Source organism: Pristiophorus japonicus, chromosome 1, assembly GCF_044704955.1.
Source record: "Pristiophorus japonicus isolate sPriJap1 chromosome 1, sPriJap1.hap1, whole genome shotgun sequence".
Classification (NCBI taxonomy): domain Eukaryota; kingdom Metazoa; phylum Chordata; class Chondrichthyes; family Pristiophoridae; genus Pristiophorus; species Pristiophorus japonicus.
In genome coordinates this window covers 327,612,358-327,900,715 of record NC_091977.1, presented here as the reverse complement: position 1 = coordinate 327,900,715, position 288,358 = coordinate 327,612,358, and the positions used below count along the sequence as shown (strand labels likewise).

The 288,358-nt window shown below is 45.9% G+C and overlaps 1 protein-coding gene across 1 annotated transcript; it reads left to right on the top strand.

The window, feature by feature from the left end:
- Positions 1 to 111,831: 111,831 nt before the first annotated feature.
- Positions 111,832 to 245,687, top strand: emc2 (ER membrane protein complex subunit 2). Its single transcript, XM_070889061.1, has 11 exons — positions 111,832 to 111,922; positions 122,477 to 122,590; positions 155,631 to 155,695; positions 162,176 to 162,261; positions 162,577 to 162,634; positions 185,036 to 185,121; positions 185,261 to 185,320; positions 198,669 to 198,750; positions 210,953 to 211,063; positions 211,942 to 212,046; positions 243,727 to 245,687. Exons 1-11 carry the CDS (start codon positions 111,883 to 111,885, stop codon positions 243,811 to 243,813), a joined length of 894 nt encoding a protein of 297 aa, XP_070745162.1. The 5' UTR covers positions 111,832 to 111,882; the 3' UTR covers positions 243,814 to 245,687.
- The last annotated feature ends 42,671 nt before the right edge of the window (positions 245,688 to 288,358 follow it).

Sequence of the window (288,358 nt, the reverse complement as noted above, 5' to 3'; positions counted from 1 at the left end):
CACTCCTGATCTTTGGGCATCCTGTGCACAGGGGAGCGGGCAGGTCGGAAGGCCTCCTCGTAGGACTTCTCCTGGGCACGGCCAAGGGGGCCATTAACCGGTCCAGGCAGTGGGCGGTCGAGGGGGTCATTCAGCCCGACTGCCTGCCTCTCTTTCGTGGATACATTCGAGCCAGGGTGTCCCTGGAGATGGAGCACGTGGTGTCCACCGGTACGCTCGCGGCCTTCCACGAGAGGTGTGCACCGGAGGGACTGGAGTGCATCATCACCCCCGGCAACCAAATTTTAATTTGACTGATTATTGTTTAAAAAGTTTTATTGGTTAATTTGTCAGTTTTAGTGCCCCTTTAATAAGGGGCAGTTGATTATTGTTTTACAAAAATAGTTGTAGAGCTGTTGTATCCCATCCGAACTGACCCCCGTCCGGATGCAATTCCTCATCGGTGCCAAGGCCCGAAACCTCCCTTGGGAGCTGACGCCTCACAACTTGAGCTTCCTCCGGGAAATCCCCTCCGTCCCTGTCAGTTCTGCGTGGAGGGGTTTTCTGTACGGGCTACTCTTGCACACTCTCCACCTTGCCATCCTCGTCTGCCGTCCGGACATGCCACGGCACACCATCTTGCCGCCCGGAGGAGGTGGGGGTCCCCAATGGAGTGCACTCTACACAGGAGTCCTCCCACTATTTATTGGGACTTGGCCTGGAGGGTGTTGCACGGAGCAGTCCAGTGCAAGAGTTTTTAAGTCGGTTCACGGACTCCCAGGCCGCCTGTAATTTCTGCGGTCTAGAGAGTCCGTGTTCCATGTATATGTTGAATGTGTGAGGTTGCAGCCCCTATTCCATGATTTGAAGGGGCTGCTCCTCAAATTCTGGTTGCACTTCAGTCCCACACTCCTGATCTTTGGGCACCCTGTGCAGAGGGGAGCGAGCAGGTCGGAAGGCCTCCTCGTGGGACTGCTCCTGGGCATGGCCAAAGGGGCCATCAGCCGGTCCAGGCAGCAGGCAGTTGAGGGGGCCATTCAGCCCGACTGCCTGCCTCTCTTCCACGGTTACATCTGAGCCAGGGTGTCCCTGGAGATGGAGCACGTGGTGTCCACCGGTATGCTTGCAGCCTTCCGCGAGAGATGGGCGCCGGAGGGACTGGAGTGCATCATCACCCCCAGCAACCAAATTTTAATTTGATTTAAGTTACCGTCCAAAGTTTTATTTGTGTAAGGGGAAAATGGGAAGGCTTCTCTTCCCACGAGCGGGCCCCCTGATATAGAGGGTCGACACTCGCCCCAACCCGCGTAACAGCCCCCGGAGTTAGCAGACAGAGATGAATGGCAAGGTATAACGATCTTTTATTACGAACGTCCGGGAACACCTGTCATCACAGCCGCCTGTGAGTGGAGATGCTTTCCGAACAGCACAATCATACAACTTTTATACATTTCAAAAACCCCTCCGTTCTCTGGTAAGAATGCCCTAGATCTCTAATTGGACTACCTTATCAGTGCTACTTCTCTAATTGGACTACCTTATTCGTGCTACTTTGGATTGACAGGCCAAGATCCTTGTGACCACCTTAGGCCGTGACTAGAATGACTTCATTAGGTCAGAATTTGTTGATTCTCCTTGGTGCCCGTGAGTCTGCCTCAAGACTCTTCACAAGGTCTTATCAATGTCTGTTTAGGTTTTCACATCGTATTCTGTCGCAATATTATTGAATTGATAACTTCTGGAGCCTTGGTACAAGGCCGAAGAGAGGCCTTTTACCTCCTTATGGGTCGGTGCAGGAACCAGCACTTTAACCCTTGTCCCGCTGGTACCCCTAATGCCAAATTTCTCTTCCATTTGTTTAATGTGTCGGTTTTAGTGCCCCGTTTAATCAGGGGGCACTTGATTTACAGATCAACCTAATTTACAGATCAACTTAAAATAGTTGTAGAGCTGTTGCATCCCGTCCGAACTGACCCCCATCCGGACGGAATTCTTCATCGGCGCCAAGCCCTGAAACCTCCCTTGGGAACCGGCACCTCACAACTTAAGCTTCCTCCGGGAAATCTCCTCCGTGCCTTTCAGTTCTGCTGCTCTTGCACACTCTCCACCTTGCCATCCTCGTCTGCCGTCCGGACACGCCATGGCGCACCATCTTGCCATCCAGAGGAGTTATTTGACGGTTTTAGTGCCCCTTTTATAGGTAAACTAAAATAGTTGTAGAGCATGAATTGTGAGTGGCTTAGTCAGTCACGTGATGTGCACAAGACTCAATAAAAGCCCAGTCAGTTGGGTGTAGGGGATCCACGATGAAGCATGGAGTTGTGGGTCTAGTGGATGAACTGGTAATGTGTAGTGTGATTGTTGAACCTTTGTTAATGACCCAAATAGTTCTTAATAGCAATGTGTTGCTGTGAATGCTTAAGCAAAGAACCCATGAAGCAAATACATTACAAGGACCTTTGCTGGGAACAAGCCCAACGGGGAAAGCAGGTAATCTGACCAGCAGGTAAGTGGCTGCATAGTGGGGGCTCATTTTGTTTCAGCCTTTGTCCAGAGAAGCAGGCAGCCTGATCGACCACCCTTATCCTGGACCTGTGAATAGCTTACGTTATATGGGTGTGGTAGTGTAGTGGTTATGTTAATGGACTGGTACTGCAGAGCCCTGGGGCTGGACTTTCCACTTTTTTTGTATCGACACCACCCACTTAACGTCCATTTTAACACTGAGATGAGGTGTAACGCCCAGATTGCCCAGTTATCGCTCATTCAGGCACAAAATGGAAACTAACGCCCATGTATCAATCACTTATCGCCCAGTGTAACTTTTGGCATGTACTTAACGGCAAGAAATAATAATACTGCCCGCCCACTTTTTTTTGTCGTGAAGATCAGATTTGCCGAAACTAATGCCCAAAATATCAGCGAGTGTTACTTTCGGCACCTCACACACATATCGCCGAAAATAATTTTCGCTGAAAAAACCGCTGTGAAAAAGTTGCTCTCACCTGGACTAATCACAGCGGTATGGACGCCATTTTCTAAATCACAGGTTGCTTCATTTAAAAGCAACTTCTGGAGAGTTTTCAGGTACTGTGGAGTGCTTTTAAGGTGATTTGAACATCTGAACAAACCTCTTATCATACTTTGGACAACTGGAATTTAGTTTAGGTGTCTTCATGGGAAAAATTATTGTTTGTGAACAATAGGTTTAATACCGATAGTTATTGGAATGGAGCCTGTCATTTCGCAGCCTGCCTTGATGACCATGCACATGCTGCAGACTAGAGATGGCAGAAGGTATATTCAACAGCATTATATGTCCAGTCTAAGACATGCCAGACTGATGAAGAGGACCAGACCTTACACCCCACGCACTTAGAGGGAGAAACGGTCTTACCTGAACTTGTCTGATAACACGTGCCTTAGGAGACTGCGCTTCCACAAAGAGATTATCAGTGAGATATGCCAGTACCATCAGGACCGCACTGTCCGTCGAGGTCAAGGTCACCGCGATATTTTCGTTCTACGCATCGGGTTCCTTTCAGGCCTCAGCTGGCGACATTTGCGGTATGTCTCAACATGGCACACATTCGACAGGTAACTGAAGCCCTGTACTCCTGTAGAATGGACTTTATCAGCTTCCCTTTGACCAGGGAGTCAGACTGAGAGGGCACTAGGATTCTACCGAATTGCAAACTTCCCCAAGGTGCAGGGAGCAATAGACTGTATGCACATCGCCATGCGGGCACCTTTTCAGGATGCAGAGGCTTTTTGGAACCGAAAGAGATTCCACTTCCTGAATGTGCAATTCATTGTCGACCAGCAGAAAATTATAATGGCAGTGAATGCTAAATTTCCGCGCAGCATCCATGATGCTTACATCCTGCGTGAGAGCGCTGTATCTGACATGTTTACCAGGCAGCCACAAGGTCAATGCTGGATGCTTGGTGACAAAGGATATGGCGTCTCCACCTGGCTGATGACCCCCCTGCGTAACACCCAGACAGAAGCCGAGAAGCGAAGAGAACCACAGAGTCACACGCAATATCGTCGAGAAAACCATTGGAGTGCTTAAGCAGTGCTTTAGATGCCTGGACCACTCAGGAGGTGAATTACAATACCACCCTGAGCAGGTAGCTCAATTCGTGGTGGTGTGCTCCATACTGCACAATTTGGCTATCAGGAGGGGACAAGAATTGCCAGAAGGGACTGACAGTCCACCTCTGGAGAGAGAGGAAGAGGAGGATGAGGAGGTGGATGCTGACCTCGGGCCAGACAATCAGGCTGACGATGAAACCATGCCTCGGCCCCCCTCTAGACCACAGGAATGGACCTGTGGTGGCTACATAGCTGCAAGATTCTTACGTCAGCAGCTTGAAATAATGTTGGTGGTATTTACAAAGCTGCATCACTGCTGTGTCTGCAGCTCATACATCAATGGTGGGCATCACCTTTGTGACAGTTAAAGTTTAAGTTGATTCATATTAAATTTAATTATCCCCTTTCATGTTAAGGAATCACCAGTGTGTAACGTTGCAGCTATCTGAGGCAATGCACAACAAGGTTATGTTAAATAAAAAACATTTAATGAGAAGATTTGTATGAAATCATAAGTATAACTGTCAACAACACCCCACCCCACCCTATAACAAATTTATAATATTTAGATCAATCAAATGGTCAACATTTCCAACAATACAGAACACAAATGCAAAACGACAAGGTAGCCCCCTCCCCGATTCCCCCAAACCTCCCAACAAAATAGCACCAACAACATAAAAATATGCCCCAGACAACACCTGCAGCCTTGCACCTCACTTTCCTTCCCCCCACCCCCCGCTTCTCCTCCCCACCTCTACCCCTTCCCTTTCCCCTCCTGACTCCAAGCCACCTGGCTGAGGAGCTCCTCAGACGCTGCTTCATTGTGGGGGATGACGGCCGAACCATTGGTTGGACGGATACGGGAGAGGACGGTCCCGATGTGGGAACGTGCTCCAAGCCAGAAGCATGATCTTCCTCCTGGCTGTCATGTGTCATTGGCAATGGGGGTGCGGCACCTTTGGGTGCAGTGCCACGCTCCGGGACCACTGGGAGGCCTCTGCCACCAGTGTTCCTGGCCATCACCTCCAGGCCTCCACCATCTGCGGCACGTACTCCATCATGGTGGCGGACATGCTGGCCAGCTGATGGGCTATGCCCCCCATTGTCGGAGGATCTGCTGACCTATGTCAACACTCCTCCTGGACAAGTGTACCATGTCCCCGCTCAGATCTGCCGCTTGTGGAGCAGACCTGCCGCGTCGAACCTACCTCTGCTTGGTCGGCGCCGTCCTGGAGACACCTGGGGTGCCCTGTGGCAAGGTGCTTGGGCCCGGTACCTCCACGGTGGAGGTGGGAATGGCTGCAGGAGCACTAGGTATCATCGGTGTCGAATGGATTATGGAGCTTGGCGATGCAGGCTCCTCAAAGTCGGCACTGTCATCCGTTGAGAAGGGACCCAGCAGATCCACGGGCGAGAATCGGTGCTCCTCAGCACCAGAGGGAGGATCATCCGGCGAGTCCGACCCTGTGTCCCCACCTTCTTGGCTCAGTGGTATTGCATGGGGCCACGCTGCTGGCTGAGCTACAAAACATAAATAAGGTTATTAGAGGAGAAGAGAGTGCTAGGGTCACAAGGTGATTCCAGTGCTACACACAACATATGCATGACAAAAGCAACCCCGCTATCAAAATCATCACAGACATCACCATCCTTGACCATCACCAAATTCTGCATTGCAATGATTTTCATGAGGCCATCATTATTTAGAGAACACTTTTATCATTCATCTATCATATATTATTGGTTGGATATGAGTGGGTGTGGCATCTATTGACTTTACATCAAGCAATGGTGTGTACTTTACTCACATGGCATCACTTCAGGTTCTGCAGCTGCTTGTGTGACCGACCGGGGGTGGGTCCTCACTAGTGCCAGCACCCGCTCCTCGATGTCAGTGAGGTTGATGATGACTGGTGACCCCCCACCCGTTCGCCTCTGCTCGGCCCTATTCCTCGAAAGCTTCTTCTGTAAAAGGTAACACCAGCACCACCAGATGGCATTGTGTGAGATCATTGCTTGGTACTGTCACAGAGACTGATCCAACACATAACCGACAGATGTAATCATGATTATTATGAAAATTATCATTCTTTACCTAAAGACGTACACCCTGAATGCAGGCTTCGAGTAAAACATTCCCGGCATAAGTGCAAGACATCACATCTGATTTTAATCACTCATTACACTTACAATTCAAATTATATAAATATATAAGTACATGTAGATAAATGTAATACTTACTCTGGCAAATCCAACAAGGTCGTTCCAGTGCTTGCGGCATTGGTTGCCCTCACACACCTCGTTGGTCACCGACGAGACCACCTCGGCTCTGTTGGTCCATATCTCTGGTAGATCTTTGGGGTGGGTTTCCCATGCCCACCCTGAGTCAATTGACCCCAGCATGACTCTACCTCCTGCATTTGCCTCGGCCGAGAATCTCCTCGCTCTTTTTCGTCCTCCCAATTGTTCCTCTCCCACCTCACTGCTTTCGCCAGCATCAGTCTCCACAGCGTGCTGTGTCACCTCCTCCATCCCTTCCATTGTAATAATAAATTTTCCGCAAAATACTCGGTGGGAACAACGTTATTTGTCCTCGGAATTCTTTTTGCTGCTGGAAAATCTCCCTCCTCCCTCCCAAAACAGCCAAAATAAGCACACACCACATCAGGCTTTCAGTTCCTCTCTGTTCCTTCTCTCTCCCTCTCCTCTTCTGCGCATGTAATGATGACATCTGACCTCCTGAAACGCGGGAAACAACCGTTGCCATGCCATTGCTATGGACGCCGACACTTTATGGCAGAAGGTCAAAAAAATTTAATGCTAACACCCATTTCATATCGCTCGCGGTAATGTCCATTTTATAAAATGGAAAGTTGGGGTTTTAAAAATGGGTGATAATCTGGCGATCTCAAAATCCATTTTTACCGCCCACGCTGGAAATAACGCCCATTTTTGGCCAACCTGCACAAAAGTGGAAAGTCTCATCATCTTCGGCAATCCCTCGAAACGAGAATAACCTGCTTCCATGCCAAAAAGGGATGAGTTTACAGGCGTTTCAATGAAGGACCTAATATTCCAGATCCCGAACTACATCTTGAAGGGTGGAAGCTGCCTGTGCGTGGATTTTTTTAACGTGTGGTGGCCGTTGCACACCAGCCACCACACGGGCTTGACAGAGTTAGGTCTTGGTCCAGTGGCAAGGATTAACCAAGACGACTGGAGACCAGCTCTGCTGCACAGACCGAGCGCTCACACATATCGCAGTGTGGACTGGCCCGTGCTGCCCCTGGAACCTCTGGCCGCGAACGCGCGCCTCTCCTGCGTCCCAATCACATCCCTCCACAGTCTCTCGCCGCTCCTGCTGTATCTGCCCATGCTCCAATCACCAACCTGGACCTTGATGACATCACTCTTCGCTGCCGTCGCCCTCCTGCACCAGCTTGTGCTGCTCTCTGAAGTGGCATGCCTCCACGCCGCTCCCGGGGCCTCCACGCCGCTCCCGGGGCCTCCACGCTGCTCCCGGGCCGCTGCTCACCGCTCCTTTTATGGCCCCGCTAGTGTTCTCACGCAGGTCGGGGCCTCCACGCCCTGGACTAATAAGCCAAATAACATGAGTTCAAACTGCACCACAGTAGTCTGAGAATTTGAATCATTTGGAAATATTTTTATCAGTGAAAGTGACCCTGAAGCTGTCGGATTGTCGTAAAATCCCAACTGGTTCACGAATGTTCTTTCGGGAAGGAAACCTGCCGTCCTTACCCGGTCTGGGTCTATTTGTGACTCCAGTCCCACACCGCGGTGGTTGACTCTTAACTGCAAGCCATCCAGTTATGCTAGCGAAGGACAATAAATGCCAGTTTTGCCAGTAACACCCACATCCTGAGAATGAATAAAAAAGAAATGTAAGATTCCCCAACCCCACTTAAATGTGATGAGGCGGGTACTGAACAAGTGGTTTTCTCAGAGGATAATTCTGGTGCAATTTTTTAAGTAGGCTTTAATGCCCTATTTTGCTCAGTTTTGCTTCCGAAAACTGCTTGAAAATTGGTGGTAAAATCCATTCATTTATATAAACCATAATTTTCTTGACATTTACAGCTTGTTGCTGCGGCTTGACAAGAGGAGACGGTTTTCTCGGCTGGTCACAAAGTGGAAACATTTTCATCTTTTATCCCCGTGTTGTCCAATAGAAATCATTGAGCAGCCACAGGTATGACTATAGCAACACCATTTTGGCCACATGCACTAGTTTTAGTAGTGTGAGCCGTGTCTCAGTGGGTAGCACTCCCACCTCTGAGTCAGACGATTTTGGGTTCAAGTCCAATCCAGAGATGACTGCACAAAATCTAGGCTGACACTCCCAGTGCAGTACTGAGAAAGTGCTGCACTGTCGGAGGGTCAGTACTGAGGGTGCGCTGCACTGTTGGAGGGGCAGTACTGAGGGAGCGCTGCACTGCCAGAGTGGCAGCACTGAGGGAATACTGCACTGTCGGAGGGGCAGTACTGAGGGAGCGCTGCGTTGTTGTAGAGACAGTACAGAGGGAGCGCTGCATTGTTTTAGGGGCAGTACTGAGGGAGTGCTGCACTGATGGAAGGGCAGTATTGGGGGAGTGCTGCACTGTCAGAGGGGCAGTATTGTGGGACTGCTGCACTGTCAGAGGGGCAGTACAGAGGGAGTGCTGCACTGTTGGAGGGGCAGTACTGAGGTAGCACTGCACTGTCAGAGGGGCAGTTTTGATAGAGGATGGTACTGTCAGAGAGTGAGTACTGAGGGAATGCTGCACTATTGAGGGGCAGTACTGAGGGAGCACTGCATTTTTGGAGGAGCAGTACTGAGGGAGCGCTGCTCTGATGGAAGGGCAGTACTGGGGGAGTGCTGCACTGTCGGAGAAGGACAGAACTGAGGGAGTGCTGCATTATTGTAGGGGGAGTACTGAGGGAGCGCTACACTGTCAGATGAGCAGTATAGAGGGAGCGCTGCGTTGTTGTAGGGGCAGTACTGAGGGTGCGCTGCACTGACAGAGTGGCAGTACTGAGGGAGCGCTGCACTGTCAGAGGGGCAGTACTGAGGGAGCGCTGCACTGTCAGAGGGACAGTACTGAGGCAGCGCTGCACTGTCGGAGGGCTAGTACTGAGGCAGCACTGCACTGTTGTGGGGCAGTATAGAGGGAGCGCTGCGTTGTTGTAGGGGCAGTACTGTGGGAGTGCTGCACTGTCAGAGGGGCATTACTGTGGGAGTGCTGCGCTGTCAGTGGGGCAGTACTGAGGGAGTGCTGCACTGTCAGAGGGGCAGTACTGAGGGAGCACTGCACTGTCGGAGGGGCAGTACTGAGGGAGCATTGTACTGTCAGAGGGACAGTACTGAGGCAGCACTGCACTGTCGGAGGGACAGCACTGAGGGAGCACTGTACTGTCGGAGGGGCAGTACTGAGGGAGCGCTGCAGTGTCGGAGGGGCATTTCTGAGGAAGCGCTGTATTATTGTCGGGGCAGTACAGAGGGAGCGCTGCATTGTTGTAGGGACAGTACTGAGGGAGTGCTGCACTGTCAGAGGGGCAGTACTGAGGGAGCACTGCATTGTCAGTGGGGCAGTACTGGGGGAATGTTGCACTTTTGGTGGGGCAGTACTGGGGGAATGTTGCATTTTTGGTGGGGCAGTACTGGGGGAGCGCTACACTGTTGGATGGGCAGTACTGGGGGAGCACTGCACTGTCGGAGGGGCAGTACTGGGGGAATGTTGCATTTTTGGTGGGGCAGTACTGGGGGAGCGCTACACTGTTGGATGGGCAGTACTGGGGGAGCACTGCACTTTTGGTGGGCAGTACTGGGGGAATGTTGCACTTTTGGTGGGGCAGTACTGGGGGAATGTTGCACTTTTGGTGGGGCAGTACTGGGGGTGTGGGAGTGCTACACTGTCTTTCAGATGAAACGATAAACCGAGGTCCTCTCTGACCTCTCGGTGCAAGTAAGAGATCCCATGGCACGATTCAAAGAAGAGCAGAAAAAGTCACCCTGGTGTCTTGGCCAATATTTATCCCTCCACCAACATCACTAAAACCAGTTTATCTATTCAGTATCACAGTTCTGTTTGTGGAACGTTGCTGTGCATAAATTGGCTGCTGCGTTTCCTACATTACAACAGTGACTACACTTCATAAGTATTTCATTGGTTGTAAAGTGCTCTGGGATGTCCTGAGGTTGCGAAAGGGACTATAGAAATGTAAGTTCTTTCTTTCTTTCTCTTTGTCTTTATCTCTTTCTCTTTCTCTCTCTCTCTTTCTCTCTCTCTTTACCACTTGCTTTCTTTTTGTACCTTACACATACACACACAATACAGGTAAATGTACTTCACACTGATATGCTTATTTAACAAACATCTACCACCATTCGGCAACCAAGAAAGTAAAGCACTCACAAGGATCGAAAAACACCTGCTTTTCATCTTAGCATTTTACCAACCAACACACTAAACAGATTAAAGATCACATGTCCATGAATCTGAGTATTGAGGTCACAGATGCAATGATGATCATTGTTTATTTACCAATCAGATATATAATTAGACACATCTGGATTCCCAATTATCCACATGTGGCTAATGTAATATATGGTTTTAATGCCCCCCCAAAAAAATCACAAAAATAACAAAAAAAAAACAAAAAACATTAAAAAAAAATAAAGGGGCAGTTAAGAGTTGGAGTGTCCCCCAGATCGGGGGGCACTTGATCTAATGTTTACTTTGTTCCCCCCAAAAGAGGTGTGGCTTATGTATGGGACATTATGCTGCAGTACTGATCCAGCACTGCAGCATAATAGATGTTTCTTGAAGGTATTCATTGCAGTGATCGTACCTCCTGTGTGCTGTAAAGATCTTATTAACTACTGTGCTGCTCTGGGACCAATTTATGTTTCAGTTTGTGGCAGTATAACATTAGGGTTGACCAGTTTAATATCAATGCTACTCAGTTACTGACTGCAACTTCTTGCAGCTTGAAACCGAGCAAACCCACACCTAACTACAGCAAAGTGATGGGTTCCACCTCTTGCAGCTTCTGTGACCTATGGGTTCAAATCACGCAAAGTTTGAAAACAAAATTCACCAGGAGAAAGGGCACTTTGATATCCTCATTTTTTGTGGTGCTGGTCACTTTGTGCTTCAAACACTTATTGACAACGTAATCATCTTCTGCTATTCAATATAGCCGTTTTTCCCCAACACCTTCTTGGAGTTCTTGGCAAAGGTTCTGTTAAGTTCAGAATAACTCCATGAGACTGTGCTGTAAGCTCAAACCATTGTCACCTTGGTCTCTTTAATATAACTCCAAAGTGAGGCAGCAGCATGGTGGACTGCCTTTTATACCTGCTTGCTCCAGGGTACACATAGGTCTCCCACAGGTGTGCCCCCTAGTGGCAAGTCTTGCACATAGGTGAGGTTTACATACATAACATCACTTCCCCCCCAAAGTCTTGAGTACAATTTATTTACAGGTTGAGGTGATCTGGCAGTCTGCATTCCCAGGTCGATCGCCTGAGTTGAAATTCTGGCATGGGTGAGTTGGTCGGATCATTGCTGCACGGCCGCGCGGCTGGTCTGATGGGACTGTCGGGCATGGTGGGTTCAACTTCGTGGTTGACAGCGAGGTCAATTGCTGGTTGGGGGTGTGTTGATGGATCATAGATGGTAGGATCTTCTTCAAACTGTTCTTGGTTGTCCGTGAATCGCAGTTTGATCTGATCCAGGTGCTTTCTACGCGTTTTCCCATTCAACAATTTCACAACACTCTACTCCCCTCCTTCGCGAAGACAGTGCAAACAATCCACTTGGGACCATGACCGTAATTTAGAACAAACATCGGATCATTGACCTCAATGTCACGCGAGGCCGCCGCGCGATCATGGTACATGTTATGCCTGTGTCGCCGGGTTTCTACGTGATCATTGAAATCCGGGTGGACTAAGGGGAGCCTGGTTTTGAGTGCTTTCTTCATTAACAACTCTGCAGGGGGAACCCCGGTGAGCGAGTGATGGCGCGTCCGGTAGCTAAGCAGGATCCTAGATAACAGGGTCTGCAAGGAACCGTCCGTTACGCGTCTCAAGCTTTGGTTGATTGTTTGGACTGCCCGTTCCACTTGGCGTGCTTAAATGGGGCAGACTTGACATGCTTAATGCCATTGCGGGTCATGAACTTTTTGAATTCCGAGCTGGTGAAACATTGTCCATTGTCACTGACAAGGATGTCAAGCAAACCATGGGTGGCGAACATAGCCCTGAGGCTTTCAATGGTGGCAGTGGACATACATGATGATATTATTATACATTCAATCCATTTAGAGTAAGTGTCCACAGCTACTAGACACATCTTCCCTAGAAAGGGGCCAGCGAAATCTACGTGGACCCTGGACCACGGTTTGGAGGGCCATGACCACAGGCTCAGGGGGGCCTCCCTGGGTGAGTTGCTTAGCTGTGAGCAAGTGTTGCATTGGTGTACGCATGACCCTAATTCGTAGTCAATGCCAGGCCACTAGACGTGCGACCTGGCGATAGCCTTCATCATGACTATGCCTAGGTGGGTACTGTGTAGGTTGCGTATAAACGCCCTTTTTGGCAAAATCACGCGATAGGAGATAATCCGGTTAAGAAAGCAAATGGCATGTTGGCCTTCAGAGCGAAAGGATTTGAGTACAGAGGCAGGGAGGTGTTACTACAGTTGTACAGGGCCTTGGTGAGGCCACACCTGGAGTATTGTGCACAGTTTTGGTCTCCTAACTTGAGGAAGGACATTCTTGCTATTGAGGGAGTGCAGCGAAGGTTCACCAGACTGATTCCCGGGATGGCGGGACTGACATATCAAGAAAGACTGGATCAACTGGGCTTGTATTCACTGGAGTTCAGAAGAATGAGAGGGGATCTCATAGAAACATTTAAAATTCTGACAGGTTTTGACAGGTTAGATGCAGGAAGCATGTTCCCAATGTTGGGGAAGTCCAGAACCAGGGGTCACAGTCTAAAGATAAGGGGTAAGCCATTTAGGAGCGAGATGAGGAGAAACCTCTTCACCCAGAGAGTGGTGAACCTGTGGAATTCTCTACCACAGAAAGTTGTTGAGGCCAATTCAATAAATATATTCAAAAAGGAGTTAGATGTAGTCCTTACTACTAGGGGGATCAAGGGGTATGGCGAGAAAGCAGGAATGGGGTACTGAAGTTGCATGTTCAGCCATGATCTTATTGAATGGCGGTGCAGGCTCGAAGGGCCGAATGGCCTACTCCTGCACCTATTTTCTATGTTTCTATGACTGGACTGACAGTTTGTCCTTGCGTCAGTGAAAAGGCTTAGTTTCATTTTGCATTTCCCCGGGAAGCCCTGACCAGCTCCCATTGAGGATGCATCTTTTTACTAGTGATAGTAGGGGGTCTTGGCTGGTCCAGGTCCTGATCTGGCGAGCCGTAATGGGTGACTCTTTGCTCTCAAAAGCATCCATTACCAAAAGCAAGTCTGCGGGTTGCTCCATTTCCACCCCGGTGATGGGCAATGGCAGCCGACTGAGGGCATCAGCACAGTTCTCAGAGCCTGGTCTGTGGCGGATTACATCGTCATACGCAGACAATGCCAGTGCCCATCTTTGGATGCGGGACAAAGCATTGGTGTTAATACCTTTGCTTTCTGATGGCAGTAAAGTAAGCGGTTTGTGGTCCGTTTCGAGCTCGAACCGGAGACCAAATAGATACTGGTGCATTTTCTTAACCCCGTCTACAAGCCAACGCTTCTTTCTCAACCATACTGTAGGCTCTTTCAGCCTTGGATAAACTTCTGGATGCTTATGCGACCGGTTGCAGTTTGCCTGACACATTTGCTTGCTGTAACACACAACCGACCCCATACGATGACACATCACATGCTAGTACTAAGCGTTTACATGGGTCATACAATACAAGTAACTTGTTAGAGCATAGCAGGTTTCTGGCCTTATTAAAGGTTGTCTCTTGAGATTTACCCCAAACCCAGTCGTCACCTTTGTGTAGCAATAAATGCAAAGGTTCCAGCAGAGTGCTCAACCCCGGTAGAAAGTTACCAAAGTAGTTGAGAAATCCCAGGAATGAACGCAGCTCCGTCACATTCTGTGGTCTGGGTGCATTCTTGATGGCCTCCGTCTTGGAGTCCGTGGGTCTGATGCTGTCCGCCGCAATCTTTCTCCCCAGAAATTCGATCTCTGGCGCCAAGAAAACACACTTGCAGCATTTCAGCCTGAGTCCCAGGTTGTGCAAGTGTTCGGTGGTGTTGCGACCAGTGATTAAGATGTCGTCTTGGAACACCACGGTGCATGGAACCGATTTCAGCAGACTCTCCATGTTCCTCTGGAAGATGGCCGCTGCTGAGCGAATCCCAAAGGGGCATCTGTGGTATATGAACTGTCCTTTGTGCGTGTTGATGCACGTCAATTTCTTTGACGGTTCAGCCAGCTCCTGTGTCATGTAAGCGGAGGTTAGGTCTAGCTTGGTGAACGACTTTCCCCCTGTTAACATTGCGATAAGTCCTCAGCTTTGGGTAGCGGGTACTGGTCCTGTAACGAGACTCGGTTGATCAGCACCTTGTAGTCCCCACAGATTCTGACCGTCCCGTCGCTCTTTAGTACCGGCACGATTGGACTGGCCCACTCGTTGAACTCGACTGGCGATATGATTCCCTCTCGTTGAAGTCTGTCCAGCTCGATTTCGACTTTCTATCGCATCATATATGGGACTGCTCGGGTCTTGTGATGAACGGGCCGTGCCCCAGGAACAAGATGGATCTGCACCTTGGCGCCTGTGAAGTTGCCGATGTCTGGCTCAAATAACACTGGGAATTTGTTTAGCACCTGGGCGCACGGGGCGTCGTCCAACAAGGACAGTGCTTTGATGTCATCACAGTTCCACCGGATCTTGCCTAGCCAGCTCCTGCCATCGCCTGGTACAATCCATAGTGGTAAATCATGCACCATCCGTCATACGATACTTTCACTGTCGCACTGCCGATAACAGGTATGAGTTCTTTGGTGTATGCGTGCAGTGTAGTGTGAATCGGGCTCAGTTTTGGCCTCTGTGCCTTGTACTCCACAGTTTCTCAAAAGCCTTCTGGCTCATGATCGATTGACTCGCCCCCGTGTCCAATTCCATGGAGACTGGAATGCCGTTAAGTTTGACTTTTAACATTATCGGAGGGCTTTTGGTGGTGAAGGTGCGTACCCCATACACTTCCTCCTCATCCTCAGGTTGAGTAGCCTCTCCTGCTCGTTCAGCGTGATCCGCGCTGGTTCGGTCGCTCTCTGCTGATTCTGCCACGTGGTGAGTCTGAGGTCGCTTGCACATTCGCTGGAGGTGCCCCATTGTTCCACAGCCCTTGCACACATAGTGCTTGAATCGACACTGATGCGCTCTGTGACTGCCCCCGCAGAGCCAGCATGGTGTTAATGGATTCACATTTACACTCCCCAGTGGCCTCTGAGTCACCCTAGGCCTGGCCTCTGCGGTCGTGTGGGCCCCACCATGTGGAGTTCTGCCTGCTGAAGGCATTATTTTATGCACAGTACTTGCCGGTGAGCTTCAGTTCTGTGAAGATATCTGTTTCATGTTGTCGCTCGTGGATATGAAGGCCTGGGCTATCGTGATGGCCTTGCTCAGATCTAAGGATTCGGCAGACAGGAGTTTGCGGAGGATGGCCTCGTGGCCAATTCCGAGCACGAAAATGTCCCGCAAATTCGCACTGTCCCGCAAGGTGTCTTAGGTCGGTGACAAAGCTCGCCACGTTCTGGCCCTCGGAGCGATGGTGCGTGTAAAAGTGATACCTGGCCATTAAGATGTCCTCCTTCGGCTGGAGGTGTTCTCGAGCCAGCGCACACAGTTCTGTGTAAGTCTTGTCCGTTGGTTTGTCTGGGACCAGTAGATCTTTGAGGAGGCCATATACCGACGACCCACATACGGTGAGGGGAAACGCCCTGCGCTTGGTCTCCGTCTCAGCCGTGTCCAGCTCGTTCGCCACGAAGTATTGGTCGAGCCGCTCAACGAAGGCTTCCCAATCATCACCCTCAACAAATCTCTCAAGAATACAAATGGCAGCTATTTCCGTGTGAAAGTTTGTGATCTGTAACTCGTTGCCAGTTGTTAAGTTCAGAATAACTCCACAAGACTGTGTTGTAGGCTCAAACCATTGTGACCTTGGTCTCTTTAATATAACTCCAAAGTGAGACAGCAGCGTGGTGGACTTCCTTTTATACCTGCTTGCTCCAGAGTGCACAAGTGACCCATAGGTCTCCCACATGTGTGCCCCCGAGTGGCAAGTCTTGCACACAGGTGAGGTTCACATACATAACAGGTTCGGTGGTTAATATTTGGTTATTAAGCTGATTTATAATTATCTCACCCCACATCCACCTGAACAACAACAACAACTTGTATTTATATAGCACTTTTAATGTAGTAAAACATCCCAAGGCGCTTCACAGGAGCATTATCAAACAAGAATTGATAGCGAGCCACATAAGGAGATATTAGGATGGGTGGCAAAAAGCTTGGTCAAAGGGGTAGGTTTTAAAGAGCGTCTTTGTTATGTCTCGAACAAAGCAACGTGACTGAGTACTATAGACTTGAGTAAGTGTGACCTTAGTCTCTTTATTCTAACTCCAAAGTGTTGGTACAGCATGAGAGGCCTGCTTATATACAGTGCTCCCAAGGGATACTGGGAACCCTTGGGACTCCAACAGATACACCCTCTGGTGTCGGTAGAATGCTGGTTATATGGTGTTGCATACATAACATCACTCCCCCACAAAGTCAGTAGTACACTTATTTACAGGGTGAGACGATCTGGGGCTTTCCGCTCCCTAGTCGATCGTCTCGGTACAAACACAGATGCAGGTGAGTTGTTGGGCCTTCACTGGGCTGCTGCACAGCCGGCCTTGCTGGGCTGCTGGGGATGATGAGTTCAGCTTCGTGGTCAACCGTGATGTCGGTTGCCACGTGTGTGTGTGTGTCGGAGGGTCGAAGTTGGTGGTGTCCTCTTTAGGTTGCTCGTGGCTGTCTGTAAATCGCAGTTTGGTTTGGTCCAAATGCTTTCTGCAAGTTAGTCCATTTGCGAGTTTGACCTCAAACATCCTGCTCCCTTCTTTGGCTACAACAGTGTCAGCAAGCCATTTAGGACCATGCCCATAGTTGAGTACAAATATAGGGTCATTCACTTCAATATCGCGTGACAAATTTGCGCGATCATGGTACATGCCTTATTGATGCCGCCTGCCCCCGACATGATCATGGAGATCAGGGTGGACTAGAGAGAGCCTTGTTTTGAGTGCCCTTTTCATGAGCAGTTCGGCAGGGGGAATTCCGGTGAGCAAGTGGAGTCTAGTGCGGTAGCTGAGCAGGACTCTGGACAGGCGGGTCTGCAGGGAGCTTTCCGACATGTGTTTCAAGCTTTGCTTGATGGTTTGGACTGCCCATTCTGCCTGGCCATTCAATGTGGGCTTGAACGGAGCAGATGTGACGTGCTTGATTCCATTGCAGGTCATGAATTCCTTGAATTCAGCGCTGGTGAAGCACGGCCCATTGTCGCTGACAAGGACATCAGGCAGGCTGTGTGTGGCAAACATGGCTCGTAGGTTTTCGATGGTGGCAGTGGACATGCTTACAGACATTATTACACACTCAATCCATTTTGAATAAGCATCCACAACAACCAAGAACATTTTGCCTAGAAACGGGCCAGTGAAGTCAACGTGGATCCTAGACCATGGTTTGGAGGGCCATGACCACAAACTTAGCGGTGCCTCCCTGGGTGCATTGCTCAGTTGAGAGCAAGTGTTGCATTGGTGCACTCAAGTCTCCAAATCTAAGTCGATGCTGGACCACCACACATGGGATCTGGCTATAGCTTTCATCATTACTATGCCTGGGTGGGTACTGCGTAGGTCGCGTTTGAACATTTCCCTGCCTTTCTTAGGCAAAACCACGCGATTACCCCACAAAAGACAATCCGCCTGTATGGACATTTTGTCTTTGCGCCGCTGGAACGGCTTGATCTCTTCTTGCATCTCCGCTGGGATACTGGACCAGCTCCCATGGAGGACACAGTTTTTTACAAGGGACAGTAAAGGATCCTGGCTGGTCCAGGTCCTGATCTGGCAGGCCATAACGGGTGGCTTTTCGTTTTCAAATGCATCCATCACCAAGTGCAAGTCTGCAGGCTTTGCCATTTCCACCCCGGTGGTGGGCAATGGTAGCCAACTAAGGATGTCAGCGCAGTTCTCTGTGCTTGGCCTGTGGTGCATTATATAGTTATATGCAGGCAGCGTGAGCCCCCATCTTTGGATGCAAGCAGAGGCATTGGTGTTAATTCCTTTGCTCTCTGAGAATAGCGATATGGGCAGCTTATGGTCAGTTTATAACTCGAACTTAACCCCAACAGATACTGGTGCATTTTTTTTACCCCATAAACACATGCCAGAGCTTCTTTTTCAATCATGCTGTAGGCCCTTTCGGCCTTGGACAAACTCCTGGACGCATAAGCGACCGGTTGCAATGTTCCCAATTCGTTTGCTTGTTGTAACACACACCCGACCCCGTATGAAGACGCATCACAAGCTAGCACTAAACGTTTACAAGGGTCATACAGAACAAGCAGTTTGTTTGAAAATAACAGATTTCTGGCTTTCTCAAAAGCAATCATTTGTGATTTCCCCCATACCGAGACATCTCCCTTGTGTAGCAACATGTGTAGAGGTTCTAGCAAGTGCTTAACCCGGGTAGGAAATTACCAAAATAATTGAGGAGTCCCAGGAACTCCGTCACGTTCTGTGGTCTCGGCGCGTTCTTGATGGCCTCCATCTTGGCGTCAGTGGGTCTGATGCCATCTGCCGCGATTCTTCTCCCTAAGAACTCGACCTCTGGCGCCAGGAAAACACACTTCGAGCGTTTCAACCTGAGTCCCACACAATCTAGCCGACTTAGAACCTCTTCCAGGTTCTGCAAGTGTTCGATGATGTCCCTACCTGTGATCAATATGTCGTCCTTTAAAACCACAGTGTGTGGAACTGACTTTAGCAGACTCTCCATGTTTCTTTGAAAAATAGCCGCGGCCGACCGAATCCCAAACGGGCATCTATTGTCGATGAACAGACCTTTGTGCATGTTGATGCAGGTGAGGCCTTTCGAAGATTCCGCCAGCTCCTGCGTCATGCAGGCCGAGGTCAGGTCCAACTTGATGAATGTCTTCCCTCCTGCCATCGTCACAAATAGGTCATCTGCCTTGGGTAGCGGGTACTGGTCCTGCAGCGAAAAATGGTTAATCGTTACTTTATAGTCCCCACAAATTCTGACCGTGCCATCGCCCTTGAGAACCGGAACAATCGGACTGGCCCACTCGTTGAACTCAACCGGCGCGATGATGCCCTCTCGTTGCAACCTGTCCAGCTCGATCTCCACTTTCTCTCGCATCATGTATAACCGCACATGCCTTGTGGTGGATGGGTCGTGTACCGGGAATCAAGTGGATCTGCACCTTTGCCCCAGAGTAATTTCCGATGCCTGGCTCAAACAACGATGGAAACTTGCTCAGAACCTGGGCATCGTCAACAAACGAAAGTGCTCGGATATCGTCCCAGTTCCAGCGGATTTTTCCCAGCCAGCTTCTGTCGAACAGTGTGGGGCCATTTCCTGGTACAATCCATCGTGGTAGTTCATGCACTGCTCCATCATAGGAGACTTTTACTGCTGCACTGCCAATTACTGGGATCAGCTCTTTAGTGTACGTTCTCAGCTTGGTGTGAATAGGGCTTAGCTTGGACCTTTGTGCCTTGTTGCACCACAGCCTGTCGAAGGCCTTTTTGCTCATGATAGACTGACTCGCACCCATGTCCAATTCCATGGATACTGGAATTCCGATCAGTTCAACTTTTAGCATGATCGGTGGACATTTCGTAATGAAGGTGTGTACCCCGTACACTTCTGCCTCCTCGGTTCGAGTCTCTAGTTCAGTTTGATCCACCATGGATCGGTTTTCCTCTGAAACGTGGCGGTTTGCAGGGTTTGCAGCTCATCTGCACATTCGCTGTAGGTGTCCCATTGTTCCACAGCCTTTGCACGCATAGTGTTTGAAGCGGCATCGATGAGCTCGATGATCACCTCCGCAGTGCCAACAAGGTGTCAATTGCCTCGCATTAACGTTTGATGGCGGACTCTGAGTCATCTGAAGTTGTGCAGCTGCAGGCGTGTACGTTCATTTGTGCCTGAAAACGATGTTACTTTGTGTACAGTATTCGCTGAAGCATCTTTCTGCTGCAAAATTTGTTTGGTGTTATCGCTGATGGACATAAATGCTTGGCTCAGGTTCGGTGTTTCAACAGTCAATAGTTTGCAAAGGATAACCTCATGGCCAATGCCAAGCACAAAATAGTATCTTAGCATTTGCTCCAGGACTCCATCAAATACGCAATATCCTGCAAAGCGCCTTAGTCCGGCGACATAGCTCGCCATTTCCTGGCCTTCAGACCGTTGACTTATGTAAAATCGATACATTGCCATCAGAACGCTCTCCTTCAGATTTAGATACTCCCGGACCAGCGTACACAGCTCTTCATACGATTTGGTTGTTGGTTTCAGCGGAGCAAGAAGATTCTTCATGAGGGCATAGGTTGTTGCCCCAAAGAGAGTGAGAAGGATCGCCCTTTGTTTGGCAGCGTTCACACTCCCTTCCAGCTCGTTGGCCATGAAGTATTGATTGAGTTGCTGCACGAAGGCTTCCCAATCGTCACCTTCTGAGAATTTCTCCAGGATACCAACAGTTCTCTGCATTTTCGCATGATGGTTCGTTATCTCGTCGCCAGTTATTATGTCTTGAACAAAGCAATGTGACTGAGTACTGTAGACTGGAGTAAATGTGACCTTAGTCTCTTATTCTGACTCCAGAGTGCTGGTACAGCTTGGGAGGCCTGCTTATATACAGTGCTCCCAAGGGATGCTGGGATCCCTTGGAATTCCAACAGATGCGCCCGCTGGTGGCGGTAGAATGCTGGTTAAATGGTGTTGCATACATAACAGTCTTAAAGAAGAAGAGAAGGGTAGAGGCAGAGAAGTTTAGTGAGGGAATTCCAGAGCTTGAAGCCGAAGCAGCTGAAGGCACGGCCACAAATTGTGGAGCGAAGGGAGTGGAAGATGCACAAGAGGCCAGAATTAGAAAAGTGCAGAGATCTCGGAGATTTGTAGGGCTGGAGGAGGTTACAGAGATAGGGATGGGCTCGGCCCGGCCGGCTTGGCCTTGGACAACGTGGACCATTTTTTATACCTCGGGAGTCTACTATCAGCAAGGGCAGACATCGATGACGAGGTCCAACACAGCCTCTAGTCTGCCAGTGTGGCCTTCAGTCGCCTGAGGAAGAGAGTGTTTGAAGACCACAATCTCAAATCTGGCACCAAGCTTATGGTCTACAGGACAGTAGTGATACCCGCCCTCTTATATGGCTCAGAGACATGGACTATATACAGCAGATACCTCAAAGCGCTGGAGAAGTACCTCCAGCGCTGCCTCCGCAAGATCCTGCAAGTCTATTGGGAGGATAGACGTACCAACGTCAGAGTTCTCGCTCGGGCCAACATCCCCAGCATCGAAGCACTGACCACACTTAACCATCTCCGTTGAGTGGGCCACATCGTCTGCATGCCTGACACGAGACTCCCTAAGCAAGTGCTCTACATGAAACTCCTACACGGCAAGCGAGCCCCAGGTGGGCAGAGGAAATGCTTCAAGGCCACCCTCAAAGCTTCCTTGATAAAGTGTAACATCCCCAACGGCACCTCGGAATCCCTGGCCCAAAGCCACCCAAAGTGAAGGAAGAGCATCCGGGAGGGCGTTGAGCACCTTAGGTCTCATCGGCGAGAGCTTGCAGAAAACAAGCGCAGACAGCGGCAGGAGCGTGCGGCAAACCAGACTTCCCACGCACCCTTTCCTTCAACCACTGTCTGCCCCACCTGTTACAAAGACTATAATTCCTGCATTGGACTGTAGAGCCACCTGAGAACTCACTTTTAGAGTGGAAGCAAGTCTTCCTTAATTTCGAAGGACTGGCTACAATGATGACGAGGGAGGGGCGGGCCCTTGGATCTTTCTCCTGGATTGCTCGCAGCAGTGTCCTGGAGATAAATTTTCAATTCCTGGAAACTCCAGGCCAATATTGGAGAATTAGCAACTCTCAGCATTAGACCCCTCATTAACATGTGCAGGGAGCCTTATGCCTGTTTTAGGTGGCCGCCAGGGATGCCTGAAAAACTGCATGACCAAAGATGGGGTTGGACATATTTCAGGTATCATTGAAGCATGGAACATAGCCCCACAAAATGAGTCCTTTTGCCTCCAGTTGCATCTCAATTCGCAAGGTGTGAACTTCAAACTTTTTGTGCATTTCTAGCTAAAAAGCGAGTGTTTTTTCATTGTTGTGACGGCTTTACTCCTTTGGTTACTGAATGGTGGGAGATGTTTGTTAAGTAAATGTACACAAGAGAAGGACATTTACCTAATTTATGCGTAAGGAGTTTTCTACTTAAATTAGTGCATGTGGATAAAATGGTTCTGCCCGTAGCAACACCTGTGGTCAGTCAACAATTTCTATTGGACAACACTGGTTGAATCCACTTGGCAGTAATTTCAATGCCCACTCAATGCCATCTGAACAATGCCCATCTGCTAATAAAAGGGCAGAGGGCCAATAAGAATCTTGCAACACAGAAGGAAGTCATTTGGCCCATCGTACCTGTGCTAGCTCTTTCAGTCCCACTCCCCTGCTCCTTATTCATAGCCCTGCAAGTTTCTTCTTTTCAAGTATTTATCCAATTCCCTTTTGAAAGTTACTATTGAATCTGCATCCACTGTAAGATTCCAAAATTCATGGAAACCCTCCAGTGTTTGGACTCACTGAAAAGGAAATTTGATTTGGGCCTATTAAACAGAACGTTTGGGATCCTAAAATGCATTTGGAAGAAATCTACAAGTCTTAACCAAGTTTGTGATTTTAAAAGGCATGTTTGGGCATGTGGGGAAAAGCTGTAGAGACAGAGGGGTGGGATCAACCTTCACCTTTAGAATTTGGATATTGCAGCTGATCAGTTTGTCTGGGGGAACTGTTTAACCATAGTCAGGCTCCCAGAAAACATTAGCATTTAAACAATCAACCCAGGAAGAAACATTATCCACCCCACCCACAGGACCCAAACAGAACATACATATTCCAACACCATTTCGACATACATGGAAATATCTGGCTCAGCCCAGACTTCCCGAAGCCAAAGCAATGGACAAGATCTTATCAGCTCATAAATAAGGAGTACCGCGATCCCAAAGTCTATCAACGCCAGATTAAAACATTTAATCAAGTTTCAGTTAGCTAGCCCACCAAAACTTAAACAAAGAAGACCACTTAAAATCAATGGGCAGCAAAACTTATACAAAAGAAACATTAGAGTTGGCACGAAGATTAAGCAGCCTCTCAGAGTATAAATGAGGGTCCATCGTACCAAAAAAAGAGAACTTCGGAACAACAAGATCAAGATCGAGAGCACACGGTGAGAAAACACAGGAAGAAACATCGTGACATCGGAGAAAAGAACTTCAAAAAAACCAATCAGTGAAACATCAATGCCAACTGACTTGGTAACAGACATCAACCGAACCACTGCAACCAACAAAACCAACCAGGGAAATCAACCATCAAGAAAACCGGGGTCCACGCAAGTTTTCCACTCCACAATTTGTGCCGAGACTATCCAGCGGGTAAAAATTACGTAAAGAACTTAAAACCCTATTGATAAAGAAAATTGGGTACTTACCAGAGATAAATCCAAAACGCGTCTAACCGCATCAGCGGACTCACCCCAACTGGCTTCAATACGCAGCAGAGGTCTTCCAGCATGTCCAGGGTACAGCAAGGCAAACCGGCTATAAACAAGGAACCCGGAAACTGCAAAACAGCCCTAGCTGTCAAAGGAAGGATCTGGTGAGCATAAATCCCTGGAGCCCTAGAGTTTGACCTAGTTGGAGAGTAAGTGGGAGGTGGGAGGTATTTCTGTTGTGTTTATTACCAAGTATTCCCCATGGTTTAGAACCTTTTTTGTAAGATTTTATAGTTTTATTGGAGTATATTTGTGTTATTTGCTTTCTTGAATAAAACCCAAACCTTTTTTGTACAAAACAGTTGTTTGCTGTACTTTATCATACCCTGATTAATAAATCCAAGGTCGAGAATCAGGGTGTGGGAGCGACTCGAAACCACTTAGAAAGTCAGAGGTGAAGCTGACCCATACACCACCCCCTACAGAACGGCGAGCCAGGTAGGAGCTTGGTCAAAGGGGTATGATGCAGTAGGCACTGTTTTTGAGGAAAGAAGCAAAATGGAAGAGAGAATTTCCTCTTACATATTCAAGAAAGTCAATATAACAAAGAAATGGGTGCTGAACCTATTGCGCGCTGAGCATCCTGTGGACGCTGCCACAAATGGCCTGAGAGTAAGGACCATAAGCGCTCTGTGGAGAAAGCAATATGGTTAGTCTGCCTACAGCGATAGGTCCAACAATTGGACAAAAAAGTCGAGTCGCTGGAGGCAGACCTCAGGGCGTCCGTGGAACACTCGAGTGCCAGAGCTATCAAGGGAGAGAGATTATTTGAGGAGTTAGGCAAGCAAAAGCAAGGGAAATTACGGTTAGTGGAAACACATAGAAACCGCCAGGATTACCTTCGGTGCCAGGTCACCGAAGGGTCAAGAACTGGTGTTGTGGGGAGGAAACGCCCGCCTCACCAGGATAATTAAAGAGCAGGAGAAGAAGTTAAGGGATGTACAGGCCGTTTATAAGGTAGCAAGCAGCAGAGGGTTCGAGACTGGAGACCACGGTCCCTGCCAAAAGCAAATTGAGAGTCTGAACCTTGCTCTTTCCAAGGCCAAAGGCATGTTCTGCCTAATAAATCCGAGTACAGCTCGGACAGACCTGGAAGAGCAGGGGGAGAACTGTTCGACCAGTACCTGTGGCGCCGGGCTTAGCCCGGTCAGGCAGCAGGAGGGGAGAACAGTTTGTGGGGCAGACGGAGACGGTGCACCACCACCTGTGGCGTCGGGTTGTGAGTCGGCTTGGCAGGAGGGAGAGGTGGGAGCGACACCAGTACGACAAGGACCGGGACCGAGGCCGATGTGCCTGGTACGGCAGCAGAAGTACGGTGTGCCCACTCTCGGTGAGGCAGCAGGGCCCCTCGAAAGTAACTTCGTGGTTCCCCACAGCACCCAGCAGCTTAGAACCATGGTAGCCCACCTGGACAAGCTCACCCATAAAGGGAACCCTTCGGTTCACTTTATGGAAGTGGACCAAGCAGCAGGCATCAATGGGTGCGATGACTCCGAAATGGCAAAAATGCTCCTATTCTCTCTAGACAGTAGAGTATACCAGTCTCTCTCTGCGGAAAGCAAGAGAGGGAAGAGTACATACGCTACTGTCAAGAAAGAAGTCTTGGAAGTTGTGGGCCTAAATGACGGGAGACCCTTCTCCCGAGTGGAGAAGATGATGCAACAGGCAGGGGAAACCTCACAAGCTTTCGCAGACAGGCTGTGGCCCATCTATGAGAGTGCCTGCAGTGGAACTCTTGACCGGGATCACTTGATCCAGAGCCAGGTGGCAAACAGTTTGCCATTGGTGAAGGCCAAAGCCGAGCTGTGGTTCGATCCTAGGGATCCCAACACCACCGAAGAGTCAGTGATTAGGCACCTAACCCTGGCTTTTAGGAGCGGCCGAGGGACAGAGGAGGACCCACCCAAGGGGAGGGTACATGATTGAAGGCCCCCACCAGACAAAGTGGGAATGGCACCAGGAAGGGGGTACCTCTTCCGACACCAAGCGTAACTGCTTTGGGTGCGGGAAAAGTGGGCATTGGAGAAAGGATTGCAGGAACCATTGGAAGGATAATGTAGCTAAGGGACCCCCAGCACCTACCCAAAAGGCTGGGCCCAGACCCAGAGCGCAGAACTCTCCCTCTTCCTTCGAGGAGTTCGTGGCTGCGCTCCGCTCCGTATTGGGCAGCCCAGGGAAGGTAGCTACGGCCATCGGGAGGGAAACCCCATCCGCCCCATACCACACCGAGCAATGACTAGAACCAGCACAACCTGTCTTCCTGTGTCTACTTGAGTATGATACATGGAAGAGACCGTGTGTTCAGATGGAGGTGGAGAAGGTGAAGGGGACTTATCTGCTGGATGCCGGAGTGTCAAGCACCCTCGTCAATGCAGATAACCCCGCCACCTCACCTCTGTCTAACGGGGTCCCATACAGCTTAGTGGGGTTTCAGGACAGGGATCCTCAGCCAGCAGCCTCCGACTGTGGAAGGCCTACAGGGAACATTGCAGACTCACAGACCGTACAGATGGGGGCGGTGAATTGTATTACTGGAGGGGCTATCCCACCAATTGTTTGGGACTCGGACGCAGCCCCAGTAGCCGGAGCCCTAATAAGGATTCCCTATACACCACGGCCAAAGACACCGTGGTCACCAGCACCCCAGTTTCAGTGGTTCAGCCCCGGGAGAGTTGCAGCCTGTAAAAGAATGCCCAAGGTCAAGGATCATTCTAGGGATAGAGATCCCCAGCTTGCAGCCTTCAACGGTGAGGGACTCACAGGAGAGGTAGCGGTGGGCCAAGAGAACGACAAGGGTCTCCAGCCTGCGGCCTCAGGCTGCACGGAACCCACAGGGCAGGACATAGACTCAGCAGCTACACAGAAGGGGGTAGTGTGCTGTAGTACTGGAGGGGCCATTCCCCCGATCATCTGGGACTCGGGGAAACCCCCAGTTACATTAAGAAGAACTCTCCAGGTCCTGCGATACAGGCCAGCTTACACCCAGGCGTACAAGCTGCCCAGAGGCTGCACAGACAGAGGCCGAACAGGAATTAGCCTGGCCGCCCGGAGACAGATGGCGGGTACATAGCTTTTCCAGGATTGTTCTTTTAGTTTAAGTTTTAGTATTTTAGTTGGAATTTTTTGTTTATAAAAAAAACAAATTTTAGAGTTTAAGTTAGATTGTAGAACTGGATCACCTGTTTTTCTCACGGGCAAGGCTAACTATTTTGTGTCCCTACATGGAAGGAACCGAATGATGAGAGGGACCTTGCTCCTGCTCGCCCTAATGGGGGCGAGTACAGGTCACAGAGGTGACATCGAAGAATCTTGTATCTTTTGGTGCTCAGGAGGAAGAGTACCCACCGTTACTTCTGGAGGTGGTACACCAGGCGTGGAGGAGGTCGCCGCCTACTTCCACGAGGGGAGTTGGCCAGGATGGCTGGGGTCCAAAGGACAAAGGGATATCGCCAGATTACGTCAATGGGCAACACTGTGGCAACTGCAGTTCAATGCAGGCAAACGTAAGATTGTCCACGTTTGAATTAAAACTGACAGAACAGGGTAATTTCTAAATGGTAAAAAGCTAAATACAATGCAGGTCCAAAGGGACTTGGGGGTCCATGGACAAAGATCGGTTAAGCAACGCCTCGATTTCAAAATTCTCATTCTTATTTTCAAATCCCTCCATGGCCCTACACCCCTCCCTATCTCTGTAACGTCATCCAGCCCCTACACCCCTCCATATCTCTGTAACCTCCTCCAGCTCCTACACCCCTCCCTATCTCTGTAATCTCCTCCAACCCCTACACCCCTCCCTATCTAAATAATCTCCTCCAGCCCCTATACCCCTCCCTATCTCTGTAACGTCATCCAGCCCCTACACCCCTCCCTATCCCTGTAACCTCCTCCAGCCCCTGCACCCCTCCCAATCTGTGTAACCCCCTCCAGCTCCACAACCAGAGATGTCTGCACTCCTCTAATTCTGCCCTCCAGAGCATCTCTGATTATAATCGCTCCACCATCGGTGGCTGTGCCTTCTGTTGCCTGGGCCCCAAGCTCTGGAACTGCCTGCCTAAACCTCTCTGCCTCTCTACCTCACTTTCCTCCTTCCAGACGCTCCTTAAAACCGACCTCTGTGACCAAGCCTGCCCTAATTTTTCCTTATGCGCCTCTGTGTCAAATTTTCATCGCATAAAACTCCTGTGAAGTGCCTTGGGACATTTCACTACGTTAATGGTGCTATATATACCTCCGCAAGATCCTGCCAATCCCCTGGGAGGACAGACGCACCAACGTTAGCGTCCTCGACCAGGCCAACATCCCCAGCATTGAAGCACTGACCACACTTGACCAGCTCCGCTGGATGGGCCACATTGTCCGCATGCCCGACACAAGACTCCCAAAACAAGCGCTCTACTTGGAACTCCTTCACAGCAAATGAGCCAAAGGTGGTCAGAGGAAACGTTACAAGGACACCCTCAAAGCCTCCCCGATAAAGCGCAACATCCCCACCGACACCTGGGAGTCCCTGACCAAAGACCAGTCCTAAGTGGATGATCCCACATCCCCGATCCCAGTCAGTGCCACAGAACTCGTAGCACGCACCAGAAAGCCCCTGCCCACGACCCCGACAGCACGGACAGTGATAGAGAGGTGTCCTACCACCACCAAGGGACCAGGGAATGGGTTAGTGTTGGTACCGACCGAAAAGGTATTGTACCAAGGGGTACACTATGCAGTAGCTTCAGTCATCTTAAACCTTACAGAAGTACACTTATTTGCATGGTGCCTGAAGGAGACAAAGCAGCTATACCAGGCCCTACTCAGAGAAATGTTCAGGAAATTTTACGAATTAGATTTTGGCAAAGTAGAAAAAGCAGATTTATACACACTATACGCTGAGAACACTATGGGCACGGGGAGACAAAGGAGGGGAACCTGGAACGATATTTTTACAGCATATAATACAGGATCCTCTGTGATAAATAGCATGGATGATATGGAACTGCAAATGCAAATAAATGGTTTAAAAAACCAACTACGGAAGATCCTAAGGGCAGAGAACACAGTGGTAGGCTCAGAGCTACACGAGGACCAGGCTATGATAGTTCATTTAAAAGAGAGTATTGCTGAGCTGGAAAGACACGCAAAAACAATAAATGCACTTATACGGGAGGATAGGAACGCCTCGGATCAGGTTGCGAGGAATGAGGTGCTGTATGGGGCATGGTTGCTGGGTGAGGGCTGCAGCAACCTAGAGGATCTAAAGCAAGGCCAAGTCCCCTCTTGGATCAGCAACAAGCCCCTCGCAGCCCTCCACCCGTATAGCAATTCTTTGAGTCCGTGTCAGCTCCGTCTAGCTTCTGAAGCCTACCTTGTCCCAGTAGATTGTGGGCGGTCTAGCCATATCATCATGGGGATAGTTGTAAGGATGCCGGTTATGGGTGGGACAGCCCGACCCGCGCCACTGTACAGGGTGGAGAATATTGGGATCATTCAAGGAGGCGCATGTTCATTTCACAGCGGTCCCACCGTATGTCATAAAGTGGGAGCACGCTATGACAGGTACTGACCTCTCTGGGTACTGGAGCCGGGGCGCACACGTAATACTGTCCCCCCAGCACTTGAACACCTACTCCAAACCACAGTGCGGGTTTAAAGCTGCTGGCGCACAGCCTATCAACTGTACCATGGAGGTAATGGCACAAGACTATGTTCCTCCACAGGTAGCATACATAGAGGGTGGGACATATTGTGTCACCACCAGTGTGCCCCACTACCAACATGGACAACACATTTGGTGTCCGGTGAGTGAAAGCAGTTTTTGTTTTAAACCCGAGGCGGAAGTTCAAGTGGCCCAAGAACAGATTGTTCCCGTTCCTGAACCCTCCACTATTCACCTCACTGTAAATAACAATTTCACAAATTTACAAGATTACGTTGCACATTTTGGATATGAAATCCCCCCTCTACCCGAACATCTTATCGCATTACTAAAAGCTTAGAAGTATCACAGAAACATTTTTATACTCTAGAACAAAAGACAGTTGAGATAGGGGGCGAAATTTCGGATATCACCGTTCCACCCTGGTGGGATATTGTCAAAAATATAGAGGTCCCTCGTCCCTCCCTGGATCAGAATAGCTTCCCACGTTTTAGTTATCTGCCAGCTCGTGATTATTCTTTATTTATGGTGTACTACCTGCAGGGTGAGGGGCAAAAGTTGTCGATCCCGGCACCAGGGGGTGCTGGACAAGCCCTAGCTGAACTTGAGGATTGTATCAGGGAGGGAAACACAAAATATGATAGAATACTGCAGTAAAATCGCAGTCACATGGTGATGTCCAGTTCAGATTCCACCTGCTGTAAAAACGCAGAGGTCAAGTGTTGTACTATGTGTGTTTTACTGTGTATTTTTTGTGAAACTGGAGTAATGGAGGGGCGTTGGAGCCCCCTCTATGCTGTAATGTAATTGGAATGACTGAATTTACCTGTAAATAGCAATACATTTCAAAGGGGAATGTACAAAAGTGGCTTAGCTAGGTAAATGTCAGGGGAAGGTTTTGGCTCTCGGGTTCCAAGAATTTTGTTCACTTAGGATGACACTCTGTGCCGAAGAGTATCAAATGGGGGACTGTAAGATCTCAACATTCGTGGAAACCCCCCAATGTTTGGACTCACTGAAAAGGAAATTTGATTTGGGCCTATTAAACAGAACGTTTGGGATCCTAAAATGCATATGGAAGAAATCTACAAGTCTTAACCAAGTTTGTGATTTTAAAAGGCATGTTTGGGCCTGTGGGGAAAAGCTGCAGAGACAGAGGGGTGGGATCAACCTTCACCTTTAGAATTTGGATATTGCAGCTGATCAGTTTGTCTGGGGGAGCTGTTTAACCATAGTCAGGCTCCCAGAAAACATTAACATTGAAACAATTGACCAAGGAAGAAACATTATCCACCCCACCCACAGGATCCAAACAGAACATACATATTCCAACACCATTTCGACATGCATGGAAATATCTGGCTCAGCCCAGGCTTCCCGAAGCCAAAGCAGTGATATTACACTGGACAAGAACTCATCAGCTCATAAATAAGGAGTATCGCAATCCCAAAGTCTATCAATGCCAGATTAAAACATTTAATCAAGTTTCAGTTAGCTAGCCCACCAAAACATAAACAAAGAAGACCACTTAAAATCAATGGGTAGCAACAAAACAAATGAAACGTTAGATTTGGCGCGAAGATTAAGCAGACTCTCAGAGTATAAATGAGGGTCTATCGTATCAAAAAAGGAGAACTTTCTGACTATCACTTCAGAACAACAAGATCAAGATCGCGAGCACACGGTGAGAAAACACAGGCAGAAACATCGTGACATCGGAGAAAAGAACTTCAAAAAAACCAATCAGTGGAACATCAATCCCAACTGACTTGGTAACAGACATCAACCGGACCATCGCGACCAACAAAACCAACCAGGAAAATCAACCACCAAGAAAACCGGGGTCCACGCAAGTTTTCCACTCTGCAATTTGTGCCTAGACTATCCAGCGGGTAAAAATTACCTGAAGAAATTAAAACCCTATTGATAACAAAGAAAATTGGGTACTTACCAGAGATAAATCCAAAACGTGTCTAACCGCATCAGCGGACTCACCCCATCTGGCTTCAATACGCAGCAGAGGTCTTCCAGCATGTCCAGGGTACAGCAAGGCAAACCGGCTATAAACAAAGAAACCCGAAACCGCGAAACAGCCCTAGCTGTCAAAGGAAGGATCTGGTGAGCATAAATCTCTGGAGCCCTAGAGTTTAACCTAGTTAGAGAGTAAGTGGGAGATGGGAGGTATTTCTGTTGTATTTGTTACCTGTAATAAAGTATTCCCCATTGTTTAGAACTTTTTTTGTAAGATTTTACAGTTTTATTGGAGTGTATTTGTGTTATTTGCTTTCATGAATAAAACGCAAACCTTCTTTGTACAAAACAGTTGTCTGCTGTACTTTATCATACCCTGATTAATAAATCCAGGTTCGAGAACCAGGGAGTGGGAGCGACTCGAAACCACTTAAAAAGTCAGAGGTGAAGCTGACCCACACACCACCCCCTACACCACCTCCCTTTCATGCAGTGCATTCCAGATCATGACCACTCGTTGCATAAAAAAATTCTTCTCATCCATCCTTTGGTTCTTTTGCCAATTACCTTAAATCTGTGTGCTCTGGTTGCTGACCCTCCTGTCAGTGGAAAGTTTCTCCTTATTTACTCTATCAAAACCCCTCATGATTTTGATGACCTCTATTTAATCTCCCCTGAAGCTTCTCTGCTCTAAGGATAACCGCAGTATTATGTATTTAACCCTTGGCAACCTGTATCACACCACCACCAGAGGGCCTACCTCTTGGAGTCCCAAGGGATCTCGGCATCCCTTGGGAGCACTGTATATAAGCAGGCCACCCACGCAGTACCTGCACTCTGGAGTCGAATTAAAGGAGCTAAGGTCACACTTACTCATTGCTTACAGTACTCAGTGTCATCCTTTATTATGAGCATAACAATTGGCGACGAGGTAACGAACAACCGCGCAAAAATGCAAAGAACAGTTAGTATCTTGGAGAAGTTCTCAGAAGGCGACTTTTGGGAGGCCTTCGTGGAGAGACTCGACCAATACTACGTGGCCAACGAGCTGGAAGGGGATGAGACGTTGCCAAATGAAGGGCGATCCTCCTTATCATCTGTGGGGCAACAACCAATAGCCTCATGAAGAATCTTCTAGCTCCGGTGAAACCAACAACCAAATCCTATGAAGAATTGTGTACTCTGGTCCAGGACCACCTAAATCCTAAGGCAAGCATTTTGATGGCGAGCTATCGGTTCTGCACGTGTCAACGGTCAGAAGGCCAGAAAGCGGTGAGCTTCATCGCCGAACTAAGGTACCTTGCAGGACATTACGAATTTGATGGATTCCTTGAACAAATGCTGAGAGACTTTTTTGTGCTTGGCATTGGCCATGAGGTAATCCTTCGCAAACTATTGACTGTTGAAACACCGAATCTGAGCAAAGCCATAACGATAGCCCAGGCATTTATGTCCACCAGCGATAACACCAAACAAATTTTGCAGCAAAAAGAGGTTTGACCAGTACTGTGCACAAAGTAACATCATTTTCGAGCAGGAATATACATGGTAGAATATACAATCCGGCTGCTGCACGACCTCAGATGATCCAGAGTCTGCCATCAATCGTTAATGCGAGACACTTAACACCTTGTTGGCATTGTGGAGGTGATCATCGGGCCCATAAATGCCACTTCAAGCACTATGCGTGCAATGGTTGCAGAACAATGGGACACCTCCAACGAATGTGCAGGCGAGCTGAAAACCCTGAAAACCACCATGGTGCAGAGGAAGATCGATCCACGGTGGATGAGGCTGAACTAGAGACTCGAACTGAGGAGGCAGAAGTGTATCGGGTACACACCTTCACCACGAAATGTCCACCAATAATGTTAAAAGTTGAACTGAATGAAATTCCAGTATCCATGGAACTGGACATGGGTACGAGTCAGTCCATAATGAGAAAAAAGGCCTTCGACAGGCTGTTGTGCAACAAGGCACACAGCCCAAGCTCAGCTCCATTCACACCAAGCTAAGAACTTACACCAAAGAACTGATCCCTGTTAATGGCATCTCCTATGATGGAGCAGTGCACGAACTCCCACTAGGGATCGTGCCAGGGGATGGCCCCACACTTTTCAGCAGACGCTGAAAAATCCGCTGGAACTGGGACGACATCCGAGCGCTTTCGTTCATCGACGACGCCTCATGTGCCCAGGTTCTGAGCAGATTTCCATTGTTGTTCGAACCAGGCATTGGAAGCTTCTTGGGGGCGAAAGTGCAGATCCATTTGGTTCCTGGTACACGACCCATCCACCACAAGGCATGGGCGGTACCGTATATGATGCGAGAGAAAGTGGAAATTGAGCTGGACAGGCTGCAGTGAGAAGGCATCATCGCGCTGGTGAAATTCAACGAGTGGGCCGGTCCGATTGTCCCAGTACTCAAAGGTGATGGCACGGTTAGAATTTGTGGGGTTTTTCGCTTCAGGACCAGTACCCGCTACCCAAGACAGATGACCTATTGCGACCCTGGCTGGTGGAAAGACGTTCACCAAGTTGGATCTGACCTCGGCCTATATGCCGCAGGAGCTGGAGGAAGTTTCTATAGATATGTAAAGAGAAAAAGGTTAGTAAAGACAAATGTAGGTCCCCTGCAGTCAGAATCAGGGGAAGTCATAACGGGGAACAAAGAAATGGCAGACCAATTGAACAAGTACTTTGGTTCAGTATTCACTAAGGAGGACACAAACAACCTTCCGGATATAAAAGGGGTCAGAGGGTCTAGTAAGGAGGAGGAACTGAGGGAAATCCTTATTAGTCGGGAAATTGTGTTGGGGAAATTGATGGGATTGAAGGCCGATAAATCCCCAGGGCCTGATGGACTGCATCCCAGAGTACTTAAGGAGGTGGCCTTGGAAATAGCAGATGCATTGACAGTCATTTTCCAACATTCCATAGACTCTGGATCAGTTCCTATCGAGTGGAGGGTAGCCAATGTAACCCCACTTTTTAAAAAAGGAGGGAGAAAGAAAACAGGGAATTATAGACCGGCCAGCCTGACATCGGTCGTGGGTAAAATGATGGAATCAATTATTAAGGATGTCATAGCAGCGTATTTGGAAAGAGGTGACATGATAGGTCCAAGTCAGCATGGATTTGTGAAAGGGAAATCATGCTTGACAAATCTTCTGGAATTTTTTGAGGATGTTTCCAGTAGAGTGGACAAAGGAGAACCAGTTGATGTGGTATATTTGGACTTTCAGAAGGCTTTCGACAAGGTCCCACACAAGAGATTAATGTGCAAAGTTAAAGCACATGGGATTGGGGGTAGTGTGCTGACATGGATTGAGAACTGGTTGTCAGACAGGAAGCAAAGAGTAGGAGTAAATGGGCACTTTTCAGAATGGCAGGCAGTGACTAGTGGGGTACCGCAAGGTTCTGTGCTGGGGCCCCAGCTGTTTACACTGTACATTAATGATTTAGATGAGGGGATTAAATGTAGTATCTCCAAATTTGCGGATGACACTAAGTTGGGTGGCGGTGTGAGCTGCGAGGGGGATGCTATGAGGCTGCAGAGCGACTGGGATAGGTTAGGTGAGTGGGCAAATGCATGGCAGATGAAGTATAATGTGGATAAATGTGAGGTTATCCACTTTGGTGGTAAAAACAGAACGACAGACTATTATCTGAATGGTGACAGATTAGGAAAAGGGGAGGTGCAACGAGACCTGGGTGTCATGGTACATCAGTCATTGAAGGTTGGCATGCAGGTACAGCAGGCGGTTAAGAAAGCAAATGGCATGTTGGCCTTCATAGCGAGGGGATTTGAGTACAGGGACAGGGAGGTGTTGCTACAGTTGTACAGGGCCTTGGCGAGGCCACACCTGGAGTATTGTGTACAGTTTTGGTCTCCTAACCTGAGGAAGGACATTCTTGCTATTGAGGGAGTGCAGCGAAGGTTCACCAGACTGATTCCCGGGATGGCGGGACTGACCTATCAAGAAAGACTGGATCAACTGGGCTTGTATTCACTGGAGTTCAGAAGAATGAGAGGGGACCTCATAGAAACATTTAAAATTCTGATGGGTTTAGACAGGTTAGATGCAGGAAGAATGTTCCCAATGTTGGGGAAGTCCAGAACCAGGGTTCACAGTCTAAGGATAAGGGGTAAGCCATTTAGGACCGAGATGAGGAGAAACTTCTTCACCCAGAGAGTGGTGAACCTGTGGAATTCTCTACCACAGAAAGTTGTTGAGGCCAATTCATTAAATATATTCAAAAAGGAGTTAGATGAAGTCCTTACTACTAGGGGGATCAAGGGGTATGGCGAGAAAGCAGGAATGGGGTACTGAAGTTGCATGTTCAGCCATGAACTCATTGAATGGTGGTGCAGGCTAGAAGGGCCGAATGGCCTACTCCTGCACCTATTTTCTATGAATCTTCGAAAAGCCTCACCTGCATCAACATGCACAAAGGTCTGTTCATCTGTAACAAATGTCTGTTCAGCAATTTTCCAACGGAACATGGAGAGCCTGCTAAAGTCAGTTCCACGCACCATGGTTTTCCAGGGTGACATATTGGTCACAGGTCGGGACACCATCGAACACTTGAAGAATCTGGAAGAGGTTCTAAGTCGGCTAGATCGCGTGGGACTCAGGTTGAAATGCTCGAAGTGTATTTTCCTGGCGCCTGAGGTCGAGTTGTTAAGAAGAAGAATCGCAGCAAACAGCATCAGACCCACCGATGCCTAGACAGAGGCCATCAAGAACGAGCTGATACCACAGAACATGACGTAGCTGCGGTCGTTCCTGGGACTCCTCAACTATTTCGGTAATTTCCTACCTGGATTAAGCACCTTGCTAGAACCCCTACATGTGCTACTATGCAAGGGAGATGACTGGGTATGGGGAAATTCACAAGAGGCTGCCTTTGAGAAAGCCTGAAATCTGTTATGTTCAAACAAACTGCTTGTTCTGTATAACCAATGTAAACGATTAGTGCTAGCTTGCGGTGCGTCGTCATACGGGGTCGGGTGTATGTTACAACAGGCTAACGAATCGGGGATTTTGCAACCTGTCGCTTATGTGTCCAGGAGTCTGTCAAAGGCCAAAAAGGCCTACAGCAAAATTGAAAAAGAAGCTCTGGCGTGTGTTTATGAGGTAAAGAAATTGCACCAGTATCTGTTTGATCTCAAGTTTGAGCCTGAAACTGACCATAAGCCACTCATATCGCTATTCTCAGAGAGCAAGGGGATTAACACCAATGCCTCTGCCCACATCCAAATGTGGGCACTCACGCTGTCGGCATACAACTATGTAATCCACCACAGACCGGGCACAGAGAACTGCGCTGATGATCTCAGTCAGCTGCCATTGCTCACCACCAGGGTGGAAATGGCACAGCTCATGGTGATGGATGCATTCGAAAACGAAAAGTCACCCATTACGGCCCACTAGATCAGCACCTGGACCAGCCAGGATCCTTTACTGTCCCTGGTAAAAAAAACTGTGTCCTCCATGAGAGCTGGTCCTGCAGCCCAGCGGAGATGCAGGAAGAGATCAAGCCGTTCCACAGGCGCAAAGAGGAAATGTCCTTACAGGTGGACTGTCTTTTGTGGGGTAATTGCGTGGTTTTGCCCAAGAAAGGCAGGGAAACGTTCATATGCGACCTACGCAGTACCCACCCAGGCATAGTAATGATGAAAGCTATAGCCAGACCCCATGTGTGGTGGCCCGGCATCGACTCAGATTTGGAGTCTTGCATGCGCCAATGCAACACTTGCTCTCAAGTGAGCAATGCACCCAGAGAGGCACTTCTAAGTTTGTGGTCGTGGCCCTCCAAACCATGGTCTAGGATCCACGTTGACAATGCGGGCCCATTTCTAGGTAAAATGTTCTTGGTTGTTGTAGATGCTTATTCAAAATGGATTGAATGTGTAACAATGTCTGTAAGCACGTCCACCGCCACCATCGAAAGCCTACGAGCCATGTTTGCCACATACGGCCTGCCTGATGTCCTAGTCTGCGACAATAGGCCATGTTTCACCAGTGCTGAATTCAAGGAATTCATGACCCACAATGGGATCAAACACGTCACATCGTCCCCGTCCAAGCCCGCATCCAACGGCCAGGCAGAACGGGCAGTTCAGACCATCAAGCAAAGCTTGAAACGTGTGTCGGAAGGCTCCCCGACTGTCCCGAGTTCTGCTCAGCTGCCGCACCAGACCCCATTCGTTCACCGGATTCCCCCAGCTGAGCTGCTCATGAAAAGGGTGCTCAATACAAGGCTCTCTCTTGTCCACCCTGACCTCCATGATCACGTCGAGGGCAGGCGGCATCAACAAAGCATGTACCATGATTGCACAAATTTGTCACGCGATATTGAGGTCAATGACCCTGTGTTTGTACTCAATTATGGACATGCTCCAAAGCGGCTCGCTGGCACTGTCGTAGCCAAAGAAGGGAGTAGGGTGTTTCAGGTCAAATTGGCCAATGGACTAACGTGCAGAAAGTATTTGGGTCAATGCAAATTGCACTTCACCAACAGCTACGAACAACCCGAAGAGGACACCACCAACTTTGACCCTCCAACACACACACAAGTGGCAACCGACATCATGGTTGACCACGAAGCCGAACTCACCATCCCCAGCAGCCCGGCAAGGCCGGCTGCCCAGCAGCCCAGTGAAGAACTAACCAACTCACCCACACCCAGCATTTGTACCGAGATGATGGACAAGGGAGCGAAAAGCCCCAGATCATCTCACCCTGTAAATAAGTGTACTATTAACTTTACGAGGGAGTGATGTTATGTATTTAACCCTTGCAACCTGTATCACACCACCACCAGAGGGCCTACCTGTTGGAGTCTCAAGGGATCCCGGCATCCCTTGGGAGCACTGTATATAAGCAGGTCACCTACATGGTACCTGCACTCTGGAGTTGAATTAAAGGAGCTAAGGTCACATTTACTCATTGCTTACAGTACTCAGTTTCATTCTTTATTATGGGCGTAACACACAGCTTCTCTAGTCTCTCCACATAACTGAAGACCCTCATCCCTGGTATCATTCTGGTAAATCTTCTCTGCACCTTCTCCAAGGCCTTGACATCATTCCTAATATGTGGTGCCCAGAATTGGACACAATTCTCCAGCTAGGTCTAACCCAGTGACTTATAAAGGTTTAGTACTAATGTTACTGTTATACACGTTAATTCGGGTTTTACCTACCACCGGAGGGCACGACTATTGGAGTCCTAATGGTCACTGGAAGACATGTGCAAGCTGTGTATATAATGTTGGCAGCCATATTGAATCCTCACTTTGAGAATAAATGAACTGGAGTAAGGTCATGCCTGAACTAGCTCACCGTACTTAGCCTCGTGGAGTTATTCGATACTTAACAGTTACTTTGATTTTTTTCACAGCATTAAATCAAAATACTAAGACATTAAAACTGGTGGATTCAGAACATCAGCTGTGACAGATTTGCAAGAAGGAGGACAGATTGAGGCTGAAACCCCAGGAATGATGTGTTGCTGCACCCACGTGGAGAGCAAAAGTCACACTCGGAACAGGGTGTAGAGTCAGTGACATGTAAGTTAAGCCAAGAGATGTGGGTGAGTAAAAGACTGCAATTTAATCCCAGGTTTCAGATAATGTCTGTAAACCATATGACATCATCTGAAACACTGATTAAATTACAGCCTCCTTACTGACTCCCAGCTCTCCATAACTCTATATGTTACACATCAGTTAAATATGATATTGATTTCAGTGTTTGATGCCAGAGGTTACTCATTATTGTTACTAACATTCACTGTGAGCTCATTTAGAACCTCGTACAGCTACAAGGACAGAGATCAAGGCCCCGAACTTAGTGTACTCACCGCCCGCTGCCACTGACTGCTGCCGAGTTTTCTGGGCGGTCTCCCCTTAGTGCTAGTTTCCTCTAGGCCTCCCGCCGGCGGGGGTGGGGGTGGTGGAGGTACCGCTGGGAACCGCCCGCTGACATCTGCTGGTGCGCAAGGCGCCTAAGTGTCCTCCCGCCTGCCGAGCTGCCGCTTGCTCTGGGCGGGAGTCGGAGGCAGCAGTGGGAAGGACTACTGCATGGAGGCAGGTCTAACCTCAATGGTAAGTATGAAGACCTGCAAAAAAAGGTTAGATCTTTTATTTTATTTTTTACAGTGATTCAGGTGGATGGGATGCCCTGAAGGTCTTCCAGTGATTTTCTTTTGTGTAAATTTTTATTTTTATGTGTTCCCCCCTCCCTGGGCCCGACTCAATCCTAGCGGTACTTTGGCGAGGATTGCATTTGCCGCCGAGATTGGGCGCTCCCGCCCGCAGATGCCCACATTCAGGGTGTAAGTCGTTTTTTTGCCACCGGGTGGCAAATTGCAGATTTTTTTGAGGAATCTCCCTGCCAAAGTACTACCAGGTCGTTTGGGTGGCGCTTGGGCGGGCCTTAGCTTCGACCAAGTTCGGGCTCCAAATCTGGAAATCAACTTACCTTTTGTCCACACGGACCAGGGAAGTTGCTCTGTATAATGCACAAGATGGAGAATCAGGAACCATTTTAGAATCAAATTCACATTGCCATCTCCTCACTTCAAGGTATGTTTCACAACAACAACCTTGTAATTATATAGCGCCTTTAACATAGTAAAACATCCAAGGTGCTTCATAGGAGAGTTATCAAATGAAATTTGACAATGAATTACATAAGGAGATATTGGGACAGGTGAGCTAGGTTTTAAAGAACTTCTTAAAGTAGGAGAGAAAGGCGCTGTGGCTAAGGAGAGAATTCCAGAGCTTAGGGCCTAGGCAGCTGAAGGCACAGCCGCTAATGGAGGGATGATTAAAATCAGGGATGTGCAAGAGGCCAGAATTGGAGGAGCAGAGAGATCTCGGATGGTTGTAGGGCTGGAGGAGATTACAGAGATAGGGAGAGGCGAGGCCATGAAGAGATTTGAAAATAAGGATGAGGATTTTTGAATTGAGATGTTGCCAGAGCGGAAGCCAATAACAGCAGCACACTGAGTTGAGACCATGTACTTACTCAATATTCCACAAATGTACTTTCCCATAGCGGACTGGGCTCCCCTTATCTATTCCAGGTGAAATCTGTTAGCTCAGCAGAGACCCAACACTGTAGATATTTCCTTAATTTTCATCATCATCATCATCATCATAGGCAGTCCCTCGGAATCGAGGAAGACTTGCTTCCACTCCCAAAGTGAGTTCTTTGATGGCTGAACAGTCCGATACGAGAGCCACAGACCCTGTTACAGGTGGGACAGACATTCGTCGAGGGAAGGGATCGGTGGGGCTGGTTTGCTGTGCGCTCCTTCTGTTGCCTGCGCTTGGCCTCATCACGCTCTTTGCGTTGAGATTCGAAGAGCTCAACACCCTCCCGGATGGACTTTTTCCACCTCGGGCGGTCTTCGACCAGGATCTCCCAGGTGTCAGTGGTGATGTATCACTTTACCAGCGAGGCTTTGAGGGTGTCCTTATAATATTTCCGCTGTCCTCCTTTGGCTCGTTTACCATGAAGGAGTTCCGCTTAAAGCATTTGCTTAGGGAATCTCGTATCTGGCGTGCGAACTATGTGGCCTGCCCAGCGAATCTGATCGAGTGTGGTCAGTGCTTCAATACTGGGGATGTCAGCCTGGTCGAGGACGCTGATGTTGGTGCGCCTGTCCTCCCAGGGATTTGCAGGATCTTGCGGAGACATCGTTGGTGATATATCTCCAGCGACTTGAGGCGCCTACTATACATCGTCCATGCCTCAGATCCATACAGGAAGGTGGGTATTACTACAGCCCTGTAGACCATGAGCTTGGTGGTAGATTTGAGGGCCTGGTCTTCAAATAGATTTATTTTATACCATGCCTCTCTCTGGTCACTCTCTCAGGCTGAACCAAATTGTTCACAACCTTGGTGTCCTATTTGACAAAAAGACTGCCTACTTCCACCTGCGTAGCATTGCCCGTCTACTCCCCCTTGCTCAGCCCATCTGCTGCTGAAACCAGGATGACTTGCTTCCATGCCAAGAAAAGGATGAGTTCACACGTGTTTGGAATGAAGAACCCAAACTACATCCTCAAGGGTGGAAGATGCCTGTGCGTGGATTTTTTTAACACATGGTGGCCATTGCACATCAGCCACCACACGGGCTTGACAGAACTAGGTCTTGGTCCAGTGGCAAGGGTTATCCAAGACGACTGGAGACCAGCTCTGCTGCACGGAACTCGTGCGCACACATATCGCAGTGTGGGCTGGCCCGTGCTGCCCCTGGGCCCCTGGCCCCGAACTCACGTCTCTCCTGGGGCCCGATCACGTTCCTCCACAGTCTCTCGCCATTCCTTCACCCCGCCTCTCCTGGCTGGCTTCCCGTCTTCCATCCTTTGTAAATTTCAGCTGATCCAAAACCCCACGGCCCGTATCCTAATTCGCACCAAGTCCCATTCACCCATCACCCCTGTGCTCATTGACCTACGTTGGCTCCCAGTCTGGCAAGGCCTCGATTTTAAAACTCTCATCCTTGTGTTTAAATCCTTCCATATCCTCACCCCTCCCTATCTCTGCAACCTCCAGCCCTACAACACTCTGGGGCCAAAATTGGTCAAATACATGGTCCGCCCGTTTTTCGGTGGTCCGTGGGCTGTGCGTCATTTTTTACCAACCGGTACCGCTGGGGCTGAATGGGCGGGAATTTCATCGTATTTTTTTTGATGGTAAGCGGAGCAGAGTGCAGCGGGCGGGAGCGGAGTGCAGCCGGCGGTGTGCGGTGGAGAAGCCTTTTAACTTGGGAATCTTCGGCTCCCGAGTTGTGCGCACATGCATGCTGCTGTCAAGTTCCGGCCCCTGAGTGGCACCAATGAGAAGCCAGAGACTGCCGGTCTGAGAGCGCTGTGGGGGGGTGGGGTGAGATTGCTTTGGGGCGGCCTGAGATTGGCTGTGTGGGGTGGGAAAGAGATCACTGGGGGGGGTGTAGATTACTTGGTGGGGAGGGGGAGAGATTGCTGTGGGTGGGGGGGAGATCGCTGTGGGGGGGGGAGGAGATCACTGTGGGGGGGGGGCGATCACTGTGGGGGGGAGATCACTGTGTGGGGGGATAGATCGCTGTGGGGGGGGGATAGATCGCTGTGGGGTGGGGGCTAGATCTCTATGGGTGGGGGAGAGATCATTGTGGGGGGGGAAATCACTATGGGGGGAGATCGCTGTGGGGGGTGGGAGATCACTGTGGGGGAGAGGGAGATCGCTGTGGCGGGGGGGGAGAGATAGCTGTGGGGCAGGCTGAGATCGCTGTGTGGGGGGGGTGTAGATTACTTGGTGGGGAGGAGGAGAGATTGCTGTGGGGGGAGGAGATCACTGTCAGGGGGGGGAGATCACTGTGGGGGGGGGTGGTGGAGAGATCGCTGTGGGGGGTGAGTGAGACTGGGGGGTGAGTGACACAAAATGTTTTCTTATAGTTAATTAATAAAGGAGTAAATAAGACTTTATTAGAACATTTATATTATTGCCTTACTACCATTCATTTAAAAATACATTAAACTGTGGAGAACTATAAAGATCAAACAAACCTGTCAGCTGTGTGCATACCCCCGCCCACTTAAGATCGACTTAAAAGCACCTTCTCCAGGACGGTATGCATTTCCAGTGGTACGTCAGTGGTAAGTCACGAATTTTGCATTTTTGGGTGGTATGTCGGCGGTCTGCATGGGCGGGCAGTGTGCATAACGCCCAGCAGTATGCTACTGATGAATTTTCCACAGGGTGGTATGTCGGCGATATGTCGGTGTTTTTTAATGAAAATTGCATTTTTGGGCAGTACACCAACGGTACGCGGGTGGTAGGGGGCGGCATGTCCACCAATTTCGGGCCCCTCTGAGTTATCTGTGCTCCTCCAATTCTGGCCTCTTAACAACCTCCCTCCCTTCACCCCCACCATTGGTGGCTGTGCCTTCAGCTGCCTATACCACAAACTCTAGAATTCCCTCCCTAACTGCCTCTGTCTCTCTCTCTCTCTCTCTCTCCTCCTTTAAGACACTCCTTAAAACCTACCTCTTGAACCAAGCATTTTGTCATCAACTCTTAATATCGCCTTCTTTGTCTCAGCATCCATTTTGTTCTGATTCCACCTCTGTGAAGCATTTTGGGACATGACATAAATGCAAGCAGTTGCTGGTTTTTGTTATCTATATTTATATTTTTTTAAATTGGCTGGAATTATTTGATCCCACTTTCCAGATAGATTTTGGAGCCACTTCCTCAGAGGAAAAAATTTGCAAATCAGCACCTCTTTTCACCTGCATTTGTCCAGCAGAGAAGAAACTGCCAACTGACTATCCAACTGTTTAAACTAAAGTACTTGGAAAAAGGGAACATGTATAACCCTGTAAAAAAGCTGGACGTGTTTACATAGGTAGCAGTCAGTCATGGTCTTCGAGCTCCACTTGTTTAATTTTTTTAAAGCACTGGAACCCAGTTTTTAAGACTTGTGTGTGTGTCCACTCGTTCTCCAGAACCGTGCTGTTCCAATGCAAACACCCGGCAAGTGTTCTTAGTCAGAGTTTCCGTCTGTGGCTTGGCTTCACGCTCAGGCAGACAATGAGTTAAGTTAAACGGGAGAAGCGCTGACGTCAAAGGGCCCTGAGCGGAGACTTGGACCAGCGTGCAGCTTGCCACAATAATCTTTGCCATTGACAGTGCCAGCAGCAGAGAGACTCCTGGCCTCTTGGTAAGGCTGTGATTATTTTTATGTGGTTCTTTATTATTTGGAATGTCTAACCAGCCTGACCACATATACACTTGGAGGCACATTGCAGGTTTGAAGATTGAAAGTCAAGCAGATCAATGAAGCGTTCAGAAAGATGGAACTCGCACAATGTACATTTGTTGCTATAAGTGCAGTGACGGAATCTTGCCGGTCCTCGTGTCAACGCTCCTTTCTCACTGCTGCACAGTACACTCATTCTCTTCTCCCTCAACTCCAACTCTCTCTCTCTCTTGTACCTATTCATGTCACCGGCCTTAAAATTTAATTGGGAATTCTACCAGTCTCGCCTAGGCTTGCCAACCCCCCAAGATTGTCATGGAGTCTCCAGGAATTGAAGATTAATCTCCCAGGACACTGCTGGCAGCAAAAACCTGGGGAGAAAAATTCACAGGGGCATTAATTTTCTCTGAACACTTCCTTCTGTTTATTAATTATAAAAATATTGGAGATGGTCAGTGGTGTGGGGGGGGGGGCGGGGGAAGACTGTTTAACTGGGTGGGGCAATGACTGGAGGAAGAAGTCCCCAAGGAGATGGAGTGACAGCGAGAGACCAATAGAACTCCCTGTGGAATTTCAGGGCTATCGTGTTTAATGTGTTAAAAAGAAAAATATATATTTTTAAATCAGACATAAAAGGGACAATTCCACAATCTCACACACCTCACAGGGAGCGAAGCTTGCAGGAAAAAAGGAAGAAAGACTTGCACTTCTACATCGCGTTTCATGACCTCAGGATGTCCCAATGCGCTTTACTGCCAATGAAATACCTTTTCAAGTGTCATCACTGTTGTAATGTAGGAAATGCAGCAGCCAATTTGCACACAGCAAGCTCTCACAAACCGATAAATGCATTTGTAAACAGCTGAGCTGTTTATTTAATAATTTGGTTGAGGGATACATATTGTTCAGGACTCCGTGTAGAATTCCCCTGCTCCTCTTCAAAATAGTGCCATAGAATTTTTAACGTCCACCTGAGAGGGCAGAATGGGCCTTGGTTTAATGTCTTATCCAAAAGACAGCACCTCTGACAGTGCAGCACTGGAGCATCAGCCTAGGTTTTGTGCTCAAATCTCTGGAGCGAGATTGGAATCCATAAACTTCTGGCTCAGAAGCGAGGGTGCTACCCACTGAGCCACGGCAAGATCAGAGGTAAGGTTACAGTCTTGAATCTCCAATATGTGCTCTGAGCATCAGTGCTAGGGAAACAAATAAATAGTTAAAGCAGAAAAATATTACGTAGAATTACATAGAAGTTATAGCACAGAAACCGGCCATTCAACCTAACTAGTCCATGCTGGCATTTATGCTCCACAAAAGCCTCCTCCCATCCTACTCCATCAAACCTTATCAGCATAACCCTCTATTACTTTCTCCCTCATTTGCTTATCTAGCTTCCCCTTAAATGCATCAATGCTATTCGCCTCAACCACTCCATGTGGCAGTGAGTTCCACAGTATAACCACTCTCTAGGTAAAGAAGTTTCTCCTGAATTCCTTATTGTATTTATTAGTGACAATCTTGTATTCATGGCCCCTAGTTTGTGATTCCCCCACAGGTGGAAACATTCTCTCCACGTCTACCCTATCAAACCCCTTTAAAATTTAAAGATCTTTATTATGTCACCTCTCAGCTTTCTCTTTTCTAGAGAAAAGAGCCCCAGCCTGTTCAATCTTTCCCAATGGTTATATCCTCTCATTTCGGGTATCATCCTTGTAAATTTTGAATGTATTGACAGTATGCCTACAACAATAACTTGCCTTTAATGCAGTAAAACGTCCCAAAGCACTTCACAGGAGCGTTACCAAACAAAATCTGACACCGAGCCACATAAGGAGATATTAGGACAGGTGATCAAAAGCTTGTTCAAAGAGGTAGGTTTTAAGGAGCGTCTTAAAGGATGAGAGAGATGTGGAGAGATTTAGGGAGAAAATTCGAGAGCTTAAGGCTGAAAATCAGGGATGTGCAAGAGGCTAGAATTGGAGGAATGCAGAAATCTCAGAGGGTTGTAGAGCTGGAGGAGGTTAGAGATAGGGAGGGGAAAGGCCATGGAGGGATTTGAAAACAAGGATCAGAATTTTAAAATCGAAGTGTTGCCTTACTGGGAGCCAATGCAGATCAACAAGCACAGAGGTGAACAGGACTGTGTGCGAGGTAGGATAAGGGCAGCAGAGTTTTGTATGAGCTGAAGTTTATGGAGGGTGGAAGATGGGAGGCCGGCCAGGAGAGCATTGGAATAGTCAGGTCTAGATGTAACAAAGGCATGGATGAGGGTTTCTGTAACAAATTGGCAGAGGCAGGGGCAGAGACGGGAGATGTTATGGAGGTTGAAGTAGTCGGTCTTGGTGATAGAGAGGATATGGGATCAGAAACTCAGCTCAGTGTCAAACAGGACATCAAGGTTGCGAACGGGCTGTTTCAGCCTCAGTCAGTGGCCAGAGAGAGGGATACACATTTAGTTTTCTTCATACTGCTGGTAAAAGTCCATAAACTGGTGATTTACCAGGGAGAGAGTGAACACATTGAGCTGTTTATAAATGAGACATAAAAGGTGAGTTTTTACGATTGAGCTTCGTTTTTGTGCCAAATCTGTCCCTGATGTTCTGAGACCGTTGATGGGCGCACACTTTATTCATTATTGCCGAGAAACATTTTTTGACTTGATTCTTATTTTTAGACATGCAAATATTTCCTCTTGGCCTGAAACACTGTGACAAATTCCAGTTCTATTGTGTTTATTAATGAAGAGATCAATTTGGAGAGACACAGGAGACGTACCTCTAATAAATCAGCTCATTCTTTTCCACACTCTTTTGCCCATTTCTGTAAAACACCATTTCTTTCTGCCTTCACATTACCATACTTTACTCTCACCATATAAAAAGCTAATTGCCGTCTCCTTTAACTCACAGATGTACGGTTACTGAAAACACATATTTAGTGAATAAATGTCTCTTTAAGTCCATTCCGGACAAATCCTGGGTTTGCTCTCTGTCATTATTGCATTCTGTTGTACAAAGCTCCTAATGCTGGAACAATTGAAGTAAATTGAATCTAAATAGACTATTGACATTTATCTTGTTATTACACAGTGCTTCAAAGTAAACTGATATTTTTCCCTAGACATTTCCAAGCCATATTTCAAAGAATTTTATCAGATCTAAATCATTGATACTGGCCGTAGCTAGAATCATTTGGCCCATCGAGTCTGTGCCGGCTAAATAAAAGAGCTATCCAATTAGTCCCATCATCATAGGCAGTCCCTCGGAATTGAGGAAGACTTGCTTCCACTCCTAAAGTGAGTTCTTTATGGCTGAACAGTACAATACAAGAGCCACAGGCTTTGTCACAGGTGGGACAGACAGTCTTTGAGGGAAGGGATGAGTGGGACTGGTTTGCCGCACGCTCCTTCCGCTGCCTGCGCTTGACCTCTTCACACTCTCAGCATTGAGACTCGAAGTGCTCAACGCCCTCCTGGATGCACTTTTTCCACTTCGGATGGTCTTGGGCCAGGGACTCCCAGGTGTCAGTGGCGATGTCGCACTTTATCAGGGAGGCTTTGAGGGTGTCCTTGTAATGTTTCCGCTTCTCACCTTTGGCTCATTTGCCGTGAAGGAGCTCCGCATAGAGCACTTGTTTTGGGAGTCTCGTGTCTGGCATGCGAATTATGTGGCCTGCCCAGCGAAGCTGATCAAGTGTGGTCAGTGCTTCAATGCTGGGGATGTTAGTCTGGACGAGGACACTGATGTTGGTGTGCCTGTCTTCCCAGGGAATTTGCAGGATCTTACGAAGACATCGTTGGTGATATATCTCCAGCGACTTGAGGTGTCTTCTTACATCGTCCATGCCTCTGTGCCATACAGGAGGGTAGGTATTCCTACAGCCCTGTAGACCATGAGCGTGGTGGTAGATTTGAGTACCTGGCCTTCGAACACTCTTTTCCTCAGGTGGCCGAAGGCTGCACTGGCGCACTGGAGGCGGTGTTGAATCTCCGCATCAATGTTTGCTTTTGTTGATAAGAGGCTCCCAAGGTATGGGAAATGGTTCACGTTGTTGAGGGCCGCGCCGTGGATCTTGATGACTGGGGGGCAGTGCTGTGCAGTGAGGACAGGCTGGTGGAAGACCTTTGTCTTCGCATAAGGCCCATGTTTTCATATGCCTCAGTAAATACATCGAATATATCCTGGAGTTCAGCCTCAGAATGTGCGCAGATGCAGGCATCGTCCACATACTGTAGTTCAACGACAGAGGTTGGGGTGATCTTGGACCTGGCCTGGAGGTGGCGTAGGTTAAACGGCTTCCTACTGGTTCTGTAGTTTAGTTCCACTCCAGTAGGGAGCTTGTTGACTGCGAGATGGAGCATGGCAGCGAGGAATTTTGAAAAGAGGGTTAGAGCGTGTAATATCTTCAGCGAGCACACTACACACAGCCTGTAAGATGGCTGCAGGTTCCGGTAACCTTTGACCTGCTGGTCAGGTGACCTGCCTTTTATTAAACAGTGCAAGCTGCAGTAACACAGGTGTCCACAGTGTGGGGCTACAGACATTACACTTCTCCCTCCTTAATGAAGAAGTTATTAAAACAAACAATCATTATACATAACTTGCATTGTTATACATAACAAAGGATATGGACTTATTTTGCCATATTTACAAATCAAGCTTAACCACTTGTTTTCTGTTTCGAAGAGGATACTTTTGCTCTCAAACAGAACCTTCCAAACATGGTGTTGAATTTAAACTCATTCGAGGCTGATCCTGAGGGAAATTTTCCTCCAAGGGATACCCTTGATTTCCATTTGAACTCTCTCTAACTTTGGACTGTTTGTTTTCCTGACTCGGACTCAGACTTAAATTCAGAATTTCTCTTGGATTTGTTTCCAGTACATTGGATGTAGGATATGCTACTGGTGTATCAAAACTATCTGATGAGTCAGAAATAATTGAATCATTCCCACCTTCAACTCCTTCCATGTCTGTAGGTAAAATATGATCAATGTGAACAAACCTAACCTGTCCATTATCAAACATCTTGACCAAATATGTGCGAGGACCACATATCTTCACCACTCTTCCTGGTAACCACTTTAACCATTTATGGTGATGGTTCTTCACTCTCACCTTCTGATTTAATTTCACACTTCTCTCTTTTACTCTACTATTATCATGATTCTCTTTCTGTCTTAATTGTGTCTCTTCAACGGACTGTGCCAAATTTGGTTTTAACAACGAGAATCTGGTTCGTGTCTGTCATTTGAGAAACAACTCTGCTGGTGTTCTACCAGTAGTTGTGTGAGGAGTATTACGATATGTTATTAGAAAATTAGCCAATTTATGGTCCAATGACAACTGTCGTTTCTTTGGATTTGGATCTAACATTTGTTTGATGAGGGCACGTTTTACAATTTGTACACTGCGCTCTGCTGCACCATTCGAAGCAGGGTGGTATGGTGGAACCTTGGTATGTTTCACACCATTTTTGCTTGTGAACTGTGCAAATTCTTCGAAATGAAATTGTGGTCCATTATCTGAAACAATTTCTTCTGGGAGGCCAAATGAAGAAAATAATCTTCGCAAAATGTCTAATGTTTTATTTGTTGTTATTTTCCACATTGGAAACACCTCGACCCATTTTGAATGGCTATCAATCACAATGAACAATTGTTGTCCTTCTAGCTCAGCAAAATCAATATGTAGCCTTTGCCACACCCTGGGAGGCCATTTCCATGGCTGTAATGGTACAGATGGTGGTTGCTTGCTTACCGATTGACATGTCGTACACTGACTTACGATGTACTCTATATCTTTATCAAGACCTGGCCACCATAAGTAACTGCATGCAAAACTCTAGGTCAAGCACATTCCCAGGTGCTGGTCATGGAGGTCTCATAATAATTTGGACCTGAACCACTCTTGCCCCCTGCAGTATATGCAAGCACTCTAATAATGACTCCACAAAGTAAGGGCAGAGTACTTGAACTGTATTGACCTTAGTCCTTTATTGCAGCTCCTAGAGTGAGGACACCAAGAGGTGAGCTCCTTTTTATACTGGGTAACCTGCAGTGTACAGGTGACCCTTAGGTCTCCAGCAGCAGCACCCTCTGGTGGTACAGGTATAGTGTATACAGGGTAAAGGTATATTCAATGGTCTAGTGTTACAGTACATACATTAACATGCATACATAACAACATTCCCCCCTAAGCCTTTCCCAAGTCCTTATTGCCATGACATGGGGAGGTGATCAGTAGTGGACGGTGGGAAGTTGTGGTGAGGGCTGTGTGGGTGCTGGGTGTGATCCATGTGTTCATGGCGGCACACATCCATTTCCCCCGCCCGCGCCGCCCCCCCACACATAAACCATGTGGGTATGTCACTGTTGGAGGATTCCGCAGTGGTGGAGCAAGTACATATTGTTATGGGTAAGTTCCATACATTGTTGAATGGATAGGTGATGGTGTTTTGTGGTGGGCAGAGCCACAGGGTGGTGTGGCCTCCTTGTCCTCCACTGGTGGTGGAAGTCTGGTCATCCCAAGTTCCGCCCGGGAAAGCTGGAGGGTACTGGCCTCTTGCTCCCGGTGCTGGCCCTGGTGGCCAGTGGTGGATAGGGCTGATCTGGGGCAGGTTGTCAGTGGTGGTGGCTGTGCTGCCCATTGACCGCTGTCCCTGCAGTGGGTATGCTCCCACTGGGTGTGTGTGAACCCTTCCTGGGGAATCACATTGGTCCCAGAAGTGCAGGCTACATGATCAGGTAGCCCGCTGGACCTGGTGCTTCCCACGGGGGGTTACCTTTGGCATTGTCAGTATACATGTAGAACCCGGCATCATTTCGCATTCTATTATTAGCCTACATGATACATTGGCTCCAACCGCAACTAGCCGATTCGATATTGTTATATCTCTTTACACTTTCATATTTGCCACTTACAACGCTCTCTTGTGTGCTATCACTATCTCTGTACAAGGTTACATTTGGATACCTGCCTTTGTTGGTTACATTTGTCACGTTAGCATTACTGGCATCACTGTTCAGCAGTCCAAGCTTGTCACTTACATCAATTTTTGAAGCATTCGTTACATTTCTCCCATTAACATTGCCGGCATCACCATTCAACAGTACATACCTGTAATAAATATCTGTATTCATTAATTACACTTTTATCCTTAATTTCACCGGCATCGCTGTGCCAAGAATGAAACTGTCCCTTTAATTGTTTTGGGTTGCCAGTCTCCGTTAAGAAGGCCTTGCAATCTTTACCCCAATCCGGTTCACCGCTCAGCAACACGTTTTGCTCCCTCAACGCTGCCCCTCATGGTCTGGTCGCGGCCATCTTGATTTCAGGTGCTTCATCTCGTGGTGCGGGCGCCACCTTCTTTCTCTCCACGAGGTAGGCTGCGGTGAGCCTTTTCTCCCCAGGTTCTGCCACGGATTCCAGGAATCTACCTTCTGCGCCGATCTTCTTCCCTCGGAGTCCTGCCACTGGAGCCCGGAAGGTGAGGTCTGGTCGTTCAGGTTGGATCATCTCGCCGTTGAGTTGTGCAGTCTGTGTCGTCGCTGCGCAGTCGAGTCAGGCAGTAGAATTTTCAGGTGCTGTGATGGATCCAAGTTTGGGTTACGTAGGATGTCGATCGCCGGGGCCCGAAGGCCTTCGTTGCTCTGACAGATTTGGACTTGCTTCATCCATCTTCTTCCCAGCAGCATTGGACCGTAACCAGTAATGATGACCTGGAAGAGGGGACAGAGTGTAGAGTAACAAAATTTGCAGATGACACAAAGATTAGTGGGAAAGCGGGTTGTGTAGAGGACACAGAGAGGCTGCAAAAAGATTTGGATAGGTTAAGCGAATGGGCTAAGGTTTGGCAGATGGAATACAATGTCGGAAAATGTGAGGTCATCCACCTTGGGAAAAAAAACAGTAAAAGGGAATATTATTTGAATGGGGAGAAATTACAACATGCTGTGGTGTAGAGGGACCTGGGGGTCCTTGTGTATGAAACTCTTTTGAGTCCTTGTGTGTGAATCCCAAAAATTTAGTTTGCAGGTGCAGCAGGTAATCAGGAAGGTGAATGGAATGTTGACCTTCATTGCGAGAGGGATGGAGTACAAAAGCAGGGAGGTTCTTCTGCAACTGTATAGGGTATTGGTGAGGCCGCACCTGGAGTACTGCGTGCAGTTTTGGTCACCTTACTTAAGGAAGGATATACTAGCTTTGGAGGGGGTACAGAGACGATTCACGAGGCTGATTCCGGAGATGAGGGGGTTACCTTATGATGATAGATTGAGTAGACTGGGTCTTTACTTGTTGGAGTTCAGAAGGATGAGGGGTGATCTTATAGAAACATTTAAAATAATGAAAGGGATAGACAAGATAGAGGCAGAGAGGTTGTTTCCACTGGTTGGGGAGACTAGAACTAGGGGGCACAGCCTCAAAATACGGGGGAGCCAATTTAAAACCGAGTTGAGAAGGAATTTCTTCTCCCAGAGGGTTGTGAATCTGTGGAATTCTCTGCCCAAGGAAACAGTTGAGGCTAGCTCATTGAATGTATTCAAATCACAGATAGATAGATTTTTAACCAATAAGGGAATTAAGGGTTATGGGGAGCAGGCGGGTAAGTGGAGCTGAGTCCACGGCCAGATCAGCCATGATCTTGTTGAATGGCGGAGTAGGCTCGAGGGGCTAGATGGCCTACTCCTGTTCCTAATTCTTATGTTCTTATGTTCTTATGTTATGTTCTAATGATCCACAAGGGAAGTGTTATATATGAATAAAGAGTCTGACTGGATACTGTGAGCTCAACATAAAGTGTGACCTTAGTCTTTTATTGCAGGTCTCCAGAGTGCCTCTCCAGCCTGTGAGGCCTCCTTATGTACCTGTGCTCCCAAGAGATTATGGGATCGCTTGGGACTCCAGGGGATAAGCCCTCTGGTGGCTGTACAAGGTCGAGACAAGTTTACATACATAACAACACTGCCACCCCCCCCAGCCCACCCCCCACCCCCAAAGTCAATAGTGTAACTATTTACAAGGTGAGTCGATCTGGGGCCTTTCTTTCCCTAGTTGCTTGTCTCGGTGCAAATGCTGGTGTTGGTGAATCGTTTGTTGGGCCCTCGCTGGGCTGCTGTGCAGCAGGCCTTGCTGTGCTGCCTGGTGTGGTGAGTCCTGCTGGGCTGCTGCGGGTGATGGGTTCTGCTTCGTGGCCAACCGCAGTGTCAGTGCCACTGGTGCGTATGTTGGGGGGGTCAAAGAAGGTAGGGTCCAAAGTTGGTTGCTCAGGATAGTCCGTGAATCTGAGTTTGATTTGGTCCAAGTGTTTCCGGTGAATGAGTCCATTTGAATGTTTGACCCGAAACACCCTGTTCCCCTCTTGGGCCACAATAGTGCTGGGAAGCCACTTGGGACCTTGTCCATAATTCAATACAAATACAGGATCATTCATTTCAATTTATGACACATTAGCGCTATCATGGTATGTACTTTGTTGAAGCCGCCTGCTCTCTACCTGTTCATGTAGATTAGGGTGAACTAACGAGAGCCTTGTCTTAAGTGCCCTTTTCATGAGCAGTTCAGCACGTGGAATCCCAATGAGCGAGTGGGGTCTCGTGCGGAAGCTAAGCAGAATTCGGGACAGGCGAGTCTGCAGTGAGCCTTTGGTTACCTTCTTCAAGCCCTGCTTAATGGTTTGCACTGCTCTCTCTGCCTGACCATTGGATGCTGGTTTGAACAGGGCAGATGTTACATGTTTAATCCTGTTACGGGTCATGAACTCTTTGAATTCGACACTGGTAAAACATGGCCCGTTGTCGCTTACAAGGAGATCAGGTAGTCCGTGCATGGCAAACATGGCCCGCAGGCTTTCAGTGGTGGCAGCTGATGTGCTTGCTGACATTATCACACATCCATTTGGAGTACGCATCCACAACCACAAGGAACATTTTACCCAAAAACGGGCCTGCATAGTCGACATGGACCCTAGACCACGGTTTGGAGGGCCAAGACCATAAGCTTAGCGGTGCCTCCCTGGGTACATTGCTTAACTGCGAGCATGTGTTACATCTGTGAATGCAGGACTCTAAGTCCGCATCGATACCGGGCCACCACACATGGGATCTGGCTATCGCTTTCATCATTACGATGCCTGGGTGGGTACTGTGGAGGTTACTGATGAAAGTGTCTCTGCCCTTCTTGGGGACCACTACTCAATTGCCCCACAGAAGGCAGTCTGCCTGTATAGACATTTCATCTTTGCGCCGCTGGTACGGCTTTATCTCTTCCTGCATTTCCACTGGGACACTGGACCAGCTCCCGTGAAGCACACAATTTTTTTACTAGTGACACTAAGGGGTCCTGGCTCATCCAGGTTCTAATCTGTCGGGCTGTGATGGGTGATTGCTCACTCTCGAATGCTTCCATTACCATAACTAAATCTGCGGGTTGCGCCATTTCCACCTCCGTGGTGGGCAATGGCAGCTTACTGAGAGCATCGGCACAGTTTTCTGTGCCTGGCCTATGGCGGATGGCGGAGTTGTATGCGGACAATGTAAGCGCCCATCTCTGGATGCAGGCCGATGCATTCATATTTATCCCCTTACTCTCGGAAAACAGGGATATTAGTGGCTTATGGTCAGTTTCCAATTCAAATTTTAGCCCAAAAAGATATTGAGGCATTTTCTTGGCTTTTGCCCCATTCGTCTCCTTTATGCAGTAAGGCGTGCAGTGGTTCTAACAGTGTGCTGAGATCCAGTAAGAAGCTACCAAAGTAGTTCAGGAGTCCTAGAAACGACCGCAACTCCGTCACGTTCTGTGGCCTCGGTGCGTTCTCGATTGCCTCCGTCTTCGAATCGGTGGGCCTGATGCTGTCCGCAGCGATTCTCCTCCCCAGGAACTCCACTTCAGGGACCAGGAAAATGCACTTTGAGCATTGCACCCTGAGCCCCACGCGGTTGAGTCGATTAAGAACCTCCTCCAGATTCTGCAGATGCTCGACTGTGTTCCGACCTGTAACCAAGATGTCGTCCTGGAAGACCACCGTGTGCAGGACCGACTTCACTAAGTTTTCCATGTTTCTCTGGAATTCCAAACGGGCATCTGTTATAAATGAAGAGATCTTTGTGCATGTCGATGATTCCTCCAATTCCTGTGTCATGTAGGCTGAGGTCAAGTCCAGTTTCGTGAACGTCTTTCCTCCCGCCAGCGTAGCAAAAAGGTCATCAGCCTTTAGTAATAGGTATTGATCCTGCAGGAAGAAACGATTGACAGTTACTTTGTAATCACCACAGATTCTGACGGTGCCATCTTGAGGACTGGAACAATTGGACTGGCCCACTCGTTGAATTCGATCGGTGAAATGATGCCCTCTCGTTGCAGCCGCTCCAGCTCGATCTCTACCCTTTCTCTCATCATGTACGGTACTGCTCTCGCCTTGTGATAGATGGATCGCGCCCCCGGAATTAGGTGGATCTGCACTTTTGCTCCTTGGAACTTCCCGATGCCTGGTTCGAACATCAAAAGGAACTTGTTTAAGACCTGGGCACACGAAGTGTCGTCAGCGGACGAGAGCGCTTGGACGTCGTCCCAGCTCCAGCATATCTTTCTCAGCCGGCTCCTGCTGAGCAGCGTGGGACCATCGCCCGGTACCACCCAGAGTGGTAGTTTGTACACCGCTCCATTGTAGGAGACCTTTGCAGTAGCACTGCCGATTATGGGAATGAGTTCCTTTGTATAAGTTCTCGGTTTCGTGCAAATGGGAGTCAAGACTGGCCTTGAGGCCATGCTACACCACAATTTTTTGAAAGTCTTTTTGCTCATAATGGACTGGCTCATGTCCATGTCCAACTACATTGATGCCGGGAGTCCATTTAATTCAACCCTCAGTATTATCAGGGGACACTTTGTGGTACATGTGTGCACCCCATATATCTCTGCCTCCTCGGTCTGAGGATCTGGTTCATCATGATCCACCGTGGATCTGTCCTCCTCTGCAACATGGTGGTTTGCAGGATTAACAGGGTTTGCAGCTCGCCTGCACATACGCTGGAGGTGTCCTATTGTTTCACAGCCCTTGCAAACGTACCCTTTGAAGCAACATGAATGGAAACGATGATCACCCCCACAGCACCAACAAGTTGTTAATGGCCTTGCATTCATCACCCTTGATGGTGAACTCTCAGACATCTGCGGACGTGCAGCTGCAGGCAAATGGGTCCTGCCCTGTACATTGTGATTTGAAAACAATATCACTTTGTTCAGAGTACTTGTAGCAGCACTCATGTGCTGAGAGATTTGCTTAGTATTGTCACTGGTGGCAATGAACGCCTGGGCTATTGCTATGGCCTTACTCAAGGTTGGGGTCTCTACAGTCAAAAGTTTGCGAAGTATCACTTCATGGCCAATGCCAAGTACGAAGAAGTTTCTGAGCATGTGCTCCAAATGTCCTTCAAATTTGCAATGTCCTGCAAGGCGTCTTAGCTTGGCGACATAGCTCGCCATTTCCTGGCCTTCAGACCTTTTGTAGGTGTAGAACCGATACCTCACCATCAGAACGCTTTCCTTCGGGTTCAAATGCGCCCAGACCAGTGTGCACAAATCATCGTATGATCTCTCTGTGGATTTCGCTGGAGGAAGCAGATTTTTCATGAGGCCATACGTTGGTGCCCCACAGATGGTGAGGAGGATCGCCCTTCCTTTGGCAGCGTTTGCTTCTCCTTCCAGCTCGTTGGCCACTATGTATTGGTCGAGTCGCTCCACGAAGGTTTCCCAATCATCTCTGAGAATTTCTCCAGAATGCCCACTGTTCTCTGCATCATTGGGTTCATCATCTGTATTTCATCGCCAGTTGTTATATATGAATAAAGAGTCTGACTGGATACTGTGAGCTCAAAGTAAAGTGTGACCGTAGTCTTTTAGTGCAGGTTTCCAGAGTGCCTTTCAAGCCTGTGAAGCCTCCTTAAGTATCTGTGCTTCCAAGGGATTGTGGGATCCCTTGGGACTCCAGGGGATGAGCTCTCTGGTGGCTGTACAAGGTATATAGAAGTTTACATACATAACAGGAAGCTTGTGCATCACACCGCCATAGGACACCTGGATCTCCACGCTGCCAACGACTGGAATGGTAGGTGAGCAGCTTTGCCTGGATTGGGGACATTTTGGATCATTTGGCGGGGTTGTCCCAGAGTTTCTCAAAGGGTGTCTGATTCATCAACGATGGACTTGCCCCTGTGTCGATCTCCATCGAGACTGGAACCCCGTTGATTTCTACTTCCATTTTCCACGGGGAACTCTCGGTGGAGCAGGTAAATATTCCATACTCCTCTCCCAGGGGCTGAGCTGCTTCGCCTTCATCAGCATTGGAGCCCGGGTGATCAGCCAACTCTTCAATGACTCGGTGAATAAAACTTCTTCTACACATTCGCTGAAGGTGACCTTTAATGTTGCAGCCTTTGCAGGTATAGTCTTTGTATCAGCACTGGTGGGCTCTGTGATTTCCTCCACAGCACCAGCACAGGGCTAGCCGATTGGCCCCATGTGGCGGACTCAGGGTTGCAGGACTCGGGGCAACAGTCTTACCTCTGAAAGTTGCCATTCTGTTCACTGTACTCGTCGGGTTCGAGTCCTGGGTGTGAGTCATCATCCTTTTGGAGTCGCAGACCGATATCATGAATGCCTGGCTCACTTTGATTGCCTTCTGCAGGGTGACCACAGTGTCCGCAGAGAGCAGTTTATGGAGGAGGCCCTCGCGGCCGATTCCAATAACGAAGATGTCCCTTAGTGCTTCAGTGAGGTGGTTGCCAAAATCACACGGTGCAGCCAATCGTCTCAGATCTGCAGCATATTTAGCAATTCCTTGGCCTTCGGAAGGCCGGTGGGTGTAGAACTGGTGTCTGGCTGTGAGGATGCTCTCTTTAGGTTTGAGTTGTTCTTGTATTAAAGTTACGAGGTCTTGGTTGTCGTCTTCGCTGGGGCTAGCAGGTCCCTGACGAGGCCGTGGACATTGGGGCCACAACTGCTGAGCAGGATGGCTCTGCGCTTATCCCCAGCCAGGTCGTTCACGATGAAAAAGTGTTCTAGCCTTTCCACAAAGGCATCCCAATCTTCCCCATCAGCGAATTGTTGGAAGTTGCTTCGGTTAGACATATTGTGTGTGGAAATTCGTAACCTCGTCGCCAGTTGTAGTATATGTAAGCACTCTAATAATGACTCCACGAGGTAAGGGTATAGTACTTGAACTGTAGTGACCTTAGTCCTTTATTGCACCTCCTAGAGTGAGGACACCAAGAGGTGAGCTCCCTTTTATACTTGGTTACCTGCAGTGCACAGGTGACCCTTAGGTCTTCAGCAGCAGCACCCTCTGGTGGTACAGGTATAGTGCATACAGGGTGAAGGTACATTCAATGGTCCAGTGTTACAGTACATACATTAACATGCATACATAACACACCCCACATGATACAAACTTTATCGACTGATAATTCATTCCTACGAATTAAGAATGGATGAATATCTTTGTCAGTTACCTGGTTTGGCCATCTGTTTGCAATATAATCATACACCTTTGACATAATTGGGTCACCTTTGGTTGCTTTACCAATCTCTGCAGCTGTGACTGGCAATTCATCAATGCATGAAAAATAGAACACCTGTTCCCTCTCGGGTGTAACTTGTGATGGGGAAGGCAATCTGGACATAGCATCAGCATTACTGTGATCAGCTAATCATCTGTATTCAATATCATATGTATATGCTGACAAAATCAAAGCCCATCTCTGCATTGGGCTGCAGCTAATGTTGGAACTGGGGACTTTGGGTGGAGGATTGCTGTCAGGGGCTTATGGACCATAATGAGAGTAAACTTACGACCATACAAATATTGGGTGTTAAAAAAACAAGCCTAAAGGCTTTGTGTCTTAATGCAAGGAGTATCCGCAATAAGGTGGATGAATTAACTGTGCAAATAGATGTTAACAAATATGATGTGATTGGGATTACGGAGACGTGGCTCCAGGATGAGCAGGGCTGGGAACTCAACATCCAGGGGTATTCAACATTCAGGAAGGATAGAATAAAAGGAAAAGGAGGTGGGGTAGCATTGCTGGTTAAGGAGGAGATTAAGGCAATAGTTAGGAAGGACATTAGCTTGGATGATGTGGAATCTATATGGGTAGAGCTGCAGAACACCAAAGGGCAAAAAACGTTAGTGGGAGTTGTGTACAGACCTCCAAACAGTAGTAGTGATGTTGGGGAGGGCATCAAACAGGAAATTAGGGGTGCGTGCAATAAAGGTGCAGCAGTTATAATGGGTGACTTTAATATGCACATAGATTGGGCTAACCAAACTGGAAGCAATACGGTGGAGGAGGATTTTCTGGAGTGCATAAGGGATGGTTTTTTAGACCAATATGTCGAGGAACCAACTAGGGGGGAGGCCATCTTAGACTGGGTGTTATGTAATGAGAAAGGATTAATTAGCAATCTCGTTGTGCGAGGCCCCTTGGGGAAGAGTGACCATAATATGGTGGAATTCTGCATTAGGATGGAGAATGAAACAGTTAATTCAGAGACCATGGTCCAGAACTTAAAGAAGGCTAACTTTGAAGGTATGAGGCGTGAATTGGCTGAGATGGATTGGCGAATGATACTTAAGGGGTTGACTGTGGATGGGCAATGGCAGACATTTAGAGACCGCATGGATGAACTACAACAATTGTACATTCCTGTCTGGCATAGAAATAAAAAAGGGAAGGTGGCTCAACCGTGGCTATCAAGGGAAATCAGGGATAGTATTAAAGCCAAGGAAGTGGCATACAAATTGGCCAGAAATAGCAGCGAACCTGGGGACTGGGAGAAATTTAGAACTCAGCAGAGGAGGACAAAGGGTTTGATTAGGGCAGGGAAAATGGAGTATGAGAAGAAGCTTGCAGGGAACATTAAGACGGATTGCAAAAGTTTCTATAGATATGTAAAGAGAAAAAGGTTAGTAAAGACAAATGTAGGTCCCCTGCAGTCAGAATCAGGGGAAGTCATAACGGGGAACAAAGAAATGGCGGACCAATTGAACAAGTACTTTGGTTCGGTATTCACGAAGGAGGACACGAACAACCTTCCGGTTATAAAAGGGGTCGGGGGGTCTAGTAAGGAGGAGGAACTGAGGGAAATCCTTATTAGCCGGGAAATTGTGTTGGGGAAATTGATGGGATTGAAGGCCGATAAATCCCCAGGGCCTGATGGACTGCATCCCAGAGTACTTAAGGAGGTGGCCTTGGGAATAGTGGATGCGTTGACAGTCATTTTCCAACATTCCATTGACTCTGGATCAGTTCCTATGGAGTGGAGGGTAGCCAATGTAACCCCACTTTTTAAAAAAGGAGGGAGAGAGAAAACAGGGAATTATAGACCGGTCAGCCTGACATCGGTAGTGGGTAAAATGATGGAATCAATTATTAAGGATGTCATAGCAGTGCATTTGGAAAGAGGTGACATGATAGGTCCAAGTCAGCATGGATTTGTGAAAGGGAAATCATGCTTGACAAATCTTCTGGAATTTTTTGAGGATGTTTCCAGTAGAGTGGATAAGGGAGAACCAGTTGATGTGGTATATTTGGACTTTCAGAAGGCGTTCGACAAGGTCCCACACAAGAGATTGATGTGCAAAGTTAGAGCACATGGGATTGGGGGTAGTGTACTGACATGGATTGAGAACTGGTTGTCAGACAGGAAGCAAAGAGTAGGAGTAAATGGGTACTTTTCAGAATGGCAGGCAGTGACTAGTGGGGTACCGCAAGGTTCTGTGCTGGGGCCCCAGCTGTTTACACTGTACATTAATGATTTAGATGAGGGGATTAAATGTAGTATCTCCAAATTTGCGGATGACACTAAGTTGGGTGGCAGTGTGAGCTGCGAGGAGGATGCTGTGAGGCTGCAGAGCGACTTGGATAGGTTAGGTGAGTGGGCAAATGCATGGCAGATGAAGTATAATGTGGATAAATGTGAGGTTATCCACTTTGGTGGTAAAAACAGAGAGACAGACTATTATCTGAATGGTGACAGATTAGGAAAAGGGGAGGTGCAAAGAGACCTGGGTGTCATGGTACATCAGTCATTGAAGGTTGGCATGCAGGTGCAGCAGGCGGTTTAGAAAGCAAATGGCATGTTGGCCTTCATAGCAAGGGGATTTGAGTACAGGGGCAGGGAGGTGTTGCTACAGTTGTACAGGGCATTGGTGAGGCCACACCTGGAGTATTGTGTACAGTTTTGGTCTCCTAACCTGAGGAAGGACATTCTTGCTAATGAGGGAGTGCAGCGAAGGTTCACCAGACTGATTCCCGGGATGGCGGGACTGACCTATCAAGAAAGACTGGATCAACTGGGCTTGTATTCACTGGAGTTCAGAAGAATGAGAGGGGACCTCATAGAAACATATAAAATTCTGACGGGGTTAGACAGGTTAGATGCAGGAAGAATGTTCCCAATGTTGGGGAAGTCCAGAACCAGGGGTCACAGTCTAAGGATAAGGGGTAAGCCATTTAGGACCGAGATGCGGAGGAACTTCTTCACCCAGAGAGTGGTGAACCTGTGGAATTCTCTACCACAGAAAGTTGTTGAGGCCAATTCACTAAATATATTCAAAAAGGAGTTAGATGAGGTCCTTACTGCTAGGGGGATCAAGGGGTATGGCGAGAAAGCAGGAATGGGGTACTGAAGTTGAATGTTCAGCCATGAACTCATTGAATGGCGGTGCAGGCTAGAAGGGCCGAATGGCCTACTCCTGCACCTATTTTCTATGTTTCTATGTTTCTTGACTCCAAAAATTAATGCCAAAGCTTCCCTTTCGATTTGCGCATAATTACATTCACTGGCACTGAGAGTGAAGCAAAAGCAATTGGTCTCTCCTCCCCTCTACATAATACATGAGAGATCACTTCCCCAACTCCATACGGGGAGACATCACATGCTAGCTTGATCTCCTGAGATACGTCATGTTAGTTCACTCTCCTGAGTGAACTAACATGGTGCTCTCTACCAAGTTGCTTTTACACTCCTTGAATGCTGTGTCGCATTCTTTTGACCACTTCCAATGGACCTGTTTTTTCAATAGTTCATTCAGTGGATGTAATATTGTAACCAAATTTGGTAGGAACTTCCCATAATAGTTCAAAAGACCCAAAAATGATCGAAGTTCAGTGACATTCTTGGGAGTGGGTGCATTTCTGATTGCATCCAGTTTTTCCTTGGTTGGATGTAAACATCTTTGTCTGCTCTGTACCCTAAGTACTCCACTGAGTTTTGAAATAACTCACACTTGCGAGCAGATACTCGTACTCTGTGCTTCTCTAGCCGTTTGAGGACTTCATTCAATATGTTATTATGAATTTGCCTATTTGGTGCTGAAATTAGTATGTCATCCAAATAACATACTACCCCTTCAATACCTTGCAAAATCTGGTTCATTACCCCTTGGAATATGGCAGTGGCAGCAGACATTCCAAATGGTAGCCTATTAAATTGATATAGGCCTAGATGGGTATTTATAGTCAAGCATGACTTGGACTCCTCATCTAATTCAAGCAGTAAGTAGGCATTCGTAAGATCCAACTTTGAGAAAATCTGACCCCCTGTCAGTGTTGTGAACAAATCTTCTATATTTGGCAATGTATTGGGGACATTACCCTCTAGAACCTGGTTTATAGTTACTTTACAATCATCACACAATCTTACCTTACCATCGGACTTAGGTACAACAACAATGGGTGTAGCCCAATTACATCAATCTATCTTAGAGATAATGTTCTCAGTCTCTAGTCTTTTGAGTTCTTGCTCAACTTTCTCCTTGAGTGCATTTGGTACGGAACGTGGCTTGTAGTAAACTGATCTAGCGTCCTTCTGTACCCTGACACTCACCTTGAAGCCTTGGATCGGACTGCCCATTTCGCCGAACACCTTCGGATAATTCTTGATGACATCATCCTTTGACGCAAATTTCTTTTCAACACGATAAATCTCACTCCAATCCAGCTTCAATGATCCCAACCAATTTCTTCCAGGTAAGGCAGGCTTGTCTCCTGCCACTACTAATAGAGGCAAGCTCTGAACTTCATCCTTATATTTCACCAGTACAGTGATACGACCTACCATCGGAATGTTCTCTCCCGAGTAACCTCGCAGCTCTATCTTTGCTTTCTCCAATTTATCGATATATAGCAACTCTGGTACTACACTCACGGTTGCACTAGTGTAGATTTCCATGAGTATCTTCAATCCTTCAACAGTGGATTATGACACTTTTTGAATCACCATCCATTAACCTCGTGCTCCTGATGACGTTTAACTCTAACATCTCCTCGTCCTGTTGTTGTTCTTCCATGCTATGTAGTCTCTGGGGATTTCTAATCATAGCTTTGAAAACTGGTTTCCCCTTCAGTCGGCATGCCATCACAAGATGTCCAGTTTTCCTGCAGAAGAAACACTCTGCCTTCACATATGGACAACTTTGAGCAATGTGTTGTCCCAGGCACCGATAGCAGGACATCAATGCTCTGTTCCCATTTCCAGTTTTTGAGACTTTGGGGCCCCACCGCCTTTTACTTTGAACCTGCAGGCAATTCACCTGAAATTAGCATGAAATTCTTGGGAATATTGGTCGGCTGTGCTCATTGATCTAACTGTCTGGTAAGCTACATCAAAAGTCAAGTTAGGCGTCGTCAATAACTTTCTTCTGATCGCATCATTTTTCATCCCACAAACAAAGCGGTCTCGCAATGCTCGGTTCTGAAAGTCTCTGAAATTACAGTGAATAGATAGCTTTTTTAATGTTACAATGTACTCACTGATATTTTCTTTGGCCTTCTGATTTCTTATTCCAAAATGATAACTTTCAGCAATTTCTAACAGAACGAAGCTGTAATGTTGTTCTAACTTGGTTAGAATCTGTTTCAGCGTTGTATCCTTTGGCTTGTCAGGTACAAGCAAATTTATCAGCGTTTCATACAACTCGGGCCCGGCCTCAGTTAAGAATATACCACTTTTTCGTTCTAACACCACCCAGTTATTGTCTTCATTACCGGGAATTTCGATTATATTATTTGCAATGAAAAACATTTCTAGCCAATCCACATCCACTCTGAAACTTTCATGGTCGCGTTGAAATGCCCTCAAATGCCCAATAACTTCGATTGGCAGTTTAACCAAGTGTGCTCGTAATTTACCTCGGATTTGTAGCTGTTTTCAAAAACAGAGAAGCTCTCAATGTTGGCTAGCTGAATCCTTCACCAACAAAAAATTCAGCTTTGTATTATCCAATTAGATCCCATTCTCGCCGCCAAATGTAATACCTTCAGCGAGCAGACTACACACAGCCTGTAAGATGGCTGCAGGTTCTGGTAACCTTTGACCTGCTGGTCAGGTGACCTGCCCTTTATTAAACAGTACAAGTTGCAGTAACACAGGCATCCACATTGTGGAGCTACAGATGACGCAGCCCTACTTGACCCCGGTCCGGACGTGAATTGGGTCTGTAATGGATCCGTTGGTCAGGATCACGGCGTTCATGTTGTCGTGGAGCAGGGCGAAGGATGTTGACAAACTTTTGGGGGCACCCAAAACGGAGGAGGACGCTCCATAGACCCTCGCAGTTGACAGTGTCAAAGGTCTTTGTAAGGTCGAAAAAGGCCATGTATAAAGGCTGGCGCTGCTCCCTGCATTTTTCCTGCAGCTGTCGCGCTGCAAAGATCATGTCCGTTGTGCCCCATAGGGGACGAAATCCATACTGTGACTCCGGGAGGAGCTCCTTGGCCACAGGAAGAAGACGGTTGAGGAGAACTCTAGCGACAACTTTCCCAGTGGCTGATATCAGGGAGATTCCCCTGTAGTTGCCAGTCAGATTTGTCCCCTTTTTTAAAATGGTCACAATCACTGCATCTCTGAGATCTCCCGGCATGCTCTCCTCCCTCCAGATGAGAGAGATGAGGTCATGTATCCGTGCCAACAGCGCCTCTCCGCACTACTTTAGCGCCTCAGCAGGGATTCCATCCGCTCCCGTAGCCTTGTTATTCTTAAGCTGTTTTATAGCTTTTCCTACCTCGTGCAGCGTTGGGGTTTTACTGAGTTGGTGGCGGGTCGCATGCTGCAGGATGGAGTCGAGAACACTCGAGTCAAAGGCAGAGTCTTGATTGAGGAGATCTTCGAAGTGCTCCTTCCAGCGGGCCCTGACAGCCTCAGTGTCCTTGATGAGTGTTTCCCCGTTCTTGGCCAGCAGTGCGGTGGGGCCTTGGGAGTTTGGACCGTAGATGGCTTTGACTGCGATGAAGAATCCTCGCATATCGTGGTTGTCTGCCAGTTGTATCTCCTGTGCTTTCTCCATCCACCACCTGTTCTTTAGGTCCCAGGTTTTTTGTTGGACCTCAGCCTTGAGCTGTCTATAATTTTGTTTTGCTGCTCCCAAGTTGGATTGTTGCTTGAGGCTCAGAAATGCTCTGCGCTTGCGATCTATTAGTTCTTGGATCTCCTGATCATTTTCATCAAACCAGTCCTGATGTTTTCTGGTTGAGTGACCAAGTTTCTCTTCACAGGCACTGGTTCTGGAGGCCTGGAGGGCAGACCAAGCGCGTTGGGCATTCAGCATCTCAGGGTCATCCAGGTTAGATCTGAGGCGCTGGCTGTATAGGGCTCTTTTAGCTGGGTCTTTAAGTGTGTAATGTATGTACATAAGGTCAGCCCACCAACAGGGGGCACTACCATCGGAGGACCTAGGGTCATAGGTACACTCGTGCTAGGCCCGGTATATAACCTGAACTTCACCTTTGTATCTTCACTTCTGGAAGCCATTAAAGACTGACCAGGTTAGTGTTGGAATTCTCGAGAGATTCAATAAGGGAGAGGATTGGGGAGTTTTCACGAATCGTCTTGACCAGTATTTCGTGGCAAACGACCTAAACAAAGACAAGGATGCAGAGAAGCTCAGGGCAGTTTTTCTCACAGTCTGTGGCCCCACGATCTATGCACTCATCAAGAATCTGCTCTCACCCACTCTCCCTTCAGAAAAGGATTACAAAGAACTGTGTGCTCTAGTTCGGGAACACCTTAAACCCACGGAAGGAATCCTCATATCCAGATATCTCTTGTATACGCACATTCGTCCAGAAGGCCAGGATGTAGCGGCATTTGTTGCCGACCTGAGACACCTTGCAAATTTGGGCCTGCATTGGAAGACATGCTGTGTGACTTTTTCGTGATCAGGGTCAACCACGAGGCGATCTTAAGTAAGCTGCTGGCTGTGGAGACGCCGTACCTCAGCAAGATCATCACCATCGCCCAGCCTTGCATGTTCAAGCAGAAAAGCACGAAGCAGATATCGCGACAAAAAAGGAACTCCATGATAAGTACTGTGTACAAAATTGTATCGACGGCCGGCAGAGCTGCACATGGCAGGGCCTGCAAGACCGGGAGCCACTCAAAGTTCGCCATCGAGGGCCTACTCGACTGCGTATGCGAGAACGGGAGCTGCTCAAAGCCCGCCATCGGGTGCAATTCCGAGCTCAATGTGTTGGCTTTGCGGGGGCAATCACCGACCCCATTTGTGCTGCTTCAGGCAGTATTTATGCAGAGGGTGTGCGAAGACGGGGCATCTTCAGCGGACATGTCCACAGCAGTGCAAGCGACACACCATGTGGATGATGATCAATTCAGTGTGGATCTGGCGATGCAGCTCGAGGCATGTGAGAGCTCCAAGGAGGAAGTGTATAGCGTACGTGCGTTCCTAACAAAGATGGAGGTAAAATTACTAACAAAGAGCCAACCGATAATGATGGAGGTAAAATTAAATGGCGTGCCGGTATCCATGGAATTAGACACGGGTGCAAGTCAATCAATAATGAGCCAGAGGACTTTCGAAAAGCTGTGGGAGACCAAGGCAGAGAGACCCAAGCTGAGTCCAATAAATGCAAAGTTGCATACCTACATCAAAGAGCTCATACCAGTGATCGGTAGTGCAGCAGTAAGAGTGTCGTACAAAGGAGTGGTTCATGATCTACCATTATGGATTATCCCGGACAACGGTCCATCGTTATTCGGCAGGAGTTGGCTCGAGAAAATAAAATGGAAATTGTAGGATATCAAAGCTTTGTCATCAGCGGATGATGATTTGTGTTTTCAAGTGCTGAGCAAATTTCCCTCATTGTTTGAACCGGGAATTGGCAGCTTCACGGGAACCAAGGTGCAGATTCACCTAGGTTCAAATGTAAGGCCCATCCATCACAAAGCCAGGGCGGTCCCGCACATGATGAGAGAAAAGGTCGAGCTTGAATTGGACAGGCTACAATGCAAGGGGGTCATCTCACTGGTCGAATTTAATGAATGGGCCAGCCCCATTGTTCCGGTGTTAAAGAGTGACGACATGGTCAGGATTTGAGGAGACTACAAGTTCATGATCAACCGAGTTTCAAAACAAGATCAGTACCCGCTACCGAAAGCTGATGACCTGTTTGCAAAGCTAGTCAGGGGAAAATTGTTCACCAAATTGGATCTAACGTCAGCCTACATGACACAGGAACTGGTTGAATCATCAAAGAAACTTACGTGCATCAACATGCACAAAGGACTGTTTATTTACAACAGGTGCCCTTTTGGCATTCGTTCGGCGGCAGCCATATTTCAGTGAAACATGGAGAGCCTATTGAAATCCATCCCCAGGACCGTGGTATTCCAAGACGACATCCTCGTCACGGGTCGTGACACCGCCGAGCACCTGCACAATCTGGAAGAGGTTCTGCGTCGTCTGGACAAAGTGGAACTCAGGCTGAAACGTTTGAAGTGCTTTTTCATGGCATCAGTAGTCGAATTCCTTAGACAAAACATTGCTGCAGACGGCATCAGACGCAAAAACAGAGGCCATTAAAAATGCGCCCAGGCCCCAGAATGTGATGGAGCTGCATTGGTTCATGGGTCTTCTCAACTACTTTGTGAACTTCTTACCCAAATTGATCACAGTATTAGAGCCTTTGCACAAGCTGCTCAGGAAAGGAGATGGCTGGGTGTGGGGTAAACTTCAAGCCAGAGCCTTTGAGAAGGCTAGAATTCTATTGTGTTCCCACAAGCTACTGGTACTGTATGACCCATGCAAGCATCTAGTTTTAACCTGTGATGCATCGTCCTATGGGGTCGGCTGCATACTCCAGCAAGCCAACGAGTCAGGCAAACTACAATCAGTTGCATACGCGTCTCGAAGTCTGTCCAAGGCAGAAAGAGTCTATGGCATGGTAGAGAAAGTGGCTTTAGTATATGTTTATGGGATATAAAAAAATGCACCAGTACCTGTTTGGGCTTCGCTTCGAGTTGGAAACCGATCACAATCCGCTTACATCATTGTTCTCGGAACACAAAGGTATCAATACCAACGAGTCGTCCCGCATCCAGAGGTGAGCGCTGACATTTTCTGCCTATGATTATGTCATTCGCCATAGATCAGGCACCAACAACTGCGCTGATGCATTGAGTCGGTTACTATTGCCCACACCGGAGGTGGAAACGCCAATGCCCGCAGAGCTACTCATGGTCATGGATGCCTTTGAGAGTGAAGGGTCGCCTGTCACTGCTCAACAAGTTAAGACCTGGACCAGCCAGGATCCGACCCTATTGGTTGCAAAACGTTCTGTTCTTAACGGGGACTGGTCGACCATCCCCAAGGAAATGGGTGATGAAACCAAACCGTATAGCCATCACAAAGATGAGCTTTCCATGCAGTCCGACTGTTTACTGTGGGGTAATCGTGTTGTAATGCCGAAGAAAGGTAGGACGAGATTTGTATAGGAGTTACATAGTACGCATCCCAGTAGTGTCATGATGAAGGCCATCGCCAGGTCCCATGTTTGGTGGCCTGGCATTGATTCGGACTTAGAGTCATGCATGCATCAGTGCAGTACTTGCATGCAGTTAAGCAATGCCCCAAGGGAAGCTCCAGTCAGTCTGTGGTCATGGCCATCCAAACCATGGAATAGAATCCACATCGACTTTGCTGGCCCCTTTCTCGGTAAAATGTTTTTTGTGGTGGTAGATGTATATTCCAAATGGATAGAATGTGTGATCATGTCATCCACCATTGAGAACCTGAGAGCCATGTTTGCCACACATGGTCTGTCAGACATCGTTGTCAATGAAAACAGACCGTGTTTCACGAGCCTGGAGTTTCAAGAGTTCATGAAACGCAACGGCATAAAACACGTGAGGTCAGCCCCATTCAAACCCGCGACCAATGGTCAAGCGGAGCGGGCAGTTCAAACCATCAAGCAGAGCCTGAAACGTGTAACTCATGGGTCCTTGCAGACATGCCTTGTTACAGGACAAGGCCCCACATGCTCACCAGGGTCCCGCCTGCAGAACTATTGATGAAGAGAGGCCTCTAAACCAGGCTCTCTCTAGTCCATCCTGACCTTAACGATCATGTCAAAACCCGACGTCAACGCAAGCAGTGGTATCACGACCGCGCCGCAGTGTCACGTGACATATCTGTAAATGACCCAGTGTATGTACTTAACCATGGTCAAGGGCCCAAGTGAGTCCCAGGCAATGTTACGGATAAGGAGGGTAACCGGGTGTATATGGTTAAGCTCAAGAATGGGCAGATGTGCAGGAAACACATTGATCAAATCAAGCTAAGACACACTGACAAACCGGAACAGTTGGAAGAAGACACCGCGAGCTTAGATGACCAACGAACTCACGTCCAGCCATCAGAAGAACCAACTGTGGTCAACGCCCAGCCCCAAGTTGTGAGAGACTTGGAAAGCACTGGGATTGTACTGAGATGGTCAGCCAGGGAGTGAAGGGCTCCGGACTGTCTGAACTTATAATATGGACTAGTGCCAAGAACTGGGGCGGGGGGGAGGCGGGGGGAGGAATGATGTAATGTATGTACATAAGGTCTGGTACCAACAAACAGGGGGCACTACCGTCGGAGGTCTTAAGGTCATCGGTACACTCCTCTTGGCCCGGTATATAACCTGAACTTCACCTTTGTATCTTCACTTCTGGAAGCCATTAAAGACTGATCAGGTTACACCTAGTCACTGGTTCACCGTACAGAGTTCATTGTATCATTTCATACACTACAAAGTGCTCCGGCATTGACTTTTTTGCGGCATTGCTTCTGCTGTCCCCTCAGTCCCACACCACTGCTCTAACCCCATAGCCCTGCAAATTTTTCCTTTTCAAATATTTATCCAATTCTCTTTTGAAAGTTACTATTGAATCTGCTTCCACCATCCTTTCAGGCAGTGCATTCCAGATCACAACAACTCGCTGTGTAAATGTTTTTCCCTAATGTAGCCTTTGGTTCTTTTGCCAATTATCTTAAATCTGTGTCCTCCAGTTATCGACCTTCCTGCCACTGGAAACAGTTTCTCCTTATTTACTCTATCAAAACACTTTACAATTTTGATGACCTTTATTAAATCTCCCCTAAACCTTTTCTGCTCTAAGGAGAAGAACCCCAGCTTCTCTCGTGTCTCCACATAACTAAAGTCCCTCATCCCTGGTACCCAGGGGAAACAACTTTTCTGACATTATTCTCTACTTGAAGCTGTGAGGCAGGAGCATGACGACCATACTGGCAGATGCCATGTCAGACGACCTGCTCAGTCACCTGTTGGTAGCAGCACATGGTCAGTGTTTTGCCTGACATGGTTTGTTGGGCTACCGAATCTTAAGTACGTTGAACGGATTTAGAAGAACTGTTCTAAAGCAGCATGCTTTATTTTTACTGATTAAAAACTTTCAAACATGTGCTGGCCCAACAGATCAAAGAATGTATACATCTGTCCTCGCATAGTACCTGTCTCCACACAGCGGCCAGTGCAGGCGAGTGGTATGTTATTGATAATTGCACTCTGGATGCTGATCAATTCCATCATAATAACCTTAAAATTAGAGCTAGGCTGTTCCAGGTTGATGTCAGGAAGCACTTCTTCACACAAAAGGTAGCCGCAATCTGGAATTCTCTCTTGAGTGTCAGCCGTGGCTCAGTGGGTCGCACTCTCACCTCTGAGTCAGATGGTTGTGAGTTCAAGCCCTACTCCAAAGACTTGAGCACAAGTCTGCTCTCTCAGGTGAATGTAAAAGATCCCACGGCACTATTTCAAAGAAGAGCAGGGAAGTTATCCCTGGTGTCCTTGCCAATATTTATCCCTCAATTAACATCACTAAAAACAGATTATCTGGTCGTTATCACATTGCTGTTTGTGGGAGCTTTCTGTGCGTAAATTGTCCATTGCGTTTCCTACATTACAACAGTGACTGCACTTCAAAAGTACTTCAATGGCTGTAAAGCGCTTTGGGATGTCCTGAGGTCATGAAAGGGGCTATATAAATGCAAGTATTTATTTCTTTTCCTCAAAATGCTGCTTCGCTGCGGGTCAATTGAAAAGTTCAAAACTGAGATGGATAGATTTTGTTAGGTAACGGTATTAAGTGCTTTGTAACCAGGGCAGGTAGATGGAGTTGAGGTACAGATCAACCATGATCCAATTTAATGGTGGAACAGGCTCAAAGGACTGAATGGCCTCCTCCTGTTCCTATGTTCTTTGTGATAGCACCAGGCAATTATACACTTCAGAAGAATATATAAAAATGGTGATTTTAACGTGTTTTATCTGTTGTCAACAAGGTGGTAACAGCGTAACAATGGGGTCGGTAGTCGTATGTATGTAAGGGAGACTCTTGTATGTTCGGTGAGACATATGGACGTGAGGAGGGGATACCTTTCCCTCGTAGCACAGGTAGGACATCCAGAACAATATGATGGGAAAGAATTCCTCTCACATAGCAAAGATTGTAAGAGACAGATTTTTAAATGTTCTACATCCCATGTAAATGCTGAATTAGACAGACACCTATCTCAAACACAGGGAATCTCTGTAGTCCTGGGTCCCGAGAGTAACTCATCATTTGGTGAGTCTATTTCTTTCCTACAGACCTCTGGTTAACTAAGGGCTGACACGTAAACCGGTGTGGGTTCGTTAGAAGCCAGTTAAATGTTTGCCGTGGTATCTACTATTCATCTTCCTTGTGATTTAACTGAACTATTTAATTACAACTTGAGGACACCGTCTTGTAACTGAGGCGGCACTGCACTGTTGGAAGGGTAGTACTGAGGGAGCGCTGCACTGTCGGAGGGGCAGTACTGAGGGAGCACTGCACTGTCAGAGGGGCAGTACTGAGGGAGTGCTGCACTGTCAGAGGGGCAGTACTGAGGGAGTGCTGCACTGTCGGAGGGGCAGTACCGAGGGAGCGCTGCACTGTCGGAGGGACAGTACCGAGGGAGCGCTGCACTGTCGGAGGGGCAGTACTGAGGGAGCGCTGCACTGTCAGAGGGGCAGTACTGAGGGAGTGCTGCACTGTCGGAGGGACAGTACTGAGGGAGCACTGCACTGTCGGAGGGGTAGTACTGAGGGAGCACTGCACTGTCTGAGGGATAGTACTGCAGAGAGCAAAATTCACCAGAATCCGCCCCCCCCCCCCCCCCGCATGTTTGGGCTCATTCGAAAGTAATTTTAATTTGGGACTATCTACCAAAAAGTTTGGAACTCTAAAGTGCTTATGGAAGAAACTACGAACTTTAATAGAGTTATGAACTTTTACAAGACAAATTGAAGCCTGTGGGCGGACCTAGGGAACAAAGGAAGCCCACTTGATTATTGGAACTGTCTGGGTGTGAGGACTGAGGTAACCTGTCTGGAAGAATGAGGATTTGAAAATCCTTCGCCACAAGAGACATTACTATCACAGTATCACCCAGAGATAGCTCCCCATCAACATGGGTCTGGACAAACCATTTCAGCATATACATGACAAAGAGGCCCAATCCAGCCTGTATGCGAAAGACTAAGCACAAAAGGACATTGCAATTACCAAACTAATATTTTCATCAGGAAACAGTTTTTGAACATCAACCCACCCAAGAAATATCAACTTTAACGAACCCGACAAAATATTACAAAGAAGAACCAAGCCCGCCAAAATTATACAAAGGATTGTGAACAGGTTGGGCGGCAAGATTAGAACACTGAAATCGTATAACTGCCCACTGTTTTCAACAGAGGTTAGAGAGAGAAGAGAGAAGAGAGAGAGAGGAGAGAGAGAGGTTAGAGAGAGGAGAGAGAGAGAGAGAGAGAGAGAGAGAGAGGAGACGAAGAGAGAGAGAGAGGGAGAGGAGACGAAGAGAGAGAGGAGAGAGAGGACAGAGACTCTCCAGCCTCGAAGTCTTGAGGTCCTGAAGGAAGGAAGAACATCACCATCTACCATTAATTATCAAAAAGATTGGTAAGTATAAGTCCCTGCCTGCCCTGGAGTCTAACCTAGCTGGAATTAGGTATTGGGAGGTGGAAGGTATAATTTTACTGCAACCCCCTTTGAATGTGTAGTGTTTGGTACTTCATTAGAGTGATTATAAGTTTGACCTTGTACCTTTCCTTGTATTGTTCTTTATTAGAGTGATTGTAAGTTTGGCCGTGTATTTGCTTACGAGAGTAATAAGCCTGTATTACCTTGACTGTAATAAAACCAAAGTTCTTTGCATCAAACCAGCGTCCTCTGCACTTTTGTCACACCCCCCAAATAAATCCAGAGTACAGAACCCAAGGGAGGGGGAGCGATTCGAAACCGCTCAAGTTGGTCAGAAGGGAACCTGACCCCCTCATAGAGACACCCCCCACCCCCCGCCTTACAAAATGTGCGTATTGTATGGGGCATGGTTGTTGGGCGAAGGCCGCAACAACCTGGAGGATTTAAGACAAGGTACAGTCCCCTCTTGGATCAGGACCAAGCACCTCGGCCCTCCACCCGTACAACAATTCACTAAGCCCGTGCCAGCTCCGCCTAGCCTCTGAAGCCTACACTGTCCCAGTAGACTGTGGGAAATCTAACCACCCATTATGGGAATAGTATTAAGGATGCCGGTCATGGGTGGGACAGCCTGACCTACACCGATATACCGGGTGGAGAACATTGGAGTTATTCAGGAGGTGCACACATTCATTTCGCAGCGGTCCCACACTATGTCATAAAGTGGGAGCACGCTGTAACGGGTACTGACCTCTCCAGGTGCCGGAGCCGGGGTGCACACGTAGTACTGTGTCCCCAGTACTTGAGTGCTCATTCAAAGTCACAGTGTGGGTTTAAAGCTGCTGGTGCGCAGCCAATTAACTGTACCATGGAAGTAATGGCACAGGACCATGTCCCTCCACAGGTAACATACATAGGGAGTGGGACATATTGTGTCACCAGCAGTGCGCCCCACAACCAACATGGACACTTCTGGTGTCCGGTAAGTGACAGTGGTTTTTGTTTCAAACCTGAGGCATCAGTTCAAGTGCCCAGGAACGGATTGTCCCCAATCCTGAACCCTCCACTGTCCACCTCACTGTGAAGGAAATCATTACAAACCTGCAGGATTATGTTGTACATTTTGGCTATGCAATTCCCCCTCTATCCGAACATCTTACCGCTCTGCTAAAAGCTGTAATTATCTCACAAAAACACTTCTATAATCTAGAACAGAAAACCATTGAGATAGGGAAAAAGATTCTCGAGATCACAGTTCCACCTGGTGGGATATTTTCAGAAATATAGAGGTCCCTGCCGGGATCAGAATAGCTTCCCACGGTTTAGTTATCTGCCAGCTCGCGACTATTCTTTATCTATGGTGTACTACAGGGTGAGAGGCAGAGGTCGTTTCGTGGGTCCCGGCACCAGAGGCCCTAGCTGAACTTAAGGGTTGTATTCGGGAGGAAAACACAAAATATGTTAGGACACTGCAGAATATTCACAGTCACCCGGTGAGGTCCGGTTTAGATTCCACCTGCTGTAAAGAAAACGCAGAGGTCAAGTGTTAAAAGTTTTTTACTATGTGTGTTTTACTGTGTATTTTTTCTGAAACTGGAGTAATGGAGGGGCGTGGACCCCCTCTATTGCTGTAATGTAACTTATGACTGAATTTACCTGCAAACAATAATACATTTCAAAGGGGAATGTACGTTTGGATTTAGCTAGGTAAATTATAGGGGAAGGTTGACTCTCGGGAGTCAGGAAGTGTCAGAGCGGGGACTGTAGAGTTGCAAAATTCATGGGAGAACCCCCCAGTGTTTGGACTCATTGGAAAGGAAATTTAATTTGGAACTATCTACCAGAAAGTTTGGGATCCTAAAATGCTTATGAAAGAAATCTACGAGTTTTAACCAAGTTTGGAATTTTTAAAAGGTGAATGTTGGATCTGCAAGGGGTGGGGTCAATCTCTAAAAGGCCAGTTTGGACATGGGAGTTAATCAAGTTGTCTGGGAACTGTTTACCCCCGAAACCTGCCCCGAGAAAACATTAGCATTTAAACAATCGACCACTGAAGAAACATTATCCACCCCACCTAGAGGAACCAAATATCATATACATCCAACACCTTTTCAACAGGCATAGAAATATCTGGCTCAGGCCAGACTTCCGGAAGCAAAAAAACAGCGCTATCACAATGGACAAGAGCTCATCAACTCAGAAAAATCTATTAATGCCAGATTAAAACTTAATCAAGTTTCAGTTAGCTGGGCTGCAAAACCTTAACAAAAAACCAAGGTTGATTTGGGGACAGATAAGGAAGTCTCTCAAAGTATAATTAAAGCCTGTTTTTACAGCCAGGATGCACTTGGCTTCTACACGAGCTTCGTATACTTCAGACCTGGCAGACTTCAAGACCAGCACACCGGCTTCGTTAACCTGGTTCTTCAGAACATCAACCAAGACAGCATTGCAAACGAGCAGGACACCAAGCACGCCGCGGCAGCAAGAGGCTCACGAAGCAACCACCAAGATATTACCAGCAACCAAATTGGTAATATTGAGTCACCGTGACCAACGATTTCCAAACTGAAGTCAACTCGACGAAAACCCGAAGATTCGCAAGCTGTTTCCACTCTACAAGCTATCCCTGAGCTACCAACGGGTAAAACATTACCTAAAAGAACTTTAAAACCTACCGCTGAAGGAAGAAAGTGGGTACTTACCCCATAAATCCAATACGTGCCCTACCGCATCAGCGGACACCATCCAACTGAGGAACACGCAGCAAGAAGTCCTCTCCTACGTTCGGGGTACGGCTAGCAGAATCGACAAAATCCAATGCACCCCGAAGCCGTGACCCATGACCGATCATCAAGGAAGGATTGGTGAGCATAGTCCCTGAAGCCCCAGAGCCTAACCTAGTTAGATAGGGGGTATTGGGAGGTGGGAGGTGTTGTACTGCGGTGTATTCTCTTGTGTTTGAGTAAAGGATTCCCCATTAGAGTGATAAGTTTTCTCTCATTTAAAGTGATAAGTTTTCTCAGTTTTAATAAAAGGTGTATTCATTCTTCTTGAATAAAAACCATACATTTCTTTGTACAAAACAGTTGTCTGCTGTACTTTATCACACCCTGATTAATAAATCCAGGCTTGAAAACCAGTGAGTGGGAGCGACTAGCAACCGCTCTGGGTCAGGGAAGGCAAGCTGACCCCACTGACACCACCCCCTACAGTACTGAGGAAACGCTACACTGTCGGATGGGCAGTACTGAGGGAGCGCTGCACTGTCGGAGGGCTAGTACTGAGGGAGCCCTGCACTGTTGGATGGGCAGTACTGAGGGAGCACTGCACTGTCGGAGGGGCAGTACTGAGGGAGCACCTCATTGTTGGAGAGTGAATGCTGCACTGTTCGTGGGCAGTACTGAAGTAATGCAGCACTGTCTGAGCTGCAGTCTTGCGGGTGAGACGCTAAACCGAGGCCCTATCTGCCCTCTCGGGTGGATGTTAAAGATCCCATGGCACCATTTCGAAGGAGAGCAGGGGAGTTTTCACTGGTGTCCTGGTCAATATTTATCCCTCATACAACGTCACGAAAACAGATTATCTGGTCATTATCACATTGCTGTCTGTGGAACCTTGCAGTGCGCAAATTGGCTGTCATGTTTCTTACAACAGTGACTGCACTTCAAAGGTACTTCATTGGCTGTAAAGTGCTTTGGGACATCCTGAGGTCATGAAAGGTGCTTTGGAAATGCAAGTTTTTTCTTTCTTTTTCTTTCACTGCCAAATATGGCCATAACTTTGGGAAAAGGGGACCTTCCAGCCCAGTTCTTTCAATCTGTTACATACTCTACCTATGACACATGAATCACTGAGATTCACACTTCCAGATGTTCCGTTGTGGCTTTGAGGAATAATGAACCTTTTCTACTAGACATTTTCACCATTTTTCAGATGTTGATGTATAAACTTTTCCACAAACCATTTTAAAGGAGATCAAAGGTGGTTTGTTTTAAGCTGTGAATATTAGTCGGTAAGTTAATTAGAAACCTTTGACCACTTTGGAAATCCTGCTTCATTGATAGAACTTAAGTGGGTTGTGAACTGCTGATACACATGTGTAACATTTTAAATACACTGTGGCTTTGTATTTGGCAGTCCCACATTTGAAAGATGGAACAAGTATAGGGCAGTTTGCACATTCATCGTTTCCTGACTACTTCCAGCAAAAGCCACTGACTGTGGGGTGAAATTCAACTTTAAGGGGAGAAAATTTGCAAGAACATGCATAAGAAATAGGAGCAGGAGTAGGCCATTTGACCCCTCGAGCCTGCTCCACCATTCAATAAGATCATGGCTGATCTGATCTTGGCTTCAACTCCACTTCCCCATAACTCTTGACTCCCTTATCATTTGAAAATCTGTCTATCTCTGGGGTAGAGAATTCCAAAGATTTACGACTCTCTGAGAGAAGAAATTCCTTCTCATCTCTGTTTTAAACGGGCGACCCCTTATTCTGAAACTATGGCCCCTAGTTCTAGATTCCCCCACAAGGGGAAACATCCTCTCTGCATCTACCCTGTCAAGCCCCCTCAGAATCTTATACATTTCAATAAGATCACCTCTCATTCTTCTAAACTCCAATGAGTATAGGCCCAACCTGCTCAACCTTTCTTCATAAGATAATCCCTTCATCTCAGGAATCAACCTCGTGAACCTTCTCTGAACTGCCTCCAATGCAATTATATCCCTCCTTAAATAAGGAGACCAAAACTGTACGCAGTACTCCAGGTGTGGTCTCATCAACACCCTGTACAGTTGTAGCAGGACTTCCCCGTTTTTATACTCTAGCCCCCTTGCAATAAAGGCCAACATTCCATTTGCCTTCCTAATTACCTGCTGTAACTGTATGCTAATGTTTTGTGTTTCATGCACAAGGACCCCCAGGTCCCTCTATACAGCAGCATTTTGTAATCTCTCCCCATTTAAATAATAATTTGCTTTTTTATTTTTCTTACCAAAGTAGATAATCTCACATTTTCCCACATTATACTCCATCTGCCAGGTTTTTGCCCACTCACTTAGCCTTTCTATATTCCTTTGCAGAATATTTGCATCCTCCTCAAAACTTGCTTTCCTATGTATCTTTGTTTCATCACCAAATTTGGCTACATTATACGGTCCCTTCATCCAAGTCATTAATATACATTGTAAATAACTGAGGCTCCAGTACTGATCCATGTGGCACCCTACTAGTTACTTATTGTCAGCCCAAGAATGACCCATTTATCCCGACTCTCTGTTTTCTGTTAGTTAGCCAATCCTCTATCCATGCTAATATATTACCCTCAACCCCGTGAACTTTTATCTTGTGCAGTAACCTTTTATGTGGCACCTTGTCAAATGCCTTCTGGAAATCCAAATACACGACATCTGCTGGTTCATCTTTATCCACCCTGTTCGTTACATCCTCAAAGAACTCCAGCAAATTTGTCAAACATGATTTCCCTTTCATAAAACCATGCTGCCTCTATTTGACTGTATTCTGGGCCCAGAAATTGCGGTCGGAGGCTTCCCATGGGCGGATGCCTCCGACCTGAAAAATTTCTACGAAAGTACCTGGTGGTCCTGGAGAAATGTGGGATTCCGTTGGGGAAACCTGCGCTTCCAGCGCTGCAAAGCGCACTCCTGTCCTGCAGGTTCCCACGCAGAAGGTGTGACTGCACAACCAATCAGGTACAGTATTCCACAGCTTTCTCATTAATAGCAATGAGAACTCTGTATCTACGAGTTCTCATTGCTATTAATGAGAAAAAAAACCCACACTAAACACCATAATAAAAAATAAAAAACACACCTCACATAATTAAAATTAATTGAAATTAAAGTTAATAAATGCCTTAAAAAAATATATATTTTTCTGATTTTTTAAAAAAGTTTTGTAATTCGGGTTAAAAATAAACTTGCCTTAGTGGGCAGGGTTTTCAACAATAAAATGTGTTTTTTAAATTTAATTTTATTATGTTTTTGTATGTTTTAAAACTCTTACGCCTGTAAAATTTGACTATGCGCCTGGTAAATCCCGCAAGCTTGCCATTGCAAATGTCCTCGCACCAGATATGCGTTGGATCTGTTAAGCTGAAAACCAGCTTTTGTGATGCCTTCCCGGGTCCGTACACACTCCGTACAGACCCGGGGAGGCCGAGATTTCCAGGGCATGATTTTTTAAATATCCTGCTACCTACTTCTACTTCCTTAAGAAGGGATTCCAGCATTTTCCCAATGACAGATGTTAGGCAAACTGGTCTATAGTTTCCTCCTTTCTGTCTCCATCCTTTCTTAAATAGGGTGTTTATAGTTTATAGTTAAATAGTTTGCCATTCTGCTGGGACCTCTCCAGAATCCAGGGAATTTTGCCTGAAAGATTCCTCTAAAAGAGGTGGCAGTACCGCCCGGCGGCCAAATAACGGCTTACATCATCAATCTGGGCGGCAGCAGGCGGGAGCTCTCAATCTCAGCGGCAAATGAGCTTGCCGCCCAAGTGCCGCCGAGGATGGAGTCGGGCCCAGGGAGGGTGGAAGACCTGAAAAATAAAAAATATTACAAAAAAACCCCACCGGAACAGCTTGAGAGGACCCCATCCAGGTAAGTTGCTGTAAAAATGTTTTTTGAAAGATGTTCACTCACCTTTTATTGCAGGTCTTCATAGTTACTGTCAGGGTTAGAACAGCCTCCACATAGCGGTCCTTCCCCCTGGTGGCACCGACTCCCGCTCACACCAATCTGGCATCTCGGCGGGCGGGAGGCCACTTACGCGACTTGGCCACCAGAGGACGTCAGCGGGTGGTTCCCGGTGCTACTTCCCTTCCGCCCGCTCCAGCCCAAGTGGAAAATATCAAGGAGAGGAAAACGACAGCAAAACTCGGCAGCAGGCGGCAGTGGGCGGTAAGGCCACCAATATCGGGGACTATGATTCTATGAAAATGGGTGTTAGCTCATCAGTCATCCTTTATGAACATAAGAACATAAGAAATAGGAGCAGGAGCAGGCCATTTGGCCCCTCGAGCCTGCTCCGCCATTTAATAAGATCATGACTGATCTGATCTCGGGCTCAGCTCCACTTCCCTGCCCGCTCCCCATAATGCTTCATTCCCTTATTGTTCAAAAATCTAGCTCCACCTTCAATATATTCAATGACCCAGCCTCCACAGCTCTCTGGGGCAGAGAATTCCACAGATTTACGACCCTCTGAGAGACGTAATTCCTCCTCACCTCAGTTCTAAATGGGCGACCCCTGATTCTTAAACTATGTCTTCTAATTCTAGAACCTCGCCTGATGTTCCTATCTATTGAAGTCAATGAACAGGAAGATTGGGTGAGTGTATAATGGGCAGCCAGTCTGCTACCACTCGTTTTACACTCATCTTACAGCTGAATTTAAATTCCCTATGATGTCATTTTCCTATGTTTTATTTCATATCTCCCCGCTCCCCCCCTGCCCCCCCGCCCCCACCTTATGCTTTCTACTATTCCTGGGAATCAAGAATGATGGGGCATCATCTTAAAATTAGAACTAGGACATTCACGAGGGAACTTAAGAACATAAGAAATAGGAGCAGGAGTAGGCCATTCGGCCCCTTGAGCCTGCTCCACCATTCAGTAAGATCATGGCTGATCTTCTACCTCAACTCCACTTCCTGCACAATCCCCATATCCCTTGATTCCTTTAATATCGAAATATCTATCGATCCCTGACAAATATATTCAACGACTAAGCCTCCACAGCCCGCTGGGATGGAGAATTCCAAAGATTCACTACCCTCTGAGTGAAGAAATTTCTCATCTCAGTCCTAAATGGCCGACCCCTTATTTTGAGACTGTGACCCCGGTTCTAGATTCTCCAGCCAGGGGAAACATCCTCCTTGCATCTACCCTGTCAAACCCTGCAAGAATTTGGAATATTTCAATGAGATCATCTCTCATTCTTCGGAACTAGAGAATATAGGCCTAGTCTACTCAATCTCTCCTCATAGGAAAATTCCCCCCATCCCAGGAACAAGTCTGGTGAACCTTCATTGCATTCCCTCTATGGCAAGTATATTCTTCCTTAGGTGAGGAGACCAAAACTGTAGCAAAGAAAAAACAAAATTGGAAATCAGGAAGCACTTCCTCACACAAAGAGTAGTGGAAATCTGGAACTCTCTCTTCCCGCAAAAAGCTGTGGATGCTGGGGGTCGATTAGAGCTTTCAAGGCTGAGATGAATAGATTTTTGTTGGATTAAGGGTATCAAGGGATATGGAGCAAAAACAGTTAAATGGAGTTGAGATACAGATCAGCCAGGATCTCATTGAATGGCGGAGCAGGCTCAAGAGTCTAAATGGCCTCCACCTGCTCCTTTGTTCCAGTCTGACGAATAGGTAGGGCACTTGAGAAAATGTTGAAAGTCCTTTACCATGAGGAAAGTACACAATTTATCTCATCATGCAGCAAGTATGGCATTGTTCACAGCTACATAAATAAGGGGAGGACATTGCAGGATTTCTGATTCACTAACCTACCTTTCCAACTAATAAAGAATCCTTAGTGGAGACTTATCAATTATGGAAGAATGGGGAAAAAGAACTTGAATTTATATAGCGCCTTTCACGACCTCAGGATGTCCCAAAGCACTTTGCAGCCAATGAAGTACTTTTGAAGTGTTGCCACTGTTGTAATGTAGGAAACACGACTGCCAATTTGCACACAGCAAGCTCCCACAATCAGCAATGTGATAATGACCAGATAATCTGTCTTAGAGATGTTGCTTGAGGGATAAATATTGGCCAGGACACTGGGGCGAATTCCCCTGCTTTTCTTCGAAATAGTGTCATGGGATCTTTTACATCAACCCAACAGGCCAGACGGGGGCCTCGATTTTGCATCATATCTAAACGATGGTGCCTCCGACAGTGCAGTATTCCTTCAGTATTGCACTGGGAATCTTGGTCTAGATTTTATGCTCAAATCTCTGAAAGTGGGATTATGAACGCATGACCTTCTGACTCAGAGGTGAAAGTACTACCCACTGAGCCACTGCTAGCATCAAGTGAGCCATTAAAAGAAAGGAACAAGTAGAATGGCAGAAAGAACAAAAAGGGTACAAAAGAAAAGGATCTTGCATCTCTGTCACTGTAGGCTGGGTATCCCAGCAGATATATTCAGTTAGTGTCCTTTATATTTTCTAATTGATTGCAGCTTTCACAGTTATGAATGGGACCTTAGTCGCATTGTGAACATCTCAAATACTGTGGTTCCCACTCAAGGCACATCTGGCCAGGGGTTGGCTCAGGTTTTTTTTCTGTGGAAACTCTGACCTTTTTTCCAACACAAAATCCATACACTCACTGTGGTCTGGGCACCAGGATCTCATTTACTGTTTCCAGCCCATGTCCTTTGTACAAGAAACCTTTAGTGGTCCAGGGAGTAGTGATTTACAGAGCCTGGCAGCTCACTACAACGACAGGGTGGCAACTAAAAGTTTCATTGCTATTTGTCTTTTGTGCATTTTAAATCTGTTTCAAATTCTTTTTTATGCTCAATTTTTAACAGATTTACCAACCCATCAGAATTCCAAAAATCAAAGGATTTATTCTTTATAAATCTCACAAAGTTTGGTCGTTGAATCTTTTTCACCTGCATGAAGTGAGACCTGCAATATTTTTTCTCATTGACTACTCAATAGAAACAGGATCAAACAAAACAGAAAACAAGACACAGTGAATAACTGTTAAAGTTTTTGCATTATTAAATTCAAAACAAAAATTGGAAAATTCCTAGGAAATTTAAAAAAACATTCAATTACTTATTTTTGTGCCATACAATGTCAGCCTCGCCTCTGAATCAGAAGGTTGTGGGTTCAAATCCCACTCCAGACACTTGAGCACATAATCCAGGCTGACACTCCAGTGAGGTAGTGCTGCATTGTCGGAGGTGTCATCTTTCGGAATAGACTTTAAACACAATCCTGTATTTGCTCTCAGGTGGATGTAAAAATTCCATGGCACTATGTCAAAAAAGTGCAGGGGCAGTTTCTTCCTGATGTTTTTTTTAATTCTTTCGTGAGGTGTGGGCATCACTGGCAAGGCCAGCATTTATTGCCCATCCCTAATTGCCCTTGAGAAGGTGGTGGTGAGCTGGCATCTTGAACCGCTGCAGTCCATCTGATGAAGGTACTCCCACAGTGCTGTTCGGGAGGTAAATCCAGGATTTTGACTGAACAACTATGAAGGAACTGTTATGTTCAGAATAACTCCACAAGACTGTGTGCTGTAAGCTCAAACTGTTGTGACCTTAGTCTCTTTAATGTGGAGTGAGGAAGCAGCATGGTAGACTGCCTTTTATACCTGCTTGCCCAGGGTGTACAGGTGACCCTTGGGACTCCCACAGGTGCGCCCCCTGGTGGCAAGTCTTACATACTGGTAAAGTTTACATACATAACATCACTCCCCCTGCAAAGTCTTAGATATAAGTTATTTACAAGTTGAGGCGATCCGGGGCTCTGCGTTCCCAGGTTGATCACCTGAGTTGAAGTCCTGGCATGGGTGCGTTGGTCAGATCATTGCTGCACTGCAGCGCGGCTGATCTGACTGGACTGTCGGGCATGGAAGGTTCATCCTCATCGTTGACCGCGAGGTTGATTGCTGGTTAGGTGTGTGTAGATGGATCAATGATGGTAATGTCCTCTTCAAACTGTTCTTGGCTGTCAGTGAATCGCAGTTTGGTCTGATCCAAGTGCTTTCTGCGCGTTTGTCCATTCAAAAGTTTGACAACAAACACTCTATTCCCCTCCTTGGTTAACACAGTGCCAGCAACCCATTTGGGACCATGACCATTGTTAAGAATAAGCACAGGGTCATTAACCTCAATGTCACATGATACAGCCACGCGATCATGGTACATGTTATGCCGGTGATGCCAGGTTTCCACATGATCATTGAGATCCAAGTGAACTAAGGAGAGCCTGGTTTTGAGTGCTCTCTTCATTAACAATTCTGCAGGGGGAACCCCGGTAAGTGAGTGGGGTCGCATCCGGTAGCTGAGCAGAATCCAAGATAACCGGGTCTGCAGGGAACTGTCCGTCACGCGTTTCAAGCTCTGCTTGATAGTTTGGACTGCCCATTCTGCTTGACCATTGGATGTGGCCTCAAACGTGGCAGACCTTACATGTTTGATGCCATTGCGGGTCATGAACTCGGTGAATTCCGAGCTGGTGAAACATGGTCCATTGTCACTAACAAGGACGTCGGGCAAACCATGGATGGCGAACATGGCCCGGAGGCTTTCAATGGTGGCAGTGGATGTACATGATGACATTATTATACATTCAATCCATTTAGAGTAAGCGTCCACTGCTACTAAGAACATCTTTCGTACAAAGGGGCCAGCGAAATCTATGTGGACCCTGGACCACAGTTTGGAGGGCCATGACCACAGACTCAGTGGGGCTTCCCTTGGTGCATTGCTCAACTGTGCGCCAGTGTTACATTGGCGTACGCATGACTCCAATGCCGGGCTACCAAATGTGCGATCTGGTGATAGCCTTCATCATGACTATGCCTCGGTGGGTACTGTGTAGGTCGCGTATAAATGTTTCCCTGCGTTTTTTTGGCAAAACTAAGCGATTTCTCCCATAGAAGACCATCCAAATGGATGAACATTTCATCCTTGCGTCTGTGAAATGGCTTAATTTCTTCTTGCATTTCCCCGGGAACCGCCGACTAGCTCCCATTAAAGATGCAGTTTTTTTTACTAGTGATAGGACTGGGTCCTGGCTAGTCCAGGTTCTGATCTGGCGAGCCGTGACGGGTGACCCCTCGCTCTCAAAAGCATCCATTACCAGAAGCAAGTCTGCGGGTTGCACCATTTCCACCCCGGTGGTGGGCAATGGTAGCCGACTGAGGGCATCCGCACAGTTCTCAGAGCCTGGTCTGTGGCGGATTACATAGTCATACGTTAGTGCCCATCTTTGGATGCGGGACGAAGCATTGGTGTTAATAGCTTTGCTTTCTGAGAACAGCAAAATGAGCGGCTTGTGGTTGGTTTCGAGCTCGAGCCGGAATCCAAATAGGTATTGGTGCATTTTCTTAACCCTGTATACGCATGCTAATGCTTCTTTCTCAACCATACTGTCGGCTCTTTCAGCCTTAGATAAATTTCTGGACGCATATGCAACCGGTTGCAGTTTGCCTGACACATTGACTTGCTGTAACACACAACCGACCCCGTACGAAGATGCATCACAAGCTAGTACTAAACGTTTACACGGGTCATACAATACAAGTAACTTGTTAGAACATAGCAGGTTTCTGGCTTTATTAAAGGCTGTCTCTTGAGATTTACCCCAAACCCAGTCATCACCCTTGTGTAGCAATAAATGCAAAAGGTTTCAGCAAAGTGCTCAACCCCGGCAGAAAGTTACAAAAATAGTTGAGGAGTCCCAGGAATGAACGCAGCTCCATCACATTCTGTGGTCTGGGTGCATTCTTGATGGCCTCGTCTTGAAGTCCGTGGGTCTGATGCCGTCCGCAGCAATCTTTCTCCCCAAAAATTTGACCTCTGGCACCAGGAAAACACACTTGGAGCATTTCAGCCTGAGTCCCACTCTGTCCAGTCGCTTTAGAACCTCTTCCAGGTTGTGCAAGTGTTCGGTGGTGTTGCGACCAGTGACCAGGATGTTGTCTTGAAACACCACGGTGCGCGGAACCGATTTCAGCAGATTCTCCATGTTCTTCTGGAAGATGGCTGCAGCCGAGCGAATCCCAAAAGGGCATCTGTGGTACATGAACAGTCCTTTGTGCGTGTTGATGCACGTCAATTTTTTCGAAGGTTCAGCCAGCTCCTGTGTCATGTAGGTGGAGGTTAGATCCAGCTTGGTGAACGACTTCCCCCCTGCTAGCATTGCAAACAGGTCCTCCGCTTTGGGTAGTGGATACTGGTCCTGCAACAAGACTCGGTTGATCGTTACCTTGTAGACCCCGCAGATTCTGACTGCCCCATCGCTCTTCAACACCGGAACAATTGGACTGGTCCACTCGTTGAACTCGACTGGTGATATGATCCCCTCTCGTTGAACTCTGTCCAGCTCGATCTCAACTTTCTCTCACATCATGTATAGAACCGCTCGGGCCTTGTAATGAACGGGTCATGCATCAGGGACTAGATGGATCTGCATTTTGGCGCCTGTGAAGTTGCCGATGCCTGGCTCGAATAACAGCGGGAATTTGTTTAGCACTTGGGTGCATGAGGCATCATGCAACGAAGACAGTGCTTTGATGTTGTCCCAGTTCCATCAGATCTTTCCTAGCCAGCTTCTGCCGAACAGCGTTGGGCCATCACCTGGTACAATCCATAGTGATAAATCATGCACACTTCCATCGTACGATACCTTCACTGCTGTACTGCCAATGACTGGTATGAGCTCTTTGGTGTAAGTGCGCAGCTTGGTGTGAATCGGGCTTAGTTTCGGCCTTTGTGCCTTGTTGCCCCATTGTTTCTCAAAAGCCTTCTGGTTCATAATTGACTGACTCGCCCCCGTGTCCAATTCCATGGAAACTGGAATGCCGTTTAATTTGGCTTTCAACATTATCGGAGGGCTTTTGGTGGGGAAGGTGTGTACCCCATAGACTTCCTCTTCAGCCTCGGGTTGAGTTGCCTCTCTTCCTCGATCAGCGTGATCCGCGCCTGATCGGTCATCTTCTACCGACTCTGCGATGTGGTGAGTCGCAGCACATCTGCACATTCGCTGGAGGTGCCCCACTGTTCCGCAGCATTTGCACATGTTGTTATATATGTGGACTGTTATTTACTCTGTACAGCCACCAGAAGGCTCATTCCCTGGAGTCACAAGGGATCTCATAATCCCTTGGGAGCACAGGTATTTAAGAAGGCTTCACAGGTTGGAGAGGCATTCTGGAGACCTGCAATAAAAGACTAAGGTCACACTTTACTTTTAGCTCACAGTGTTCAGTCTGACTCTTTCTCCATACACTACAACTGGCGACGAGATACAGCTAACGAATCCAAAGATGCAGAGAACAGTGAGCATCCTGGAGAAGTCTTTGGAGGGAGATGATTGGGAAACTTTTGCGGAGCAACTCGACCAATACTTCGTGGCCAACGAGCTAGATGGTGAAGAGAGTGCTGCCAAACGAAGGGCGATCCTCCTCGCCGTCTGTGGGGCACCAACGTATGGCCTCATGAAGAATCTGCTCACTCCAGCGAAACCCATGGAGAAATCATACGATGATTTGTGCACACTGGCCCGAGAGCATTTGAACCTGAAGAAAAGCGTTCTGATGGCGAGGTCCCAGTTCTACACCTACAAAAGATCTGAAGGCCAGGAAGTGGCGAGTTATGTCGCCGAGCTAAGACGCCTTGCAGGAAATTGCGAATTTGGAGCACATGCGCAGAGACTTTTTCATACATGGCATTGGCCACGAAACCATACTTCGCAAACTGTTGACTGTAGAGACCCCAACCTTGAGTAAGGCCATAGTGATAGCCCAGGCGTTCATTGCCACCAGTGACAATACTAAGCAAATCTCTCAGCACACAAGTGCTGCTACAAGTACTGTGAACAAAATGATGTTTTTTTCGAATCATAACGAACAGGGCAGGCCACATATACCTGCAGCTACACGTCCGCAGATGTCTCAGAGTCCACCGTCAAGGGTGATGAATGCAAGGCCATTAACACCTTGTTGGTGCTGCGGGGGTGATCATCGTTTCTATTCATGCCGATTTAAAGGATACATTTGCAAGGGCTGTGGAACAATGGGACACCTCCAACGAGTGTGCAGGCGAGCTGCTAAGCCTGTTAAAGCTGAAAACCACCACATTGCAGAGGAGGATCACGACGAAACAGAACCTCAGATAGAGGAGGCAGAGGTACAGGGGGAACACACATTCACCAGGAATTGTTCCCCGATAATGCTGAATGTTGAACTAAATGGACTCCCGGTGTCAATGGAGCTGGACACGGGCGCAAGCCAGTCCATCATGGGCAAAAAGACTTTCGAGAGATTGTGGTACAACAAGGCCTCAAGGCTAGTCTTAACTCCAGTTCGCACGAAACTAAGACACAAAAAAACGGATTCCTGTAATCGGCAGTGCTACCGTAAAGGTCTCCTACGATGGAGCGGTGCACAAGTCACCATTCTGGGTGGTACCGGGCGACGGTCCCACGCTGCTCAGCAGGAGCTGGCTGGAAAAGATACGCTGGAACTGGGACAACATCTGAACGTTATCGCCCGCTGACGAAACTTCGTGTGGCCAGGTATTAAACAAATTTCCTTCGCTGTTCGAACCAGGCATCGGGAAATTCCAAGGAGCAAAAGTGCAGATCCACCTAATTCCGGGGGCGTGACCCATCCATCACAAGGTGAGAGCAGTACCGTACATGATGAGAGAAAGGGTAGAGATCGGGCTAGACCGGCTGCAACGAGAGGGCATCATCTTCAGATCGAGTTCAGCGAGTGAGCCAGTCCGATTGTCCGAGTCCTCAAGGGAGAAGGCACCATCAGAATCTGTTTCTCCCTGCAGGACCAATACCCACTACCAAAAGCCAAAGAACTCTTTGCAACGCTGGCGGGAGGAAAGACTTTCACGAAGCTGGATCTGACTTCAGCCTACATGACGCAGGAACTGGAGGAATCATCGAAGGCCCTCACCTGCATCAACATGCACAAAGGTCTTTTTGTTTATAACAGATATCCGTTTGGAATCCGATCAACAGCAGCGATATGCCAGAGAAACATGGAAAGCTGACTGAAGTCGGTCCCGCACACCGTGGTTTTCCAGGACAACATCTTGGTCACAGGTGGGAACACAGTCGAGCACCTGCAGAACCTGGAGGAGGGACTTAGTCGACTCAACCGCGTGGGGCTCAGGTTAAAACGCTCGAAGTGCATTTTCCTGGTGCCTGAAGTGGAGTTCCTGGGAAGGAGGATTGCGGCGGACGGCATCAGGCCCACCAACATGAAGACGGAGGAAATTGAGAACGCACCAAGGACACAGAATGTGACGGAGCTGCGGTCGTTTCTGGGACTCTTGAACTACTTTGGTAACTTTTTACTGGGTCTCAGCACACTGTTAGAACCACTACATGTCTTACTACGAAAGGGGGTGAATGGGTTTGGGGCAAAAGCCAAGAATATGCCTTTGTAAAAGCGAGAAAATTGTTATGCTCAAACAAATTGCTTGTGTTGTATGATCCATGTAAGTGTTTGGTACTAGCATGTGATGTGTCGTCATATGGCGTCGGGTGTGTATTGCAACAAGCTAATGATTTCGGGAAACTGCAACCAGTTGCTTATGCATCCAGGAGTCTGTCTAAGGCTGAGAGAGCCTACAGCATGATTGAAAAAGAAGCGTTAGCGTGTGTCTTTGGGGTAAAGAAAAAGCATCAATACCTGTTTGGGTTAAAATTCGAATTGGAAACTGACCATAAGCCACTTATATCCCTGTTTTCCGAGAGTAAAGGGATAAATACCAATGCATCGGCCCGCATCCAGAGATGGGCGCTCATGTTGTCCACATACAACTACACCATCCACCACAGGCCAGGCACAGAAAACTGCGCCGATGCTCTCAGTAGGCTGCCATTGCCCGCCACAGGGGTGGAAATGGCGCAGCCCACAGATCTTGCCATGGTTATGGAAGCATTTGAGAGTGAGCAATCACCCGTCACTGCCCGGCAGATCAAAACCTGGACAAGCCAGGACCCCTTATTATTTCTAGTCAAAAGCTGTGTGCTTCATGGGAGCTGGTCCAGTGTCCCAGTGGAAATGCAGGAAGAGATAAAGCCGTTCCAGCGGCGCAAAGATGAAATGTCTATTCAGGCAGACTGCCTTCTGTGGGGCAATCGAGTAGTGGTCCCCAAGAAGGGCAGAGACATCTTTATCAATGATCTCCACAGTACCCACCCAGGCATCGTAATGATGAAAGCGATAGCCAGATCCCACGTGTGGTGGCCCGGTATCGATGCGGACTTAGAGTCCTGCGTTCACAGATGTAATATATGCTCGCAGTTAAGCAATGTACCCAGGGAGAAGCCGCTAAGTTTATGGTCTTGGCCCTCCAAACCGTGGTGTAGGGTACACGTCGATTATGCAGGCCCGTTCTTGGTTAAAGTGTTCCTTGTGGTTGTAGACGCATACTCCAAGTGGATTGAAAGTGAGATAATGTCGGCTAGCATGTCTGCTGTCACTACTGAAAGCCTGCTCATGGCTTACCCGATGTTCTGGTGAGCGACAATGGGCCATGTTTTACCAGTGCTGAGTTCAAAGAATTCATGACCTGTAACGGGATCAAACATGTCACATCTGCCCGTTTAAACCAGCGTCCAATGGTCAGGCAGAGAAAGCAGCGCAAACCAACAAGCAAGACTTGAAGAGGGTAACTGAAGGCTCGCTGTAGACTCACTTTTCCCGAGTCCTGCTCAGCTACCGCACGAGACCCCACTCACTCACTGGGATCCCACCTGCTGAACTGCTCATGAAAAGAGCACTTAAGACAAGGCTCTCATTAGTTCACCCTGATCTACATGAACAGGTAGAGAGCAGGCAGCTTCAACAAAGTGCATACCATGATTGCACAAATGTGTCACATGAGATTGAATTCAATGATCCTGTATTTGTATTGAATTATGGACAAGGTCCCAAGTGGCTTCCCGGCACTGTCGTGGTCAAAGAGGGGAGCAGGGTGTTTTGGGTCAAACTTTCAAATGGACTTATTCACCGGAAACACTTGGACCAAATCAAACTCAGATTCATGAGTAACCCACCTTGGACCCTACCTTTTTTGATCCCCCAACACACACACCAGTGGCAACCGACACCACGGTTGACCACGAAGCAGAACCCATCATCCACAGCAGCTCTGCAGGGCCCAAAACACCAGTCAGCCCAGCAAAACCAGCTGCACAGCAGCTCAGCGAGGGCCCAACAAATGATTCAACAACACCAGCTTTCACACCAAGACGATCAACCAGGACAAGAAGGGCCCCAGATCGACTCACATTGTAAATAGTTACACTATTGACTTTGGCGGGGAATATTGTTATATATGTGGACTTGTATTTACACTGTACAGCCACCAGAGGGCTCATTCCCCGGAGTCCCAAGGGATCCCATAATCCCTTGGAAGCACAGGTATTTAAGAAGGCTTCACAGGTTGGAGGGGCACTCTGGAGACCCGCAATAAAAGACTAAGGTCACACTTTACTTTGAGCTCACAGTGTTACATCTGACTCTTTCTCCATACACTACACATGTAGTGCTTGAATCGACATTGATGGGCTCGATGATTACCCCCGCAGTGCCAACACGGTGTTAATGGATTTGCATTCACACCCCACAGTGGACTCTGAGTCACCCTAGGTCTGGCCTCTGCAGGCGTGTAGGCCCTGCCATGTACAGTTCTGCCTGCTGAAGGCGTTATTTTATGCACAGTACTTGCCGGTGAGCTTCGATGCTGCAAAGATATCTGTTTAGTGTTATCTTTCGTGGACATGAAAGCCTGGGCTGTCGTGATGGCCTTACTCAGATCTAGGGATTCGGCAGACAGCAGTTTGCGAAGAATGATCTCGTGGCCGATTCCAAGCATGAAAAAGTCCTGCAACATTTCCCCAAAAATCCAACAACTACGCATGGTCCCGGAAGGCATCTTAGGTCAGCGATATAGGTCGTCACGTCCTGGCCCTCGGTGCAATGGTGCATATAAAAGCGATACCTGGCCATTAAGGTGCTCTCCTTTGGCTTGAGGTGTTCCCGAACCAGCGTGTACAACTCTGCATTTGTCTTCTCCGTTGGTTTCGTCGGTGCAAGCAGATTTTTGATGAGGCCATACAGCGTGGACCCACAAATAGTGAGGAGAATCGCCCTGCGCTTGACCGCAGTCTCTTCCGTATCTAGCTCGTTGGCCACGAAGTACTGGTCAAGACACTCAACGAAGGATTCCCAATCATCACCCTCAACAAATCTCTCAAAAATACCAACAGCAGCCATAACCACGTGAAATTTCGTGATCTGTTACTTGTTGCCAATTGTTATGTTCAGGATAACCCCACAAGACTGTGTGCTGTAAGCTCAAGCTGTTGTGACTTTGGTCGCTTTAATGTAACTCCAGAGTGAAGAAGCAGCATGGTAGACTGCCTTTTATACCTGCTTGCCCCGGGGTGTACAGGTGACCTTTGGGTCCCGCACAGGTGCGCCCCCCTGGTGGCAAGTCTTACACCCTGCCTAGCATTTGTGTGGCACAATTGTTACTCGCCTCTTATCAGTCCTGGCCAATATTTATCCCTCAACCAACATCACAAACAGATTATCTGTTTATTATCACATTGTTGTTTGTGGGAGCTTGATGTGCGCAAATGTCTGCTATATTTCCTACATTACAACAACACAATTACAACACTTTAACAATTTCCAGTTTCCTGACCTTAAATGTCTCCTTTTTACCAAGGGTGTCCAATCTATCTACGTCTCTATCTCCCACAAGGACGGCTTGAGGGCGCTCCGCTTCTTCCTTGAACAGAGGCCCAACCAGTTCCCATCCACCAAAGTACTTCATTAGCTGTAAAACACATTGGCATGCCCTGAAGTCGTGAATGGTGCTATATAAATGTAAAAAAAACTACATTTCAGGTGTCAAGGATTTCAAGTTTCAACAACTTTTGGAGCCCCTCTGGAACCTTCTTCTTCACCTTCCTCTGACCCCATCCCTTCTTCCAATCTCACCCCCTGCTGTTTTTTCACTATCCTCTCCCTTATCCCGTACAATCAGTCCTCAGCAAAGGCCTGAGCTTCTTCCAGTTACACCCCCACCTCACTGAATTTCGAGCTCAGCACAACGCCAAGCTCTTTTTCTGTCACCTTTGCCCCCGTGCCCACTTCTTCAGCCAGGAGTCTTCCCCGAAAACAGCAGACCCTTTCTCCCATCTTCAGAATTCTCGTTCCACCTGGACCCCTCCCTCTGGCCTCTTACCCTCTCGAGATCGTTTCACTGCAAACTGCCGGTGTGACATTGGCCGTCTCAATTCCTCTGCTCCCCTCCCTCACTCCAACCTACCTCCCTCTGAACTTGCAGCACGCCATTCTCTCAGATCGAACCCCAACCTTGTTATCAAACCTGCTGACAAGAGTGGCTCTGTTATTGTTTGATGAACCAACCCTTACCATTTACACCTCTTCCAGACCCATCTTTTGTTTCTTTACTTGTCCCATTACCATCTCCTTTTGCTTTGTGTAATCATACCTTTTTCCACTCTATCACAGACCTTCCCTTTAGTTTTTTCTTCCCTCCCCACTTTCCCTGCCTCTGCACTTGCTTAAATGCTCTTATATCTCTCATTTTTTCCAGTTCTGACAAAAGGTCAACGACCTGAAACGTTAATTCTCTTTTACTCTCCACAGATGCTGCCTGACGAGCTGAGTATTTCCAGCATTTTCTGTTTGTCTTTTCTTTCTTCTTTCTTCTTTCTATTCTGTAAAATCCACACTATCCTGTATTATACAAACAATCCAACTCAACATCCAGGGGTATTCAACATTCAGGAAGGATAGAATAAAAGGAAAAGGAGGTGGGGTAGCATTGCTGGTTAAGGAGGAGATTAAGGCAATAGTTAGGAAGGACATTAGCTTGGATGATGTGGAATCTATATGGGTAGAGCTGCAGAACACCAAAGGGCAAAAAACGTTAGTGGGAATTGTGTACAGACCTCCAAACAGTAGTAGTGATGTTGGGGAGGGCATCAAACATGAAATTAGGGGTGCGTGCAATAAAGGTGCAGCAGTTATAATGGGTGACTTTAATATGCACATAGATTGGGCTAACCAAACTGGAAGCAATACGGTGGAGGAGGATTTTCTGGAGTGCATAAGGGATGGTTTTTTAGACCAATATGTCAAGGAACCAACTAGGGGGGAGGCCATCTTAGACTGGGTGTTATGTAATGAGAGAGGATTAATTAGCAATCTCGTTGTGCAAGGCCCCTTGGGGAAGAGTGACCATAATATGGTGGAATTCTGCATTGGGATGGAGAATGAAACAGTTAATTCAGAGACCATGGTCCAGAACTTAAAGAAGGCTAACTTTGAAGGTATGAGGCGTGAATTGGCTGGGATGGATTGGCGAATGATACTTAAGGGGTTGACTGTGGATGGGCAATGGCAGACATTTAGAGACCGCATGGATGAACTACAACAATTGTACATTCCTGTCTGGCATATAAATAAAAAAGGGAAGGTGGCTCAACCGTGGCTATCAAGGGAAATCAGGGATAGTATTAAAGCCAAGGAAGTGGCATACAAATTGGCCAGAAATAGCAGCGAACCTGGGGACTGGGAGAAATTTAGAACTCAGCAGAGGAGGACAAAGGGTTTGATTAGGGCAGGGAAAATGGAGTATGAGAAGAAGCTTGCAGGGAACATTAAGACGGATTGCAAAAGTTTCTATAGATATGTAAAGAGAAAAAGGTTAGTAAAGACAAACGTAGGTCCCCTGCAGTCAGAATCAGGGGAAGTCATAACGGGGAACAAAGAAATGGCGGACCAATTGAACAAGTACTTTGGTTCGGTATTCACGAAGGAGGACACGAACAACCTTCCGGTTATAAAAGGGGTCGGGGGGTCTAGTAAGGAGGAGGAACTGAGGGAAATCCTTATTAGCCGGGAAATTGTGTTGGGGAAATTGATGGGATTGAAGGCCGATAAATCCCCAGGGCCTGATGGACTGCATCCCAGAGTACTTAAGGAGGTGGCCTTGGAAATAGTGGATGCATTGACAGTCATTTTCCAACATTCCATTGACTCTGGATCAGTTCCTATGGAGTGGAGGGTAGCCAATGTAACCCCACTTTTTAAAAAAGGAGGGAGAGAGAAAACAGGGAATTATAGACCGGTCAGCCTGACCTCAGTAGTGGGTAAAATGATGGAATCAATTATTAAGGATGTCATAGCAGTGCATTTGGAAAGAGGTGACATGATAGGTCCAAGTCAGCATGGATTTGTGAAAGGGAAATCATGCTTGACAAATCTTCTGGAATTTTTTGAGGATGTTTCCAGTAGAGTGGATAAGGGAGAACCAGTTGATGTGGTATATTTGGACTTTCAGAAGGCGTTCGACAAGGTCCCACACAAGAGATTGATGTGCAAAGTTAGAGCACATGGGATTGGGGGTAGTGTGCTGACATGGATTGAGAACTGGTTGTCAGACAGGAAGCAAAGAGTAGGAGTAAATGGGTACTTTTCAGAATGGCAGGCAGTGACTAGTGGGGTACCGCAAGGTTCTGTGCTGGGGCCCCAGCTGTTTACACTGTACATTAATGATTTAGATGAGGGGATTAAATGTAGTATCTCCAAATTTGCGGATGACACTAAGTTGGGTGGCAGTGTGAGCTGCGAGGAGGATGCTATGAGGCTGCAGAGCGACTTGGATAGGTTAGGTGAGTGGGCAAATGCATGGCAGATGAAGTATAATGTGGATAAATGTGAGGTTATCCACTTCGGTGGTAAAATCAGAGAGACAGACTATTATCTGAATGGTGACAGATTAGGAAAAGGGGAGGTGCAAAGAGACCTGGGTGTCATGGTACATCAGTCATTGAAGGTTGGCATGTAGGTGCAGCAGGCGGTTAAGAAAGCAAATGGCATGTTGGCCTTCATAGCAAGGGGATTTGAGTACAGGGGCAGGGAGGTGTTGCTACAGTTGTACAGGGCATTGGTGAGGCCACACCTGGAGTATTGTGTACAGTTTTGGTCTCCTAACCTGAGGAAGGACATTCTTGCTATTGAGGGAGTGCAGCGAAGGTTCACCAGACTGATTCCCGGGATGGCGGGACTGACCTATCAAGAAAGACTGGATCAACTGGGCTTGTATTCACTGGAGTTCAGAAGAATGAGAGGGGACCTCATAGAAACATTTAAAATTCTGACGGGGTTAGACAGGTTAGATGCAGGAAGAATGTTCCCAATGTTGGGGAAGTCCAGAACCAGAGGTCACAGTCTAAGGATAAGGGGTAAGCCATTTAGGACCGAGATGCGGAGGAACTTCTTCACCCAGAGAGTGGTGAACCTGTGGAATTCTCTACCACAGAAAGTTGTTGAGGCCAATTCACTAAAGATATTCAAAAAGGAGTTAGATTAGGTCCTTACTACTAGGGGGATCAAGAGGTATGGCGAGAAAGCAGGAATGGGGTACTGAAGTTGAATGTTCAGCCATGAACTCATTGAATGGCGGTGCAGGCTAGAAGGGCCGAATGGCCTACTCCTGCACCTATTTTCTATGTTTCTATGTTTCTATGTTTCTATCTGCTAACAACTGAGTCCACCAGTGGGCTTATTGATAAATAAACAATTCACAGTGTCTGAGGCTGTATCCACAGAATGTGCAAGTAAAGTGTGAAACGTAAAGTTTCATCTGGTGATTTAACCCCATACTAAATCCTTTGGAGGTTTGAATGGAAAAGGACCCATATCTCTGCAACAACCTTGCCACATAAGATAATAGACACTGTGTTTCAAGGAGATAATTTAAGCGATGGCTTTTAGTGGCATCGTAAACTTTTAAAGCAAATCTCGATTGGTTTATGAACCTCCAAAGACCTGAGAGGCTGAATTATGACTTGGAAAATATTGTCAGACATGTGTTTTTCTTTATAACGTATGGTCAGTTTTTCAAAGTTCGTATTGCGAGCTGTGCAGCACGTGCATTGAGTATGGTAGAAACGGAGGGCACAAGTGAGAAGTTCATAAAGATAGTCGTGATTTTGGAGCTGAATCATCACACAATCCTTCAGTTCCACCCTCATGATATAATATTACAGTTCCCACTTTAATGTTGGCATTTCTAAAATCCCCTTTCTCCCTCCTGTACTTCCAATTGCGAAAAGTTTGTTTTATTGCGTTTTCAATTATTGCAAGAGTGATGCTCAGGGGAACTGCTGTAAATACTCGATTTTGAAATTCTCACTCTTGTTTTCAAATCCTTCCATGGCCTCGTCTCGCTCTATGATTTCTCCAGCCCTACAACCCTCTGACATCTCTGTGCTCCTCCAATTTCTCGCTCCACCATTGCCTGTGCCCCAATCTTTGGAATTGCCTCCCAATACCTCTCTCTCCTCCTTTAAGACGCTCCTTAAATCCTACCTCACCTGTCCTAATATCTCTTTATGTGGCTCGGTGTTAAGTTTTATCTGATAACGCTTCTGTGAAGCAACTTGGGATGTTTCACTCTGTTAAAGGCGTTATATAAATGCAAGCTATTTTTTACCGAGACTTGCCGCCTTTGAACCTGGAGGCGGTCACCTCTCAATCTGACTGGGGTTCAGAGGTCTTCGTGCCTGGAACCAGTTTCCACCTGTTTGTGGGTGAGGGAGGAATAGAAGGCAACTTTCCAGCTGTCTCAATGGGAATGAAAGCATCGGGACCTGTTGCTGAGCGAGAAAGTGGGCGTATTGAACAATTTGAAGGAATAGTGTTCGTTTTCCCAACAACAGATCATCGGTCCGTATCTTGCTATTGTGCATATTGTGCTCTACTTGGAACTCCTACACGGCAAGCGAACCCAAGGTGGATAGAGGAAATGTTTCAAGGACACCCTCAAAGCCTCCTTGATAAAATGCAACATCCCCACCAGCAACTGAGAGTCCCTGGCCAAAGACAGCCCTAAGTGGAGAGCATGCAGAAATCAAGCGCAGGCAGCAGAAAGAGCATGCGGCAGACCAGTTCCATCCACCCTTCCCTCAACGACTATCTGCCTCACCTGTGACAGAGACTGTGGTTCTTGTATTGGACTGTACAACCACCCAGGAACTCATGTTAAGAGTGGAAGCAAATCTTCCTTGATTCTGAGGGACTGCATATGATGATGATTTAGAGTGGAAGCAAGTCTTCTTTAATTTCGAGGGACTGCCTATGATTGTGCATAAGTCCAGAGCTTAATGTAAATCTCTCTGCTTCTCAAGCCACATAGTCAGAAATGGTTGCAGTCGTTGATTGTAACTCCTCACTACTGATGACCATATGTAGCACTGTAAATCTCATTCACGGGTGAGGGGAATGGGGAGGAGGGTTGGGATTAATCTGGGCTGGAAATGGTTGAGAGAAATGTAAATAGCAGTGTTGCTACTTAAAGAGCAAGAGTTTTGTCCTTGCTTTATGCCTGCTGATGGTGTGTGTGCTATATGGAGTATCTTTCATCCTTGTGTGGTGCCATGACTGTCATTATACCAGCCATAGGCATTGAACAGCACACATGTGGCCAGACAGAGACAATCTGCTAAAAAAAAGGCTGCTGATCATCTCTTTATTTAACATCAAATGAGTCAAATAGCCTGCATCTGTGAATGGGATCATTCTTTGTATCTGTCATAATGTTCTTTTTACGTGACCACTCTAACTAAACTGAATGCTGCAAAAATGCAGGGGGATATAAGGGCACCTTGGTAAATATTCCATCAGAATAAATGTTCTCATTAAAAGGGTGAGTTTTAGCTGGCAAATGCTGTGTTGTAATTTATAACTCATTCATAACCATGTGGGACTCACGTTACAAAGCGATCTTCTAATACAGCAAGCACCTGTAACAGATATCCAATGGTTAACTGTTCCCGGTAACAACCAAAGAACCAAAGAGGTTTCCTGCACAGAATGAGTCCATTCAGCCCATCGTGTCTGTGCTGGTTCTTTACTGGAGTAATTCACAAACAAACAATCTCTCATTCCTCCTCCCAAAATGCATTACCTCACATTTATCCATATTTAATTACCTGCTCCCCTGTCTGCCCATTCTACCCTGTCTGCCCATTCTACCCCCCGTCTGCCCATTCCACCCCGTCTGCCCATTCTACCCCTTGTCGGCCCATTCTACCCATTGTCTGCCCATTCTACCTGTCTGCCCATTCTACCCCCTGTCTGCCCATTCTATCCCCTGTCTGCCCATTCTACCCCGTCTGCCCATTCTCCCCCTTGTCTGCCCATTCTGCCTCCTGTCTGCCCATACTACCCCGTCTGCCCATTCTACCCCCTGTCTGCCCATTCTACCCCTTGTCTGCCCATTCTACCCCATCTGCCCATTCTACCCCCTGTCTGCCCATTCTACCCCCTGTCTGCCCATTCTGCTCACCTCTGACTTTACAAGTCTTTTACGGTCATCTCACTTTTGGCCACACCACGTATTTTGGGCTGTCAGCAAACTATGAGTTTGTGTTCCCTGTACCCAAGTTCAAATCATCTATATATACAGAGAGGAAAAGTGGAGCCAGCATAGACCACTGGGAAATACCTGTCCAACCTTCTCCAGTCCCAGCAACACCCATTTGCTCCAACTCTTTGGGGACGAAATTCAGGTACGCCAGAAAGCTGGCACAGCTATGAGTTTTTACCTGGTTTTACCGCTGGGATCCATGAGGTGGCCCTATGATCGATTTTCAGGGCTTTGAAATTTTTTCAAAGTCCCAACGGAAGTCGGTGATAGTGGAGTTGGGAGATCGACATGAAGGCAGGCTGAGGGGTTGAATTTTGGTCGGGACCGGGACTCTGCTGCTGTCAAGTAGTGGTGGAGTGGTGGTGACGTCACAGTGCGTGTGCATCACCACACTCTCTCCCCTCCATTAAAGGGGAGAGAATCTGTCATTTTTTATCTTCGGCCACTGGGCCACCAGTGAAGGTTTCGGCCGGACCAGCGGCCTGGCACCCAAGAGGAGTAACCAGGCAGCCCGGCCAAATCCATGAGCACTATCTTGCCGGCCGATCCAGAAGTCGGCCATCAAAAATAAATACATGGCAGCCGCGGCAGTGGGCCCTCCCCTTGAAGGGCCGCCGTGCTGCCAGGCTGCACACACTCCGGACAAGGTGCACTAACATAAAAAGCTGTCAGGGGCACTGCGCAGCAGGGAATCGATTTTTATATGCGAATTTCGGGCGGTTTATTTTTCAGGTGAGCGAGAGCGTTTGCGGCGCAGTCATTAGCATCACGGGTCCAGGCTGAAAAATCCCCGACCTGAATTTGGGTCGGGGCAGCCATTTGATCACAAAGCAGTGACCACGGGATTCCGCCACATGGCCGCTACAAACAGGCAGTAACGGGTCTTTCTGAGACCCTGAATTTCAGCTCCTTTGTTTGGCCAATGATAAATCTTTCTTTGAAGCAATTCCTTTTCCACGGTTATCTCTACCAATTGTTTCAAATCCTCCTTTGGTACACCAACATTCTCACTTCGACCATCATTAGTAAAAATTGATGCAAAATATTTATTAAATATCTCGACCATACTTTCATCCTCCACAATAAGTCTCTGATCTTCATCCCCGAGTATTAGTGTCTTCAGCTTAATTATTCTATTACTTTTTATGTTCTTACAAATGCTCTTACTATTTATTTTTATATTATCTGTTAGTTTTTCATGCCCCAATTTAACCCTTCGAATCTCCTCGGTCCCCTACAATTTCCTAACTATACCTTCTATACTCATGATTATCTTTAGTATTGTTAACCCTAATTTTATCATAAACCTCACCTTTATCTTTGATCTCTCAATATAGCTTAGCAACTCTATTCTTTGATCTATTCACCTTTTGCCTTATAGAAATATATGTAACTTGTTAATTTGGCTCTGAGCTTTGTCCCTTTCCAGTCCAGCACCCTTATCCTTCTCCATTATCCTTTTCGATTCTTGCATTGAACTGAACTTTACTGTACTTTGCTGGTCACTTCACCACCTCAGGATGTCACAAAGTGTTTTCCAGCCAATTACGTTCTTTTGAAGTGTAGTCACTGTTGTATTGTAGGAAAGGCAGCAGCCATTTTATGCACAGCAAGATCCCACAACAGCAATGTGATAATGACTGGATAATCTGTCTTAGTGAAAGATCACACAGCACTACTGAAGAAGAGCAGGGGAGTTAGCCCCGTGTCCTGGCCAATATTTATTCCTCAACCAGTATCACTAATAACAGATTATCTGGTCATTATCACATTGCTGTTTGTGGGAGCTTGCTGTGTGCAAATTGGCTGCTGCGTTTCCTACATCACAACAGTGACTACACTTCAAAAAAAGTACTGCATTGGCTGTGAAGTGCTTTGGGACGTCCTGAGGTTGTGAAAGGTGCTATAGAAATGCAAGTTCTTTCTTTTTTAAACATGATATTTTGCTTTAATTTCAGAGTCTCTAATGTCCTGGGAACAATAATTGCACATGTGGTTAGAAATGAAATCTTTACAAGGCATTTCCATTCCATAATCATGAAGGTAGTCTTTGATGTCAACTGTACAATCTTTGGAGTGGTTGCAAATTTCAAAGTGTCTGTTTTGTGACTCATTACTTCCAGTCTTCTGTGAAAAGATTTCAATACACTCCAAATGATAGGGATGCATTGGGCAAGTTTCACACTAATTTCTTTTGCTCTTGTTTTTCGAAACTAGTGGGTGGCATTGGACGCCCCAAACCGCTTTACTGCATGGCGTACTTTTGAAGTGTAGTCACTGTTGTAATGTAGGAAACCCGGCAGCTAATTTGCGCATAGCAAGGTCCAACAAATAGCAATGTGATAATGACCAGTTAATCTGTTTTTTAATGATGGTAATGATTCTGCTATTTCCATTTACATTTCCTGTACACCTATCTTTTGTCCCATTAACGTCTCCTTTTTCCTCTCACCATCATCCCTTTTGTCATTTAATCTCTCCTGCCCTCTATCCACAGACCTTCCCTTTTGTTTTTCCTCCCCTTCCTGCCTCTGTACTTGCTTAAAACCTATTACATCTCTAACTTTTTCCAGTTCTGGTGGAAAGTCATCAACCTGAAATATAAGAACATAAGAACATAAGATTTAGGAACAGGAGTAGGCCATCTAGCCCCTCGAGCCTGCTCCGCCATTCAATAAGATCATGGTTGATCTGGCCGTGGACTCAGCTTCACTTACCCGCCCTCTCCCCGTAATCCTTAATTCCCTTATTGGTTAAAAATCTATCTATCTTTGACTTGAAAACATTCAATGAGCTAGCCTCAACTGTTTCCTTGGGCAGAGAATTCCACAGATTCACAACCCTCTGGGACAAGAAATTTTTTCTCAACTCAGTTTTAAATTGGCTCCTCCGTATTTTGAGGCTGTGCCCCCTTGTTCTAGTCTCCCCTACCAGTGGAAACAACCTCTCTGCCTCTATCTTGTCTATCCCTTTCATGATTTTAAATGTTTCTATAAGATCACCCCTCATCCTTCTGAACTCCAACGAGTAAAGACCCAGTCTACTCAATCTATCATCATAAGGTAACCCCCTCATTTCTGGAATCAGCCTAGTGAATCGTCTCTGTACCCCTTCCAAAGCTAGTATATCCTTCCTTAAGTAAGGTGACCAAAACTGCACGCAGTACTCCAGGTGCGGCCTTACCAATACCTTATACAGTTGCAGCAAGGCCCCCCTGCTTTTGTACTCCATCCCTCTCGCAATGAAGGCCAACATTCCATTCGTCTTCCTGATTACCTGCTGCACCTGCAAACTAACCTTTTGGGATTCATGCACCACAGCATGTTGTAATTTCTCCCCATTCAAATAATATTGCCTTTTACTGTTTTTTTTCCCAAGGTGGATGACCTCACACTTTCCGACATTGTATTCCATCTGCCAAACCTTAGCCCATTCGCTTAACCTATCCAAATCTCCTTGCAGCCTCTCTGAGTCCTCTACACAACCCGCTTTCCCACTAATCTTAGTGTCATCTGCAAATTTTGTTGCACTACACTCTGTCCCCTCTTCTAGGTCATCTATGTATATTGTAAACAGTTGTGGTCCCAGCACTGATCCCTGTGGCACACCACTAACCACTGATTTCCAACTGGAAAAGGACCCATTTATCCCGACTCTCTGCTTTCTGTTAGCCAGCCAATTCTCTATCCATGCTAATACATTTCCTCTGACTCTGCGTACCTCTATCTTCTGCAGTAACCTTTTGTGTGGCACCTTATTGAATGCCTTTTGGAAATCTAAATACACCACATCCATCGGTACACCTCTATCCACCATACTCGTTATATCCTCAAAGAATTCCAGTAAGTTAATTAAACATGATTTCCCCTTCATGAATCCATGCTGCGTCTGCTTGATTGCACTAGTCCTATCTAGATGTCCCACTATTTCTTCCTTAATGATAGTTTCAAGCATTTTCCCCACTACAGATGTTAAACTAACCGGCCTATAGTTACCTGTCTTTTGCCTGCCCCCTTTTTTAAACAGAGGCGTTACATTAGCTGCTTTCCAATCCGCTGGTACCTCCCAAGAGTCCAGAGAATTTTGGTAGATTATAACGAATGCATCTGATATAACTTCCGCCATCTCTTTTAATACCCTGGGATGCATTTCATCAGGACCAGGGGACTTGTCTACCTTCAGTCCCATTAGCCTGTCCAAATGTTAACTTTGTTTCTCTCTCCACAGATGTTGCCTGACCAGCTGAGTATTTCCAGCATTTTCTGTTTTTGTTTCAGATTTCCAGCATCCACAGTACTTTACTTTGTTTTTTTAGTGATATTTGTTGCGAGATAAATATTGGCCAGGACACCGGGGATAACTCCCTTACTCTTCTTCCAAATAGTGCCATAGGATCTTTTATGTCCACCTGAGAGGGCAGATGGGGCCTCGGTTTAAGATCTCATCCTAAAGTCAGCACCTCCGACAGTGGGAGTGTCAGCCTGGATTATGTGCTCAAGTCTCTGGAATGGGACTGTAACTTAACTGTAATTGGTTATATTAAGGAGGTTTAAGTTTGGATGCTGTTATATGCAATAATCTATATCAATGTTCAGTCAAACAAATGTGGAAGATATAAAAGATGAACAAGACATTTTGTATTTTGTGTTAGCTTGCCGTTGTAAAGTCAGATTCTCTAACTCACTGTTAAGATACATCATTATTGTGGTATTCATTCTCAGGAAGTGGGCATCGCTAGCAAGGCTGGCATTTGTTGCACACTCCTAGTTGCTGTCTAGTTTTCTAGCCCATTTCAGAGGTCATTTCAAAGTAAACTACTTTGGTGTAGGACTGGAGTCACATATAGGCCCAGACCGGGTAAGGACAGCAGGTTTCCTTTCCTAAAGGACATTCGTGGACTAGTTGGATTATTAACTACAATCTGACAGCTCTTGGTCACTTTTACTGGCACCAGTTTATTATTCCAGAACTGAATTCAAATGCACAGTGGAATCTGAACTCATGTTCTTCTAGATTACTAGTCCAGTAACGTAACCACTACACTCCCGTACACTTACTTATTGTGATTATGCTTAAAAATGGCCTGTAAAATGGGAGAACATTTAAACTACCAGTAATCCTTATCAAGATAGCTCACATTGTTTTGCCCCCTCACATAACACCAAGTCAGCAGGTGGACAACCCAAGCATGAAGCTCTGATCACAGCAACTAATCAACCTGTTTTTTTCTGTCTGCACTGATTTTTTTCTGCCCAATGACACAGACCTGTGTAACCCTTCGCCATCATGTGCAGCCCTCTGTCCAGCATTGGCATGAACTGGAAATGTATCACCAATGGCTCGGTGGGTAGCACTATCACCTCTGAGTCAAAAGATTGTGGGTTCAAGACCCACTTGAGCATAAAAATCTAGACCCACATTCCCACTAAAGTACTGAGAGAATGCTGCACTGTCAGAGATGTCGTCGTTTGAATGAGACATTAAACTGAGGCGCTGTCTGCCCTCTCAGGTGGACGTAAAAGATCTCATGGTACTATTTCAAACAAGAGTAAGGGTCATCCCCAGTGTCCTAGCCAACATTGATCCCTCATTCAACATCACTAAGAAAAAAGATTATCTGATCATTATCACATTACTGTTTGTGGAACCTTGCTGTGCACAAATTGGCTGCTGCATTTCCTACGGTGACGACTCTTCAAAAGTAATTAATTGGCTGTAAAGCGCCTTTGGAAGTCCCGAGGTCGTGAATGGTGATTTAGAAATGCAAGATTTTCTTTTCTCTTTTTTTGGTCACATATTGCTGTAAAATCACAAAGGCTGGTTCCACTGCTATTACTTCACAACGAAGTTTATCATCGCTGTTTAGTTGTGATTAAATCATCAATATCAAAACCAATATTGTATTTTGTATCATTTACACTGAGAGTCGACAAGCTAATTCCTCATTTAATATTGCCAAATACATATTGTGAGTTTACTAATGTGTCCTTTCAGGCTTCATTGGAGAAAACTGATACCTGTCAAGTGTAAAGTTCAGATAACATCGACAGTTGAGTTCAAAAAGTTTGGACTTGTCATCTAAACCTTGATACTGAATCCAGATATGTGCCCAATATTGTTTATAATATATGATTATGAATTTTCATCACACTTTTACTTAACATTGTAATACTACACCTCTGTTTGAAGATTCTGTGCAACACCACATTTCAGAAAGGCCGTTGACACTTGCACAACACATTGATTCACAAGCTATCCAAACTCGCACCAAGTCCCGTTCACCAATCACCCTTTTGCTTGCTGATCTATATTGGCTCCCGGTCCAACAAAGCTTCAATTTTAACATTCTCATCCCTGTGTTCAAATCCCTCGATTACCTCATACCACTTATTATCTCGGTAACCTCCTCCAGTCCTATAACACTGCGTTCTTCCAATTCTGGCCTCTTGTGCTTCCCTGATTTTAATTGCTCCACCATTGCCGGCTGTGCTTTCAGCTGCCTTGGCCCTAAGCTCTGGAATTCCCTCACTAAACCTCTCTGCCTCTCTCTCCTCCTTTCAGAATAACTGCTTAAAACCTACCTCTTTGACCAAGCATTTGTTTAGCTGTCCTAATGTCTCTTTCTTTGGCTTGATGTCAATTTTTGTCTGACAACGAACCTATGAAGCATCTTGAGATGTTTTACTATGTTAAAGGTGTGATATAAATGAAAATTGTTGTTGTTATTGTTGATGACAAATTTTTAGACTGCAAGGCAAATAGCAAAAGGTGATGGTATGTGAGGAGATATTATTCTGGAAACCGGTTGTCATTTGGGTCCCATGGTGGGGCCTCTGTTGCTTATAATTTCTACTCAGAAAATGAAATACCTTTTGCGTATCTTGCAATCTTTTGTGTTAAACCAAGGCTCCAGCTGTCCTCTCAGATGGGTGCAAAAGATACCATAGGACCATTCAAAAAATAGCAAGGGAGTTCTCCCGAGGGTCCTACCCAATACTTATCACTCAACTAACATGTAAGAAAAAGATGATCTGATCCATTGCTGTTTGTGGGATCTTGCTGTGCGCAAATTGCCTACCACATTTCCGACATTACAACAGTGACTACACTTCAAAAGTACTTCATTGGCTGTAATGTGCTTTGGGACATCCTGAGGTCATGAAGGCGCTGTATAACTACAAGTTCTTTCTTTCCTTCTTGTTTTTGTGATTGCACCAAGTTGGATGCAGTTTTCCAGTGATGCTAACCAATGGTCTCCATATCATAAAATGGTTATAGAGGTACTGCGAAAGGTGAAAAAAAGATTTACAATGATGAAAGCAGAGCTGAGAGGATATACTTTATCAGGAAAGACTGAATAGGCTAGGGCTCTTTTCTCGAGAAAAGGTTCGATCGGGTAGTCGTAGAGAAAATGTTTCCACTGTAGCAGAGACCAGAACTAGGGACCATACATATAAGATAGTCACTAATAAATTTATCCAGGGAGAGGTTAGAATGCGGAACACGCTACCACAGCTAGCATCAGTACAGGTGACCGTGAAATTACCAGATTGTTGTAAAAACCTATCTGGTTCACTAATGTCCTTTGGGATGGAAATCTGCCGTCATTCTGACTCCAGACCCACAGCAATGTGGTTGACTCTTAACTGCCCTCTGAAATGGCCTAGCAAGCCACTGAGTTGTACCAAAACGTCTACAAAGTCACAGACTGCAGTGGTTCAAGAAGGCAGCTCACCACCACCTTCTCAAGGGTAATTAGGGATGGGTAATAAATGTTGGCCTTGCCAGTGACACCCCTATCCTGTGATTGAATAACAAAAAACAAACAAGGAGTGGTTGAGGTGAATAGCATAGATGCATTTAAGGGAGAAAGGAATAGAAAGATATGGTGATAGGGTGTGATGAGATAAGGTTGGAAGAGGTTCGTGTGACGCATAAATACCTGCCCAGACCAGTTGGGACGAATGGCCTGTTTCTGTGCTGCAGACTCAATGTACCTCTATGCAATGGATGGGTGATTTGGGCACATCAGCTGAGTTGGACCGAACTCTGTAATTCTATGGAATAGACAGGAATGGGCATACCAGGTGAGTTGAGCAGACGGGAGTTGGACAGACACGTGAGTTGGGCAGACAGTGGAGTTGGATAGACAGGTGCGTTGGACATACAGCGGAGTTGTACATACAAGGGAGTTGTACATATAGGGGAGTTGCACATACAGAGGAGTTGTACATACAGGGGAGTTGAACAGACAGGAGAGTTGGGCAACAACAACAACAACAACTTGAATTTATATAGTGCCTTTAACGGAGTAACATGTCCCAGGCGCTTCACAGGACTCTTATAAGGCCAAAAAAATTTGATACCGAGCCATATAAGGAGAAATTACGGCAGATGACCAAAAGTTTGGTCAAAGAGGTGGATTTTAAGGAGCGTCTTAAAGGAGGAAAGAGAGGTAGAGAGGCGGAGTGGTCTAGGGAGGGAGTTCCAGAGCTTAGGGCAGCGGTGGGCAAAATGTGGCCCGTGGGCCACATCCGGCCCGCCAAGTCATTCTATCCGGCCCGCTGGTTGAGACAGAAATATAACGCGAGCTAGAGCTTGAGCTGCATAATCGTCTATCCACTTTAACTTCTCATGGGTCAGAGATAGATCTGAACTGCAGCCAAGGAAAAAAACATAGTAATACTTCATTCAAGTTAATAATTCGCAAAAGCGATTCTCCCTGGCCCAATCTAAAAAGGATCCGTTCTGTAATTCTGGGCCCCAATGGCGGATGTCTGCACCCAGAATGCACTGTGTACATGAACATACTCGATACATTTTAGAGTGGAGTCATGGCTGCTCATCTCCACAAATCTTTCACCGAAGAAAGTGACCGGCGCTGCATCGTTCCTCTCCCGGTATCCAGAGTACAACGGCAGGAGAATCCAATGGGAACGGCATTAGTAATCTTTGCAAAGGGACATAAGAATGACTGAAGTGGGAAATTGATTGCTGACACAGGCTCTAAAGAGGGTACAGTTCTATTTCACAGCACTGATTTACAAAGACCAGAAGATACCACAACATTGTCAACTTTTATCTTTGATTCGTTTCTAAGCAGTATCGAATACATGTTGGGTATGTAAGATAGCATCTGACTACTATCCGAATACTATTTAAGCAATATGTTTATGCAATGTTCCCTCTATTTTTCTTCGCGCGCGGTCCCTTTAAATTTGCTGCACGGCCGGCCAAAGTGCAGCCGTGCATGCGCAGTATCTCTTCCAGTGGCAGGATCTTGGAGAGGCCTGCGCGGGTCCGGGTGATTGGTGGACGGCCGTCAATAGCTCACCAAAACTTGTTAAGTGGCCCTCCAGCCCAAATAATTGCCCGCCCCTGGCTGAGAGCCTAGGCGGATGAAGGCATGATTACCAATGGTTGAGCAGTTATAACCAAGGATGCTCAACACGGCAGAATTTGAAGAGTGCAGATATCTTGGGGGGTTGTGAGGCTGAAGGAGTTAGTGAGAGGCGAGGCCATGGGGGGATTTGAAAACAAGGATGAAAATTTTGAAACTGAGGCATTGCTTAACCGGGAGCCAATGTAGGTCAGTGAGCACACGGGCGATGGGTGAACGGGACTTGGGTGCAAGTTAGGATATGGGCTGCCGAGTTTTGGATGACCTCAAGTTTACGTAGGGTAGAATGTGGGAGGCCAGCTTGGAGTGCTTTGGAGTTGTCAAGTCTAGAGGTAACACAGACATAGATGAGGATTTCAGCAGCAGATGAGCTGAGGCAGGGGCAGAGACGGGCAATGTTACGGAGGTGGAAATAGACGGAACACAGTTTTGTGGCGAGGGCCAAAGACAATGGCTTTGGCCTTCCCAATATTTAATTGCAGACAGGGAGTTGGGCAGACAGGTAAGTTGGGCAGACGGGAGTTGATCAGATAGGGGAGTCGGGCGGACAGGGGAGTCGGGCGGACAGGGGAGTCGGGTGGACAGGGGAGTCAGGCAGCCGGGCTGAACAACCCCTCGACCGCCCGCTGCCTGGACCGGCTGATGTCCCCCTTGGCCATGCCCAGGAGCAGTCCTACGAGGAGGCCTTCCGACCTGCCCGCTCCCCTCCGCACAGGGTGCCCAAAGATCTGGAGTGTGGGACTGAAGTGCAACCAGAATTTGAGGAGCAGCCCCTTCAAATAATGGAATAGGGGCTGCAATCTTGCACATTCGATAAAAACATGGAACATGGACTCTTAGAAATTGCAGGCGGCCTGGGTGCCCGTGAACCGACTTAAAAATTTATTGCATGGGACTGCTCCATGCAATACCCTCCAGGCCAAGTCCCCAATAAATAGAGGGAGGACTTCCGCGTAGAGTGCACTCCATTGGGGACCCCCGCCACCTCCGGGCGGCAAGATGGCGCACCATGGTGTGTCCGGGGGCAGAAAAGGATGGCAAGGTGGAGAGTGTGCAAGAGCAGCCGTGCAGGACACCCCTCCACGCAGAACTGAAAGGCACGGAGGGGATTTCCCCGAGGAAGCTCAAGTTGTGAGGCGCCGGCTCCCGAGGGAGGTTTCGGGGCTTGGCGCCGATGAGGAATTCCGTCCGGACGGGGGTCAGTTTGGACGGGATCTCCCCATGTGCTTGAGCCTCCTCGACACACCTAACCGAGTCAGGGCCCAGTGCTGTTTTTAGCGATTCAATGGCATTGGCCGCACGCCAGCACGTCTGGCGCCATCCAGCCGGCTCCTCCGCCATTGAATAGGTCCCTGGTCACCTCGCCAGCCACAGCCCTCTTGTCCGCCTGCCACCTAAAACCACTGTTGTGGAGGTACGGATTCCTGAGCAGCGGCTCCTGCAGGACAGCCGCCACTCCAGACGGGGGAGAGCTGCACTTGGTGGCGACTCTGTTCCAGACCCTGATGAATTCCTGGTAAAAGACAGGCAGCTCCTGCATGGCAGTCCTGACGCCCCCCCAGGCTCACAAAGAGGATCTGCGTGTCATAATTGAGGCTGTACTGCTGGCAGAAGAAATACGTCGCCAGCACACGCCACCTAGGAGGGGGCTCGATGTAGAGGTATCTCTGCAGGGTCTGAAGACGGAAATTCGCTAGCTGGGTGCTGACGTATACCAACGCCTGACCGCCCTCCCTAAGCGGGAGACTCAGAACTGCAGCAGAGACCCAGTGCTTCCTGTTGTTCCAGAAGATGTCCACCAGCTGCTTCTGTATCCTGGTGACAAATGCAGGGGGAGGGGTCAAAGTGACCAGCCGGTACCACAGCATAGCGGCCACCAGCTGGTTTATGACTAGCGCTCGACTCTTGTAGAACAGCACTCGGAGCAGTCCTGTCCAGCGCCCTAGGCGAGCGGCGACTTTGGCCTCCAGCTCCTGCCAGTTCGCCAGCCAGGCTTCCTAGTCAGGGCTCAGGTAGATTCCCAGATAGAGGAGGTGGGTCGTGCTCCAGGCAAAAGGCCTGAGCTCCTCCGGCAGGGAGTCCACCCGCCACTGATCCACCAGGAGTCCGGTACATTTCTCCCAGTTGATCTTGCCGGAGGATGCAGCCGAGTAAATCTCCTGGCACTAACGCATCCTCCGCAGGTCAACGGGATCCTCGATTATGAGGAGCACGCCATCGGCGTAAGCCGAGAGGGCAACCTCCACGCCCGGCCCTTGCAGAGCCAGTCCCGTCAACCTCGTCCACAGGAGGCGCAGGAAAGGCTCCACGCAGATGGCATGGAACTGGCCAGACAGGTGAGCTGTGCAGTCAGGTGGCAGATGGAATGGAACAGAACAAAGGTGATTACATCGCAATCGGCCCAATCCACCAATCAGCTGCGGGCGCGCCCTCCCCCCGCCACTTGCCTGTCACTCTCACCTGCAGCCCCGGCCGCCCACTCGCTGCAAACCCCCCGCCCGGGTAGCGCCTGCTCCGATTGGATGGGAAATGCGATGGGGCGGGTGATGTCAGATGCGGAGTTACGTAATCGCGTAACAAGATGGCGTCCGTGGCGGAGATGTACGATGTGACCTGGGAGGGTGAGTGGCGGCAGCAGCTCCTGGGCTATGCAGAGGGAGGAAAGTGGAAAGGCTGAGGCCTGGGCGGCGAGGGAAAGGCCCGCAGGCCAGCTCCGGCTCCTGTCCATCCCAGCGCGCCGAGCCCTGGCGCCGCCCCGAACTGAGCTGCTGGGCCTTGCCGCTCACTCTGCCGCGGAGGGAATTCTACCTCGGCCCCAGGGCAGGGGATGGAAGCGGCATGTGGTTGGCAAACAAGCACGGAGGTCGGGTGGGAAGTGGTCCAGGAGGTGCCAGTTTATTTAGGATAGCGCAGAGAAGGTGGATGAAAGCTTTGAGGTGGTACGGAGAGATTAGGGTTTGGGAAGCAAAGGATCAGAGATAGCAAAGTGGACAATGTTCTCCGACTGCAAAATAACAGTCTTGGTGCTGAAAAGTGAGCATCCATTGATGGGGTAGAAAGATAAATTCGGTTGAATGTACTTAGCAAGCTTGTGCACCACCTGGTGCAGCCACTATTGGCAATTGTGTACAGAACACTAGGTTCTCGGATTTCTTTCCTTGAAGGACATTCGTGAACCAGTTGTGTTTTTACAACAATTCAGCAGCTTCATAGAAAATAGGCCATTCGGCCCTTTGAGCCTGCACCGCCATTCAATGAGTTCATGGCTGAACATGCAACTTCAGTACCCCATTCCTGCTTTCTCGCCATACCCATTGATTCCCCTAGTAGTAAGGACTACATCTAACTCCTTTTTGAATATATTTAGTGAATTGGCCTCAACAACTTTCTGTGGTAGAGAATTCCACAGGTTCACCACAGAAGTTTCTCCTCATCTTGGTCCTAAATGGCTTACCCCTTATCCTTAGACTGTGACCCCTGGTTCAGGACTTCCCCAACATTGGGAACATTCCTCCTGCATCTTACCTATCTAACCCCGTCAGAATTTTAAACGTTTCTATGAGATCCCCTCTCATTCTTCTGAACTCCAGTGAATACAAGCCCAGTTGATCCAGTCTCTCCTCATATGTCAGTCCTGCCATCCTGTGAATCAGTCTGGTGAACCTTTGTTGCACTCCCTCAATAGCAAGAATGTCCTTCCTCAAGTTAGGAGACCAAAACTGTACACAATACTCCAGATGTGGCCTCACCAAGGTCCTGTACAACTCTAGTAACGCCTCCCTGCCCCTGTATTCAAATCCCCTCGCTATGAATGCCAACATGCCATTTGCTTTCTTAACTGCCTGCTGTTCCTGTGTGCCAACCTTCAATGACTGATGTACCATGACACCCAGGTCTCGTTGCACCTCCCCTTTTCCTAATCTGTCACCATTCAGATAATAGTCTGTCTCTCTGTTTTTACCACCAAAGTGGATAACCTCACATTTATCCACATTATACTTCATCTGCCATGCATTTGCCCACTCACCTAACCTATCCAAGTCACTCTGCAGCCTCATAGCATCCTCCTTGCAGCTCTCACTGCCACCCAACTTAGTGTCATCTGCAAATTTGGAGATATTGCATTTAATCCCCTCATCTAAATCATTAATGTACAATGTAAACAGCTGGGGCCCCAGCACAGAATCTTGCGGTACCCCACTAGTCACTGCCTGCCATTCTGAAAAGTGCCCATTTACTCCTACTCTTTGCTTCCTGCCTGCCAACCAGTTCTCAATACACGTCAGCACACTAACCCCAATCCCATGTGCTTTAACTTTGCAGATTAATCTCTTGTGTGGGACCTTGTCGAAAGCCTTCTGAAAGTCCAAATACACCACATCAACTGGTTCTCCCTTGTCCACTCTATTGGAAACATCCTCAAAAAATTCCAGAAGATTTGTCAAGCATGGTTTCCCTTTCACAAATCTATGCTGACTTGGACCTATCGTGTCACCTCTTTCCAAATGCGCTGCTATGACATCCTTAATAATTGCTTCCATCATTTTACCCACTACTGATGTCAGGCTGACTGGTCTATAATTCCCTGTTTTCTCTCTCCCTCCTTTAAAAAGTGGGGTTACATTGGCTACCCTCCACTCCATAGGAACTGATCCAGAGTCTATGGAATGTTGGAAAATGACTGTCAATGCATCTGCTATTTCCAAGGCTACCTCCTTAAGTACTCTGGGATACAGACCATCAGGTCCTGGGGATTTATCGGCCTTCAATCCCATCAATTTCCCCAACACAATTTCCCGACTAATAAGGATTTCCCTCAGTTCCTCCTCCTTACTAGACCCTCTGACCTCTTTTATGTCCTCCTTAGTACATACTGAACCAAAATACTTGTTCAATTGGTCTGCCATTTCTTTGTTCTCCGTTCTGACTTCCCCTGATTCTGACTGCAGGGGACCTACGTTTGTCTTTACTAACCTTTTTCTTTTTACATATCTATAGAAACTTTTGCAGTCCGTTTTAATGTTCCCTGCAAGCTTCCTCTCGTACTCTATTTTCCCTGCTTTAATCAAGCCCTTTGTACTCCTCTGCTGAGTTCTAAATTTCTCCCAGTCCCCAGGTTCGTTGCTATTTCTGGCCAATTTGTATGCCACTTCCTTGGCTTTAATACTATCCCTGATTTCCCTTGATAGCCACGGTTGAGCCACCTTCCCTTTTTTATTTTTACGCCAGACAGGGATGTACAATTGTTGTAGTTCCTCCATGCGATCTCTAAATGTCTGCCATTGCCCATCCACTGTCAACCCCTTAAGTATCATTCGCCAATCTATCCTAGCCAATTCACACCTCATACCTTCAAAGTTACCCTTCTTTAAGTTTTGGACCATGGTCTCTGAATTAACTGTTTCATTCTCCATCCGAATGTAGAATTTCACCACATTACTTTTACTGAAATCAGGTAGATGTAAAAGATCTATATGAAGAGCAGGGATATTCTCTGGGTGACCTGGCCAGTATTTATCCCTTAACATGTCAGCTGTGGCTCAGTTGCTGGCACTCTGACCTCTGCATCAGAAGATTGTGGGTTCAAATCCCACTCCAGAGACTTTAGCACAAAAATCTATGTTGACATTCCTGAGGGAGTACTGCACTGTTGGAGGTGTTGTTTTTTGAATGAGATGTTAAATCGAGGCCCTTGCAGCACCCTCATATGGATGCTTTAGAGGCATTTTAGAGAAGGTTCACTAGGTTGATTCTGGAGATGAGGGGGTTGACTTATGAGGAAAGGTTGAGGAGGTTGGGCCCCCACTCATTAGAATTCAGAAGAATGAGAGATGATCTTATTGAAACATGTAAAATTGAGGGGGTTGACGATGTGGATGCAGAGCGGGGAGACTAGAACTAGGGGGCATAATCTTAGAATAAGGGGCTGTCCATTTAAAACAGGTCAGGAAGAATTTCTTCTCTGAGGGATGTCAACCTGTGGAATTTGCTGTTTGAGGGCTGTGGAAACTGGGACATTGAATAAATTTAAGACAGAAATAGACAGTTTCTTAACCGATAAGGGATTAAGGGGTTATGGGGAGCGGGCAGGGAAGTGGACTTGAGTCCATGATCGGATTAGCCATGATTGTATTAAATGGTGGAGCAGGCTCGAGGGGCCGTTTGGCCTACTGCTCCTATTTCTTAGGTTCTTATGTTCTTATTCAGAGATCCCATGACACCGTGGGTGACTCTGCTGCACAGGAGGGCAGGAAAAAGAGTGGGAGAGCTATAGTGGTAGGGAATTCTATTGTAAGGGGAATAGATAGATGTTTCTGCGGCCGCAATTGAGACTCCAGGATGGTATGTTGCCTCCCTGGTGCAAGGGTCAAGGATGTCTCGGAGCGGCTGCAGCACATTTTGAAGGGGGAGGGTGAACAGCCAGTTGTCGTGGTGCATATAGGTGCCAACGATATAGGTAAAAAACGGGATGAGGTCCTACAAGATGAATTTCGGGAGCTCGAAGCTAAATTTAAAAAGTAGAACCTCAAAAGTAGTAATCTCAGGATTGCTACCAGTGCAACGTGCTAGTCAGAGTCGGAATTGCAGGATAGCTTGGATGAATATGTGGCTTGAGGAGTGGTCCAGAAGGGAGGGATTCAAATTCCTGGGACATTGAAACCGCTTCTGGGGGTGGTGGGACCAGTACAAACCGGACGGTCTGCACCTGGGCAGGACCGCAACCAAAGTCCTAAGGGGGAGTGTTTGCTAGTGATATTGGGGAGGGGCTAAACTAATATGGCAGGGGGATGGGAACCTATGCAGGGAGACCGAGGGAAGTAGAACGGGGGCAGAAGCAAAAGATAGAAAGAAGAAAAGTAAAAGTGGAGGGAAGAGAAACCCAAGGTAAAAAGCAAAAAGGGTCACATTACAGCAAAATTCTAAAGAGGCAAAGTGTGTTAAAAAGACAAGCCAGAATGTTCTGTGCCTCAGTGCGAGGAGTATTCGTAATAAGGTTGACGAATTAACTGCGCAGATAGCAATTAACGGATATGATGTAATTGGCATCACGGAGACATGGGGTATTCAACGTTCAGGAAGGATAGACAAAGGAAAAGGAGGTGGGGTGGTGTTGCTGGTTAAAGAGGAAATTAATGCAATAGTAAGGAAGGACATTAGCTTGGATGATGTGGAATTGGTATGGGTGGAGCTACGAAATACCAAAAGGCAGAAAACGCTGGTGGGAGTTGTATACAGACCACCAAACAGTAGTAGTGAGGTTGGGGACAGCATCAAATAAGAAATTAGGGACGCGTGCAATAAAGGTACAGCAGTTATCATGGGTGACTTTAATCTACATATAGATTGGACTAACCAAACTGGTAGCAATGTGGTGGAGGAGGATTTACTGCAGTGTATAAGGGATGTTTTTCGAGACCAATATGTCGAGGAAGCAACTAGCGGGCTGGCCATCCTAGACTGGGTGATGTGCAATGAGAAAGGACTAATTAGCAATCTTGTTGTGCGAGGCCCCTTGGGGAAGAGTGACCATAATATGGTAGAATTCTTTATTAAGATGGAGAGTGACACAGTTAATTCAGAGATTAGGGTCCTGAACTTAAGGAAAGGTAACTTCGATGGTATGAGACGTGGATTGGCTAGAATAGACTGGCGAATGATACTTACTTAAAGGGTTGACAGTGGATAGACAACGGCAAACATTTAAAGATCACATGGATGAACTTCAACAATTGTACATCCCTGTCTGGAGTAAAAATAAAACGGGGAAGCTGGCTCAACTGTGGCTAACAAGGGAAATTAAGGATAGTGTTAAATCCAAGGAAGAGGCATATAAATTGGCCAGAAAAAGCAGCAAACCTGAGGACTTTTATAATGCAGCAGAAGAGGACAAAGGGTTTAATTAGGAGGGGAAAATAGTGTACGATAGGAAGCTTGCTGGGACATAAAAACTGACTGCAAAAGCTTCTATAGATATGTGAAGAGAAAAAGATTAGTGCAAACAAACGTAGGTCCCTTGCAGTCAGATTCAGGTGAATTTATAATGGGGAACAAAGAAATGGCGGACCAGTTAATCAAATACTTTGGTTCTGTCTTCACGAAGGAAGACACAAATAACCTTCCGGAAATACTAGGGGACCAAGGGTCTAGTGAGAAGGAGGAACTGAAGGAAATCCTTATTAGGCGGGAAATTGTGTTAGGGAAATTGATGGGATTGAAGGCCGATAAATCCCCGGGGCCTGATAGTCTGCATCCCAGAGTACTTAAGGAAGTAGCCCTAGAAATAGTGGATGCATTGGTGATAATTTTCCAACAGTCTATCGACTCTGGATCACTTCCTCTGGACTGAAGGGTAGCTCATGTAACACCACTCATTACTGGGATGTTGCTGAGATGAGAGTTGCTGCTGCTCCTTGCTGTGCTGAAATTATTTTTTTACAGTCGAATAATAAAGGCAGGTTGCAACTCTGTCCTCACACTTGTGATGCCCAATGCATGGAGTCAGCTGATCGGAGCGTATACAGAATCATCAATATGGATCCAAGATACATCTGCATGGCCCCATTCCTGCAGTTTGGATGTGCTCAGTGCAGGGTACTATGCAGATAATCCCAGAACAATATCGTGATTGGTGTGAAATTTCCTTACTTTGCCCACTTAAACTAAAAGCACAACAGTAGATTTTTAAGCTAGTTGATGCTTGTTAATCTGTAGGTGGTTGTACTGGTAGTGATGCAGTGGGAGTAATGAGTTAAGGGTGTAAGAATATAAGAAATAGAAGTAGGAATAAGCCAGTCGGCCACTCGAGCCTGCTCTGCCATTCACTAAGATCATGGCAGATCTCCCTCAACTCCACTTTCCTGCACTATCTCCATGTCCCCTGATTCCCTTAATATCCAAAAATCTACTTATATTTGTCTTGAATATACTTAACGACTGAGCCTCCACAGCCCTCTGGTGTAGAGGATTCCAAAGATTCACAACCCTCTGAGTGAAGAAATTTCTCATCTCAGTCCTAAATGACCATTCCCTTATTCTGAGACTGTGACCCCTGGTTCTCGACTCCCCAGCCAAGGGAAACATCCTCCCTGCATCTGCCCTGTCAAGCCCTGTAAGAATTTTGTATGTTTGAATGAGATCACCTAATTCTTCTTAACTCAAGCGAATATAGGCCTAGTCAACTCAATCTCTCCTCATAGGATAACCCCCCCCCCCATCCCAGGAATCAGTCTGGTGAACCTTCATTGCACTCCCTCTATGGCAAGCATATCCTTCCTTAGGTAAGGAGACCAAAATTGTACACACTACTCCAGGTGTGGTCTCACCAGGGCCCTATAAAATTGCAGTAAGACATGTTTACTCTTATACTCAAATCCTCTTGTAATAAAGGCCAACATACCATTTGCTTTCCTAATTGCTTGCTGTACCTGCATGTTAACTTTCAGTGATTCATGTACAAGGACACCCAGGTCCCTCCTGAAGACCAACGTTTCCCAATCTCTCCATTTAAAAAAAAATACTTTGCTTTTCTATTTTTCCGACCAAATTGGATAACTTCAGATTTCTCCACATTATATTCCATGGGCAAGAATATGGCAAATTCACTTAGCCTGTCTATATCCCTTTGAAGCCTCTTTGCATTCTCACAAGGCTGTTGTACAATGTTGTATTGTGTTGGTGTAGGGGTAACTTTTTTAACATTTGTGTTGGTATGAATGTGCTCTAATCCTAGTGACCAGTCTGTATTAATTTGATAACCTACTGTCTGTTGGTTAACCAACAATGTGCTTGCTAATATTTGTACCGTAGATAGCACATCACCTTTTTGATGGAAGCATATTTAATCTGGAGAAAGAAATACATTACTGAACAACCTCACGTGCTGGCTGCGCTGTTAAATTTTGTTTAATTCGATAAGTGACAGTAAGACTGGGACTATGCGCACCCCCCTCCGCCCCCACAATTCGTAGGCTGCTGTGTTTCAAGATCCAAGCAGTGGGGTTGAATAATTAAAGAGCTATTTGTCTGGAATGCCTGCTGAGTCATGAAGCTGGAACGCGCTCCGGTAATTCAACGTACCGCTGCCATTTTGCTCAACGTAATTCCCACGCTGAACAGCCACGATGTTTCAGGTTTCCTTCCCTAAAGGACATTAGTGAACGCAAGTGGGTTAAATATTTCAGGCATACAAAGCACACGGAGATGAAGCAAAAAAGTGTGTGGGATTTTTGGCCTCCACCACCAGCCCTTGGGTGAGGGAATGGGTGCAAGTGGATCGAAGATTAGGGGTGAAGTGGAGGGAAGTCTTTGGGATTAGAGCAGGTAGTTTGAAGGGGAATGAGTGTGGAGGTTATGATGGAAGTGAGAGGGTGATCGGAAAGTGTTTTTGAATGGTGAGCGGATAAGGGATATGATGGGAGTGAGTGGGTTGGAGGGGAGGGGTGGAAAGCAGGAGGGATTTGTGAAGGGTATGTCAAGAGAGTTGATGAGGGCCACATTATACCCGCAACTCCACCCCACATGCAGCCTGTGACAGCTGTTCACATCTCTTAGTCACACCATGCCACTCTCAGCAGAACTCAAAATAAGCAAAGAAGGACAGGGAGAGAAACAGAAAGAATTAGAGAAGTAGAACAGAGACACAACAACAACTTGTATTCATATAGCGCCTTTGATGTAGCAAAATATGCCAAGGTGCTTCACAGGAGCAATGGCAAACCATATTTGACATCGAACCTGATGAGCTATTAGGACAGGTGTAGGTTTTATGGGGCATCCTAGCGGAGGGATTTAGGGAGGGTATTCCAGATCTGAGTGCCTCGGCAGCTAAAGACACAGCCACCAGTGGTGGAGCAATTAAAATCGGGGATGCTCAAGTGGGCAGAATTAGAGGGTTGTAGGGCTGGAGGAGGTTACAGAGATCATCAGGGGCGAGGCCATGGAGGGATTTGAAAACGAGGATGCAAATTTTGTTAAACTGAAATTGATTTGTATCGAATCTCTCCCTTCTGTGCTATATTTTCTTGAAAACTATCTTTAAAACCCAACACCTGCTTTTTTCCCCCGTTCTCATGGTGCTGCCATCCATTTTTGAGATGGGAGCAAAACTGTGTTTCGATTGGCTGAAACGAGTCCTGCAGGCTAGATTTTGAAAGCTCAGAATGCAAAGGTACGACTTGGTCAGTCTTGTGCATTTTCATGTCAAGCAAGGTGAAGTCCCTCCAGACTAGTCTATTTGTTGGCAATCCCGAGCCTGGCAGTGTCCAGATCTGTTCATGCATTCCTTGTCGTGGAAGCTGTAAAGATTTCTGCACCATTCTTGTCAGTGCCCTGAATTATAATTCAGTATTCACTCCCAACAATTTCTGTCTGAAGATCTCCAACTGTGATTCCATTACTCATAGCTTTTATATTATTGCAAAGCACATCGTCATCACAAGCCATTCTTTTGTTTGTGAGTTGATCATTCTGTAAAAACTGGTAGATTTATTAAGATTTATATGGATTTTGCTAGAATATGATCATGATGGAATGTTGTATCTATTTGCAGTAAGCCAAGCACCTGTTAGATTGAAGTTTAGGTAGTAGATGCCAGACAAGTGGTTTATTATTGTCCTGGTACAAATGGTGCTATTAATCTCATACTCTTGCATAAGAAAAAGCACAATAAAAGACAGACTTGCATTTATACAGCTCTTTTCACAACCTCAAAGTGCTTTACAGTCAATTAAGTACTTTTGAAGTGTAGTCACTGTTGTAATGAAAGAAACGCGGCAGCCAATTTGCACACAGCAAGCTCCCACAAACAGCCATGAGGTAAATGACCAGATAATCTGTTTTAGTGATGTTGTTTGTGGGTTAAATATTGGCCAGGACACCGGGAAGAACTCCCCTGCTCTTAGAAATATTGCCGTGGAATGTTCAACATCCTCCTGAGAGGGCAGACTGAACCCCGGTTTAATGTGTCATCTGAAAGATGGCACCTCCGACAGTGCAGCACTCCATCAGTACTGCACTGATGAGTCGACTTCTATTATGTGATCAGTTTCTGGAATGCGGACTTCAACCCACAACCTTCTGACTCGGAGATAAGAGTGCGACCACTGAGCCACGGCTGACACTTAAAGCTTATTTAGTTTTATATGAAATGTGTGATCATCTCACCTACTGGGCATCTACAGCTGAAGGAGTTGAATGATCGACAACCCATTCACCACCTTAAACATCCACTCCCTCCACCACCGAAGCACCATGGCTGCAGTGTGTACCATCGACACAATGCACTTCGCCAAGGCTTTTTCGACAGCATCTCCCAAACCCACGACTTCTACCACCTAGAACGACAGGGGCTGCAGGTGCATGGGAACACCATCACCTGCAAGTTCCCCTCCAAGTCACATGCCATTCTGTCTTGCAAATATATCACCGTTCCTTCATCGTCACGGACAAAATCGTTGAATTGCCTACCCAACAACATTTTGGGACTACCTTTAACACACAGACTGCAGCGGTTCAAGAATGTGTCCCATTGCCACCTTCTCAAGGGCAACTGGGATGGGCAATAAATGCCAGACTCACCAGCAACAACCACATCCCAAAACTAAATAAAAATCTGCTCCTGCATCTGTACCATTGTTGCCCTTCAGTCAAGCATTAGCGCTATGCAACAGTGACCCAGGAATCACCATTCCCCTTTTGATTGGGGATCCTCCTAAAGCACTGGCTGCAATCGGGAACTTCTTTGGGAGGAAGTGGGGCAGGGTTAAGGATCTATATTTCAGTGCTACTCCCCATAGAGTCTTCATTTTTGTTGCATTGTCCCTGACCATGTTGCTGTTGTGTTTGGTGTTTCTGTAATACTCGTTGCCACTGTATGCAAAATGTCCACTGCAGTTCACAAGACAAGGATCAGAAGTGTCTCAACCTGCAAAATGCTCGAGGAATCATCTGCGAAAGGAAATTGTTTGAGTCAAGTTTGGAATTTGATATTCCATATGTCTATTATTGATAGGCATGATGTGTACATTTTTCTTGATGAGAAACGACAGTGTGGAGAAAATTGTCATCCTATTTTATTACACATCTTCAAATCTCCAAAGACTCTGGCTATAATCGATTTTCTGCGTGAATCCAATTTCTGACTTTGCTACTTACTCAAAAGTTTTCTTATTTTTCAGACATGCGTGACAAGCTGAGGAAATGGCGGGATGAGAACTACCGCAATAGTGAGCAGATAGTGGAAGTCGGCGAAGAGCTTATAAGTGACAATGCATCAAAACTTGGAGATGACAGTGAGTATAGAATTATTGAGGGAGGATAGGAATCCGGCTTCCCTGGACACAGTGATGGCACTCATTGCAAACTTGACAAGCAAATTACATTGGTACTGAAAAGACTGGTTCTTCTGTAAGTTGATGTTATGCTCGCTGTACGAACTGCTTCATGACCCGCATTTTATACCACATAAAGTGGCACGTACTTGAAATTGCACAACTTCCTTATTTGACAGTTGCAGATCTGCATTGAAATATCAACATTTAAAAGTTTAAATTTCTGTACTTGTTCCTGTACGACTTTCAAAGCATTCTAATTATGAGCGTTCACAATTATTAAGATTTTTGATAGTGTAAATAAGAAGAAGCTGTTAGTTTTTACTGGCAGGAGGGTCGGTTAGCATAGGACACCTTTTTAAGATAATTGACCAAAGAACAGGGAAGATGATGAGAATTTATTTTTAGGCAACAAGTTGTTGTGATCTGGAATGCACTGCCTTAAAGGGTGGTTGAAACAGATCCAGTAGTAACTTTCAAAAGAGAATTGGATAAATACTTGAAGGGAAAACATTTATGGGGTTATGGGGAAAGAGTGGGGGAGCAGGACTAATTGGGATAGCTCTTTCAAAGGGCCAGCACAGGCACGATGGGCCGAATGTGTTGTACGATTCTAGGTCAGTAGCCAACTTCAAAATTGAAATTGTTTTTTGACGATTAAAGTAACATGAATTTGAAGAAATACACACTTTCTCATCTCACCCTATTCTCTCATACACCCACTTTTTAAAGTTTATAAAACAAAGGCTGCAACAGGTGTGCAAGCAAAACACTTAAAAATCTTAACATGAATTTTACCTCATTATAGATTTTGAAATTTATTCTGTAGGTTTTCTTCAAACAATTTTGAGAAACGTTTGAGCAGAAACAGTTAGAAACTGAAGAAAAAAATATTCTTCCATACAGGTGACTGAATAGTACTGATGCCCCTGGAAAAATAGGTACACTGTACAAGCTCAGGTTGCACAATTCCAAATTCAGCTCATTGCATAATCGGTCTGGGCAGAAATTTTAATTCCAAGCTCAGGCTTTTAGGAGAGGTTGGCAGAGGCCTTCAGGTAAAAACCTGAACAACCATGTTAGTGTGAAATTATGATTTTAAATAATTATTTTGGTTGAACCCTTATTTTGGACATGAGAAATTTATGTTACTGAGGGAAAAAATGACAACTGAGAAACATTTTTAGAGAGCATTTTGACAGACTTGTAAGAACCCGGTGGCGAAATGAGAGAGAGAGAGAGAGAGAGAGGCCTTTTTCATTATAAATATGGACAAAGAAACTGTGTCAAAGTGTGACAAAGACATGATCAGAAGAAGCAGCCAATTAGTGCTGTCAGGCAGTGGGTGGCAGATACAGGAGTTTTAATACATTACGCAGACATTAGATTGTACATTCTGTGTAGCAGCGAGAATTGATCTACAGTCTAAATCAGAAACTTGTCCTGTTCTGAACATTCTGTTGCAGGTCATCTTATCCACAGCCACTCATGCATGCATGTAGTACGCACACCACAGGAAATACTAGGGGTGCTTTATACTGCAAGCTTAGTGTTGGCAGTCAAGGCCACCTACGGTCCGAACTCCCAAGGCCCCACCCCACTCCTGGCCAAGAACGGGGAAACACTCATCAAGGACACCGAGGCTGTCAGCGCCCGCTGGAAGGAGCACTTTGAAGAGCTCCTCAATCGAGACTCTGCCTTTGACTCGAGTGTTCTCGACTCCATCCCGCAGCATGCGACCCGCCACCACCTCAGTGAAACTCCAACGCTGCACGAGGTAGGCAAAGCCATAAAACAGCTCAAGAATAACAAGGCTATGGGTGCGGATGAAATTCATGCTGAGGCGCTAAAGTATGGCGGAGAGGCGTTGTTGGCGTGGATACATGACCTCATCTCTCATTTGGAGGGAGGAGAGCATGCCGGAAGATCTCAGAGATGCAGTGATCGTGACCATCTTTAAAAAGGGGGACAAGTCCGACTGCGGCAACTGCAGGAGAATCTCCCTGCTATCAGCCACTGGGAAAGTTGTCGCTCGAATTCTTCTCAACCGTCTTCTCCCTGTGGCCAAGGAGCTCCTCCAGGGATCACAGTGCGGATTTCGTCCCCTACGGGGCACAACAGACATGATCTTTGAAACGCGACAGCTGCAGGAAAAATGCTGGGAGCAGCGCCAGCCCTTATACATGGCCTTTTTCGATCTTACAAAGGTCTTTGATGCTGTCAACCGTGAGGGCTTAATGGAGCGTCTTCCTCCGTTTTGGATGCCCCCAAAGGTTTGTCAACATCCTTCGCCAGCTCCACGACGACATGCAGGCCGTGATCCTTACCAGAGGTTCCATTACAGACCCAATCCACGTCCGGACCTGGTTCAAACAGGGCTGTGTCATCGCTCCAATCCTCTTATCAATTTTCCTCGCTGCCATGCTCCACCTCAGTCACCAAGCTCCCCGCTGGAGTGGAACTAAACTACAGAACCAGTGGGAAGCTGTTTAACCTACGCTGCCTCCAGGCCAGGTGCAAGATCACCCCAACCCCTCTCGTTGAGCTGCAGTATGCGGACGACGCCTGTGTCTGCGCACATTCTGAGGCTGAACTCCAGGATATAATCATATATATGAAAGCATGGGCTTTGCGCTTAACATCCGTAAGACTAAGGTCCTCCACCAGCCTGTCCTCACTGCACATCACTGCCTCCCCCCCCCCCCCCCCCCCCCCCACTCATCAAGATTCACGGCGAGGCCCTCGACAATGTGGACCACTTCCCATACCTCGGAAGCCTTATTTCAACAAAGGCAGACGTTGATGCAGAGATTCAACATCGCTGCTAGTGCAGCCTTCAGCTGCCTGAGGAAAAGCGTGTTCGAAGACGAGGCCCTCAAATCTACCACCAAGCTCATGGTCTACAGGGCTGTAGTAATACCCACCCTCCTTTATGGATCAGAGGCATGGACAATGTATAGTAGGCACCTCAAGTTGCTGGAGATATATCACCAACGATGTCTCCGCAAGATCCTGCAAATCCCCTGGGAGGACAGGCGCGCCAACATCAGTGTTCTCGCCCAGGCTAACATCCCCAGCATTGAAGCACTGACCACACTCGGATCAGCTTCGCTGGGCAGGCCACATAGTTCGCATGCCAGACATGAGGCTCCCGAAGCAATTGCTCTATGCGGAGCTCCTTCACAGCAAATGAGCCAAAGGTGGGCAGTGGAAATGTTACTATGACACCCTCAAAGCCTTCCTGTTAAAGTGTGACATCACCACCGACACCTGGGAGTCCCGAGCCGAAGACCGCCCTAGGTGGAGAAAGTGGGAGGGCGCTGAGCTCTTCGAATCTCAATGCCGTGAGTGTAAAGAGGTCAAGTGCAGGCAGCGCAAGGAACGTGTGGCAAATCAGTCCCACCCCCGACGAATGTCTGTTTCACCTGTGACAGGGTCTGTGGTTCTCGCATTGGACTGTTCAGCCACCGAAGGACTCACTTTAGGAGTGGGAGCAAGTCTTCCTCGATTCTGATAGACTGCCTATGATGATGGGTGTGAAGTAATTTTTGCTTCGTGCCAATACTAAACTGGCAGTGTAAATCTGCACCGCTTTGGTTTGACAGTGTGGCGTTGAAATGCAATGGGGCATCAGACATGGCCTGCTGGTCCTCAGTACACTTTGTAAACTCTCCTAACCTCGTGGGGATTTCTCCGCTCTCCACTTTCTAGCCGTGTACATTTATACTGCTGGGTGAGAGCTGTGCTAATGTCTGCATCCAGGCTCTCCCCTGGGTAGAACGGTTCAAGTTCTGGTCAGGAATATCAGTTTGAATGTGGTTCATTTGTTCCTACGATTCTGCCTGATTGGAACCCAAACTGTAAATGTGCCCTTCAGCTACATAGAAATGTATAGATTTTACAGCATTGGAACAGCCCATTCAACCAACTGGTCCATGCCAGTGTTTATGCTCCACATGAGCCTCCCCCACCCCTCTTCATCTCATTCAATCAGCATAACCTATTCCTTTCTCCCTTGTGTTTATCCAGCTTCCCTTAAATGTATCTATGCTATTCGCCTCAACTAGTTCTTGTTGTAGTAAGTTCTACTCTCTGGGTAAGAAATTTCTCCTGAATTCCTTACTGGATTTATTCGTGACTTTCTTATATTTATGGCCCCTAGTTTCAGACTCTCCCACAAGTGGGAACATCGTCTGTACATCTACCTCATTGTAAGGTTAGATTCAAAATTGACCAGTTGCTGAATCTTTTTCGTGTAACTCGGGTGTCATCAACATTCCTGTTTCTGCCTCTGTCTTTGTCTTTGGGGTTTGAGAGCGCTTTAATCCCAATGACCATGATTTTACCCACACTTGGGTATAACCGCGCTCTGAAAAGCTTCACTGGTGTGGATCATGAATTAAAAATAATCATTAAGGAAGAAACTGAAGTTAGTCACAAAGTGTGTGAAAAAGAGTGTCTGCAGGAAGAATATATTGGTGAGGTGCACTTAGCACTCAGGAAAATGGCCCAGAATTTGCGGTGAGTAATGACAGTGAACTGTCAGTGTTTGCCGCCTTACCCCTCTGAAACTGACCGTAACTTCAGGATTTAGCACATGTGCATCCTAACACAGAAATGCTGAAGTTGCGGTTGGTCATTCACAGCTCCAACACTGGCCAAACTATGGACCCCCGCACCCCCATTGTCAGAAATCAGTGGAAGTGATAAAAACCTGGGCTTTTCCACGGTAATATCGCTGTTAAATACCCCATTAAAAGTTAGGCCTTGTTGGATTAGATGTAGATTAAGAAAGTGTGAGGTTTTATTGACAGGAAAAATAAAAAAGCAAATTATTATTGAAATGGAGAGATTACAAAATGCTGCAGTACAGAGGGACCTGGGGGTCCTTATGTAAGAAACACAAAAAGTTAGTATGCAGGTACAGCAAGTAATCAGGTAGGCAAATGGAATGTTGGCCTTTATTGTAAGGGGGATAATGTATAAAAGCAGGGAAGTCCTGCTACAACTGTACAGGGTATTGGAGTACAACGTACATTTTGGTCTCCTTATTTAAGGAGGGATCAGTCAGTCAGTCATAGGCGGTTCCTCGAAATGAGGAAGACGTGCTTCCACGCCAAAAAAGGATGAGTTCACAGGTGTTTCAATGAAGGACCCGAACTACATCCTCATGGGTGGAAGATGCCTGTGCGTGGAATTGTTTAACGTGTGGTGGCCGTTGCACCCCAGCCACCACACCGGCTTGACAGAGCTAGGTCTTGGTCCAGTGGCAAGGATTACCCAAGACGACTGGAGACCAGCTCTGCTGCATGGACCTAGTGCGCACACATATTGCAGTGTGGGCTGGCCTATGCTGCCCCTGGCCCTGAACTCGCGCCTCCCCTGGGCCCCGATCACACCCCTCCACAGTCTCTTGCCACTCCTTCGCCCCGACCTCGCCGCTCCTGCTTTATCTGCCCACGTTCTAATCACTGACCTGGACCTTGATGACATCCCTCTTGGCTGCCGTCGCCCTCCTGCACCAGCTCGCGCTGCACCCTGGAGTAGTATGCCTCCACGCCGCTCCATTTATGGCCCCAACCTGCCGCTGGTGTTCTCAGGCAGGTCGGATCCTCCACGCTGCTCCAAGGCCGCTCGCCGCTCCTTTTATGGCCCCAACCTGCCGCTGGTGTTCTCACGCAGGTCGGGGCCTCCACGATATACTTGTATTGGAGGCAGTTCAGCGAAGGTTCACTCGGTTGATTCCTGAGATGAAGAGGTTGACTTATGAAGAAAGGTTGAGCAGGTTGGGCCTATACTCATTGGAGTTTAGAAGAATGAGAGGTGATCTTATTGAAACACAAGATACTGAGGGGGCTTGACAAGGTAGATGCAGAGAGGATGTTTCCCCTCATGGGGAAATCTAGAACTAAGGGGCATAGTTTAGAACTGAAATGAGAAATTTCTTCTGAGGGTTGTAAATCTGTGGAATTCTCTGCCCCAGAGAGCTGTGGAGGCTGGATCATTGAATATATTTAAGGTGGAGATAGACAGATTTTTGAATGCTAAGGGGGTGAACGGTTATGGGGAGCAGGCAGAGAAGTGGAGCTGAGTTCAGGATCAGATCAGCCATGATTTTATTAAATGGCAGAGCAGCCTTGAGGTGCCAAATGGCCTACTCCTGCTCCTATTGCTTATGTAACTGGGATTTTAACAACATATTGACTGCTAAACAAACATTATGGCCCTGAAATACTAATTTTTATTTTTGTGGAGTGTCAAATTTTTCTAATAAAAATTAGAATTTCTTAAAAACGTAAAAAAATTGTTTTAAACTTTGTTCATATTTCAGCTTCTATCTTATCCCCATGTGGAATTCCCAATCTTTATTTCGCTCTCAAACATTTTTTAAAAATGGGGATAAAAGGAGCTTCTCATTTCCTGAGAATTCTTCAATGTGATTAGTTACTTCGACAACTTGTTGACGTCACTACAGCTCTTCGCTGGAATCTCCCTTACAAAGCACTGCAATCAATTACACGCAGAAAAAGGCAAACATCTCGCACAGATATCGCCGCTGATGGCAAATTAGGGGAAAATTTGACTTGTGCCAATATGACCATAGTCCTACTGAACAATGATACACCAGGTGCACCTTTGTCCATGCCAGATACTTTCTTTCTCTATCAGTGACATGCTCCTTAAAAATATATAAACTTTTTACCCCTGTGGTCCTATTTCGTCCCAGGGTGTGTTACATACCTACCCTCAACAACAACAACTTGCATTTATACAGCGCGTTTAACATCGTAAAATGTCCCAAGGCGCTTCACAGGAGCGTTATTAAACAAAATTTGATACTGTGCTACATGAGATATTGGTACAGGTGATCAATAGCTTGGTCAAAGAGGTAGGCTTCAAGAAGCTGAAGAGGTTTAGGGTGGGAATTCCAGAACTTAGGGCCTAGCCAACTGAAGGTATGGCTGCCATTGGTGGGGCGATTAAAATCAGGATGTGCAAGAGGCCAGAATTGGAGGAATGCAGTGATCTCGGCGGGTTGCAGGGCTGGAGGAGGTTACAGAGTTGGGGTGGGGGTGGGTGCAGCGGTGGTGTGCGGCCATGGAGGGAATTGAAAACAAGGATGAGAACCTTCTTCAACTACTGCGTTTAGTCCGAAAAATATGGCCTGCTTCGCAAACAACATTAACAGCTGACTGACGACTATTTGTGTGTGATTTGGTGTATCTGGGACGAGTGGCTGCTGGGGGAGCTTCAATAGTCTTGGATATATGGTGGAGAGAAATTGATAGTTCAGATGCTTTCTCAAGTTACAGGGTACAAGTCACCGCCTTCTTGGGACTTGCTTGAGTGCCCACAGTGGTCGGACAGAAATTTCCCAGAGGTTTCTTGTTCCTTAAATTGGCCTAGAGGGTTTCCTTGTTGTTTTGGCTGTCCCAGGAGATCGTGCTGGTCTGTTGAGGTGGGGCTGGATTGTGATGGGATTAATGCTCGAGCAGGTTGTACCGTGGGATGGGACAGGCCTGCCCGACAGACTGGCTGGTTATCTTCTGGTCTTTATCATATGTTTGGAAAAAAAAGAATAAACTTGCATTGCTATAGCTCCTTTCACGACCTCAGGACATCCTAAAGCGCTTTACAGTCAATGAAGTGCTTTTTGAAGTGTAGTCACTGTTATAATGTAAGAAACATGGCAGCCAATTTGTGCACAGCAAGCTTCCGCAAACAGCAATGACCAGATAATCTTTTTTTTTAGTGCTGTTGGTTGAGGGTTAAATATTGGCCAGGACTCAGGGGAGAACTCCCCTGCTCTTCGAAATAGTTGGCGGGGGATCTTTTACGTCCACCCAAGACGGCAGATGGGGTCTCGGTTTACCATCTCATCCGAAAGATAGCTGGAAATAAAGGTAGCAATGGAGGCCACACCGTGACAGTGAGCATGAACCAGCCATTGACGATCAGTTATGTAGGGCAATGGTCTGTCTTGGTATAGTTTAGCTTTTCTGGATTTTATGTGGATAAAATGCAGGCACCTAAAAAAGTGTGGTTCAACTGAGTTCTGCAACTGTGAACTCACACAGAAGAGTGAATGTGGAATTTTCAAATGTTTTATTTATTTTCAGCTGCGACCCACAGGAAATCCTTGGAAGAGGAAATTCCTTTGCACAATTACATTACCTCATCGTCTGGAGCTTAATTTCATGCATAAGCTTTTGTAGATTAAATAATTGTTTTCTAATAATTTTCATGTCTACATGAGCAAGCTAAACATCTGTAAACCAATTTTCTTTTTGACTCTGGTATGATACTTTATAGCGCCACAATTAAATTAAATGAGGTTGCTGTACGCTTCCAAGGATCATGGCATAATATTTGGTGCTGTTATTTTAGAAAGTAGTCTGTTAGCCTGAAGAAAGGGAAATGCATCTTTGAAAGGACAGATGCTTTCCTTTGCAAGAAATAATATGTTTTACAGGTCTGTATTTTGCAAGAAATTGCAGCTGCACTTGGCTTAATACAGTAGTTCCAAATTTGTTAAAGCTTCTAAGATTGTTTGTGTGGTTGCTCCTCGACAAACTTTACCAACTCCAGCCAAGAAATTATTACACAAAATAGCGCACGGGTGTTGGCAGAAGGCCTCTTTGCTATTTAGTTGGTTGGCTGATTTTAATTTTTTTCTTTAAGGATGTAACTGGATTGCATATTCCTGCCAACGTGCCTCATGTTGGATGTCATTATTTTGTATTGTTTTTCATAGAACACCTTTACTAATATATAGCAAAAGAAGGCACAGTGTACAGCTGTATAATCAATTTATGCAGTTAACTAAAAACAATATAACACCAAAATTACAACAGAGAAACAGGCCTTCAGCCCAACCAGTCCGTGCAAGTGTTTATCCTCCACAGAGGCAGTGTCCTAATCCCATGTACCCACCCTGTTCCCATATAGCTTCATTCCCCTTTCCTTTAACCAACTATCGAACCTGTTCTTAAATGGTGGCAGTGGTTCCTGCTTCAATCACTAACTGCTAGTGCAATCCACAGACTTGCAACTGTCTTCATTCTAGTCCTACTATTACGTGGTCCTGTGTTCCTGCCCTTCCCAGATTTTCCTCACGTGCGTAGTTCCAGCTTTTTCTGACTTTTCTAAAAAGAAATTCTAAAAGTTAATTATAGATGAGCCTTTTCTTCATATATATATATATATATATATATATATAGTTGTCAAATATCAGAATTGTTACATCATGAGACTATCAGAAATAACTTTTGATTCACATTTATCGTCTTTACTCCTTCTTCGTTCAGTCTCAGCTTAGACAGAGTCCGCACTTGGCTTGCTCATTAACTTGTGCACGGATTGCTTTAATCAACTGTCAGAAGGCACACTACTAAGGAAGGTGGATCGTATCTGATTAACCATCAGAATTGGATTAAATAGAGATTGGCTGGAAATGGCCAGCATTTTGTAACTGAAGAGCAGTCATTTTCAATATTGAACTAGATCTCCAGAAATAAGAAAGCAATATTGAAGTTCTGGAGTCCCGGAACTCGTAATCTCATTTGCTGTCGCTTCATTCATTTTTGGTGACAGTACAAGGCAGAGAAGCTGATAATGGAGTACGTTACTTGGGTACCGCATTGTGGCTGAAGTACGTTTTTGTCTGTCGCACTTCCTATGCCACTCTTTGGTATGACGCTGTGTCACTCGTGCAGATTTCTGTACCACAGTTCAGCATGGATGGCTGAAACTTTGTGTTCACTGGTCGATCTCTAATGTTGCAGATGGGCAGTCGAGACCTAACATAACCTTCAGGTGAAGCGGGATTAGATGGCAGGGGATATATCAGCCAGGGTGAGCAGACATCATTTAATTGTCACTTTCTCTAGTTTCGGCTGAGGTCCTGGGAGATGCAGAATTAGGCACTAGAGCACCACCGCTGATAGGAGTGTGATAAGTTTACTGAAGCAGTTTATAAATGTCAACACAAGAATTAATACAGTCCCCGCTGTTTATAGCGGGGGTGTTCATGCAAAACCAATTTTCCGGTGACATGCGATGGCTGGTACGACAGGGCAGGGTTGTGACAGTATATATACTTCAAGTATATATACTTGCGGATCTCACCACCTATACTGCCGTTACAACAACTACGCATTTTATAGTACCTTTAATGTGGTAAAATAGCTAATGGCCACAGGACATTAATCAAGCAAAATTTGACACCAAACCACAAGGAGAGAATAGGACTGGTGCCTAAAAGTTTGGTCAAAGAGGTAGGTTTTGAGGAGCGTCTTAAAGGAGGAGAGAGAGGTAGAGAGGCGCGGAGATTTAAGGAGAGAATTCCACAGCTTAGGGCCTAGGCAGCTGAAAGCGGGATTAAATGACGAGGGATATATCAGCAGGGACGAGCAGACATCATTTCATTATCACTTTCTCTAGTTTAGGCTGAGGTCCTGGGAGATGCAGAATGGTGGGGCGATTAAAATCGGGGATGCGAAAGAGGCCAAAATTAAATAAGCACAGATATCTCAAAGTTGTAGAGCTGGAGGAGGTTACAGAGAGAGGGAGGGGAGATGGAAAGATTTGAAAACAAGGATGCACATTTTAATATTTGTCTCTTGTTGGGAAATTTTATGACGGTGAAAGTTACCAGTTTACTGTCCCACTCCCCTGCCCTTTCCCCATAGCCCTACAATTTTCTTTCCTTTAGATACTTATCCAATTCCTTTTTGAAAGCCATAATTGAATCTGCCTCCACCACCCTTTCAGGCAGTGCGTTCCAAATCCTAACCACTCGCTGTGTAAAAAGTTTTTCCTCTTGTCACCTTTGGTTCTTCTGCCAATCACCTTAAATCTGTGTCCTCTGGTTCTCGACCCTTTCACCAATGGGAACAGTTTCTCTCTAACTATTCTGTCGAGACCTTTCCTCTCAACGTTCTCTGCTCTACGGAGAACAACCCCGACTTCTCTCGTCTATCCACGTAACTGAAGTCCCTCATAAGAACATAAGAAATAGGAGCAGGAATAGGCCATTTGGCCCCTCGAGCCTGCTCCGCCATTTAATAAGATCATGGCTGATCTGTTCATGGACTCAGCTCCACTTCCCATCCCTTGAGCCTTTCTTGTAAATCTTTTCTGCGCCCTCTCCAAGGCCTTCACATTCTTCCGAAAGTGTGTTGCCCAGAATTGGCCACAATACTCCAGTTGAGGCCGAACCAGTGTTTTATAAAGGTTCATCATAACTTCCTTGCTTTTGTACTCTCTGCATCTATTTATGAAGTTCAGGATCCCATAAGCTTTTTTAACTGCTTTCTCAACCTGCACTGCCAACTTCAATGATTTGTGCACAAATACCCCCAGATCTCTCTGTTCATGCACCCCCTTTAGAACTGTACCTTCAGTTTATATTGTGTCTGCTTGCTCTTCCTACCAAAATGTATCATTTCACATTTTTCAGCGTTAAACTTAATCTGCCATGTGTCTGCCCATTCCACCAGCCTGTCTTTCTGTCTTGAAGTCTATCACTATCCTCCTCAATGTTCACTATACTTCCAAGTTTTGTGCCATCTGCAAACTTTGAACTTGTGGTCTGTACACCCAAATCTATGTCATTAATATATATCAAGAAAAGCAGTGGTCCCAGTACAGACCCCTGGGGAACACCACTGTAGACTTTCCTCCAGTCCGAAAAACAACCGTTCACCACTGCTCTCTGCTTCCTGTCACTTAGCCAATTTCATATTCATGCTGCCACTGTCCCTTTTATTCCATGGGCTTCAACTTTGCTGGCAAGCCTCTTGTGTGGCACTTTGTCAAATGCCTTTTGGAAGTCCATGTACACCACGTCAACCATATTGCCCTCATCAAAAAACTCGATCAAGTTAGTTAAACACGATTTGCCTTTAATAAATCTGTGCTGGCTTTCTTAATTAATCCATACTTGTCCAAGTGACTGTTAATTTTGTCCCGGATTATCGTCTAAAAGCTTCCCCAGTACCGAGGTTAAACTGACTAGCCTGTAGTTGCTGAGTTTATTCTTACACCCTTTTTTGAACAAGGGTGTAACATTTGCAGTCCTCTGTAACCACCCGAATATTCAAGGAGGATTGGAAAATTATGGCCAGTACCTCTGCAATTTCCATCTTTACTTCCCTCGCATCCGAGGATGCATCCCATCTTGTCCTGGTGACTTAACTACTTTAAGTACAGCCAGCCTTTCTTGTACCTCCTTTATTAATTTTATCCCATCCAGTATCTCAGCTACCTCTTCCTTCACTATGACTTTGGTAGCATCAAAGGATGTGAAGTAGAAACTCTTCAATTATTCTTCAGGCAGTTTCTCAAAAGTCCAATGTAGCTGGCAATATTTAAGGAATTGTTTACTGCATGTTACATGTAAGACAAAATTTTAACTTCGGAATTTCAAAACAGAATTTTTACAATGGATTTAAATCCTTGCAACATTTCCTTTTATTTAAGTTTAAACTCAAAATCAATCTGTGATTTGAACATTTTAAGAAGTTCTGGATGCACCTTACCATTGTTTAAGTTTGGACAGATTCACACAGTACTATTAGAGAGACATTTGATAAAGAAGAAACGATGCAATTGAAGAAAAATGTGACTGAAGTTTTATGTTACTTGGCTGTAAAAAGTCACACCTTAGACAGTAAATAACTTCTCTCCCATGTTCCATGCAAAGGTTTCTTTGTGTGCTATGTAAGTGAGGTACGTAATGGAATAAATATATTCATCTACCTGCAGGGATATTTTTTCCAGGCGGCACTGAACAAGCACTTACTTCACTGTCTCTAGAGAGATCTCTTGCAGACTTATTCGCAAGTTCTTTCAGCAGAGATATGCCGCTCCCCCACTCGCTCAACCTAGCACCCTCTCCCTCTGTAGTAAAAAAATATCTGACGTACTGTGCGGAGGACACAAAAGAGCCGACAGAGATTATAGACAGGTTAAGTGAGTGGGCAATAAGGTGACAGACGGAGTATAATGTGGAAAATGTGAGATTCACTTTGGTAGGAAGAATAAAAAAAATAGAATATTTTTAAATGGTGAGAAACTATAAAGTGTTGGTGTTCAGAGAGATTTAGGTGTTCTCGTACAGGAAACAGAGTTAGCATGCAGGTACAGCAAGCAATTAGGAGGGCAAATGGCATGTTAATGCAAAGGGGTTGGAGTACAATAGTAAGGAAGTCTTACGACAATTGTACAGGGCTTTGGTGAGATCACACTTGGAGTTCAGTGTGAAATTTTAGTCCCCTTATCTAAGGAAGGATATAAATGCCTTAGAGGTGCTGCAACAAAAGTTCACTAGGTTGATCCCTGGGATGAGAGGGTTGTCCTATGAGGAGAGATTGAGTAAATTGGGCCTATAATCTCTAGAGTTTAGAAGAATGAGAGGTGATCTCATTGAAACATATAAGATTCTGTGTGGGGTTGACAGGATTGATGCTGAGAGGTTGTTTCTCTTGGCTGGAAAGTCTAGAACAAGGGGCCTAGTTACAGGACAATGGGTTGTATGACCCACGCCTGCTCCTAATTCTTATCATTTATGGGATGTGGATGTCATTGGCAAGGCCTATATTTATTGCTCATCCCTAATTGCCCTCAAGAAGGTAGTGGTGAGCCATTATTTCAACGGGCAGTTGAGAATCAACCACATTGCTGTGGGTCTAGAGTCACATATAGGCCAAACTGGGTAAGGATGGCAGATTACCTTCGCTAAAGGACATTAGTGAACCAGATGGGTTTTTACGACAATCCAGTAGTTTTATGGTCACCATTACTGATGTTAGCATTTTAAAAAATTCTAGATTTATTTAAAGTAACTGAATTTAAATTCCCCAGCTGCCGTAGTGGGATTTGAACTGATGTCTCCTGATCATTAGTCCAGGACTCTGGATTACTAGTCCAGTAACTTAACCACTATGCTACTGTACCCCATGTTTTTATGTTCCCATGGACTGTCGAGAAATATATGCTGGTACAGTTCAAATTGGTCAAAAAATGAACAGAGCATCAGTGTAGGTCATGATTTTTTTTGAAAGATAGATTTGTATAGCATCTTTTCCGACCTCAGGACGTCCTAACAACCAATTAATTACTTTTTGAAGTGTAGTCACTGTTGTAATGTAGGAAACGCGGCAGCCAATTTGCGCACAGCAAGATCCCACAAACAGCAATGTGCCAAAATTCGCAGTCTCTACAGTATAATGAGCGCACGCACCCATAGAGGCCCCGCAAGTGCCGGCTCTCGGAGCGCAATGCGCGTGCGCCGAAATCCGGCACTTGCGAACTGTCAATTTCTTTTGATAGTTCCAACGCGTCCCCAGAAGAAAGGCCTTCGCAAGGGGAGATTTGGGCTATTTGCCCAACTCTTGCCCAGCGAATGTCCTTCAAACTCTTACACCTGGTAAAAGATAGAAAAATAAAATGTTATCAATTTTTATATTAAAAACCTTGTCCATTAAGGTAAGTTTATTTTTACCCTTATTAAAACACACACAAAAAATTCAAAAAAATAAATTTTTGTCTAAAACATTTAATTAAATTCAATTTCAATTAATTTTAAATGTGAAGTGTTTTTGTTATTTATTTAAAATATTTAGAAATAGTGATCTCTACAAATGGAACTCACCATTATTGTGAATGGCGCTGCACCATTTTCATTGGTTGGTCCGGCCCATGTGATCCCAGGCTACACATATGCTCCTGGAATATGTGGGCCCCTACACTGAACTGCACAGCTCAGCCTTAGACAGCAAGTCTACATTCCTCTGGGACCACCAGGTATTTTCGTAATTTTGTTTTGGTCGGACGCATCCGCCCGTGGGTGGCCTCTGACCGCAATTTTTGGCCCAATGCGATACATGACCAGATAATCTGTTCTAGTAATTTTGGTTAAGGATAAGGATTGGACAGGACACCGGGAAGAACACCTCTGCTCTACTTCAAAATAGTGCCTTGGAATCTTTTGCAGTCCGCCTGTTTAATGTCTCATCCGAAAGAAAGCACCTTCGACAGCGCAGAGCTCTTTCAGTATTGCCCAGGAGCTTTTAAGAACAAAGTTGATTTATAATGTGTGTGGTGGGTTGACAGTGTTTTGAAAACTGCATGCTGTGTGGGTGTTGTGTTTAAATGAGCTCAAAATGCGGTCATTTATACAATAACTCGCTGATAAGTTGCACATGTTCAGTAGTTAATCAGTGTTACAAATATTGTGTTTATGTACAAGTTTATAGTGTGCAGGAAGTACTTAAATACTCGGTTTTAATCTGTAAATTAAGTTTTGATTACTGTGACTAATTTGGTTCTGATAATAGAACTGAAATTTTTTGACAAAACTGAGGGGTTCTTTCCTGTGTTTTTATTGTGTTTTCTGACAACACCTTCACTGATGTCAAATCCCAACAGATGGTTAAATATGATGGGTTATATCATGCTCACTTGCAATATTATGATCGGTATTTTCTTTTTTGAAATGCTGCTCATTCTAAAGAAAGATGTCATGCGAGTCAATGATAGAGAGATGTGTTAGCCAGTTTCTGCAGTCAGCTCTTGAAGTTAAATCGAAATGTGCGAAGAGTATATTGAACTTTCATGCCAATCCGCTGCTCATGCGTTGTATAGTACCTCTAAAGTACTGTCATATTACAAGTATTATAACAATTTAAAAAGTCTTTTATTGTCCAACACTAATGCAGCTGCCCTTAAAACAACTGCCCAACTTTAGTGTCCGGATTAAATTAAATTGGTAAAATAACAGTGTCTATTAACACGACCAGTGAGTTGGAGGCGGGGCAATACTTATGGCAGGACTCGCAGCAGATTGTCTATTTTTACAGTAAACAGTGACTACTTAACAAGAGTCTCTACAAACTACAACTAACAGAACTCATGACTGAAACAACAGCAACATTTCCCGGTTAAAAACAGGGTCATTTCTCCAGCAAAATGCCATAAATGGAGAATAGTTACATAAAACAAATGTGCGTTAAACTCAATCCCAGTCACTTACTGCAGTGTGGTCTCCACGTGTGATTGAAGGGGGGATCACCCAATCATCTCCATTATTCCCAGCCAGAAAATAATTACTCATGAATATTCTTTTGAATTTTATGATTTAAAAAAAAAGCATGAGCTGTTGTATAATTTAGGAAATACGGCAGCCAATTTGCATACAGCAAGGCATATGTGTTTCTGGTAAGTGTTGGGGCTTTTTCAATCGGTAGCACCGTCTTCTAAGTCATAGGGTTGTGAGTTTAAATCTCTGCGAGCTCAGAATGAAGGCTGATTTCAGTGCTGTAATGAGGGAGTGCTGCATGTCAGAATTGTCCTTCAGAGATAACATTAAAACAAAGCCATGTCTGTCAATGCCAATGATGGATATGAAAGATTGCATAGCACAATATAAAGAAGAATGGATTTGTTCTCTTGACCATGGCGCGATTCCCCACTTGATATCATTAGAAGACAAATTAACTGGTTATTTATCCCATTGCTGTTTGTGGGCTATTGCTTTGTGCGAAATGGCTGCCACGTTCGCCTCCATAAATCGCTGTATTCCAAAAGCAATTTGTTCTGCAGGCGTTATAGAAATGGAAGCATGTTAATTGGGCCATCATTTTTGGGAGCTTGTTTGTATTTTTTGCCTGGTGACACAATGGTGCACCTAACAAGTTATTTTGAATTCCACATTACATTTTATAAATGCTAGGCATTTAAGGGCTAGACTTTCCACTTGAGATCGCTGGGCTAGTGCCCATATATCACCCAAAAAGGCAGACTATTGCCCCTTTCGCTTAAAAAGTGGAAACTTGGGCCGGAAAATTGCCGGCTCAACTTTCGTGTTGATCGAGGTGATCGCCCACACATTGCCCAGTGCAATTTTCGGCACATCGCCCACATTCCTGGGCTGATCGCTCGCCGAGGATATCGCTGGAGAAAAGCTCCTTTTACCTGACGTTCCTCACAGAACTCGGCACTATGGACGCAATTTTGAAAGTCGGAGGAAGTGAGGAGGCTGCTTAAAGAAGGGGCTTATAATTTGTGAGTTATTTAAGGGCCTTTAAGTTACTGATTGATCCACTCACAGTTATATTTATATTTATTTTAGTACAAAGGTCATTTATAGTTATAGTGATAGTGATGGCGTCTGTAGCTTCTCTACCATTACTTGTAAATGCTCACATGCTGGAATCTGAAGTTGGGTTTAGTGAAGGGTTCAGTGAAGAGCCCAATTGAAGAGGTGGCAGACTAATGCGGAGGCGGAGAAGGAGTACGTACAGCCAACGAACTTACAGAGAAAAGCAATCTTACCTCAACTCGTCTGATAACGCGTGCCTTAGGAGGCTGCGCTTCCGAAAGGAGGTCATCGATGAGATATGCCAGCTCATCAAGGCGGATCTGCAGCCTACCAGTACCATCAGGACTGCACTGCCCATTGAGGTAAAGGTTACTTCGGCACTATCCTTCTAAGCATCGGACTCTTTTCAGGCTTCAGCTGGCGACATCTGTGGTATCTCTCAGCACGCCACACACTGCTCTATTCGACAGGTCACTGAAGCCCTTTACGCTCGCTGGATGGACTTTATAAGCTTCCCTATGACCAGGGAGACGCAGACTGTGAGGGCTTTGGGTTTCTTGCAGGGAGCAATAGACTTGCACGTACATCGCCCTGAAAGCACCTTTACAGAACGCGGAGGTGTTTTGTAACCGAAAGGGATTCCACTCCCTGGCTCAAGTTTCGGTCTCCCGCTAGAATGGTGCATATCGGAGAGGCCCGCCTAATTTGTAGAACAAAAATTGCGACGAATACTTACCTCGCGATTCTCCGATATCTGTAGGCCCGTTTCCAGCTCGGCACGGCGCAGCAAGAGTTGCTGGGGGTGGAGCTACAGCCCTGCGCCAAAAACAGTGCCGGTTGCTGCGCAGTAGCTCCTGGCCCTCCCAGCGGTCCTGTCTCCGGGCGACAACCCTATCCCCGGCCGAAGGGACGTCGCCCCTACTCCTGGCCGAGTGGCCTGACACATCTTACCTCGGCGGCGGGGCCCGCCTGCCCGGCATATCGCTGGGGGCAGGCCCCATCCGAAGTCCTCCATGGCGGCTCCCTCCCTCCTGTTCAGACCCCCCCCCCCCAGCTCAGCCCCCCCCCTCCAGTTTAGCCGCTCCTCCCACCCCTCTCCTCCTCCCCCCTCGCCTCTCCTCTCTCTCTTTCCCCCCCCCCCCTCCCCTCCCCCTCATCAGAAACAGAGAGAGACACTGACAGAGACACACACTGGGGGGGGTGTTCCAGCACGCTGTTGGAGGGCTCCCGGTGCTTCAGTAGGTGAGTAGAAAGTTGATTTTTTTATTTATTAATTTTTTAATTTTTTTTTAATTTTTTATTTTTTTTGATTGATTTATTGATTTAATTATCATTTATTATTGATGATGGCTCTTTATTTGTGAAAGTGAAGTGTTTAATACTTATAAACCCCCCTTTCTGCCCCCCCCCCCATCTCTTGTCCCCTACGCTTGATTTCTAAAGTGTAGGCAAAATTTTACTGAGCGTACAAAAATCTACACTTACTCCATTCTAAGTTAGTTTGGAGTAAGTTTTTGCTGCCTAAATGTGCAAAACAGGCGTAAGTGGCTGGACACGCCTCCTTTTGGGGAAAAAAAATCTGTTCTAAAATGAAACTATTCTAACTAACTAGAACTGGAACAAACTAACTGCCGAGAATTGCAATTTCTAAGGTGCTCTATTCTAAACTAGTTGCTCCAAAAAAATAGGAGCAACTCAGGCCGAAACTTGAGCCCCCTGAATGTGCAGCTCGTTGTCGACCGCAACGAAATAATCATGGCAGTTAATGCTAAGTTTCCAAGCATCATCCATGATGTGCACATCCTTTATGAGAGCGCTGTCTCTGACTTGTTTAACAGTCAGCGACAAGGTCATGGTTGGATGCTGGGGGATAAAGGATATGGCCTTGCAAGTTGTCTCATGACCCCTCCTGCGTAATCCCCAGACGGAAGCATTACAAAGAAAGCCACACAGCTACACGCAATATCGTCGAAAAGACAATTGGAGTGGGACCACTCTGGAGGTAGCCTGCAATACCACCCTGACCAGGTCACTGAGTTTATTGTGGTGTGCTGCATGTTGCATAACCTAGCTATAAGGAGAGGACAACAATTGCCAGATGGGACTGCCAGTCCACCTCAGGAGAGATTGGAGGCGGAAGAGGCAGATGAGGAGGAGGAGGCTGGTGAGGACCTCGAGGAGGACAATCAGCCTGGCGATGAATCCATGGTCCCCACCCCCCCTGCCCCGCAAGACTGGAAAAACCTCGTGGGTGTTACGCGGCTGCAAAGCTGTTATGCCAGCAGCTCATAAATGAACGCTTTGCATGAATTGGGACAGTTACGGTTACGGGAAGACAACAGTTGCATTTGTGTTATGTTTCATCCTTGTCTGGTCTGACCTGGCCATTGTTTTATAAAAGTTGCATTCATGTTTTACCTTAATTTTCGTTATTAGAAGACACTGCACAGCAATTGTAAAGTGAAATAATGTTTTTTATTGAATTACAAAATGTATTAATTATTTCAATGTAGCACCCACCCACCCCCCAACCCACACTCCAGCAGTGAACCAACAATAAAAACATCAACAATATAACAAAGTAGCCCCCTCCCTACCTGCGGCCACGTTTCCCTCCAGGTTCTGTCTCCCCGCCCCATGTCTTAACCCCACCCACCCATTTTGGTCCCTGGGTACCGCGACGAGTCTGGCTTGCAGCGGGCGACCGCAAGACTTCCAGCCGCAGGGCGGGGGAGGTGATGGTGGCGCGATCAGCTCTCGGGCGGGGGGAGATGAAGCTGGAGAATCGCCTTCCGAGTCAGAAGGAAGTGCTTCCTCCTGACTCGCTTGTGTGCTGATGGTATGTCGGATGACGGTACCTTGAGGTTCAGTGCCGTGTCCGGCCACTACCGCATGCTGCAAGGCATCAACGGAGGCGGTCGTAGCACGCATCTCTCGGATCATCTGCATATCCTCCGAATTGTGAACTGATGACCGAGACATGTCCCTCGTGAATACCACGAACGCCTGGAGTAGCTCGCGACTTATCACGACACTCTCCATGCACAGTCTGGTCAAGCCCTCGATCCAGTTGGCCAGAGGAAGCGTGTGCTGACCTCGCTGACCCAACCTCCGTAGGGTCGGCGTGAGCACTAAACGCCTTAGCTGCACGCCGCTTAGTTCCGCTACATCTTCTGTCGAACGCGACGTTGTGGCCACAGGTACATCAATTTCAGGCATGGGGATGGTAGGGGCCTCCTCCTCGGAGTCCTCCTCCTCAGGGTCGCTACTCTCTTCATCCTCCCTCCCGTGGTGATGACCACCTGCATCTGGAGGGGGAGGGGTTCCGGTCGCACCTTCGCCTCACTGCACATGGGTGTTGGTGGACCTGCAAAACACAATTGAGCTTATTCGAATGGAAGGGTACACATTCTTGCGCTGCGTTGCGCTGGCATATGAAGGAGGAGCAGCACTACTGCAATAAATGAGACCAAGAGACGTTACATAACAACGCATCACACGGTACATATGGTGGTAAATCCAAGTTGAAATTCAGTGACCCAGAGAGCTGTGGAGCCTGGAGCAGTCGAAGAAAGACAGAATGATAAGGGAGTCAATGTTTATGGGGAGCGGACAGAGCAGGGGAGAGATGGCCAGATCGCCTGCTCCTGCTCTTATCTCTTATGTTGTCAACCTAAGAGTAGCACAGAGGCTGCATGGGAATCAGGATAGCTGCATGCATAACGTGACGACATTCTAATATAATGAAATAACGTTACATTACTTTAACACTGCTTGATGCATTACTCACGTGACTCAAGCGAGGGCTCTGCCTCACCACGGGTGGCCGACCGAGTGTGGCCTTCCATCAGTGCCGCAGCGCGTTCCTCCAACTCGGGGAGGGTTATGAGCTGTGCAGGGCCTCCTCCGGCTCGCCTGCATTTGGCACGATTCTTCACTAACTTCTTCTGCAAACGTGAAAAGAGCATGGCATAAGCTAATTGAGTAGGTACTATCATGGAAAGACAGCAGTCGCCGTTATATGCTAATAGGGTCTTATCCACAATTGATGCACGGTTTTCACAAAGATCGTGTTTAGGAGCTAATGCTTGTCACAAACATCTCGATGACAATCTCCATTGAGGGGCCACCGGGGGTACTGGGAATCAGGATAGCGGCAATGACGGGAGCTAGTGTCCCAGGGCAGACAGTGAGCAAGGCAGCTCTCCCCCAGTCCATGCTGGGTCACTGTGTTAAGTAACAGCAGCCAGAGAGACTTAAAAAGGGCACAGGTTCATAGCCCTGTCCAGATCTTAGCTGGGAATATATGTAAGAATAACCAGCTTAATTTGACTCCTGGATATTTATAACTATTACAATTTTGCATCATTACAATATAAAATCTATTCTTACTCTTGCCGAAGCCACCGGCTGTTCCTGCACTTCCGGCACTGGTTGATCCCCTGGCTTCATGGGACGCCGACGAAACAACGTCGGCGATCTCGCACCAGATTTTCTGATACACCCGGGGTGGGGCTTTCCCACGCCCACCCCGGGTTAATTGGGCCCACCGGGAGTGAACCTCCTGTATCGCTGGACCCATTTCACATCGTCCCCAAAAAAAGCCGAAAGTCACGCTCCCAAAAATGGACAATGTTCCAGCGATCATGAAGGCTGAAACATCACCAAGGTTGGAACATCGCCCATTTTTTGGGCACTAGCGATCTGAGTGGAAAGTCTAGCCCAAGATTACACACACACGCATGGACAAATATATGTGCGAACAGGTACACGTGCAGAGACACACATGCAGAGACGCGCGCACATGTAGACGCCCACAGATACACACAGCCGCGCAGACGCACATGCCAGAAACGTGCATACATCCATCCGCGTGTGAATTTTATGTAATTTTCCTTGCATGTTTTCATTGAGCATTTGTAGGGCATTCGATTACAGTTTATTCAGAAAAATGGGCAGTCATGTTTTTGTGATTCACAATACAAAGTGAGATCCTTGGACTAAAACCAGAACTTGCCTTATTTGGTCAGTGTAAACGAGTTGCTTTTGTCATGAGGAGTTTTCCCGATCATTGAGCCTATCACAAATGTTATATTTCTACTGGATTGGTGGGCTAACTGCTCAGGGATAATGGCAAATTTTACATTGGAAATAGCAGAAAGGAGGATGCATGATTGCTCCGCTAGCAATAACAACAACTTGCATTTACGTAGCGCCTTTAACGCAGTAAAATGTCCCAAGGCGCTTCACAGAAGCGTTATCAGGCAAAACTTGACACTGAGCCACATAAGGAGACATCAGGACAGGTTATCAAAAGCTTGGTCCAAAAGGTTTTTAAGGAGCGTTTTAAAGGAGGAGAGAGAGAGGTGGAGAGGTTGAGAGAGAGAGGTGGAGAGGTTTAGAGAGGGAATTCCGGAGCTTAGGGCCCAGACAGCTGAAGGCATGGCCGCCATTGTTGGAGTGATCTTGGGGATGCACAAGAGGCAAGAGTGCAGAGATCTTGGAGGGTTGTAGACAGTATTCCCACACTTTTTGGGGGGGGGGGTGCGGCCTCTTCGCAGTTTCGCGCATGTGTGAAATTTAACATTGAAAAAGCTGATCCTGCCCGGGCTGTGCTGGACTGGCAGAGAGGTAATGGAAGGATTTGAATACGAGGATGAGAATTTTAAAATTGAGGCATGGGTGAGAGTTAGGAAACGGGTAGCAGAGCACGTTAACAATTCCAACATTTGTGACTTGGAACAATGAGTGCTGTAAGTGGAGTGGGGGGGGGGGTGGGGGGTCATTCTGACCTACTGAAGCTCATGGTCTACAGGGCTGTTGTGATACCCACCATCCTGTATGGCTCACAGACGTGGACCATATACAGTAGACACCTCAAATCGCTGGAGAAATACCACCAACGTTGTCTCCGCAAGATCCTGAGATCCTGCAAATCTCCTGGGAGGACCGACGCACCAATATTAGCATCCTCGACCAGGCCAACAACCCCAGCATCGAAGCATTGACCACACTCGACCAGCTCCATTGGGCGGGCCACATTGTTCGCATACCTGACACAAGACTCCCAAAGCAAACGCTCTATTTGGAACTCCTACACAGCAAGCGAGCCTAAGATGGGCAGAAGAAACATTTCAAGGACACCCTCAAAACCTCCTTGATGAAATGCAACATCCCCACCTGGGAGTCCCTGGCCAAAGATCGCCCTAAATAGAGGAAGTGCATCCGGGAGGGCGCTGAGCACCTCGAGTCTCATTGCCGAGAGCATGCAGAAAACAAGCGCAAACCAGTCCCACCCACCCTTTCCTTCAACGACTGCCTGTCCCACCTGTGACAGACTGCAATTCCTGTATTGGAGTGTTCAGTCACCTCAGGACTCATTTTTTTTTTTAAAGAGTGGAAGCAAGTCTTCCTCGATTTCGAGGGACAGCCTATGGTGATGACATTGGGAAGCACAAACATCAACCTGTTACTGTCTGCCCAGAGGTTATCCCACAATCAAGAGTAATGTGATAACTGGCCCACAACTAACCGAGCCCTCATGAGTAGAGTGTGTTGCACTCTAAATCTGTGGGCAGCGCATCAAATCCAATTGCAGTGTGTTAATATCCAATTGCACAGTTCTAATTGGCTGAAGTGAGCAACTTAATCATACTGACTGGCTGAAGTCTGGATCCCAAAGCCTGAAATTTAAATTGATTACATCACTGAGTTCACTTACAAAATGGTTCTAGCTATCATTTTTATTTCTAACGCAGCTGAATGAACGTCACTAAAAAGAACCCATAATCCCCTGAAAAAAATTCAACATATCCCCACAGTTCCTGCTATCATATTCCATACCAATACATTATCCTTTACAGATACCCACATGCATCTTGGGGACCTGGGACTTGCTTTCTCTTGTCCTCAGCTTCATTGCTTAACCTTAGCTCTCAAACCCATTTCTCTCCTTGACAATTATGCAAGGCACAGGAAGGCACATATACAATGTTACACAATTCATATTTATCTTTTTCTGCATTTCACTTCTTCCCACTCACACTCCTGAAGTATCAGCTCCCGACTCACTTCTCCTGATCCGCTTCCTTTCCCTTCCATCTACATAACAGTTTCAGAGCTCTTTGCCCCCACAAAGAGGCCTAGTCGCCAACCTCATCCTGCCAAAAACACGCAAAGAAAAAAATAAAAGCAGCGAAAAGGAAATGAAGATAAACTCCCAACAGAGCAAGACAGTGAAGGTAAGGAGGTCGGACAAAAAAACTGGAAGACAGGACAAATCAGCAAGAATACAGATAGATTAAACTTAATCTGCAAAGTCACTGGGGAAGGAACCCAGGCTCTGGCCCCTACTGTCAGCTGCACTCTTGCACCATCCCCACTCTGAGCCAGGTCACAGTCCTGTAGTTTTCTTTTTCATTCTCTTTCTCTCTCTCTCTCTGGGTCTCTCGGTCTCTCTCAAGGGCAGCGGAGCATCTGGGATCTCTGTGAATGACGGGGCCAACAGTCTTATCTCCTTAACCAATGAGATTTAAGGATTAAGAAAGAAACAGGAATGTGGATAAGGAAATTGAATGAATTCGAGTCAAATCAGGTACAGAAAGATGGATAAAGAAAGGGAAAGCAAGATTGGATTAAGAGAGAGAAAAAGAGACAAAGGAAAAGTAAGAAAATAATTTAAAAAAAATTAAATTGAGTAACTGCAGGAATGAGACTCCACAATTTCAATTGTTCACTTTCTGGGCTGGAGAGGTTGAGTGGCATTGCAGGAGCATAAATCTCCTCATTAAAAGGGTACTTGCACCATTAAGTAACAGTTCTAACTTTCGGTGGTGAGCGTAATGGGGAATTAATGCTTGAATGCAGCAATTTCTTGAAACTCATGGGGAGGTTCAGGGCGAGCTGTTGTTTTCATGAGGCTGATGGCGGAGCGGCGCAAATTGTCCAGCGATTCACAACTCATAGGGATTCTTCCTCGCCAGAGGTTGATAGACGATTTACACATTAGTAATGCCAAGTGCCATTAAACTCATCGTTATATTGGAAACAAAATCTGGCCCAATAGCTCGCTATTCTTTGTTAGTGCAGGTCAACATAATTGTACACACTTGTGACAGAGATACTAATTTCCAAAACCTATGAGACAGTGAAGGGAGGAGAAAGGCACGGATAGTTCTTTTTTCTCATTCTAATTTGATTCTTTCTAAAGTTGAATTTTGAAAGCAAGCAAAACCTCTGAGGGAAACCGAGGAAGAGAAGGGTGGAGAGAGAAGAGGAAGGAAGAAAGCAGTTAAGAGTAAGGGAGGCTCTGGCCTCATGACACCTTTTGGGGAATTGAGTTGGAGCAGATGGAAAGTTAAGGGTGAAGTGAATGATGGAGAAAAGGGGGGTGGGGAGAGGGGATAGGTACAGATGTTGAGCAGGTAGTGGGAATAGGAAGTGGGGGTGGGGAGAGGGGGTAGGTACAGATGTTGAGCAGGTAGTGGGAATAGGAAGTGGGGATGGGAGTGAGGAGGCAGCAGGAAGAATAATGGGTAGTGAGAAAGTCATGGGGTAGAGGATGCAATGGGAGGGACAACACTCGTGAAGGAAGCACTCGCCTTATGGGGAGGAAGCCACCGAGGGTCACAATGTCCCTGACAAACTCATCCAAATGCAACCTCCTTTCCATTCTCTGGCATCATGCATGACCACCCACCAGCCAGAAGACACGAAAATGACAACGTAAAGGAAAAAGAGTTAAGGGAAGCTAAGACAAAGAGAAGAGAAAGGGAACAGAAGAGGAGAGACTGAGAGATACAGCAACACAAAGACATCAGAGACTGATCAAAGAATGACCATGTTCTCTGAGTTGCTGTGTGCTCTGCCCCAGAGAGTAACCAGTTGTAAACACTTAAACCAACGTAACGAACAAGAGTGTAGCTATGAACCCTGACCCACCTACTCTGTCAAGAAGAGAGAACATCTTGAAGGGCAGTGACAATAATTGTAACTCGCAAATACTTCTTTGGATTGCTAGCCAATAAATCAGTACATTCTCTCCTGCCCCAGTATCGGTGTTTCTTCAGCAAAAATTGATGGATGCAGGCAGTTTCAAAAATTAATTTGTCAGACTACGCAAAGAATTGATGACATGAATGAGTTACTTTACCTTTACTAGTAAGCTGACCATTAGAAAGCTCATGCAATTCTCCATCATATCTCATTCAAAACTCTATTGGCCTCCCCTCTACTCCAAAGTATTTGCAATAGTTGTACTAGAGTTTAATGTAAAATGATCACAGGTTTTGAGACACTTCAACTTTTAATCAATTATTAATTTTGGCATTCTTCTAATGAATCATTCAACTATTGACAGCACAAGAGGAAGTAATTTGGCTCATAGTATCCACACCTGGTTTTTTACTAGCGTGCAAGAGAGAATTGGATAATTATTTGAAGCAGAGGACGACACAGGTCTGGGGGAGAGTGTAGGGCAGCGGGATTAGTTTTGGTTTCCTCTATCAAAGACCTAGCCGAAAATTTAATTTATGTGAACAGGCAGGCGGCGTCATTGGTTAAACGCCTCATCTGAAACATGGCATCTCCAACAGTGCAGGACTCCCATAGCACTTCATTATCAGCCTGGAGTGGGTCTTGAACCCTCAACTTTGTGACTCAGAGCTCCGAGTGTTACCTTTGAGCCAAACCAATACTTATCATCTAGTGTTAGTCTAGACCAGGAAGGTCACTTTTCTGATATGTGCACAGTTACGTGATGATCGATGGGGCAGCGGTGGAGGTAGCCTTCACCTATCGAAGGAAAGTGATTGGTGAGAATCACAGCAAGCGCTTCTCCTGCCCTCACCTGATAACCATGTGCCTTCCTGCAGAGTTCAGTGGATAGAGCTCAAGAGTGGGAATCCCTAGCTGATTTTTTTTCCCCCACCACCTAGCTTTGGGATACTTGGGCTAATTTTCTTGACTTCACTGTTAAGAATATAGGAACTGAGATGAAGTTGACCAAGATCCATCTAGTTCGCCTTCTACCATCCTGGTAGTCACATGATACAACGATAATGGAGTTGTTGACTAATCGTAGCAATCAATTTCTATCAATTAGACTACAACAGACCCAGAGATGAGGTGAGGGAAACCCCCAGTAATGGAGAGCTTTGGAAACCATTGTTTCAAAGTTATTTGTTCCTCTCGAGCATGCTGCACTAACCACCCGTCATGTCTCTAATTACTCATATACTGGAGCACAAAATGTTACTTGGTGGAATAAATCTATCTGATTTGCAAATGAATTAATCAATAAAATCTGCTTATACCATCTCCCTGGGGAGTCTGTTCTATATATAGATGGACCACTAGCTCATTGAACTATTGTTTCTGCAGATTAGTTTTGAATTTACCTCTCCAAGCACAGGCCTATCCTCTGGTTCTACTGGTCTGGATAAATTGAAACAGATTATTATGGTCTACATTATCCAGTCCCTTTAGAATCCTAAAAACAGTAATTGTATCACTTCTCAACCTGCTCTTTTCCAGTGAGAATATGCCCAATTTACATAGTCGCTTCTCATAATCAGTCCCTCCATCCCCACAATCATTTCTATGCATAGTACTTTCTTGCCATTTAGGAAATAGTCCCTTCCTGCATTTTCTTTGTCCCCGTGTGAAGAACTTTGCATTTCTCTGCTTTGAATTTCATCTGCATGTGTCTGCCCAATTCCCAAGTCTGTTCAAATCCACCCATATTCTGCAGCATGAGCTGAGATGGGATTACTCAACACAGAGCAGGAATCAAACCCAGTCTATCTTTAATCTGAACCGCTTGGCGTCCCACCATGCAGTGCATTTACCAACGCACCACCTCTGTTCTCCTTGGAGTTTCTTGCTTTTCCACATATCTTGGGGTCTTGCACAGATTGGCATTCTGCACACTGTACGATAAGAGACACAAGGACTGACCCAGGGAGACACTGAGCCACAACTGTGCTGTTGGAATTAATACTGCCGCTGAGACTTCTCTTTGTTAATTTCTACATAATTTATTATCCAGTTTAAAAGCATATTTAACATAGGAGCTTTCACTTAAGTTATAATTATCCTGAAGAATATCATGCTTTCTGCAGCTCAAGACCTATACTTATCCACCAACTCGTTTCCATCAAAGATTCTCAATAAATTTATCAGTAACAACATGCCTTTCATACACTCAGCTTTAGATTTAGTGCTATTTTAGTGGATCTTGAATTGCATATTTTGTAATGGACTCCAATATTACTCCCACTCTGGATTTCAATAAGGAGGCCTCTAATTTCCAGGATTGCACTTGTGATCTTGTATATTAGAGCTGCTTCAATTGTATCCCAGCCCCTTGGGTTATGTGCCCATTTAAAATTTATACCACATCAGGCCTCTTACTGTGATCGCCAACCTTCCATTAGCACTGTTGCCTGAAATGGGGCATTCCAATTGTTTCAGAACAATTATTCACAACAATGCAACCTATAGGCTGATATTTCAGTGCAGTACTGAGGGAGTGCTGCACTGTCGGAGGGGCTGTCTTTCGAATGAGATGTTAAACTAAGGCCCTGTCTGCCCTTTCCGGTTGATGTAAAAGATCCCATGGTACGATTTCTAAGAAGAGCAGGGAAGTTCTCCGTAGTGTACTGGCCAATATTTATTCCTCAACTATCACCAAAAACAACTAAAAACAGAAAATGCTGGAAAACACCCCAACTCATGCAGCACCTGTGGAGAGAGAAACAGAGTTAAGGTTAGAGGTCAATGACCTTTTATCAGGACACCATAAACGGATTATCTGGTCATTATCACATTGTTGTTCATGGGACCTTGCTGTGCGCAAATTGGCTGCCTTGTTTCCAACATTGCAACAGTGACTATACTTCAAAAATACTTCATTGGCTGTAAAGAGCTTTAGGATGACCTGAGTTCCTGAAAGGTGCTAGAGAAATGCAAGTTCTTTCTTTCTCTTGCATTTAAACAGCCAACATGATTCTTCTTCATCATCATCATCATCGGTACTCCCTCGAAATCGAGGAAGATTTGCTTCCACTCTAAGGTGGCTGTACAGTCCAATACGGGAATTACAGTCTCTGTCACAGGTGGCACAGACAGCCGTTGAAGAAAAGTGTGGGGGGGGAGTCTGGTTTGCCGCTGTCTGCGCTTGGTTTCTGCATGCTCTCGGCGACGAGACTTGGTGCTCAGCGCCCTCCCGGATGCTCTCCCTCCACTTAGGGCGGTCTTGGGCCAGGGATTCCCAGGTGAAGGTGGGGATGTTGCACTTAATCAAGGAGGCTTTGAGGGTGTCCTTGAAACATTTCCTCCGCCCACCTGGGGCTCGCTTGTCATGTAGGAGTTCCGAGTAGAGAGCTTGCTTTGGGAGTCTTGTGTCGGGCGTGCGGACGACGTGGCTCGCCAAACTGAGCTGGTCGCATGTGGTCAGTGCTTCGATGCTGGGGATGTTGGACTGATCGAGAACAGTGACGTTAGTGCGTTTATTCTCCCAGTGGATTTGCAGGATCTTGCGGAGGCAGCGCTGGTGGTATTTCTCCAGCGCTTTGATGTGTCTACTGTATATGGTCTATGTCTCTGAGCCATATAGGAGGGCGGGTATCACTACTGCCCTGTAGACCATTAACTTGGTGCTAGATTTGAAGTTCTGGTCTTCAAGCACTCTCTTCCTCAGGCGACCGAAGGCTGCGCTGGCAGACTGGAAGCGGCGTTGGACCTTGTCGTCGATGTCTGCCCTTGCTGATAGGCTCCCGAGGTATGGAAAATGGTCCACGTTGTCCAAGGCCGCACCGTAGATTTTGATGACCGGTGGGCAGTGCTGTGTGGCGGGGTCAGGTTGGTGGAGGACCTTTGTCTTACGGATGTTTAGTGTAAGGCCCATGTTTTTGTATGCCTCAGTGAAGATGTTGACAATGGCTTGGAGTTCAGCCTCTGTACGCAGATGTAAGCGTCGTCCGCGTACTGTGGTTCGATGACCGAGGATGAGACGACCTTGGAACTAGCCTTGAAGCGACGAAGGTTGAACAGGTTCCCATTGCTTCTATAGTTTAGTTCCATGACTCAGTTAATTGTTGGTAAACCACTGGTCCTCATCCTTTGTTTCATACATACTTTGAAGCTTTCCACTTTCTGATGCAGTGTTCTGCAGTGACGACCTCATTTGTGCCTCAGTCTGCTGTCACTGCTTTCAATACCACATTAGCTTCATTGTGTTAAAGAAATATTGTATATTGTGTAAAGCATCATGGATTGTACAGTCAGTGTAAAGTGGTAATTTAATCTCGTGTTCAGATGACTTTCATAACTATTTGAGATTTTCTTTCTTGGTTTTTAATGTCCACTGAAACCCCAGGGTAAACTAGAGCCTTGTTACTCACTTCTGACCATATAATTCTGTGCCCAGTGTATTTAAGTAATAATGGCTAAGTGCCTGCCCCCTCTTGAAAATTGATAATAAACAGATCAGACTGAAGGATGAAGCTGCCAGCTGAGACTTTCCACCCTCTGATCCCTAGCTCCTACAGCCACGACCTTATCTTTTAGTAGCTTTCAAAAATTATTGACTGTCTTTAACAGTAGCAGAAGCTCTTCCTTGCCGCTGATGCACTGAATCGGGTGACATCCCATCGTGTGTCAATATGTCTCGGATGAATATTTTCAACCAGCCATGAGCACGTGTGAGGTCTGTGTGGAATCCACAGCATCAATGAGAGGCCCTTTCTTAACGCTCCTTCAAATCCTCCAGCACACCCTCCCCCTCTCCCCTTCTTCCCCCCACTCCGCCTCTCCCCCATCCGTCTCTCCCACCCCCCCCCCCCCCCCCGTGTCTCTCTCTCTCTTTTCCTCTTACCCCCCCCCCCCAATGTCTCTTTCTCTCCGTGTTTGTGTCTCTCTTTCTGTCCGTCTCTCCTTCTCTCTGTCTCTCTCTTGCTCTCTGTCTCTGACTCTCTCTGTCTCCAGTCTCATTATTTTTAATTGTCGGGGTTTTAAAAGATCCTACCTTTGACATAATGATTCATTGTCCATACTGGGGAGCAGATTACTGGAATCAATAATCTGATCAGGATTGTAAATAAAAATTACAAGTCATGAGGGCTCCCAGAGTGAAGCACGACATAGATCAGAGGAAATGACTGTGCTTTTCACTTAGCTATTTTAAATGATACCTACTTCGTCACTAAGACCAGCTGTTTAAGCATCAATCTTTTCTGTGCTTTTGGTGAGAAGATATGTTGAATAACGCCCATTTGTATAATATTTCTTTTTTTTAAAAAAAAGTTCAAGCTTTAACTTGTGTGATGAGTTTGATAAGAGGCTAGTCTAGGTTCTTAATCTAATCGTTAACTGTACTCTTTAAGATGCTTCCTTCAGTATTTTCTAACAATTTATTAAGTTTATTCTCTAAGTAGGATGTACACACTACATCTGAATGTGTAAACCTAAATTCCTGTGGAAAACATGCCGTCCCAGCCATGTATATCCACACTGTACTTGGATACAGTATCTAGCCAATTGTAATTGTTATGTTTTTAAATGCTATTGAGTTAGGTATTAGGCAGGTTAATTGACGGACAAAACCAGAAGTCTTTCCGGGTCTTGATACACTATCAGTTAAGTTCATTATTGCTATTAATTATAGCCTTTACATATTTTGAAGTAAGCATTTTTGTCTTTTGTTTCTTTTCTGTTTGCTGTAGGAACTATGTACTGAAAATGGGGTGGGGGAGACAGTCACATTTTATACTTGGCGGTGGGACCTACAGTTTATACAACAGACACGGATAATTGCCAACTTGTGAATTGGTTACAGCGATCCTGTGACTGAGTGTATGAGTTATTTTTTTCATAACTCCACGCCCTAACTCCTGAGGTCCAGCTCTGTGAAAATATTATTGTCCAAAATAGTTTTTTTTTAAAGCATTGAACCAGTCAGTGTTGTCGATTCTACATCAGGAAGTTGTGTAGAAATACTGTTGCTCCTTTTACATTACAACACTGATGTCAATAGCAGCCCCACAATGTAAAGCAGACCACACTGCCTCTGGTGGTAAACACAGGCACAAGCACACAGACACGCAGTCGCAATAACCATAGCTTACATTAAATTGAGTGATTTTTACACATCACTCTCTCCAATAAGAGTAGTGTATTGCTGTCATTTTTAATACAGCAATTATTCCGCGTGGAAGGTTGAACAAAAGACCCAAGATAAAATCTTATTGTGGAGCACCCTTGTTTTTCTACTCTAATTCAGTAATTGTTATCTGCACAGTAGCAGTTTTGTTTGATCTGTGGCCTCTTAAATTATTTTTTCATATTTTGGAAATATTGCAGTGTCAAGGCATTTGCTAAAGATTAGAGTTGGGCGGTACTTCAAAGCAAATCGAATAATTTTAGCTGTCCTGACATGGAACAAGAGATTATAATGTTTTGCATTCATAAATTACCTGGAAAGTATTTTGTGGCACTCTATTAATTCCAGACATCCTTTAAATGAATCTCTGTCTGCCTCTCCCCCTTCTTTCTTCCGTTCTCTCTTTTCTCTCTCTCGTCTCTCTCTCTCTCTTGTTTCTCTCTCTCTCGCCTTCTCTGTCTTTTTCTCCCTCCCTCTCTCCATCACTTTTTCTCCTCTCCCTCGCTCTCTTTCTCTCCTTTTTTTGTTCCCCCTCTCTGTCTCTCTTTCATTTTTTTCTCTCTCTCTGTCTCTCTCTCATTCTCTATTCTTATATGGACAATGTGATTTCTGCTGACTGTTTACAGTGTAATTTTATTTTAAAGATGCAAACAACAACAGCTTATTAAAGCATGTGTGTGTTTTTTAAGTGATGTGGTGATTTTTCTCTCTTGTGTTTAAATTTCTCCTTCATTCAGTTTGGGTAATTTATGAACAAGTGATGGTTGCTGCCCTCGACTGCAGTCGTGATGACTTAGCAATGGTAGGTACCGATACCATTTAGAGACCTTTTCCCAGTTGTGTTTCAGTGCTATTTTAAGCTTTGAATTTGACATGTACACTGAGTCATTAAATTCACTGAAATGCATGTTATTTAAGAGACCAAATGTTGCTTTGATTCCTACCATGCACAGCGTTTTCCACTACTTCATGCCTAGCTGGATTATGTACACTTGAAGATATAACCCAGTGTATAAATGTAAAGTAAAAACATAAAATGCTGGAAGTTCAGAAGCTGTGTGTTACCAGTGTTAGCTCAGCAGTGCGAGCTGACTGGAGCTTGGTGACCAATGCTCACTGACCAGTGCGAACTGACTGGAGCTCACTGACCAATGCTCACTGACCAGTACGAATTGACTGAAGCTCACTGACCAATGCTCACTGACCAGTGCGAATTGACTGAAGCTCACTGACCAATGCTCACTGACCAGTACGAATTGACTGAAGCTCACTGACCAATGCTCACTGACCAGTGCGAGCTGACTGGAGCTCACTGACCAGTGCGAGCTGACTGGAGCCAGCTAACCAATGCTCACTGACCAGTACGAACTGACTGAAGCTCACTGACCAGTGCAAACTGACTGGAGCTAACTGACCAGTGCAAGCTGACTGGAGCTCACTGACCAGTGCGAACTGACTGAAGCTCACTGACCAGTGCGAGCTGACTGGAGCCAGCTAACCAATGCTCACTGACCAGTGCGAACTGACTGAAGCTCACTGACTAATGCTCACTGACCAGTGCGAACTGACTGAAGCTCACTGACCAGTGCGAGCTGACTGGAGCCAGCTAACCAATGCTCACTGACCAGTGCGAACTGACTGAAGCTCACTGACTAATGCTCACTGACTAATGCTCACTGACCAGTGCGAGCTGACTGGAGCTCACTGACCAATGCTCACTGACCAGTGTGAGCTGACTGGAGCTAACTGACTGAAGCTCACTGACCAGTGCGAACTGACTGAAGCTCACTGACCAATGCTCACTGACCAGTGCGAACTGACTGAAGCTCACTGACCAATGCTCACTGACCAGTGCGAACTGACTGAAGCTCACTGACCAATGCTCACTGACCAGTGCGAACTGACTGGAGCCAGCTGGCCAATGCTGGCTGACCAGTGCCAGCTGACTAAAGCTAACTGACCAATGCTCGCTGTCCGTTGCGAGCTGACTGGAACCAGCTGACCAATGCTCGCTGGGTGGTGCTTCAAAGCAAATCGAATAATTTTAGCTTTCCTGACATGGAACAAGAGATTATAATGTTTCTGCATTCATAAATTACCTGGAAAGTATTTTGAGGCACTCTATTAATTCCAGACATCCTTTAAAGGGGAGGTGCAACGAGACCTGGGTGTCATGGTACATCAGTCATTGAAAGTTGGCATGCAGGTACAGCAGGCGTTGAAGAAGGCAAATGGTGTGTTGGCCTTCATAGCTAGGGGATTTGAGTACAGGAGCAGGAAGGTCTTACTGCAGTTGTATAGGGCCTTGGGAGGCCTCACCTGGAATAGCGTGTTCAGTTTTGGTCTCCTAATCTGAGGAAGGACGTTCTTGCTATTGGAGTGCAGCGAAGGTTCACCAGATTGATTCCCGTGATGGCAAGACTGACATATGAGGAGAGGCTGGATCAACTGGGCCTTTATACATTGGAGTTTAGAAGGATGAGAGGGGATCTCATAGAAACATATAAGATTCTGACGAGACGGGACAGGTTAGATGCGGGTAGAATGTTCCAGATGCTGGGGAAGTCCAGAACCCGGGGACATAGTCTTAGGATAAGGGGTAGGCCGTTTTGGACTGAGATGAGGAGAAACTTCTTCACTCAGAGTTGTTAACCTGTGGAATTCCCTGCCGCAAAGAGTTGTTGATGCCAGTTCATTGGATATATTCAAGAGGGAGTTAGGTATGGCCCTTATGGCTAGGGGGATCAAGGGGTATAGAGAGAAAGCAGGAAAGGGGTACTGAGGGAAAGATTAGCCATGACCTTATTGAATGGTGGTGCAGGCTCGAAGGGCTGAATGGCCTACTCCTGCACCTATTTTCTATGTTTTTATGACCGGAGCCAGCTGACCAAAGCCAGCGGACTAGTGCTAGCTGACGAGAGTGAACAGACCGGCGTGAGTGGAGCTACAACCCTAGTTTGAGTGGCCCGTTTCAAATGGAAATCATAACATAAGAACATAAGAAATAGGAACAGGAGTAGGCCATACAGCCCCTTGAGCCTGCTCCGCCATTTAATACGATCATGGCTGATCTGATCATGGACTCAGCTCCACTTCCCTGCCCGATCCCCATAACCCCTTATTTCATCGTTTAAGAAACTTGTCTATTTCTGTCTTATATTTATTCAGTGTCCCAGCTTCCACAACTTTCTGAGGCAGCGAATTCCACAGATTTACAATCCTCTGAGACAAGAAATTTCTCCTCATCTCGGTCTAAAATGGGCGACTCCTCATTCTAAGATCATGCCCTCTAGTTCTAGTCTCCCCTCTCAGTAGAAACATCCTCTCTGTATCCACCTTGTCAAGCCCCCTCATAATCTTACATGTTTCGATAAGATCACCTCTCATTCTCCTGAATTCCAATGAGTAGAGGCCCAACCTACTCCACCTTTCCTCATAAGTCAACCCCCTCATCTCCGGAATCAAACTAGTGAACCTTCTCTGAACTGCCTCCAAAGCAAGTATATCCTTTCGTAAATATGGAAACCAAAACTGCATGCAGTATTCCAGATGTGGCCTCACCAATACCCTGTATAGCTGTAGCAAGACTTTGCTGCTTTTATACTCCATCCCCTTTGCAATAAAGGCCAAGATTCAGTTGACCTTCCTGATCACTTGCTGTACCTGCTTACTATCCTTTTGCGTTTCATGCACAAGTATCCCCAGGTCCTGCTGTACTGCAGCACTTTGCAATCTTTCTCCGTTTAAATAATAACTTGCTCTTGATTTTTTTCTGCCAAAGTACATGACCTCACACTTTCCAACATTATGCTCCATCTGCCAAATTTTTGCCCACTCACTTAGCCTGTCTATGTCCGTTTGCAAATTTTTTGTGTCCTCCTCACACATTGCTTTTCCTCCCATCTTTGTATCGTCAGCAAACTTGGCTACGTTACACTTCTTCCAAGTCGTTAATATAGATTGTAAATAGTTGGGGTCCCAGCACTAAGCCCTGCAGCACCCCACTAGTTATTAGTAGCCAACCAGAGAATGAACCATTTATCCCGACTCTGTTTTCTGTTAGTTAGTCAGTCCTCTATCCATGCTAATATATTACCCCCAACCCTGTGAACTTTTATCTTGTGCAGTAATCTTTTATGTGGCACCTTGTCAAATACCTTCTGGAAGTCCAAATACACCACATCCACTGGTTCCCCTTTATCCACCCTGTTCATTACATCCTCAAAGAATCCCAGCAAATTTGTCAAACATGACTTCCCCTTCATAAATCCATGCTGACTGCCTGACCGAATTTTGCTTTTCTCAATGTCCTGCTACTGCTTCTTTAATAATGGACTCCAACATTTTCCCAACAACAGATGTTAGGCTAACTGGTCTATAGTTTCCTGCTTTTTGTCTGCCTCCTTTTTTAAATAGGGGCGTTACATTTGCAGTTTTCCAATCTGCTGGGACCTCCCCGGAATCCAGGGAATTTTGGTAAATTACAACCAAAGCATTCACAATCCCTGCCGCTACTTCTCTTAAGACCTGAGGATGCAAGCCATCAGGTCCAGGGGATTTATCTGCCTTTAGTCCCATTATCTTACTGAGTACCACCTGCCATCTCCATGTTCCCCATTACTAATTCCCCAGTCTCGTCCTCTAAGGGACCAATATTTACTTTAGCCACTCTTTTCCTTTTTATATACCTATAGAAACTCTTGCAATCTATTTTTATATTTTGTGCAAGTTTACTTTCAAAGTCTGTCTTCCCTTTTAATCAATTTTTTAGTCATTCTTTGCTGGCTTTTAAAAGCTTCCCAGTCTTCTGTCCTCCCACTAGTTTTGACCACTTTGTATGCCCTTGTTTTTAATTGGATACCGTCCTTTATTTCTTTAGTTAGCCACAGATGGCTATCTTCTCTTATACCCTTTCCTCCTCACTGGAATATATTTTTCTTGAGAGTTGTGAAATATCTCTTTAAATGTACACCACTGTTCATCAACCGTCCTAAACTTTAATCTATTTTCCTAGTCCACTTTAGCCAACTCTGCCCTCATGCCTTCATCGTCTCCTTTATTTAAGCTTAGTACACTGGTTAGAAATCTAAGTGTTTTTTTTGGGTTATTAAAAATAAAGCAATAATACAATGGGCATTTTTTACACTCCAGGCCAAGGATAAAAGCTTAACCACAGCTTTGCAGTGGAAAGTACGCTCATGCTTTCAGTCAGTGTTTAGACTTGGACGGCAAATGAGAGCAATTTTAAATTGGAAGTGAAAGCATATTCACCAAGTAGTTCAGATTTGCAACATTCTTTCTGTGCGTAATGTTTACCAATTACATACTTTGGAATGGATCAAAAATGCGACCTTACTACACTGCTTGAAGTTTAACCAGAAACACCTGGGTATCGTCTGTGACATTCAAAACTAAGGCACAGAAGAAAAAATTCCTTTTGCCTGGGCTGCTGACTGTTTTTACGGTGAGGAAGTTTGCACACCCCACTTCAAAACAAAAATCAAAATCCCAAACACTACATTCATTTCAATTTGGCTTGTTGTTTTGAATTGGTCCAAAGACAAGCTTTGGGCATTTTGGAGAGATTTCTATATGTAAGAAAGTACAAATACGTAGGACAGGTTAAAGATGAGAACACGTCATTTGACCCTTTGAAACTAATTCCATTGATATATCATTTTACCCTGTCTGGTGTCTGACAGCATTTTGAATGAATTTTTATGTCTTTCACTCTTCCATCTTACCTGGTAAGTTATTCTAAATAATCATAGGAACAAGAGGAGGCTGTTCAGCTCCTCGAGCCTGTTCCGCCATTCGTGGCTGATCTGTACTTCGAATCCATTTACCCGCCTTTGCTTCATATCCCTTGATACCCTTATCCAGGTACAGATCAGCCATGGTCAAATAGAATGCCGCAATTATTCTCGCGGTGCAGTTGGGTCCACTCCTGTTCCTGTAGGCAGCATCCTCAAACTGAAAAGTCAGGTTTCTGCAGCAGAATCTTGCCCGTGGATATTTCTTCAGCCTGTTCCTTGTAGTTGTTTTTATTACTTTACATGGGACTGATGTTAGTTTCCCTGAGTCAGATTTGTGCCCCTTTTAATTATGAATACTGTGTTTAATTCAACCCTGCAGATAGGCTGAAATGCACAAACAGGTGTAACAATCTTGTGATCCAGCCGGAACTGAATTGATGCAGTTTATTTCAAAACAAATTTAACAGTCCTGACATGTCCGGCAGGCTAAGCAGAGTTGGGCTGGTTCATACTGAACCACACTGACGGTCAGAACTGATGCTTATTCATTCATTGCTCAAAAACAAAGCTGCCTGGCCATGGTTAATTTTCATATGTTAATGTAACTGATGTGCTGCTACAAGCATGTTCGAGTCTCCCAAGAGAGTTCTCATGAGCAGGAAGTTCTTGCAGTACACAGGTGTGTTTTATGTATAGGGTTAATGGGAAGGAAACTGGGGTTCGGGAATATGCTGAGTTATTTTATGCGAGATATTCTCACTGCTGGATTTCACTCTGCTGATTTGATGTGCAACATTTTACCATCAAATTTTTTATAAGCCAGAGTTATGCTATGTCGGCATCTATACCATAAACAATGAATGCAAGAGCCTGGTAAAATGATGCATCTTCATCCTCAAGTATAATAAATGAGCATTCATGCAATATCTAAATGTCCTGGCCTTACTGATCCTACTCAACCTCACACAAAATTATACGTTCCGCTTTAAAAGAAAATCGCATAACATTTTTTATTCTGTTCACAAAGCACATTTATTGTTGGCTTTATTTGTGAAAGAGAAGTCCTCCACTATCCTGTAAATCTATAGTTTGGAATTTAGCTTTTTCATAATATAGTACAGTTGACAGATTTGATTGGTGAACAGAATAAACTGCAGCAGTAGATAAGTCCTAATGAGTACAGCAGTTCTATTAGTTAAGATGGAGCGCATGGTATGTTTATGGCTTCTCTGTGATACAAAGTTTTCTTGCATCAAAGACAAGTGGGAAAATCAACATATTTAAAAAATAACACTAAATTGTATCATAGGCCAAAGTAAAACATATTCAACTTGCATCATTAAGTTATTATTGACTCTGTTAGTATATACCTAGTTTACAGAGAACGGATGGGATAATTTGTTACTAGTCATAGAAATGTTCAAAGCTCCTTGTTAGTTGGCCACCAGTATATTGTAACTAGCGAAAGCATGTATGAGGGACATGCAAAACTTACATTACTGCTTTACGTATTACTCCATCCACAGCTGTGTCTGCACGAACTCCGCAAACAATTTCCAGGCAGCCACCGAGTGAAGCGATTGACTGGCATGCGATTTGAATCCCTGGAAAGGTACTTTAGAACTTGTTCATTTTGCTACTGAAGGATAAGAGTAGGAATTATGAAGAGGTAAAACACATGACAGAGACTCACGGTTCATTTTCCAAATGTTTTCAAGAGTAGGCTTTAATAGGGCCACAATTTCTTTAAAACTCTTTGAAGCAGGTAATTGGCAAATCACGGAAAAGATCTTGCATGTTTGTCATCTAGTGCAAGTTCATGCATTAAATTGTGATCTTAACCCTTGTTAACTGAGAACATTTGTTGCATCTAAGCACTTGATCAGGTAACAAGATCAACTAGTCGCATGCTTTGCTCTTTCTCAAGGTATGAAGATGCCAACAAGACGTATGATGCAATTTTGCAGGAAGATGCAACAAACACAGTGAGTAAAAATGGGCTAAATACATTTTGGGGGAAGGAGTCCCAATATGTTTAACAGTCGATGTCAGCTGCTGGATAGATGGTTAAATTCTCAGCCTTCATTCATTGTCTCAGCTCAGCAGAGTTTGCCAGTATAGCATTGGGAGTAAGAACTATTAATGAGGCTCCTGCCCAAACCCTGACTCAACCACAAGAGCAGTCAACACATTAATGGAGATACCACTGGTGGAAGTGTCTCACCTGCTGGGCCAACGACACAGGGCCAAGATTAATTTGTGCCATTAGTGTTGGGGGTTACTGGAAATAGAATGATTCACAAGGCAACAAACTACTCCAGAAGTTTAAAATACATTGTTTCCTTCCTCTTTGTTCTTAACAAAATGGCACAAAAGCTATTTCTAACTTCAACGCCATGGAAGTCAGGAGTCTACTTTTGGTATCACGCATTCACATTGTGGTCGGGTCAAAAATGCTGGAAAAATATAAAGATACTGACTGTGTAGCACGAATAAGGGTTTGTTTCTCACTTCCCTCTCCATAAGATTGCGGTAATCTCGGGGTCGCTGATTGATACACCATTTGCCTAATGCGGATTCTGTTCGGTTATCTCATTCAAGTAATTAAAATTCTGCTCACTGGGGTTGATTTGGGTGAGAGAAAGTAGGAGAATTATGTTGCTTGCATGTGAACGGTTCACTTTTTAGTCATCATTTGAATCTAGTGATTGGTGAGGGGCAGGAACAGATTGAACTTTGCATTCTCGGATTAGTTTTCTTACCTGTCGAGTATGCAGAGTGTAGGCTGATTAAATAGATGCAAAGAGATGAAGGGATCAAAACAAACTGCCAAATAAAACACACTACTTCAAAAGTTGCATGAAATGCGTGTTATCGGCCAGGATTTATATGAAGATGGATTACCACCTGGTATTCTTTCAGATCTGCATTTGGGCAACATCTGCCGTAATAGTGTGTCAACTACCTTGCGGATGTGTAACAGACAAAATGCCCCCTATTCATTCTGTCTTGTCATTTTAATCCTGAAATCGCAGTCTCTTGTTTTTGTGGATTCCTTAGTATGCAGTTAAGTTCAGATTTGTTTAATAAATTATTGGGTGTTGGAAATGGTTCAGACATTAGGTACCTGATGGTAATCATTTCCATAAGGGATATGAAGCCGTAATAGCAGAATAACACACTGCACAATTTTAAACAGAGACCTTTTGCCTTGTTTGTTTTGGCACAGTGAGAAATTTGTAATGGTTTCTTCTGATGTGTCAGTTTGCCAGTACATGGTGTTGCCTTGGAATATTAAGTTTCCATGTTGGCAGCTGCTGCAAGGTAAACAGACAGATTTGAGAAAAAAACCTTTGCGCCAGAAAGTGAGAAAAATACCACAAATAAAAGCCGTTTGCAGACTACACTCACTTGATTATATTTTGGCAGGTCATCTGCAAAAAAAAAAAGTGTTTTTTAAAAGAAGGTCCAATAGTTTACTCTTGTCAGTAAATATATTAATGCGTCTGGTTGTGTATCTCCTTTTCAAGATTCAATATATTTTAATCTTAGCAGAGGTTAGTGGGCCTGTTAGAAACTCTCAGAAATGGTTCTCTTTTTGGTACACTTTTGAACACCGCAAAATATGCAGCAGAGCCATTTTACACAGGCTGATAATGAGCCCTGTAACTTGAGTCAGGGAGTCCGCCATTTGTTTCAGTGGGAATTTTGAAGCAATGATTTTTATTATTAAGTAGCAAGTCCTTAGCTAGTTTTCTAAAAAGTTTTAAATTGTCCTCATTTTCTATGCCTGGCCAGTGTTGTAGTATAAATATAAAGACAAAATATGTTTCTGTTGATGGCAATGTTTCTATAGCTACCGCATAGCGCAAAGAATAATATTTTGGGATGCAGTATCAGACACACAGAATATGTTATGTGTAAGTGCAGCATGTTTGAAAGAAACGGGTGACTTTGAACTGACAGTTGCCAAAGCTCTCTACCACTGGGGCTTTTCCTCGTCTCATGTCTGGGTCTGTTGTAGCCTAATTGATCGAGATTGATTACTGTGATTAGTCAACAACTCCATTATCGTTGTACCATGTGACTACCAGGGTAATAGAAGATGGATCTTGGTCTTTTATCGTCTAGCAATTTCTATGTTCCTATGCATGTAATTTGTTGCGGCACGGAGTGTTAGAAGTCATAGGGACAGTTGCAGGCTGATGTGAATGTGTTGTCCCCTTCTCCATGCTGCCTCTTTCTCATTAAAGTTCCAGATGTTTTTCCGTGCACATCAAAGGATCCATGTTGCCCCTTCCTCTCTCTTTTGATGGTTTTGGAGGTGGCAGTGGACTGCAGAGCTCCTGTTTCCTGAAGGTGTCGAAACACTCAAAGTGGAAGATAAGGTCATGTCATCTATAAATGTTCCAAACCGGGACTGCCTTATGGTTGACCTCTTTGCAACACAGGACAGTTGCCAACTACCTTGCTTTTTCTCAAAGACTGCAGACAATACAGCGTGGAGGATGGCTCAGTTTGCAGAAAAATGTTTATCTGCATGTTTGCTCCATTTCTGGCTTTTGGTGTTGAACAAGGGCCTCAAACTATATTCCTATGCTGCATGGAGGATCCCATAGCATTTCAAGGTATAAGCTAGGCAGCCTGACATTCTATCATTGGATAGTATAATACGGCTACTGGTTCAACATCCTTGAAGCGGGTATCTATTGATCGTTTTTGTAACACTGTGACATGGATTAACCCTCAAAAATTTACCTAACACCGTTGGTTGGGCTAGGCAACCATGACTGATGATGCCTTTGGTAGAACTGTCCGGAAAGCTGTGGCCTCTGCTACCTCAAGAGTTCACTGCTCCTACCCCGAGGTACTAAAGGGTTGGTCTTCAGTGGTGTGTGGAGGATGTTGAATGAAAAGAATGATCAAGACTTGTTTTGTAAAGTCGTAGTCCTCCTTCAAAATGGTGCTTCCTCCACATACCATGCATGTTCCCTGCGATCCCCATGGGCCTTGCAGAAGCACATGTATGAGTATTTTAATTTTAAGTCTATTTTTAGGCCGTAGATCAGAAAGTGTCACTGTGCAGGCCCTTTATACAGCACAAATACACAACGGAAATGATCATTAAAACCAAGTATTAAAAGTTAGAATACTTTATCCGCAGTTCCACCTCATCAATTTTATGCAATGCTGAGCTTCTGTTGTCACTGATTCCTACCCACAGAAATGAAAAAAACAATAAGTAAATCTGAAATTGGTTATGTCTTCAATTTTTTTTTAATATCACAGGTATATCTCCTATTTCATTGGTCACAGCTTGTTTGCGAGCATGTTCTGTAATGGCGTTCATGGTGTGTAATGCATAGCATTCGGGCAAGGGTTTAAAGTGACCGAGTCAATTTCCATTTTTATTAAATGGTATTTTGGAATTTTTACTCGTTCTTTGGGATTGAATTCCACGGTTGTCCATTGTTCTGTGAAAACTAAATGAGCAGCCTTTGTTAATGTATATACCTTTACCTATTTATCCCTTACCACAACAAGATGATATACAAAATGTACAAGTTTGAGGCAGATATCTGGTACGCCGCAGTACTGGGGAGATGGTGTGAGGTTTAGCTGCATTTAGTTGCAGTCCTGCACTTTGGTAGCACTGGGGAATGGTCCTGGTGTTTGGAGTTCTGATGTTTAAGTACTACTGGGGTGCTGCTGGGGTTTAGCAGCATGAGAGGGGGTGAGGTGCGGAGGTCCTTTTGATCTGGTATCGCTGTGGCGGGGGATCCTGGGGCTTGGCAGATCTATGTGAGGCAAACCTGACGTTTGGCACATCCTGGGGGTAATTCTTGGTGTCAGTAAGCAGTGAGGGGAGGAGGAAGATCTGACAGTACAGGGTGAGGTGGTAGTGGAGGGAATGCCATGCACTGGTTTGTGACTTTCTACGTAACCTCTAAACTTAGAATTCGGTGCTTTGTGATTGGTCTCTGTCTTTCAGTTTGTTTCTGTGCGCTCTCTTGCTATTCCCCACTCTCGTAGCTGTAAGCATGCGAGCCCCAGGTGGGCAGAGGAAATGCTTCAAGGACACCCTCAAAGCCTCCTTGAAAAATGTTAGCATCTCCACCTGGGAATCCCTGGCACAAGACCACCCAAAGAGAAGGAAAAGCATCTGGGAAGGTGCTGAACACCTCGAGTTTCTTCACCGAGAGCAAGCTGAAGCCAAGCGTCGACAGCGGAAGGGGCGCGTGGCAACCGAGGCACCCCACCCATCTTCAACCACCGTTTGCCCCACCTGTGACAGAGCATTGGAGTCTTCCGTCACCTGAGAACTCATTTCTAGTGTGGAAGCAAGTCATCCTCGACTCTGAGGGACTGCTTCTGATGATGATGATGATGAGCTGTAAGAAACTGGAAACATTCAAATTACTATCAATAAAATATAATTTGAGCTTTTCAATTTGTTTTTAAAATTCAACTCTTGCTTTAAAAAAAGAAGTCGTATTGAGATGAGTAATTACTCATGTCTCTCTGTGTGTCTGTGTGTGTCTCTCTCGGTCTCGGGTCTCGCTTGCTCTCTCTCGGGTCTCGGGTCTCTGGTCTCGCTCGCTCTCTCTCGGGTCTCGCTCGCTCTCTCTCGGGTCTCGCTCGCTCTCTCTCGGGTCTCGCTCGCTCTCTCTCGGGTCTCGCTCGCTCGTTCTCTCGGGTCTCGCTCGCTCTCTCTCGGGTCTCGCTCGCTCGCTCTCTCTCGGGTCTCGCTCGCTCTCTCTCTCGGGTCTCGCTCGCTCGCTCTCTCTCGGGTCTCGCTCGCTCGCTCTCTCTCGGGTCTCGCTCGCTCGCTCTCTCTCGGGTCTCGCTCGCTCGCTCTCTCTCGGGTCTCGCTCGCTCGCTCTCTCTCGGGTCTCGCTCGCTCTCTCTCGGGTCTCGCTCGCTCGCTCTCTCTCGGGTCTCGCTCGCTCTCTCTCGGGTCTCGCTCGCTCTCTCTCGGGTCTCGCTCGCTCTCTCTCGGGTCTCGCTCGCTCGCTCTCTCTCGGGTCTCGCTCGCTCGCTCTCTCTCGGGTCTCGCTCGCTCGCTCTCTCGGGTCTCGCTCGCTCATTCTCTCGGGTCTCGCTCGCTCGCTCTCTCGGGTCTCGCTCGCTCATTCTCTCGGGTCTCGCTCGCTCGCTCTCTCGGGTCTCGCTCGCTCTCTCTCGGGTCTCGCTCGCTCGCTCTCTCGGGTCTCGCTCGCTCGCTCTCTCGGGTCTCGCTCGCTCTCTCTCGGGTCTCGCTCGCTCTCTCTCTGGTCTCGCTCGCTCGCTCTCGGGTCTCGCTCGCTCGCTCGCTCTCTCTCGGGTCTCGCTCGCTCGCTCTCTCTCGGGTCTCGCTCGCTCGCTCTCTCTCGGGTCTCGCTCGCTCGCTCTCTCTCGGGTCTCGCTCGCTCGCTCTCTCTCGGGTCTCGCTCGCTCGCTCTCTCTCGGGTCTCGCTCGCTCGCTCTCTCTCGGGTCTCGCTCGCTCGCTCTCTCTCGGGTCTCGCTCGCTCGCTCTCTCTCGGGTCTCGCTCGCTCGCTCTCTCTCGGGTCTCGCTCGCTCGCTCTCTCTCGGGTCTCGCTCGCTCGCTCTCTCTCGGGTCTCGCTCGCTCGCTCTCTCTCGGGTCTCGCTCGCTCGCTCTCTCTCGGGTCTCGCTCGCTCGCTCTCTCTCGGGTCTCGCTCGCTCGCTCTCTCTCGGGTCTCGCTCGCTCGCTCTCTCTCGGGTCTCGCTCGCTCGCTCTCTCTCGGGTCTCGCTCGCTCGCTCTCTCTCGGGTCTCGCTCGCTCTCTCTCGGGTCTCGCTCGCTCTCAGGCTCTCTCGCTCTCGCTCTCTTTCGGTGTCTCTCTCGGTGTCTCGGTCTCTCTCTCTCTCTCTCGGTGTCTCTCTCTCTCTCTCTCTCTTGGTGTCTCCCCCTCGGTCTCTCTCTCTCGGTGTCCCCACCTCGGTCTCTGTCTGTCGCTCTACTACAGTTGTTACTAATTGGAATATTACATTTTCTAACCAACAAAATCCAGGTGATAATCATAGGCATTCCGTCTGCTTTCAAAATTCAACTCTTTTTTTTTTTGTTGAAAAAATTAACTAAGATGTGGAAAGATACTCCTCTTCCTCTCTGTCACGTCAGTGGTTAGAATGTTTACAATTTCTAACTATTTTATCTCCGACAAATGCAACAGTGGCTATATCCCCTAGTTACTGATTTCTTAGAAATAAGGGTTTGTTTTTTGTATAAATCTCCATAGTTTTTAAATCCATCTAAATGAATTATTTTGATTTAAACTCAGCCACAGAGGTGGGAGTGGAAGAGGGACAGTCACAGGGCTTGGAGAACAACCATAGTCAGGTGGTTTGATGGAAGAGGAACAGAGGACTGGTACCCAGAAGGATAGATGGGGGAGAAAGAATAGCTACAGAGCAGGGATGGGAGGGAAATATGGGGGCAGCCATAGAGGGAGATATTTAACTGTTAATATAAAATCCAAGTATTATATATAAATAAAGACAGAATGTATGACTTCAAAATTAATTACATCTGCACACCCTGGCCCAGTTATTCCCCGCCCTTTAGCCCTGCTTCACATTGTGCTGACTCCCCACATGAAACGCCACGGTAGATTGACCAGTTGTTGAAAAAAAGCCAAGAGCACCAAAGGATTGGATGAAAATTTAGAGATTTTTTCACACCACTTCCTCACCTGAAACTATTGACCCCTTACTGGGGTACTGGTTCCACGGGCTGGTTGAATGCCAGCCAATTATTGGACAGCACAGTTCTGTTCTCAGTCTTCTGGGAGTGCCCTTTCGGCAGGGGTTGCTGGGCAGTCAGCAGGGTCAGAAGCTTTGACTGATTCTCTCTTTTCCTAACCCAGTTCTGCACCATCTGTAGTGCCCCTACCAAATCTGGATTGACCAGTTGGGCTGCAGTGGTCTTTTCCGGTCCTCTACGTTCTTGACGACCGACCACCAGCTTATAACGACTCACAGCGCACAGCAGGACTCAAATCGTTACTGGTTTCGCTGGGTTAGCTACTCATCTAGATAAACTTCTGAAGCATCGGGGGGAGCCTTTTACATGTGATGAAGGTGTCCTTGAATGGTGACTGTTGGCAGATTCGGATAACGTGGAAGTTGGTTATAATTTAATTGCTGCACTACAAACGTATTTCCAATATCTTGCATGGTAAAATATGTTTTGCAGTATTGGAGAAAGTAATAGAAGCCACATGTTTTGCCGTGGCAAAAATATTCATCTCTGTTATACTGTGGGGTGGAATGAGATGTAAAATCTGATAACATTTGTTATATTAAAAGGGTATTTGCAGTATATTATAATTTAATATTTGTCTCGACTACTTGGGATGCACACGCAGTGGGCACATGTCCACAGAAAGAACAGCCAACAGTTGAGTGTAGTTTTACATTTGTTGTAGTGTCATTTGGAAACTGCAGTGATTTCTGACTCGCTGGTAAATGCAGAGGATGCCAGTTTCAAATATATATAAATATAGGTGGCGGCAGTGGTGAAACACAACTTGGTGTCTGACAAAGGGCAGTGCGATTGGAATATTGTCTTGTTTCAGTCTAGATAACTTGAGTGCTACATTCAGTCTGATTTGTTTTGTCATCAGGAAGGGCTTCAGTCAGAATGCTTGAGTGTTTCTTGAGCTCAGTTTGACTTGTTTCTGCATACCTAAAGTAGGACTTTTCTTTGCTAAATAGCTTGCACTATTTAACAGTGTTTTAACACAAATTATGTGCTGCTGCACATGACTGAAAAGCACCCTTGTGTGAACAGATACTCCTTGAAAGTACCACACATTAGCTGTATTTCAGTCAAAACAGGATGAGTTTGCAGTAGATGAATTAAACAGTTTCCAATGCAGTAATTTTTATTGAAAGAACTATTCTCCTTTTAGGGGAAAGAGACACTTTCCCTTCCTTTTTGTTCAATTAAAAGTCTTTCATTTGCCATGTTTTGCTTTGAAGGTGGCCGACGGAGACTCCTCCCTTACCAAAAAACAGTCAGTGTGAATTAAAGCACAAAGGAAGTTAGTCCGGTCCAAAAATTGTGTGCATTTTGAGGTGAGGCTAAACGCTGTTCCAAACCTGTTATTAGTGCCATGTCTGGCATGTCAACAAGCAACCTCCATATAAGTTGCACACCAAGCACTTGAGTGCGTTCCAGCCTACCAAACAGGATATCTGTCGAAGGTCTTCTGGTACAGCTGACAATCGCAGGCTCTGGCACGGCACACGTATTGACACAAGTGTGTGTGTTCGTGCCATGGCCACGACCTGGAATTGGTCTCCGCAGCTCTCCACAACCTGGGCCACTCAGTAAACCTCACTCACTGCGACAATCTACTATGTATGGTACTAGATTGTACACTATATACCATGGATGTAATGCATGTCAATATGTTGTAATCAAAGGCGAATCATAGTAAAATTAAGAATAGAAATATTCCAGTTGATGCACAACCAAATGAGGATTGGAACATATATCATTTTGCCTGCACTGTTACTGTTTTGATGTTTTAGTAATCTGACTGACTGTGATGTAGCGCATCACGAATAAGGATTTTTTTTACAGCCGGTCTGCAAACAGCGACTCAAGTGTATGAATTTATGAGGAAGCATGTTGCTGTGTGGGTAGGGAGCAGCCTGATTGTAATGTCCCTGCGCCCCCCAAAGTTAATTCTCAAAAGCTTCTTCAGGATACATTAATGCTGCCAGTTTTTATATCGATGCTAATCAGTTTAGGATGTGCAGCAGTGCCAAAGTGGCAATGGAGCTCTGAGTACTGGCGAGTGCACTTGGAAACCCTAGTTCCGAAACCCTCCAGGGGGAGTTTGCAAAGGAAGAGATTGCAGTTATAGAATTGGGTGCAAGTCCAACCTGAAAGTATCGGTTGTTGGGAGAAACGGTATGGCTTTGAAAGTTAATGGAAATCATTGACAGAGAGCAGGTAAGGGGATCTATTGATTCAACCACAGCCGTCAAACATTGTCAAATGCTGAAGCTGCCGGTCGCTGGTATGATTTCTCAGGTGGGAAATGTGACTATGGGAAGGACATTAAAAGGAGCCAACTGAAATTGGCCTGGTAGAGATAAACATATGCAACATGGTAAACAGTATGGGGAGCAAAGATTCAGAAAATCACTTCAAATTAAACCCCGAGTGTAGGGCAAGGGGACAGAATTTTAGTTACATCGAAATTGCAACATGGAAACTGGCCATGTTGGTCTTTGTCCTCCACACAACTAATAGTCCTAATACCAGGTGCCTGTCGTGTCCTCATCCTTTAATCCCCCTTTCCTACAATCACCTATCTAACAAACGTCTCTGCTTCAGTCACCAACTCCAGTAATGCATTCCACGGTTTAAAATAATAAAAGGCACATTTAGGACTGGTGTTAGTAAATCCTTCACACAAAGTGATCGGCGAGTGGGAAAATTGAAGGTGAGTATCCTGGAGCCATTTAAGAAACAGGGGTCATTACAGGCTCTTTCTGGACAAGTTCAGCTAATTAAGAGCAGCAGTAGGCCATACGGTCCCTCAAGCCAGCTCTGCCATTCAGTAAGATCATGACTGATCATCAACCTCAACTCCACTTTCCTGCCCTATCCCCATATCCCTTGATTCCCCGAGAGTCCAAAAATCTCTCTATCTCAGCCCTGAATATACTTAAAGACTCAGCATCCACAGCCCTCTGGGGTAGAGAATTCCAAAGATTCACACCCCTCTGAGTGAAGAAATTTCTCCTCATCTCGGTCTTAAATGGCCTCCCCCTTATCCTGAGACAACGCCCCCTAATTCTAAACTCTCCAGTCAGGGGAAGCAACCTCTCCAAATCTACCCTGTCAATCCCCTTCAGAATCTTGTTTGTTTCAATTAGATCACCTCTCATTCTTCTAAACTCCAGAGTATAGGTCCATTCTACACAATCTCTCATCATAGGACAGCCCTCTCATCCCAGGAATCAATCTAGTGAACCTTGGTTGCACTGCCTCCAAGGCAAGTATATCCTTCCTCAGATAAGGAGACCAAAACTATGCACAGTACTCCAGGTGTGGTCTCACCAAGGCTCTGCACAATTGTAACAAGACTTCCTTACTCTTGTACTCCAACCTCCTTGCAATAAAGGACAACATGCCATTTGCCTTCCTTATTGCTTGTTGTACCTGCATGATAGCTTTCTGTTTTTCTTGCACAAGGACACCCAAATCTCTCTGAACACCAATATTTAAAAGTTTCTCACCATTTAAAAAATATTCTGTTTTTCTATTCTTCCTACTAAAGTGAACAACCTCACATTTTCCTCCATCTGCCACCTTTACTGCCCTCTCACTTAGTCTATCTATATCCCTTTGCAGACTCTTTGTATTCTCCTCACAGCTTACTGTCCCACCTAGCTTTGTATCGTTAGCAAACTTAGATACATTATACTCGGTCCCTTCATCTAGGTCATTAATATAGATTATAAATAGCTGAGGCCCCAGCACTGATCCTTGTGGTATCCCACTAGTTGCAGCCTGCCAACCTGAAAAAGACCTGCTCATCCCTACTCTCTGTTTTCTGTCTGTGAATGAATCCTCTCTCCATGCTACTATATTACCCCCAACCCCATGAGCCATTATCTTGTGTAATAACCTTTTCTATGGCACCTTATCAAATGCCTTTTGAAAATCCAAATATACTGCATCCACTAGTTCCCCTTTATCTACCTTGCTAGTTACATCCTCAAAAAAACTCTTAATAAATTTGTCAAACACGATTTCTCGTTCATAAAACCATGTTGACTCTGCCTAATCATGTTATGATTTTCTAAGTGCCCTGATACCACTTCCTTAACAATGGATTCCAGCATTTTACCAACAGCTGATGTCAAGCTAGCTGGCCTGTAGTTCCTTGTTTTCGCTCCCTCTCTTGAATAGCGGTGTTACATTTGCTACTTTTCCAATCTGCTGGGACTAGAATTGAGGGAATTTTGGAAGATCAAAACCAATGCATCCACTATCTCTGCAGCCACCTCTTTTAGAACCCTAGGATGAGGGCCGCCCAGTCCAGGGGATTTGTCGGCTTTTAGTCCCATTAGTTTCTCTAGTCTCTTTTCTCCACTTATATTAATTATGTTAAGTTCCTCACTCTCATTAGACCCTTGATTTCCCACCATTTTTGGTGTACTTTTTGTGTCTTCTACTGTGAAGAGATACAAAATATTTGTTTTAACATTTCTGCCATTTCCTTATTCCCCATAATAATTTCTCCCATCTCCGCCTCCAAAGGACCAACGTTTACTTTTGCAAGATGGCCAGATAGACATCCTCATCTGAATTTGTGAAAGACAAGATTGTGAGAGTTTAAAACAAAATTAATAGAATTATTGAAAGAGGGAATTTAAAACATTGCATGATCCCTTTAATTTATAAAGGTGATTTCAGAGTTTTGAAAAATAAAGGATTAGTTCTGAAGGCAGACATTGTATGGCCTTGCAAAGGAATTGTTTGGTAAGGGTATGTAATCATGTCAAAAATATTTCACAAGTACTGTGTCACAATGTTAGGCTTTATAAAATGATTGGGTTATGAGAGGAAATTAGCTAAATATTCGGGTGCAAAAGCAAAATACTGCGGATGCTGGAAATCTGAAATAAAAAGAGAAAATGCTAGAAATACTCAGCAGGTCAGGCAGCATCTGTGGAGAGGGAAACAGAGTTAACATTTCAGGTCGATGGCCTTTCGTTCTGACGAAAGGTCATCGACCTGAAACGTTAACTCTGTTTCTCCACAGGTACTGCCTGATCCGCTGAGTATTTCCAGCAAAATACTCTGGTGCTTGGCAATAACTTCTTTCCTCATTTTTTGTACTGTGCTATTGTGACAAACATCCAGTACATTTTAAAGAAACGTCTGATGTTGCTTTGGCAGCCCTTACTCGTGTGAGTTTTCTTTCGCCCTCTCCCGCAGTTTGTAGTTACTTGGCTCTCTATTCATGTCTGAATTCTTGAGCAAATTTTCACGATTTATGTTTCAAGTAACATGAGACACATTGGAACAACTAGCCACAATGTTGAGGAATATTATTAACCTGAACAATTTGCAGTTAATGCTTTTCATGGATTAATATGCATCTATCTAAAATGGATGTAAATGCTTGTGTATAGTATACACTTCTGTAAGTGTAACATCATCATAGGCAGTCTCTTGAAATCGAGGAAGACTTGCTTCCACTGTAAAAGTGAGTTCTCAGGTGACTCTATACACCAATATGGGAATTACAGTCTCTGTCACAGATGGGACAGACAGTTGTTGAAGGAAACATAGAAACATAGAAAATAGGTGCAGGAGTAGGCCATTCAGCCCTTCTAGCCTGCACCGCCATTCAATGAGTTCATGGCTGAACATGAAACTTCAGTACCCCCTTCCTGCTTTCTCGCCATAACCCTTGATCCCCCGAGTAGTAAGGACTTCATCTAACTCCCTTTTGAATATATTTAGTGAATTGGCCTCAACTACTTTCTGTGGTAGAGAATTCCACAGGTTCACCACTCTCTGGGTGAAGAAGTTTCTCCTCATCTCGGTCCTAAATGGCTTACCCCTTATCCTCAGACTGTGACCCCTGGTTCTGGACTTCCCCAACATTGGGAACATTCTTTCTGCATCTAACCTGTCTAAACCCGTCAGAATTTTAAACGTTTCTATGAGATCCCCTCTCATTCTTCTGAACTCCAGTGAATACAAGCCCAGTTGATTCAATCTTTCTTGATAGGTCAGTCCCGCCATCCCGGGAATCAGTCTGGTGAACCTTCGCTGCACTCCCTCAATAGCAAGAATGTCCTTCCTCAAGTTAGGAGACCAAAACTGTACACAATACTCCAGGTGTGGCCTCACCAAGGCCCTGTACAACTGTAGCAACACCTCCCTGCCCCTGTATTCAAATCCCCTCGCTATGAAGGCCAACATGCCATTTGCTTTCTTAACCGCCTGCTGTACCTGCATGCCAACCTTCAATGACTGATGTACCATGACACCCAGGTCTCGTTGCACCTTCCCTTTTCCTAATCTGTCACCATTCAGATAATAGTCTGTCTCTCTGTTTTTACCACCAAAGTGGATAACCTCACATTTATCCACATTATACTTCATCTGCCATGCATTTGCCCACTCACCTAACCTATCCAAGTCACTCTGCAGCCTAATAGCATCCTCCTCGCAGCTCACACTGCCACCCAACTTAGTATCATCTGCAAATTTGGAGATACTGCATTTAATCCCCTCGTCTAAATCATTAATGTACAATGTAAACAGCTGGGGCCCCAGCACAGAACCTTGCGGCACTCCACTAGTCACTGCCTGCCATTCTGAAAAGTACCCGTTTACTCCTACTCTTTGCTTCCTGTCTGACAACCAGTTCTCAATCCACATCAGCACACTACCCCCAATCCCATGTGCTTTAACTTTGCACATTAATCTCTTGTGTGGGACCTTGTCGAAAGCCTTCTGAAAGTCCAAATATACCACATCAACTGGTTCTCCTTTGTCCACTTTACTGGAAACATCCTCAAAAAATTCCAGAAGATTTGTCAAGCATGATTTCCCTTTCACAAATCCATGCTGACTTGGACCTATCATGTCACCATTTTCCAGATGCACTGCTATGACATCCTTAATAAAGGGTGGTGGGAAGACTGGTTTGCCGCACGCTCCTTCCGCTGCCTGTGCTTGTTTTCTGCATGCTCTTGGCAACGAGACTCAAGGTGCTCAATGCCCTCCTGGATGCTCTTCCTCCACTTAGGGCAGTCTTTGGCCAGGGATTAAGTGCAACACTTGATCCCCAGCACAACTTTGGTAACGCACCATTGTTAGAAAACAATTTATCTTCTGACTCAGTGTGAGCAATGCCATGGGAAAGCTGCCAGTACTCGAATTAAAGTGGTATATGTGCTTGCATTTCCTACCAATCACATTAGACCATTTGACACATTATTTATTCTAACCCAAATTTCTTCCAGCTAAGTGGCTTTACACACATTTTGTAAGTTTTTTTTTAAATAACTCACACCAACAGAATCTATTTAACTTGTTTGTAACCTTTGACTTAACAATACTTTAAAAAAAAAAGTAAGCTGATCATTTTATTCTGAGTTATGACTTGTAGCATGAATTAAACACAGACTGACTTCACTCGGCACAGTTACCTCACCAAATAATTACACTCTTAACCTAAGATGCAGTTGTTAACTTAACTGCAATTAGACTGTGCGGCACAAAAGAGTCTCAGCTCCAACTTAACAGCAGAATAAATATATATATTTGAGGGATTTTCTTTTAATGCACTAAAATAGAGAATTAAATCACCCAGGTAAACAATTTTTAGAAGCCACTGTTTTTTGTATAAAACATAAGACATAAATTTAGTCCAGTCCTTGCTAGAATTAGTGTTCTTCAAACAGATTAAGCTGATGGCCCTGACTCTGTTTACGCTAAGGTGCTCACAGAAATGGTGGCTTGTGCTCCAAGTAATTTGCTCATTATTTAATAGCTTGCGATTGTTCCCATGGACTGGAGAGGCCTATTTGGTATCAATATTGAGAAAAGGCACCAAGACAGAACCAGGAAATTGCAGGTCCATTAGTTTGACTTTGGTTATTGGCAAGTTACAAAAATAAGTCATTAGAAATGCACGATGCGACTAGCTTGAAATAGAAGGGGTTATTCGGGAATCCTGGCATGGCTACTGGAACAGAAGGTCCTGTCTCGCTAACTTGGTTGAATTTGTTGAATAAGTTGCAATGTTGGTTAAACATTGTGTATCTAAACTTTCAAAAAGCCTTTGACAAAAGAAAGGCTACAAAGTAAAGCTCAGTCTTGTGGGGTTGTTGTGCAGATTTTGGGTTGGATAAAAACTGGTTGAATTCCCACAGGCTAAATGTAGTTATTAACGGTAGAAGTTCTATGTGGGGGCTGGTCATGAGTTGGTTCCCGCAGGAATCGATATTTGGCTGTTGCTCTTCACCATGATCAATGATCTGGATGAAGGCATCAGGGGAACTATCTACACATTTGGAGGTGGTACTTTTCCCAGAGAGCTATGGGACAAGTTGCTGGCTGGCGCAGTGAGTGCACATTCAAAAGGGAGCTCCCAGACTGGCAAACAGCTCGATGTACAGAAGACAGCTCGGTCACTGAGTGTTGTCACCCCGTCATTGTTGGTTCCTGACGCTTGATGGCTTTTGGGAGTCAGTGTCAGTTGCACCATGTCGCGACTGCACAGACTCAGTGGACCAGATGTTTTTTCTTCTTTTCTATTTTGTATATTAGTAAGTTCTGGAAGGATTGCGCCAGCATTCACGTTAGGAGGGAGGGTATCAATAAAAATCTTCAGTGTAGTTTTGTAATACGAAGGTGGTATTTGCAGATATATTTGATGATGAAGGAAGAATACAGATTAGAGAGAAATTTAACATTTACATAACATCCCACATCCTCAGCATTCCAAAGAGTTTCACAATCAGTAGCTTACTTCTTTGAAGTGTGGTCATTGTTATAGTATAGTATTAGGCAGTCCCTCGTGTCGCCTCGTCTCTGACACAGCCGCTCCTAGGCCACGGCCCTGTCGTTCCTCAACTCCTACACCGCCTCTCCTCGACTCTTTGACACTGCCACTCCTGGGCCACGACCCCGCCACTCCTGGGCCATCATGCCCCTCCGGGGCCCCGACCCCGCGCCGCTCCGGGGCCCCGACCCCATCATGCCTCTGCTGCTCGCCGCCTCTCCTCCTGCACCTGGGCCCAACCCCACCGATGGTCCTGCCCATGCTCCAATCGGCGACCTGGATTATGGTGACGTCAATCCAGCCATCGCACTCTCAGACCAGCTCGCGCTGCTCCCTGCAATGGCTAGCTCTTGGTTATAACCCCGACCTTCTCTCACAGGTCGGGGGTCATTGTTAAATAGTGGATAGTACTCTCGCTTCTGAGTTAGAAAGTGGATTTATGTCCTACTCCAGAGAGTTGAGCACAAAACTCCAGAGCAGTACTGAGAGATGATATACTACCAGCGGTGCCGTCGTTTGGATGAGATGTTAAACCGAGGCCCCATTTGCCCCCTCAGGTGGACATAAAATGATCCCATGGCACAATTCAAAGAAGAGCAAGGAAGTTGTTCTCCTCTGTGTTCTGGCCAATATTTATCCCTCAACCAACCTCACTAAAACAGATTATTTAGTCATTATCTCATTGCTGTTTGTGGAACCTTACTGTGCGCAATAGGCCGCCGCATTTCCTACATTACAAGAGTGACTACCCTTCAAAAAGTACTTTATTGGCTGTAAAACTCTTTAGGGTGTCCTGAGGTCATGAAAAGTGCTCTAGAAATGCAAGACTTTGTCCTTCTACTTAGAAAGAATGAAAGAAATAATCAAGAACTTACATGCAGCGATACATTTACAATAAGAGAGGCAGCAGATTAATTGATTTATATACCCGCAGTGAGTAAGGAAAATACTATTTATTTTCCAGGGATCAATCGTTTAACACTTTGTTCACTGTCACTGGGGAAAACTTTTTATAAACATATTTCTGAAATCTTTCAGTGGATATTTATCATCTCCTCCACTTGCACAACAGTGTGAAGCTGAGAATCACCGTGAACAGATGATCTTGTGTGTGTCCGAGTATGTCTGTCTGCATGTGTTCAGTATGCATCTGTCACATGCCAAATGTCACATTTTGATATAGATGCAAGAAAAAAAATCTTAAAAATGGGAAACGAAGTCAGCCATTGGGGCCTGAAATTAGCAAGTTGTTTCAGCTGCCCTTTGGTCACCCTCAGCTGCCATTTACTTGTTCCTAAATAACTGCAATCACCTGAATTTGTCTAACTAGAGCAGTGGCCTGATAGGTACACACCATGCAACTAGCCAGACGTCACATCTGTCGTCCAGACTACTCGTGAGCAGTGCCAGGAGAGAGCTTTTAGTGTGGATATGTAGATAACTATAAATCTTTCATGACGTTATGCATGGTAAGTCAGGTACAGTTTTATAAGGACAGCAATGTAAGACACAGTGCATTATCCTATCTCTAAGGTGGAGCTGTATCCCTTAAATGCCGCAACATCTAATTGGCAAGGAAAAACAGCCTCATCAGACTTTCATTGTGCAGATTGAGAAGCACTTGTTAGTTTCAGGCTCCAGGTCAGAAGCAAGCATCCAGCATTAGTTGACTGGTTTTATCTCTCTCTAAAATATTGTTTTGCATTTGTAATGAAGTGTGACGGCTGAAATTTAACAGACAAATGCATGTACTAGATGCAGCTTATTGGTATGTAGACCAGCAGATCTAACGTGTTGCTCACGGTGTGTGTGTGTATTTCATGTTCTGTCTTCCGTAAGCAGCTTGCAGATACTGTTTTTTAATCAATCGTCAAAAGATTCTGCGCAGCAAGCAGAAGGCTCACTACCACCTTCTCAAGGGCACCTGGGGATGGGCAATAAATGCCGGCCTTGCCAGAGACGCTCACATCCCGAGTGAATTTTTTAAAGTTTTTTTCTTAGAAAGCCAAAAAACATTAATGCTTGTGGGACAAATGATTACATTAAAATAAACACACCTCTGTTTAAGACCTTTATGATTACTGAGGATGAATTTCAAAGATTGCTGTCCTTCATGTTTGTACCTCTGAAGGTTTAGTGGGGACTTGTCCTTAAGGCACAAGTGAAGGAGCAGCTAGACACAACAGTAATTGCAGGTGCTTCAGAGTTCAGCAAGTAGGCTGTTAAATGAGGTATATATGGACGTTCTATATGGACGTAGTCAGTCTAATGGAAGTTGGAAATGTAGCATTAGCTGTATTCTGTAACATTTTATGTGTGCTGTGAAAATAATTTGCGAACATTACAGAATTACAGTCTTCCGCAACTGTTTCTTGCCTTATTTGTTAGTCCATTCCCAGTGCCTAAGTATTTTTTTTCTGATCCTTTCAATTGGATAATGGTCTCTGTCTATATAAAAGTCTATTCAATGTTTTTCATTGAGTCCAGAAATGTTGTGACTAGGAATGTAGCTGTCTGCATGAGGTAGTTAGTTCAGAATACAAATATATATTTCTTGCAATGTGTTGGAACAAGCGTATTTAAAATAAAGACTTGCATTTCTATAGCGCCTTTCGCGACCTCAGGACATCCCAAAGCACTTTACAGCTAATTAAGTACCCTTGAAGTGTAGTCACTGTTTTAATGTAGGACGTACAGCAGCCAATTTGTGCACAGCAATAATGACCACATGATCTGTTTTTTGTGATGTCGATTGAGAGATAAATATTGCCCAGGACACCAGGGAGAACTCCCTCTGCTCTTCTTTGAAATAGTACCGTGGGATCTTTTACGTCCAACTGAGAGAGTAGACGGGGGCCTCATCCGAAAGACGGCATCTCCGACAATGCAGCGCTCCCTCAGTTACTGCACTGGGAGTGTCATCTTAGATTTTGTGCTCAAGTCCCTGAAGTGGGACTTGAACCGACAACCTTCTGATTCAGTGACGAGAGTGGTACCAACTGAGCCACGTTTGACACAAGGGAGCATGGAAAAGATTCCATTCACCACGACACTGCAATGAGTCTCAACATAAAAATCCCAAGAGCTAAATAGTAAGGATTTTGCACAATTTAATTTTGTTATGTGGAGCCCTTTTAAATAACTTGTGTCTGAACTTTCTAAGAATGTTGTTCATAGCTATCAGATTTCAGTGTGGTTCCTGCATTTCCTGTATCTAAGGCAACAGTTCCCCACACTGTAGGTTTAGAGTTGCCACTTATTTGGAGATGAAAACATTTATGTAGGTTTTACATAGAAAATCTGTTCAGTATTTTTTCTAAGTGCAGTTCAGAAAACCTGTGGCTAAGGAAACAGCAGTTTGTGTAGATGTAACACACTTGGAGCATAAACTTGGCAACGTACTTGTTTAATGGAAGGATAGGACACAATTAAGGCAATTCAGGTTCTATCAGTCTGAGTAAGTCTGTATTCCTGAGGACAAAGAAAGTGTAAGTTTGATTTGTCGAGGCAGTAGCAACATATTAAGAATACTTAATGAAACCTACAAATCTTTTTCTCATACAACAGCTTTATTACATAAGTCATTTAAATGTCATGATGGACAATGCTTGTTTCATCTCTTAGGATTCTTCAGAGTTCTATTGTAGAATATATAAGATAATTTTAAACACAGAAAGGTGCCATGATGGCCATTGTTGGGGAGAAAGTGAGCATGTGGTTGACCTTATAAATGCCAACTGTGTGGGAAAGGATTACTGATTTAAATAAGTTTTATTAGGTTTTTTCAAATATAAGCTAAAAGTGCAAAGTACAGTACTATAGATTCTGTTCAGACACAAAAGGGGAAGGAAAGCCTTGGGTTTAGGCAGGGTGGAATACTTTATGTTCAAAATATGTATACAGAAATATAGGGCCCAAGTTTCCACACGATAAAAAACGGCCGCCCCTCCGAGCTGGGCGCCTGTTTTTCGCGCCGGAAAAAAAACGTGCGATTCTGGAGTGCCCTGCAGCTCCATGTCTGCTTGGCGCGGCGCCCAGGGGGCGGAGCCTACCACTCGCGCCGATTTTGTAAGTGGGAGGGGGCGGGTACCATTTAAATTAGTTTTTTTCCTGCCGGCAACCCTGCGCGTGTGCGTTGGAGCGTTCGCGCACGCGCAGTGTGAAGGAAACATTGGCACGCAGCCATTTTTGTAGTTCTTTGTAGCTGTTTAATTTTTGAACATTTTTTAATAAAAGCACATTGCCATCAGCACGTCGGCTTCTTGCAGCAGTGAGAAGGCTGCAGGAAGCCTCAGAAAGTTGAGGCAGTCGTTTCCCTCCCTCCCACCCCCCGCCCGCCCGCCGTCGGGAACGGCTTCCTCCTCCCCCCCCCCCCCGCGGGAACAAACGGCCGCCGCCCCCGCGGGAACGAACAGCTTCCTCCTCTCTTCCCCCCCCCCCCCCGTGGGAACAAACAGCTGCCTCAATTCTCCCTGCCTGAAGCACTTTCACACGGGTAGGAAGATGGTTTATTTAATCTTTTCTTTGCTTATAAATTTTTATTCAGGTTGGATTTATTTGTATAAGTATAAATAAGGATTTATTATAGAATTTAATGACTTCCCTCCTCCCCCCCCCCCCCCCCCCCACCTCGTTCTGGACGCCTAATTTGTAACCTGCACCTGATTTTTTAATGTGTAGACAAGGTTTTTTCAGTTCTACAAAAATCTTCACTTGCTCCATTCTAAGTTAGTTTGGAGTACGTTTTCACTGTGGAAACTTTGAAATCAGGCGTCAGTGGCCGGACACGCCCCCTTTTGAAGAAAAAATTCTGTTCAAAAGTGAAACTGTTCTAACTGACTCGAACTGCAGAAAAAAAAATGTGGAGAATTGCGATTTCTAAGATAGTCCGTTCTCCACCAGTTGCTCCTAAAAATCAGGCGCAAATCTTGTGGAAACTTGGGCCCATAGTACTTCAAACAAGCAGTGTGTCCTGGAACGGGTCTGTGGTTAAACTGTGGGATTTGGGCTTTCATGTGGTCTGAGAGACACTCCAGAGGTTTGGGACGCCCAGAAACTCGGCTATTCGTTGGAAACTTGCATTCAGTCACTGAAATGGCCCAGCAGGAGGCACTGAATCTTAGGATTTCACACAAGTAATAAAATTGGCAGTTTTAAAGATGTCAGAGTACTTGAAAATGTTATTGTATATAATATTGTATACATTTCCTATAGATTCTCCGTCTCCTTCAAGCGCTGCTCAGTCTAATTAATCAAGAGCAGCTTTTATTTCTCCATACTTCCCCCTTCTCCATACGATGCTGCCTCACCCTGGGAATAGTTCCGTGAATGCTGACTCACCCTAGGGTCTAGTTCAATGGGTACTGACTCACCCCAGGGTGTAGTTCCATGGATGCTGATTCACCCCAGGTCTAATTACATGGGTACTGACTCACCCCAGGGTCTAATTCCATGGGTACTGACTCACCCCAGGTCTAATTACATGGGTACTGACTCACCCCAGGGTCTAATTCCATGGGTACTGACTCACCCCAGGTCTAATTCCATGGGTACTGATTCACCCTAGGGTCTAATTCCATGGGTACTGACTCACCCCAGGGTCTAATTCCATGGGTACTGACTCACCCTACTGTCTAGTTCAATGGGTACTGATTCACCCCAGGATGTAGTTCCATGGGTGCTGATTCACCCCAGGTCTAATTCCATGGGTACTGACTCACCCCAGGGTCTAATTCCATGGGTACTGACTCACCCCAGGGTCTAATTCCATGGGTGCTGATTCACCCTAGGGTCTAATTCCATGGGTACTGATTCACCCTAGGGTCTAATTCCATTGGTTCTGACTCACCCTTGGGTTTAGTTCCATTAGTTCTGGTAGCTGTCTGATATCTCGACCAAATGGTCATTCATCTTGTGTGAGCCAAGGCAGTGACTGTCAGCAGCCAGTTTGACCACGGAGGGTATTGCAGACCCAGTTATGTCTACATATGTGCATTGTTAATGGTCGACAGGGAACACCAGCTACACTCTCCTCTCTTTTTCCCCCCCCTCCCAACCACCACCGCCACCACCATCACAACAAAGCCACGGGCATCGAGACCACTTTTGCTGCTGATGTTGCCACGCCATCTGAAATTGGCTAACTCATTGCTGATCATGAAGTGAATCTCAGACCTTCTGGTCTGCGTAGCTTAGTGTTGCATTGGGCAAATGCCTTTTCTTATTCGTCATTAGTAAGCCCCTAATAATTTTTCAACATTGTTGTAAATGTTGTACATTATTGTGTTCATTTGGAGTTACTGTGCTAGGTTTCTGACACTGCCTTCAGTGAAAGTGTGTTGGTATAGATGTAAAATAGCATGCTATTTACTGTTTTTTCATATCAAGTAAAGCACCGTGCATGGTAAAAGAAAATCAATCCAAACTGCTGTCAGCAAGTTTGTTCAACTGACAAGGAGGTAACACAGTGGGGTACTTTAATCCTTCATTACGATTTATCCCTAAGATACAAATCCTATGAATGACAGTAAACATCTGATGGGTACAGATTTGGGGAACCCTGCTGTTCTGCTCTTATTGAAAGCAGTAAAATCATTTATCTAAATGAAATGATGCATGTATTGTTTGCACCAGAAGCAAAGCGCAGTGCGATTGTACAGGCAGGTTTTCGAATTCACAGGGGGATGTTGATGAACTCCAGTCATGCAATCACTCTGCAATGGAATTTTCTGGCATTGAGATAATAATTTGCACAGTCAAATTACCTTCTTTACAAACACTTGAGGAATTATGAGACCATAATCCTCCATTAATGTCAATCCACAGGCAGCACGGAAGCGTAAGATTGCCATTCTCAAAGCTCTGGGGAAAACCACTGAAGCCATCAGGGAACTGAATGAGTATCTGGAACAGTGAGTGTTTTACAAGGGGATTGAGCTATGCCCTGCGATAAACCATTTTTAATTAAAAGGGAATTTGCATTCTAATTCTAATACCCCCTCCCCTTCCCCCATGTATTTGTTTAAAAAATACCTGTTCTCTTATCTGCAGGTTCGTTGGCGACCAAGAGGCCTGGCATGAACTAGCGGAGCTTTATATCAATGAGCATGAGTGAGTATGTTATCTGTCTGAAATGTGTTACGTTGCTTTTACAAGTTGCTGCGCTTAATTTTATCACGAGTAGGCAGCATGATCCATTGAGGTTCCAAGAGGATCACAATAGTCCACAAAATGCCAAGGTCTCCTGGGGCAAGATTGAACGTTGCTGTTGTTTGTTTCATGGAATCAGACTTTAATAGGATTTAACTGTAAGCCCCCCTCACTTGCAGAAGAAGAAAGCACTTCCATATCCTCACTGGTGGCTGTGTTGCTAGGAGAATAGGCTGTGGCGTGAGGGTGTTGGAAAAATCATTTGGTTTCTGTCACATCTATGCCATATTATTGTTAAGGGATGAGAATTAGGAGTTCAGACTGTGCAGTCTGTTGTCTAGGTGATAAAGCAGCTGGCCCAGGAATCCCAGTCATAGCACAAAAACTGTTTATTGGATATTTATGGTTTTGTTAGCTGCATTTGTTGTCGTAGTGGTAAGAGGAAATCCCAATGTGAGAGGATTAGTTTCAAGCTTAATAAGTCTTCTAATATCACAGCATTTTCCACCCCTTTCTATAAAGCTCTTGTCACTTTTGTCACAATTTTTTTTCGATCCAGACTTAGATTATATCACATTGTTCCCTCCCTTCCCATAATACATCCAAGAGCCTAACTGTGCCAACCATGAATTCCCAGCAGATGAGGGTGGGTTAGCAACTGGGCTAAGTGTTACTGGCATCTGTTTGGGGAAAAGTACAAAAATAAATAAGGTCTTTCCAAAAAGCAGCAATCGGGAAGTTGGTCATAGTGTTTTTGCGCTTTATCATATCCTTTGATGCTGACCTTTTAAGAGTCTTCTCAAATCACTGTGTATGACCGACCTTATCAAAAGTGCTATACATTTGAAAACAGTTTGTCGTAGTGCATGAATGTAATTCTTTGACCAGTCGCTCAGCAAAACAGTTGCAGAGAGAAGGAAATTGGAAGCAAGGTGGTTCATGCCCTATAGCACATGCTGCAAACTCTAACCCCGCTATAATAGAATGTTTACCAGTGATGCGTGTTGAATACTCAGTATCACTTGTACCCTGTAATATAATGCAATGGATTCCGACCGATTCTCTCGACCTCGTTACACTACTAGAAGTGAATTTTAACATTTGGCAGAGAAGGAAACTTCTGGACCATCAAAATCTCGGACCAGCTGAATCATGTTTTGAGATGTCTGATTCCTTTCGGCGATAGGTCTCATTTTAAGACAGCATTAGGAAAGTTGCAGAATCTCTTCCCTCTTGGATGGTGTGGAGATGAAGAGCAGACGTCAGTCCAGCTGTAGCTTCTCGACCAACTGCGCCACATCACCAGCATCACCAATCCTTTAATGTTCTGGCGTGTTTCCAGGCTGGCGTGCAGTCTATCATTATCGAGTGAATATTTTCATCCGACGCAAAACAAAAGTTGCCAACACATCTCTTTGGGTCGGCTGCTATGTGATTGACTTCTTTGATGTCACTGAGCACCTTGAAGGATTTTGTTACATCATGGTTAAAGCCCTCTCACTAAAATGAACTGATCAATGGGAACATTATTCTTGGACATCACAAGCTTACACTTGGGTTTAAGTATGTGTAAAATCTTGTGTTTGTGCAGCTGATGGCAATTTTGATTCCCATTATTTGAAACCAGATCTGAATTTCAGTGTAAATTAATTTTTGAGACCATAGCGCAGTTCAAACCTTGCTGGGTTTTTGTGCAACCTTGCCAACAATCCGAACATTTTGATCAACCGTCGACAGCAGCAAGTAGTACAAATGCTGTCAAACCTTCTCATTACAAAACCCAAATGGAGCAGCAAAAGTAATTCTTGAGGTCTGAGCTCTTCTGCTGACAGAAGTGGAACTTGTGAGATATGAGAAAAATTTGGTTCTTGGGAATGTCTGGTAACAGTTTCATTGTGTGAAATTGAAATAAAGAGCATGTAGCCATATATTAACCATGTTTGGATAAAGGAGTAAACTAACCTTGTTAATATTTCTGGATATGAAAATTGATACTGGTGTCTATATAATTTAGTGCTGGGTAATGAACCCATTATTCTTAGTGGGAAATGTTTCAACAGCAGCAATTTTATCTGAAAAAACTGTTGCTGCAGATGATTTTCCTGTTTGCAATTAGTGCTCGTGTTAACCTTATTTTGGCCTCACAAACAAAACTTTCACAAGGGATTACTTGTAGGTCAGTGCTCTGTTGGAGTTGGTCTCCTTGGAGAGTCTGTAATATGTAGGGTTTGGAAGTGAAATTAATCCAGCAATTTGTCAAGCTGTAATTTGAATAAGAGCTTGTAGAATTTGCTTTTCATCAAAAAAAATAATTCACCCCCCAGAATAAAGGTAGAGTAGAAAATGGTGTCAAATTGGTAGACGTTGTACAGTTGAAAAGTACACCTATTGCTCACGTGATGTTGAAGATATTTTTAATATATATTTAAATTTTATATATGAAAAAGGCAAATCAATACGGAAGGAACAGTGTTTAGTCATGTACGGGTCAAATGTATTCTGCTCATATACATGTCCTTGGTATAGGGTTACTCACCAGCTTTTGTTGGGCAACATAATTGCAAGCAATGACTTGCTCACAGACCTACAATAAATCTATTCCATCAGCTTACTATTTTTCAGTAATAGCATTTGGGCTAGAAATTCGTCTTAGGCGATGGTGCAAAACGGGTGGTATCTGATTGGCCGTCCGCTATACGCAGCACCTGATATTCAATTCTATTGACTGTAGTAGATCTGATTACCAGGCGCCACTTATAATGGACAGCCGATCCGATACTGCCCGTTTTGTGCCACCTCCCAAGACAAATTTCTAGGCCTCTATGTTGCTTACACATAGTTAAGTAGAAAAAGTGAACAGAAATTCAAAAGCATCATGAGCACAGTTATCATTATCATAGGCAGTCCCTCGGAATCGAGGAAGACTTGCTTCCACTCTAAAAATGAGTCCTTAGATGACTGAACAGTCCAATACGAGGATCACAGTCCCTGTCACAGGTGGGACAGATAGTCGCTGAGGGAAAGGGTGGGTGGGACTGGTTTGCCGCACGCTCTTTCTGCTGCCTGCGCTTGATTTCTGCATGCTCTCGGTGATGAGACTCGTGGTGTTCAGCGCCCTCCCAGATGCACTTCCTCCACTTAGGGTGTTCTTTGCCAAGGAACTCCCAGGTGTCAGTGGGGGTGTTGCACTTCATCAGGGGGGCTTTGAGGGTCTCCTTGTAACGTTTCCTCTGCCCACCTTTGGCTCGTTTGCTGTGAAGGAGTTCCGAGTAGAGCGCTTGCTTTGCGAGTCTCGTGTCTGGCATGCGAGCAATGTGGCCTGCTCAGCGGAGCTGATCAAGTGTGATCAGTGCTTCAATGCTGGGGATGTTGGCCTGGTCGAGGACGCTAACGTTGGTGCGTCTGTCCTCCCAGGGGATGTGCAGGATCTTGCGGAGACATTGTTGGTGGTATTTCTGCAGCGACTTGAGGTGTCTACTATACGTGGTCCATATCTCTGAGCTATACAGGAGGGTGGGTATTACTACAGCCGTGAGCTTGGTGGCAGATTTGAGGATCTGGTTTTCTAACACTCTTTTCCTCAGGCGGCCTAAGGCTGCACTGTAGGCGATGTAGAATCTCATCGTCAGTGTCTGCTCTTGTTGATGAGAGGCTCCCGAGGTATGGGAAATGGTCCACGTTGTCCAGGGCTGCGCCGTGGATCTTGATGACTGGGGGGGCAGTGTTGTGTGGCGAGGACAGATTGGCGGAGGACCTTTCTCTTACGGATGTTTAGTGTAAGGCCCATGCTTTCGTATGCCTCAGTGAATACGTTGACTATGACTTGGAGTTCAGCTTCTGTATGTGCGCAGATGCAGGCCCGTCCACATACTGTAGCTCAACGACAGAGGTTGGGGTGGTCTTGGACCTGGCCTGGAGATGATGAAGGTTGAACAGGTTCCCACCGGTTCTGTAGTTTAGTTCCACTCCAGCGGGGAGCTTGTTGACTGTGAGGTGGAGCATGGCAGCGAGGAAGATTGAGAAGAGGGTTGGCCCGATGACGCAGCCCTGCTTGACTCTGGTCCGGACATGGATTGGGTCTGCAATGGATCCGTTGGTAAGGATCACAGCCTACATGTTGTCGTGGAGCAGGTGGAGGATAGTGACGAACATTTGGGGACATCTGAAACGGAGGAGGACGCTCCATAGACCCTCACGGTTGACAATGTCAAAGGCCGTAGTAAGGTCGAAGGCGGCCATGTGCAAGGCCTGGTGCTGTTCCCTACATTTTTCTTGCAGCTGTCGCGCTGTAAAAATCATGTTCGTTGTGATCCGTAAGGGATGAAATCCGCACTGTGACTCTGTGAGTAGCTCCTCAGCCATACGGAGAAGACAGTTGAGGAGGACTCTAGCGATGACTTTCCCAGTGGCTGATAACAGGGAGGTTCCTCTGTAGTTGCCGCAGTCGGACTTGTCCCATTTTTTAAAGATGATCACGATCACTGCATCTCTCAGAACTCCTGGCATGCTCTTCTCCCTCCAGATGAGGGAGATGAGATCATGCATTCGTGCCAATCGTGCCTCTCCGCCATACTTCAGTGCCTCAGCGGGGATTTCATCCGCTCCCGTAGCCTTGTTCTTAAGCTGTCTTACGGCTTTTTCTACCTCTTGCAGGGCTGGGGTTTTACTGAGATGGTGACGGGTAGCATGCTGCAGGATGGAGTCGAGGACACTCGAGTCAAAGGCAGAGCCTCGATTGAGGAGATCTTCGAAGTGCTCCTTCCAGCGGCCCCTGACTGCCTCGGTGTCCTTGATGAGTGTTTCTCCATTCTTGGCCAGCAGTGGGGTGAGGCCTTGTTTGAGCTGTCGGTGGCCTTGACTACGGTGAAGAATCCTCGCACATCATGGCTGTCAGCCAGCTGCTGTATCCATCCACCATCTGTTCTTTAGGTCCCCAGTTTTTTGTTGGACCTCGGCCTTAAGTCATCTGTAATGCTGCCTTGCTGCTCCCGAGTTGGGTTGTTGATTTAGATTGAGAAATGCCCTGCGCTTGCGATTTATTAGCTCTTGGATTTTCTCCTGGTCATTCTCATTAAACCAGTCCTGGTGTTTCCTGGTTAAGTGACCGAGCGGCTCTTCACAGGCATTGGTTATGGTGATCTGGAGGGCAGACCAAGTGCTGTGGGCATTATGCATCTCAGGGTCATCAAGGGTCGCCAGGTTAGCAGTGAGGCACTGGCTGTATAGGGCTCTCTTAGCTGGGTCTTTGAGTGCCCCGGCATTGATTTTTTTGTGGCACTGCTTCTGCTGTCCTTGCCGCTTTTGGGCTATGTTGATGTCGATGATGGATCGGATTAGACGGTGGTCCGTCCAACAGTCGTCGGCTCCTGTCATGGCACGGGTGATGCGCTCCCTGGCTCGGACGATGACATAGCCGAACAGGTGCCAATGTTTGGAGCGAGGGTGTTGCCACGATGCCTTGTACTTGTACAAAAGCACAGTTTTAACTTAATATTGGACACAGGACTGTGGTTAACTCCTCCTCTGTATTACTTGTCTTCCCTAAGAAAGTTACTCAAGGTTTTGTTGTAGACTAGATACTGGAAGTTTCATCAGTCTCATATTATTCACCTTTGTAATGTCTGCACCTGTGAGAATGCTCACAGATTTGTAGAACTGTTGCATTGTGAGTGGCTTAGCCAGTCACATGATGTTCACAAGACTCAATAAAACCCAGTCGGCTGGGACTAGGTCAGCCACGATGAGGTATGCAGTTGTGAGCCTAGTGGGTGAACTGTAATGTGTCGTGTGATTGATAAACTTTTGTTTATAAACCAACCAGTTCTTAATAGCATTGTGTTGCTATGAATTCTTAAGCAAGAACCCATAAAGCAAATACATTCTGACTTTCTACTGCCAGGTTCGAGGACAACATGTTCAAGGCGTGCCTCCACAAAGAGCCACCTCCGCAGCAATGGGCTCCATAATGTTCTGTGTCGATTGGCTTCCCCTTCAGCCCTAACCAAGAGCATCTTAGACTGTAACTTCCAGTAATAGCTGAGCACTGAATTTTCCAATTTTTGATTCCTCCTGATTGGGATCAAGCACTGAAAAGGCAACTGAGATGCAGGGAAAACTATAGAGCAGCTTGTTACTGGGAGTCGTAGTTAAGATCTGACTGTATAACGTGGAGCCGGCACTCCCAATGCATCCCCTTTGGGCAATTAGGCTCGGTAGCTCAAGGAGACTGCAGAAAGCAAAATAATGGGGAAAAAATCCACATTATGTCCCAACCCCCACCTCCAGAGAAAATGCACAAAAACTTTTATATTTCTGTGTCTGTCATGCTAAACTCTGTAAAGATATGAACACCCCATTATAGAAAGGACATTACTGCGATAGTGTGTACTGCGTAGATTCACCAGAATAAAGCCAGGGATAGGAAACTGTTTTGAAGAGGGACATGAGAGCAGGAGTAAGTCACTCAGCCCCTCAAGCCTGCTCTGCCATTTAGTGGGATCATGGCTGATCTGAATCCTAACTCTATTCACTTGCCTTGACTCCATATCCTTTTATACCCTTGACTGGCAAAAATCTTATCAATCTCAGATTTAAAAGTAATTGAGCTAGCATCTACTGCTTTTCATGGGAGAGTTCCACACTTCTCCCACCCTTTGCGTGAAGAAGTGTTTCCTAACTTCTTTCCTGAATGGCCTGTCGCTGATTTTAAGGTTATGTCCCTTTGGCCAAGACTCCATCACCAGCGGAAAAAGTTTCTCTCCTATCAACTCCTTTCAAAATCCTAAAATCCTCAATCAAATCACCCTTTAACCTTATATATTCCAGGAAATACATGCCTAGTTTATGTAATCTTGCGTATGGTGCTGTGCCCAGAATAAGAGAGACTGGGACTATTGCCACTGAAACAGAGAAGGCAAAGAGGAGATTTAATGGAGTTTTTGGAAATTATGACAGTCATCATCATCATAGGCAGTCCCTCGGAGTCGAGCATGACTTGCTTCCACTCTAAAAGTGAGTTCTCAGGTGGCTGAAGAGTCCAATGTGGGACCTACAATCTCTATCACAGGTGGGGCAAAGGAGGGGATGGGGAGCCTGGGTTGACGCCGCTCCTTCCGCTGTCTATGCTTGGTTTCTCCTTGCTCTCCACAATGAGACTCGAGGTGCTCTTCCTCCACTTTGGGCGGTCTTGGGCCAGGGATTCCCAGGTGCCGATGGGGATGTTGTACTTTATCAAGGAGGCTTTGAGGGTCTCCTTGAAGCGTTTCTCTGCCCACCTGGGGCTCGCTTGCCGTGACGAAGCTCCGAGTAGAGCGCTTGCTTTGAGAGTCTCGTGTTGGGCATGCGGATGATGTGGCCTACCCAATGGAGCTCGTCGAGTGTGGTCAGTGCTTCGATGCTGGGGATGTTGGCCTGAGCGCGAACACTGACGGTGCATCTGTCCTCCCAGTGGATTTGCAGGATCTTGCGGAGGCAGTGCTGGGATAATTCTCCAGCATTTTGAGATGTCTGCTGTATGTAGTCCACGTCTCTGAGCCATATAGAAGGGCGGGTATCACTACTGCCCTGTAGACCATAAGTTTGGTGCCAGATTTGAGGTCCCGATCTTCAAACATTCTTTTCCTCAGGCAACCAAAGGCTGCTTTGGCGCACTAGAGGCGGTGTTGGATCTCGTCATCGATGTCTGCCTTTGTTTGACAGTACGCTCCCGAGGTATGGAAAATGGTCCACGTTGTCCAAGGTCTTGCCGTGGATTTTGATGACCGGAGAGCAGTGCTGTGTGGCGGGGTCAGGTTGGTGGAGGACTTTTGGATTACGGATGTTTAGTGTAAGGCCCATGCTTTTGTACGCCTCAGTGAAAGTGATGACGATGACAAGGGTCGTCTGCGTACTGTAGTTCAATGACAGAGGATGGGACAACCTTGAATCTCGTCTGGAGACGGCGAAGGTTGAACAGATTCCCATTAGTTCTATCATTTAGTTCCACTCCAGTGGAAAGCTTGTTGAGGATGAGATGAAGCATTGCAGCAAGGAAGATCGAGAAGAGCGTTGGTGCGATGACACAGCCTTGCTTGATCCCGTTCCGGGTGTGGCTTGTGTCTGTGGTGGATCCGTTGGTCAGATCACAGCTTGCATGTCATCATGGAGCAGGTGGAGGATGATGACAAACTTTTGAGGGCAGCTGAAACGGAGGAAGAAGCTCCATAATCCCTCATGGTTGACAGTGTCAAAGGCCTTTGTGAGGTCAAAGAAGGCCATGTACAAGGGTTGGTGCTGTTCCCTGCATTTCTCCTGTAGTTGTTGCGCGGTGAAGATCATGTCCATTGTACCGCTTAGTGGACGAAATCCGCATTCCGACTCTGGGAGGAGCTCTTCAGCCACAGGGAGAAGACGATTGCTGGAAGGTAGATTGTTTAGGAAACCCTATTTTCTCTGGTTAAGGAGTCAGTGACTTGGGGTCATCAATTTAAAATTGTGTGAAAGAATCAGGATGGATGTTAGGAGAAACTTCTTCCCTTGGCAAGTTGTTGGTGCAGGTAATGCTTTGTCAGGGAATGTTTGAGGCAGCGCAGTATTATATTCCCCACCGCAGCCCCAGAGCCCTGTAAGATTAGGATCACAGGTCACAAACAGATTACCCAAAGGGCCTTAGGAGTTGTAAGGCGTTTTATTAAGGAACAGTAGTTCAAATATAGTCAAACACAACACAATCAAGATAGACATAGTAGACATACAACCATGACAAGTTGCTGGTATTAGTCCTAATCAGACAGCTCTTCTCTGCACCGTCTGCCCTGAAAAGCTCTTTAGACTTATCTTTTATTTTCTTTTTAGGGGTGGGCCTGGCGTAAAATAATGGACAGGACCATTTAACCTGATGTGTGGAGTTTTTTGTCTCAACTCTTAGGTGAAACCCTCCTCTCCACATGTCTTTCCTGTTTTACTTTCTGAAGGCCCATCTCTCCTGTCCTTATCCTCCCAAGGTTGGAGTCAGACATGCCATTCTTGGCCTTCAGATGCTTGTTATAAGAACATAAGAAATAGGAACAGGAGAAGGCCATTTAGCCCTTCGAGCCTGATTCAATAAGATCATGGCTGTTCTGATCATGGACTCAGCTGCACTTCCCTGCCCGCTCCCCATAACCCTTTATTCCCATATCGTTCAAAAGTCTGTCTATCTCTGCCATAAATATATTCAATGATCCAGCCTCCACAGTTCTCTGGGGCAGAGAATTCCATGGATTTACAACCCTCAGAGAAGAAATTTCTCTTCATCCCACTTTTAAATGGGTGGCCCCTTATTCTAAGACGATGTCCCCTAGTTTTAGTTTCCCCTATGAGTTAAATATTCTCTCTTCATCCACCTTGTCGAGCCCCCTCATTATCTTATAAGTTTCAATAATATTACCTCTCATTCTTCTGAACTCCAATGTGTATAGGCCCAACCTACTCAACCTATTCTAATAAGTCAACTCATCTCAACAACTATCATCTCCGGAATCAACCTAGTGAACCTTCTCTGAACAGCCTCCAATGCAAATATATCCTTCCTTAAATACAGAGACCAAAGCTGCACGCAGTACTCCAGGTGTGGCCTTACCAATACCCTGTACAGTTGTAGCAGGACTTCTCTGCTTTTATACTCTATCCCCCTTGCAATAAAGGCCTAGATTCCATTTGCCTTCCTGATTACTTGCTGTACCTGCATATTAACTTTTTGTCTTTCATGCACAAGGACCCCCAGGTTATAATTTGCTTTTCTATTATTTCTGCCAAAGTGCATAACTTAACGTTTTCCCACATTATACTCCATCTATCAAATTTTTGCTCACTCACTTAGCCTGTCTATATCCTTTCGCAGATTTTGTGTGTCCTCCTCACAATTTGCTTTCCCGCCCATCTTTGTATCATCAGCAAACTTGGCTACATCACACTCGGTCCCTTCATTCAAGTCATTAATATAGATTGTAAATAGTTGAGGACCCAGTACCGATCCCTGCAGCACCCCACTAGTCACTGTTTGCCAACTGGAAAATGACCCATTTATCCCGACTCTCTGTTAGTTAGCCAATTCTCTATCCATGCTAATATATTACCCTCAACCCCGTGAACTTTTATCTTGTGCAATAACCTCTTGTGTGTGGCACCTTATCGAATGCCTTCTGGAAATCCAAATACACCATATCCACTGGCTCCCCTTTATTTACCTTGCTCGTTACATCCTCAAGGAACTCCAGCAAATTTGGCAAACATGATTTCCCTTTCATAAAACCATGCTGACTCTTCTTGATTGAATTATGCTTTTCCAAATGTCCTGCGACTGCTTCCTTAATAATGGACTCCAGCATTTTCCCAACGACAGATGTTAGGCTAATTGGTCTATAGTTTCCTGCTTTTTGTCTGCCTCCTTTTTTAAATAGGGGTGTTATATTTGCGGTTTTCCGATCTGCTGGGACCGCCCCAGAATCCAGGGAATTTTGGTAGATTACAACCAATGCATCCAATATCTCTGCAGCCATTTCTTTTAAGACCCTTGGATGTAAGCCATCAGGTCCAGGGGACTTGTCCACCTTTAGTCCCATTATTTTACCGAGTACTACTTCATTCGTGATGGTGATTGTATTAAGTTCCTCCCTCCCTGTCGCCTCTTGACTATCCACTATTGGGATGTTTTTAGTGTCTTCTACCGTGAAGACCGATACAGAATATTTGTTCAACGTCTCTGCCATTTCCCTGTTCTCCATTATTCATTCCCCATTCTCATCCTCCAGGGGACCAACATTTACTTTACCCTCTCTTTTCCTTTTCGTGTACCTGTCGAAACTCTTCCTATCTGTTTTTATATTTCGTGCTAGTTTACTTCCATAATCTATCTTCCCTCGCTCTTATCATTTTTTTTAGTTGTTTTTTGCTGGCTTAAAAAAATTTCCCAATCATCTGGCCTCCCACACGTCTTGGCCACATTGTATGCCATTGTTTTCAATTTGATACCATCCCTTATTTCTTTAGTTAGCCACGGGTGGTTATCCCTTCTCTTAGTCTTTCCTTCTAATTGGGATATATTTTTGTTGCAAGTTATGAAATATCTCTCTAAATGTCTGCCACTGCTCATCAACTGTTCCATACTTGAAACTATTTTCCCAGTCCACTTTAGCCAACTCTGCCCTCATACCTTTGCAGTCTCCTTTATTTAAGCTTAGCACACTGGTTTGAGAACTAACTTTCTCACCCTCCAATTGAATTTGAAATTCAACCATGTTATGGTCACTCATTCCTAGAGGATCTTTTACTACGAGATCATTTATTGATCCTGCCTCATTACACAGTACTAGATCCAAGATAGCCTGCTCCCTGGTTGGTTCCGCAATCATTTATCAGTTATTTCAGTTATTTATGTTCACGCTGTTCAAATAGCTTTAGCAATTGTACCATGGAATGAATCATTAAATGTTATAACCTCCGCAGGGAATCAAAAACATAAGCAAATTCTAAGCATCTACCCAGTTATTCTAACACTAATCTGAAGAGACTTTTTTGTCCCAAGTTATTTTGTCCAATTCATGATTTCTTCTAATCCATGATTTCTTACAGCCCTCCTCCCCATCGCAACCCAGGGGCCCCGCTCCCGTTGTGCAATTAGTTGCTGACTGACCTTCCCTCCTGGCTTCACGCGTACTTGGGACTTTTCCGTTCACCCTTCCTCCTTTTAGAAAGAAGTACAATGGGCATAGTGATTATTTTAATAAATTCAGTTTTCATCGCAATATATTCATTTCCGGGTCTAGTGCAGAATTGACAAGCAGGTCAGTGAGGTTACTAAATACAAAGCTGAATATAATTAGAAGCAACTAAACACTTCAGAGCAATAGAAAGAATCAAAAGAGGGCTAATTATATTGAATGCAAAAGTAAACTGAGGATTGCAAGCCAAATATTCAAAGTTTTTAAAAGCTGTCTGGAGATCAAACAATTCCAAGTAATTAAGGGCTCGATTATAAACTCTTTAATATTCTGAAATTATATTTAATTTTCTGTCTGTGCTAACCCACTAGACGATTATTAAAATACTTTTTCTTCATCTCTTGCGCTGTGCTTTGTGCATTGTTTTAGCTCAATGTTTGCAGTGTTTCAGCCAATTATTTCAGCCACTTCATGCAGCAGAGTTACACAAAATATTACAGGCGATTTGGTTACCGAATGGGGTGGCGAGTTGATTTGCCAGTAAATTGGCTTCCATTTGATGGCCAGCTTTTTCTGATGCTCATCGGTTCATGCTGCAGGCTGCGATCCTGTGAAGGGCGCTGGTCATGTTAAAATCTGGAGTAGGCAGTGAGAGGAATGTCTCAAAGGCTCAAGGGCTGCCATTGGCCCCATGCCATTACTAAGAGTTACCACTACTTTGGGAAGGCCCAAAGAATTTATCTCCTTGTAAAGGATCCGTCTGTAAATTGGCTACAATAAGTTGCAGTGGCAAGCAAGAGAATGTAACACAGGAACAGGACGACACCATTCAGCCCCTCGAGCCTATTCTGCCATTCAATTAGACCATGGCAGGTCGGTACCTCAACACCATTTACCCGCCTTTTCTCCATATCGCTTGATACCCTTACTCAACAAAAATCTCTCAGTTTCTAAGTTTTTAATTTTTCAATTGCTTCTTCCGAGTATGAATGGAATGGTGTCCCATGCTCAGCACAAATAAAAAGGGCTTAAAGTAGTTTTAGACCTAAATCGTTTGGCCTGTGCACAGCAAGGTATATACTTCAGAGAAAATACCTCCAATATCTTCCTTTGACTCTTCAGTGAAACACAGGATACCGCTCCAAGGAAGCAGCAAGTTCATGAGCAATGAGTGTTGTGAAAAGACATGCTGTTAATCACTCCATTAATACTGAATACAGCATTGAATTTCCTTTGGGATCTGCAGCATGGCAAGTTTTTCCAATGTGTTGTAGCATGGCTGCTAATGCTAGGTTTAATTACTGAGTATGGTAAAACACAAGGCACAGAATAGTACAGCGCAGAAGGCGACCATTTGGCCTATCAAGTCTGCGCCAGATAATGTTACTTGCATTTGTATAGTGCCATTCACAACCTCACTGCAACCTTCAATATTTTTCTAGATTTTTACATTTCTAATCATGTAATATACTTGATAGTGAATTATTTAAAATGCTAATCTTGATTACGATTGTTCTAGCTGTGAGAAAATACAGATCGTAATAGTGCTTAGCGCAAACTAGTTGTAATGTGAACTAGATTTAAGATATGCAATGAACTCTTGTATTTTTCTCTTTGCCTCCTTTACGCAGTTATGGAAAAGCAGCATTTTGCTTAGAGGAACTTATGATGACTAATCCTCATAATCACCTGTACTGTCAGCACTACGCAGAGGTAGGTGGGAGCGTAGCATTCCCGCTGTTGTGGGATTGATCTGTACCTGTTCTGTTTGATACATATTAACGACCTGGACTTGGGTATGCAGGGCATTATAGAAAGAAAGACGTACATTTTTGTCGTGCCTTTAATGATCTCAGAACTTCCCAAAGCGTTTAACAGTCAATAAAGTTCCTTTGAATTGTTGTAATGTAGGAAATGTGGCAGCCAATTTACCTTGCTGTGCGCAAATTGGCTGCTGCGATTCAATTTCACAGTTTGCAGACAGCACGAAACTCAGAAATGTAGTAAACAACGAGGAGGATAGTAACAGACTTCAAGACGACATAGACAGACTGGTGAAATGGATAGATACATGGCGGATGAAATTTAGCACAAAATGTGAGGTGATGCATTTTGGTAGTAAGAATGAGGAGAGGCAATATAAAATAAATAGTACAATTTTAAAGGGGGTGCAGACTTGGGGTGTATGTACACAAAGCTTTGAAGGTGGCAGACAAATTGAGAAGGCTGTTAAAAAGGCTTATGAGATCCTTGGCTTTATTATCATCATCATCATAGGCAGTCCCTTGGAATCGAGGAGGACTTGCTTCCACTCCCAAAGTGAGTTCTTTGATGGCTGAACAGTCCGATATGGGAGCCACAGATCCTGTTACAGGTGCGACAGACATTCGTTGAGGGAAGTGGTCAGTGGAGCTGGTTTGTCGCGCGCTCCTTCCGCTGCCTGCACTTGGCCTCTTCACGCTCTTTGCGTTGAGACGCCAAGAGCTCAACGCCCTCCCGGATGCACTTTCTCCATTTAGGGCGATCTGCGGCCAGGGTCTCCCAGGTCTCAGTGGTGATGTCGCACTTTACCAGCAAGGCTTTGAGGGTGTCCTTATAACGTTTCCGTAGTCCTCCTTTGGCTCGTTTACCACGAAGGAGCTTCGCATAAAGCATTTACTTAGGGAGTCTCTTATCAGGCATGCGTACTATGTGGCCTGCCCATCAAAGCTGATTGAGTGTGGTCAGTGCTTCAATACTAAGGATGTTAACCTGGTCGAGGACACTGATATTGGTGCGCCTGTCCTCCCAGGGGATTTGCAGGGTCTTGCAGAGACATAGTTGATATATCTCCAGTAACTTGAGGTGCCTTCTACACATTGTCCATGCCTCAGATCCGTACAGGAGGGTGGGTATTACTACAGCCCTGTAGACAATGAGTTTGGTGGTAGATTTGAGGGCCTGGTCTTCAAAACACTCTTTCCTTCAGACGGCCGAAGGCTGCACTGGTGCACTGGAGGCGATGCTGAATCTCCGCATCAATGTCTATCTTTGTTGATAAGATGCTCCCGGGATATGGGAAATGGTCCACGTTGTCCAGGGCCGCGCCGTGGATCTTGATGATTGGAGGGCGGTGACAGGCTGGTGCAGGACCTTTGTCTTACGGATGTTAAGCGTAAGGCCTCATATGCCTCAGTGAATACATTGACTATATCCTGGAGTTCAGCCTCTGAATGTGCACAGACGCAGGCGTCGCCCACATACTGCAGCTCAACGACAGAGGTTGGGGTGATCTTGGACCTAGCCTGGAGGCAGTGTAGATTAAACAGCTTTCCACTGGTTCTGTAGTTTAGTTCCACTCCAGCAGGGAGCTTGTTGATTGTGAGGTGGAGCATGGCGGTGAGGAAGATGGAGAAGAGGGTTGGAGCGATAACGCAGCCCTGTTTGACCCCGGTCTGGACATGGATTGGGTCTGTAATGGATTCGTTGGTAAGGATCACGGCCTACATGTCATCGTGAAGCAGGCGAAGGATGTTGACAAACTTTTGGGGGCATCCGAAACGGAGGAAGACGCTCCATGGACCCTCACGGTTGACAGTGTCAAAGGTCTTTGTAAGATCGAAAAAGGCCATGTATTAGGGCTGGCGCTGCTCCCTGCATTTTTCCTGCTACTGGCGCACTGCAAAGATCATGTCTGTTGTGCCCCTAGGGGACGAAATCCGCATTGTGATTCCGGGAGGAGCTCCTCGGCCACAGGGAGAAGACGATTGAGGAGAACTTGAGCGACAACTTTCCCAGTGGCTGAAAGCAGGGAGATTCCCGTGTAGTTGCCGCAGTCGGACTTGTCCCCCTTTTTAAAAATGGTCACAATCACTGCATCTCTCAGACCTCCCAGCATGCTCTCCTCCCTCCAGATGAGAGAGATGAGGTCGTGTATCCGTGCCAACAGTACCTCTCCGCCTCTAGCAGGGATTCCATCCGCACCCGAAGCCTTGTTATTCTTAAGCTGTTTTATGGCTTTGCCTACCACGTGCAGCATTGGAGTTTCACTGAGTTGATGGCGGGTCGCATGCTGCGGGATGGACTCGAGTCAAAGGCAGAGTCTCGATTGAGGAGATCTTCAAAGTGTTCCTTCCATCGGGCCCTGACAACCTTGGTGTCCTTGATGAGTGTTTCCCCGTTCTTGGCCAGGAGTGGGGTGGGGCCTTGGCAGTTTGGACCAGAGGTGGCCTTGACTGCAGCGAAGAATCCTCGCATATCACGGCTGTAGACCAGTTGTTGTATCTCCTGTGCTTTCTCCATCCACCACCTGTTCTTTAGGTCCCGAGTTTTTTGTTGGACCTGAGCCTTGAGCCCTCTGTAATGTTGTTTTGCAGCTCCCGAATTGGGTTGTTGCTTGAGGCTCAGAAATGCTTTGCGCTTGTGATCTATTATTTCTTCGATCTCCTGATCATTTTCATCAAACCATTCCTGATGTTTTCTGGTTGAGTGACCAAGTGTCTCTTCACAGGCACTGGTTATAGAGGCCTGGAGGGCAGAGCAAGCACTATGGGGATTCAGCATCTCAGGGTCATCAAGGCACGCTAGATTGGCTGTGAGGCGCTGGCTGTATAGGGCTCTCAGCTGGGTCTTTAAGTGCCCCGGCATTAACTTTTTTGCGGAACTGCTTCTGCTGTCCCCTCTGCTTTGGGGCAATGTTAACGTTGATGATGGATTGGATTAGGCGGTGTTCCGTCCAGCAGTCATAAGCTCCTGTCATGGTGTGGGTGATGCGCACATCCTTGCGATCCCTGGCTCGGACAATGACATAGTCAAGCAGGTGCCAGTGTTTGGAGCGAGGGTGTTGCCACGATGCCTTGTATTTGTCCCTCTGGCGGAACAGGGTGTTGGTGATGAGGAGTTCATGTTCTAGACATTTTATCAGGAGTAGGGTACCGCTGGAATTGGCTTTCCCTACCCTCTCTCTGCCAATCACACCTCCCCAGAGGGCTGTGTCTTTGCCAACCCTGGCATTAAAATCATCCAAGAGGATCAATTTGTCGCCCATGGGGACGCGGGACAAGGATGTTTCGAGGTTGGAGTAAAATCCCTCTTTAGCCTCATTCGTTGCATCGAGTGTAGGGGCGTACGCACTGAAGACTGTGGCTCATTGGTTCCGAGATAGGGTGATACGGAGAGTCATGAGGCTTCGTTAACCCCACAGGGGGAGTCTTTGAGGCGGTCGACCAGCTCATTCTTGACAGCAAAGCCGACTCCATGAAGGCGGCGTTCTGCCTCTGGTTTCCCTTTCCAGAAGGAGTTGGAACCTCCCCCATATTCCTTCAACTGGCCTTCCCCTGCCCGCCGAGTCTCGCTTAGGATGGCGATGTCAATGTCAAAACGTCTGAGTTCCCAGGCAACTATGGCGGTGCGGCGTTTCGGCCTGTTGCTGTTGGGATTGTCCATGAGGGTCCTGATGTTCCAGGTCCCGAACTTCATATTGACGGAGTGGAAGATGCCTGTGCGTGAGTTCTTTTAACGTGGGGTGGCCGCTGCACACCGGCAACCACACGGGCTTAGCTGAACAAGGTCTTGGTCCAGTGGCAAGGGGGACCAAGACAACTGGAGATCAGGCACAGCTCTATAAGCCCAATTGCCTACGGCGAAGTGTTGGCTGCAAGCTCGGCGCCGGGTAGCGCCATTGATGGTAGATGGTCCGAGGCTTCGTTGGGGGGCAGGCATTAGGAAGGTGACTTCCAAAGTTGTTTTAAAAGTTAAAAATTGATAAAGATTCCCAATTTATTTCAAGAGTTTCTAAGGGTTGTTGAAAAGTTTTTAAACATTTCTGAGTTGTTAAAATCTAAGTTGTAAATCAATATTAGATTATAAAAGTTTCCCCAATTTAAAAAGTTTCTAAAAGTTGTTAAATCAAAAATGTAGATTAATAATAGATATTTAAAAGTATTTCGATTGAGAGTCTAACATGCAAGTTTTAAAAGTTCTACCAAATTGTTTAATAAGTTTAAAAGTTGATTAAAAATTAAAAAATTAATTAAAAGTTGGTTGGGGATAGAAGACGACGCCATGCCTCAGTCCCTTCAGCCGGTTTAGCGTCGGCCTCAGAGTCCCTTCGGCGGATTGAGCATTGGCCTCGGAGTCCTTCAGCCGGTTCCACATCCTCGGATCCCTTTGGCAGGTCGTCCCGGAGTCCCTTCGGCCGGTTAGACGTCCCCCGAATCCGGTGCACGGTCCTTTTGGCCCGGGGTAGAAGCGGCCGGTACGGGGTCCCTTCGGCCGGAGACAGAAGCGGCCGATATGGGGTCCCTTTGGCCATGGACAGAAGCAGCCGGTATGGGGTCCCTTCGGCCGGAGACAGAAGCGGCCGGTATGGGGTCCCTTCGGCCGGAGACAGAAGCGGCCGGTATGGGGTCCCTACGGCCATGGACAGAAGCGGCCGGTACGGGGTCCCTTCGGCCGGAGACAGAAGCGGCCGGTATGGGGTCCCTTCGGCCGGAGACAGAAGCGGCCGGTATGGGGTCCCTACGGCCATGGACAGAAGCAGCCGGTACGGGGTCCCTTCGGCCGGAGACAGAAGCGGCCGGTATGGGGTCCCTTTGGCCATGGACAGAAGCGGCCGGTATGGGGTCCCTTCGGCCATGGACAGAAGCGGCCGGTATGGGGTCCCTTTGGCCATGGACAGAAGCGGCCGGTATGGGGTCCCTACGGCCATGGACAGAAGCAGCCGGTACGGGGTCCCTTCGGCCGGAGACAGAAGCGGCCGGTATGGGGTCCCTACGGCCATGGACAGAAGCAGCCGGTACGGGGTCCCTTCGGCCGGAGACAGAAGCGGCCGGTATGGGGTCCCTACGGCCATGGACAGAAGCGGCCGGTATGGGGTCCCTACGGCCATGGACAGAAGCAGCCGGTACGGGGTCCCTTCGGCCGGAGACAGAAGCAGCCGGTATGAGGTCCCTTCGGCCGGAGACAGAAGTGGTCGGTACGGGGTCCCTTCGGCCGGAGACAGAAGCGGTTGGTACGGGGTCCCTTCGGCCGGAGACAGAAGCGGCCGGTATGGGGTCCCTTCGGCCGGAGACAGAAGCGGCCGGTATGGGGTCCCTTCGGCCGGAGACAGAAGCGGCCGGTATGAGGTCCCTTCGGCCGGAGACAGAAGCGGCCGGTATGGGGTCCCTTCGGCCGGAGACAGAAGCGGCCGGTACGGGGTCCCTTCGGCCGGAGACAGAAGCGGCCGGTACGGGGTCCCTTCGGCCGGAGACAGAAGCGGCCGGTACGGGGTCCCTTCGGCCGGAGACAGAAGCGGTTGGTACGGGGTCCCTTCGGCCGGAGACAGAAGCGGCCGGTATGGGGTCCCTTCGGCCATGGGCAGAAGCGGCCGGTATGGGGTCCCTTCGGCCGGAGACAGAAGCGGCCGGTATGGGGTCCCTTCGGCCGGAGACAGAAGCGGCCGGTATGGGGTCCCTTCGGCCGGAGACAGAAGCGGCCGGTACGGGGTCCCTTCGGCCGGAGACAGAAGCGGCCGGTATGGGGTCCCTTCGGCCGGAGACAGAAGCGGCCGGTATGGGGTCCCTTTGGCCGGAGACAGAAGCGGTTGGTACGGGGTCCCTTCGGCCGGAGACAGAAGCGGCCGGTACGGGGTCCCTTCGGCCGGAGACAGAAGCGGCCGGTATGGGGTCCCTTCGGCCGGAGACAGAAGCGGCCGGTATGGGGTCCCTTTGGCCGGAGACAGAAGCGGTTGGTACGGGGTCCCTTCGGCCGGAGACAGAAGCGGCCGGTACGGGGTCCCTTCGGCCATGGACAGAAGCAGCCGGTATGAGGTCCCTTCGGCCGGAGACAGAAGCAGCCGGTATGGGGTCCCTTCGGCCATGGACAGAAGCGGCCGGTATGGGGTCCCTTCGGCCATGGGCAGAAGCGGCCGGTATGGGGTCCCTTCGGCCGGTATGGGGTCCCTTCGGCCGGAGACAGAAGCGGCCGGTATGGGGTCCCTTCGGCCGGAGACAGAAGCGGCCGGTATGGGGTCCCTTCGGCCATGGACAGAAGCGGCCGGTATGGGGTCCCTTCGGCCGGTATGGGGTCCCTTCGGCCGGAGACAGAAGCGGCCGGTATGGGGTCCCTTCGGCCATGGACAGAAGCGGCCGGTATGGGGTCCCTTCGGCCGGTATGGGGTCCCTTCGGCCGGAGACAGAAGCGGCCGGTATGGGGTCCCTTTGGCCGGAGACAGAAGCGGCCGGTATGGGGTCCCTTCGGCCGGAGACAGAAGCGGCCGGTATGGGGTCCCTTCGGCCATGGACAGAAGCAGCCGGTATGGGGTCCCTTCGGCCATGGACAGAAGCGGCCGGTATGGGGTCCCTTCGGCCGGAGACAGAAGCGGCCGGTATGGGGTCCCTTCGGCCGGAGACAGAAGCGGCCGGTATGGGGTCCCTTCGGCCGGAGACAGAAGCGGCCGGTATGGGGTCCCTTCGGCCATGGATAGAACCGGCCGGTATGGGGTCCCTTCGGCCATGGACAGAAGCGGCCGGTATGGGGTCCCTTAGGCCGGAGACAGAAGCCGGTTCTGGGGGAGGTGGGACCAGTACAAACCGGACGGTCTGCACCTGGGCAGGACCGGAACCAATGTTCTAGGGCGAGTGTTTGCTCGTGCTGTTGGGGAGGAGTTAAACTAATATGGCAGGGGGATGGGAACCAATGCAAGGAGACAGAGGGAAACAAAATGGAGACAGAAGCAAAAGACAGAAAAGAGATGAGTAAAAGTGGAGGGCAGAAAACAAGGAAAAAACAAAAAGGGCCACTGTAGAGCAAAATTCTAAAGGGTCAAAGTGTAATAAAAAGGCAAGCATGAAAGCTCGGTGCCTCAATGTGAGGAGTATTCGGAACCCAGGAGAGGGCTCTGAGCTAGTTAGAGTGGGTGAGAGTTCAGATGAACAGGACCCCAAGAAAGAATGCAAAAGGCAGGAGGCAACAGAGCAGAGTAGCACTGGGGTAAGTGTAAACCACAAGGTGATAGGAAGGGACAATATGTATGAATATAAAGGGGCTGCAGGAGGGGTCAAAACTAAAAATCATGGTATAAAAACTAGCATTAAAACACTCTACCTAAACGCACGCAGCATTCGAAATAAAGTAAATGAGTTGACGGCACAAATCATTACAAATGGGTATGATTTGGTGGCCATTACAGAAACGTGGTTGCAGGGTGGCCAAGACTGGGAATTAAATATAGAACATAAGAACATAAGAATTAGGAACAGGAGTAGGCCATCTAGCCCCTCGAGCCTGCTCCGCCATTCAACAAGATCATGGCTGATCTGGCCATGGACTCAGCTCCACTTACCTGCCCGCCCCCCGTAACCCTTAATTCCCTTATTGATTAAAAATCTATCTATCTGTGACTTGAATACATTCAACGAGCTAGCCTCAACTGCTTCCTTGGGCAGAGAATTCCACAGATTCACAACCCTCTGGGAGAAGAAATTCCTACTTAACTCGGTTTTAAATTGGCTTCCCCGTATTTTGAGGTTGTGCCCCCTAGTTCTAGTCTCCCCGACCAGTGGAAACAACCTCTCTGCCTCTATCTTGTCTATCCCTTTCATTATTTTAAATGTTTCTATAAGATCACCCCTCATCCTTCTGAACTCCCAACGAGTAAAGACCCAGTCTACTCAATCTATCATCATAAGGTAACCCCCTCATCTCCGGAATCAGCCTCGTGAATCGTCTCTGTACCCCCCCAAAGCTAGTATATCCTTCCTTAAGTAAGGTGACCAAAACTGCACGCAGTACTCCAGGTGCGGCCTCACCAATACCCTATACAGTTGCAGAAGGAACTCCTTGCTTTTGTAAACAGAGGCGTTACATTAGCTGTTTTCCAGAGATGGCGGAAGTTATAGCAGATGCATTCGTTATAATCTACCAAAATTCTCTGGACTCTGGGGAGGTACCAGCAGATTGGAAAGCAGCTAATGTAACGCCTCTGTTTAAAAAAGGGGGCAGACAAAAGGCAGGTAACTATAGGCCGGTTAGTTTAACATCTGTAGTGGGGAAAATGCTTAAAGCTATCATTAAGGAAGAAATAGCAGGACATCTAGATAGGAATAGTGCAATCAAGCAGACGCAACATGGATTCATGAAGGGGAAATCATGTTTAACTAATTTACTGGAATTCTTTGAGGATATAACGAGCATGGTGGATAGAGGTGTACCGATGGATGTGGTGTATTTAGATTTCCAAAAGGCATTCGATAAGGTGCCACACAAAAGGTTACTGCAGAAGATAAAGGTACGCAGAGTCAGAGGAAATGTATTAGCATGATCGAGAATTGGCTGGCTAACAGAAAGCAGAGAGTCGGGATAAATGGGTCCTTTTCGGGTTGGAAATCGGTGGTTAGTGGTGTGCCACAGGGATCGGTGCTGGGACCACAACTGTTTACAATATACATAGATGACCTGGAAGAGGGGACAGAGTGTAGTGTAACAAAATTTGCAGATGACACAAAGATTAGTGGGAAAGCGGGTTGTGTAGAGGACACAGAGAGGCTGCAAAGAGATTTAGATAGGTTAAGCGAATGGGCTAAGGTTTGGCAGATGGAATACAATGTCGGAAAATGTGAGGTCATCCACCTTGGGGAAAAAAAACAGTAAAAGGGAATATTATTTGAATGGGGAAAATTACAACATGCTGCGGTGCAGAGGGACCTGGGGGTCCTTGTGCATGAAACTCATTTAGGATAATCAGCAATCTTCTACATGCTTGGTCCAAATTTTCAGCAGCTGGGACAACAAGCATTCAGGTTCCACCGAGAATCCCAAAAAGTTAGTTTGCAGGTGCAGCAGGTAATCAGGAAGGCGAATGGAATGTTGGCCTTTATTGCGAGAGGGATGGAGTACAAAAGCAGGGAGATCCTGCTACAACTGTATAGGGTATTGGTGAGGCCGCACCTGGCGTACTGCGTGCAGTTTTGGTCACCTTACTTAAGGAAGGATATACTAGCCTTGGAGGGAGTACAGAGACGATTCACTCGGCTGATTCCGGAGATGAGGGGGTTACCTTATGATGATAGATTGAGTAGACTGGATCTTTACTCGTTGGAGTTCAGAAGGATGAGGGGTGATCTTATAGAAACATTTAAAATAATGAAAGGGATAGACAAGATAGAGGCAGAGAGGTTGAATCCACTGGTCGGGGAGACTAGAACTAGGGGGCACAACCTCAAAATACGGGGGAGCCAATTTAAAACTGAGTTGAGAAGGAATTTCTTCTCCCAGAGGGTTGTGAATCTGTGGAATTCTCTGCCCAAGGAAGCAGTTGAGGCTGGCTCATTGAATGTATTCAAGTCACAGATAGATAGAATTTTAACCAATAAGGGAATTAAGGGTTACGGGGAGAGGGCGGGTAAGTGGAGCTGAGTCCACGGCCAGATCAGCCATGACCTTGTTGAGTGGCGGAGCAGGCTCAAGGGGCTAGATGGCCTACTCCTGTTCCTAATTCTTATGTTCTTATGTTATGAGTGTACTCCCACGATGTACAAGGCCTCCGGCGGTGTCCAGATCTCTCCCCGGCGGCGCCCAGACCTCTTCCCAGCGGCGTCCAGGTGTTCATACAGATGAAGGTTGCTAATACATCTGAGAATCAGGTGCAGTGTCCGAGCAGCCTCGGCACCGAGTGGAACGATTGACCAGCTGCTGCACGGGGTCTCCCTTATACACCCCGCCCCTTATGAGACATGGAGTACAGAAGCAAAGTAGTTGTGCTAAACCTTTATAAAAGACTGATTAGGCCTGAGAATGGGGTATTGTGTTCAATTCTGGGCACTACACTTTAGGAAGGATGCCAAGGCCTTGGAGAGTGAACAGGAGATTTACTGGAATGTTACCAGGGATAAGGGACTTCAGTTATGTGGAGAGACTGGAGAAGCTGGAGTTGTTCTCCTTAGAGCAGAGAGGGTCAAGAGGAGATTTGATAGAGGTGTTCAAAATTGTGAATGGTTTTGACAGAGTAAATAAGGAGAAACTGTTTCCCAAAGGGTCGGTAACCAGTGGATACAGATTAAAGATGACTGGGAAAAGAACCAAAGGTGACATGAGGGAAAAAAATTACAAAGATATTGTTGTGATCTGGAATGTACTGCCTGAAAAGGGGTTAGAAGTAGGTTCAATAATTTTCAAAAGGGAATTGGATGAATGCTTGAAGAGAAAAAAATACAGGGCTTTTGGGAAAGACCAGGAGAGTGGGATTAATTGGATAGCTCTACCAAAGACCCAGCACAGGCATGATGGGCCTAGAAGCCTCCTGTGCTGTATCATTCTTTCGGAACATTGCTCAATGTATCTGATACTTACCCATTGCTTTATATAACCATTTCTAGGGTTGTGTTTCACTTCGTTGCATGTATGTTCAAAAGCAGGATTGCTTTTTTTCAATGTGTGTGTGTGAGAGAGTCTGTGTGTGTGTGAGGCAGAGTCTGTGTGTGTGTGAGAGACAGAGTTTGTGGGTGTGAGGCAGAGTCTGTGTGTGTTGGTGTGAGAGAGTCTGTGTGTGTGTGAGTCTTTGTGTGTGTGTGAAAGAGTCTTTGTGTGTGAGGGCCTCTGTGTGTGAGGGCCTCTGTGTGTGAGGGTCTCTGTGTGTGAGAGTCTATGTGTGTGTGCGTGAGACTCTGTCTCTGTCTTTGTGTGTGCTTGTAAGAGAAAATGCTACATTTGAGGTCAAGGTTTACATCATAAGATTGAAAGACTTGTAATGCATTCCTACCTGCAATTTAAAGTAATCCTGGGTCTTTCACAGTATTAACCTAACCCCAGAAGCAGCATTTGTCACTCTGTGGTATGTACTTCTTGTTATTATAAGTGGAAATGACAGTTGAAAACTATTTGAAACATTTCAGGTTTTGACTTCTGATTAGAATCCCGTTCCTTTATAAAAATGAATGAAGAAAACCACCTGGAGTTTAGCCAGTTAGGAAATACAGGCTAAATGTTATTTTATTCTGTTGACATAAATGACATAACTGATATAGGCATAGCAGAAAACCTAGGAACAGGTGTAGGCCAGTCAGCCCCTCGAACTGGTTCCGGCATTCAATTAGTTCATGTCTGATCTGTATCTTGTTCAATTCCCCCCCCTTAGGGACTTAGAGGGCAGAATTAAAATGAATCTCTGGGACTTTCATTCAAATCCAAGTCAGACTGTGCAGTTTTTCCTCTGTGGTTGCACTTAACTTGGGCATCCTCAATCCGATTATGGAAATGCTGTGCAGCATGTTGTGCTTTTGTGAGGCTGTAGTTATGGCACATTATTGTGGCAGAAGAGAGTGGCCAACCCATAATATATCAGACATGGAAATGCTTGATGCTAAGGCTGGCTACAGAAAGATGAAAAACATTCTGCTCCCTGCAGTGAGGTCCCCAGTTTCGATTGGAAAAGTCACCAATAAATCCAATAAGGAATTCAGGCAAAACTTCTTTACTCAGAGTGATTAGAATGTGGAACTTGCTACCACAAGGAGTGGTTGAGGCTATTAGTATCGACAGATTTAAGGGGAAGCTAGATAAATACATGCGGGAGAAAGGGATAGAAGGTATGTTGAAAGGGTGAGTATATGAAGTAAGGTGCATAATAAGAAATTGGAGCAGGAGCAGGCCATTCAATAAGATCATGGCTGATCTTCTACCTCAAATCCACTGAAGTAAAGTAAACACTGGCAAAGACTAGTTGGACTGAATGGCCTGTTTCTGTGCTGTACATTCTGTGTAACCACAACAGCAAAACCAAACCGCTGGTTGCTTTAACTGGTTTACAAGTACACGCTTCACATTTTACAAGACAATGTGAATAGCTAATCAGCAGAAACTGTTTGCTTTTAATCCAAGTGAGCTGTGTATGACTTCACACTGCATTTGAAATCCCACTTATACGTTCTTTTGTTCTTCTAAACTTCTATTCCTGCAGGTGAAATACACCCAAGGTGGACTTGAAAACCTGGAACTCTCTCGCAAGTATTTTTCCCAGGCACTGAAACTAAACAACAGAAACATGCGGGCTCTGTTTGGGCTTTACATGGTAAGCTGGAGCACATTGAAGGAATCTCCTCTGGTAAAGTCATATATTAATTCATTGGAGAAGTTAGGTTGCTTTTCATTCATGACCATTGTAACCATGACTTCAAGAATCATAGAATGATACAGCAAGAAGGAGGCCATTTGGCCCATTGATTGTGCCTGTGTTGGCTCTCTGAAAGAGCTATCCAATTAGTCCCCTTCCCCTGCTCTTTCTCCATAACCCTGCAATTTTTTTTCCTTTTCAAGTAATTATCCAATTCCCATTTGAAAGTTACTATTGAATCTGTTTCCACTACCCTTGCAGGCAGTGCATTCTAGATCATAACAACTCATTGTGGAAAAGAATTTCTCCTCTTGCCAATTGCCATAATGCTGTGTCCTCTGATTACTGACCCTTCTGCCAGTGGGAACAGTTTCTCCATATCTACACAATCAAAACCTCTCTAAAATTTGAACACCACAATTAAATCTCCCCATAACCTTCTCTGCTCTCGGGTGAACAACCCCAGCTTGTCTAGTCTCGACGTGACTTGAAGAGTTGGAAGAAGCAGTCTGTCAGAATATGTCCACTTTATTTCTCTGGTATAATGCACGTTTACTTTGCACTAAACAATAACTCAGTGCTGTTACAGCATTCTGAAATATGTTTCTGCTCAGTGCTTTTCGGTAAGCTAGATTCTTGGTGCTAGTTTGTGTCATTTCTGTGGTCTGTTTTGCCAGTGAAAGCTCTGGATGCTCAAAGGCAAAATCCACAACATTTCTCACCTTGTACTAAGGTGTACTTTAGTGTAATAACAATGGGAAATGTTATTTTGCACAGTTAGCACCCAATGCGGGAAGAAGTTGAAACATTTTTTTTCTTTCTCCTCTCCTTCGCAGTCTACAAGTCATATTGCGTCTAACCCTAAAGCTAATGCTAAAATCAAAAAGGACAATATGAAATACGCTACTTGGGCAGCTGCACAGATCAACAAGGCTTATCAGGTGAGTAAGAAAATAGTGCAAAATGCTATTTCCATCAGGTTTGCCTCAGTCCTGTTTTGGTTGACCTGAGCTAAGCTGATGACCAAACAGTGGTAGAACAAAATCAAAACTTTAAACATGGTGGGCAGTGCACAAGTAAGATGGCAAAAGGAGATTGTCCTGGATGATGGGCTAGAACACAGTTTGGTTTCAGCTCGTAGCATTGCATGTGAGAAATTTGTTGGGAGTTTTGTGAGGGCTCCTACCCCTGTGAAATCCAGAGATGGGATGTTCAGTTACTTGTGTCTTCCCGAGCAGTCTGTGAACATCTGGCTCTCCAGGGTGTGCATAGTCAGGGTCTCTGCAATGAAAATGGAAGTACCAGTGGGTATGCAATGGTCCAACATTAATTGTTTACAATTGGGTGACGGGCTGCATTAATTACAGCATTGTAGAAAACTTGCATTCCTGTTAAATTTTCCGACATTGTTGGGGAGGTTTAGGGTTCGATCTGACACTGCTGTGTGTGGTTCCTGGACAAACCAGTTCATTAGCAAACCCTTTCGAAATGCACAATTTAGCTGCTTTTTTACATATTGAGATGACTCAACTTGCTTCAGAGGCTGATGCACATTCTGAGACCGGACCGTGACACTTCATAGCCTCACTAATGTACGGGCGTGCCTGGTTTGGTGTATTTGTGACTTTAGTTTTTGCATTTTGGTTTTATTCATGCACATCTCTCGATTTTGTCCTCAAACCCCAAAGCACATTTATTGAATCTTCCAACAGTTGTGTACTGAATTATTGGAAAGCTTTCTAGACAAATCAGCACTTAACTAATAAATACTCCATTCTATTTTTATAATTAACTGTTTGCTACTATTTGCTTCAAGTAATACAAGAGGATGGCTATTCCTGTTGTCATGGTCATTTTTACCAGATATATTGAATTCAATTTCACAGCTTGCAACCTCAGAGTTAGCTGGTCCAGTACGATCGCCATTACACTACCATACCCAAATGTGCTTGAAAGTAGGATTACTAAAAAGAGCATGTTCAGTTAGTGCTGATGTGTTGACTTTTGACATCGAGAGGTAGTCAAATAGTATATTGGCGTGGGTTGCACCTTTAACATTGCAGAAAGTTTCATAATCTTGATTTTTTTTTTGCAGCTCTCCCAGAAATCTTATGTTCTCTCTCTCTCACTTTGTTGTTGATCTATTAGGATTATAGCAGCTAGTAAGGTTACCACAAAAACAGACTGGAATATTCTTATGGCTCTTGCCTCTGGTGTTATGTCCAGATGTCCTTAAATGCAGCAACATTGCTTCCCTGTTAAACTAATATTGTTTCCTGAGAACAAATATATGGGAACTGCACACAAAGCACTAGATTGACTCCTGGGATGGGAGGCATGTCCTATGAGGAGAAATTGAGTAGTTTGGACCTTTACTGTCTGGAGCTCTGAAGAATGAGGTGTGATCTCATCGACACATGTAAGATTCTGAGGGGGATTGACAGGGTATATGCTGAGAGGTTGTTTTCCCTGGCTGGAGAGTCTAGAACTCGGGGGCATAGTCTCAGGATAAGGGGTCGGCCATTTAAGACTGAGATGAGGAGGAATTTCTTCACTCAGAGGGTTATGTGTCTTTGGAATTCTCTACCCCAGAGAGCTGTGGATGCTCAGTCGTTGAGTATATTCAAGGCTGAGATAGATAGATTTTTGGACTCTGGGGGAAGTGAGGGAAATGGGGATAGTGCGGGAAAGTGGTGTTGTGGTTGAAGATCAGCCATAATCTTATTGAATGGTGGAGCAGGCTCAAGGGGCTTACTCGTGCTCCTAATTCTTATGTTCTCATACTTACTTGTTTTGTTTGTGTGTGTGTATGGGAAAAGTATATTTTCGCAAGACAGAACATGATTGCTGAAATTTACTCCCAAGTAATTGTATGTTTGGCACCCAGAATTGTTTTCAACTTCCAGACGGGCTGATGAAATGAAATATGTGAAATTTTTAACGCACAACATGTTGGCTTGTTGTCTTTGGACTGTACTGGCCAAGCCTGGCCAGTAGCAGCATTCTACCTTGAAACTTTGCAGTTTACATGTGGCACCTAAAATCAGATAGGAGCGAGCTGGCGTGTCTAACACGTGTTCTTTGAACTTGCATTCAGCCCCCGTTCTATATACAATATTTGCAAAGAAACTGGAAGAAAACAACAACAATTTGTATTTATATAGCGCCTTTAATGTAGTAAAACATCCCAAGGCGCTTCACAGGAGTGTTATAAGACAAAATAAATAAATTTGACACCGAGCCACATAAGAAATTACGGCAGGTGACAAAAAGCTTGGTCAAAGAGGTAGGTTTTAAGGAGCGTCTTAAAGGAGGAAAGAGAGATAGATAGGCGGAGAGGTTTAGGGAGGGAATTCCCGAGCTTGGGACCGAGGCAGCTGAAGGCACGGCCACCAATGGCTGAGTAGTTATAATCAGGGATGCTCAAGAGGGCAGAATTTAAGGAGTGCAGACATCTCTGGGTGGGGCGGTTGTGAGGCTGAAAGAGATTACAGAGATAGGGAGGGGGGAGGCCATGGAGGGATTTGTAAACAAGGATGAGAATTTTGAAATTGAGGTGTTGCTTAACCGGGAGCCAATGTAGGTCAGCGAGCACAGGGGTGATGGGTGAACAGGACTTGGTGCAGTTTAGGACATGGGCTGCCGAGTTTTGGATGACCTCAAGTTTATGTAGGGTAGAATGTGGGTGGCCAGCCAGGAGTGCATTGGAGTAGTCAAGTCTAGAACTAATAAAGGCATGGATGAGGATTTCAGCAGCAGATGAGCTGAGGCAGGGGCGGAGACGGGCTATGTTATGGAGGTGGAAATAGGTGGTTTTAATTATGCCGGAAGCTCATTTCAGGGTCAAATATGACACCTAGGTTGAGAGCAGTCTGGTTCAGCCTTAGACAGATGTTAGGGAGGGGGATGGAGTCAGTGGTTAGGGAACATAGTTTGTGGTGGGGACCAAAGACAATGGCTTCCCAATATTTAATTGGAGAAAATTTCTGCTCAACCAGTACTGGAGGTCGGACAAGCAGTCTGACAATTTAGAGACCATAGAGGCGTCGAGAGAAGTGGTGGTGAGGTCGAGCTGGGTGTCATCAGCGTACATGTGGAAACTGACGTCTTGTTTTCGGATGATGTCGCCAAGCGGCAGCATATTGATGAGAAATCGGAGAGGGCCGAGGATAGATCCTTGGGGGACACCAGAGGTAACGATGCGGGAGTGGGAAGAGAAGGCAATGCAGGAGATTTTCTGGCTACGATTAGATGGATAAGAAGGGATCAAGGCGGGGTAGTCTCACCCAGCTGGACAGTGGTGGAGAGGCGTTGGATTGTACTTTGATGAAAGCCGTTTCAGTAATGTAGCAGGGGGGAAACCAGATTGAAGGGATTCAAACTGGAGTTCCGGGAAAGATGAGCATGGATTTAGGAAGCAACAACACCGTTCAAAGGACTTTGGAGAGGAAAGGGAGGTTGGAGATGGGGCGATAGCGAGCATGCACAGTTGGGGGTCAAGGGTTTCTTTTTGAGGAGAGGGGTGATGACGCAAGATTTGAAGGGGAGGGGACAGTACCAAAGGAGAGAGAACTGTTAACAATGTCAGCTAACATAGGAGCCAGAAAAGGAAATTGGGTGGTCAGTGGTTTAGTGGGAATAGGGTCAAGGAAGCAGGAAGTGGGTCTCATGGTCAAGGTGAACATGGAGTGGTCAAAAGGGGAGATAAGAGAGAAACTGGAGGGAGATGCAAGTTCAGGACTAGGGCAGGAGGGAACCTCAAAAGAAGTTTGGCCCGATGGGCTAGGGGAAGGAAGGGTAATGACCGATACAGTTGATCAGATGATCTCAATCTTTGAGACAAAGAAGTCCATGAGCTCCTCACACTTGTTGGAGGCGAGTGTGATGGAGACAGGGGATAGGGGTTTCAGAAGACGATTAGCAGTAGAGAATAGTAGCCAGGGGTTTTCTTTGCATTCCAGAATGATCCTGGAATAGTGAACAGTTTTGGCAGACAAGTGTAGGACCTGATAATGCTTTATGTGGTCCAGCCAGATCTGGTGGTGAACGGCTAAACCAGTTGTCTGCCACATCTGTTCAAGTCTGCACCCCTTGGACTTGAGGGAGCGAAAGGGCTGTACCATGGGGAATGGCCAGGGTGAGAGTGAGTAATGGTTTTAATAGGGTCGAGGGCATCAAAGCATCCTTTCCCTGCCTCTCTACTTGTTTAAAACCTGTTACATCTCTAACCATTTCCAGTCCTGATGAAAGGTCATCGACCTAAAATGTTAACTTTGTTTCTCTCTCGACAGATGCTGCCTGGCCTGCTTAATGCTTCCAGCATTTTCTGTTTTTTTTCAGACCACTATATACTTTGTTTTAAGAATGGCTTTCGTGTAGTGGATGAATGGTTGTTTCTCCAGACTGGAGGGAGGTATACAGTGGTGTCCCCTAGGGCTCCGTGTTAGAACCACTTTGTTTTGTTATATATTAATGGCTTGGGTATGAAGGGCATAATTTTAGAGGTTGCAGATGACAAATGTACTAAACAACGAGGAAGATAGTAACAGACTTCAGGAGGAAGACTGGTGAAATGGGCAGACACTTGGCAGGTGAAAGGTAATGCAAAGAAGTGTGAAGCAATGCATTTTGGAAGGAAGAATAAAGAGAGGCAATATAAACTAAAGGGTACAATTTTAAAGAGGGTGCAGGAACAGAAAGACCTGAGGGTTCACATACACAAATCTTTGAAGATGGCAAGAGAAGTTGAGAAAGCTGTTAAAAAAGCATATGGGATCCTGGGCTCTTTAAATTGAGGCATAAGAGTACAAAAGCAAGGGCGTTATGTTAAATCTTTATAAAACACTGGTTCGGCCTTGACTGGAATATGGTGTCCAATTCTGGGTCCTAGACTTTAGGATGGATGTCAAGGCCTTGAGAGGGTGCAGAGGAGATTTACTACAATGGTACCAGGGTTCAGGGACTTCAATATGTGGAGAGACTAGTGAAGCTGGGGTTGATCTCCTTGGAGCAGAGGTTAAGGGAAATTTAATAGAGGTATTCAAAATTATGAACAGTTTTAATAAAATAAATGAATAGAAATTGTTTCCACTGGCAGGAGAGTCAGTAACCAGAGGATGCAGATTTAAGATAATTGGCAAGAAAACCAGAGGGGAGAGGAGAATTTATTTTACGCAGCAAGTTACGATGATCTGGAATGCAGTACCTGACAGGGTGGTGGAAGTAGATTCAATAGTAACTTTCAAAAGGAGAATGGGACTAAGTGGATAACTCTTTCAAAGAACCAGCACAGGTATGATGGGCCGAATGGCCTCCATCTGTGCTGTAAAATTCTATGATTATACATACAACAACTTGCATTTATAAAGCACATTTAACATAGCAAAACATCCCAAGGTGACACTGAGCAACATTCAGATATTAAGACAGGTGACCAAAAGCTTGGTCAAAGAGATGTAATTTTAAGGAATGACTTAAAGGATAAGAAAGAGTTTGAAAGGTTTAGGGAGGGAATTCCAGATCTCGGAGCTTGGGGCCTAGGCAGCTTCAGGAATGGCTGAGGTGATTGAAATTGTGGATGCGCTAGAGGCCAGAATTGGTGAAATCTGTTGAAAGCGTATTTGCCGTTGCACTCAACGGGATCTTTTGATGGTACTTTTCCACCGTTATGAAGTCAGTCTGTATAATCAGCAGTAGGAGTCCGCACATGTGAAGATAAGTTGCATTTATCTTCAGTGGTGGTTGGTTTGTTTAGTTTTGAAGTTGAACTCGCTTTGGCAGCAATACAGGCAAATTGCTGTGACAGATGTTCATTACAATTGGACTGGTCCAAGGAAACTGAAATCCTTCATGAAAATAACAAACCTTTTGTCTCCAATGATTCTCTCATGCCAGAGTCCACAAGGGAGCTCAAAATTTAACTGCCTTCAAATATTTCCCCTTTTCCAGTTGCAATGAAATGTTTACTGAAGCAGATACTTCCATTGAGTGCTACAGATTAAATTCCTCCATTTGAGGCAAAGGGGGACAAGTCCGACTGCGGTAACTACAGAGGAGTCTCCCTGCTGTAGGCCACAGGGAAAGTCATCGCAAGAATCCTCCTCAGTCGTCTTCTCCCTGTGGCTGAAGAGCTCCTCCCAGAATCGCAATGTGGATTCTGTTCACTAAGGGGTACAACTGACATGATCTTCACCGTGCGACAACAACAAGAGAAATGCAGGGAACAGCGCCAACCCTTGTACATGGCTGTCTTTGACACTGTCAACCATGAGGGATTATGGAGCACCCTCTTCCGTTTCAGCTGCCCTCAAAAGTTTGTCACCATCTTCGTGTCTGCTCCACGATGACATGCAAGCCATGATCCTGACCAACGGAGCCAACACAGACCCAATCCACATCTGGACCGGGGTCAAGCAAGGCTGCGTCATCTCACCACTGTTCTTTTCGATCTTGCTGCAATGCTTCATCTCACTGTTAGCAAGCTCCCCGCTGGAGTGGAGCAAAATTATAGGACAAATAGGAATCTGTTCAACCTCCGCCGCTTCCAGGCCAGATCCAAGGTCGTCCCAACCTCTGTCATTGAACTACAGTATGCAGACAACGCTTACGTCTGTGCACACTCGGAGGCCAAGCTCCAAGCCATCGTCAACACCTTCACCGAGGCGTACGAGAACATGGGCCTTATGCTAAACATCCGTAAAACAAAGATCCTCTACCAACCTGTCCCGCCACACAGCACTGCCCCCCCCCCCCCCCTCCGATTATCAAAATCCACGACGAGACCTTGGACAATGTGGACCATTTTCCATACCTCGGAAGCCTACTGTCAGCAAGAGCAGCCATTGAAGACAAGGTCGAACACGGCCTTCAGTGCACCAGTGCAGCCTTCGGTCGCCTGAGGAGGAAAATGTTTGAAAACCAGATACCTCAAATCCAACACCAAGCTTATGGTCTACATGGCAATAGTGATGCCCGCCCACCTATATGGCTGAGACGTGGACTATATACAGCAGATAGCTCAAAACGTTGGAGAAGTACCTCCGCAAGATCCTGCAAATCCATTGGCAGGATCGATGCACCAACATCGGTGTTCTCGCTCAGGCCAACATCCCCAACATCAAAGTATTGACCACACTCGATCAGCTCTGTTGGGCGGGCCGCATTGTCTGCATGTCCGACACGCGACTCCCAAAGCAGGAGCTCTACGCGGTGCTTCGACACGGCAAGTGAACCCCAGGTGGGCAGAGGAAATGTTTCAAAGACACCCTCAAAGCCTTTTTGATAAAGGGCAACATCTCCACCGACTCCTGGGAATCCCTGGCCCACAGCCGCCCAAAATGGAGGAAGAGCATCCAGGAGGGCGCTGAGCACCTCGAGTCCCATCACCGAGAACAAGCAGAAATCAGGCGTAGACAGCGTCAACCCAGGCTCCCCACCCACCCACCCTTTCCTTCAATCACTGCCGACCTGCGACAGAGACTGTAGGTCCCGCATTGGACTCCTCAGTCACCTGAGAACTCACTTTTAGAGTAGAAGCAAGTCATCTTCGACTCCGAGGGACTGCCTATGCTGATGACTAAAGCAGATACTTCCATTGAGTGCTACAGAGTAACTTCCTCCATTTGAGGCACTGTGTAAGATGGTTTTAACTGTGACCATTGTGTAAGTACTCAACCTGGTCATTTCAGCGACTTCAAGGTGTTATTGATTTGCTTGATTTGTGGTATTTAGAGTATCTACACTTGACAAAACTTTGCTTTCCACCACATTGTGATTTATTTCAGAATGTAATGCTACAGTTTTCCATGCGACTTGAAGGACATTACATGGACATTTGATCCCGCTTCACTCTTTTCAGGGAACTAAGAGACGGTGAAATGGTATCATGTTTAGCTTAATGCAACATCGTGAGCCGCCCCGACCTGTGTGAGAATACCACCGCAGGTCGGGGCTATAAATAGAGCTGGAGCGCCAGGCCCTGGAACATCATGAGCCGCCCCGACCTGTGTGAGAATACCACCGCAGGTCGGGGCTATAAATAGAGCTGGAGCGCCGGGCCCTGGAACATCATGAGCCGCCCCGACCTGTGTGAGAATACCACCGCAGGTCGGGACTATAAATAGAGCTGAAGCGCCAGGCCCTGGAACATCATGGGCCGCCCCGACCTGTGTGAGAATACCACCGCAGGTCGGGACTATAAATAGAGCTGAAGCGCCGGGCCCTGGAACATCATGGGCTGCCCCGACCTGTGTGAGAACACCACTGCAGGTCGGGGCTATAAATAGAGCTGGAGCGCCGGGCCCTGGGACATCGTGAGCTGCCCCGACCTGTGTGAGAACACCACCGCAGGTCGGGACTATAAATAGAGCTGGAGCGCCAGGCCCTGGAACATCATGGGCTGCCCCGACCTGTGTGAGAACACCACCGCAGGTCGGGACTATAAATAGAGCTGGAGCGCCAGGCCCTGGGACATCGTGGCGGAGGTGCGGTGAATGAGAAGAGGCGAGGGCCCAGGGGCAGCACGGGTCAGCCCACACTGCAATATGTGTGCGCACTAGGTCCGTGCAGCAGAGCATGTCTTCAGACGTCCTGGTTAACCCTTGCCACTGGATAAAGGCCGAGCTCTGTCAAGCCCGTGTGGTGGCTGATGTACAACGGTCACCACAGGTTAAAAAAAAATTCACGCACAGGCATCTTCCACCCCCTCAGCTGGAGTTCAGGACTGGAACATCGGGCCCTTCATTGAAACATCTGTGAACTCTCATGGAAGCAAGTCATCCTCGTTTGAGGGACCGCCTATGATGATGATATGAATGCAACGTCAACTAGAAAAAATATAATATAGCGACAGTGATTTGTGAGGATGCAACAGTGCTTTAACTGCAGCACAGCTGCTTGACCAGAGCGGCGATTGGTTTCCTCCACATTCCAGTTTGAAGAATAGAAAAGATTTTGTATTTGCCAGGCCGTTGCACTAATCACATTACATCATTTAAAATAGGCATGCTGAGCTTAGCCCTGCAAATCCTTTGTCAGCTGTTACATAATCGTAATGATTAAACTCATCAAAAGCCAGTCAGTTATACCAACATAAGGACTTCATTATTACTGATGTTATACTAAATTAAACCCATGCTCATTACTGTAAATCAGGGAATTAGTGGCACACCATAAAGTATAAGAATATATGAGTGGCAGGAACTCAGAGGATCGTGACAGTTTTCAAATGAGGCTTATATATGGGTGGGTGAGAGGTTGCTTTACTGCTATTTTTGTCATCTGGGTGACCTAGTGGGCAGCTGTTTAGTTGATGTAGTCATATATTTATATATTGTTAGCATTGCTTTTTCTGAAGAATTACATTGGGGAATATATAGTACTGAAAGCATAGCTATTTATTCATCTGATTTTCAGCCCAGACCAAGAATCCTTTCCTTTCCATAAGTTGGGCAGATAATATTTTAAGGTGATCCAAACTCAAATGTATGCATTACTGACGGACCTCCCGCAATTTCACTCGTGGATTTTCTGTTTATCTCCTAGAAATTGTATCCTGAATATTCGGCAGGATTCCCGGAGCTCAGGTGGATCTTTATGTTTTAAATGTACAAAACTAGGAACGGTTTTACATAAGAACATAAGAAATCGGAGCAGGAGTAGGCCATATGACCCCCTCGAGCTTGCTCTGCCATTCAATAAGATCATGACTGATCTGATCATGGACTCAGCTCCACTTCCCTGCCCGCTCCCCATAACCCCTTATTCCCTTATCGTTTAAGAAACTGTCTACTTGTGTCTTAAATTTATTAGATGTCCCAACTTCCACAGCTCTCTGATGCAGCGAATTCCACAGATTTACATCCCTCTGAGAGAAGAAATTTCTCCTCATCTCAGTTTTAAATGGGCTTCTCCTTATTCTAAGATCATGCCCTCTAGTTCTCGTCTCCCCCATCAGTGGAAACATCCTCTCTGCATCCACCTTGTCAAGCCCCCTCATAATCTTATACGTTTTGATAGGATCACACCTCATTCTTCTGAATTCCAATGAGTAGAGGCCCAACCTACTCAACCTTTTCTCATGTCAACCCCTTCATCTCTGGAATCAACCTAGTGCACCTTCTCTGAACTACCTCCAAAGCAAGTATATCCTTTCATAAATATGGAAACCAAAACTGCACGCAGTATTCCAGGTGTGGCCTCACCAATACTCTATAGCTGTAGCAAGACTTCGCTGCTTTTATACTCCATCCCCTTTGCAATAAAGGCCAAGATTCTATTGGCCTTCCTGATCACTTGCTGTACCTGCATACTAACCTTTTGTGTTTCATGCACAAGTACCCCCAGGTCCCGCTGTACTGCAGCATTTTGCAATCTTTCTCCATTTAAATAATAACTTGCTCTTTGATTTTTTTCTGCCAAAGTGCATGACCTCACACTTTCCAACATTATACTCCATCTGCCAAATTTTTGCCCACTCACTTAGCTTGTCTATGTCCTTTTGCAGATTTATTGTGTCCTCCTCACACATTGCTTTTCCTCCCATCTTTGTATCGTCAGCAAACTTGGCTACATTACATTCGGTCCCTTCTTCCAAGTCGTTAATATAGATTGTAAATAGTTGGGGTCCCAGCACTGATCCGTGCGGCACCCCACTAGTTACTGGTTGCCAGCCAGAGAATGAACCATTTATCCCGACTCTCTGTTTTCTGTGAGTTAGCCAATCCTCTATCCATGCTAATATATTATCCCCAACCCCGTGAGCTTTTATCTTGTGCAGTAACCTTTTATGTGGCACCTTGTCAAATGCCTTCTGGAAGTCCAAATGCACCAGATCCACTGGTTCCCTTTTATCCGCCCTGTTTGTTATATCCTCAAAAAACTCCAGCAAATTTGTCAAACATGACTTCCCCTTCATAAATCCATGCTGACTCTGCCTGACCGAATTTTGCTTTTCCAAATGTCCTTCTACTGCTTCTTTAATAATGGACTTCAACATTTTCCCAACCACAGATGTTAGGCTAACTGGTCTACATTTTCCTGCTTTTTGTCTGCCTCCTTTATGGTGATGAAGCAGATATGGAGTCAGAACCTTAGCTCAGGGTCAATTAGGACGTTGAGGTTGGGAACAGTCTGGTTCAGCCTGAGACTATGGCCGGGAAGGGGGACAGAATCGGTGACGAGGGTACGGAGTTGGTGGTGGGGGCCAAAGACAGTGGCTTCAATCCTCCCAATATTTAACTGGAGGAAATTGCAGCTCGTCCAGAACTAAATATCGGACGGGCAGCATGACAACGCGAGAGGCATCGGGAGGTGCGTGGAGAGACGTGAGTCCGGGGTCAGCGAGAGGCCTACAAAAGGCCGCGAGAGGCGTCGGGAGGTGCGTGGAGAGACGTGAGTCCGGGGTCAGCGAGAGGGCCTACAAAAGGTCGGGAGGTGCGTGGAGAGACATGAGTCCGGGGTCAGCGAGAGGCCTACAAAAGGCCGCGAGAGGCGTCGGGAGGTGCGTGGAGAGACGTGAGTCCGGGGTCAGCGAGAGGCCTACAAAAGGCCGCGAGAGGCGTCGGGAGGTGCGTGGAGAGACGTGAATCCGGGGTCAGCGAGAGGCCTACAAAAGGCCACGAGAGGCGTCGGGAGGTGCGTGGAGAGACGTGAGTCCGGGGTCAGCGAGAGGCCTACAAAAGGCCGCGAGAGGCGTCGGGAGGTGCGTGGAGAGACGTGAGTCCGGGGTCAGCGAGAGACCTACAAAAGGCCGCGAGAGGCGTCGGGAGGTGCGTGGAGAGACGTGAGTCCGGGGTCAGCGAGAGGCCTACAAAAGGCCAGCCGGTGCAGCAACAGTGAGAGGGCAAAAAAGAAGTAGAAAGAAACAGAAAGGTGACATCACAGCCAAGGGGGTAAGTGATTGGCTGTTGATTGGTAAGTAGCTTTTCTTTTTTCTCTTCTATAACAGTGAGTAAACTTTAGCATTGTTGTTGTCAATTTAAGTTAATCTAAGGGTTAAGTCATGACAGGAGAGCTCGGTCACGTGTTATGCTCCTCCTGTACCATGTGGGAACTCAGGGACACTTCCGGTGTCCCTGACGACTACGTGTGCGGGAAGCGTATCCGCCTCCAGCTCCTGACAGACCGCGTTGCGGAGTTGGAGCTGAGGGTGGATTTACTATGGAGCATCCACGATACTGAGAATGACATGAGTAGCACGTGCAGCGAGTTGGTCTTACCGCAGGTGAAGGGTCCACAGCCAGCTAGGGAATGGAAGACCAGCAGGAAGAGCAGTGCAAGGAAGGTAGTGCAGGGATCCCCTGCGGTCATATCCCTGCAAAACAGATTCGCCGCTTTGAGTACTGTTGAGGGGGATGACTCATCAGGGGAGGGCAGCAGCAGCCAAGTTCATGCACCGCGGCTGGCTCTGCTGCACAGAAGGGTGGGAAAAAGAATGGGAGAGCTATAGTGATAGGGGACTCTTTTGTAAGGGGAATAGATGGGAGTTTCTGCGGCCGCAACCGAGACTCCAGGATGGTATGTTGCCTCCCTGGTGCAAGGGTCAAGGATGTCTCAGAGCGGCTGCAGAGCATTCTGGAGAGGGAGGGTGAACAGCCAGTTGTCGTGGTACATGTAGGTACCAACGATATAGGTAAGAAGTGGGAAGAGGTCCTACAAGCTGAATTTAGGGAGCTAGGAGTTAAATTAAAAAGTAGGACCTCAAAGGTAGTAATCTCTGGATTGCTACCAGTCCCACGTGCTAATCAGAGTAGAGGGAGCAGGATAGTTAGAATAAATACGTGGCTTGAGCAGTGGTGCAAGAGGGAGGGATTCAAATTCCTGGGACATTGGAACCAGTTCTGGGGGAAGTGGGACCTGTACAAAAGGGACGGTCTGCACTTGGGCAGGACTGGAACTGATGTCCTGGGGGTAACATTTGCTAATGCAGTTCGGGAGTGTTTAAACTAATATGGCAGGGGGATGGGAACCTATGCAGTGAGATAGGGCGAAGTAATATGGAGTCAGAAACAGATGGTAGAAAGGTAAAAAGCAATAGTGGAAGGCCGAGTAAACAAAGGCAAGAAACAAAAAGGGCCACACTACATCATAATTCTAAAAGGACAAAGGGTGTTTAAAAAAAACAAGCCTGAAGGCTTTGTGTCTTAATGCAAGGAAGGAGTATCCGTAATAAGGTGGATGAATTAACTGTGCAAATAGATGTTAACGGATATGATGTGATTGGGATTACGGAGACGTGGCTCCAGGATGATCAGGGCTGGGAACTCAACATCCATGGGTATTCAACATTCAGGAAGGATAGAATAAAAGGAAAAGGAGGTGGGGTAGCATTGCTGGTTAAAGAGGAGATTAATGCAATAGTTAGGAAGGACATTAGCTTGGATGATGTGGAATCTATATGGGTAGAGCTGCAGAACACCAAAGGGCAAAAAACGTTAGTGGGAGTTGTGTACAGACCTCCAAACAGTAGTAGTGATGTTGGGGAGGGCATCAAACAGGAAATTAGGGGTGCATGCAATAAAGGTGCAGTAGTTATCATGGGTGACTTTCATATGCATATAGATTGGGCTAACCAAACTGGAAGCAATACGGTGGAGGAGGATTTCCTGGAGTGCATAAGGGATGGTTTTCTAGACCAATATGTCGAGGAACCAACTAGGGGGGAGGCCATCTTAGACTGGGTGCTGTGTAATGAGAGAGGATTAATTAGTAATCTCATTGTGCGAGGCCCCTTGGGGCAGAGTGACCATAATATGGTGGAATTCTACATTAGGATGGAGAATGAAACAGTTAATTCAGAGACCATGGTCCAGAACTTAAAGAAGGGTAACTTTGAAGGTATGAGGCGTGAATTGGCGAGGATAGATTGGCGAATGATACTTAGGGGGTTGACAGTGGATGGGCAATGGCAGACATTTAGAGACGGCATGGATGAACTACAACAATTGTACATTCCTGTCTAGCGTAAAAATAAAAAAGGGAAGATGGCTCAACCGTGGCGATCAAGGGAAATCAGCGATAGTATTAAAGCCAAGGAAGTGGCATACAAATTGGCCAGAAATAGCAGTGAACCTGGGGACTGGGAGAAATTTAGAACTCAGCAGAGGAGGACAAAGGGTTTGATTAGGGCAGGGAAAATAGAGTACGAGAGGAAGCTTGCAGGGAACATTAAGACGGACTGCAAAAGTTTCTATAGATATGTAAAGAGAAAAAGGTTAGTAAAGACAAACGTAGGTCCCCCGCAGTCAGAATCAGGGGAAGTCATAACGGGGAACAAAGAAATGGCAGACCAATTGAACAAGTACTTTGGTTCGGTATTCACTAAGGAGGACACAAACAACCTTCCGGATATAAAAGGGGTCAGAGGGTTTAGTAAGAAGGAGGAACTGAGGGAAATCCTTATTAGTCGGGAAATTGTGTTGGGGAAATTGATGGGATTGAAGGCCGATAAATCCCCAGGGCCTGATGGACTGCATCCCAGAGTACTTAAGGAGGTGGCCTTGGAAATAGCGGATGCATTGACAGTCATTTTCCAACATTCCATTGACTCTGGATCAGTTCCTATCGAGTGGAGGGTAGCCAATGTAACCCCACTTTTTAAAAAAGGAGGGAGAGAGAAAACAGGGAATTATAGACCGGTCAGCCTGACCTCAGTAGTGGGTAAAATGATGGAATCAATTATTAAGGATGTCATAGCAGCGCATTTGGAAAGAGGTGACATGATAGGTCCAAGTCAGCATGGATTTGTGAAAGGGAAATCATGCTTGACAAATCTTCTGGAATTTTTTGAGGATGTTTCCAGTAGAGTGAACAAGGGAGAACCAATTGATGTGGTATATTTGGACTTTCAGAAGGCTTTCGACAAGGTCGCACACAAGAGATTAATGTGCAAAGTTAAAGCACATGGGATTGGGGGTAGTGTGCTGACGTGGATTGAGAACTGGTTGTCAGATAGGAAGCAAAGAATCGGAGTAAATGGATACTTTTCAGAATGGCAGGCAGTGACTAGTGGGGTACCGCAATGTTCTGTGCTGGGGCCCCAGCTGTTTACATTATACATTAATGATTTGGACGAGGGGATTAAATGTAGTATCTCCAAATTTGCGGATGACACTAAGTTGGGTGGCAGTGTGAGCTGCGAGGAGGATGTTATGAGGCTGCAGAGTGACTTGGATAGGTTAGGTGAGTGGGCAAATGCATGGCAGATGAAGTATAATGTGGATAAATGTGAGGTTACCACTTTGGTGGTAAAAACAGAGAGACAGACTATTATCTGAATGGTGACAGATTAGGAAAAGGGGAGGTGCAACGAGACCTGGGTGTCATGGTACATCAGTCATTGAAGGTTGGTATGCAGGTACAACAGGCGGTTAAGAAAGCAAATGGCATGTTGGCCTTCATAGCAAGGGGATTTGAGTACAGGGGCAGGGAGGTATTGCTACAGTTGTACAGGGCCTTGGTGAGGCCACACCTGGAGTATTGTGTACAGTTTTGGTCTCCTAACTTGAGGAAGGACATTCTTGCTATTAAGGAAGTGCAGCGAAGGTTCACCAGACTGATTCCCGGGATGGCGGGACTGACATATCAAGAAAGACTGCATCAACTGGGATTGTATTCACTGGAGTTCAGAAGAATGAGAGGGGATCTCATAGAAACGTTTAAAATTCTGACGGGTTTAGACAGGTTAGATGTAGGAAGAATGTTTCCAATGTTGGGGAAGTCCAGAACCAGGGGTCACAGTCTAAGGATAAGGGGTAAGCCATTTAGGACTGAGATGAGGAGAAACTTCTTCACCCAGAGAGTGGTGAACCTGTGGAATTCTCTACCACAGAAAGTTGTTGAGGCCAATTCACTAAATATATTCAAAAAGGAGTTAGATATAGTCCTTACTACTCGGGGGATCAAGGGGTATGGCGAGAAAGCAGGAATGGGGTATTGAGGTTGCATGTTCAGCCATGAACTCATTGAATGGCGGTGCAGGCTCGAAGGGCCGAATGGCCTACTCCTGCACCTATTTTCTATGTTTCTATGTCTACAACAGGCAGTGGAGGGGTCAAGGGATCTTTATCAACACTTTGCCATGAAGATAATACTTTAATATGTTGGCATGAATTCTAACAGGAAATTTAATTTGCTGTATTGTTTGTCAAACTATCTTCAGTTTTGTTGGATGCTGTGGAATTGTCTAAAGGGATTTGACAATTTAACACATCCAAAGGAAATAATTTTCAGCAAAATGTCATGGCCCAGTGGATGGGAAGTTTACTCCATTTGTACGATATCTTGTTAACTGACAGCACGTAACCACCCAACTCATGGGAAACTGTCGTGCCCAGGAAACACAAGAGCTGGGCGTTAGGATATTGCCTGAAAAACAAAAGTTCACTGGTCCATAGGCTGCTTGTTGTACAACCTCCACTCCCAAGAGCACAACTGCCAAGTACATAATTAAACAGCTGTTAGATTCGAGGACTTTCGTCACCCTGAATTAGCATCGTAGTGGCATGTTACAATATAATACTTATACATGTTGGCTAAGTTTAACAATGACAGTGTGTAGAACTTGCATGTACCCTACATAACATTTGATGGCTTTTGCAATAGTGTTGTGCCCTCTTTCTTTGACTATCACGAAAGTTTGAACAGGAGGAGGCTCTTTCCACTAGAAAAGAGAAGGCTGAGAGTGACCTGATCGAGGATTTTAAAATTATGAAGGGATTTAATAGGGTAGATGTACAGAAAATGTTTCCACTTGTAGTGGAGACCAAAACTAGGGGTCGTAAGTATAAGATAGTTACAAATAAATCAGTAAGGAATTCAGGAGAAACGTCTTTACCTAGAGTGTGGTTAGAATGTGGAACTCACTAGCACATGGAGTAGTTAAGACGAATAGCATAGATGTATTTAAGGGGAAGCGAGATAAACACATGGAGAAAGGAATAGAAGGATATGCTGATGGGGTGAGATGAAGTAAATAGAGTGGGAGGAGGCTTGTGTGGAGTATAAACACTGACAGAGACCAGTTGGGCTGAATGACCTTTTCTGTGCTGTAACTTCTATGTAAATCTTATTTCTTCCCCTCCTCTAGATTGTTGCCTCCTTGCGGGGATAAGCAGTCACCAGACATGCTCCAGTACCTTGCCCTAGTGGCAATTCCTAATGTGTGGCATGGCACTGATGGACCATGGGAGCTGCGCAGCCAAGCCTAATCCTCACCTCTCTTGGAGAGATGAAGGTAGGGTTAACATTTCAGGTCGATGACCGTTCAGTTCTGACAAGGGGTCATCGACCTGATGCATTGTCCCGCCCCCCCCCACCCCCGCCACCACAGATGCTGCCCGAGCTGCTGATAGTTTCCAGTATTTTCTAGGGTTTCTTTAATTTCAGATTGCCGTATTCTTCTGTTTGGTCCGAGCCTCGCCTGATGTGCTTGCATATGGAGTTCCAGCAGGGGTTTTCTGGGAAGCAGTCAGCAACTGCCTCTCTGGTTTCACCTCCCTGATCCTAGCGTACTGATGCCAGTTATCGAGCCTGCACCGCTTGCTTGGCTGAGATCAGCGAACTTGACCGTGGACCAAGGATTGAGCCTCTGGTTCGGCTACTCGCAGGGATAAAGCTTACCGAGAACCTTCTGTCCTCTGTCTAAGAAAAGATGACGGGATGTGTTTCTTCAGGTTTCACTTAACTATAAGACTGCATTCAAAATAGGGGTAAAATATCTACAAAGTATTTGCTAAAACAGCAAGGACTTGAGGATAGTTGAGGGGACAGCCTTTGAACAGTGAATGGACTGTGTACAGACTGTATTTCCTTCAAATGTTCACCAGTTATTTGGGGCCCAAGTTTCCACATGATTTGCGCCTGATTTTTAGGAGCAACTGGTGGAGAACGGACTATCTTAGAAATATCAATTCTCCACATTTTTTTTTCTGCAGCTCTTGTCAGGTAGAACAGTTCTACTTTGGAACAGAATTTTTTCTTCAAAAGGGGGCGTGTCCGGCCACTGACGCCTGATTTGAAAGTTTCCACAGTGAAAAAGTACTCCAAACTAAAGTAGAATGGAGCAAGTGAAGATTTTTGTAGAACTGAAAAAACCTGTTCTACACATTAAAAAATCAGGCGCAGGTTACAAATTAGGCGTCCAGAACGAGGTGGAGGGGGAGGGAAGTCATTAAATTCTATAATAAATCCTTATTTATACTTATACAAATATTATACAAATAAATCCAACCTGAATAAACATTTATAAGCAAAGAAAAGATTAAATAAACCATCTTCCTACCTGTGTGAAAGTGCTTCAGGCAGGCCTTTCGGGACCGAAGGCTGAACGGGCCGGCCCGAGACTTCGGGCAGGGCCCGTCCCCAGCACCAGATTTACAGGTAGGTGGCGTTGGGTCGGGTCGGGGAGGTTCGGTTTGGTTCGGGTCGGGGGGGGGGAAAGAGAGAGAGAGGGAGGGAGAGGAGGGGGGGGGGCTGGAGGGAGAGGAGGAGGGGGGGGGGGGGAGAGGAGAGAGAAGGGGGGGTGGGGAGAGAGGGAGGTCAGGTCGGATCCAGTCCGGGAGCGGGAGTCGGGTCGGGTCGGGGGGCGGGGAGCGGGAACAGGAGCGCGGGTCGGGTCCAGTCGGGGGGGGGGGTGGGGGGGGGGAGCGGAGCAGGAACAGGAGCGCCGGGGGGGGCGGGGAGCGGGAACAGGAGATCGGGTCGGGTCCAATCGAGGGGGGTGGGGAGCGGGAACAGGAGCGCGGGTCGGGTCGGGTCCAGGCGGGGAGCGGGAACAGGAGCGCGGGTCGGGTCCAGTCGGGGGGCGGGGGGGGAGAGAGCGGGTGTCGGGTCTGGTCCGGGGGTGGGGGGGGGGGGAAGCAGGTGTCGGGTCTGGTCCGGAGGCAGGGGGGGGGGTCGGAGAGCGGGTGTCGGGTCTGGTCGGGGGGAGGGGGGGGGAACAGGAGCTGGCCGTGGGAGGAGCCTTATTCACGCAGCCCCAGTGAGGCCATTCGGCCAGGGCTAGGGGCTGCGTGCTTCGGGCCCCTCCCACACAGTTCGGCCCCTGGAGCTACTGCACTTGCGTGCCGACTGTAGCGCGCATGTGCAGAGGTCCCGGCACTGTTTTCAGCGCAGGGACCTGGCTCCGCCCCCCCTACAGCTCCTGCTGTGCTGCGCCGAGGGCCAGAGGACCTGCAGGGAGGTGGAGAATATCGAGGATTTTTTTAGGCGCACTTTGTGGCGCGAAAAACGGGCGTCCAGGTCGGGACTACGCCGTTCTAGGCACGTGTGGAAACTTGGGCCCATGGAGTGTGTGTGCTTTAAGCGAATCCACTTGTTGAGTTTCTGTTCTAATTAAAATCATACAGCACAGAAGGAGGCCATTTTGCCCATCATGCCTGTGCCGGTTCTTTGGTAGGGTTATCCAATTAGTCCCAGTCCCCCTGCTCTTTCTCCATAGCCCTGTAATTTTTTTCTCCTTCACGTATTTAGCAAATTCCCTTTTGAATGTTAATAAAGTTCTGAAGTACTATGTAGTGCCTTTAACGTTGTAAAACATCCCAAGGCGCTTCACAGGAGCATTATCAAATTTGATCATTGCAATGATCCAAGCACAGTTAAGTTCTATTTGTGACTCGCTTGCAAAATACTATGGGCCTGAATTTGCAGTTGGAGGCTTCCCGCAGGGAAATACCTCCAATCCTCAAATAAAATCCGTGCGTACGGAATACCCATAAGCATGAATGGGGATAACATAAAAAACAAATTTACATACCAAATTTTAAAAAAAATATATACATTTAAAACAAAAATTAAATTTTTTGAGAAATACATTTAAATGTTTTAAAAGGGCTAAAAATAACGCAGTTATTTTACAGATGTTTTAATGTTTAAATAATTGAATCAGGCATAAGAATTTCATGGGCATTCGTTGAACAAATAGCCCAATTCTCCACCCGCGGATGCCCTTTTCCCCGGGGATGGCTACGATCTGTCAAGAAAATTCTTGACCGATCACAGGTTCTGAGTTTTCGCGCATGCGCTTTGCACACTAAAACCCGGAACTTACGGGGCCCTTACGGGCACATCGGCACCCGTAGTCCTTCGATCCCGTTGGGGGGACTGTGCCTTTAATTGATGACTAAAAGCCATGCTGTGCATTTGTTTTTACAAAAAGTATTGGGTATTGTAATTGATAAAATTATACCCTGGCCTTGTATTTTCTTCAATTTATAAAAAAGTTGTGTTTTATTCATAACGGTTGTAATAACCACTCAAATGAGCAGTTTGCACGCTCTGGGTAATCTCTGAATTTAAGTTATTCAGCTTCTCAGTGCACCAATGAGTGTGTAGTTTGTCCTATACACTGGTGTTGTAGGATTCTAGTGAAGGTTTCCCCATCCCTCACAGTTCACCAGTCCAGTGTAGCATTTGCCACATGAGGCTAATGGAACATTTTGTGCAGTCAGCTTTGATGGATGCATTTTATGTACTTTTACTGTGAATTCTACTACACGAACAGCCATTTTTCAGGTAAATTATCCTTAGTTCTAGTTTTAATTACTTGTGCTTGAGTCATCTGGTCCTAATTATGAGAGATGATCCTACGATGAATAATTAGCCAAGAATATAAATTTCATTAAAATAGCTGAGGAATAAAATTTAGCCCAATTCGGATATCAGTTAATTCACATGGCTGCTAAAATGAAGAAAGAACAGAAATCTTCACAATTTCCACTAATGTATTGATGAGATGTGCTGCCCTTGGGCATTAATTGAAAGCTTTCAACAATAATAACTTGTATTTATAGAGCGCCTTTAACATAGTAAAGCATCCCAAGCCGCTTCACGGGAGTGATGATCAAACAGCATTTTTGCTTTTTACTTTTTAATACCTTTCTTAGGATTATTAATAATTACATAAACAGAGGACCCTGGACCACTCCACCAAACTCTGCCATCTAACTAAAACTGCAACTGTCGAGCGCTGTCTTCTATTTTTGCGTGATTTGGCCCCCAATTGCTATGACTTGTCAACGTCACTCACATGCCTTTAGCAGGAGAGCATTATGTATATTTTGCAGTATAAGAAAGCATAGTTAAAAATGCTTTATGCCATTGCATTATCACCGATATACCAGTGAGAATGCTGCTATTTATTTTTGCTGCTCTTTCCATAAATAAATTCTCTCAAACATATTTATAATCATCAGTGAGCTACGATAAAAATATTATTACAAGTGAATACAGGATTGATAACTTCAAAGGAGCAAAGCAACATTGTTACTCGCAGTTTATTTTGCACTTTAGGGGACTGTATGTAACCATTTACTTTTATTTTTTTTTAAAGTGCAGATGACGTGTACAATATTTAAACTGCGTGAATATTTTCAATTTTGGATTTTTAAAATTGTCATCTCGTATTAATAAAACAAGATTTTATTAATTGTAGAGGACATCACATCGTGAGCAGTGAAGACAATACAGGTATACTAAATTTCATGAAGTAGAAGTAAATCGCTGTTGCACCCGGCAGGCGTGTTTGGGGCCCTGGATAGTGGTTTGCCCCAGCCCCTTATCGTTAATTTGCAGCTCAGTGGGATGGGTCACTAACTGCAGTGTGAAGTTTGTATTCTACCTGAACGCATAGAGCTTCATAGTCCAAAAGTCAGCTTGTACTTGCTGCAGTTTAATAGAATTGTCTCAAGTTCAGCAAGGTCAGGCTGAAACGTCAAGAAAGTGGTGAAAAAAATGACAATATTAGCTAGAACTCCGAAATGTTGGTTGTGCTTTCTGTAACAACAACAAAAAACTCAAACAAAAGCAAATTAATGTGGATGCTGGAAATCTGCAATAAAAACAGAAAATGCTGGAAATACTCAGCAGGTCAGGCAGCATCTGTGGAGAGAGAAACAGAGTTAACGTTTCAGGTCGATGACCTTTCATCAGAACTGGAAAATATTAGAGATGCAACAGGTTTTGAGCAAGTGCAGGGAGCGGGGAGGAAAGAACAAAAGGGAAGGGGTGAAAGGCAGGAGAGATTAAATGACAAAAGGTATGATTGTATAAATCAAAAGGAGATGGTAATGGGATAAATAAAGAGACAAAAGATGGGTCGAAGTGAGATGGGAAGGGCAGAATCATCAACAGCTGCCATCTGAAAAAATAGGGGCAGAGGTTATTGTCTGAAATTGTTGAACTCGATGTTGAGTCTAGAAGGCTGTAAAGTGCCTAACCGAAAGATGAGGTGCTATTCCTCGAGCTTACGTTGGGCTTTGTACAGTGTAAGAGGCCGAGGTCAGAGTGGGAGTGGAGCAGAAAATGAAAGTGACAGGTGATTGGAAGCTCTGGGTCACGCCTACGAACTGAACGGAGGTGGTCTGCAAAGCAGTCACCCAATCTGTGTTTGGTCTCCCCAATGTAGAGGACATCACGTCATGAGCAGAAAATACAGGACAGGTGTACTAAATTGCATGAAGTACAAGTAAATTGCTGTTGCACCTGACAGGGTGTTTGGGGCCCTGGATAGTGGAAAGGGAGCAGGTAAAAGGGCAGGTGTTGCATCTCCTGCGCTTGCATAGGAAGGTGCCGTGGGGAGGGGTGTTAGTGGTGATTGAGAAGCGGACCAGCATGTCACGGAGGGAATGGTTCCTTCGGAATGCTGGGAGGGAAGGGGACGATGTGTTTGGTGATGGGATCATGCTGAAGGTGGCAGAGGATGATCTGTTGAATCTGGAGACTGGTGGGGTGGAAGGTAAGGACAAAGGGAACCCTTTCATGGTTCTGGGAAGGAGGGGAAGGGATGAGAGCAGAAGTGCGGGAAATGGAACGGACATGGTCGAGGGCCATGTCAACCCCGGTAGAGGGGAATCTTCCGTCGAGGAAAAAGGAAGACATATCGGAAGCAAAAATATGGAAGGTGCCATCGTCGGAACAGATGTGACGGAGACAGAGAAATTGGGAGAATGGAATAGAGCCCTCACAGGAAGCGGGGTAGGAGGAAATATAGTCAGTGTAACTGTGGGAGTTAGTGGGCTTGCAGTGGATGTTGGTCAATAGCGTATCCTCAGAAATGGAGACAGAGAAGTCGAGGCAGGGAAAAAAATCTGATTGTTGCTCGGTGTTCAAAGTCATTTCAGACAACTTTTTTTTTGGATAAAGCCATCACTGATCTGGAAAATATCCTTTCCTTTCCTTGCAAGCTTACTTTGAGACTGCTTCTGTAGCAACCACAACTTTCTAGGTGTATAACTGCTTCACTGTGGCCAAGCTGGACTGCCTGGGATTCAGAGTTGCCTGTGTTATTTCTATAAGCTGTATGTTGTTAGCCAGCAAAGGTCCTTAGCTTTGTACTCCCATGGGCCACCTGCTGTTTGCAGCTCGCAGTTGTAGTCTGGTTCAGTTACAGTGAACAGTGCTTGCAAAGTGCATTGGCTTGATTGGGTGACTTTGAAGGATGACCCAGGCAGGTATTTCTTGTCCCTGTCTCTCTCAAATGAAAGGTTTGTAGGTATACTTTCTATGTCATTGTGCTGGGGCAAACCTCAGATTCCTGACTACATTCTCTCATTACAGCTCTTGTAGCAAGACTTATTGCATCTATCTGGGAAACTCTTCCTTCAATCCATGCTTTGCTGATTAGTCTCCCGTTATTCCCACCATCCTCATTTCACCTTTTGCAAACATTAAATCGGTCATCTCTCTGGGTGTCAGCCATGGCTCAGAAGGTTGGGGTTCAAGCCCCACTCCAGAGTCTTGAACACGAAAATCTAGACTGACAACTCCAGTGCCAGTACTGAGAGAGTGCTGCACTGTCCGAGGTGATGTTTGTCGGATGCGATGATAAACTGAGGGTCCATCTGCCCTCTGAGGTTAAAGATCCCATGATGCTATTTTGAAGAAGAGGGAGGGGAGTTCCCCCCCAGTGCCCTGGCCAGTATTTATCTCTCAATCAACAGATGATCTGATAATTATCACATTGCTGTTTGTGGGACCGAGCTGTGTGAAATTGACTGCCATGTTTCCTACATTACAACAGTGACTACACTTCAAAAGTACTTCATTGGCTGTAAAACAGATGTCCTAAGAATGTGAAAGATGCTATAGAAATGCGAGTTCTTTCTTTCAGAGGCTGTTCATGAGCTCCCTTCTCTATTCTGCTACCGTTATTAGTGGGTGTTCAGCTTGGGCCTCCTCTGCCCCTTACACAATTACTTTTTATGATTGCCCAGATTCCCTTGCCTTTAACTTGGGTGCTAGTCTGGACTAGTTGAGGTTGGTTAGTAAGCGATTTGGTTCAGTCTGTTTAATTCCTATTCTGGAGTTCCTTAGCACCTTGCTTATCTTAGTTTAACATTTATATAGTCTCACTGTGAAATGTTGTATTGGTTGAAATTTCTAAACATACATAGTAAAAAAAAGATTAACCAAATATTCATTATTGGAACTTACAATCTTTAGGTTTAAGAAACTAGCTTAAACAATGGTCAAAACAAATTATTTCAGAGCATTTCTGCTTTGGCAGAGTTGAACTCAATTTGTGGATAGGCATACCTGGTTGTAAAGGGATAAATGTTAATGGCCAACTGTTTAACATTAGGGGGCACCACATGGTAATGGTAACTTTCTGTCTATCTGGACCAAATAAATGTCCCATAACTAGCTCGGGCAGCATTCCACAATGTTGCCCACACTTTGGATCTGCTGCTTGACTCAAATTTATCTATTCCTGCTACATTTGTGTTTCTCAATATAAATATTCAGCCCAGTAAAAGGCTTCCAAGGTCATTCTTCTCCAAGTCATAGTTTTTGAGGTGATAATCTGTGCAGTTGCATGCTGTTTAATCTCCCAACGATACAACATTCTGTTCAATCAGCTTGCTGTTCAGTGAAGTAATCATTTTGGAAATTAGCTGCCTATAATGTTAGAAATCTGGCAGTGTTTTACTCGTCAAATGGTTTCTGTTTCCATTGTAACTCTTCTTACTTCTAACGCTGGTTTGTAGGTCAGCACTTCTAGTTGAATTCTAGTTTGTGTGATTTTTATCTCTGGGTTCCCAAGAACTGACATCTGCAGCGAAGTTAAAATGCACTCTGCATCAAAGCTGTTCCTTGAGGGACTGGAACTCCCCTGGCATCTGATTAGGGCTGTTTCGGTTTGCATGGGAATGGGAGGCCAGTAAAGAAAGGGCTTCTGTTCTCCTCCAGCACAAATGTAACTTTCTTTATCAGCTGAGGAAAGGAAGTAATAAGCAATCTCCTCTACTCCTTTAGCCCCACTTGAAAGCTTTTATCGCACTGACCAGTTATGGGAACCAAGTGTGTGAAAGGTGCCTGCACCTACCATCAAATGAAAATTAAAGGACATGTTTCTTTGCCCTTTGGGCCCACCCATGTGATTCAGTTTCTTTGAAATCGCCGTCGTCTTTGGCTTAAAGACACAGCTGGACAGGGCGTGCTGATTGATGGTGACAAAGGTTTGACTTTTCTGCAGGATTTGGTCATTATAATTTCAGTGCCAGTGCTACCTGGTGATTATCATCACTATTCCAGGGAGATGCACTTAAGAAGATATTCAGGCATGTGTCGGCAGGGTGGATGGGGGATCAAGGGTCAGAGTTGGACCCGGAGTTCAGCTGCAGGACAACAGCTGATGCTTGTGTCCCCAGGTGGACCATTCCTGGAGCATCACCTCTGTGGTACTGTAACATTGATCTAGTCAGGAAAGTACATTTTTAAAATGATCGCAACTGAGAACAGGCTTCAAAAATTGATTTCCAAAAATGACGATAGCGCTATCATGTGGAATTATAAAACTTTTGTTATCCTAAGTATCAGCATACAGCTAATATGAGTTGGAATAGAAAGTAAAAAAACAATGACGAGCTCTTTCTCTGCACAGGGAAGGAAACAATTATAGAAAACATAATAAGGTGGTAGTTAAGGGCCCATGATTTGAATAATCTTAGAATGTTTACTTGAGTATTTTTGAAAGAGAACTCATTACGTCTTTGTTAATCTGATTCGGGTTGAAGAGAGGCATGACTTCCCTCTCGAAACTGGTATTAAAAATTGGCATTGGTTGGACAGGAAGTCGATTTAACATATTCAGTTTTTTTTAAGTAATTAGAGCTACTAGTAAAGTACTTCTGTTATATAACAACTTATATAACTGTTGAATAACTTAGTTTAACTGTGCTGAAGGTGAATGGCTACAGTTGGAGTATGGATTTGCAAAAAGTGAACAACTTGCACTTAAACACACTAACATAGAATGTGTAGAAATAGTATGCGTCTCTCACTGTACCAGTTCCGATTTTATCAGGAAATGCAGAAAATGAATAAGGCAACATCAGTTTTGAGAGGCGGCAGCCAGGAGATGCAAGTGGCTGATTACACATGCCCAACCCACTCTTCAATGCCCAGCAGAATCTTTAAACTTGCCCACTTGTGGAGCTCCTGGTTACAGCCAAAGGCTGACATTGATGGGGGCTTGTCTGTAGGTCACTGAACCACCTTTTTGATCACAAAATGGTGCAATGCCCAAGGAGAAAGCTTAAAGAGAGGGAAGAATTAGTTCTTTAAAAGTTTTAAAAAGTAGCCAAGAGAATGCACTCAATTTTCCCCATTTATTTGCGCTGTTCTTTTGGCATGTACCGTGTTTTTTGGCAGTATTTATTTTTTTCACAGTTTCCCCCGAGATCTGCGCCAGCATAACGGACTCACACCCCAACACTGGGACCCGCAGCCTGGGATAGTGGGGCCCTGGGTGTGCCTCACTGCACTGCACCACACCACTGGGGCCCGCAACCTCGGAAGCTGTGAAACCATGGAATGTCCCACCAACACTCAAACCACTAGTCACGGAAGGGGCTGTCACCTCCATGAGCGGCACCTCCTCCAAAATCAGTACAACAGTGGGAGCTTCATCCTGCTCCATCCCCTCCCCCTCAGCCCCATGTTCTTGGTCTGGAGGGTTGGATTGGAAGATGTTCTCTTCAGGTTTGTCCGCGTCTGAATCTTCTGCATAGTCAGGGTTGGCCTCAAGTTCTGCAAATGATAACAGAACAGTGAAATGGTGAGCAGCAGAAGAGGAGGCAGGGTGGGTAGTATGAGTAGGCTCACACAACGCAGGCCAGGCAGCAGGCTGATTTGAAGGACCATGATGAATTTGTAGGACTTGCATTCGCCCTCGAGTTTGGGTCCAGCTTGTGCAGTACTGATTGCTTTTTTCCAGGCAGGACCCATCAAAGCAGCAACCTTCTCTTCCAAGGGTGTCAGTGGGTGCAGATTTACCGAGGCTCCTCCTATTCGAGTTCTTTCCCTTTTATTATGTGCCACCTTCCTCTGCAAAGATGAAAATGCAACTTTTTAGAGAGGGTGTCTTTCTGCTGGTTGGGACATATACAGATGGTCACATTTACAATTGCAATTCCATTGAATAAATGAAAATATTACTTACACTAACTACCTGACCAAGATCTTGCCATTTCTTTTTACACTGGCCTCCAGACCTCGGGGTGGTCACCATTGCACAGTAATCTTCTGCAGCTTGGTTCAAGCAATTCTTCATTTCTTTGGGTGAACTTTTATGTGACCTCTGCTGGTGTCCAGCTCCTGCCATCTGTTCTCAATCACAGTAACTAGTGCCTCCACTTCTTCCTGTAAGAAATTCTTGGTCCTTGCACAGCGTTGCATCTTGTATTTTTCCAGCTGCGAATTTTCCAATTCTCACACAGCACTCCTTCTCACACACACAACTGGCTCTTTTAAAAATGGCCGATTGCCAAATCCGAGCTGCACTGAGCATGCACATCCATTGAAACGATGTCAAAAACGTAACTTTTAAACGTGCAGAAGCTGCGACTTTGTTTCTTGGCGTAGACAGCAGGCCCCCACCCCCCAGACCGAGGCAACTGGACACGCTGCGTGGCGTCAAATTCGAAATCTACATCGGGGAAACTTTGGCAAAATATTTCTGGTCTAGAAAAACGGACATAACTCTGGCAATATGCCAGAAAACTGACTTGGGGAAAATTGAGCCCAATAAGTGCATCATTTGGTGGGGGGCACAGATCAAGAAAGTTCCTGGTCCTTATGGAAGGACATACTGGGTATAAATTATGTTTAGGCTGAAGAAGGAACGCACTCAAGGGCGTCCCAAGTGCTGCACAGCTGATGATTGTAATGTAGGAAAATACGGCAGCCAAATTGCTCATAGCAAGCTTCCATGAACAGCAATGAGATAATGACCCGATAATCTGTTTTTAGGTGTCGGTTTGAGTGATAAATATTGGCCCAGGACACCAGGGAGAACTCCCCTGCTCTTCTTTGAAATAGTGCCATGGGATCTTTGACGTCCACCCGAGAGGGCAGACGAGGCCTCGGTTTGGCGTTCCATCCGAAAGATGGCTCCTCTGACAGTGCAGCACTCTGTCAGCACTGCACTGGAGTGCCAGCCTAGATTTTTGTGCTTGAACCCACAGCCTTCTGACTCACAGAAGAGACTGCTACCCACTGAGCCATGGTTATAACAGAAAGGGTTGACGGAAATTGTGCACTGTCGTGAGACTTAATTAAAAGCAGATTCAGGTATTGGGATTCAGGTGATATTTATCAATTGCTTCTGCTCGCTCACGTGGTTATAATCTTTGAGCTCGTAAAATGTAATGCATCCTTCTAAATGAGTCAAATTTCAGATGTATTTTAGGGCAGAAGAACTCTTTCTGGTTGCAAATTGAATACTTGGCAACCATGCAACTGTGGTATAACTGAAAGCTTGTAAACCATAAAACACACTTCTAAATTAGGCCTGAATGATGTTATGATGTGTGGTGTAGTTTTTCCAACTTCAAGATGTGTGTGTAAAAGTCATGTATTTCTACTATGGGAGAGCTTAGACTTGTTCTGTCCTGTCAATCTTTAATTAATCTTTATAAAGATATCAAAAATGCATCTAAAGTCTGGGATTCTTCCAGTACTTGAAAGGAAGCAAAATAATTGCCAAAAGTGAAAATTCTTCAAAAATATGTTGCTGAGCTAGGTGTTTACATGCATTATTAAATTATTAAGTCCCAGAAAATTATTGAACAATTGTCTTTTTTGAAGAGAAAGTTATATTTTATCTTGAAGGCAATGGTTATCATCCAACCTTCTCCAGCCGAGAAATCATAGAATCATACAGCACAGAAGGAGGCCATTCAGCCCACAGTGCCTATGTTGGCTCTTTGAAAGAGCTGCCCAATTAATCCCAATCCCCCCCCACCCTCTTTCCCCATGGAACGACAAATGTTTCCATTGCAAGTATATATTCAATTCTTTTTTGAAAATTACTATTGAATCTGCTTCCGCCACCCATTCAGACAATGCATTCCAGATCAGAACAACTCGCTGTGTATAAAAAATTCTCCTCCTCTACTCTCTCGTTCTTTTGCCAATTACCTTAAATCTGTGATTTCTGAATACCTCTCGCCAGTGGAATCAGTTTCTCCTTATTTACAAAAGGCAAAATATTGCAGATGCTGGAAATCTGAAATATAAACAGAAAATCCTGAACATACTCAGCAGGTCAGGCAGCATTTGTGGACAGAGAAACAGTTAACGTTACAGGTCTGTGACCTTTTGTCAGAACTGGTCTCCTTATTTGCCCTCTTTTGGTAAATAAGGAGAAATGTATGGAGGCTTTATGGGTTATGATTTTGTGTCTAGCATTGCCAGTGTGAGGAGGAGGTCCACTGAATTTAGCAAGGGGAGGGGGTGGGTGGGGTGGGGTGGGGTGTATGGGCAGCTGTCAGTATTTCGATCCCCTGAGGTGAAAATCCTAGTGAGAACTGATGATGCCCGTATAATGCAGAGAAACTTGGAGTAGAAATTCAACTGCTCGAGCTCCCAGGTACTCCCATAAAAGATTAGGCCCCTCTCAGTTGCAGAAAAAGACAGCATCTCCACCTTCAGCACCTGGTTACACTATAAGTCATTAACCATTGATCCTTCGAATGCTCTTAGTGGTGTTCACATGAGTTTTCAATCCACTTAATAGCTGCACCAGAGCGATGTTCTGTTTACCTATGTATTTAAAAAAAAAAATTTAATTGCTGCGATGTTGATACCAATGACAAGTCTGGCATTTATTGCCTAGCCCTACTTGCCGGCCTTCTTGAACCACTGATGGTAGCGGGTTTGATGCACCTGAGTGGCCACTTCAGAGGGGCAGGTAAGAGTCAACCACGTTGGTGTGGGACTGCAGTCACATATAGGGCCAGACCGGATAAGGATGGCAGGTTTCCTTCCCTAAACGACATCAGTGAATCTTCGAAAGAATGCATAGAGTAGAAAAAGAAAAATATAGAGGACTATAGAAAATATATTTTTGAAACCGTATATCTTGAATAAACTTTTTTAAACGGAAAGCCACAAATAGTACTGGTTTCTGTGAACAGTTAAACATTGTTAATACACTTGTTCATCTTACTGCAGCTCAGGGGTCCCGAGAGGCCACTTGTGAATATGCATCTTTTAAGTACTGGATGTAAATGTTCAGAAGAGAAGAGACCCAGATACTTTGGAAGTTTTTACCTTTTTGTGCATTTTGTTTTAATAATGCAATTTGTGTTTATTATTAAATAGAATTACTGAGCGATTTTTAACTGCCCATTCTATCATTCAATTTTAAAAAAAACAAAAGAAAGCTCTTAACACAAAATGTCAAATATCTATGTCAACACAGACATTTAATACCAAAGGATTAAGTTTAGGAGTGCAGCCAAGATTTTTTTGAAATTCATGGCAGAGCAAGCTTGCTGGCTAAATCCCATGCAATTTTTTTTCTTTTTCTGTTACTGCCCCTCCAGTGCTTTCCCAAGCTTCAGACCTTTGAGTGAGCTCGGAGATTTGAATGCCTGCGATTTTGGGGATGGCCACCTCAACAGCGCTTAAACCCATTGACCACTTTAGGCAGTTGGAACATGATGGAGGCAGTTGATAGTGTCACTTCATCCATCCGAAGAGCAGGCAGACTTTGGAAATTTAATTAAAAATCCACTCCTGTGGTCCATGGTGCTTAACATTCGAGTACAATTTGGAATTAAATTTGATGACACGTTGATGGATGGCTAGTGCTTCAAACAAAGTGATGAGTTTTAGTGAACCCATAGCCTTTCCTTTATCTCTGCTGCTGCTTCTGTTCAGTGGCTCGGTTGAACCAAGTCAGAATGAGTGCAAATTGTTGGATGATTGCCATTACAAGTGTCAAAGTGTTCCTCCTCACCTTGTTATCAGAATAGATGTACTATTTTAGGAATGAACATTAACCTTGCCCCCCTCTCTTTCCCGCCCCCCCCCCATTAAATACCTCCTTTCTCAAGTGAATAGAATCCAGTTGCTTGAAAGTTTGAGTGTGAAGCGAGGCCACATTTATGCTGACGTCTGGGAAAGTGTTGTGTTGAGAAGAAGTCAAGTCTCTTGAGTTCAAGTAAGCTCTCTCCAGTTTAATTGTCCTTCTGAAAGGTGTGTTAAAAGTCATTTTGGCTGTCAGATCTGAATGATTGGGGGTGATGGAGAGTTGAGGAGTTAATGGCTCGACACCATGAACTCAAAAACAGTGCCAACCTGAGACTATACCTAATTCCTCCTCTGTTGACTTCTAGCTTGCAGGTCGTAGCAAAAAGGAGACCAAGTACTCGTTGAAGGTCGTGGAAGATATGCTGGAAGCTTTGCAGATCACGCAGTCATGAAGCCATTGCACTAGTATGGATCAACCACAGCCGAACCTGCCACTTCAATGAAATTGTGGGACCTCTATTGTCAGCACCCCTTATATCTCTCTCTTTCTTCCCCCCCCCCCCCCCACTTCAGTGATGCAAACTTGGACGACAAACTTTATTGTGTAAATGTAGTTTGGAGTTCGACTACCTGTGGGGCTGATACTTCACATTCGTGACAATTAAATTATATTCAGACATGAAAAAACCATTAGAGACTGGCAGCAGATTGTAATGTTTGAGATGTCATTAAAATAAATATTTAAGATTCTATGGAATAGCACATTCACAAAATAAAGTAACCGTTTCACCAGTTGATGGTGATCTCCTTGCGATCTTTCACTCAGAGACCTCCCTCATTGAAAGAAATGGCCTGAACTCTCTGTTGCTGGTGAGAGGACGGCTACTCCCGAGTCTGTGAATGTGGTTATTAGAACTTAGCAAGCTGTGTTTTATGTCTGTCGCTCTAGGATTTGCTCAGGCTAGTGGCGTAAATCCAAGGCAGAAGTTGTGGGCCAGTGCTTTGGCATCACCTCCTAATTCATCTTCTGTGTCACTGCTGGAATACTTCTGCTCACTGTCTCCATGCTGGAATACCCTTACGTGCCAGACCCAGGTGATGCAGTGCCCCCTAAACCAATGTGTACTATGGATATTATCCTGTCTCGTTAGCATGGGATTTGGACAGGAAACAGGACCGCCTGGTGCGTGGCTGAACTGAGCCCACACGTACTAGTCAGTCCTGTTTCCTGCCCAAATCTCCCAAGTGTAGGGACACGTGCATAAGGAGGTGTGAACCCGACTGGTATAAGCCAGAGCACCTCTGTAACCCAGCCGATGGCAGTGAAGCCAAAGTAACTCATCACATCAGCTCTGTAACTAACAAGGCTGTGATTGCTACTATTTCATTTTCTGGTCACTGCTTGAAAATAAGACCCTTTTGTAACTTTCACATGAGCACAAACAGGATTCCTAATACACTCCGGCAAGGATACTGGTTGAACAGTTACTGTTTGTACCATTTCTATATGTTGCACTCATTATATAAGCCTTTGTTTACACTCTCTATACCCACCTTTGTAAATTGCACTGGGTAGCGATTGCAGGTTTGACCAATGCAGCAGTGACTTGGTAATAGAGCACCTACAGGCTACTAAAGGAGAAAGCTGTACATTTTGAACAGCTAGATTGCTTGTGTTTAATTTGAGCTGCATATTCACCATTGGTGAAGTCTGCCATTGCATGGAACAGTTCATGGGGGAAAAAATCATGGCTGATGCGAGGCGTAAGTGCTTTTTGCCTGTGATATAATGACATGTACTGTTGCAAACTCAATTATTCAGTCACGTCACAGAAATGTCCACTCAGCTCCTCCCTGTCTTTGGTGGTAGTTCAGTTCTGCTGCTGCAATCTGATTATCTTGTGATTCTTCACTATGCTTGTGTTAATTGGGTCAGCGTTTTGCATGCTTTAAAACCATTGAGATAATTAAAACTGTGTTGAAATAATGTTTAATTCTCCCCCACCCCTGGAGAGGGCTCCAAAGTTTGAAAAAGTCTTTGGACGCAGACCTAGTTATAAGCAAATAACATTAAAGGAACAGTTGAATAATGTGTCAGTAATGCAAACACTATATTTGACCAGTTTTGAATAGTTGACACTATTAGCCTTCTTTGCTTTTATATCTCTGCTGAAGTGACCCAGAGTGTTGGAGCAGCGCAGGGAATTCAGTTTAAAGCTGGAGCTGTGTAACAGCACCATCTAGTGCACGTTGGTTCAATAAACTGCCTGTGTTTCCATTTATTGTTGAAGTGTTGTCCTTTAAAAAATAAAGTTCAATAACCAATTTTCCAGTGGAGAGAAAAAAACGGGAACAATTGTGTTTTGCTGATGCAAGTTAATGGAGTGTTCTTTTTCAGCTAGTCATGGGGAGATGCATTGAGAACAGGCATGAAATGTATCTGCCTTTTAACATGAATGGTGCAACTATTCACCAGCGTGAGATCTGCCTAAAACCTTTAAATAGCACCAAGATCTCAAAATCTAGGAAATCTGAGATTGTGTTTATTTGAATTAAACTGATATTTCTGAAGTGTTTAAATATCTGCTACTAAATGATTCATTCTTCCGCCCGTGTCTCTCTGATCTTGGTACTTTATACTGCAATGCCAGCAAGGCATGGGATTGTTTCTGCAGTGGTTAAGCTGTGATTACCCATGTAGGATAGCAGCGACGAGGGTGGGCAATTAAGGTCACGCTGTCTCCCAGCACAGCTTGTGCAAGCTAAGTCAAGTATGTGCGTGCAGAGTCAAGTACAGTACATGCATGGACTGCTGCTTCCAGGCCTCGCTATCATCAGCTCCTTCCCACAATAACAACTTGTATTTATATAGTGTCTTTAACGTAGTAAAATGTCCCAAGGCACTTCGCAGGAGTGTTGTAAGACAAAAATGTTACACCATTAACAATATATGATGGGGCAGTCAGCACCTTTCTGTCAGTAGAGGTTGAAATGTGGTTCACTATACTGCCAGAATTAACAACATTTGCATTTATATAATGCCTTTAATATAGTAAAATATCCCAAGGCACTTCACAGGAACATAATCAGACAAAGAAAATTGACGCCAAGCCACAAGGAGATATTGGGACAGGTGACCAAAGTGGTAGGTTTTAAGGAGCATTTTAAAAGAAGAGAAAGAGGTAGAGAGGCTTAGTGAAGGAATTTTAGAGCTTTAGGGCCTAGGCAGCTGAAGGCACGGCCGCCAATGGTGGCCAGATTTAGAGGTACACAGGAAGCTCGGAGGGCTGGAGGAGGTTAGACTTAGGGAGGGGCGGGGCCATGGAGGGATTTGAACACTGACAATTTTAAAATTGAGGCGTTGGTGAACGGTTATGATGCAAGTAGCAGATTTTTAGATGAGCTCGAGTTTATGGAGGATGGAAGTTGGGAGGCAGGCCAGGGGAGCATTGGAGTATTAACAAAAAAAAACTTCTAATGGGTGAATTAATTTCATCAACACTGAAGACAACTTGCCCCTCCTTGGAGGGGCTCTTTTTCTTTATAACCCATCCTATACACCACAAATAGTGGGCTACTGAGACAAAAGTTGAAGTTTAAAAGGCAGTGTGAACACCTCTTTATAGACACAATGGTCAACCTTGGTTGCAATGCATTGATAATACACACCGATAGTGTACATTGTGCATGTTGCATCATATGTGAAAGGTTTCAGTAGTGAGTGAACTTGGCTGCGACAGACAAGTGGCAACGTTGTTAGTGTATGCAACTGATTACTTGCTGTGTGTACTGTCGATTGTCCGCTGTGTCGGTGCTTAGTGGGTTTCAACTTGTGCCACACGAGCTGTGAGGGTTGTCCTATTCGGGTGGGGAATAGTGTGCTGCTGATGCTGGATATGCAAGCCATGTCGTGAGGGCTTAGAGATGTCAATCTGTTGACTAGCTATTGCAGTGATCCAGGAAAAGGAATCAGATTTTGAAGAATGACTGGGTTGAGCCTCAATGAGTTTGTGATTTCCTCAGAAATGGCTGACCACTGTCTGAAGTTTCAACATGATTAGGACAGATAACACTTTTTTATACATTCTGTAAGTTTGCAAATCCTTGTACTGCAATCTAATCTCGATAACTTGTTGAAATGAGTTTCCTAGCAGCGTGTCAGAATGCTACATGTGCTTTTACATTACATTGCAAACAGCAATGGTTGTGCTTCATGGAAATAGTCATCTGAACGGAATAATTTTCAATACATTCTATACACCCAGAGCACCCCAAACAAGGCGATGAGTATACTGTGTGGTCAGATGGATACAAAGTATAGCGAGGAGGTGGTGGGACGGGTACCTCTCTCAATTTACTATTACCAGTGCGGTAGGATGCAAGGGTGTTTTAATGAGCTGTTTCCTCTTGCAATGTTCTCGCCACTATTCCCAGAAGGAAACGCCGTGTTCCCTATGATCCAAAAGCTGCAGCTTTCCAGTGTCCTGCCCTGCACCGCCCCTGCAAGGACCCCATACCCTGTCGGACTCTCAATCCTGGATCAATATTGTCCTGGCACTTCATTTCTCAACAAGTCACCCTGTATTATCAACATGCTGCACTGCACTCGACTCAGATGCGGAATGAACTAACAGCTTACAGAAATTAAACAATTCGAGAGAAGTGGGGGTAGACCAATAATTGGATATAAGATAGTCACCAATTAATCCAATAGAAAATTCAGGAGAAACTTATTTACCCCGGTAGTGATGCGAATGTGAAACTTGCTACCACAAGAAGTAGTTGAGGCAAATAGCATAATTGCCTTTAAGGGTAAACTAGATGAACACATGAGGGAAAAAGGAATAAAAGGATATGCTGATAAGAGGAGATGAAGTAGGGTGGGAGGAGGCTCATGAGGAGCATAAACATCAGCATAGACCAGTTGGGCTGAATGGCCTGATTCTGTGCTGTACATTGTAAAGTTAAACAAGTTGGACACGTGCATATGTGCAATGAGAGCAGTAAATTACCTAATCTTTTGAAACCCCTCTTTTTCAGACAGCAATGAAATGTGGTGACAGTCTCTTTACCAACAATCTAACAAACTCCAGTCTTTATTTCTAGTTCTGTTTCACATGCTCGTATACTGCCATGTGATCATTATGGCCACGTGTTTATTTTTAACTTAAAAGCAAATAAAAATCCAGACTCCTGAATATTCCATATCTGGAATTTGATTTTAAGAATGCAAGCCCATTTTTTTTTTAACCCAACAATTTGTAGCAAAGGGTGTTAAGAGTGAGACAAGGATTTAAATAAGCATTAGAAAAAAAATAGTTTTTTGTAGCTATGTACTGAGGAGTGAGGGGCTTCAGTTTATGTGTAGAGACTGGAGAAGCTGAGATTGTTCTCCTTAGAGCAGAGAAGGTTAAGGGAAGATTTAATAGAGGTGTTCAAAATTATATGGGGTTTTGATGTAAATGGGGAGAATCTGTTTTTGTTGGCAGGCGAGTCGGTAACCAGAGGACACAGATTTAAGATAATTGACAAAAGAACCAGAGGGGAGATGAGAATTATTTTTATGCAGCGAGTTGTTATGATCTGGAATACACAGCCTGAACAGGTAGTGGAAGCAGATTAATAGTAACTTTCAAAAGGGAATTGGATAAATACTTGAAAAGGAAAAAAATGCAGGGCTCTGGGGAAAGTGAGACTAATTGGAGAGCTCTTTCAAACAGCCGGCACATGCTCGATGGTCCGAATGGTCTCTTGTGCTGTGTGTTTCTATGTACTCTTGACTGCAGTGTTTTCTGGCAGTGCGTGAAAACTTCCTCTGAAAAACCATCAGCTGACGTCGCTCCTGATTTCACAGTGTCATGGAGTTATGGGGACGCATTTAACAATTCACTGGGCAGGAAAAGGAATCTAAATAAAAATACTAGTTATGTTGAGGGGTTACCATGTTGAATTTAACCAGTTTGCTGTCACATACACTGGCAGATGCAAAGGTGGATTTGAGATGGCTAAGGACTTTAATCCCACGGGACCTCCAGAAACATTGTAGGCAATTAAATGAAAGGTTATTCTAAAGTATAGCATGTGCTCGTAAAATATTTGTTAACCGAAGATACAAATGGTAGTAGTTTCTGCTTCAACAACTAGGGGTTGAGTGAGTTGTTTAATGTTATCCATCCTATAATTTATTGAGGCAATTGTCAGTTAGTCCTTTACACAATTCCTCAGATGCACAGGACCTGTAGATGGTATTACAGTCATGACATGTTAATTTCTAAATTACAGCACCAACTTTGCTTTAAAACTTCTTACACTGACACTGTTACTACAGTGGGTCCGATCTGTCTAATGTCAGAATAGATAGAAAAGCCACTTAACAGCTGGGCTTGTACGCAATACACTGGTTTTACCAGTCAATGGAAATTTGAAGTTGATTATGTTTTTAGGAATTATATTATATATAGATTTTCAACAGTGTTTAGAAGTAGCACAACCCACTGAGGAAACTACATTTACTGAATAGTTTATTTTCCTTTATGTTTAAATACATAACACACGTGGAGTTGACTTGCACATATGCAGATTACTTTAAACATTCCCATCTGTGGAACTAGAGAATTCTGCAAGCAAGACATCTGCTTCTATGATATTGCTGTGTAGGTGTGCAGGTCATGTGAGGAGAATGGGTATGCAAGGGAGATTATTGGATCACATCTCCACTGGAAGTCAAGGTTGTGTCACATCTGGAATAAGTGACCCTTGCACGCCAAAGCTATTGAATTAATATTGAAGGGAGAAATGTTCATGTTCATGAGCCAGGCAATTTGACTTCACACCTGAACCATACAGCTTTTTAACTGTTCTGAGTCAATAAATTACATATTGTAGGAAACAGATTTTTCACTAATGAGAGGAAGTTAGGGTCGCCAACCCTTCAGGATTGTCCAGGAATTCAAGATTCATTTCCCTGCGAGCAAAAACTTGGGAGAAAAATTGTAGTTACTTTCATTTACTATGAGGTCTTTTATAACAATATCGGAGATGTGAAAAAAGGCTGTTTGACCGACTGGCAACAATCATCCAATCAGGTAACAATGAGTCTATTCACTTTCCGATTGGCCATAGAAAGGTGACGTATCAGATGACCAATGGCGGGAGTGTAGGGGCAGGGCAGTTGGGGACTGGGGGTTATGTGCGTTTGTTGTAAAAATGGTGAGACAAAAAGCAGTGTGCGAACGTTTTTTGATGGTTGTGAATGCTTTACTTTCTTGGTTACTGAATGGTGGTAGATGTTCAGTAAATATATATACGTGAAGTACATTATCTGTGTTGTGTGACTGCATGTAACGAAATAACTTATTGTGACTGCATGTAACGAAAGAACTTATAGTGACTTTCACAACCACAGGATGTCCTGAAGTGCTTTACAGCCAATGAATACTCTTGAAGTGTGGTCACTTGTAATGTAGGAAATGTAAAGTAATGTTTTCTACTTATGAGTGCATGTGGCTTAAATAGTGCCTTTGTTGCCACGCCTATAACTAGTCAGCAATTTTTGTTGAACACAATGCTATAAGGCACTGAAATATATGACATTATATACTGGAAATAAGTTAAGTAGCATTTAAAAAATAAATGTATATATACCATTAATATTACATGGTGTCCAATATACAAACTCAAGTTACTGCCATTCCCTTACATCTGCTATGATGCCGAGAAAATAAGAGTATTCGCAGGAAATGTGAAAGACTGCCGGATCACAAGCGCTAATACAACAAAGAAGTTCACTGGGTAGAAGGGGAATCTAGAACTAGGGGGTATAGTTTTAGAATAAGGGGTTGCCTGAGTCAACTGAGATGAGGAAGAATTCCTTTTCTCAGAGGGTTGTAAATCTGGAATTCTCTCCCCCAAAGAGCTGTGCGGCTGGGTCACTGAATATATTTAAGAATATAAGAAATAGGAGCAGGATTAGGCCATTTGGCCCATCGAGCCTGCTCCACCATTCAATAAGATCATGGCTCATCTGATCATGGACTCAGCTCCACTTCCCTGCCCGCTCCCCATAACCCTTTATACTCCCTTATCGCTCAAAGATCTGTCTACCTCCACCTTAAATATATTCAGTGACCCTCCACAGCTCTCTGTGGCAGAGAATTCCATAGATTTACAGCCCTCTGAGAGAAGAAATTCCTCCTCATCTCAGTTTTAAATGGGAGACCCCTTATTCTGAGATTATGTCCCCTAGTTTTAGTTTCCTTTATGAGTGGAAATATCCTTTCTGCATCCACCTGGTCGAGCCCCCTCATTATCTTATATGTTTCGATAAGATCACCTCTCATTCTTCTGAACTCCAATGTGTATGGGCCCAACCTACTCAACCTTTCTTCATAAGTTAACCCCCTCATCTCCGGAATCAACCTAGTGAACCTTCTCTGAACAGCCTCCAAAGCAAGTATATCCTTCCTTAAATACGGAGACCAAAACTGTACGCAGCACTCTAGGTGTGACCTTACCAATACTCTGTACAGTTGTAGCAGGACTTCTCTGCTTTTATACTCTATTCCCTTTGCAATAAAGGTGAACATTCTATTTGCCTTCCTGATTACTTGCTGTACCTGCATACTAACCTTTTGTGTTTCATGCACACGAACCCCCAGGTCCCTCTGTACTGCAACACTTTGCAATTTTTTTCCATTTAAATTGTAATTTGTTTTTCTATTTGTTCTGCCAAAGTGGATAATCTCACATTTTCCAACATTATATTCAATGTGCCAGATTTTTTGCCCACTCACTTAGCCTGCCTATATCCCTTTGCAGATTTTTTGTCCACCTTATAATTTGCTTTCCCACCCATCTTTGTATCATCAGCAAACTTGGCTGCATTACACTCGGTTCCCTTCATCCAAGTCATTAATATAGATTGTAGTTGAGGACCCAGCACCGATCCCTGCAGCACCCTACTAGTCACTGTTGGCCAACCAGAAAATGAGCCATTTATCCCGACTCTGTGTATTCTGTTAGTTAGCCAATCCTTTGTCCATGCTAACATATTACCCCAAACCGGTGAACTTTTATATGTGGCACCTTATTGAATGCCTTCTGGAAATCCAAATACACCATATCCCCCTTATCCACCCTACTAGTTACATCCTCAAAGAACTCCAGCAAATTTGTCAACATAGAAACATCGAAAATAGGTGCAGGAATAGGCCATTCAGCCCTTCGAGCCTGCACCACCATTCAATAAGATCATGGCTGATTGTTCCCTCAGTATCCCTTTCCTGCTTTCTCTCCATACCCCTTGATCCCTTTAGCCGTAAGGGCCATATCCAACTCCCTCTTGAATATGTCCAATGAACTGGCATCAACAACTCTCTGCGGTAGAGAATTCCACAGGTTAACAACTCTCTGAGTGAAGAAGTTTCTCCTCATCTCAGTCCTAAATCTCCTACCCCTTATCCTAAGACTGTGTCCCCTGGTTCTGGACTTCCCCAACATCGGAAACATTCTTCCCGCATCTAACCTGTCCAGTCCCGTCAGAATCTTATATGTTTCTATGAGATCCCCTCTCATCCTTCTAAACTCCAGTGTTTTAAGGCCCAGTCGATCCAGTCTCTCCACATATGTCAGTCCAGCCATCCCGGGAATCAGTCTGGTGAATCTTCGCTGCACTCCCTCAATAGCAAGAATGTCCTTCCTCAGATTAGGAGACCAAAACTGAACACAATATTCCAAGGCCCTGTACAACTGCAGTAAGACCTGCCTGCTTCTATACTCAAATCCCCTAGCTATGAAGCTAACATACCATTTGCCTTCTTCACCGCCTGCTGTACCTGCATGCCAACTTTCAATGACTGATGTACCATGGCACCCAGGTCTCATTGCACCTCCCCTTTTCCTAATCTTCCGCCATTCAGATAATATTCTGCCTTCGTGTTTTTGCCCCCAAAGTGGATAACCTCACATATATCCACATTATACTGCATCTGCCATGTATTTGCCCACTCACCTAACCTGTCCAAGTCACCCTGCAGCCTCTTAGCGTCATCCTCACAGCTCACACCGCCATGCAGTTTAGAGTCATCTGCCAACTTGGAGATATTACACTCAATTCCTTCATCTAAATCATTAATGTATATTGTAAATAGCTGGGGTCCCAGCACTGACCCCTGCGACACCCCACTAGCCACCGCCTGCCATTCTGAAAAAGACCCGTTTATCCCGACTCTCTGTTTCCTGTCTGCCAACCAATTCTCTATCCACGCCAGTATATTACCCCCAATATCACGTGCTTTGATTTTGCACACCAATCTCTTGTGTGGGACCTTGTCAAAAGCCTTTTGAAAGTCCAAATACACCACATCCACTGGTTCTCCCTTGTACACTCTACTAGTTACATCCTCAAAAAATTCCAGAAGATTTGTCAAGCATGATTTCCCTTTCATAAATCCATGCTGACTTGGACCGATCCTGACACTGCTTTCCAAATGTGCTGCTATTTCATCTTTAATAATTGATTCCAACATTTTCCCCACTGTTGATGTCAGGCTAAGCGGTCTATAATTACCCATTTTCTTTCTCCCTCCTTTTTTAAAAAGTGGTGTTACATTAGCTACCCTCCAGTCCATAGGAACTGATCCAGAGTCGATAGACTGTTGGAAAATGATCACCAATGCACCCACTATTTCTAAGGCCATTTCCTTCAGTACTCTAGCATGCAGACTATCAGGCCCCGGGGATTTAACTGCCTTCAATCCCATCAATTTCAATAACACAATTTCCTGCCTAATAAGGATATCCTTCAGTTCCTCCTTCTCACTCGACCCTCGGTCCCCTAGTACCTCCGGCAGGTTATTTGTGTCTTCCTTCGTGAAGACAGAACCAAAGTATTTGTTCAACTGGTCTGCCATTTCTTTGTTCCCCATTATAAATTCACCTGAATCTGACTGCAAGGGACCTATGTTTGTCTTCACTAATCTTTTTCTCTTCACATATCTATAGAAGCTTTTGCAGTCAGTCTTTATGTTCCCGGCAAGCTTCCTCTCATCCCACTTCTAATTAAACCCTTTTTCCTCTTCTGCTGAATTCTAAATTTCTCCCAGACCTCAGGTTTGCTGCTTTTTCTGGCCAATTTATATGCCTCTTCCTTGGTTTTAACACTAACCTTAATTTATCTTGTTAGCCATGGTTGAGCCACCTTCCCCGTTTTATTTTTACTCCAGACAAGGATGTACAATTGTTGAAGTTCATGCATGTGATCTTTAAATGTTTGCCATTGCCTATCCACCGTCACCCCTTTAAATATCATTTGCCAGTCTATTCTAGCCAATTCACACCCCTCATACCACCAAAGTTACCTTTCCTTAAGTTCAGGACCCTAGTCTCTGAATTAACTGTGTCACTCTCCATCTTAATAAAGAATTCTACCATATTATGGTCACGCTTCCTCAAGGGGCCTCGCACAACAAGATTGCTAATTAGTCCTTTCTCATTACACATCACCCAGTCAAGGATGACCAGTCCTCAAGTTGGTTCCTCGACATATTGGTCCAGAAAACCATCCCTAATACACTCCAGGAAATCCTCCTCCACTGTATTGCTACCAGTTTGGTTAGCCAAATCTATACGTAGATTAAAGTCGCCCATGATAACTGCTGTACCTTTATTGCACGCGTCCCTAATTTCTTGTTTGATGGTGTACCCAACCTCACTACTACTGTTTGGTGGTCTGTACACAACTCCCACTAGCGTTTTCTGCCCTTTGGTATTCCGCAGCTCCATCCATACAGATTCCACATCATCCAAGCTAATGTCCTCTCTTACTATTGCGTTAATTTCCTCTTTAACCAGCAACGCAACTGTTGTGTATCTGTAAAGCATGCACTCGCATGTTCCGCCACCAGGGAGTGCATCCCCTAAAGTCCCAAGGGATCCCAGCATCCCTTGGGAGCACTGTATATAAGCCGGCCCCTAAGGCCTGTTCCTCACTCTGGAGTGTCTTAATAAAGACTGAGGTCACTGTTACTTTAACCTCCCTGTGTGCAGTCTCATCTGTGTTAGGAACACAATAACTGGTGACGAGTATACGAATCCAACGCAAAGATGCAGCAAACTGTGGGCATCCTGGAGAAGTTCTCAGAGGCTGAGGACTGGGAAGCCTATGTCGAACGGCTAGACCACTACTTTGTAGCCAACGAGCTGGACGGAGAAGGGAGCGATGCAAAAAGGAGAGCGGTCCTCCACAAGGTCTGCGGGGCACCGACCTACAGCCTCATGAAGAATCTTCTGGCTCCGGTGAAACCCACAGATAAGTCATATGAGGAGCTGTGTACACTGGTTCGGGAGCATCTTAACCCGAGGGAGAGTGTGCTGATGGCGGGGTATCGGTTCTACACGTGCCAGTGATCTGATGATCAGGAAGTGGCGAGCTACGTCGCCGGGCTAAGGCGACTTGCAGGACAATGTGAGTTTAATGGCTACCTGGAGCAGATGCTCAGAGACTTTTTTGTACCGGGCATTGGCCACGAGACCATCCTACGAAAACTTTTGACTGCAGAGACACCGACCCTCAGTAAGTCCATTGCGATAGTACAGGCATTTATATTCACCAGTGATAACACCAAACAAATCTCTCAGCACACAAATGCTAGCAATGTTCATAAATTAACTGGAACTGTGTTTGCGAGCAGAAATGTACAGGTCAGAAATCACAAGTCTGCAACTGCCAACAGGCCTCAGGTGGCCCAGATGACTCAGAGTCCCCAACAAAGGATAAAGGGTAAAGCTACAGGGAGAAGGCAAAGATACAAAGGTGACGTCACAGCCTAGGGGGTAAGTGATTGGCTGGTGATTGGTGAGTAGTTTTTCTTTTTCTTCTTATATTGGTCAGTAACTTTTAACATTGTTATTACCAGTTTAAGTGTATCTAAGGGTTAAGACATGGCAGGAGAGCTCGGTCGGGTGTTATGCTCCTCCTGTACCATGTGGGAACTCAGGGACACTTCCGGTGTCCCTGACGACTACGTGTGCGGGAAGTGTGTCCACCTCCGGCTCCTGACGGTCCGCGTTGAGGAATTGGAGCTGAGGGTGGATTTAATCTGGAGCATCCACGATGCCGAGAATGACGTGAGTATCACGTGTAGTGAGTTGGTCTTACCGCAGGGAAAGGGTCCACAGCCAGATAGGGAATGGAAGACCAGCAGGAAGAGTAGTGCAAGGAAGGTAGTGCAGGGGTCCCCTGTGGTCATCCCCCTGCAAAACAGATATACCGCTTTGGGTACTGTTGAGGGGAATGACTCATCAGGGGAGGGCAGCAGCAGCCAAGTTCATGGCACCGTGGCTGGCTCTGCTGCACAGGAGGGCAAGAAAAAGAGTGGGAGAGCGATAGTGATAGGGGATTCAATTGTGAGGGGAATAGATAGGCATTTCTGCGGCCGCAACCGAGACTCCAGGATGGTATGTTGCCTCCCTGGTGCAAGGGTCAAGGATGTCTCGGAGCGGTTGCAGAACATTCTGAAATGGGAGGGAGAACAGCCAGTTGTCGTGGTGCACATTGGTACCAACGACATAGGTAAAAAAAGGGATGAGGTCCTACGAAACGAATTTAAGGAGCTAGGAGCTAAATTAAAAAGTAGGACCTCAAAAGTAGTAATCTCGGGATTGCTACCAGTGCCACGTGATAGTCAGAGTAGGAATCGCAGGATAGCGCAGATGAATACGTGGCTTGAGCAGTGGTGCAGCAGGGAGGGATTCAAATTCCTGGGGCATTGGGACCGGTTCTGGGGGAGGTGGGACCAGTACAAACCGGACGGTCTGCACCTGGGCAGGACCGGAACCAATGTCCTAGGGGGAGTGTTTGCTAGTGCTGTTGGGGAGGATTTAAACTAATATGGCAGGGGGATGGGAACCAATGCAGGGAGACAGAGGGAAACAAAAAGGAGACAAAAGCAAAAGACAGAAAGGAGATGAGGAAAAGTGGAGGGCAGAGAAACCCAAGGCAAAGAACAAAAAGGGCCACTGTACAGCAAAATTCTAAAAGGACAAAGGGTGTTAATAAAACAAGCCTGAAGGCTTTGCGTCTTAATGCAAGGAGTATCCGCAATAAGGTGGATGAATTAATTGTGCAAATAGATGTTAACAAATATGATGTGATTGGGATTACGGAGACGTGGCTCCAGGATGATCAGGGCTGGGAACTCAACATTCAGGGGTATTCAACATTCAGGAAGGATAGAATAAAAGGAAAAGGAGGTGGGGTAGCATTGCTGGTTAAAGAGGAGATTAATGCAATAGTTAGGAAAGACATTAGCTTGGATGATGTGGAATCTATATGGGTAGAGCTGCAGAACACCAAAGGGCAAAAAACGTTAGTAGGAGTTGTGTACAGACCTCCAAACAGTAATAGGGATGTTGGGGAGGGCATCAAACAGGAAATTAGGGGTGCATGCAATAAAGGTGTAGCAGTTATAATGGGTGACTTTAATATGCACATAGATTGGGCTAGCCAAACTGGAAGCAATACGGTGGAGGAGGATTTCCTGGAGTGCATAAGGGATGGTTTTCTAGACCAATATGTTGAGGAACCAACTAGGGGGGAGGCCATCTTAGACTGGGTGTTGTGTAATGAGAGAGGATTAATTAGCAATCTCATTGTGCGAGGCCCCTTGGGGAAGAGTGACCATAATATGGTGGAATTCTGCATTAGGATGGAGAATGAAACAGTAATTTCAGAGACCATGGTCCAGAACTTAAAGAAGGGTAACTTTGAAGGTATGAGGCGTGAATTGGCTAGGATAGATTGGCGAATGATACTTAGGGGGTTGACTGTGGATGGGCAATGGCAGACATTTAGAGACCGCATGGATGAATTACAACAATTGTACATTCCTGTCTGGCGTAAAAATAAAAAAGGGAAGGTGGCTCAACCGTGGCTATCTAGGGAAATCAGGGATAGTGTTAAAGCCAAGGAAGTGGCATACAAATTGGCCAGAAATAGCAGCGAACCTGGGGACTGGGAGAAATTTAGAACTCAGCAGAGGAGGACAAAGGGTTTGATTAGGGCAGGGAAAATGGAGTACGAAAAGAAGCTTGCAGGGAACATTAAGGCGGATTGCAAAAGTTTCTATAGGTATGTAAAGAGAAAAAGGTTGGTGAAGACAAACGTAGGTCCCCTGCAGTCAGAATCAGGGGAAGTCATAACGGGGAACAAAGAAATGGCAGACCAATTGAACAAGTACTTTGGTTCGGTATTCACTAAGGAGGATACAAACAACCTTCCGGATATAAAAGGGGTCAGAGGGTCTAGTAAGGAGGGGGAACTGAGGGAAATCTTTATTAGTCGGGAAATTGTGTTGGGGAAATTGATGGGATTGAAGGCCGATAAATCCCCAGGGCCTGATGGACTGCATCCTAGAGTACTTAAGGAGGTGGCCTTGGAAATAGCGGATGCATTGACAGTCATTTTCCAACATTCCATTGACTCTGGATCAGTTCCTATGGAGTGGAGGGTAGCCAATGTAACCTCACTTTTTAAAAAAGGAGGGAGAGAGAAAACAGGGAATTATAGACCGGTCAGCCTGACCTCAGTAGTGGGTAAAATGATGGAATCAATTATTAAGGATGTCATAGCAGTGCATCTGGAAAATGGTGACATGATAGGTCCAAGTCAGCATGGATTTGTGAAAGGGAAGTCATGCTTGACAAATCTTCTGGAATTTTTTGAAGATGTTTCCAGTAAAGTGGACAAAGGAGAACCAGTTGATGTGGTATATTTGGACTTTCAGAAGGCTTTCGACAAGGTCCCACACAAGAGATTAATGTGCAAAGTTAAAGCACATGGGATTGGGGGTAGTGTGCTGACGTGGATTGAGAACTGGTCGTCAGACAGGAAGCAAAGAGTAGGAGTAAACGGGTACTTTTCAGAATGGCAGGCAGTGACTAGTGGAGTGCCGCAAGGTTCTGTGCTGGGGCCCCAGCTGTTTACATTGTACATTAATGATTTAGACGAGGGGATTAAATGCAGTATCTCCAAATTTGCGGATGATACTAAGTTGGGTGGCAGTGTGAGCTGCGAGGAGGATGCTATTAGGCTGCAGAGTGACTTGGATAGGTTAGATGAGTGGGCAAATGCATGGCAGATGAAGTATAATGTGGATAAATGTGAGGTTATCCACTTTGGTGGTAAAAACAGAGAGACAGACTATTATCTGAATGGTGACAGATTAGGAAAAGGGAAGGTGCAACGAGACCTGGGTGTCATGGTACATCAGTCATTGAAGGTTAGCATGCAGGTACAGCAGGCGGTTAAGAAAGCAAATGGCATGTTGGCCTTCATAGCGAGGGGATTTGAGTACAGGGGCAGGGAGGTGTTGCTACAGTTGTACAGGGCCTTGGTGAGGCCACACCTGGAGTATTGTGTACAGTTTTGGTCTCCTAACTTGAGGAAGGACATTCTTGCTATTGAGGGAGTGCAGCGAAGGTTCACCAGACTGATTCCCGGGATGGCGGGACTGACCTATCAAGAAAGATTGGATCAACTGGGCTTGTATTCACTGGAGTTCAGAAGAATGAGAGGGGACCTCATAGAAACGTTTAAAATTCTGACGGGTTTAGACAGGTTAGATGCAGAAAGAATGTTCCCAATGTTGGGGAAGTCCAGAACCAGGGGTCACAGTCTGAGGATAAGGGGTAAGCCATTTAGGACCGAGATGAGGAGAAACTTCTTCACCCAGAGAGTGGTGAACCTGTGGAATTCTCTACCACAGAAAGTAGTTGAGGCCAATTCACTAAATATATTCAAAAGGGAGTTAGATGAAGTCCTTACTACTCGGGGGATCAAGGGTTATGGCGAGAAAGCAGGAAGGGGGTACTGAAGTTTCATGTTCAGCCATGAACTCATTGAATGGCGGTGCAGGCTAGAAGGGCTGAATGGCCTGCTCCTGCACCTATTTTCTATGTTTCTATGTTTCTATGTAAATGCAAGGCAATTCACACCTTGTTGGCGTTGTGGAGGCTTCCATTCAGCCTATTCATGCCACTTCAAAGGGTATGTTTGCAAGAGCTGTGGAACAATGGGGCACCTCCAACAACTTGCTAACCACCACGTGGCAGAGGAAGATCGGTCCATGCTGGATCAAAGCAATTTTGAGCCTCAGAGAGAGGAGGCAGATGCTGAAGTACACGGGGTGCACACATTTTCGACGCAATGTCCACCTATAATGCTAAATGTAAAATTGAATGGCTTACCCGTAGCTATGGAACTGGACACTGGCGTTAGCCAATCCATCATGAGTAAAAAGATGTTTGAGAGACTGTGCTGCAACAAGGCACTCAGACCAGCCCTGAGCCCCATCCACACGAAACTGAGAACGTACACCAAAGAGCTTATCACCGTCCTGGGCAGCGCCATGGTCAAGGTCATCTACGAGAGCACGGTGAACGAACTGCCACTCTGGATTGTCCCGGGCGATGGCCCCACACTGCTTGGAAGGAGCTGGCTGGGCAAAATCCGCTGGAACTGGGATGACATCTGAGCACTATCACATGTCGATGAGGCCTCATGTACCCAGGTTCTTAACAAATTTCCTTCCTTTTTTGAGCCAGGCATTGGAAACTTTTCCGGGGCGAAGGTGCGGATCCACTTGGTCCCAGAGGCATGACCCATTCACCACAAAGCGCGAGCGGTACCTCACATGATGAGGGAGAGAGTGGAAATCGAGCTGGACAGGCTGAAAAGTAAGGGCATCATCTCCCCAGTGGAATTCAGCGAGTGGGCCGGCCCGATTGTTCCAGTACTCAAAAGTGATGGCACAGTCAGGATTTGCGGTGATTATAAAGTAACTATTAATCGTTTCTCGCTACAGGATCAATACCCGCTACCAAAGCAGATGACCTATTTGCGACGCTGGCAGGAGGCAAGACGTTCATCAAGCTCGACCTGACTTCGGCCTAGAGCTGGAGCTGGAGGAGTCTTCGAAGGGTTTCACCTGCATCAACACGCTCAAGGGACTGTTCATCTACAACAGATGCCCATTTTGAATTCAGTCGGCTGCAGCGATCTTCCAGAGAAACATGGAGAACCTACTCAAGTCAGTACTAAGCACGGTGGTTTTTCAGGACGACATTGGTCACCGGTCGGGACACAGTCGAGCACCTACAAAACCTGGAGGAGGTCCTCCAGCGACTGGATCGCGTAGGGCTGCGGCTGAAGAGGTCAAAATGCGTCTTCATGGCAACAGAAGTGGAGTTTTTGGGGAGAAAGATCACGGCGGACGGCATTCGGCCCACAGATGCCAAGGCAGAGGCTATCAGGAACGCGCCCAGGCCACAAAACGTCACGGAGCTGCGGTTGTTCCTGGGACTCCTCAACTATTTTGGTAACTTCCTATCGGGGTTAAGCAGCCTCTTAGAGCCCCTACATGTGTTATTGCATAAAGGTGAGAACTGGGTATGAGGAAAAAAAACAAGTAATTGCTTTTGAGAAAGCCAGAAACATTTTATGCTCCAACTAGCTGCTTGTATTGTATAACCCGTGTAAAAGACTTGTGCTAGCATGTGATGCGTCATCGTACGGAGTCGGGTGTGTATTACAACAAGCTAACGTTGCGGGAAAGTTGCAACCTGTCGCCTTTGCCTCCAGGAGCTTGTCTAAGACCGAGAGGGCCTACAGCATGATTAAGAAAGAGGCATTAGCGTGTGTGTTCGGGGTAAAGAAAATGCATCAGTACCTGTTTGGCCTCAAATTTGAGCTGGAAACCGATCACAAGCCCCTCATATCCCCGTTCGCTGAAAACAAGGAGATAAATACTAAAGCCTCAGCCCACATACAAAGGTGGGCACTCACGCTATCAGCGTATAACTATACCATCTGTCACAGGCCAGGCACCGAGAACTGCAGATGCTCTCAGTCAGGCTACCATTGCCCACCACGGGGGTGGAAATGGCGCAGCCTGCAAACTTGTTGATGGTGGCGCAGCCGGTAGGCATGTTGATGGTCATGGAAGCGTTTGAAAATGATAAATCACCTCTCACAGCCCGCCAGATTAGGACTTGGACCAGCCAAGATCCTCTGCTGTCCCCAGTAAAAAACTGTGTACTGCATGGGAGCTGGGCCAGCATCCCCGTTGAAATGCAAGAGCTAATCAAGGCGTTCCAGCGGCGAAAGGACGAGCTGTCCATTCAGGCAGACTGCCTGTTGTGGGGTAACCGCGTAGTGCTATCCAAAAAGGGCAGGGAGACGTTCATCTCGGATCTCCACAGCACACACCCGGGTATAGTAATGATGAAAGCGACCGCCAGATCCCACGTGTGGTGGCCCGGTATCGACTCTGACTTAGAGTGCTGTGTACGGCATGCAGCGTGTGTGCTCAGTTGAGCAACGCGCCCAGAGAGGCACCACTAAATTTGTGGTCCTGACCCTCCAGACCATGGTCAAGGATCCATGTCGACTATGTGGGCCCGTTTCTCGGTAAAATGTTCCTGGTGGTGGTGGATGCTTTTTCAAAATGGATTGAATGTGAAATAATGTCGGGAAGCACTGCCACTGCCAGCATTGAAAGCCTGAGGGCCATGTTTGCCACCCACGGCCTGCCTGACATACTGGTCAGTGACAACGGGCCATGTTTCACCAGTGCCGAATTTAAAGAATTCATAACCCGCAATGGGATCAAACATGTCACCTCGGCCCCGTTTAAACCAGCCTCCAATGGGCAGGCAGAGCGGGCAGTACAAACAATCAAACAGAGCCTTAAACGAGTCACAGAAGGCTCACTCCAAACCCGCCTGTCCCGAGTACTGCTCAGCTACCACACGAGACCCCACTCGCTCACAGTGGTGCCCCCGGCTGAGCTACTCATGAAAAGGACACTTAAAACCAGACACTCGCTGGTTCACCCCAACCTGCATGATCAGGTAGAGAGCAGGTGGCAGCAACAAAATGTAAACGATGGTTGTGCCACTGTGTCACGGGAAATTGATCTGAATGACCCTGTGTCTGTGCTAAACTATGGACATGGTCCCAAGTGGATCGCGGGCACGGTGATAGCTAAAGAAGGGAGTAGGGTGTTTGTAGTCAAACTAGACAATGGACAAATTTGCAGAAAGCACCTGGACCAAACGAGGCTGTGGTTCACAGACTGCCCTGAACAACCCACAGCAGACACCACCTTTTTCGAGCCCACAACACACACCCAAAGGATCAACAGCACCACCCCGGACCAGCAAATCGAACCCATCACGCCCAACAGCCCAGCAAGGCCAGGCTCACCCAGCAGCCCTGCAGGGCCAACAACATGCCAGCCCAGCGAGGGCACAGCCAACACACCAGAACAGACATTTGTACCGAGGCGGTCCACCAGGGAAAGAAAGGCTCCTGACTGCTTCACCTTGTAAATAGTTTTCACTTTGACTTTGGGGGGGAGTGATGTTGTGTATCTGCAAAGCATGCACTCCCATGTTCCGCCACCAGGGAGTGCATCCCCTGAAGTCCCAAGGGATCCCAGCATCCCTTGGGAGCACTGTATATAAGCCGGCCCCTAAGGCCTGTTCCTCACTCTGGAGTGTCTTAATAAAGACTGAGGTCACTGTTACTTTAACCTCCCTGTGTGCAGTTTCATCTGTGTTAGGAACACAATAACCCCTGGAGCCATGTCTCCGTGATGCCAATTATATCATATTCACTAATTGCTGCCTGTGCAGTTAATTCGTCCATCTTATTACGATTTCAATCATGATTTCCCTTTCATAAGACCATGCTGAATCTGTTTGATTGAATTATGCTTTTCCAAATGTCCTGCTACTGCTTCCCTAATAATGGACTCCAGCATCTTCCCAACGACAGATGTTAGGCTAACTGGTTTATAGTTTCCTGCTTTTTGTCTGCCTCCTTTTTTAAATAGGGGCGTTACATTTGCGGTTTTCCAATCTGCTGGGACCGCCCAGAATCCAGGAAATTTTGGTAGATTACAACCAATGCATCGACTGTCTCTGCAGCCACCTCTTTTAAGACCCTAGGATGTAAGCTATCATGTCCAGGGGACTTGTCTGCCTTTAGTCCCGTTATTTTACCGAGCACTACTTCATTAGTGATGGTGATTGTACTCAGTTTTTTCCCTCCCTATAGCCCTTTGATTATCCACTATTGGGATGTTTTTAGTGTCTTCTACTGTGAAGACCGATACAAAATATTTGTTCAACGTCTCTGCCATTTCCCTGTTCTCCATTATTCATTCCCCAGTCTCATCCTCCAGGGGACCAACATTTACTTTAGCCACTCTTTACCATTTTATGTACCTGTAGAATCTCTTACTATCTGTTTTTATATATCGTGCTAGTTTACTCTCATAATCTATCTTCCCTCTCAATCATTTTTTTAGTCATTCTTTGCTGGCTTTTAAAAGTTTCCAATCCTCTGGCCTCCCACTAGTCTTGGCCACATTGTATGTCCCTGTTTTCAATTTGATACCAGCCCTTATTTCCTTAGTTAGCCACGGATGGTTATCCGTTCTCGTACAGTCTTTCCTTCTCATTGGGATATATTTTTGTTGTGAGTTATGAAATATCTCCTTAAATGTCTGCTACTGCTCATCAACCGTTCCATACTTGAAACTATTTTCCCCAGTCCACTTCAGCCAACTCTGCCTTCATACCTTTGTAGTCTCCTTTATTTAAGCTTAGGACCCTGGTTTGAGAACCAATTTTCTCACCCTCCAACTGAATTTGAAATTCAACCATATTATGGTCACTCATTCCTAGAGGATCCTTTACTACAAGATCATTTATTAATCCTGTCTCATTATACAGTACCAGATCTAAGATAGCCTGCTCCCTGGTTGGTTCTGCAATGTACTGTTCAAGGAAACTCCCAGATACACTCTATGAACTCTTCCTCAAGGCAGCCCTGGCCAATTTGCTTTGTCCAATATGTAATGAGAAAGGACTCATTAGCAATCTTGTTGTGCGAGGCCCCTTGGGGAAGAGTGACCATAATATGGTAGAATTCTTTATTAAGAGTGACACGGTTAATTCAGAGACTAGGGTCCTGAACTTAAGGAAAGGTAATTTCGATGGTATGAGACGTGAATTGGCTAGAATAGTCTGACGAATTATATTTAAAGGGTTGACGGTGGATAGGCAATGGCAAACATTTAAAGATCACATGGATGAACTTCAACAATTGTACATCCTTGTCTGAAATAAAAATAAAATGGGGAAGATCGCTCAACCGTGGCTAACAAGGGAAATTAGGGATAGTGTTAAATCCAAGGAAGAGGCATATAAATTGGCCAGAAAAAGCAGCAAACCTGAGGACTGGGAGAAATTTAGAATTCAGCAGAGGAGGACTAAGGGTTTAATTAGGAGGGGGGAAATAGAGGATGAGAGGAAGCTTGCTGGGTACATAAAAACTGACTACAAAAGCTTCTATAGATATGTGAAGAGAAAATGATTAGTGAAGACAAACGTAGCTCCCTTGCAGTCAGATTCAGGTGAATTTATAATGGGGAACAAAGAAATGGCAGACCCATTGAACAAATACTTTGGTTCTGTTTTCACGAGGGTCTAGCGAGAAGGAGGAACTGAAGGAAATCTCTATTAATCAGGAAATTGTGTTATTGAAATTGATGGGATTGAAGGCCGATAAATCCCTAGGGCCTGATAGTCTGTATCCCAGAGTACTTAAGGAAGTGGGCCGAGGAATAGTGGGTGCATTGGTGATCATTTTCCAACAGTCTATCGACTCTGGATCAGTTCCTATGGATTAGAGGGTAGCTAATGTAACACCACTTTTTAAAAAAGGAGGGAGAAATAAAATGGGTAATTATAGACTGGTTAGTGTGACATCAGTAGTGGGGAAAATGTTGGAATAAATTATTAAAGATGAAATAGTAGTGTATTTGGAAAGCAGTGAAAGGATCGGTCCAAGTCAGCATGGATTTATGAAAAGCTTTTGACAAGGTCGCACACAAGAGATTGGTGTGCAAAATTAAAGCACATGGTATTGGGGGTAATGTATTGACGTGGATAGAGAACTGGTTGGCAGACAGGAAGCAGAGAGTCGGGATAAACGGGTCCTTCTCAGAATGGCAGGCAGTGACTACTGGGGTGCCACAGGGCTCAGTGCTGGGACCCCAGCTCTTTACAATATACATCAATGATTTAGATGAAGGAATTTAGTCTAATATCTCCAAGTTTGCAGATGACACTAAGCTGGGTGGCGGTATGAGCTGTGAAGAGGATGCTAAGAGGCTGCAGGGTGACTTGGACAGGTTAGGTGAGTGGGCAAACGCATGGCAGATGCAGTATAATGTGGATAAATGTGAGGTTATCCACTTTGGTGGCAAAAACATGAAGGCAGAATATTATCTGAATGGCGGCAGATTAGAAAAAGGGGAGGTGCAACGAGACCTGGATGTCATGGTGCATCAGTCATTGAAAGTTGGCATACAGGTGCAGCAGGTGGTGAAGAAGGCAAATGGTATGTTGGCTTCATAGCTAGGGGATTTGAGTATAGGAGCAGGCAGGTCTTACTGCAGTTGTACACAGCCTTGGTGAGGCCTCACCTGGAATATTGTGTTCAGTATTGGTGTCCTAATCTGAGGAAGGATGTTCTTGCTATTGAGGGAGTGCAGCGAAGGTTCACCAGACTGATTCCTGGGATGGTAGGATTGACATATGAGGAGAGACTGGATCGACTGGGCCTGTATTCACAGGAGTTTAGAAGGATGAGAGGGGATCTCATTGAAACTTATAAAATTCTGACGGGATTGGACAGGTTAGATGCAGGAAGAATGTTCCCAATGTTGGGGAAGTCCAGAACCAGGGGTCACAGTCTAAGGATAAGGGGTAAGCCATTTAGGAACGAGATGAGGAGAAACTTCTTCACTCAGAGAATTGTGAACCTGTGGAATTTTCTATCACACAGAGTTGTTGATGCCAGTTCGTTAGATATATTCAAGAGGGAGTTAGATATTGCCCTTACAGCTAAAGGGATCAAGTGGTATGGAGAGAAAGCGCGGAAAGGGTACTGAGGTGAATGATCAGCCATGATCTTATTGAATGGTGGTACAGGCTCGAAGGACCAAATGGCCTACTCCTGCACCTATTTTCTATGTTTCTATGTTTCTATGTTTCCAATCAATATGAAGGTCATTGCCATTCCTTTACTTCAAGCCTCCATTATTTCTTGATTTATACTCTGTCCAACAGTGTAGCTACTGTTAGGGGGCTTATAGACTATACCTACCAGCGACTTTTTCCCCTTATTATTACTTATCTCCACCCAAACTGATTCACCACCTTTAAGGTGGAGATTGACAGATTTTTGAGCGATAAGGGAGTAAAGGGTTATGGGGAGTGGGCAGGGAAGTGGAGCTGAGCCCAAGATCAGATCAGCTATGATCTTATTGAATGGCGGAGCAGGCTCGAGTGGCCAAATGGCCTTCTGCTGCTCCTATTTCTTATGTAAGGTAAAGGATGAAAGAGCAACAATGACAACTTGCATTTATATAGTGCCTTTAATGTAGTAAAGCGTCACTGAGCCAAAAAGGGTGATATTATTCGGACAGGTGACCAAAAGCTTGGTCATAGAGGTAGGTTTTAAGGAGCATCATAAAGGAACAGAGAGGCACAGAGCTTTAGGGAACGAAGTACAGAACTTAGGGCCTAGGTAGCTGAAGGCACAGCTGTGAATGGTAGAGCGATTAAAATCAGGGATATGCAAAAGGCCATAATTGGAGGAGCACAGAGGTCTCACAGCGTTGTGGGGTTGGAGGAGGTTATAGTGATAGGAAGAGGCAAGCCATGGAGGGATTTGAATACAAATTTGAGAATTTTAAAAATTTGAGGCTGGACTGCAAGCACAGATGTTGATAGGTGAGTGGGATTTGGTGCGAGTTTTGGATGACCTCAAGTTTACGGAAGGTGGAAGATGGGAGGCCTGCCAGGAGTCTGTTGGAATAGCCAAGTTTGTAGGGTTTCAGCAGCAGATGAGCTGAGGCGGGGTGGAAACGGGCGATATTGCAGAGATGTAAGTAGGCAGTCTTGGTGATGGAGAGGGTAAGCAGTAGGAAGCTTGGCTCAAATCAAAAAGGGCGCCGAGGTTGTGAATAGTCTGGTTCAGCCTGAGACAGGCCAGAAAGCGGGCTGGTATTTAATTGGACTATATTTCTGCTCAGGATGTCAGACAAGCAAAGTGACAAATCATAGGCAGTGGAGGTATCGAGAGAGGTGGTGGTGAGTTAGAGCTGGGTGTTGTCAGGGTCCATGTGAAATCTGACAGGCAGATTATATGGATTCTCAGAGTATCAGTGATTGCAGAAAAGCAGAATTGACCTTGTGCATCATTCTTTTTTCCAGTCAGATTCCAGATTTCAAACTAAACTGAGCAATAGTAAGCCTGAGCACCCTAAATCTTCTCTGGCATTTTGTCCCAGCAATGGATTGGTATTGCTATTTACTTAATGAGTGGTTCAAATCCCTCCATGGCCTCTCCCTTTCCAATCTCTGTAACCTCTTCCAACCCTCCGAGATCTCTGTGCTCCTCCAATTTTGGTCTCTTGCTAATCCCTGATTCCCTTCGCCCCACCATTGGCGGCCGTGCTTTCAGCTGTCTGGGCCCTAAGCTCTGGATTCCCTCCCTAAAGCTCTCTGCCTCTCTCCTTCTGTAAAATGCTCTTTAATAACTACCTCTTAGACCAAGCATTTGGTCATCTGTCCTAATATCTCCTCCTTTGGCTCGGTGTTAAATTTTTGGCTGATAACGCTCCTTCCTGTGAACCGCATTGGGACATTTTATCACATTAAAGGTACTATATAAATGCAAGTTGTTGTAGAATCACAACTTGTCTTAATAAAAAGATGCTATTTAGACAATATACATTTTGTTCAAGGAAATAAGGCACCAAACATTGAAACTGAGTAACAGGTTTAATCACAAACCCACCAAAGAAACTGATATGTTTTGTTTTTTACATCATAGTGATTGATGGGGGCATCTTTTTCATATTTTGAACTGATTGAAGAGTTGAAACCTGTAATTTAATGAAGATTCTTAACTTGCAAAGGCTTATTATAAGGTAGTATTTCAAACCATTGTGTCATGGAAGACAGACTTAGATTAAGAAGTTAATATTGAACTAATTTAAATCAAAATAAGCAGCTGCACCATACTCCCGTTGTGTTAATTGACGGTCTGTCTTCGATATTTTGTGGTGTATTTTTTCATTTTGTTCTAATAAGTTTCAGACGGTTTAAACTCTAACTAGAAAGGATTTTTCTGAAATTGTAGAAGTTCTAGTCAACAATTGTAATTACAGATGACTTTCCTAGATCATTTTTTATGAACATTAAAATTATGAGCCACATTTCTCTAATCATTGATCTTTTGTCTGGAATTTTGTAAGTTCCAGCAAGTTCGCTGCTCGTGTCTTAATATCAAAGCTGGAGAAACTAGTTGCGTGTCCGTCTGTGAAGTTTATTTTAGGTTAAGGTAGTCGCAATTCTTGCGTCGGTGCTCTACCTGCTCATAACTGATAATGCACAGTTCTGGTCTCCATATAGCTTGGTTAGACAACACTTGGAGTACTGTGCACAGTTCTGGTCTCCATATTACAAAAAGGATATGGAGGCACTGGAGAAGTTGCACATTTTTTTTTACAAGGCTAATCCTGAAATGAGAGTAAAAAATCAAAATCAATATGCTGGAAATAATGAAATAAAAACAGAAAATGTTGGAAATACTCAGCAGGTCAGGTAACATCTGTGGAGTGAGAAACAGAGTTAACATTTCAGGTCGATGACCTTTTGTCAGAACTGCCAGAAATGAGAAGTTATATCCATGAGGAAAAATTAAACAGGCTGGGGCTTTTTTCTCTAGAAAAGAGAAGGCTGAGCAGTGGCCTGATAGAGGTCTTAAAGATTATGAAAGGGTTTGATAGGATAGACATGGAGAAAATGCTTACACTTGTGGGAGAGTCCAAAACTTGGGGTCATAAATATAAGATAGTCACTCATAAATCCAATAGGGAATTCAGGAGAAACTTCTTTACCCAGAGAGTTGTGAGAATGTGGAACTCACTACCACAAGGAGTAGTTCAGGCAACAAGCATTTAAGGGGAGGCTAGATAAGTACATGAGAGAGAAAGGAATAAAACGTTAGGCTGATAGAGTTAGCTGAAGTAGGATGGGAGGAGGCTCGTGTGGAGCATCAACTCCGGGATGGACCAGTTAGGCCGAATGGCCTGTTTCTGTGCTACAAATCCTATGTAAATGAGGGGGCTTTAAGTGTTCTCCTTATTCGTCAGTGAGTGGTCGCTCAAGCACCAGTGTGAAAATGCCCTCGGACGAAGGCCGGGAAAGGTTTCTGAGGGCTGGAGCCTGAGCCTTAAGCCGATAAAACTAATCAGAATCCACAGTAAGCCTATTATGTACCTCACTGGATATCTCCACATAAACAAGTGGTTTAAATCCTAGACAACACCATTAAGCATAAATTCTCTCGCAGATCCTCTTCACAGTGAATGGCTTTAGTGAATCAGCCCACACTTTGCCACAGGAGCAGATTACAGTAAGCTGCATGGCCATCATCTCACTGTGGCTGTGCATTGGATTAAAAGCAGGTGAACGCCGCACAATATTTTGGAATTCATCTGCGCGGCAGTGTTCTAATGCATTTATATTTTCCAAGAGTGTGCGTGCAAGTCATAATCAGTCAACTGATTCCTGCTTTTTCTGATTGTGGGTTTGTAATTTTTTTTAAATTCCATCCTTTTATTAGCGTCTTCACCTCTTCAAATCTCAAGCCAAGAAACTTGGCAGCAAGAAAGGAACATCTGTCAGAAAGCAGAAACAGGTGAGCTAAATTATTGTGTCTAGGCCTTGGGTGGGAAAGTTTCCTGAGTGCCTTGTCTCCTGTCATGACATAGCCAAGAGCTGATAGATTCATCATGAGAAACCTCACTGACAAATGAAAGCTCGACATCCACTTATGGACTTGTAATTACAGCTTTTTAAAAAAGAAAATCATTCTCAGGATATGGGCTTGGCTGGCATTTGTTGTCCATCCCGAGTTGCCCCTTGAGATGGTGATGGTGGGCCTTCTTGAACCGCTGCAGTCCCTGTGATGAAGTTAAGAAGAGCAAGAGGTGATCTCAGTGAAACGTATAACATTCTTAGAGGGTTTGACAGGGGAGATGCTGAGAGGTTGTTCCCCCTGGCTGGAGAATCTAGAATTCAGGATAAGGGGTTGGCTGTTTAGGACTGAGATAAGAAATGTCTTCACTCAGAGGGTTGTGAATCTTTGGAATTCTCTACCCCAGAGAACTGCGGAGGCTCAGTTGTTGAGTATATTCAAGACTGAGATAAATAGATTCTTGGGCACTAAGGGAATCAAGAGATATGGGGCTAGGGCAGAAAAGTGGAGTTCATGTAGAATATCAGCCATGCTTTTATTGAATGGGGGAGCAGGCTCGAGGGGTTGTATGACCTACTCTTCTCCTATTTCTTATGTTCTTGCGTGGAGGTACTCTCACAGTGCTGTTAGGTAGGGATTATGACCCAGCGACGATGAAGGAACAGTCGATATATTTTCAAGTCAGGATGGTGTGTGACTTGGAGGGGAACTTGGAAATGATAGTGTTCCCATGTGCCTGCTGCCTTTGTCTTTATAGGTGGCGGTGATTGTGGGTTTGGGAGGTGCAGCATCAGTAACTTACTGATGGCTGGCTGTATCTATTTGGTTCTCATCACTCTGACAGTTGTAGCATATTACATTTTATTTTTCACTGAATTCTTCATTTTAATTGGGCATGTGGTATAGCAGCTGAACACTTACCCTTCGAGCTCTCCTCAATCTGCATTCCGAGTTGATTGTTGGATTCCAGCTGTCTTGCAGACAATCAGCTTGACTGTGTTCCAAGGACGTGCCATATATCAGGGTTCAGTGATGCTGGTAAACAGTTGCTGGTGTTAACGATGTTGTTTGAAGTCCGCTCTGTGTTACTGCCTTATCCTATATATAGGTAAGCAGTAGGGTTTAGTAACTAGGCAATTATATTGTTTGCTCCAAAGTGTTAGTCACGTCATATTTGCACAGTGCAGAGACAGCAACAACAACTTGCATTTATATAGCACCTTTAACGTAGTAAAACGTCCCAAGGCATTTCACAGACAAAATTTGACACGAGCCACATAAAGAGATTAGGACAGGTGACCAAAAGCTTGGTTAAAGAGTTCGGTTTTAATGAGGTCTTACATGAGAGGCAGAGAGGTTTAGGGAGGGAATTCCAGAGCTTGGGGCCTTGGCAGCTGAAGACATGGCCACTGATGGTGGAGTGGTGAAAATCAGGGGATGCACAAGAGGTCAGAATTGGATCTCGGAGTGTTGTAGGACTGGAGGAGGTTACAGAGATAGGGAGGGGTGAGGCCATGGAAGGATTTAAAAAGAAGGATGGGACTTTTAAATTCGAGGTGTTACCGGACCAGGAGCTGGTGTAAGTCAGTGAGCACAGGAGGTGATGGGTGAACAGGATTTGGTATGGACCATTTACATTCCCCATTGTCTCATTAATCTGGGTCTTTTTATGTTTTATAGTGGATCCCCTTTAAGAGAACATTTAACCAACTCCTTATTATCTCAAAAATCTCTCAAGACACTTTGTACACAGTGAAATTTATAGGTGAACAGGATTGGCCAGAATGGGAGTCTGTCTAAAATTGAATTTATGTCAAGTTATAAGATGCCCATTCTACAGCAAGCAGAAGTGTAACACACCTTAACCTGTTAATGGGGACTACACATTACGTAATGGTATTCCTTGGTATTGCTGAAATTTAGGGTAGATGACTAGAAGCTAATAGAGAATACACCTACAATTAGTTTACAGGGTAGGTGTGGTGTTTGGAATGCACCTGCAACCTATTGATGGACTATTAACACACAGTAACGTGAAAGGGTAAATAGTTATTTGTAACTGTTCATTCTCAGTAATAAATACTTTGTTCCATACACACACCTGGGACAGGTGTAATTAGTCCCTCAGGATTGGTATGTCAAAACTCCAGCTTTCTCAAACAAGGCTATCTATCCTGTCACAGTATCCTGCAATTAAATATTGCATTGCACTGTTAAAATGAGTCACCCCTGCCATTAGGCACTGTGCCTATTATTAAAAGTACTGCACTGCAATCAGAGCTCCCAGCATTAGACTAATACAAGGTCTGTAGTCCTCAGTTGCAAGCTGTATATTGGCAGCTCCTGGCAGAGATGTAAAGTTAGCTGCGAGTGGGGACTGCACTGGCATCTAGACTCAACAGCTATTTGTACAGGCACTTACCTTTTACTCATTTCATGTATCTCTTTTTCTTTCTTTTTCTCTCACTGTTTTCTCTCTCTCGCTCTGCAACATGCCCTAGTGTGCAATTTGCAAGTTGGAGAACCAGAGAGTGTTTTGGGAGTGGAATTATCCAACCATTCATGTCAGAATGAAAGTCCTCTATTAAAACTATAGGACCTGTTGAATCGAGGGCTTTGAGCCCTAGGGTAACCTCGCTTACAAAGAGTTCCCCTTTGTTTCCTCAGCTGTTCCTGTCCCTCCTTTGTCAATATCTAATGTGTTGTCATCATCATAGGCAGTCCCTCGGAATCAAGGAAGACTTGCTTCCACTCTTAAAATGAGTTCTTAGGTGTCTGAACAGTCCAATACGAGAACCACAATCTCTGTCAGAGGTGGGACAGATAGTTGTTGAGGAAAGGGATGGGTGGGACTGGTTTGCTGCACGCTCTTTCCGCTGCCTGCGCTTGATTTCTGCATGCTCTCGGCGATGAGACTTGAGGTGCTCAGCGCCCTCCCGGATGCACTTCCTCCACTTAGGGCGGTCTTTGGCCAGGGACTCCCAGGTGTCGGTGGGGGTGCTGCACTTTATCAAGGAGACTTTGAGGGTGTCCTTGTAACGTTTCCGCTGCCCACCTTTGGCTCGTTTGCCGTGAAGGAGTTCTGAGTAGAGCGCTTGCTTTGGGAGTCTTGTGTCTGGCATGCAAACTATGTGGCCTGCCCAGCGGAGCTGATCAAGTGTGGTCAGTGCTTCAATGCTGGGGATGTTGGCCTGGTCAAGGACGCTAATGTTGGTGCGTCTGTCCTCCCAGAGCATTTGTAGGATCTTGCGGAGACATCGTTGGTGGTATTTCTCCAGCGACTTGAGGTGTCTACTGTACATGGTCCATGTCTCTGAGCCATACAGGAGGGCGGGTATTACTACAGCCCTGTAGACCATGAGCTTGGTGGCAGTTTTGAGGGCCCGGTCTTCAAACATTCTTTTCCTCAGGCAGCTGAAGGCTGCACTGGCGCACTGGAGGCGGTGTTGAATCTCGTCGTCAATGCCTTGTTGATAAGAGGCTCTCAAGTTTTAGGAAGTGGCCCACATTGTCCAGGGCCGCGCCGTGGATCTTGATGACTGGGGAGCAGAGCTGTGCGGCGAGGATAGGCTGGTGGAGGACCTTTGTCTTACAGATGTTTAGTGTAAGAGATGTATTTTCGTACGCCTCAGTAAATACGTCGACTATGTCCTAGAGTTCAGCCTCTGTATGTGCGCAGATGCAGGCGTCGTCCGCGTACTGTAGCTCGACGACAGAGGTTGGAGTGATCGTGGACCTGGCCTGGAGACGGCAAAGGTTGAACAGGTTCCCACTGGTTTTGTAGTTTAGTTCCACTCCAGCTTGTTGACTATGAGGTGGAGCATGGCAGCGAGGAAGATAGAGAAGAGGGTTGGGGCAATGACACAGCCCTGTTTAACCCCGATCCGGACGTGGATTGGGTCTGTGATGGATCCATTGGTAAGGATCACGGCCTGCGTGTTGTCGTGGAGCAGGCGGAGGATGGTGACGAACTTTTGGGGGCATCCGAAACGGAGGAGGACGCTCCATAGACCTTCACGTGTTGTAAGATTGTTCTAAAGCGCCTGGGGACATTTTACTAAGTTGAAGGCACTATATAAATAAAAGTTATTTTTATTAAGATATTAAATGCTAGGACTTAGCAGCACAGGGAGATTGAGATCCTGAGGCGGGAACATTAAGAACAGAAGGAAGCCATTCAGCCCCTCGAGCCTTACACCATTTAATTCGATCCTGGCTGATCTGTACCTCAACTCCGTTTACCTGTCTTTGCTCCACATCCCTTGATACCCTTATCCCACCCCCCAAATCTATTCATCTCAGTCTTGAAAGCTCTAATTGACCCCCAGCATCCACAGTCATTTGGGGGGGAGGGGGTGGGGAGAGAGTTCCAGATTTCAGCTACCCTTTGTGTGAAGAAGTGCTTTCTGATTTCGCTCCTGATCGACCTCGCTCTAATATTAAAGTTATGCCCCCTTTGTTCTGAACTCCACCACCAGAGGAAATAGTTTCTCTGTATCTACCCTATCGCATCCTTTTAACATTTTAAACACTTCGATCAGATCAGCCCTCAATCTTCTAAACTCAAGGAGACACTCAGGGGTGATGGGCGAGTGGACTTAGTGTGGGTTAGCAGAGTTTTGGATAAGTTAATGTGTAGGGAGGATGGGTGGCTGGAGAGGATCAACAAAGGCATCGATACTGCGTACAGTCTGGCTCAACTCGAGATAGTGGCCAGGGAGGAAGGGGCTTGGAATAGATGGCAAGGGTATAGAGTTTGTAGCAGGGGCTGGAGATGATGGCTTTGGCCTTCGCAATGTTTAGCTAGAAAGTAAATTACGGTTCATCCAATACTGGATCTTGGATAAGCCATTTATGATGAGAGATTGGAGAAGCTGGGATTGTTCTCTTTAGAACAGAGAAGGTTAAGGGGGAGATTTAATAGAGGTATTCAAAATTTTGAGGGATTTTGATAGAGCAAGTAGGGAGAAACTATTCCCTCTGGCAAGTGGGTTGGTAACCAGAGGTCATAGATTTAAAATAATTGGCAAAAGAACTGGAGGGGAAATGAGAATTTTTTTCATGCAGAGGGTTGATAAGATCTGGAATACACTATCTGAAAGGGCGATGGAATCAGATTCCATAAGAACTTTCAAAAGAGAATTGGATAAATACTTGGAAGAGGAAAGATTTGCAGGGTTATAGGGAAAGAGCTGGGGTGCGGGATTAAATTGGACAGCTCTTTCAAAGAGCCGGCACAGGCACGACGGTCGAATGGCCTCCTTCTGTGCTATAAGATGCTATGATTTTATTCTACAATTCTAAGCAGTCTGACAACACAGGGGTAGTGGAGGGTCGAGGGATGTGGTGGAGCTGGGTGTTCTCAGCATACATGTGGAAACTGATCCCATGTCAGCGGATGATGTGACCAGGGGTGGTGTTAAGGCTGTGAAACCCACGTGACTGCAGAGTCAGGGGCCTAAAACGCATCCAGTTCCCAAATCCAACCTTTGCACGGGGCCATGCACCAGGCAAACACTACCCCTGGATGTCACTGTAGGACAGTGCCTGGATGAGGAAGAGGGGAGGGGGCCAAAAGATAGATCCATGGATGAATCTCAAGTTAACGGTGTGGGGACAGGGAAGAGAAGCCATTACTGGAGATGCTCTGGCTATGATTTAATAGTTAGGGCGGAGGAGAGGCATTGGAGGAGGATGGTGGAATCGACTGTCGAAGGCTGCATAGAGGTTGCGGAAGATGCACAGTGGCAGAGGATGTTGTTCCTGACAGCTTGGAACCACCTTGCTGCTGTGGCGGGAATGAATCGTGATTGGAGAAATTCAAACGGAGTTGCGGGAAAGATGGACACGGAGTTGGGAGACCAGCAACATGTTCAAGGACCTTAGAGGGGAAAGGGAGGTTGGAGATGATGAGATGATAGTGAGGGAATTCATACGCTCCATTTTAGAATTACTTCTCTGTTTTTCTAAGCCCTGGTCCGTGCTGATAAAATGATAGTCAAAGGTGGATTATTTTGGAAGAGGAAGATGATGACGCAATTTTGAAAAGGCTGGGGCAGTACCTGAGGAAAGGGAACCATTTACAATGTCGGGTAATGTGGGGCCTTGGAAGGGAAGTTGGGTGGTCAGGAGTTTAGTGAAAGTGAGGTTGAGGGGCTGCGAGTGTGTCTCATGGATGAAATGAGATTAGAGAAGGTGGTGGTGGGGGAGAACAAGATAGATATGGGGGTTTGGGGCTATGAGGAGTGACACAGGGGCGGATGGTGGGCGGAGGTTTGACTTGATGGTAAAGGAAAGGAAAGAGACAGATGAATTAATGGGGAATTACTGGCAGTTTTGTGCTAGGTGTCTCGCTGAAACTGGGTTGAGACTGCACGAGCATAATTAGCAGAGATCTTTTCATCCCATTCGTGTGGGCAGGATCCAAGCCCCATGACCCAGAGGTGAGACGATAGTGGGCTAAGCCATCTCTTTACGTTGTGCTTTATTTATCTCTTTGGTTTACAACTAATGTTGTATTTCACTCTTTTCTCACTTACACCTTTTAATAATTTGGTCAAAACATTATTTTTAACGTGGGCCCTTGTTTTAATGTACTTGGAAGATGTATAATCTGATTTCTGAAACACGTGGACAGATCCCTAAAAGGTTTCCTGTCTGTTTTATTTGTGTCTCCATATGCCCAGATAATGAACAATTGAGCTGTTCGTTTTCAGAATTCATATGCTCCATTTTAGAATCACTTCTCTGTTTTTCTAAGCCCTGGTCCGTGCTGATAAAATGATGGCGAGCTGTCATCTCGCTGCTAACTGCACAATCTTTGAAGAGTTGTCCTCGCAATGGTCTGACAGAAATGAATGAGTAAAGTGACCAGAAATCTTTGTGCTTCCAGCATAATTGTGGGGTGTTTTGTTCCTTTGGTAAACCTGGTTCATTCCTGATTATCTGGCACATAGCACGTTCTGAGTTGAATCAGATGTGGGCCCTTTCTGCTGTTCTTGGCGTCCAAACAGTGAGATGTGAAAGACAAGATTTAAAACATCAGTCGCAGCAAAGCGTTTCAAAGCAATAACGTTTATTTTCTTCCATGGAATCCATAACACCTGTTGTAGCACGGAGTAGGAGAGGAAGTGTTTGGGACTAAGCTATTCGATATAATACATCTTTATTTAGAGTAGGAGACAGCTTGGTATTTACGTCAAATCAAAATACAATTAAATTGTCCATTGGAACAATGGGTACCGGCTGAAAGAAAGATAGAAAACATTTTGACAAGCTCCTGTTCCAAGTAAAACACTCAGTGATTTGTGTGAAATGGCAGGGGGTTGCCTCAAAGCCATGTGGGAATTAGTGGGACAGCAGTGAGGGATGGGAGCAAAGCTGTGAATTTCCGCAACAAATCACGTCTGATGCAAATCAAAACTACAATGCAGAATTTGAGCAGTGGAACCATCTGATGATTGAGTGGCTAAATTTACCATGTGGTGTGGTACTGGATAATATAAAAACAATGTGCATTTCTATAGCACGTTTCAGGAGGTCCCAAAGCACCTCCCAACAATTGACGTACCTTTGAAGTGTAGTCACTGGTGTGATGCAGGAAACGCGGCAGCCAATTTGCACACAGCAAGGTCCCACAAACAGCAATGAGATAACGACTAGATCATCTGTTTTAGTGATGTTGGTTATGGGATAAATATTGGTAAGGACACCAGGGAGAACTCCTCTGCTCTTCTTTGAAGTAGTGCCATGGGATCTTTTACGTCCACCTGAGAGGGTAGACGGGGCCCAGTTTAACGTCTCATCTGAAGTGCACTCTCTCAATACTGCACTGGGAGTGTCGGCCTAGATTTTGTGCTCAAGTCTCTGGAGTGGAATGTGAATCCATGATCCTCTGACTCGGAGGCGAGTGTGCTACCCACTGAGCCATGGCTGGTAGAACAGAACAAGCATTTTATTTGATGGCTTTACTTGTGTAACACACTGGAAAATATATATATTTTTTTTGATGCCTTTTCAGTTGCTTGCACCTTAGGAACGTGTAAAATCTCTACCTGTTTTACGGCATTGATTGTCACAGAATAAGTGAGGATTGAAGCTCGCAGGACATATCTCTCTCTTGTAGAGTCAGTCTACAGAAATTGTGAATTCCTAGCATCTAAGGTTTAGGTAACGTTTCCAAATCCAGGTGGAAGGGAAGGACTATGTGGGGAGACTTTTTGCAGATATTTGTCACATCAAATGGCCAATTTTACAGGCAAGCTTTAGTCATTTGTTTTCTCAGAATTGTGTATTTTTTCCCCCCAACTAAGCTATTTCAAGCTTTACACAATTTACACACTGTTACCAGCAGAGTGAGTGGGTGTTGGGCCTAATTCCCTCAGACATCATGTACTGGTTCACAATACTCATAAGTTCTGGTCTGCAGCGGCAGGTCAGAGTGCACAGGTAAGAGTTTGGTAAGTGGGAGAACTTTAGGGTTAATCCCTTTTAAACCATTTCAAGGTTGGTGTAAATTACTAGTGACAATCTCTACTAGCTTCCAAAGGTAAAATAAGATTACAAATTTAAGTAAAACTGCAATATTAAACAGATAGGATTCTAGTAGGTTTAAGCAGAGACAAACAAGCAAGCTAGCTTGGTTAATTGGGCAGCTAGTTCCCTAAACAGGCCAGTGGTGAGTCAGCCAGGAACAGTATAAAAAGAGGGGGCTTGCTGCAGTCTTGCTCAGAGTGCAGCGGCAGGTCAGAGTGCAAAGGTAAGAGTTTGGTAAGTGGGAGAGTTTGGATAAGTGGGAGCGGGAGGTGTTGCTTTGTCTTGTTTTCCCCACCAGTGCTGACTCCCCGATCTTGGAGGAAAATAAAACAAAGTGTGACTTCACAGCAAGAAGTTCGGGGACGTCGGAGCGGCCTATAAAGGCCAGCTGGTGCAGCTGCAGCAGGGAGAGAAGGCAAAAAAGTAGAAAGAAATCGAAAGGTGATGTCACAGCCAAGAGGGTAAGTGATTGGCTGGTGATTAGTGAGTAGTTTTTTCTTTTTCTTTTCTTTATCAGTAAGTAACCTTTAGCATTATTGTTGCCAAATTAAGTTAATCTAGGGGTTAAGTCATGGCAGGAGAACTCAGACATGTGTTATGCTCCTCCTGTACTATGTGGGAAGTCAGAGACGCTTCCAGTGTCCCTGACGACAACATAGGCAGGAAGTGTATCCGGCTGCAGCTCCTGACAGACCGCATTGCAGCACTGGAGTTGCGGGTGGATTTACTCTGGAGCATCCACGATGCTGAGAATGATGTGAATAGCACGTTTAGTGAGTTGGTCTTACCGCAGGTAAAGGTTACACAGCCAGATAGGGGATGGATGACCAATAGGAAGAGCAGTGGAAGGAAGGTAGTGCAGGGATCCCCGGCGGTCATCCCCCTGCAAAACAGATGCACCACTTTGGGTACTGTTGAGGGGGATGACTCATCAGGGGAGAGCAGCAGCAGCCAAATCCATGGCACCGTGGGTGGCTCTGCTGCACAGGAGGGCAGGAAAAAGAGTGGGAGAGCGATAGTGATAGGGGATTCTATTGTAAGGGGAATAGATAGACATTTCTGCAGCCGCAATCAAGACTCCAGGATGGTATGTTGCCTCCCTGGTGCAAGGGTCAAGGATGTCTTGGAATGGGTGCAGGACATTTAGAAGTGGGAGGGTGAACAGCCAGTTGTCGTAGTGCATATAGGTACCAACGATATAGGTAACAAACGGGATGAGGTCCTATAAGATGAGTTTAGGGAGCTAGGAGCTAAATTAAAAAGTAGGACCTCAAAAGTAGTAATCTCAGGATTGCTACCAGTGCCACGTGCGAGTCAGAGTAGGAATCACAGGATAGCTCAGATGAATACGTGGCTTGAGGAATGGTGCAGAAGGGAGGGATTCAAATTCCTGAGACATTGGAACCAGTTCTGGGGGAGGTGGGACCAGTACAAACCAGACGGTCTGCACCTGGGCAGGATCGGAACCAATGTCCTAGGGGAAGTGTTTGCTAGTGCTACTGGGGAGGGGTTAAACTAATATGGCAGGGGGATGGGAACCCATGCAGGGAGACAGAGGGAAATAGAATGGGGGCAGAAGCAAAAGATAGAAAGAAGCAAAGTAAAAGTGGAGGGCAGAGAAACCCAAGGCAAAAAGTAAGAAGGGCCACTTTACAGCAAAATCCTAAAGGGGCAAAGGGTGTTAAAAAGACAAGCCTGAAGGCTCTGTGCCTCAATGTGAGGAGTATTTGGAATAAGGTGGACGAATTAACTGCGCAGACAGCAGTTAAAGGATATGATATAATTGGCATCACGGAGACATGGCTCCAGGGTAACCAAGGCTGGGAACTCAACACCCAGGGGTATTCAACATTTAGGAAGGATAGACAGAAAGGAAAAGGAGGTGGGGTGGTGTTGCTGGTTAAAGAGGAAATTAATGCAATAGTAAGTGATATGTCTTTACTATACAGTATAAATGCACACGAGGCCCATGCTTGAGAGAAGGTCAGTCTGTGACCTGTCCTTTATTTCATAGCACTCAAGTGCAGGAAGTGGGTGGAGCTTCCCCTTTTATATCTGAAGGTCCAGGTTAGGAGTGTCTCCCACAAGTTCACCACCTAATGGTCAATGTTCTCACAGTGGACAACTTAGGTCAGATTATACATGGGTTACAATGCTGGTTGAATACATGACATCACCTCCCCCCCAAAGTTTTACTGGGATCACAGGTTGAGTCTCTCTGATGGTTTACGCGACCTTGTAGAGCGTCTGAGTTGGGGCTCCGGTTGTTGGGCGCTGGCCTGAGTGTCTGCTGTTTGCAGTGTCTCAGGCTTGTCCGGACTGCCCACAATGACTGGGCTCCCGTCCCTTTGGTTCCTGTGTTCGGTCACCTGTGGTGGAGTGAACTCTACATCGTGTTCTTCCTCTGCTTCTTCTATGGGGTTGTTGAACCTCCTTTTTGTTTGATCCACATGTTTGCGGCAGATTTGTCCATTGGTAAGTTTAACTACCAGAATCCTATTTCCCTCTTTGGCAACCACAGTGCCTGCGAACCATTTGGGCCCTGCAGCGTAGTTGAGGACAAAAACAGGGTCATTTACATCAATAAATCGCGCCCTCGCATTCCTGTCATGGTAGTCATATTGTGACTGGCGCCTGCTCTCGACAATTTCTTTCATGGTGGGGTGTATAAGGGATAACCGGGTTTTGAGCGTCCTTTTCATTAGCAGCTCTGCGGGTGGAACCCCTGTGAGCGAGTGTGGTCGGGATCTGTAGGCCAACAGGAGGCGTGATAAGCAGCATTGTAGGGAGCCCCCTTGGATTCTGAGCATCCCCTGTTTGATAATCTGCACTGCTCGTTCTGCCTGGCCGTTTGAGGCCGGCTTGAACGGTGCCGTTCCAACATGGTTAATTCCATTGCCTGCCATGAAGTCCTGGAATTCAGTGCTTGTGAAGCATGGGCCATTGTCGCTGACCATGATGTCCGGTAGACCGTGGGCGGCGAACATTGCCCGTAGACTTTCTACCGTGGCAGAGGATGTGCTTGAATTTAAAATGTCACACTCAATCCATTTGGAGTAGGCGTCTACTACAACCAAAAACATTTTCCCCTTGAAAGGACCTGCGTAGTCCACATGGATGCGTGACCAAGGCTTGGCGGGCCATGGCCAGGGGCTAAGGAGGGCTTCCCTGGGCGCACGTGTTGCACCTGCGAACACAAAGTTCCAGATCTGCGTCTATCCCTGGCCACCAAACGTGTGACCTGGCAATTGCCTTCATCGTGACAATGCCCGGGTGCTCATTGTGGAGTTCTCTGATGAACACCTCTCTGCCCATCTGGGGCATGACTACGCGGTTTCCCCACAGTAGGCAATCGGCCTGAATCGAGAGTTCATCCTTGCGCCTGTGAAATGGTTTAAATTTCTCAGGGCATGTCCTATACGTGGCTGCCCAGTCCCCATTCAGGACAGTTTTCTTGACTAGAAACAATAGCGGGTCTCTATTTGTCCAGACTTTAATCTGACGGGCTGTCACGGGTGAGCCTTCGCTTCCGAAAGCTTCAACAGCCATGACCATCTCAGCAGCATGCTCGGTAGCCCTCTCAGTGGTGGCTAGTGGGAGCCTGCTGAGTGCATCGGCGCAGTTTTCAGTGCCCGGTCTGTGCCGAATTGTGTAGTCATCGGCAGCTAACTTGAGTGCCCACATCTGTATGCGGGACGTTAGGGGTTTGTGATCTGTCTCCAGCTCAAATTTCCTGCCAAACAGGTACTGGTGCATTTTCTTTACTGCATATACACATACGAGCGCCTCCTTTTCTACCATCCCGTAGCCCCTTTCTGCCTGGGATAGACGTCTGGAGGCATAAGCTACCGGCTGTAACTGACCCTTGGCATTGACATGCTGCAATACACACCCGACACCATAGGACGACGCATTGCACGTTAACACAAGTTTCTTACATTGGTCATATAGCGTTAACAGATTGTTGGAACATAACAAATTGCATGCTCTATTAAAAGCCCTTTCCTGGCTGTCCCCCCAGACCCATTCGCGACCTTTGCGTAGGAGCACATGTAGCGGCTCTAGTAGAGTGCTCAATTTGGGAAGAAAGTTACCAAAATAGTTCAGGAGCCCCAGGAATGAACGCAGCTCCGTCGTGTTACGGGGTCTGGGTGCTCTCTGGATCGCTTCCATCTTGGACGCAGTAGGGCTGATCCCGTCTGCTACTACCCTCATCCCCAGGAATTCTACCTCTGGAGCTAGGAAGGCGCACTTCGCCTTTTTCAGTCGCAGCCCTACCCGGTCCAGTCTGCGGAGCACCTCCTCCAGGTTGTGGAGGTGTTCTTCAGTATCGTAACTCATGATGAGGGTGTCGTCCTGAAAAACCACCGTCCCTGGAATCGACTTGAGGAGGCTTTCCATATTTCATTGGAAGATCGCGGCGGCCGAGCGAATCCCGAACGGATATCTGTTGTATTCAAACAACCCCTTGTGTGTCGTGATGGTGGTCAGCTTCTTCGACTCACTCGTCAGCTCGTGGATCATGTAAGCTGAGGTCAGGTCCAATTTTGAAAAAAGTTTGCCACCGGATAGCGTCGCAAAGAGGTCCTCCGCTCTCGGTAGCGGGTACTGGTCTTGGAGTGACACCCGATTGATGGTGGCCTTGTAATCGCCACATATCCTGACCGACCCATCCGCCTTGAGCACCGGCATGATCGGGCTCGCCCAGTCACTGAATTCGACTGGCGAGATGATGCCTTCCCTCAGCAGGTGGCCCAATTCACCTTCTATCTTTTCCCGCATCACGTACGGCACCGCTCTGGCCTTGTGGTCTACTGGCCTGGCGTCCTGGTTTATGTGAATCACTACCTTGGCCCCCATGAAAGTGCCAATGCCGGGTTGAAATAACGAGTCAAATTTGTCCAGGATCTGTGAGCATGATACTCGCTCCACAGAGGAAATTGCATTGACATCGCCCCATTTCCAGTTCATGACAGCAAGCCAACTCCTCCCCAGTAGTCCAGGACCGTCCCCTGGGACAATCCAGAGTGGCAACCTGTTCTCCGAATCTTTGTGGGTCACGACTACCGTGGCGCTGCCTAGCACCGGAATGATCTGCTTTGTGTAAGTCCGTAGCTGTACGTCAATCGGCGATAATTTTGGCCTCCTGGCCTTGGACCCCCACAACTTTTTGAACTGTTTGATACCCATCAGGGACTTGCTGGCCCCCGCGTCTAGCTCCATTGATACTGGGATGCCATTGAGGAGCACTTTCATCATTATCGGTGGCGTCCTGGTGTATGAACTGTATTCGTGCTCCATATGAACTCGCTGAACTTCAGCTTCCAGCGATTTCCCCCAGCGTTCATTTCTGCAATTTCTGCAGGTATTTTGCTCACCTCTGCAAACTCCGGCTGAGTGTGTGCCTCCACGCTTCCAGCATGAGCTGCATTTTGAAACAAAAGGTCCCTTGTCAGTCGATCGTCCCTGACTGCCCCTGTTATTGCCCTTGAGTGCGCCATTAACAGGTGTTGATGGCCCCATTACTGGCCGCATTGTCCCTTGCAATGGCGTGAATCGCTGTTCAGCTTGCCATTGTCTCTGTCGAACTTCCCTTCTGGGTTTGACTACATGTTGGGGCATGCCCGACTGCCCTTGTCTGCCCGGAGAACTGTGTGCTGCTTTAACAATGTTGAATCTCTGTCCCAACCATTCCTTAACACAGTACCTCTCATCTGTTCTGCAATTGGCCATGCTCGCGTGGTTTAAATCCCAGTTTCTTGTCGCCATTGATACGTCCTTACTATATGGTATAAATGCACACGAGGCCCATGCTTGAGAGAAGGTCAGTCTGTGACCTGTCCTTTATTTCATAGCACTCAAGTGCAGGAAGTGGTTGGAGCTTCCCCTTTTATATCTGAAGGTCCAGGTTAGGAGTGTCTCCCACAAGTTCACCACCTAGTGGTCAATGTTCTCACAGTGGACAACTTAGGTCAGATTATGCATGGGTTACAATGCTGGTTGAATACATGAGAGTAAGGAAGGACATTAGCTTGGATGATGTGGAATCTGTATGTGTGGAGCTACGGAATACCAAAGAGCAGAAAACGCTAGTGGGAGTTGTGTACAGACCACCAAACAGTAGTAATGAGGAAGGGGACAGCATCAAACAAGAAATTAGGGACGCGTGCAATAAAGGTACAGCAGTTATCATGGGCGACTTTAATCTACATATTGACCGGGCTAACCAAACTGGTAGCAATGCAGTGGAGGAGGATTTCCTGGAGTGTATTAGGGATGGTTTTCTAGACCAATATGTCGAGGAAGCAACTAGAGGGCTGGCCATCCTAGACTGGGTGATGTGTAATGAGAAAGGACTAATTAACAATCTTGTTGTGTGAGGCCCCTTGGGAAAGAGTGACCATAATATGGTAGAATTCTTTATTAAGATGGAGAGTGACACAGTTAATTCAAAGACTAGGGTCCTGAACTTGGGGAAAGGTAACTTCGATGATATGAGACGTGACTTAGCTAGAATAGACTGGCGAGTGATACTTAAAGGGTTGATGGTGGATAGGCAATGGCAAACATTTAAAGTTCACATGGATGAACTTCAACAATTGTACATCCATGTCTGGAGTAAAAATATAATGGGGAAGGTGGCTCAACCGTGGCGAACAAGGGAAATTAAGGATAGTGTTAAATCCAAGGAAGAGGCATATAAATTGGCCAGAAAAAGCAGCACACCTGAGGACTGGGAGAATTTTGTAATTCAGCAGAGGAGGACAAAGGGTTTAATTAGGAGGGGGAAAATAGAGTATGAGAGGAAGCTTGCTGGGAACATAAAAACTGACTGCAAAAGTTTCTAAAGATATGCGAAGAGAAAAAGATTAGTGAAAACAAACGTAGGCCTTGCAGTAAGATTCAGGTAAATTTAAAATGGGGAACAAAGAAATGGCGGACCAGTTAAACAAATACTTTGGGTTTTTTTTAAGAAGGAAGACACAAATAACCTTCCGGAAATACTAGGGGACGAGGATCTAGTGAGAAGGAGGAACTGAAGGATATCCTTATAAAGTGGGAAATTGTGTTAGGGAAATTGATGGGATTGAAGGCCGATAAATCTTCGGGGCCTGATAGTCTTTATCCTAGAGTACTTAAGGAAGTGGCACTGGAAATAGTGGATGCATTGGTGATCATTTTCCAACAGTTCCTATGGACTAATGTAACACCACTGTTTAAAAAAGGAGGGAGAGAGAAAACAAGTAATTATAGACCAGTTAGCCTGACGTCAGTAGTGGGCAAAATGTTGGAATCAATTATTAAAGATGAAATAGCAGTGCATTTGGAAAGTAGTGACAGGATCGGCCCAAGTCAGCATGGATTTATGAAAGGGAAATCATGCTTGACAAATCTTCTGGAATTTTTTGAGGATGTAACTAGTAGAGTGGACAAGAGAGAACCAGTGGATGTGGTGTATTTGGACTTTCAAAAGGCTTTTGACAAGGTCCCACACAAGAGATTGGTGTGCAAAATCAAAGCACATGGTATGGGGGTAATGTACTGACGTGGATAGAGAACTGGTTGGCAGACAGGAAGCAGAGAGTCGGGATAAATGGGTCCTTTTCAGCATGGCAGGCAGTGACCAGTGGAGTGCCGTAGGGCTCTGCTGGGACCCCAGCTATTTACAATATACATTAATGATTTAGATGAAGGAATTGAGTGTAATATCTCCAAGTTTGCAGATGACACTAAGCTAGGTGGCGGTATGAGCTGTGAGGAGGATGCTAAGAGGCTGCAGGGTGACTTGGACAGGTTAGGTGAGTGGGCAAATGCATGGCAAATGCAGTATAATGTAGATAAATGTGAGGTTATCCACTTTGGCAAAAACATGAAGGCAGACTATTACCTGAATGGCGGCAGGTTAGAAAAAGGGGAGGTGCAACGAGACCTGGGTGTCATGGTATATCAGTCATTGAAAGTTGGCATGCAGGTACAGCAGGCGGTGATGAAGGCAAATGGCATGTTGGCCTTCATAGCTAGGGGATTTGAGTATAGGAGCAGGGAGGTCTTACTGCAGTTGTATAGGGCCTTGGCAAGGCCTCGCCTGGAATATTGTGTTCAGTTTTGGTCTCCTAATCTAAGGAAGCACGTTCTTGCTATTGAGGGAGTGCAGCGAAGGTTCACCAGACTGATTCCCAGGATGGCAGGACTGACATACGAGGAGAGACTGGATCGACTGGGCCTGTATTCACTGGAGTTTAGAAGGATGAGAGGGGATCTCATAGAAACGTATCAAATTCTGACGGGACTGGACAGGTTAGATGCAGGAAGAATGTTCCCGATGTTGGGGAAGTCCAGAACCAGAGGACACAGTCTAAGGATAAGGGGTAAGCCACTTAGGACTGAGATGAGGAGAAGCTTCTTCACTCAGAGAGTTGTTAACCTGTGGAGTTCCCTGCCGCAGAGAGTTGTTGATGCCAGTTCATTGGATATATTCAAGAGGGAGTTAGATATGGCCCTTACAGCTGAAGGGATCAAGGGGTATGGAGAGAAAGCAGGAAAGGGGTACTGAAATG

What these genes read in the sequence shown, in the direction of transcription:
- emc2 (XM_070889061.1), top strand. Translation starts at nt 111,883, where the DNA reads ATGGCGTCCGTGGCGGAGATGTACGATGTGACCTGGGAGG. An exon ending in GTCGTGATGACTTAGCAATG is followed by an intron (nt 155,696 to 162,175) that starts GTAGGTACCGAT and finishes CTCCATCCACAG; the next exon opens with CTGTGTCTGCACGAACTCCG. An exon ending in CTGAATGAGTATCTGGAACA is followed by an intron (nt 185,122 to 185,260) that starts GTGAGTGTTTTA and finishes TCTTATCTGCAG; the next exon opens with GTTCGTTGGCGACCAAGAGG.